At 41.4% G+C, this 240,303-nt stretch overlaps 4 protein-coding genes and 3 long non-coding RNA genes across 14 annotated transcripts in view; 4 read left to right on the plus strand and 3 right to left on the minus strand.

The window, feature by feature from the left end:
• slc5a6a (solute carrier family 5 member 6a) overlaps positions 1-11,091 on the minus strand; it is a 21,014-nt gene extending 9,923 nt beyond the window's left edge. Inside the window, exons 1-5 of one of the 4 annotated variants that reach the window (XM_056405342.1) lie at positions 10,943-11,091; positions 2,376-2,504; positions 861-1,099; positions 562-783; positions 1-20 (exon numbers count right to left, since the gene is read on the minus strand). The exon at positions 1-20 is cut by the window's left edge and continues 46 nt beyond it. In XM_056405342.1, the coding sequence (XP_056261317.1) occupies positions 1-20; positions 562-783; positions 861-986 (368 nt within the window). In that variant the 5' untranslated portion in view covers positions 987-1,099; positions 2,376-2,504; positions 10,943-11,091. Of the gene's footprint in view, positions 21-561; positions 784-860; positions 1,100-2,366; positions 2,505-9,124; positions 9,200-10,942 lie in introns of those variants that run through there. The other 3 variants (XM_056405344.1, XM_056405341.1, XM_056405343.1) reach the window with 3 other exon arrangements.
• A 596-nt stretch (positions 11,092-11,687) lies between these two features.
• Positions 11,688-15,785, minus strand: rpl7l1 (ribosomal protein L7-like 1). The gene is made up of 6 exons (XM_056405358.1): positions 15,638-15,785; positions 14,974-15,082; positions 14,371-14,534; positions 13,746-13,883; positions 13,542-13,651; positions 11,688-12,462 (listed from the first exon to the last, which is right to left on the minus strand). The coding sequence occupies exons 1-6, from the start codon at positions 15,649-15,651 to the stop codon at positions 12,254-12,256; spliced, it is 744 nt and encodes a 247-aa protein (XP_056261333.1). The 5' UTR covers positions 15,652-15,785; the 3' UTR covers positions 11,688-12,253.
• A 14,417-nt stretch (positions 15,786-30,202) lies between these two features.
• On the plus strand, positions 30,203-37,019 carry si:dkey-1j5.4 (leucine-rich repeat-containing protein 15). Its single transcript, XM_056405808.1, has 7 exons — positions 30,203-30,498; positions 33,730-33,921; positions 34,067-34,251; positions 34,342-34,598; positions 35,611-35,731; positions 35,891-36,026; positions 36,183-37,019. Exons 1-7 carry the CDS (start codon positions 30,483-30,485, stop codon positions 36,371-36,373), a joined length of 1,098 nt encoding a protein of 365 aa, XP_056261783.1. The 5' UTR covers positions 30,203-30,482; the 3' UTR covers positions 36,374-37,019.
• Positions 37,020-89,478: 52,459 nt separating this feature from the next.
• cnih3 (cornichon family AMPA receptor auxiliary protein 3) lies at positions 89,479-151,611 on the minus strand. 4 transcript variants are annotated; one of them, XR_008830399.1, is made up of 8 exons: positions 150,832-151,611; positions 136,469-136,537; positions 124,561-124,608; positions 103,178-103,290; positions 98,734-98,880; positions 97,955-98,010; positions 96,255-96,298; positions 89,479-91,204 (listed from the first exon to the last, which is right to left on the minus strand). XR_008830399.1 is itself a non-coding variant. In XM_056404512.1 (7 exons), exons 1-6 carry the CDS (start codon positions 150,907-150,909, stop codon positions 97,983-97,985), a joined length of 483 nt encoding a protein of 160 aa, XP_056260487.1. In that variant the 5' UTR covers positions 150,910-151,610; the 3' UTR covers positions 89,479-91,204; positions 97,955-97,982. The 4 variants fall into 4 exon arrangements, 3 of the variants coding, with proteins under 3 accessions (XP_056260487.1, XP_056260488.1, XP_056260486.1); XM_056404512.1 differs by lacking the exon at positions 96,255-96,298 and having other exon boundaries at positions 150,832-151,610; XM_056404513.1 differs by lacking the exons at positions 96,255-96,298; positions 97,955-98,010 and having other exon boundaries at positions 98,734-98,877; positions 150,832-151,610.
• Positions 129,681-144,048, plus strand: LOC130187156 (uncharacterized). The gene is made up of 3 exons (XR_008830400.1): positions 129,681-129,810; positions 138,733-138,840; positions 142,267-144,048. It is a non-coding gene; the product is annotated as an uncharacterized LOC130187156 (long non-coding RNA).
• Positions 151,612-160,297: 8,686 nt separating the features above from the next.
• LOC130187176 (uncharacterized) lies at positions 160,298-239,189 on the plus strand. 2 transcript variants are annotated; one of them, XR_008830405.1, is made up of 4 exons: positions 160,298-160,771; positions 223,097-223,276; positions 235,755-235,850; positions 238,082-239,189. It is a non-coding gene; the product is annotated as an uncharacterized LOC130187176 (long non-coding RNA). The 2 variants fall into 2 exon arrangements; XR_008830404.1 differs by lacking the exon at positions 235,755-235,850.
• On the plus strand, positions 183,555-184,879 carry LOC130187175 (uncharacterized). Its single transcript, XR_008830403.1, has 3 exons — positions 183,555-183,875; positions 184,511-184,580; positions 184,676-184,879. It is a non-coding gene; the product is annotated as an uncharacterized LOC130187175 (long non-coding RNA).
• Positions 239,190-240,303: the final 1,114 nt, after the last annotated feature.

The raw sequence follows: 240,303 nt of genomic DNA on the forward strand, positions 1-240,303 counted from the left end.
TTGAAGCGCAGCTCCAGATACTGTTGAGAGGAGAGAATGTAAAAACAAAAACAAAAAAAGAAAAACAAACAACAAAAACAAAAGAACAAACAAAATCAAAAGGCCGATTATATATCATCTCAGAGTCTGTATGGTTAGTGCTGAGGACATGTACTCTCAGGATCAGAACTGTCAGTTCAGGATCTTTGCAAATGACTGATAAGTGTCCTTGAGGTTCACGAGAGAAACAGTCAGTCTGGCAGGAGATAAAAACCCTTTAAAGACAATGAGTCTCGAGACAAGAACATGCGTTTGTGTTGGACATCAACATATCAAGGATAACGCAGATAAGAGGACAGATAAGGAAACTGAGCTCTGAGATCATACGTAAGAAGGACGACGACAGGAGAAGCAAGAAAGTGCTGAGAGTGTAAAACAGAAAAACAGGCAGACAGAGGAAAGAGGACATCACAATTAAGAAATGCTTTAAAAACACATTAACAGGTCATAAATCCACCACAGTGGCACAGTCATGTCAAGCTATGTGTGCTTGTCGTCTGTTAGTTCTCCACTTGTGTGTACCTCATAGGCGCTGGACAGCCGCAGCCTGTAGAAGACTGGTATGAAAACATGAGCTGGGATGAGCAGGCCCAGGAAGTAGGAGCATCCCAGGAACCAGTACTGAGTTCCAAAGGTGTACACCTCTGACGGAGCACCCAGGATGGCCACCGCGGACTGGAAAGTGGCCAGCAGGGACAGAGACACAGGCAGGCAGCTCATGGAGCGGTCCGCCATCAGGAACTCCTGTGGTGAACAACATGTTGGTGTCAGCCATGATAGGGTAAAACTTAGGTGAGTATTGTGAGGAAAAAGCATCTAACCTGTGTTGTGCGCTGGCGCCCGCCAGAGAAGGCATAAAAGAGGCCGATGCCAGCTGAGGCCACCAGCAGCAGGGCAAAGATGACGTAGTCCACGGTGGTGAAGTGCATCTGGACTACCTCCCCCATGATGACGCTAGATGTGGGGCGTCAGTGCAGTGAAAGCCATTGAAAGCACAGCCTCTGGAGGCTGATCACAATGTTAAAGAGAGCACCTCACCAGCAGGGAGACCCGCTGAGAGCTGGAGGAAGAAAAAACAAGGAGAGAAAGTACATGAGGATGAGGTCAGGTTGACTTTTCTCTTATACTTGCTTGGGGACGTTCACACGGACAGCTGCTGTTCTTATTGAACTGTCTGTTTGGACTGACAACAGTGCTCTTGTAAAGTGGTGGCCATGCGTCACCACAACTTGGAGGGTGCATACGCCACTCGCACACTAGTGGACCCTTACATACGCGAGCATGTGGAAAGACTAACACTAGCTAAAGACTCGGGGAACGGGCTGCACTGTGCAGTGACAGAAGCAGCATGCCAGGTCTTGATTGTTAAAAAGTTGACTAAAGTATCCTCGTTAACAGTCACTGGAGAAACAGCAGAACAAGAGTAATATATTTTTAATGCTAACAGATTTTATTGTCATTGCAACTAGTAATTAAACATATTCCTTTGTATCGGTGCCAATAGTACCTGCAACAGCAGAATCACACCAGCGTGGAGCAACAGTGTGATACACTTGCTAATTACTGCTGATGGTATCAAAAGCATCCACTTGTCTGTAAATGTATTTTCCATATGATCAAATTCTAATATTTATTGTAATCAGAGAGCTTAAATCAAAAATTTCAATTTTTGGCAAAAACAGGCATCAGTCAAATTGTAAGATTATCACAGTCAAAGCTGGTGCTTCCTATAGTCACAACAGACTGACGGGTGTTTCTGCTCAGGACCTTGCACATATTTAGATAACTGGGATACAACCTTGCTTTATTTTGAGTCTGAAAAAAGCCCCTGAGACAGAAAAAGTATTGGATTTAAAAGAGAGATTCTGTTTTCATAAAGGAGACCTGATGAGAAACTGTGTCACAGAAAGATTTAATGAAAGGCTGAAAGAATATGAGGAAACATGAGTGACAAAAAGTTCCCATTATCTAAAACAAGTCTGATGTTGATGTTGCTTCAAGCTAAGTTTTGATAAAAATGCTTAAAACATGCTGTTTATTGTCACATGTACTGCACAAAGCTGACGCAAGTTCAAAGATAAAATGTGTGGAGGCAGAAAAATGATAAGAAAAGAACTTACTTTATTTGTTTTAAAAGCAACATTTTTTGATTAAAATCGAACCACAACATTTCCAATCCCAACCTTCTTCCGACTGTCACAGTATGTCAACTGTAATTTTTTGAGGTATAAAAGACAAATTGCAAATTGCAAAACACAACATGTCAGAGAAAACAAAATTCCAACAAAGTCTTTTACAAAAAGATACAAAGAAGAATATCGACTTACTGCACCTACTGAGATCAGGCTGCTGCTGCTGCTGCTGCTGCTGCTGCTGGCGGACACACACTCAGACTGGAGGAGGAGATCTCAGTCAAAACCCGCAATCATGATCACTGGAGAGACAGGAGAGAGCTCTACCTCAACCTGAAAAAAAAAAAAAAAAATACATGAGGAAAGAGACCTAACACAATATTGTTTCAAATGATTCAATACCTGAAGAAACTCTACAAAAACAGAACTTTGATATCTTTTGAGGCGTAACATTTTAAACAAATAAAACCCAATCCCTTGTTATGTTTTTAAAAGAGACACACAATGCTAGTCCTTTTCAGATTTCACTTTAGGGGATTGTTTTTGTTGTCGACATAGAGGACCGTTTTTTCCCCTCCACTGCTCATCTGAGAATAAACACATAAAACCAGCTTCACAGTTTCATGGGAGTTGGATTTTCCCAAACCAGCCAATACAGTCTTCATCAAACATGCAAAAGACAAATTGCAGTGCAGTAAACTGAAGCAATAAATGTACAAGCTGCTTCTGATTCATGTTTTATAGATTTCTAGTGAAGACATTTTTGTTTTGCACAAGGTCACTTACTAAGAGTGTCAGGGCGACCCATGAAAATCAGGAATGATTACAGCTCTGCTCACACGCACGTGGACAACTGTTGAGCTGCTCTCCAGAAAGGCACTTCACTAACCATGTTCACATGCTGGCAGCTGTAAATGGCAGCGAAGGGCAACTGTTTCAAATGACAGGAGGCCAAAGATCTCGGGGCGCTGCCACGGAGTCCAACTCTTGCTCGTTGTAACGTTTGGCTGTTGCCATTTTGGGCAACTTTGTAACTGTAGGAACCAAAATGAAACTATGCGTGGATTTGCATGTGTGTGATTGTGAGTGTGTGAGATTATGTTTTTATGTGTGATCGTCAAATAGAAGCGGTGTTCTGCACTGACTGCCTGTCTGTGTGATACTCTGGGCTGGTTTGATCAAGCACTGGCCAACACATAGGACCCCATTAAATCCCATTATCATTATAGATAATCTCTGATCCACATGAATATGACTGGTTGGGAACAGAAGCAACTGGTTCAGGTCAAATGCAGCCACTTACAGGATGTTTTTTTTCATTATAAAAATCCATTACTACTCCATTAGTCCTTTAAATTTCTTCTTTTAAATTAACTAAACATTTGCTGCATTACTTGTTAATTCAGCCTTTCAGGAGCGTGCGCAGGGGTCTGCTGTTCCTCAGAAACCTTTGCTTCTGTTGTTAGTTACAGGATTTGTTACACTGTTGGGCAAAAAAAACCCTGCTGTTAAGATGCCTTTCTAAACTGGGCAGCATCAGTGTGAAAAAATGCATTCAAACCTGACAAGTTACAAAGGGCCCTTGGATTAAAATCCTTCCCATGCTTAGAACAAGGAGCCCAGCAGCTTCACAGAGTGGGGGCCTGTGGATATTGTACTCTAGTAAAGCTACTTAAAATGCCAAACTGACATGTGCTTACACAATTAAGGTATGGGACACCTTATGACATTATAGTACAATTTGAGTGTGGAATCTCTAAATTTAACATGTAGAATACAGGTAATGTCAAATCATTACAAGGTATGAGTGAACAGTAAGATAGACATTTAGATATAACTATAAATCCAAGAATAAAATAACAGTAGTTATTCAGAAAATCCTTCACAGTTAAATCAGAGATAACTTCCTTCTCTGGCTGGTCTTCAATGACTCAGGTCTTTTCATTTGATAGAGATCATGTGACTGGCTGATCGTACCTGCCTGGGCCAGTTTGGTCTGTCTTGTCATGTTTTATTTCCTTCAAGGTCTCAATTGTTTTCCCAACTAAAACACTACCAGAAGTCGCAGCATGCAAAGGTCACATTGGAGTCTGGATGTTTAAAAGGAGTGCGCCATGCACTGCCCTTTGTCACAGCCAGACCTCAGAGCAATCAGCTCGAGTGAACTTAACAGCACAGACAGTCTAATGTTTAAGATTTACCACAAATCAAAACTCCCAAAATACAGGCCAGCATACTGAATGAAAGAAAAGTGAAAAAAAGCATCCAGCTTCACTCTAGCTGGTATAACACGGTGTGGGCCACTGAGCACTCGATTTACATTTACTCCAATAGAGTACTTAACAACAGCCCCATAGGCTTCTCCTCTCTGGATAGTGTACAGTTAATGGCATGCTGCACAAGACAATACTTGGGAATGTTCAGCACAAAAGGAACATGGCTCACAGCTAGCAATGTGCTTCTGCACCAGTGGGCCGAGGCCTATTTCACTAGATCTGTGCGATCTGTTGCCACCACACAAGTGCAAAACGGGCAACAATCAACCAGCTACTTCTGCAGTATCAGTATTGGAACAACTCTTGTGTGCAGCAGTCAAGTGGTTAAGACACCATAGATCAAGAAAAAGCACTATCCCTGGTTTAAATCATGTCATGTCACTTTCTCTTCCTGGATGAAATAGAAAAGAAACCAGTCATCACATTTAAGAAGCTAGACATGGCAAATGCCCAAAACTTAAGCTACTAATCAACTGTCAGAATCAGCTGTCAATTTTCTGTCAGTCGACTGATTGATTAAGCCACTGATTATTTCACCACTAAACCCCACACAGAGGGCAACACAAGAAATCTACAATCAATACCCACATTTATCACTTTCATCTAGCGACATCAAAACACCCAGTCTCCCACATTTAATCAATGCTTAAGCATCTTCAATTAAAGCAGGTAGATGCAGATTCTTTTCACTCATGCTGCTGCCTGCTCTTCATCACTGTTTCCCACAAAAGAAAGACAAAAATATTTAAGTCAAGGTGTGATACTGCCTGTGTTTAATATTTGGCCCGGCTCTCTGTATGAATAATAGGTGATGGTTGTGTCACAAGCATCACAAAACATCACACAAGGAGGTCACTGAGGCCATGGTTGCCTGGCAACACAGGAACAGTGACTGTACATCACATGAAGCAGTCGGTGCGTTTATCCCCACACCCCCGTCTTGTGTGTAAATGGTGGTAATTACAAAAAACCTGCTGTTTGATGGTGTGAGAGCTGGCAGAGCATGGGAAGGTTTGCAGCTGACATATGATTTCTGAATGAGGCTAGTGCTATATAAAGCATGTCAATGTAGTTCAAAGTAAACCATATCTGTTCATTCTCAGATAACCAACCACCCTCAAACAGGATTAACGGGTATTAAATGGGCGAACCAGAGAAGTACTAAAAAGCAGCAGGTTAATCTCATTTCAGAGTTGCACACAATCACAGTTTGATAAAACAGCTACTGAGGCTGCATTAGGTATAGCTGGGTTTAGAGCTAAATGCTAATGCTAACAATGACAATGCTGTAATAATGTTTCCAGTGTTCTCCATCTTAGTTTAGCATGTTAGCACGCTATCTGGTCATAAACCAAAGTGCTGAACAAAATGATGGCACAAAAGGAAAAACACAGTTGATCCTCAAAGTTATAACGATTTATCCTAATCCACTATCGGAAGGTCGGTGGTTCGATTCCTGGCTCATCCAGTCCATATTTCAAAGTGTCCTTAGGCAAGATACTGAACCCCAAATTGCCCTTGATGTATCATCAGTGTCTGAATGTGCGTGTATGGTAGAAAAGCACATATGTGTAGGGGAAAATGTGTGTGGAAATGTGGCTTAGGGCGATAAGACTAGAAAAGCACTGTAAAAGTGCAGTCCATTTACCATTTACATGGATATTTATGCTACATTACTAAGACATTTCACTTGAAACCACATTTTGAGACATTGTCTGGGAAACATTAATGTCTGGGAAAAATTTTGTGACAATCCATCTGGTAGATGTTGAGATATTTGAATCTGAACCAAAGTGGCTGACTGACTAACAGTGCCATCAATAGAAGCAGCTTGGCTGAAAAGATGTTCTTCGTATAAACATAGCAGGCTGCTGGTTCTGTTCTGGACTACTTCCCACACTGTGGATGAGACAGTCCTGGACGGTTTTATAGAAAAACTCAGGGAAGTGGTTGTGATCAGAAAACATAAATCTAACTTGTCGAAGTTTGTTTTCAAATGTGGAATGAGCTCATTGTTGGCTGAAAAAAAACCCCACTACACCTGTGGTTTCTTACCAACAGTCACATAACACTGACCCTCCAACCTCACTGGACTGTAATGAGCCCATTACAGCTGAGCACAAGACAACGAGGTGAAGACGATGTCGCACAAGAAAAAACTTGGACAAGTGACACAAAGGTGAAATGTATACTTCATCAGAGGTGTTTTAAAACAGTATTTTTCAGCTTTACAAGAGAAAATAATTCATGGTTCAAGACTTAAGTCATGGTCACGTGCCGTACGATCTTTCTCACTCACTTACATTGAAGCCTAAATGACTAATTCAAATGTGTGTTTCTGTTTTTCTGTGATCTCCAGCTGCACCAGCAGGTAAGCAGGTCAGAGTTCACCTTTGGTCAGCCAATATAAACACGGCTGTGCTGGGTTTGGAAGTGGAGAATTTATTATTCTAGCATTTTTTTAACACTATTTTGAATGAGGATGGCATTAATGGACAGCACAGAGTAGTTATCACACTCCATTAACATGATCAGAAGAAGCTAGATTCTTAAATATAAAGTTATATCTTTTATTACACAAAGCAGTTCAAGTTGATTTGTTACAACACTGAGTGAAATGAAAACCAAACAAACAACTAAAAAGGTTCAATGAGTGATGCAAAAGAGTTCAGATTTGATAAGTGGATTTGGATTTCATAAAATATTATTGAACACCATCCCTAATCACTTTCTTTTGCTAGTAGGCTATAAACATCAATTTGAATGCCACTTACATTTACAGGATAGTACAATAAGACATTTGAGAATACAAAGAAATGTGTCCAGACTTATATTTTAATCAATACAAAAATTAGTTTCAATCAATCATCACACACAAAAGGCAGTGCGGGGAATGCCATACTATCCACTAACTAAAATACACGTGTGTGCAACCTGCATGCTTAAACACAGGCACAAATGGTTTACTGTTGTCAATTACTGGAGTTTCTGCACCCACAGCAGATTGCTCTGCTTGTATCTAAGTGACCCAAAAGGCCAATAATTTGAGTAATCATTAAACTTTCAGCTGAACCATGGCCTCTTCTGTGAAACAACGACCTACATCACAGACTGTGATCTGTGAGGTAGAAAAACTGGAAGCATCACAATTTGTTTTCACAAGCACAAAAGATAAAAAGCTGCTGTTTAGTGGAATATGAAATCATAATTTCTGATTAATGGGCTGTTATCTGCTCTTAAAGACAGTGTAATGCACGGGTGTTTTCACAGTGCGTCAGTGTTTTGTGACAATTGTTTACAAGACATCAGATAATACCAAAGGAGAATGGTGTCTGCTTGAGGCTTGTGTAATCATTAGCCTGCAGGAGATGTGATAGTTTCTCACAGCAGATAAGGTTAGCGTGGCCTTCTCCAGATGAGCTGAGAAAATTCACACAAGTCTTCAGGGTTACCTCTGGGTGAGGTGGACTGTTGTGTGGATATGACTCTCAGTGAATTTGCTCAGTGGATCTTTACCAGAAATGCTCACATCTATAGGTTGCAATCGGTGCCCTGAAGTAGATTCTTCATATTAGACAACTAAATTTGGTTCATAGCTGCGGAAAAGCAGTCAATAATGTCTGAGAGGTGTTGATCATTGATGTACAATATTTCATGCAATATAAGCTAAATTATTATAACTGTATTAACAGTACAGTAAAACCTCTGACGGGTGATACATTTCTATGGTCTCATGACATCTCACCCAATCATAGAGTGATATTTTGGACATAACTACATGTGCTTATGGTCATGCAGCAGACTGATATAATGGGTTAGTTTTGGTGCTGATACTGACCATATTAAGATTTTTAAACCATCTATTTGTACCATTCTAAATGCAATGTTTTATATACAGTTGTGTAGTAAATGTTTCACACAGTGATAATTAATGTTTCACAGACAAACTGAAATAATTATATTAAACCATTCAGTTATTAGCCCATATACTGTACTTGTGGGACAGGCTTATTAAAAAGGCCTAAGGTTCACTGCAGCACCTCTGATGGTATTAGGATTTAACAGGTTCGTTAAAACCAAGAGGTAAATATTGGCTTTATACAGGAAAGGGTTAAGGATGTTGCCTGATAGTGAATTCAAACAGAATGTCTCTTTAGCGTAAACACAAATTAAACTGTCAAAATCTACGTGAATGATAAAAAAAAAAAAAAAAAGGTTTAAGGTTAAGAAACTTATTCATTTTCTAACAGGCAATGTGAACATCGACAGACCTGCTGCACAGTTGGCTAATTAGTCCCCACACGCTACGACCAGTCATTCATTTCAACCGCCGTTTGAGCTAGCCCAACCGGCTTACGTTTACACATTTGACCGTTAACGTAACACGACGTGACATTACCTAACTACTTTGTTATTAACACAGCAAGGTTACATACTCTCACAATATGGATAAACGGTAACTATAGAGAACACAAGCATAAAAACCTACTTGATATTTAACCGTTCATCCACATGTCACTGTTGCCCAACCACCCGAACTTTCTCAGCTACCGCGTGGAGCAACGTTAAACTGATAACAGGTAAACCTACGCGCTCGTGGTGACAAGGAAACACAAACATTTTAGTCCCTATCGTGAGAATATCGTTTGAATTCAGTAAGTAGCTAACGTGTCTTACCTTGGATCACCCTTCGCTGTCCAAATACTACTGCTATGGTCCATCATTTGTATTTTCTCGTGGTCAGGCGTAAACGGACCGCCCATTCTCCTTGACGCTAGATTGGATGCTGCCTTCAGGCACCCCGCGTAAACTAGATGTTCGCATTCACTTCTGTATAAACGAAATTCGTGCGTTCAGTTGTAAAAAGCATCGCCCCACCTATGAGTTGAATTGTTTTGATTAAAAGCACTTACTTAGGCCATGTAATAATGGTTGATTTTCTTATTTACGATGGTTTTTGCTTTAACCCTGTCATTATGTGAGACAGAAAACAGAGGATTCCCACTGAACAGTCAAGTCACTGTACGTTTTCCTGTCATTGTAATTACATAGTCCACACCAGTATTTGGACAGTTACATATTTGTTGTTCTTTAGGCTATTCAGTATGAGTTACAATAATGGATACTACATTAAAATGATAGTTTTAGCATTCATTTAAGTACGTTTACATCAATATTGAAAGAACTGTGTGTGGGATCCAACTGTTTCAACACACAGTGACCAAATTGTAAATGTTCTGGACACTTGGCCACTCTTGTGCAACTGTTTTTCCAATGTTAGTTCATGCACAAGAGTGAGAGTTGCCATTAGATTGAGGTGGAACTGTCTGTCAGTATGAGGAGTAAAGAAGTGACCATGCACGTGTAGTCGATAATAATGAGGCTCAAAAAAAGCAAAATTATGTTAGAGAAATATCAAGCTTTGCCAAAATCAACAGCTGGGTAAAAAAGAAGGTGCGCAGGGGAAAACTAGAAAAGACCTGGTAGACTGACTCAATTGCATGATGAAGAAAAACCTCTTTATGACTGGTTCTGTCACGGCTTGGGTATGTATGGCTGCCAATGGAACTGACTCACTGGCATTTATTGATGATTTCACTGCTGATGGAAACAACAGGATCAATGCCGAGATTTACAGGAGCATTATGTGAGCTCAGATTCAGCCATTCAATGCATTAAAACTCATTAGACAACATTTCATCATTAACCTAAGATGTCAATGAGATTTCATGGAGGTTAAATATTGACTGGCTGAGTGATCAGACATTGAACTGAATATGTTGAAGACCAGATTAAAGGCAGGGAGGCCCCACAACATGCATGAAGTGAAGGTTGCTGCAGTGAAGGCCTGGGAGGGCAGCACCAGAGAAGAAACAAAGCATCCGGTGATGTTTATGGGTCAAAGACCTCACTCAGTCATTGACAGCAAAGGAATTTTCACAAAATATTAAATATGATGATTTTGTTTGATTTCACATGTATCTACTGACATAAATCTATGAAAGCTGAGACTTTGCACTTTAATGTAGCATCTATTATTTTCATTTAAAATGTAATATACTGAAGAATTAAAACGAGTCACTGTCCTAATACTGTAGGTAGGACTGTAGGTTTTGACATTAGTTGACCTCTTGCATCATAATTACGACCTTTCCTACGTCACTGAAGGCAGCACAACACGTGCTTTGGCACTCCCAATCATATTTAATTGGAACAAGGATTTGTGAGCGCAAGTTATCCTAAAGTTATTGAAGGTGATATTAAAACGCTGCAGCTGAGTCACTCGAGATTATGTCAGCGGTGCCATTGTAATGTGTGTGCAGTGAAAACAGGGACCGGGTTCATCCGGTGACGCCTGTCCACGGCTGCGCTGGAACTGAGGAAATCGTCATCGTGTACTAAATTAGCACAACAGCTGCTGATTGATTTAATAGATACAGTGACAGTGTAGCTCCTTCGCCCCCGCGTCACACAGAAACACCGTCTGTTTCTTACCTCTTCTCCTCTACGTCCAGAGCAAGTGAGAGCACATTTTCTGACGGGGATATTCTCCAGCGCGCACATCTGTCCAGCGGCAAACATTCTCATCCTGTTCAGAAAATACATCGGTGACTTTCATGGAGCATCCCCGACGCCATCCTCCATTTCTCCCAGTGCGCATTCGTGTGAGCGCAGCCGCATAGGTCGCCACATCTCTTCCCCCTCCTCCAGCTGATGACTCGTGTCTCATTGAATGAATAGTGACAACAGTGTACCACAATATCTACTCATCAATGTAACCCCATCAGCTCCAACTGAATATGCAGAGCAGTGCAAAAGTTTGAGGCACATATTTAGGGAGATATTTACAAGATCTACGATTCTTGTTTCCTGCTGTATAATAGACACCTGGTTCCGCGGCCCGAATCTGGCCCATATACAGCATGATAGCTCCACATCTGGATCAATTCTGTTGCACATAAAGAAAATGTTCTGGCTGTCAGACAATACAGGAGGATTACAGCCAGAATCTGCCCAAATGTGAAAGTATATGGGCCAGACTCCACTTGGTGCTGTTTTAACAGGCTGGTCGCCAAATATTGATTTGATTCAGGTTTTTACTTTTCACTGCACTTCGTATGAAATAAGTAACAAAAACTCATCATGGCATTTTTATTTTTTAAGTATCCTCACTCACTTTTAAAAGGAGAATGGTCTTCCTCTCATTGTGTATCAAATATTGTAGGTATCACTGCAAAAGTACTGAATATTATTGTTTATTGTAAAAACAAAGTGTACAACAGTCAATCAATCAATCAGTGAATCAGTGTTAAACAGATTTTTTGCCCCTTTTCACATTGAAACCTATTGACTGCAGCAAATGAATTTGCTGTAGATGGGCTGGTGGCTCCTGCACGTAGGACAACTCATCCTAATTAATCAATTTCCTGTCCTTGGATATGTAGAAAGTATTGATCCGTTCCTCTGACAACCTGAGGAATATTACATGTACTAATTAAACATACAGCATTTTCACCATAGAGCTGCTTCCATCTGTCCACTGTCAGGGGCACCACGTTATATATATTTTTTTATAAAACATGAGCACAAAACAAAAACAACATGGTTGAAGAAAAGATTCCACTTTTCTGATATCTCCCAGTGTCCAGAGAATGTAACCAGAGAATGTGTGTACAGGGTGAAGCCCACGAGCTTCTCTGCCAATGAAACAAATTTTAAATATTTTGTTGTCAGTGGCGTTTGCTCCTCAGGAAGTACAGCATCCTGTAAGATGCTGCTGGGTGTCCATCTTGCAAGCGTTTCTCCTCAGTTCAGCTGTCTGATGATAGTGTTAATGTCCGTACCACGAAATCCAGGGTTTCCCAGGTCCTTCAGGAGCCCAGCTTTATCCCTGGCGGCGTGACGAGCCACTGACAGCTTGAAAGGCAGCAGGAAGTTGTTGGTTGCCCTGAAGCCCTTACCGACTGAGTAGATCTCGTGGATCAGGTCCTCCAGACAGATGATGCCGTGTTTACCTGAGGAACAAGAGGGAGGGAGGTAAGTGATGGGATGGATGGCGGCGTGGAAAGATTTTTTGGATCGTTGTGTGACAAAAAAATCCAACACTGTTGAACTGAGCCTTCAATGTGCTCACTCTGAAATGTCCAGGTGTCCAAGTGCCAACACAACAGGCGGAAATATACTACTACTATATATATATATATATATATATATATATATATATATATACTGTAGTCTCTTCAATTTCCGCAGTAAATGACTATCACTTTGGCATGCTGGTTTCACAGTTTACTCAGCGTTATATAAATCCACCACATTAATAGTAATGCGTGGGGCATCCAAGTGGCCCTAAAGATGCTTCAGACAATGAGAGCTTTCTGCTGCTTCCTCCGTTGTTTTCAGTGTAAAAACGACTGCTGCGAGCCCTTTGCTGCCGCTGCTGCCGAGTTCATGATGGTTCAACCTTTTCTACTTTCCACCATGGCTCGTTGTGTGACCGTGGCAACCACAGAAACCACAGCGAGTGAAATGATACAGAAGCCGATTTTACTGGTGGTCTCCCCTGAAATCCTCTCTTTGTTTAGGTGCTTTAATGAGAGATTAACAGTATTACATTACATTGTTTCCAACTTTTCAATCTCGGCATTATAATATGCTGTGGTATTTTATACCTTTACGCCCATACCTTCAACTATGTGAGCACACATTTTGGCTACATCCACACTAATACATTTTAGTTCTAAAACACACATGGTGCCCCTTTTAGTTTGAAAACAGGGTTGTGTTGTAGTCTGGACGGCAGAAACAGACACTTTAGACTTGTAGACACACGCTTGCTTCCTGATTGGCTCTTATCAGCCTCGAGAACCAGTGGTGAATACAACACGGATAATGATTTACAAGCATTACTTTCCTTGTAGTCTTGGCTAGCAGCTGTTGTGCAGTTAAATTTTGCATTTTAACGCTACAACTGCCTTTGCTGTTCCTCAAACTTTCTGCAATTAACCAACTGCAGAAATTTTACATGCACACGTTGGTGGTGTTCCCTGCTATCATTGTGCCGCTGCTCCATCACACTGCTGTAGACACTTACCCATGTGCTGCTCAATGAAGGCGTTGTCTGTGAGTGGGACTCTCCTCCTGCCTATCCTGGTCTGTCCTCTCTTCAGAATGAGCTCACGAACAGACTTCAAGTTGGGAAACCTGTTGGCAAGATTACAAAACCTTTTTAATATGCAACAACACAAATTTAATCTAAAGTTTGATTTACTCAAGCACAACAGTCAGTATCACTCACCCCCAGGCCACATAGGGCTCCACCACCTTCATCATCGCTACGGAGGTCTTGTTGATTTTGACGAAGGCCCCGCTGAAGATCTTCCTCAGCCTCAACATCTGGATCACCTTCATCACTTTGGGGCTGACACCTTTAATCCTTACAGGAAAGGATAAGCAATGTTTATCCAACTGTGACTGTGTGTTTTTAAGCATGTCATTGGTGTAATAAAGCAAAAACATTTCATCTCAGACTTATGAATTGGACCCTGACAAGTTTTAGACCGTGAAGCAGAAAGATGGTTCTTCTTCATTCAGTTTGAAATAAAGAAGCTATGCGCAAGTTTCCTTAAGCACATACATACAAAAAAACAGCAAGGTGTCGCCCAAAGGTTGCTTCCTATTTACTCATTCCACCTGTACTGACTTTACATACATTATGGATAAGTTAAAGGGAGATGTAGATGATCTACGCTGCCTAAAAAGATACCAAGTTTACCATTAATGTTCTTAAGAGTTACTGAACTCCTCTGCACAGATGGAAGTAATCATTTACAACCACTTCCAGCAATTGCTAGCATACCTTTTTACATGACCATTAATATGGAGGGGGAATTTTTATTTCAAAGCTTGTGTCAAATACTCACTCTCTGATGCGGACAACAAAGGCTAGCTTATTCTTAGCAGGAGGCAGAGGGGCAGGCGGCCTGTGCTGTGTTCTGCGGATGCGAGTTTCATCACGATGCTTCTTGTGGCTGGCTTTCAAGAAGTCTTCCAAACGTTTGAATTTCAATGGTTTGCCTTTCGATACCTGGAATGATATTAAAATACAAAAAACACACAGTTTGTTCAGATGGGTAGACTCAAATCCAGTCTTGTCCGTTCAGAGGATATGCGTGATTTAGCAATTCTTTTATTTTTGGTTGAAATGAAAATGGATCACTTCCCCGCATACATTTACCTGCATATTACTATAATAACATTAGTATTGACACACACAACAGATGTGGCAGCTACAAAATGCTCTACAACACTAGATTTTCACATGTGAGTGGTTGAACCATTACAGAAGCTCCTTGCTGTGCAAAACAATCAAACTCAGGTTGTAGCTTTGCTTGAAACGCCTCACCAAGATGCTGGATTGTCTATGTTTGGCATCAAGTCTACATCCAGACCAAATGCATTCTTCTATACTTGACTTTTTTTTTTTTTTTTTTTTAATAAACCAAAGGGAAAACATCGTCACTCACCTTTCTCTTCTCAAGAAGTGCAAGCTTGGCTTGTGTGGCTTTAATGGCCTGGTAAGCTTTCCTCTTCTTCAGTAGATACTCAGGAACTAACTTGATCACCTTTTTTGACCTGGTAACACGAGCATACAAGAACACGGTCAGCTTTTGACAAACACATGAAATAATCAGCAAGTGGCTGCTGTTCATCAAGTTCAACTTACTATCCTAAAATAAACGTTACGACTTCTTGCTCCCATGAAACACGTTAAAGAAAGCTGCCATCTCTGTCCAGAACCAATTAGCTGCATTCAGCTTCAGCTATCCAGTTTACTAACTTTGACGCTGACAGATTTGAGTTCGTACTGCGTGAAAATGTCATTTAATCATAACACATAAAAACATACAGCACATAAGCCGTCTGCTACAGGACTGCCATTTTAATTTCCACATTAATAGTTTCAAATATTTTTCAAAATATCACGCTAGCGGTGTGTCGGTGAAGGTACACTCTGTCCCATGTGAAATTAGGCTCTGTACAATCTCATGTTTCTACCTCTAATCATCTCAATAGCGGTCGAGACCGAATAAATTAAACTTATATTTATTGTTCAGAGTCGAAACAATACAGATGTACGTGAAGAAAGCACGGATGGACTTAGATAAAGGTTTATAAACAAATACATACTCAGCCTCCGCCATGGTGCAATCTGAAGACGTGTCGTCGCTGAGATATGACGTCACGGGTCCTCGTGTTGTGGGCGGTTTCAGGTTGCCACCGGCGCTCAACGTGGGCGACTAAATGGCACCATCTGGTGGCGGTAGCCGAAGGCGGAAGTCTAGAAATCATATTACAGCGGCACATTCGGAATATAAAGAAATATATACTTAATAAAATAAGGATGAGCATTGCAAATTGACGTGTTAGCAAAATGAAATAATAGTATACGACAAACTCATAAAAAAGTATAAAAATAATATTGTCCCCTATAAACAATATCAAGCTCTTAACACGTAAGAGCTTTTGTTAGAACTTCGATGATCTAGAATTCACCATGAGAACGTTCAGTTGTGACATCATCACTGTTGACCTCTGACATCATAACGTCACTGGAACCTGTACTTTCAGAAACTCTTCATTTCCCAACCATTTGCTATTATATGTTAACATATCTCCTGTATATCTTTGTCTCCTCATTATAACGTGAACAATTGTATCCGACGTGTCTTCGGCTCTACAGCAACGTCTATTGTTCAACCTCAGCTGTGAAATACAAACTGCTCTTTGTCACTGTTAAGGCTCTTCTTAGAGTTAAGATGAACCGACAAAGACACCAGGTAAGATTTTCTCTTTTCACCTGGAGAAACACTTATATCTAGGACTGTGCCTCTCTTGTCCAGCCCATGCATCACAATTTGAACAATTTCTCATATCCAGTAAACCACATTAAGAAGTACAGTATTTTGAATATTTTTTGATTGGAAAAACAAATAGAAATGATGATTTGATGATTACAGTCAGTTTCTTGGGCAGAAATGTGCAACTTTTTCTCTTCTTAAATGCCAAAACACATTAGACAGACAGATACACCTGTGTCTCCAATCAATGGATTAAAGATGGAGAAAAGATAAATAACTAACCAAGCACACATGGAAAATTAGGTTCAGTTGTTTATATTGCATTTTAATTTTCAAATTTGAATTTGAAACATTTGAATATTGTCCACTGTACAGCAGGGTATGAGTGTGGAAATTAAACATCAAAACAGCTTTTCCATTTTCATTTTAATACCGTCATAGAGCCTCATTGAATTATTGCATTTTCATTTGAAATTTTCCCTCGAATAAAATGCACACATGTGGAAAATGATAATATTAATGTGGAATTACATTTTCATTTATCATTTGAATATAGTCCCCTGTAGGCTTCCATAGTCTCCTGTGAAAGACCTGATTTAAAACCTTGACCCAAACATTTTCAACAAAATAATCTCCAGTAAAACAAACTTAACTACAAGCAAAATATGAGGAAGCATTTCTAATAATATAAGGTTTTATGAAAATATAAGTCCAACACTTCTATTACACTGTGGTGTCAAAAGGTATTTGGTTTTCATAGGATTTGTATGAATTTGAGTTGTTATCTGTGGTCACATGTTGCTCTCTGTGGAGTCCTGTTCTTAGATTAAAGTAGATTTCAACTGTTTCAATAATTGTACAGATTGTGTTAGACAGTGTTAGTATGTTTGTATGTCTCAGTCCTTCGAGCCACAGCAGTTTGAGCAGCACCATGCAGTGGTACAGGGCCTCAGAGACGCCCTGCTCTCTGCGATCAACCAGATCAAGTCTCTCAAGGAGGAGAACAAGTCTCTGAAGGACAAAAGGGACCTGCAGGAAAACCAACGGAGGCAGGTGGAGAGCCAGCTCCAAGAGGAGCTCCGTCTGAAAGACAAACTCCTCAAAAGGAACATCAAGGAAAGGCAGGAATGCACCGAAGCCCACATTGACATCCTGGCCCCGCTCGCTCAGAAAGAGGCTGAGCTGGAGAGCAGAGAGGCCAGGTGTGGAGCACTGGAGGTGAACCTGCAGGAGCTGGTTCAGAGAGAGGAGGACTGGAGCAGGAGAGTGGAGGAGGCGGAGCTGGAGGAGACACTGGCTCAGAAGAAAAGGGAGGAGAAAACAAGAAAAGAACAAGAACAAAGACGATGAGAAGGTGGAGGAGGAGAGGAAGAAAGAGAAAGAACATCCCTACCCCTCCCCTCCCCACCCCCACTCTCCTTGTGCATTTACTACTTCTTGTAAAGATGTTAATACAGTCCTGTGTGAGTTCGTTACATCTGCCTGTGTTTGTCTTCCTGAATATAGATACAGGATTAGTTATCAAGTGTCAGAGTGTCACAGAGTTTGTTCTACAGGAACAGATCAGATATGATGATGTTGTCTAATGATAATTACAACAGACACCTGAGAAAAATGGTTTCAAAATAAAGCAGGAAACAATATATAGAGTCCAGAAAGTCACTGAGAGGCACGGCGCCATCATCAGAGATCAGAGTCTGTTCATCCCTCTGCATCCTTCGTCTTAGTTTTAACTGGTGTTATTTTAATACAGGTGCTGAATCAAATGTCAATTCAAATCAATGACACAGCAGCTGTGACTGAATCCACATGTGCCGAGTACATCTCATCACTTAGACACGAGGTCCTGCTGCTGCCAGAAGGTGGAGCCGTTCTCCACCAAATAACTCAGACCCTCTGAGCAGCAGAGAGAAATCCACCTGTTTGCTCTCACATGTCACTGGAGAGTTAGGTCATCATAAAAACAAACCTGCTACAACACATACAATCCCAGCTCACGTTGGGCGAGGGCGGGCTACACTCCGGACAGCTCGCCAGTCTATCACAGGGCTGACATATAGAGACGAACAACAGTCTTTGGACGACGGAGGACGGAACATGCAAACTCCATATGGGCCGGCAGGTTCAAACCCAGAAGCTTCTTGCTGTGAGGCGACAATGCTCACCACTGATCCACCATGCATGCTTCAACCTTTTGCACAGATTTTTTCCAACATCAATTCACACTCAGTATCCCATAATGACAGAGAAAAGACACAAAAACAAAAACAGAATCTTAGAAGTTTTAGCAAATTCATTTGAAAAGGAAAAACTCTTAATCTCACTTACTTGAAATTTCCTCCTAATTCTCTTGATCGTCTTTGAGATGTTTCTACTCCTGTGGTGAATTCAACATGACTGGACGTGATTTGGAAAGACACACCCTCGTCTATAGCCTGTAAGATCTCACAGCTGAAAACGCACATCAGAGCAAAAACCAAGCCAATGAGGTGGAAGGAGCTGCCTGTAGAGCGCCGAGAGCAGACAGGCTAATGTTCATCACTTTAAAGTGAAACTGCTTCACTCTGACATTCTCATCCACAGATGTTATAAGAAAACACCATTGCATACTGAATCAAACAGGGTAAATCAGGATGTAGCAGCTCTCACAGTATATGTGATGGTGACCGGAGGTGGTAGAGTTCTCTCACCTGGCAGAAGGGGTCTGAGTTATTTATCAGAAAACAGCTCCATCTTCTGGCTGCAGGACCTCGTGTCTAAACGATGGGGATGGATCCGGCTCTTGTTTCACTTTGCTCGCATCAGATGAGATGTTTTAAATGGGATTCAGTCACAGCTGCTGATTTTGTGTCAAGGATTTGAGCGACAGCAGATGTTGTAGACTCAGGACCTAAAGAAGCCAAGACAGTCTGACAAACTGTCTTGGCTTTGTCGTTGTGATGGTGAGCTGTACTGTACAATGTGTGACCATGTTGAGACTCTCATATCCTTTCATGTCTTTGGCTGCAACAACACACACGTGTAACTACAATGACTCCTTCAGCGTTGCTCTAACTTTTCTCTTTCTTGAAGTTTAAGATCAATAAATTCAGTCACAAGATTCCCTTGTGTATGTTCAATAATTCATATCACTACCATGGTAATGTATTATTATAATTATATAAAAAAAATATAATGTAACAATGTAATGCAACATGCTTACTTTTAAAATGAAAAAATAATCAAGGGCCTGTGAAGAAATTAGAAAGCTCTACCGGACACGAGGAGCTGCACTCCCTCAGTCTTTTGGGATCGAATGCAATAACATGATCAAACGAACCGGAGGATGAACAAACGGAGAGCTGAGATGTAACACTTGGACTAATGAAGTATCAATACCATCCTGAAAATCAGGCTGAAGTGTGTCGAATTTTATGCACTTTTGTCATACTGTTTTCATTTTCATATTTATTGTTGTAGTAATAGTAGAGACGGACCGCTGCTGCTTTCCATTGTGACTTAATATGCATTCAGTGCTTTTGCATTCGTGTTGTGGCTTCTGCCTTGAGTTGATCCGTCTGGGCCACCGTAGATAACACTTGCATGGGTCATTTCCTATGGCACTTACAAACATTTCATTTTAGTTTGGAGTTTGGATGACAGTTGAAAACAAGGTAATGGGAGTGAAATCAATGAGCTAAAAGAGGCTAAAAGGCTCTGCAGCGTGTCTCAGCTGCAGAGTTGGTGATGATTGTCGGTGGGTTCGTCACTATGAGTGACACCTTTCACATTACACACGTCATTTCATCCTTTGTTATTAAGATATTTACTAGTGCAGCTTTAAAAACATACAAGAACTCACAATGACTGAGTGGCGGGAAGAATTCAGAGGACAAACCCTGTCAAGTGTTTTTTTTTTGTTTACATAAAGTACAGTATAAATCGACCTCTGTCATCACACACGCTCCAGATAGACCAAGTGAACGGGACGTGTTGAGGCGGCTCTGCCAAAAAAATTGAATCATATCCCATTACCCTCTGAGGACAAGGGAGCTGCCCTCAGTGAACTGTCCATTTGTTCCCATGGCAATACACATCTGTGCACATCACATCACATAGAACACACACACACACACACACACACAGAGGGGAAACGACTGATAAACTAGTCTTTGCTGCACAAACTCTGAGATAACTTTGTTGTTGAATTAATAAAGCCAATTTATTCCACAAAGGTCAGCGCAAGTCTCATTATGCAGCACAATAATCACTTCAGTCAGACATCAAAGAGACGCTACGCTACCACTGCTGCTGCCGCTGCTGCTGAGGTTTTCCTCTGACTGTGTTTGTGCTTTATCAAAAACATTCAGGTTTTAGGTCTGTGAATATACAGAGAGAGAGAGAGAGAGAGAGGGAGGGAGACTGGAAAAATAGTTTTACATGGGAAAATAACCCTAATAAACTCTTTAATGATACAGCAGGTCATATACATATTAATCTGAACATGTGAACATTGTAATCCAGTTTGGCAAAACATTCATAATGAACCACAGATCTGTAAATCTTGGTTTATGCCAAATATAAATCAAGGAAATTGTTTGTATCATTATTATATTAAATCCCTCTTTTTTTGTCTTTGTTTCACATTCATAGATTCACTCCTACTCAAGCAGACATTCATCTGACCTTCATCCTCCCACACATCTTGCAAGAGGTCAGTTTTTGATCAAATAAAGAACAAATAATTACATCTTCCTTTATGTCCTAAAGAGCACAATGAACAAAAAAATGCATATTAATTATCATTATTATTTGTGTATAATTTGATTAATTTTAGCCTCTGGAAATAAATAAAATTAAAAACTCAAACACAAACCCTGTTGTTTCCTTTGCAAAAGATATCTAGGACTAATTGAATGTGTATTCAATGTCCTGCTGATATGTACCTTGTAATTGCAGCATCCTGGGCTCAGATATGACTAGGAACCTCCATGCATGTTGTGCGCTTGTCTCACTTCTTTCTCTCCACTATACTAACTAATGAAAAAAAACATTTTGAGAAGTAAAGACAAGAGAAGAGTGAGGTAAACAGCGGCAGCAAAAGTATACCTGCAGTTTTCTCTAATTAGCAGTTGATTTCACATTCAACATATTTTTCTCTTCACTTTCTCTTATTGAAAGCACATGTTGCACATTTGTCTGTTGTCAGTCAAAAAGGAAACAATCTCATCAGAGTCTCTGCACAAAATGAAAAACAGATGATCTTTTCCATTTGTTCGGCAGTGAGATGAGTCAGGAGGCAGAATGAGGCCAGCTCAGCGTTCATCTCAATGATGTGTGTATACTGCAACGCAGTGACAGCAGGTACAGTGTACTGTGTACAACTGCACACACACCAGTATACACACAGGCTCACCTCACTCACATGCACTTGCCCACACAGCAGACTCAGTCAGGCACAATCAGCCTGCTCGTCACTTGTGCCTTTTGATGGCTGGATATATAAGGTGTCAGTGTGGCGGATCGCACTGAATAATTTCACAGGAATGATTCGTAAAATAATGAGGTGTTTGATCGACACGTTCTTTACACAAGATGCAGAAGCACCTTCGATGTGACCTGATGTTCCTGTTTTTTATGCAGGGATCTGAACTAACAGCTGTGTAAGCAAGAAACTAACACATGGAAACTCTCTATGATGGAGATCAGGGAGTAATAATAATATTTTGATCTGTACTGATCTCTGCTGGAAAACTTAATTTTCACAGAGAAAATAAAACACAAACAACACTTAGAGCTTGTGATGCGATCACTTTGTGAAGGTGTCTTAAAGTGCATGAATTGCAAAAGTAATAGGCGGAAAATGTTTATGTATAATATATAAAGTGAGATTTCTGTGACTTTTTCGATTATAAAGCAAATCTAGGTTCTACATTGATACTTTGAAAGAAACTGAGCCTTAAAACGAACCATCAGGACTTCTGTAACTTTGTGATGTCACAACAAAGCAGTCACCACTCTCAGCCATGCCCCAAGCCCCGCCCACCTGGACCCACCATTCAAACTTACAGGATTTGGTTTCTGAAATCTGTTATATTTTTATTTGATCACTCAGAAAACAGTCAGCCAATCAGAAGAGAGGCTCAGAGCCTCCTCTCTTCTAGGAATAAGCGTTAAGTAAAGATAAACCAGATTAAGTTAAGCTTGTTTTAAAAGGAGCCATTTATAAGTTTTGCGATTGCTATATAGCCAACGTTAGCGTAAAGTCATTTTCTTGCCAAGAGCTTCAGACAACATTGTGTTTATAATACAAGAAGTGATAATACGTCCTCTGAGCAGTGCTACTTCTTCAGGGCAGACTGGAGGCTACAGTGACTCGGTATCGGAAAGTGACGAGATGGGCCGACCGGGCCGGGGCAAGCTGGTTAGCATGCTAACTTCAATAGAAGAAAAACAGTGGTAGAAAAGAAAGCAAAACAAGAGGGTTTCTTTCCACTTCTGGGGACAGCTATTGGTAAGTAAAGGAATGAAGTTTGATGCTGAACTCACGACTTTTCTTCTGGACTGGTAAATAAACAGCTGTTAATGCTAATGTTAGCAATAGAAAAACTTACAAATAGCTTCTTCAAGGTTGGGGAAAGATTGTAGTCTGGTTTAATACAGAAAAAGTTAACTGTCAGTCACAATGTGTTTATTTACATTTAACAAAAACCACCTTCTTTCTCTGGCGTTTCCTTCGAAATGTATTTGCTGTTGCCCTTAAGTTGTTTACAAACATAATTTCTAAGAGACATGGTTGGTAATCAAAATACCCTCTCTGATACCATCTGTCAGTAGTTGTGCTAAAATGGCCATGCAGAAAAACTATTACCATGGTGCCCCTGCAGTCTCAGTATTACCACGGTTAACCTGGGAGGAGACAGAGCATCGGGGGGCCTGACGTGGGGATGAGCCATTAGCCTGCAGGGAACAATCGAAGCCTTCCTTTAAATAGACAATGGTTGATTTGACTCGGCCGGTAAAGCCGGCGCAGGGAGGAATAGGTGCTGGGAATGGCCACACTTGCATGAGCATCATTACAGTCTACATCTGTCCAATAGAAACCTCATCACAGAAACACTTTTAACAGCAGGCTGAGAAACCTTGAAGGCTTTCAGTTGCAGCTGCAGTTGAAAGACGTAATGCTGTTGTCTGTTTAAAGAGAGAAGCCAAATGTCAATGTTCTTTCTTTACAAATAAGAATTGATTTTAAAAAGAGAGAAGTGCTGGGAGTTCCTATAGACCCTATAATATGGGCCCATTGAATCCACTTTAGCTCAAGTCTTGTCATCAATAAGCACTTGGTGCATCCATCCCTCTTACAGCGGCCGTTTATTGACAGTCAAGCTTTTGGGAGACACCGCTAATGACGGCCCCTCCATAAAAATGCCATCTGATCACTATTAGCTTTGATCTAATGGCATCGGGCCATTGTTAACAAACGCTTCGACTGGAAGCTTGCCATACAAAATAAATGGCCATCTGCTGTGGGTAGAGTGGCTGTAAACAGCTTCAGATGGCTGTGCGGAGAGAAGTGAAGGCATTCATCATCAGCGCTGTCTGCTTGTCTTCCTCTCTCTGTCGCTCCTCCCTCTGTTCTTTCCCCTTAGTCTTTTCTCTTCTATAGCTTTGCAGCTATCTTTCTTTTCTTTTGGCTCCATCCAGAGATTTAGTGATGGATTAAACCAAAAGTACATGTTTTAGCTTCGTTTTAACATCTATCTTGGTTAACAAACAAAAATAAGGATAGAATTTTAAGCCATACGTCACTGAGCTGAGCCAAAATTCTGTTATTTACCACAAATTAAATAATAAAGCTGATGTTATTCTATATTTCTCTCATCTTTCTTACTTATCTGACACTTAGCTCCAAGCTCATTAGTCCTTAACAAAGATTTAACTACATAAGTTATTTAATAACGGTCATGTAATGTGGATTGTGTGTACTGATGTACATTTACTGTTGTTTCTTGCCGGGAGCAGATGATTGTCGCTTGACAAGAGCGTTGGCCATCGTTGCATTTACAAGACAAGAGGTTATAATACGCCCTCTGAGCGGCGCTACATCTACAGGGCAGATTGGAGTCTACAGTGAGTCACTATCGTGGGCTAGCTGGTTAGCATGCTAACTTCAACAGAAGAAAAGACGTGATAAAGTCAAGAGTTAACATTGGCGTTGCTTTTCATCACTGGAGACAGCTACCTGTGAGTGAAGGATTGAAGTTTGATGCTGAACTTGTAAACAGCTTTTAATGCTAACATTAGCTATGTAGCAATAGCAAAACTTACAGTTAGCACCTTTATTATATATAGTATAAATAAAGGTACTTTATTGGTGGTGTTTCTATTTGGCCAGCTGTATACCCTTCACAATATAATTTACAGATTAACATTTTATAAGCAAAAGAAATGATGAGCAAATAAAACACGATGCACTGCTACAGATTACAATGCACACGACTATATAAGATATTTAAATTAGCTCTGCTCCAACCTGACCAACTATAATGATAAAATGCTGCTGATTAATCATGTATCAGTAATTATAATTCAATAATATAATATATAGCAGTGTTACAGTCACAGGAGGCACTTGTCTGAATTATGAGTAGCCTGTTTCTATGTTTGATAAATTTACATGGTGCTAACATTTTCAGTGCACAGCTTTTGCTTGTAACGGTGTATATCTATATGTTGTTGTATGTTGCTGCAACTTCCTGGATCTAAAGGCGTCTTCCAGCTCTGATCAGTGTTTACATTGCTATTCAATGTTACGTCCGTCTCATTGTTTCGTTCTGGAGATGCTTGTCCTTCCAGCTCCTTAAGACAAACTCTCGGTTTTTCCCGTCCACATGTCCACATATAGGTGTGATGTAACATATTGTCATCTGCCCAAGTTCAAGAGGGTCTGCAAGGACTCTGTGTCTACACACTGTTCTCTTGTTCAGGCAGATGTACAGATAAACAAAGCAGTGCTTCTTGTTGTCAGGAGGTCCACTTCATATTTTCTAGTGTGCATGTGTGGAACGTGTCCTCGTACCCTCAACCCCTGATTAGTAGTAGTATGAAATTCAAGTGAGTCATCTTTTCCCGGAGTTTGTCCTTCAGGCAGCGCTTGTCCTCGGGCTTGGTGCAGATTTAACAGGGGACTTATGTTGCCTTTGGGGAGGCTGAAGTCAGGGAACAAAAGTCTCCTGTTTGCAGGAAATGCACAGATTACTTTACTTCCAACAGCAGAACGCTGAATGTGGGATTGACTCAAAATAAACCGCAGTGTGTGTATGTGTGTTTGTACTTAAATTGCTTTTGGCCATGCGGCATGTTGGGTGTATGGTGGTCCACAAAAATACTGGATGTATTGCCATTAAATTTAGACATTCATTGTCACCAGAGGATGAAACCTAATGACTTTGGTAATCCTCTGACTTCTCCTCTAACCCCACATGATTTTCAGGTAGCACCATTATATGATATTTCTGAGCAGAACACCAGATCTCCCTCTTCAAAAGAAACATCTCTGCCCCTGAAATGCTTCAATGCCATTACTTAACTACTTGTCATTTAAAACTAAATTCTGCAAGTTGTATGTATGTTAAACTCATGCAATAATATCTCCATATCCATTAGAAACAAACATATGATGTTTTGTCTTGTTGTTGGGCATCATTCATGTGCACACACACACACACACACACACACACACACACACACACACACACACACACACACAGAAGCTGCTCTCCCGTCCCTAATACTTTCTGCAGGGGCACCAACTGCATGCGGCCTCCAAGTGGACTCCAAAAAGACTTGAGAGTAGTGTGATAAGAGCAACTACATGTCCGTGGTGTCCGCAGTTGTCTGTCTGTGTGTGTGTTCACTGGGGAGTATAATTGAGGCTTCACCTCTCTGTCTCACTTCTTATCTACTCCCCGTCTCCCTCCCTATCTCTGCGAAGGCTGGCTGATGACACTCTTCCAGATGGCTTGCCCACTGTGTGTGTATATGTGTGTGTGTGTGTGTGTGTGTGTGTGTGTGCTGGCAAGGTTTGAAAAAGGATCTTTCATCTCCCTCTTGCTCTGACAAAAGAATCAGTCCAGTCAGCACAGCTGTCTATCTGCCGCCTCTTTTCCCCGGCACGTCTCCATTAATCCCGATGTCGTGCTGCACCGTTTTGGCCCGTGCTCTCCTCCACTGCTCCATTTATTCTTGCTTTCTTAATCTATCAGTCTTTCGCACTGTTTATTCCTCTCCGTCCTCTTAAAGTCTCATTCTCCCACTGTTTCGTCTTTCACTCTGATCCCTTTCTTTCTCCTCCCACTCCCTCTCTCGCCTGCTCTCTTGCCTCCTAATCTCCACCCTTCTGCTCCATCATTGTTCTCCCAATTTCTTCTCCCTTTTTCTTTCTCTTTCCATCTTTCTTTCTCCTTCTCCTTGTCGGAGTCTCTCTGTTTTTGCCTCATCTCCTCCTCTCTCTCTCTCTCTCTCCTCTCCATTCTCCTTTCTTCATTGCTGTGTAACAGACAGTGACATGTTTGGCAGCTCTCTGCTCTCTCCTCTCATAAGGAATTACTGTACTGACCCACTTCCACATGCAGCTGCTGCCACACAGCAGTGGAATAATGTGGATCACTAAGTGCCACAGAGAAAGACGGGCAAACTACCTGCACATACAGTACTATCTGAAAATATCACATCTTTTTAAAAAAACATTTTTTTTTAAATTGAATCCATAAATCTTACTAACGAATGGTCCTGATGGTTTTCCTAGAGCAGTGCTTAACAGAATCTCCGTGCAGACACATACTGAACAGGCATTCAATTATTAAATTATATCTATTTTATTATAGATATTATTGATGTTATCACAGCTGTAATGCTTGGTCGTTAGTACTACAGATCCCACTGTGAATCAACAGTTCACTCTGCAGATCTCTGCACCTTTACGTTGCTTTAAGTTTGTAACTTTGTTATGTTTTAGTCCGGATTGAGCCGCATGTTGACAATTTGACATTAGTCTGGATTTTTTTTGGTTCTTTGAATCTGGTTTAAAATAAATATGAAGATGTTGAAAGAGCAACAAGTCCCAAGCCTGCAAACAGTTTTAGGAACTGTGAGCAAAATAAAATCATGTTTTGAGATTTTTGGTAAACCTTCATTTTCATTGCAGGTTCATGAATATCACTGAAAAGATCTGGAACGCCCATCGGAGACAATCTCAGTCATACACCAAACATCTCTGGCAGTTTAAACACATTAACTGATAATATAAAATGTTTAACAGTGATGAAATTGTGGAAAAATTGTGGAGAATAATGTAGAATAAAATGAAACTTTGTTGTTCAGTGATGTTAAACCATACTGAAGGAAGCAGCCAACTTTCATTCTTTTCCTCTGGGGTCTCTGTGATGTGTAATGATAGAAAGTCATGAGGCCTTTATTAAAGCAAAAAGGCCCAAGAGATGTTGTTAGGCACGACACGACAGAGTTGTTAAAACCCACTTAGTTGCTCCAAAAACCTAAACCCTGGCCTCATGTGGCTAATTACAAAACATACCTGAGAATGTTTCATAAAATAAACACAAGGCATCAAAAAATGCAATAATTTATTAATAACAAGTAATAATTCTTCCGTCAACAATGTACATTTAGCAGGACCGTTGCCAAGCAACACACAGACTTAGTGGTACAGCGGTGTTTTACTCTTACTTCCCTCGTCATAGGCCGGGCGATGATTCACATGTATGACATGACACGAGTTCTCTGGCCTCTACAGTGGCGCCAGATTGTCTCGGTGCCAGCGGCTTTACAAATATGTGGCAACGTGGAGCCAAGAGGTTCACCTGCATGGGCTCAACAGAATCTGACATTTTGAAACTGTATGTTTGGGGCAGTGATACGGACACAGGTGTGTGTTTTTTAAAGTATGCGACAACGGCTTTCGAAAGCAGCTCAGCCAGCCGTAATAACGCACAGGAACTATCCGTTTTAGAAATCATTACACGCCACTCTGCACCACGTCATGATGTCACCCTCATCCAATCAGCTGGATGTTTATTTTAATAGATTTCAACAGAACATTTAGCCCATAAGATACACAGATATCTAACATATTGCTAATTTCTACTTTCCCACATTGTCTTTTAGCAGCAGAGGACCATAACACTTCAGAGTTTACTGTGTTTACTTTCTCACTTTTACTGAAACATATTTCTTCACAACAAAAAGGCATTTCCCGCTCCCAATGTTTTCTCTCAACACTATGTTTTCACTACTTCACATCGCCGTCCTTTTTCATCCGCTGTCACATATTAAGTCGATTTGAAAACTCTCCCCGACCAAGTCGCTTTGGTGTTACAGTGCGTTCATGCATACGGATACAAAGGGGTTGGAATCTGTGGTTCTGCGGGCGTGTCGTGGTGAGTGAGTAGTTTACATACTCTGCTCCTACTTGACAGTTTAAGTTGGTTTTTCGGGGCGTTTTGTAGAGACAGAGGAAACAGAGAGAGAGAGAGAGAGAGAGAGAGAGAGAGAGAGAGAGTGCAGGGGAAGGACATGCAGTTAATGATCTGTCCGGCCCGGAGACGAACCTGGGACACGCTGCTCGGGGTTTGTCAGTGAGGCACAGGGCGGCCAAACCAGGTCTCATTCACGCTGTCCCAGCTTTTTGAATCTGAATGTGTGAATGTGTTAGAGGCGAACTGAGGCTCTGGCACCTCTCTCAGGTGTGACAGGTATGTGCCGGAGCAGTCCCCCCTCGTGTGTCTACTTCATACGACAACACGCTATGGGTGCTAGACCCACCACCTCTCGTGCGTGTGGGCATGTCCCACAGCTGCCGTCCTGAGCGGAAGTTGTGAGTGTGTGTTGTGGTGCATCATGAGCACATATCAGAGAAAAGCTAGATTCTCGATAGTTTCCAGGGGACACTAAAGAATGACGAACCCGGCTGACACACGCACTTGTTGTTCAGCGCTTTGTGACTTATGAAGATAAAAGCAGTAAACAACAAATGTGCGTGGAAGGTTAATAATACACCCATGCCAGTGCGTTGTGTTGTGAGTTTCTGCAGCACGTGTGTTGTCAGAATTGAAGTTGAATGAAGATATTTTCTGAATTTGCTTGTGTTTTGTCTGTTTGCATGTGTTTTCTTAAGGGCCGCTATATGAAAGGAAAACCAGCTTCTTTATTAACAGTTAAGCCCAATGCATTTTGTAGTAAAGATGCAAATACAACATTATCCCACAGAAAGTATGAAGTTGGTACAAAGGAAACTAATCCCAACCTTGGTCTGTTTAACAGAAATGAACAGTACAAAGGGAGATAACCGTGCACACTAAGGAACCAAAGCATTCTCCTCCAAAGCTCAGTAAATGCTACGCTAACTGGCTGCTGGTTGTTGCTCCATATTGAGAATACAGATATGAGAGTGGTATCAATCTTCTCCTCTAAAGTGATTAAGAGTATTTTCCAAAATGTTGATTCATTCCTTTAAACCCATCGTCTTTTTATAGACTCAGTTTGCAAGAATGTCCTCACTCTGAATCTCCAAATGGCTCTCAAGAGGACAGAATCAAAGCAACACACACACACACACACACACACACACACACACACACGCACACACACACACGCACACACACACACACACTAGACCTGGCAGTGTAACATGGATCGGTGCCATAATCTGTGGATGCCACATTTCTCTGGGCTCTGTGACATTGCAGAACTTGCAGCTCTGGGAGTTTCACACCCTGCCTTCACTGTCTGCTGAGGCTGTGCCCCCACACCACCACCACCACCACCACCGCCACCACCACCAGCACCACCCTGGCCAGTGTTGTATAGCTGCTTTCATGTCAGGTTTGACAGCCTGCTTCGTATCTTGCATAGTTTTCCGAGCTCAGTGGGAGCTGACAACTCTGCAGTGCTTCCTCTGATGTGAAAATGAATTAAAAGTAAAAGTTGTGTATCTCCAAAATCAGTTTTTAAAGCTCAGTGACAGTGAGGCTGCAGACACCAGGGAAAGCTGCCTCTGACTGGCGGCTGGTACTCACAGGAAAGAGTAACTGACGCTTTAAAGGGGAAAAACTGAACCCGATCTGAGTGAGAGGTGAAAACAAAGTGGGCAGACATCTGGATTGTGTTTTGAAGGGGTGATGACAGCGCGTTCAGGTAAGTGGCACTCAGCAGGAGGATAAACAGCCCGACTGCTTTCAAATGAGCTTCATCTGTCTCACGTTTTGATTTTTCTTCTTCTATTTGGATCAGCTTTCATGTCGAGCGGGAGAAATCAAACGCACTTCAACCAGTTCAGTTGTTTGAAAAGATAACAAGGTATTTCACCAGGTTTGTGCCGGTGAAAAGCTGCTCTTTGTTTCACGACTTGGTTTGTTTTGAAATGGGATTAACTGCAGACACATTTTCAGATTTTCCACATTCCTTTGTGCAAACGATTTAAGAAGCAATACTTTATTTTCTTTTTGGTTGCATATTTTTACACGTTTCTGACTTTAATCATATTTAAGTAACTTCCAGTTATTCATGGACTGAATCCTGCACTGAGGTCAGCTTTCTCATCTCTTTTATATCTTTCCTTGCCTGACATTATGAGCCTGCTTTTGGCTTCCTCAGCTCTTAACAGGCTGTTAAATGTTCGTAGACATAATAACTTTTTATAGATATATCTGTTGAAGGTTGAAGGTTGTCCTATAATTTTCAAAGTATATGTTTCTGGGAATTTATTACGCTTTTCTCAACAAAACTGGGATTTTTCACCATAACTGAAAAGTCACATTTCTTCCTGAAAGTAACGACACTCTGACAAACACACAGAATCATTTGATCCTGCGATTTTCAACATATTCTCTTTCCACTTTGAACAAATCTGTTTGGTTTCTGCAGCTGACTCACTGTCACTGTTTGCATTGGCAACCGAGTAAAGTCTATTGCATGCAGGCATTTCATCTGCTGTCAAAATAACAGTTTCAATAGTTTCAAGATAATTCAACAAAATCTCGCAAGAATAAAAAAAATGTAATCATAATGAAATCAAAATGTTTTGAAACCAAAAACAATGTTGACCTTAAAAAAGGCAAAAGTCCCAATAAAAACATAAGAGTACTACTGTTAATTAGAATATTCTCCACTTTTCTTTCACTGATCTGTATTTTTCATTCACTGCCTTTCTCAGTTTCTGTTCTGACACAACGCTCTTATGTTGGCGGGTGTTATAGACTGTTGCATCCAGGAAGTGGTGTCACTCTATTTATCTTCTGTCTGCCATCCGTTTCGTTGTAAAATGTAAATACTAGAATATGTGTAGTCAAGAAACATCCCTTCTTATTAGATTAAAACTATTTTATGTGACTCTACATATACAGACAGGCAGTGAGTGTCTGTAGTAAGTAGCTGTACCCATGTTAGCCAGTTAGCAGTGATGTAGCTGCTATACTGTCCATAAAGAGGTTCTTTTTATGGCTTTTATGAAAACTGTAAACTATAGTAGCTAGAGCTGAGTTATGGGGGTTTTTGTTGAAGATGTTGGAGGGGGCAGAGCTGCAGGTAATGGCGGAGGCAAACACAGGAATCCACAGAGCAGAGCAGGCAAACAAAAATCCAAACAGGTTAAAAAACAAAACTGGGCTGAGCGAGGCAAGGCAGGAAGATTACAGGGATTTGGACCTGAAGCACAGGAAAACACAGGGAGGTCTGAGGTCGGCCGTAGATATGAGATATAGAGATGTGACTGGACTGATCTGGCACAGGACGAAGAGGTGATCCCGGAGTTGATTGGCAAGTGAAGAGCAGGTGTGCTTGAGAACTGGCGGGAGCTGGAAATCAGGAAGCCACGCCCAGCTAGACAGACACACATACACACAGACAGACACAGAGTGCCAACTGGGGACAAACAAAACACACGAGGGAGGGGAAAACAACCTGAGAAAAGAGCTAGAGAGGCGACACTACACCACAGCATGCACGAAGCTAACCCCTGTGTACTCTGTTAACTCCCCAGAGAATTGTAAAGGCAACACAAACTTAGTAGTTTATTTTTTTTCCAATATATATATATATATATTTTTTTATCAGTACTGTCCTCTTCAGCTTGAGCAGCAGAAAAAGCAGTAACTCAAACTGTTTTGAAGTACGTTCATAATCGTTTTAAATAAATAAACAAATATCACAAATAATAGTTATCAATTTATTCTTCATACTCATTCTAACCTGTTTGATATGTTGAAGATGCTAAATGAATTTAATACAGCCTATCAAATAATAATCATTATTTCATAATATTCTCAGGCTTAATTTAAATATTTGCTTATTTTTTTCTATTCTAGTAGATTAGTTAATCACTGTGTGCTGTATATTTCAACCTGGCTGGATATTACCTCTGGACACTGTAGTGACAGTTTCATCTTACTACATATTGAATTCTCTGGCCCTGATCTGATGATGATGATGGTGATGATGATGATGTACAGCGTGTCACTGGCTTGTAATTAAGAACTCTGCCTCTTTAATGTGAACGCAAACTTGACTGAAGTGAATACATTTGATGATCGGGTCAGTTTTCATTGTATTACAACAAGAAATGTAATCAAGAAATGAAAATAACAAAATATTGTATTGTAGTTTTTGTTTTTACTCCTGTTCCTCGGACCTGAACAACCCTATAGGTCTTCTTTTCTTTTTCTTTTTTTAAACTTCATGCACAAACGACGTATGGGCTCGTTTTTTTAAAGGACAGTCTCTGATCAACAGTTGGTGGCAGTAACACACCAGCAAATGTCCAGCACAGTGCAGAGCAGAAGAAAACCGCTGAGCAAATATGGATGTAAAAAGAATGCAGTGGGCTTTGGGAAGGAAATGCACTCAACATATTTGTTAGACCCCAGTGATTCACAGATTGTATTTGTTGAGGAACACTGAATGTTAGACAAATAAATGTAAGTAAATGTCACCTTTAACAAGCATTTCGAATTGAGGGATATTACTCGTTATGTAATACTTTAACATTGTTGTATTCTAAGAAAAAATAAAGCTAGACTGTCAGCTGCTATTTAATATGGAAAGTAATTGGAGGACAACGCTCTATATGAATTATTGATCCAGTCATATTACCATAATAATGGCATTTCAAGGTTGGAGCTAAGCATTTAGATATAAATAATGAACGAGGTTATGTATTTCAGTACATATGAGTCTTTGGAACACAAATACAGAGACACACAAGCACATACATGCTAAAAAAAAAAACATTCCCAGGAAGAAGCGGGTAAATTTGTTGGAATGTTTTCTGAAATACAAGGATCATAAATCAACTATAATATCTATAAAATATATTAAAATGGTAGAATAATTCAAAGCTCCCTCTCTCTCTTCACGCTCACCCTCCTGCAGGGAGGGAGATGCAGTACCTACAGTGGTTGTTGCTGGTGATCCTATGGAGGGCACAGACTGTGGAGAGCTGTCCTGACGTCTGCAAATGCTCCAAGATGCCCGACGTCGAAAAGTCAGAGGTCAACTGTCACAAGAAGGGGCTTCAAGATTTCCCCTCCGATCTGCCCCCCGATGCTTGGATCCTCAAACTTGGTGAGTACTTTTCAGTTAATAAAATAAACCCTAAGATTGTTGCAACGTTCAATACGTGATCATTTATCTGACATTTAAGCAAACATAAGGTTCGTGTGGGACATGATTGCATCGGTAACCAACTTCCCCTCTGGTGTGTGTGAAGGTGAGAATGGTATCACAGACCTGAAGGCCAACGCTCTGACATCGATCCCGAAGATTGAGAGTATCAACCTGGAACGAAACGCCATCAAGTCCATCCACCCAAAAGCTTTCTCTGGTGCAAAGCAGCTGATGCTTCTCAATCTGTACAGCAACCGTATCACCAACCTTCCACCAAAGGCATTCCAGGTAAAAGGTCGTAAGAGGAATAGATTACATGTACAGTGTTCCCACTGCAATAATCTGATCCGAAAAATGTTTCTTCTTCCACGTCTGAAGGACCTCCTGAACCTTCGCTTCCTCATGCTGGGACAGAACCAGATCGGCACCCTCAAAGCTGAGATGTTTGCCGGCTTGAGGAACCTGTCAGATCTCGACCTGCCTCTCAACGCGCTGACCTCGCTCCCGTCTAACGCCTTCAAGCCTCTGATCGCCCTCAAGGTTCTGGACCTTTCCCTCAATCGCATCGAGAGGATCTCTCCAAAGGCCTTCACTGGGCTCAGGCAGCTCATGTTTCTCAACTTGGACAATAACAGGTCACAGCAACATACGCCCTTTTATGTGAATGTACTACATCTACATCTAGCAATTACAAAACTGACTTCATAGTGTAGGTACTTCAAGTTGGAATCTCACTTCTAAACCATGCATTGTCGGGGCAGAGCCACTGATGGTCACAAGGCTCCTCTCAATTTTAAAACCGGGGACTAAAAAGCAAAACTGAGATAAAGATAGATATAAGATAAAAACTTTGACGCCTTTACCAGGAAGACTGAAACTCTATTAGCTGCTAAAGAGAACATGCTATTATATTGATCTGTGCAAAAAAGGACTTCACACTATACATGGATCATTGGTTGAGTCAATTAGCCAGTTCATTGTTCGCTAAACCCCTCCTCCAAACAGTGACTGTCCAATCAATCCAAAGATAACAAGGGCAGCTAGGCATTGCAAGTCTGAAGAGCTTTGAAATTTGAAGTTAGTAAGTAAGAGCGGACGTCTTTATACTGGTGACATGAAAAAGCTCACTTCATTATGTGTGTGGCTTGGAAAGAGGGACAGACGTCCGAACCCAACACCCTTCAGATCCACTTCGCTTCTTTGTCCTATTTTTTATTTATTTATTTATTCCTTCTGTTGACAATGTCTGTTTTTCACACAGAAAACCCATCCACCCACACATACTCATACTCAACACACACACACACATATGCTTGTCTTATGTTAGTTGTGAGGACACAATGCATTCCTTAGCCCAGTGGTCGACAACTGGTGGCCTGCGGGCCAAAACTGGCCTTCCAGCAATAATATTTGGCCCGCCAGAACACTAACCTTAACATAACCTTAACCCTGAAACCAAGTTTTACCGTCAAAAGTTGTGAGGACCAAAATGTCCTCACTCTCCCAACATGTCCTCACAAGGATGGTGCCAAATCAAACTTTGTCCTGTGACCATTGAAAGACATGCAAACACCTACAACACACACATGTGTACTATAATATCATTTAGGTTGATTAAGAGATTTTGGACTCTCTCTCCAAATACAGTGTGAAGACTGTTCCTGCTGGAGCTTTCAGGCTGCTGCGATCTCTGGAGATGCTGGTTTTAGACAACAACCTTCTGTCCACATTGAACCCGCCAGCTCTGGATGGCCTGGACAACCTGCAGGTAACACAGTGTGTTGTTAGTCAGTCAGTCTCACTTCAGCCTTAATTTAGTAAAAGATAAGATGTATTTATAGTTAACTTTGGTAAAGTATTGTTATTATTTTGCCCAGAAGGAAGATTGTGAATACCACAAAAATAAATGTGCTGAGTATTGAACTAGGAACTGTACCTGAGGAACAACAAGCTGGAGAACCTGCCACCTGATGTGTTCAGGAACATGCCCAAGCTTTCTCAGCTGGCTCTCAGCGGAAACCGCCTGAGGACGGTGGATGGAAACATGTTCACCCATATGCCTAGTAAGTCTAACGCCAGCAGGTGGCCTTTTCACTTTCCCGTTTTCACATGAACAAAAGGAGTGACTCATAATGATAGAGGCAGAGATGACTGCATTGTTCACTGGTGCCTGCACGATTTATCTTTAGAAATAACCTTTGTTCTTCGACCCCTCTCAGTCCTGAAGAAGTTGTACCTCCATGACAACCCGTGGCAGTGCGACTGTAACATCAGCTCCTTGGTGCAGTGGATGGGACGGATCAAGGCCACCCTGTCGGCTCGGGATGCTCTGAGATGCATAAGTCCTCCAGAGCTCCACAACAAGAAACTCAGCAGCCTCCAAGTTGACAAACTGCTCTGCCATGCCTAACATCAGAAAGCCTTGATGAAGACCACGGCCTGGGCTCAGACCCATGGAGATTCAGATGATGAACTCTTATTCAATTTTTTTTAATTTTTTTTACTCTGTAGTCGAGTGTTTGTAGAGGGAACTCGTTTCTTGTGTGATTTCTCAGTGCTGCAATGTAATCAATAGATTTCCCTGTAGGATAAGTGTAACATATTGATGTTTTCAGCTAAAAATCTTGCATAAAATATCACCTTTTAGAAACTTAGGTTTGACCGTGATGTATTAGTTATTAGTTTAAAGCCAAGAGTTATAGATGTGATTTCAACTGAGACTGGAGCTCTGCAGTAAAAATATGAAAAGCACGAAACAGCTGTGATATTTTTACTGCTTATCATCACTCTGTTTTCTACCAGCAAAGTACTGGTAATGTACCAGTGCTGCCCTTTATGTCCAAATTCAAAACTGAGCTGATGCTTACATGTAGCACAGCAGTGATATATACCATGTGGCCAAAAGTATGTGGACAGTTCTGACCTGTTGTACAAAAGCCTTTTCTCTTACTAAGTAAAGGTGGACTCGTGAGTAGATCGGTTATCATGTTCGGCTTGATGATGTTTAACGTCCCAGACAACCTCCTTAGTCTAATTTAGCCACTTAGCAACCAACCTTCTTTAAGACACGTAAAAGCTTTAAGAAATCATGACTGGGATATTTACTGAAGTATTTTATGTTGTAGAATAAAACGTGAAAAACCTGCAGTCTTCCGGACGAAGGAACTAGAAGTGCTAAAGTGCAAACTAATTTCCAGATTTTAGGAGTAATTACTGTGGCAATCTGTTCGCTCCTATTTTCACAGAATATGTTATAGGCTACTGCATATAGGTTCATACTGCATCACAGGGCAATAAGAAAGGGTCTTCCCAGAACTGTAATATAGTTGGAAGCACTCACCTGCTTCCTTAGTCCTCAGTGAACTTCCGCTCTTGTTCCCTACACTTATACAACCTGTGCTGTACGTCTTCTCAATACTACTACTGCTACCTCCCCCTGTACCTGCCTCTGTCAGCCACACACTTTTCCAGTTCAGTAACTCATCTCTGAACATCCACAGGCGGGAAAGAGACAGAGCAGGCAGACACTGTGATAGTTAGCTCACTTTAATGTAGGAAACAGGGACGTGGAGATGGAGAGAATAGGAGGGTGGGTACGATGTGAAGGGATGATGGGAGGGCGGGGGGGGGGGTAGCAGAGCATGATATCATGTACAAAACCTTCTGCAGATGACAAGGTGACTCCCATCGACCTCCTCGCACAATGACTTTAACATGAAAACGCCAGAATCTCCCATTCCGACAGGGGAGATAATCGCCATAATTTTCACCTGCATTAAACCTGCTATTATAGGAGAGCGGCTAAGAACAATATAATAGCTAGGCATTGTTCCGCGCTGCGGCTCCTCTCGCCTCCACTCGTGGCTCCAGCATATTATATCTCCAGCAATGTCAAATAGATATCTTTCTTTTCCCTCTCCTCCCCGACGATTCTGTTTTTGGTGTGTTTATTTTAATTGTCTGCTGTTAAACCTATAATCTTTAAAGAGGGCTCACTTTGATCATTGAGGCCACACATTCACATCTCGACGGAAACATTTCACGCTTATCAGCATTTATGACGATCTGATTTTTTAGATCGGAGTGTGAAATTGCAGCAGGAAATAACTGCTACTGAGTGTGTAATGTGGGCAAATACATCGAAAAAAAATGTTAATAGTTTTGGTTGTGTGTTGTTTTACACAAGAATAAGTTGTTTGACATGTTTCTTAGACTCCTTGTAACATGCATCATGTATAAAATTATGATAGTGTGTCAAACTCTGTTTTTTTTAAATTATTAAGGCTGTTTTGTAAGGACTTCGTGGAACCTACAGCTGCTGAAATATGCCTACTAGATTAAGGCTGTGTACCGAATAGTGAATTTTACCCTCCTTTTTGTTTCATGTTTAAGTTAGATAGATATGTTTGCTTGGCAATTCTTTCACTGTGGCTTGTTGTCCCTGGAGAACAAGAAATGTGCAGCTGCACTGCCAGACATGTTTACGATATGGAAACACACATTACATCATTAGAGGCATCTCATGCAGTCTCATTTCAAAAGGGTCTTTTCAGAGTGTAGACTGATGCTGCTGCTGTTGCTGAGCACTTAGCCTTTAAAATTATGGGTCTCCTCTTAAAGGGAAACTTCAAGTGATGTGAGACTAACACTGAATTCTAATGCATATTCCCTTTGTGGTCATGTTGAACAACTGGCTGGAATATATTATGTGTTATGAAGCAAAACCGTCGTCTCTTGACAACTGTACTTAGCTCACAAGCTTGTTGACCGTCTGGTGGAGCCTCCTTTCAGTTAAAGCTGCACTACTCAATATTTTTTGGCCAACCCGTGAATGTTTGTGACTGACTGACTGAGTGAGTGAGTGAGTGTTCATAGTTGAGTCATCATATTTTCACCATTGGTCATCATTGGACATTACGCGTTAACACTTCCTGTTAGCGTTTAAGATTAAAAGCCCTCTGGTGTTTCAGTGGACAGGAATTCTTTATTTCTTAACAGGGTTTTTATTGCTGCGCTGCAGTAAGCGTATTGTCTTATTTCCTGTTGCTGGAGTTTCTGTTGTTTACATGCTATTCAGCTCTGCTAGCTTTCGCTTAGCAGTTAGTGTTGGCATCTCTCTGACCACCCTCCTGCTCTCTCTGCTTGGTGTGTCTTACGTTTAGTTATTCATCTGCCTCCTTTAGTGATAAGGGTAGTAAATGCAGGTTACGTCCTGTAACACATACGATCCAGCCTTATATTAGGTTTACGTTTTAAAGGGGTTAATCTCTCTCTCCACATGCAAACAGACCGAAAACCATTTTTGCAGATAACCTTGTTCTCCTGCTCCTGAGGCCAAAAAAATCAATCAATGCTGGTTTAAATTTTTGATCATGGTCCACTGAGAGTTGCTGTGGGGTAAACATTTTCCTTACAAAGTGTTTTTGCAGAAAATGGTAAATTCTCCTCAGCTTCTGACCCTGCGCATTGACCCTGAATATGGTAAGAGGGCAAACAAAAAACAAAACAGGGCTCTCCACCAATGCATCTATTGTCTCATGTGAGCACTTATGTCTGAACTCAGATGTATAAGTGTGTGTCTCTAATGCTGAAAAATATTTCTACCATTAAAAATTCCCCAAACAGTGCAGCAAAGTTGCTCTTTTTGCTGCACAAATGATTTGTTCTAATTAAACAAGACACAAGGTGGACAAGTAAACGGTTTCCCCTCCCTTTCTACCTAAAACACGTAATTTACTATGGGGATTCATTTATTTTGTTCTAACAGGGGAAATGCCTTCCTCCTCCATCCCTCACATCAAGCTGTTCACTGGGTGAGGCGGTGGAGCGTTCACTGGAGGGCCTGGGACCACTTTGACTCGGTTAGACTTTTAAATAGCAAACCAACAGGGATACAATTACAGATTTCCCTCCTTTACATGTTTTTGTCTACAAAATAGGCTTCATAAGGTTAGAAGAGACACAAAATTATAATGTATATTTTGTTTTAAAGCTCCTGTAAATGAGATTTTCTCTGGTCTTTGTTTTGGTAGCTGGTGTGGTAGCGTGTGCATGTGGGGGCATGTCAGTCCGTTCTGCTAAACCATTGGTTCTCCCAATCGAAACGGCAAAGTGCAGCAAGCAGCGTTCAGGTGAAAGCGACCCTCCAGAACTTCCTCCACTGAAGAAACTATGTTTGTGTCTAAAAAGGCCTCTGGCAAAGAAAGAGATAAGACCAGAGCACAGGCAGACTCGCCGTGGGGAGTCGACCGCCGGTCGGCCGGAGAACTGTCAAAACATCCATAAAGTTTTTAAAGATTTTACAGGCTCTGTCAGTGTCATTTCTGGCTCTGTCAGTGTCATTTATGTGGCCGGTCCAATGGATAAGTCCAAGCCTGAAGCAGCTAACGGGCTCCAGCTTGACTCAGAACGGGTTTTTCTTCTCCTCCATGTGTAAGTAACTTGATGGCTACATAATGTTACATGTCTGCTTTCATTAGCGATGGCTACAGCGGACATGATAATGTTAGCGGACTCATTGTTACCCTTATTATGAATTTGTTCAGCAAATGTTGCTATTGCTAGCTGGCTAACTGTCAGCATTACTTTGGGGGCGTATGTTTTGGTCTGAGACGCTAGTGCGACATCAAGTGGCGCTGATGATCATTTCGAGGAACCCTTAATGTTTCATAATGATAAGAGGATTTAGAGAATACAATACATTACAGATGAAACACACTTCACACATGAATTTATTTATGGATTCATCTGATTCCCTAACATCCTACACTTGCCAAAAAAATATGGTGTTTTATGTGTTTGTATCTGTCCACAAAAATATCTCCTCTCCTCTCCTCAGCGGAGCAGAGAAGTAGGACGCTCAGCGGGACCTTTGTGGGACGAAGTATCTTTTGTCTTGACCTAGAAAAAAAGCAGCTTACAAGGTTCGTTTCATGTATTTGGTATCAAATTGGACATTTTGACATTTTCTCAAACTGGTTTTTAAAACTTTTATTCATGTTGCCATGGCTGACTGAGCATGTTCACTGGTTCCCAGGGCTTGGTTTAAAATTCGTTGAGCACATGTTATTGAATATAATTGCTCTGTATGATCACAAACTTCCTCCGTTGGCCTCATTATGCAATCAATTTATTTATCCTGAGCAGCTTCACTGGGACTTCCATGCCTTGCTAAAGGGCAACTTGAGCTGTGGTGAGTGAGGAGTCTTTTAGAAAAAGGGGTCATGTATTGATGGTGCAGAGGATGAACCGTCTTGTGACTGTCCGCTGCACCTAAACAGGTCAGAACCAGCACCTCAGGAACATCCAGGACCTGAATATTCCAGCCTTATTTCACTTTTTTAAACTTTTTTAACCACTGCGACTTTTCCCTGGCCTCCTCCCAAAGTCAGCTTGGTCAGGCTCTAGTCCTTCATGAAGCTGATAAATGGGTACAGAGGATGAACGGATATATGGACGGATATACTGGAAATGTTCCAGCCTCCCTTTAAAAAATAAGGACAGTCACAATTAAACATTTATTTCTTCATTCACTGATCGTATACATAGTGAATTTGAGCCCTGAGTGATGCGGCTGCGGCTGTCAGATGTCAGATCAGGCCCAGCTTTAAAGTCATTTTTTATATCTTCATATACACCCAACCACAGTGTGACAGCACAATATCACAGACATGTTGAAACACATGCTGTGTGTTGGTTTTAAGGTCATGGCAACAGTATGGCATCACTATAAATTGCACAGAAACTGACCAAGCACTGAGTGACATGTCAGACGAGCCCACAGCGGTGAATGTCTGGTCAGAGTTTCCAGGGCTGTGTGGTTTAGCACAGTCCTGCTGCTGTGGCACGGCCACAGTCAATCACTGTAGTCTGTGTTTGCACTCAGCTCACAGGCTACGTGCCTTTGGCCGAAGCCATAAGGGAAACACATGGTATACTCACAGACTGTTACGTGATCACACTCTGCATGTCTGCCTGGAAATGGGAGCAAAATAAATTCCTCAAATTCAGCTGATTTGTTCGACTTTGACCAGATGAAATCTACTAAGTCAAGAACGATGACTTTCCTGTGACAGTGAACGTTCATAAGTTTTTGAATTTCATAAAATATGAGCAGGATATTTGATGTAGTTTGAAACCAAAAACCTTATTATAGAATGGAAAATTAAGTGGCCATTTTTAAGTGTACTTTATATGTAATATTTAACCAGCAGCAGCTTGAACAGATTGATGCCAACTGAGATCCTGGTACTTCCTGGAAATCAGTATAAATCACTGGCACTCTGATGAATATAAAAGAACAGCCTCAGGTTATTGTCTGCTGTTGTTGTTGTTTAAAATAAATATCATTTACAGTGAGTACTCCTTAATTTTTCCCGGGAAAAGAATAACATACTGTAATCATTTTTAAAACCATGGGAAAAACTTTCAGTCCAAACACAGAATAAATGAAACAAGACTGAGAGTTTGCACAGTCGTGGTTTTAGCTAATCGCTAACTTTGAGCTAACATGCCTGTAATGTCAGTGTTGCTGAATGATGCTGATGTTTATCATGATAAATAATCAGTGGAAAGTAACAAATTACATTTAATCTTGTTTCTGTAACAAAGTGTTTATTGTGTACTCGTACTTTTCAGTATTTAAAAAATAATTTCACTGCAGTTCAAGTTGCATGTATGACAGAGTGAATAAACTGTGAATACAACAAAAGTGAGGAGTCAGAGAAGCAGCAGAGAAGCATGTTTATGCAGCCATTCTTCATTTCACACATTTAGTCCATTGTAAACCTTAACCTATGGATTTACTATACACACACACACACACACACACACACACACACACACATATATATATGGGATATACAATACATACAAAAAAAGAAAAGAGAGAACAGAGGGGAACATGAGGCACATGATGTAATTTAGGTTTCATCAGCCACAGTGCTCTGAAAGAAACCCGAGTGAGTGCGACCGTTTCAGCCGGTTGTCCTGCAGGAGTCTTGGCTTCAAGGAGCTGGTAAGATATCTGATGTTGTTCCCGCCCATCTGCAGCGCCTCCTTGTCCATCCACAAAGTCCCTCCACATTATTCTCTGACACACTTACTGTTCATACTCCCACACCACTGAACTCCGACATTCAGCGTATATATGGGCAAACACAGTCTCTCTTACAGAGTGTAATCAACAACAAAGTGATGGATGACTCTGAGCCTGCTCATCTCTAACTGCTGCTCTGCTATCTCAACACCACCACGCCTTTCCCACTGTTGCCATAGTAACTCTTGCTTATGCTTACATTTACTGCCGGTGTATAGTCTTTATGTGTTCCCTATCGAGCTGCTAACGCACATGAACAAGAAAATCCCGGAGGACAAAGCACATACAGAACACACAGAGGGAGAACGCTCATTTAACAGGGTGTGTTAAAACAACACAGTGTTATTGGTGCAGCTTCCAGAGGAAGATTTAAAGGCAGCTGCCCAGAGAAACTCTGGCCATGTACTGACTCCAAATCTACCCACGGCAATATTGGATGCTGTGAGCTTTGATATTCCCGCAGGAGAGCTGAGGCATGATGCAGATTTTCTGCATTTTTTTCCCCACTGTAAATTCCAAGTTAAAGGTTTTCTTTTAATGATATCTCCAATATTCTTCAACAAAAAAACAGTTTGAGTCTGTTGCATAATTTTACTTCACAATGGGTTTCTGTGATGGAACTTCGTCAGCTGGCTCTTACAGTAGCATATTAGCTGTAACATTAGCTAACAGTTAGCACCAACAGTTAGCTCACATTCGTGGGCTAACTTATGCTGGTCGGCCATCAAACTAGGGAAACTATGCAAACAACAATAAACCATTGTCATTGCCATGGTAACACGGGTGGCGTCACATACAGTATTATAACACCCAGAGCCTTATTGTCCAAAAAGTGATCACAACCGTTCGTATAGTAAAATGATCAATAAGACGTTGTTTTGTTGAAGAATATTGGCGATATCACTGGAAGAATTCACAGTGGGGATCTACAGTTGCTTCTGGACAGCGTGTCTTCTCACTGAAGACCTTGTTTGGGCTGAAAATGTGCATCGTGCCTCGGCTCTTCTGCGGGAAGATCAAAGCTCAAAGCGTCCAGTATTGCTGTGGGTAGATTTGCCGGAGCAGGTGCTCTGGCCACGAGAGACAGATGGCAAAGGTTATCTTACACATATCAATGAGGTGCGATTTTTGTACCACTGTTTATGGGTATTTCCTGTTGTTATCTAACGTAGGCAGCAGAAATAATCCACAGCACAAAGCGCTGTTATCCCCCACCACTCAGCCCACACCGTACACACCTCTGACTGTCACCTATGCTCACACAGCCGTTCACACCATTGACAGCGGCAACATTACACCTGCTGGAGGCTGACAGGGGCTCTTGAGGCCGAGGGGTCATAAGAGGCAATAAACAAAATAAGTCAGGGGGAAGCTGCAGATGTACGAGATTCAATCTGTGGACGACGTTTGACGGTACAGGGTGTGGGCGCTCACTGGGGCTTGTGTGAAACATACATAGTTGCAGCGGGTTTATAAATAATACTGAGGTCAGCGAGCTGGAAAATAATGCCATGTCTCAAAGCACCATTTAAGAGTTCCAGTACATTGTGTTTCTGTTGAGTTCAGGTACTTCGCTGTTCTGCTTCTTGTGTTTAATCAGACCAGTGACCACAGCAGGAGAGAAAACAAGGTCACAGGCTTTGGGCAGTGAAACCTATAGATGGCTTCCTCTGTCCAACAGACCTCACATCTTCATCAGGGGGTTGAAAGAGTACTGAAGTAAAAGTGCTGTAACTTTAAAGAGATTTTACTCAAGTGGAAGTAAAATGACATGTAGTTAAACAAAACACACGACCGGGTCTGCAGACAAGTATGAAGGCAGGAAAGAGGCATTCAACACCGAGGCTTGCCCAGTAGATGATGTGGTGAGGAGCATGTGGAAATGGAGCAGGAGACGAGGAGACTGATTGGGGGATTGGAAACAGGTGTGCACACGGTGTGTGGGAGTCAGGTGACTGGAGTCGGTGGCACCGACCAACAGGTCAGTTAGTCGGTGGAATTACATCCATCCAGTTTTGAGAAATTTGTCAAAAAAATAAAGTGAACTAATGTATGTTTTTCCATCCATTGTTGTTATGTGGTGCTGGTTCATCAAGACAAAAACAGCTGGCGGCACAAATTCTCCAACATGATGCAGCAAAAAGAACGTCAGTCAAATTTCTTGTGTTTCCACTCAAGGCTTTTTTTAAATAGCAAATTGAACATGTGCATAAAAACACAGATATAATTTTCCATTTTTTTCTTTTATTGAGTCTCCATGGTATGTGACCTTCCCACTGTCTTTGCTCATGAATAGTTTTCTTTCGTGTTCGCTTAACATCTGCATTAATGCTCTGAAAACCATTTCCCTTGGGGCTCGGTTTTAATGACCGGAACAGCAAAAACATGAATTAATGATCTTTAATGAGTAAGGGTGCTTCCTGTTGTGAGGCACCCAAACGGCTCAAACTGCAGTGCCCTGCAACACGCTGTTATTTTCCTCCCTGAGGTATCTGAAACCATACGCTACTTTGGAACGGCAAAAGTAAACGGATAACATTTTCGAGAAAGCAGCTTATTACGACCCATGGTTACGTTTTATTGTTAGGCGACCTCTAGCGGTAATTATGACGGGAGCGAAGGAGGAACGTATTATAGTCCATTATATTCGGGTTAGCGTTAGCCTTTGAAACAGGACAGCCTAGTCGTGCCGCTGTGACTCCCCCTGTTAAAATGTCCATCTGGCTACGTCCATCTTTATATACAGTTTATGTTTTGAGCCTTAACTACAGCGCTAACATCTGGAAGATTGGGCTCATGTTTCTTTGAATGCATTTGAACATCATTTCAAGTTACTGGGCCAAGTTTCCTCCACCTGCGACACCAGCTAACATCAAAGAGCAGCAGCTGATTCTCTAGTTGTGACATGGCAACACTGCGGACTAAAGAGAGACGTACAGAGATAAAATAATTCTTGTCATTGTCATTCTGATAAGGTGGTAAAATCCTACATTGTATCTCACCAGGTTAATTACAGATTAAACTCAGCTTTATAATTCAAGAAAACATGTTAATTCATAGTGAAGGAGAAAGCAGTGAGGCTGAGGATGAAGCAACTCGGTTGTCTAAATTTAGAAACACATGTTAAACACATGGGACCACATGATGTGTGATGAAAAGAGATGGCTTCCCCTTTGTTAACACAAATTATTACACGTTTATTGTCAAGAGGATTCCTGAAGTGTTCAAAGCTGCTGTGTAATCTCAGAACAGAAGCTGCTTTTTTACCATTTATGTGACTTGGTGCGACGACGTAATTAATAAACAGTGAAGATCTCGCCCTGAAATATGTAAATAGATAAAGTAAAAAATGATTTAGCGAAACAGCTGCAAAGAGAATCCATGCATTATGGACACCAGGACTGGACTTTTGCCTTTGTGTTTGGCCTCTAGATAAATAATGAAACATTTCTGCTCCCACACAAGAGCATTAAATATTAAATGAACAAAAAGAAGCTGTTAAATGGGACTCTGTGCTGCACATTTGGCATGTGTGGCTACAGCAACCAGAGCGCACTGTTACTGCAGAGAGAGAGAGAGCGAGAGAGAGAGAGATAGAGCAGAATGAAAACTAAACTTGACAGCCAACAGCTGAACTCACTGCGCTTCATTCAGACATGTAAGCCAAAGTGCTGCGAGACAGCTGCCAGTTGGCTGCGTAACCCTCTCAAAAGTGGCAGCGAGGGGTTTTAGTTTCCAAAACACGAAGACAACTTTGGAAAAGCCGTTCCCTCATTTAAAAGCGCCCAGATATTGAAAAAAATGACTAATTCATTCGCCGTTGCCAAGCTTTTCTCATCGCGGCGCTTCCCTCTGTGCGTGTGTGGAAGTTTGTTAAAGTTGCAGTACAAGTATTTGGTTGATGCTTTTATCCAGAGTAACTTACAGTATAAGTGCGTTCAAACGGCAAAGAAACAAGAGCTACATGTCTCAACAAATCCCAAGTACAAGCTCCAAACATCTGAGAGCGTGCAGCGGCGTAAGTGTGTGCAGGTTTTCTTTCTTGCCTGCAGCGGGAGATGAGCAGCAGTCCTGACCTCTGCACCGTGGAGAGTTCAGAGAAGTATGAGTGGAGCAGATCCCAGAGAGCGTTTTTCCACAAACTGCTTCCTGATGTGTTTGGGAGGTGTAAAGTTTATTGATCCATAAACACCTCTTGAATGTCTGTCTAGGAAGCATCTCAAACCTCCGACTTTGAGTGATCAGATTTTCGATATGACTTGAACGCAACTTGGATGCATGTTTTTGATATTTGATAGTTATTATCCTCTGATCCTGAGTCCAAACAACCTCAGCTGGCAATTGATTGACACCGGAGGCTCGTTAGCTGATGCAGTTCACCTGAGACTTTACATGCTGGCCCATGTCTCTCCCTCCAACTCTTCACATCCACTCATTTTGCTCTCATCTTCACAGCACATATGCCACTCATCCATGCGCTGCTTTCATGGCTAAACTGGCTGATTTCCACTCTCCATTCCTTATTTGTCTTACTTTGTATTCATAATAAATTGTTTGTCTTTAACACGACCTTCGTGTGAACTCCTTCCTGTCACTGAGCCGGTCTGTGTCAGCGGGGGAAACGATGTCTGTCAGGCAAGTAGTGATGACATTCTTACTTAAAGAAGTTGTATACTTATATATATTATTATTATTATTTTACTCAAAACTTTTGTTGCTTGGTAACCTCATATAACAATAAGGCTAACTCACAGTTAGCTAACTAACTAGTAATCGATAGAAAACCTGACCAAACCTCACATAATTGTTTGCTGTAGCTGATGCTCTGGAGTCTTTGGTAAATCCATGTGCATGAATCCATGTAAGGCCTCTATAAAGTCAGTAATGAGGAGAAAGAAGAGGAAGTGGTTCTAGCGACAGTGACTTCTGTCCACACACTCACACAGAGATCCTGTCGGCCTGCAACACTGCTGGACCTCAGAGCCAAACAATGTGGGCCAGGGGATCTGGGCCGGGGGATTAGCTGCTGAACCAACTCCATAATCAATACTCTGAGCACCAATAACGAACCTCTGCAGACGCCAGGGAGATCTGCTAATGAGAGAGAGAGAGAGAGAGAGAGAGAGAGAGAGAGGTGGATACTGAGCTTAAGAATGAGAGTCTGCTTTTTTAAAAAGGCTGACAGCAGAAGTTTTGGACTTCAAACTAAAACATGTGGGTCATCTAAACTCCTGACACTAGGAAACTTAACTTGGCTGGGGCGGATGTTTAACACACACACACACACACACACACACACGAGTGAACGCAACCACTGGACTAAGTGACGGTCGACGAGGGACATTAGCATGAATCCAAAAGCTACACTTCACAAATTTGCAATTTGCTGATGATGCTGCCTGTCTAGGGCATGATCTCCTGTATGGATTGTAGGATGTTGTAACCATAGCAACATGTGCAATAGGGAATTTACATGGCACATTTGAAATGAAACAGGGGTTAAATGATGGCGTGATGGCAAAGGAGGCGTTCCTCTCGTAACCATTAGATGCAGTTAGTTCACACATACTGTAATAGTTCCCATCCCACAGTCAGTGAGGGGACTGATAGCAGAGGTGTTCATTACGTGTAAAAATGAATGTTTATCAATCAATCTTTTAAACTGAACTGACTGTACTGAGTCACCGTCGTCGCTGACTGAATCAGCAGCTTTCAGCTGTGATTCTCCGCTCGCCGCTGCCTCGTTAAAGAACAGTCACGATGTGATGAACTGCCGAGCTGCTGAGCTTTAACCCTCGTACACAGACTGAAGGTACCACTGAGCTGAGGACAGAGTCAGCGCTGAATGTCACCGCCATATGAATAAATGGTGACGTGTTCGCTCGCTGTTGTCTGCGCTGAAGTGGCGAATGACAGACAAATGAAACAGTCAGTAAATATGAATCTTTGCACTGAACTCAGAGTGATTCATGCTTCCCGCCTCTAGCGCAGACCTAATAAGTATTATGCTGCTGTGAACATTTAACCCTTTCAGTCAGAGACCACAAATTCCAGTTTCGGTCAGCTCTCGGGCGAGACTCGGGCCTGCACCGTGAGAGGGGTGTGTGTGTGTGTGTGTGTGTGTGTGTGTGTGTGTGTGTGTGTGTGGGGTCTTCAGTGATGAGAATACCAGATGAGTCATGTGTTGTTGTCTGTTGTCCAAACCTGATTATTTCACCGCGTCGTCACAGATGCATCACCACATCCTGAAGAGGATTCGACACAGATTGAATTAGCTTTGAGTGATTAGACTCGGCCGGACGTCAGATGAATCTGGTTAATGAGAATTCAGTCACAAGGAAAGATGAGGACTGTCGGTGACAGGTGTTACCAGTAAAGCACAGACTTTAAATTGCGTCTGTATCACCTCGAACGTCCCAGAGTTACCAACTCAGCAGTTGAACTCGGTATTACTTCTGCCCCAGCTGCTCCCCGGTCACACACATCTCATCTCCTCGCCCGCCTCATCTGCCATCGACTAATATTTAATTTAGGAAATGCTCTCATAAAACTGGGGCTTTTGAGGGAAAACTGGAGAGGAATGATAATGAGGCAGGGAGGAGTTTGGTCTCAGAGCTAACTATTAACCATATCGGGCTGCGTCAGCAGTTTCCAGCCCCTTATCTTTCACTAGTTTTTTCGCAAGCAACACTGAAGTAATTAACACTATCTGGAGGTTATTCACAGAGGAGGAGTCACGAGGAAAATAAGGAACTAAACAACTTTGTAAGGTCACTGTTGTTGGGCCCTGGTAATGAAGCTTTTACCTTCTTTTTTAACTGCAAAAAATGAACAAAACGTCAAGTCGGCCCACATGCACGCTTCTACGTCTGAGCTGGGGTCGTCAACAGGGAACATGGTTTATATACAGAACATGGCGACCAAGCTTTATGTCACAGTCTCCTTTCATGGCTGTCTTGCACAAACATCATAACATCATCATAAGTATTTTATATGCTCCATACGGTTACTTGGATCCGTTCTGCTGCTCCTTCCTTCAGGGTCATTTGCAGGTCAGCTGGCAGAGGCCTTGAATTCACAGGCGCTCCACCAAGACCAAACAAGGCTAAACAGGGCTGACTTCATCCCATGCCAAATAAGATTAAAGGGTAACATTAATGTTTTCATTTCCAACAGACTGTGCACTTATTCACCAATAAAAGGTTCTAACTCTTTAAGACAATCTTCAACCTTGTCTCCTAAAAAATGATGTCGATGTGCCGTGTGTGGTTTTGCCAGGAAATAAACTCCTGCTTGGATTGTGTTTCACCAGAAACGTAAATGTTAATGTAATTTCTGGGCGATGAAGTCCTTTCCATCTTTTAAGAACTTAAACAGGTGCTTTTGTGTCACCTCCCTTTTTTTTAAAAATATCATTTCAGTTAAAGGACGCGACTCTGCAGCTGATCCAGGTAGAAAAACCCTGCTGATAAAATAAAACCTGGCAGCGGAGAAGAGAGGGAGTCTCCCGGTGAGACCCAGCGAGTCCTGGACTGAGACATTTTGCTCGATGGATAAACGCTCTTTATCTGCTTTATCTGCACTTAGGCTACACGGAATTTCACTACAAGGTTTTGTGTCATGTATTCCCTTGAATTTTACCAGGGAGCTGCCTCTCTGCTGGACGTGTTATCAAAAATATGTCATCAAGCGACCAGCCAGGGATTTTTCTTTGCCCTTTTAGTTACTCAGAGCGGTTGGTCGGCCGCTGGGAGTTTTCACAGGGGAAAGCCATTGCAGAAACACACTGTATCTGTCAGCGTTTTTTTTTTTTTGGGGAGTGGTAGCCTATAGCGTTGGGGGTGGAAGAAGGGGAAGGATGGAAGGAGCAGGTATTGATGTGGAGAGATGGTGAAGCAGAATGAGGGGGCAGTGGAAGGGAGAGCGCACATATAGATTGATAGATAGAAAGGTGGGTAGTTAGATAGATCGGCAGACCAATCAGAGAGAGAGAGAGAGAGAGAGAGAGAGAGAGAGAGAGAGAGAGTGGAGCAGCAGAGGAATGAGAGCAAATAACCAGATAGAAAAGGAGCAGGTAGCTTTTTCTCTGCTGCCTCCTATAATGACACCAGTGGGAGGTGATTATTGGGTAGAAAATAAAGCCCAGGTCTCCCCTGCTGATCGCCACAGAGCCTCGTCCCTGTCGAGCGCTTCCACCGAAAACCTTACACAAAGAGAGAGTGCCTTTACTTCCTGTGTGCGACCTGAGCAAGGTCACCTACTCGTATATAGTAAATATACTTATATATCTGTTTTTATTGCAATGTGTCTATCAGACGTGTTGAAGTACAGACTGGTGATAAACCCCAAACGTGGAGCGTGAATGGCGTAATTGGATGTGACCAACTTTCCTCCTGTGGGGGGGAGGAGGGGGGTTCTAGCGAGCCAACATACAAATCCCAGCGTTTGTGAGATAAGAGGATTAGCAGCATTTCTCTTGCATAACTTTTAGCCATGAACATCAATTACAAGATGAGGAACGTGACAGACACTCAGAACGATCGGTCGCACGTTACACTCAACAAGGAGATGACTCCAACCAGGGGAGGTGCGGATCCACTCACAGTATGGAGGCGACTCCGATAACGATATCCGAACGACGTGACAGGAAGGCTTGGAGTCAAGGAACTGCTGTGTCTGACAGGGAATGGCAGCGGTTGACTGAGTGTGTGGGATGGTTTGCTATTTGTTTTTCAGTTTCAGTTTTTAGCCCACCCACGGGGGAAACAGCATTTGACAATAACATTTGATTCCTCCCTTTGAGGAAAGCGAGAAGATTAGAGAGAAACGAAAAAAAAAAACCCAAAAAAACAACTGAAACTAATTTTTCTATTTGGGACTTCGTGAGCACGAGTCCCAGATGTTCACAGGCTGTTATATCAGGTGACAGCAACTCTTCTCAGGGTCCACTCACAGATAACAGACGACTAATAGGCTGCACATTTCTATAACACTCACAGCCCGAGTTGTGAGCTGAATTATTCTTTCTATTCTAATGTGAAGATGGTTCAACAGACTGTGTATGGTTTGAGTATTTATTGTTGAGGCACAGCAGGGAGAAAAAAGCCCAGAGTAAACGAAGAGTGTGAGAGCAGCCAACATGGAGGCCTGTGCTCATCTGAGACTCGTTTATTATGTTGTTTTAATAAAATGTCCAAAGTTATTGAAAAAAGAAAGTTTTTATGCAGCGAAATATAAAATAATACGGTTATGTCATGAATGCTGGACATAATTACTGACCTGAAATAACCTGAATCACCCAACGACTGATGGTTTTACTGAATTAAAAGGGGTTTCAAGTTTCTTTTCCACATCTGCAGAAACAGAGTTGTCAGAAAGGCAATCTGCAAACATCCCGAAATCCCTGTTTGTTATCAAGAAGTTTTTTCTAGGAAGATGCAAGAAGATGTTTCTAGGAAGTGGTGCTAAGAAGATTGTAAGGAAGAAAAAAGAAACACCACACAAGACATCTAAAGAGCTTCAGGCCGACCATTCAGATGTACCAATACTCTCAGCCTTAAATCTGTATCTTTATCTATAATCGATATCTCTCATTCATTCAGTCTAAAGATCCGTCTGCTCTTCATTCAGATCTCCTCATGTTTCCACAGAAACGTGAAGACTCTGGAGAACAACGCGGCTCAGGTTTCCTCCCCTCCCCATCGGTTGCTTTCATGGCGCAGATATGAAGAGGTTATTCCCTTTGTACTCATGCCTTCATCTTCCTCTCCTCTCCTCTTCTCATCCTCCATCTTTCCTCCCTTGCTTCACTCTGCTTCCACTCCATCTGTACTCCGCTCTTTCTCCTCCTTTGTTGTTGCTGCATCTCTGGCTCACCCCCGTGGCTGTGGCTTTTGAGGGCATCGTATCAGACACATCAAAAGGATTTATAGCCGTGGCTGCCTGTTCCAGCTTCTCTGTATAGGCACATGTGTGTGCGTGTGTGTGTGTGTGTGTGTGTGTGTGCATCTGCCATTCTATCCATGTACCTTCATATTTGCCCTCCCTTATGTGCAGAGCTTGTTATTCAGAGTGAACATTTTCCTCTGATCTGTTCTTTAGAGGCTGTATTCCCCAGAGGAGGCGATCCTATAGCGTTTCCATGCCTCTCTACACAATACAGGGGTCAGAGCGTACAAGTCGCAGTGAGCACAGGATCCGGTTTATTCTAATGGTCCCAGCATATGCTCAGGACGCTGTGGCGGTGTCATCTCTCGTTATGCCTGTTGGTTGTTTTCAGATTTTCCCCTTCGCCTCCCTCTCTCACATCGGGGTCTGTATCTCTCTCTGTCGTTTGCTCTCATGCTGTCGTTCTCAATCTCTGTCTTTGTTTGTTCCTGCTAGCTTTGTTTCCCCCGGTGCGAACACATGCATCCGAGGGACGGAGGCACTCAGAAAGGCAGTGGGGTAATTCAGCATCGCTGTAGGTGGTTGTTTGCATCCGGCTCACTTTCTCTGGGTCTCTTTGCCTCTCTCTGTCTAACTATCGTCAACCTGTTTTTCAATTAAATTCAAACGGGGTTACTGACACAGTACATTTCTCCTTTTCCTTCAGTGGCAATCTCTCTCAGCACTTTTCCTATTTCCATTAATTTGGCTACAGCTACTCCCGCACTTCCTGGCCCAAATAATAAAGGTACTTCACACCAGGAGAAAAAGCTGTTAGAGGCTGATGCCCCTTAACTATCACCTAGACTCAGTCACTCACTCATTCAATCACTCATTTACACTTAAGTGGGACTGCATGATGAGAGGCCACCAGGTGCTCCCAGAATGACCACCTGTGAGTGGATCTATTGTCTATTCAACCCTGTATGCTTATATGCCCGACAGCCTCAAGATGTTCTTTTAATGAGCTATTTGTCAGTTTTACCATTGCTACATAGCCAATGTTAGCATTAACAGCTTTGTACTTACCAGTCCAGAGGAAACGTTGTGAGTTTAGCATCAAACTTATTCAAGAGCTGTCCCCAGAGGTGGAAAGCAACGCCAATGCTAACTCTCCATCACGTCTTTTCTTCTACTAGCTAGCATGCTAACCAGCTAGCCCTGGGCCCCGTCTACTGAAGCCAGCATGCTAACCAGCTAGCGCCAGCCTCCAGTCTGCCCTGAAGACGTGGCGCTGCTCAGAGGGCGTGTTATAACCTTTTGCATGATAAACACAACAATGGTCGAAGCTCTTGTCAAGCGACAATCACCACCACATTCGGTGGCAGAGAAAACTTCAAATAGACCCTTTAATTTAATAGTTTTATCATCATTTGCTTGTACTTTTATTTGAGTACATTTTCAAACAAGCAATTTTACTTCTAATTGAGTAAAATTTTCTTTAACTTTAACATGAGTACAATTTTCCAGTTCCATCCCTGCTAATGTGGCACAACCTCCATCTTCACCATACACTTAGAAAAAAAAAATATGTTATTGAAATATTTAAAAATCTTGAATTACATGTTGAAAGTCTGAGAATCTAGTGTAGCAGAAATGTCCGGTATCAGCGCTCCATCAGGCAGGACGGCTGCATTTTATGACCCATTTCTGCTCAAATTTCCTGTGAGGGAGTCGCTGCTTCTCAAAGGAAATTAGTAGCTCTGTGTTTAATCAAGCTGTAACATTACATACATACTGACTCCTTCTTCCTCCTTCAGTATTAATGTTTATTGTCTGTTATGATTTGAGTTCATGACCTCAGTATTTCTCTAAAATCCTGGCTACATGCCTGACCATCAGAATGAGTCTGATTCTGAGTCTTAAGACAGCATGTAATATAATTTTCTGTGTTTCTGCGTGTCTGTAAGGTCTCATGTTATACCCTTATTCTTTTATGGACTGGTGTACCCACAATTCATTGATCTTATCTTCTAAAAACCCACACTGACCTTTCTTTTATCCATTGAATGTCACACACACTTTGACACACAGTGTGGAGGCTGCCTATTGATCGCTCCGGGAAAAAAAAAAAGAAGTGTTTGAGTAAACTGAGTCAGTTTTCTGTGTAATCTTTCATCTCTCTTCAGTCCCACTTTCAGTTTTTTAGATAATCTGACAAATGTATTTTGAGATTTTTCTTCTTGCTAAGTAAATTAGAAGAGAAATCAGTTGTGTGTGTCGCACTGTGAGGATTAAGATGAAAGTGGAAGCTTCTCTTTCAGGCAGATTGTTCCATTAACTTCACTGAATCCAGGAGCGAAGAAGCGTCATTAGATTTGTTCATTAGGCTCACACTGTGCTCCTGTCACCACCACAAATAAAAATTAGAGCACAGCTCAGTTGCATCCAAAGTGATTTGAACATAGTTGGAAATTCTCTGAGTGTGTCTGGAGGAGAAACTTGGTTAGTCGTGGCTCATAATTGGTGTTTTCTTGTAGTGACGACGATTTTAGGTAAGCTAGCTTAATTTGTAATATAGTATAATATACTCTCACTGAGCACTTTATTAGGAACAGCCGTACACCTGTTTATTCATGCAGTTATCGCCCAATCACGTGGCAGCAGTGCAGTACATAAAATCAAGGAGATAGAGGTCAGGAGCTTCAGTTAACGTTCACGTCAAACAACGGAAAATGATGTGATGCAATCAGGTCAACAAGGAGCAGAACCTCATCAAGATTGTTGAATCCACGCCATGAAAAGGGAGGTTCTACCCAGTGTTATTATGGTGCTCCTAGTGAACTGCTCAGTGAGTGTATTTACCATTTAGTTAATCACTGTCAGTCACATCCGTCCACGGACACATGATGCAGGGAAGGGAAAATGTCAGCCTTCTAACGACACTCTGATGAGAACCATGTTTAAGATTTGCAGGATGAGTTGCATCAAGATGTGGGTGATTTTTCTGTATTTTCTTCAGCACTTTTTCTTTTTTTTTTTAAATAAATAAACCTATAAATCACTCAGTAATTACTGCAGTCTGATTAAAAATGAAGCCAATCTATCGATCAGTGACAGTCTCACACTCTTAAAGCCTCAACTAAGCTTTGAACACTGACCTTTATCAGCCGCATTTAACCTTTTAAACGGTGTCGTAACTCTTTGTGATTGATCGTCTACTTCTCCGACCCCTGGTACTGCAGCAGATAAATACGTTTGACTGATTTTCCTGTCAATCATTGTAAAAAAAAAAAAAAAACTGATTGTATTAAACCCTGACATTGTGAAGAAGACAAAGCTCCGGGATGTTCAGGTAAGGATTCGTTTGGCAAACTGTTACAGCACCAGGCCAGAGGAGCGCTCATATCAGCGACGTGTGCTGCCATCTTTAATGATGCTGTCCTAACTATCACGCCCGCACAACACAGAACACCTCCTCACATTCCTCGATGCACTGAAGGAAAGTCGATGCCTGGGGCGACTGTGTATGTTCCTCCCAGCATATTCTCCTTTTTCTGAACCCAACTGATGAATTCTTCTCTGCTAGGAGCTGTAAGGTATATGATCACCGGCTAAATGACCAGGTGTTTCTACTGGAGGCAATGAACGCTGGTTGCCTGGCAATAGGTGCACAACATTGCCAGGGATGGATACACCATGTAAGGAAACCTATTTAGTTTAGAAGTATTTCAACTCTTCATTTTGTTTTGTGGATATTTCCACTGATGAGTTTCCTTCTATCTTTGCTGTTTTTATTTTCATTTACGGTTTTCATAATTTTTTGAGCTTGAAAAGTATGAAAAAAAAGAATATGAAAGAAAAAATCTGATGCTTAGTGCAATAAAACATTTGTATTTGAATATTTCTGATTGTGGGTGAAATTTTTTATTGGCTCTTTGATGAAGAAAACATCCAAGATAGCAAAAATAAATCTGGCCCATACTCGGGCCACATGCTTGTTTTCTTCTGGCCCAAATCTGGCCCATATACAGCATGAATGTCAGTTGCTATCTCCACATCTGGACCAATTCTGGCGCGCGCACAGCAAATCTTCCAGCTGTCATTCAGTTCCAGGGGAATAACTCTACGCATACGGGCCAGACTCGGGCCGAGAAAACAGCCAGTGTGTAAATCGTTTTGAAAACTGTGACCTCGGAGTGGACAAACGTGTTGAAGAGAAAGTGGAGAAGAGGAGAGAGGTCCACCACACCGACACTGAGGAGCAGAGAGAACAGAAATCGCCTGAAAGGTGGAGACGTGGGTTTGTGACTGAGATGGGTGGATGCAGCTCTCAGACTGAGTGTGACAGTGAATGATTAATGTGCTCCTTCCCTCTGTAATTACAGCCAAGGTGCCCATGAGGAAGGCGTTTAACCTACTTATGTGGTGAAGGTGTGCAGTGGCCGCCGGTAGATGAGTACTCTGGTAGTGAAGCATGCTGGGAAGTGGTAACTGGTAAAAGAAGAAGATGGATCCTTCGATTAGATCGAGTAGAAATGTCAATGAATGAATTAATGGGAACTTATTTGACAATAATAGATACATACAACATAAAAATACCTAATTCGTTTTTCACCTTAAATTTCAAAACATACAATAATAATTGCTTTAATATTTTTGCTTTATTAAGCCTGGAGAGTTAGCTCAGCCGTTTAATGAATGCACTGGACCATTTGGTTTTTGGAACGATTTCATTTCTGCCTTTACTTAACTATACTAACATTAATAAATAAATAAATCTTACAGACCCCTGGAGGCGAAGCAGAACAACTTTTCAGCAAGTGAAAAAAGTCAGTGTGAGTTTAGACGTCTGTGTTGTCTCCTCTGGTCTTTCTAGTTTCTCAGCATTGTGTCAAACAAACACAAAATCATCCTTTAGTTTTTAAGAGAAACCAAGTGAGTCTTTTACAGCATCTGTGTTTTTGGGGTTTTTTTTTGTTGGTTACCTAGCAACAGTGCTCTCTCAGCCCCTTCGACGCAGAGCGTATCCTGCACTGGGCTTCCTGTGTCGAAAACTGTCACACACCCTTTTTGAAGGCGGCTTTTATTTCAAGTGTTACTGCATGAAGAGGAAAAACAAGTGACCCAACCACACATCCAGAAAGTCACACACACACACACACACGCACAAGCACGCACACACACACAGGTGGAGGAAAGTGCCTGCACACGTTTGCAAACACACTGTACACGCACACTTACACGCACCCACCACGGAGTCGGATGCTGATGCAGCCTCTGACCTCGCTCTTGTTGTTTTTTCCAGATGGCTGCTGACTCGCGCACGTCAAAAAACCCGCTCCCCTCCCTCGGCCCACAAAGCTCTTTTTCAGAGCGAAACGGCCTCCCGCTGACTTCTTCTGTAAAAACTCTGTTATCTCCAGAATGCAGAGCGGCGTTGGTGTGATTTTCTTTTCCCATCAGTGTAAAGCAGAGCTGCTTGTTGATCTCAGTCAGACTAAAAGAAAACCCCTTCATCCAAACTTATGAAGTTTGAAATGCTCGTCTGGCTCTAGCGGCTGCCTGAACCTCTCCCCTGGACCTCCTCTTGGCTCAGCTAAGCCTGTTTGGGGGAAATTAGGAATGTGTAAAAAAAAAAAAAAAAAAGAAACTCATCAAGCCACAGTCAGCTGCCAGGAGAAGTGACGGGATAATTTCTTATGGAAATGAGAATGTTGTCGTCCAAGGAAGACAATTTGAGAACAGCACCAAAGGGCTGGCGGTAATTGAATGTCACTCACAGCGGCTGGCTGAAGCTTGACGTGCTGTATAATTGCGTCATTGGATATTCAAGACTTTCTCTGGAGAAATTACTAAAGCAGAAGCCTGTAACTTTGTGCTGAGTCACGCCCAGTGGGAACGAGACGCCTGATGTCTCCTCGCTTTGTCACCAGTTGCTGCGTCAAAACCATCTGGAGTGTCAGCCAGTATTTTCCTTAAGTCTGCCTCACTGTCATCGCCAACAGTCCGTGCCAAATTCGTCAGTGGCATTTTGAAATCACATCAACATTGTCGCGGGGGTCAAAACGAGCCAGAAATAGTTAACATACTGTGGGTTATTCAGGGGAGAGAGGGTTCTGTTTCTTTCTGCGGGAAGACACCACGAGGCAGAATGTAAATTAAAAGGATAGAGGGTCAAATCGTTAGCATTAGCACAGTTCTGAGCCGCCAGCATTACTATTGGGATTTTCAGCCCCAGTGTGGTTTAAGGGGGTAACGGGATTTACATAAATCTGGATGAAGAATATGATTTTTCCATTGGCTCATGTGGCTTAAAGCTGCACTAATCAATATTTTTACATCAACAACAGATTAAATGACTGTGTGTAATTATCACCGGTGTTTAAAGTGACAAACCCAAAAGAGAGTTATTACCGGACTCTTTAGTTTCGCTCAGTTCTCTGGAGCATTTTTCAGCTCGTTGCTTTGGTTTGACATCTGTGTCGGCTCAGTGTCAACACTCTCTTTCTACAAAATGCAAACCAGTACGTCACCTCCTTTAACAATGACCTCAACACTAAACTGGGGAAGATGTTGAAGCGTCTGGAGCCGACGCCCCCTTCCTCTAATAGAACCAATCTGGTTTAAATGTAACGCTGCAGGAAGAGAGTTATTGGAAATGGGACTCACTTTTTATTCCCGCACCAGGGCCATCCACTGAATTGTTTAGTTGAATGTTTACCATAGGAGACATTAGACTATATTTCCACTATGTTACCAATTATGAGCACAGACCTTTTGAGTAATCCTTCCTAATTAGAAAAGGACGAGGGCTCACTACATCAGGTCGACACAGAAGGATACTCTATAGACCACTAGGAAATTACAGGATATTGTAAGGGAGGCCGCAGAGCTATTCGCTTGGCGGTTCTATCTACTACACCTGCTTGTCGGAGCCGGAGCAACCCGGGACACAGGTAACGATCAGGGAAACAGTGTCTGAACTGCACAGGCAAAAATATATTACAGCCAAACAAATGGCCTACTTACAGTATATGGTCGTGACTCATCTCGCCCTAGATTGTTTGATTTACAGCCTCAAAATACATAAAAGCCCTGAATCATGGCCTGTTCCCTTTAGGCTCCTTCAGGTAGATCAATATGAGCGATTGTGGCTCAGAATCATATTGTATTGCAGAGTACGTAGACTAGTAGTTTGAATCCACATTATAGACACTTACAAAGTTTTCAGTAAGTCGAAGGATCGAACGGTGCAGAAAGATTACATCCCGACAAGGGGGGGGGGGGGGGGGGGGGAAATAATCTGCACAAATAAAAAAATGTCTGGCCATGAAGGTCTTTTTAGAGAGAAGGGTAGACATGCTTTGCTCCATAAGAGCGGCTGTCAGCACAAGGACACTGCTGTTAATAAATGTAACACTCCAACTCAATTTATCTAAACAAAAAAACAAAAAAAAAACCATTGCCCCTGAACATAATCTATATATCATAATTTGGTGTAGTAAACTGAGTATTATATGGACAGGATATAAGTGGCAGGGTCGTAGTTTCACAGTACAAGGAACAGAATAAATGTCTCTAACAAAGAAATATAGCCATACAACTCAAACGTATAAATTTGTAGGATGCATGCAGTCATGTTTAAAGCTGATGGAAGCTTTACTTGATTCGATACAATGAATCTTGGAAACGTATATAATCTATTCAGGGCAGTGGGGGATTGCCTTTATAACAAAGTCTTTATGTTACGAGGCTCAAGTGTACCAGGGTGTGATGTGATCAGTTGAAATTATGATCATCCTTATGGAACATGCAGTATATATATATATATATATATATATATATATATATATATGTATATAAAATTTGCCATTAGTTCAGCTCATACAGGATTTGTAAACAGGGTTTTTCTTCCAGTCTGAGGCTCTTTTTAGTTGAACACTGGCACATCTGCACATTTACCACAACATGAGGTAAACCTCTTGATTTCAGGACAGTTCAGATGACCCGTGGCTATATCCTGCAGGTCGACTCATGGAACACAGCAGCACTGAAAGGCAGGGGATAGGAATGATTTTTAATCCAATCATAGCGCAATGCCATGATGCAGAGTTAAACTGTTCTGCTAAATGTGCTCTTTGCAAAGCCCCAGTAAGGGCCAGTATGTACCCTGGGGTGGGAATGGCTCCTTTTTGTCAGAATAATGAGGTTTATTTCACGTGAGAATGGACGCATGATTGTTGTGCGCGCGGAGGAAAGATTACATCAGCAGCATTTCATTACCTTTGCTTCTGAGGTAATTAGTAGGATTATATCTAACGCAATCACTGCTGTTGGAATTGCAATAGATTCAGATGATTTTGGTTTTTATATGGGAAAAGGTGAATAGCGTGCACGGCCAGTCCAAGCAGAGTACAGGTGCACAAAAAGGCGACGCCGTTTCCCACATTTCGACCTGCAAGGCAAACAGGGGATATATACAGTCCAACCTCCGATTAGGAGACAACATGACACAAGACAACACCCTGATCAATCTGCTATGAACACAGAAAAGCATATGATGTCATCAGAGAACGACATACACATAAATAAACAGTAAAAAGAAGTGTGTACATCGTGCAGGACATACACGGTAAAGAAGGGAAACAATTCTCATCCCTTATTAAGAGCTTGCTTGTCAGCCACTTTTACATATTTACAGTGATAATGAGTCATGGACCAGGCAGAAGATTTTACCAACAGATTGGAGGATGTAAGAAGGAATGGATCGAGGAAACACTATTTCTTATCCTGTTCCCACAGACGGGTAAAACTTAATTAATATTCTGTGCCACAGTGACATGTTCCTCCTGGGTTCTCTGAGTCCACACAGCTGAGAACAGAAGTCGTTAGGCCGAGCAGCCAAAGAGACAGGCGGCGTAAACCACAGGAACAAGGTCCGTGAAAATGCACGTCCTGATGCACTAGTGCAGGTGAATACATTTGTAGTTGTTTTGTAGAAATATAAGTGGTTAGAAAATGTGGTTTAAGAGTTCATATTGTGTTCTTGTATTTAAACACGTCCCCAGCATATTAAATGTGTTCTAAAATGCCCTGCAGGAAAGATTAATGAGACTCCTGGTGAGCTTGATAATAAAAGAGTAATTAATGTCTCACTCTGTATATTCTGTAGCAGGAAGCTCAGGTGTAGAGTCCTTAATGAGATTTTGGGCTGTAAAAGAGAGAGACAGAGAAAGGAATAGAAAATAGTGAATATATGCTCTTTTTAACTTTTTGTTTTTATCATAAATAAATACATCGCTCAGACCTTGTTTCATTTTTCTCTTAGAACTGATTTCTCTACTCAAGTCACTCAGTTCATTAAACAACAAAGAGAGAAATAAGCTTTGGGAATATTATGCCCCCCCCCCCCAATATGTGTGAAATGTTCCAGCCATTATTCCAAGTGCTTGTTTTACTAGTAAATGATTGTGTTTGTTTCCTGGACCTCGATTCAGTTCGCTCTCCGTCTGATTTGTTTGCCTGTATTCAACCCTTTTTGTTGTCAAGTGAAGAGACTCGAGCGCTGAACTCTTCTGAGTCGTGCTTTCGAGTCCTCATCCCTGTGGTTTCACGAGTGTTACAATCCTGCTCTGACTTGAGGCAGAAGTGACACAATTTTAAATAAAACAAAGAGCAGGAAGGAAGTAGCCGTTTCCACCTTCGGCTTGTATTTCCAACGCAACCCTGTTTCTCATCACTACGTTGGTTTGTTCGATTCTGCCATTTCACACGATTTACATGAGTTTCAGTTGAACCATTTTTGATAGAAACTGATGATTTTAGGATTCAAAAGGAAAGGAAGTGAAGATGACTGTGGTCCATGCTGTTCTGCCATGTGGAGACGGTGCTCTGGTGCTTCTGGCGTGATGTCTGCCACATCAAACGCTCGCCATGATGCTGGCTTGGTAGCATGAGGAGAATGGATTTGTTTTTTGTTTTTTTGCCTGGAAAATGAGAAACAACACACATTGTTTAGAGAGTGTAGGCTTTTTTATTTTAACATTGTGAGTCGTTGGCAGGAAATCTAAAATTTCATCATAGCTGTAGCCGACATGAAAGTACTTTTGAGTCAGGTCCTCTTCTGTGGGGCTGTCTGATCTTGACCCTGACAAATATAAAAGGAGGAAATAGATAAAGAGACTTTATTTTCTGGCTGCAGCACGTCATCCGGTCTCTGCAGAAGACCGCCAGCTGCCGTCGTCTGCGATCTCCTCAGGAACTGTGCACCTAGAGGACCGAGAGGTGTGCAGGAAAGATTATAACAAAACCCCTCCCACCCAGGACACATCTACCCCCCTGGAAGTCTGACCCACAAACACTCTCCCTGCCCCCCAATGAGTCAAAATCTGATTGATTTTATTCTTTAATTCTATAAACCAAAACCTAATATAAAACTATTTTATAAGCTGTTTAAAAGTCTGGAATAATTCAGTCTACAATTTTTTAATTATGACCTCTAGATATTTTACTTAAACGTCTAGAAAAGTAGGTCTCCATACTGATAACTGTTGTGTCTAGCTACTAATTAGTACTCCAAACAGTGTGGCGTGTTGAACCCTTATATTCAAGTGTAATTAAAACTGTACATTTTCGCCACAGAACACTTGAATAGTCGCCAGATCTTAATCACAGAAAGGACAAAACATGGCGGCCTGGAGAGATTGACACCGAATCCGTTTAGTCAACTCAATCAACACTGACGTAAACGCTGAGAGAGAAGGGTTACATCACAGGAATAGGATACGGATGCCTATCACGTTTCGTTTAACTTTGTCAGCTGAAAAAGCAGAAGACGGCTGATTAAATCATTTTTGTCTATCTTCAGTGGGACTACTCTCATTGCTTGTGTCACAGTGTTGGTCTGTAAGTTGCTATGCGTTACATCACCTTATAATTTACATACCAGTTCAACAACAGCTTTTAAAGCCCCAACGCTGCTCGTACACGAAGTGGGGGCTGAAACATGAAAGTCGAACGGTAATGTATTTTCAGTCAGATGCTGATGTCAATAACCTGGGGAAGGAGTGATTGATCCTCAGTCGGGGCCAACGGTGTGCTCTTAGGTGTAAAGGCCGATACTGCCGCCTGTTTACCACAGTAATTGACTGTTTTCTCAGCACTCACAGGCGCTGAATGTAGCGTTAAAGCCTTTACAGGCGGGGCTGTATGTCAGGATGGTGCAGTGTTGAGTCTGCGAGGGCAGGACAGTGAATTCAGTTAATGTTCTGTCATGGATGAATCGTTTACAGTTATACTTCCCCAGACTGCTGAGGCACATATTTTTTCCGTTTTTTATTAAATAATGCTTCCCTGCACAAGACTAACTTGACCTCTTCTGGTACAATTAATCCCATCTGGACAGGCCTTTATATAACCCTTGGTATTTTACAGAGTCTTTCTTTGCTCAGGGGTGCAGTGTAAATGTCAAACTAACCGTAAGTGAAGCAGTTCGGTGCACATTCTGCCCGAGACATGAAATAGAGGCTGTGAAATAGCTGCTGATTGCTGACACTGATGTTTCTGTGCGAGGGCAGTGTTGACAGTATCAGCACACCAGCTCGTACAGTAAATCTGACTGAGCAGGCGGAGCAGAGCAGCACAGTGCGATTGTGTGACTTAGACAGATATCGTGTTAAAGTTAAAGGCGCAGAGTTTTCCTGTACGTCAGAAATCACCTATTTCATTGAGGCTTAAAGGTGGGCGGGCGTATGCTTGCCACAAACCATTTTAGGATTTAGGTGGAATCAGGCACCGCCAATATGGCGACGGTGAGCAGCCCAATCGCTCGTCAGAAACCTGTGGGTCTACTCCCTTTCAAAGGTCATATGGAATCAGGATCTGCAAACTGTGCGACGCCAGGACCAGCTATATACCTGGAACATACAGTGCACACAGGCAAAACCGACTGGATGAGCTCCAGAGAAGAAGCGGTCCATGTTATTGGTCCTGAACGAGACAGCAGGTCTCCAGGAGTAAGACATCACATGATAGATTTGTTACTTTCAATGACCTTTACATAGGTCAGTATGGAAAAAGAGCTGACCTTGGTGAAGACAGACTTCCTCCTGCAACGCTGACCACAAAGGACAGGGATCAATTTTCACCTAAGCTTCCCTTCATGGACACACACACACACACACACACACACCACACACACACACACACACACACACACACACACACACATACACACACTTGTCATACTGACCTAAGAGAAACAAAAATGTCCTTGCAGAGGGACAACACTCTGAGCCCCAGGGAACATGCTTCTTTATCTCCCTCGACTCTCGTACTAGTTTTTCTATTACCAGAAGTTTTATACACCTAAAGGCATCATGTTGAAATATTTTTTTTCACACTGAATTAGGAACAATTTAGCCAGGTGATTTGGGGCTGTTTAGATGGGACAGTATGATTTGCACTGTGGCAGCTGTATGTTTTTATTGAGACAACGCCGTCACTTTAGATCAGCTTAAGGTTAGAGCGCGCCAGAGCACGAAGCTGCCGTGAAGTTAAACTTTCCGCATCAATGTGAACGTGAGGGTCCGCGTGAAGAAAATGTCGCCATCATGGGGTGTACACGATGCACCTGTGCAGACGTCCCTGTTCCCACAAGGTTACCAACTGCCCATCAGCCTGGAAACAAACATGGACGCTGAGTTCGAGGAGAAGCTGTGTGAGGAGCTTCCAGTTCCTCTACACTTCATCTTTAATTCATTTAACCCTAAGATTAAGATCTGGGGAGTATTCAACCCTAACCCAAAAAGAATATGACAACCAAGTGTGTTGTACTTCTTCTTGGATGTCACCATAGATCTCTGCCTTTATTTTGATAGTGCACTAAAGCAGACAGGAAAAAGAAAAAACATCTGTGCATATTGCAGTAATGTTACTAGACCCATAAACCAGCATGACACCCACTTTGATAGATGCATTTACAGAACTACATTTCATGTTCTACCCTTTGAGTCTTTGCCTGCTGTGTTTTATAGGACTGAAGTTTCGAATGCAGCATTATTTATGTTCAGGTTCATATTCATTAAAGCCGTGATGATGGTTTGATGTTTCAGTAAATTAATGCATCCATTAGCTGTTGAGCTATCGCTGACACTTTTACGGAAATGTTTTCAAAATGTCAGCGTTGATAAATGAGTCCTGTCATCTATAGATAAACAAACAATACACCAATAAATCCAATATCGCCCTCGGTTTTGAACACTACCCATCATCCTCGCCTCTGCTCTTCTTCTCCTAGATATTCATCCACTCCAGGATTTCCAGTGGGCGTCTGCTGTCATAAATCAAGCAGACAAATGGCAGAGACATGAATATAATAGAGATACGTCAACGAGCTATCAGTTATCCTGCACTGCATAACTCTGCCTGCTCTCTGCAGCACAATGACCAACCTGAGGTATAAGGGGCTTTGTATTGAATGTCTATGCTGTAACTGAAACCAATATGACAGAGCAGTTCTTCAGACACACACACATACATATGTGTATATATATATATATATATGTATGCATGTATGTTTGCATATATACACTAAGACTTTTTAGTTTTAAAATGAAAATGATCAACATCCAGACGAGCATTTTAACTATTAGCAAAATAAAAGTTTTTATTATTGTACATATACAATATAATTATTATCTAAACTGCCATGATTTCAAATAACAATGACATGGAAATACAAACTACTTTGATCTTACAGCTTCATTTGAACTCTCCTCCTCTGCGTTCCTTATGGTTCCATCCATATATATATATATATGTATATATATATATACACATATATATATATATACATATATATATATATATATACATATATATATATATATATATATATATATATATACTGCTCTATCTGAATAAAGACTTACACGGGGGTGAGAGTAGCACATCTCATGGGAGGACATCCCAAGGACACAGACCAGCTCATGAATCTGAAACATGAGAACAAGCAGGGAGTGAGGATTGAACAGAGAGACACAGATACTGTAGATGTGGGACACTGGAAGTCCGATCCACAGCATGTGCTCGTCATTTACCTCTTAGACACTAATGCAATGATTGACAGTAACATTTAGATTCAATCCTCAACTTCTCAGAGTTTCTGTCACCTGCTGTTTAACCGTGGTGAGAATTATTGCAACAGGAGGTGAAATTCTTCAAAGTCACTGATGAATGTTGCTGATGTGAAGGGTAATGCTGGTGAAGGATGAGTGAGGGACCACTTTACAGAAATGTCCTCTCAGAGATGGAGGCAGGATCCGCCCAGATCATTAAAGCTCCTTTGGCAAACAATTCACTCAAAATCATCAGACCTCCATGCTGGGAACAAATGACACATTCACAGCATCAAAAGGAAGCTTATTCATTTTATGCTCATTAAACATTTTTAATGTTTTGCATTTTATTTTAACCTGAACCTGAAGTGTTTATGTTCCTTAATCTCACCTCAGACAGGACTGTGAGCCATGTGCAGACATGAATGTAAAAGCCCCCATAATGTCAAACAAATATAGAAGTGAAGTCAGTGCAAAGACACTGCAAACAGACTTTATAGACTTTATACTCCACACGAACACAACAACACATTCAGTATTACCCCGCCGCTAGCTAGCAACACGCAAAACACCATGTGAGCCATTAGCCAGAGAGTCAGTAGCATTGCTGTGTGTCTGATGTCTGTCAGTCAAAATGGGTTTAATTCTGTGTTTTGGCTCATTCAGGCTTTTGATTGGGGAATACTTTATTAGGCTGGAATAGTTTCTCCTACCAGGAAGTGAGTGTGTCCCAGAGCTGCCTCTGTTAATTCACTGATGTCCCCAAAGCTGCACCTAAACACCTCCCGGTCTGCGTGTCATCCAGTGTACCCTGTAGCGTGACTCGTGATTGGTCAGAGCGGCACGGCACCTCCCTCGTCAGCGTTTCGAGTGCTGCAGGTTACAAGCTCTGGCGTGACCTTTCTCAAGTCGGTCCTGTTAAAGTGATAGTTCAGGTTGTTTGACGTGGGTTTGTGTGAGGCGCTGTTCGGTGTATTACCAGCAGTAGAGTCAGATCAGCGCGCTCCCAGTTTGGAGAAGCAGGCAGGAGCACCGGCTCAGGAGCTGAGCGATGTGGACGTGTTTTAGTCACTTAAGCTGATATTGTTTTCTTTTTCTGTGGGTATTTTTTTTTTAAAGTTTTGCTGACCCCGTCCACAGCAGCACATCACTCACTAAACTGAGAACACGCTGATCTGAATCTACTGATGTCAAATAACCTGAACTATCACTTTAAAGTCACCATTAATCACCAGATCTGCGTCTGTGTGTCCTGGCTGTACAGAGTTAATGTCCCTGTGTAACGATGATGAAGCACAGTCTGTGATCGCCTGCAGGGGAATGTGAACAGTCACAAAGGCAACAGAGCTAAATTCCCTGGGTAAATAAAACGGGCGACGCTCCCTGTGCTGCAGCATTTATCATTAACTCTGACACACAAAACCCTGCCAGGGGTCTTCCCTTAATACTCTGCTCTGTGCATGCAGCGAACGCAGAATCCAGGCTGCTGCAGAGCACGGTCCTGGACGGCGGGTTAGAGCCATGACTCTTGTGTGGTAGATAGTGTTTACGTCTCTGATGTCTCTCTGGAACCTGATCCTGGCTCTGAAATCAAACCACTTTGTTGTCGATGGACAGAACATTTGCAGTTAATATGTTGGGCATCATGAGGAGTGAGGCTTGGCTGTCATCCTGTTCCTCGCTATGGCTCGATCTCTTCCCCTGGCGTCGCTCTCGGCGTGGAGGCAGAACCAGGTCTTTGCTCTTTTCTCCAGCCATTTCAGCCACTGTGGAAATTCAGGCCAAGGCTTGAATCCCTCGAAGCAATGGTTGTTTTACACTAATATTATTCAAATTAAGAAAATTAAACCATCCCGATTGTATAATAGAATACTATAAGATAACTGAACTGATTATTTATTTATAAATATAAATGTACTCATCTTGTTCTTCTTCTTGTTCGTGTTCTTCTTATTACACATATTGGATTGACGTTAATTCACATGAACGCTGATGCTCTAAACTCAGTGACATTTTTCTTTACAAAAAGAAATATGAAGGATAATATTTCAAAGATAAAAAAATAAAAATATGTAAGTATTAAAATCTTAACCAACATGTTTTCAGTATTGTAAAAATGTGAAATGTGCATTTATCGCTGTTTAAAATATAAATATATATAATAAAACTATCAGTAAAGTTCCTCTCCAGACTCTAAAAATACTCTGCTATGATTAATATTTTAGTTTGACATAGTTTTCCCATATAAAAAGTTAAAAAGAAAATGGAAAACTGGGGCTGGAAGCACATTTACACTTACTTCCTCATTGAAAAATCTGGATTAGGATTTATACCCCAACCACCACTGCTGCTTGCTCCAGGTGGACAGGTGAAAGAGTATCCAGATGTTTAGAGGAAGTGAAAGAGCAGAGAGTATCCAGATGTTTAGAGGAGGAATCATTAGAGAGTCTCAGCCACATGTTTGAGCCTCAGTCAGACTCAGACGTATCAGAGCAGTTAGCATAGTTAGCATCTTCTATTTGTTTATGTGTTGTGTAGGTGTTAGTGGTTGTGCTAATGTAAACTCTCGCTCTCTGTACTGACAGGGCTTCGGTGACCGGTGAAAGAGCAGCGCGACCCAGACTCAGATGAGGAGTCTGTTCACTAGCAGACGTATCGGAGCGGTTAGCGTAGCTGTTTTTATTTGATGACGCTGTTTGTTAGCTTGCAACTGGCAGTGGCTGATACATTATGAGACAGTCATTGGTTCACTGCACGTCCAAGTTGGAAATACTCAGTCATGGCGTTGACTGCTTTATTTAGTTCATGATATGTTTCGTGTTGTATAGAAAACATCATATGGACATGTTACCAAGGTTACACACTTGATTTTCATTGGAAGGGGTGTTTGAATTGTTTTGAATTGTGCTCTCTATAGTAATTGTCGTACAACCCAGAAAAGGGATTCCAATAAATCACAACGAACAGATACAGTATAAGAGCAAACATCATTTAATACGACCAGAACAGGAGTCAACAGCCTGTCGGAGCCGAGGCGCTCTATCAGTGCTCAACATACAGCATCGGCTCACATGCCGGAAAATGAGCTGCCACATCGTTTCAGGTGCAAATGAAGCAAATCAAGTGGTAATTGGGATAAATGAATCCTTCCTCTTCTCCTTTTTATAATCACATCTTCCTTTCATCCTCTGTCTTCGGCTCTTCCTTCCCTGCTGCTTGTCTATCACACTTCATAATTGTCGCAAAAAATTTGTCTCCTGCTGGATTCAAGTCCTGCACGTCCCAGACAAGTAGGATGACTTCATGTGTATCTCAACGGGTTATATAGAAATTTGTCTTGGTATTCAGTTGTTGTAACAGAAAACCATCCCCCATCGTTACAGGAGTATTACTTACATCTCCTTGGCGCTGACTCCCCCTCATTTATTTCTTAGGCCTGTCATCCATTTATTCCGTATCATTAAAGCTTGTGATCGGCTCTGAAATTGCACATCGGAACATGATGTTCCTTTTCAGTGAGTCACTCGTTCATGTGTGAGCGTCTGACCTTGAAGTGGGTGTGAGGAGATACAATGTGCTGTAAATGCAGGCACACACACACACACACACACACACACACTGGGAGAGATTTCCAGATCAGTGCGGTGGATGATCACCCGTGGGAGGTCAGTATTGGAGACCTTCTGTTTGACTAAGCTCTGGTATTATTACAGCTAAATACTGTGACATACAGTGAGGTCCCATATTTCAGACCGGAGCAGATGAACCTCAGTCAATCTGAAAACCATTTCTTTCTTAGAAGAAAGTCATAAATATGTATCGAGAGAAGGAAATAAAAGGAGGGGGAGTGAGTCAGAAAGATGGAAAGGAAGAGAGACTACAGCTTCTTCATCCTCCTGAGAGACTGATAATTATTACAAACTCTTCAGATTCAAATGGGGGTGGCATGGAGATTTTGCCCCAAGTGAAGGAGTTTAAGCATCTTAGGGTCTTGGGGTCACGAATGAGGGTAGGATGGAGTCGGTAGATCGGTGCAACGCCGGCAGTAAAGTGGGCATTGAAGCGAACAGTTTGTGGTGAAGATGGAGCTGAGTCGGAAGGCAAAGCTCTCGACTTACCAGTCAATCTTCGTTCTGACGCTCATCGATGCTCATCAGCTCTGGGTAGTGACCCAAAGAATGAGATCGCGGATACAAGCAGCTGAAATGAGTTTCCTCTGTCGAGTGGCTGAGCTCAGCCGTAGAGATAGGGAGCTCTGACATCCGGAGGGTTGTCGCTGCTCCTCCACGTCGACTGGCAGGAGGCATCCAAGTCGACCCTGACCACGCTGGAGAGATGATATATCTCTGTCTGGCCCGGGAACGCCTCGGGATCGCCCAGGAGGAGCTGGAAAATGTTGCTGGGGAGAAAGACGTCTGGACCTCTGCCACGGCGACCTGACCTCGGATAAGTGGAACAAAATGGACGAATGGATGGATCCTCGCATTCAGATAATTGGTTTGGTTTTGTGTCTCTCTCATCGCTCTCAGCAGACGGGTTTCCCAGGCAGTAGACAGCTGTTTTCAGTGAAAAAGCTTTGATAAACCCACTGTGTGCCCAGCACCAAATGGCAGAGAGACAATATTAGCTGGTGGACATTTAGTAGCTAAAGATAATCTCCAAATGAATGTTGCTTCATGTGGAAATGGGCAACTGTTTGTCAAGATTTTATCCACAACAACTGTTTTTCATCAACTTCTTCCGCTGCCTCTAAAGGGCAATGACGAGTGAAGTTATGAAAGCATATCCTTTTTTAGTTTTGTAGAAGCCGCCATCCTAATGGATGACAGTAACCTCAGTGATGAAAATGTAAAATTCCTAGAGCTGTAAGAACAACAGTCCCAACACATAAAGATAATATTACAAATCTGGAGGTGTTTGTTCTCCAGGTGAGACATTAAGTACGATAATCGAGGGCAACACTCTCTTCGTGGTGCAGATATTTTGAGCTAGAAAAACTTTGAAGTGTTTTCTGATTATACTGGACTTTGTAGTCACTAATGATGCTGCTCATTTGCATAATAATGTTATCCAAACATGAGTAACAGCTCAGCATTAAACATAAATTGACGTCCTACTAACATTGATTACCAAGGATAGGCAGACTGTTGAGTGGAGCATGTAAGCTCTATACATATACATATACATATACATATACATATACATATACATACATACATACAAGTTAGTATTCTTACAGGCTAAACTAAGATGGCAAAACCTATGAAATAGCATGTTAGCGTTATTGTCAGTCCGTGAACTTCACAGTCTTGAGACTTAAAGTTATTCGGTGGCTGTTGGAGCACGTTTCATCTTGTTGTAACTGCAGAGACCATCTCTCTGAAGGACACATTTGCAGCAGTTTAGAAGGTTTTGCATTACATTTATCGCTTTTTTCCACTCATTCAACTAATTTTTTTTTCTTAACTGGATCTTAATTAAGGCTGTAACACATTAAAAAATACTGCATAATGCATATTTTTGGAAAACATCAGAAAGGAAAAGAAACGAGTCAAGTGATGGTTTCTGTCTGTATTTATGCACATCAGCAGTTTCTTTCTCTTACTTTTATTACCACACATGACTTTTCTCTTTGCTTCTTTCCTTCCTGCACCATCACTCAGTTTCGTTGTACATTGTGCAGTGACAATAATTAATTAATTAATTGATTTGTTCATTCATTCATTCATTTCCACCCCATATCTGCTGTCTCCTCCCCCCCCCCCCCCCCCCCCACCCCTGTGTGTGCATGTTGTCTTTGAAATGAGGACAGACACTGTAGTGGTGTGGGGATGCGTCAGTGAGCTCCATAGAAAATTTATTAGCAGCTCTGATGTCGGCCAGCCAAAACTGTGATTGCTTAAGCACTTTTTTCATGGTGTGATGTCAAATGGATGTGTCATGCTTGATGAAAATAATTTGTTCTGAGTTTCCTGTCCCTCCTGTTACCAGCTGTGTGTGTGTGTGTGTGTGTGTGTGTGTGTGTGTGTGTGTGTGTGTTACCAAACCATCTGCATTGGTATTTATGCACTGGAGCCTTTGTGAAAAATATTCTTATATACTCGTTCATATCTGTGGATGTGTTGTGTTTGTTTGCCTCACGTTCATGGATGAAATCTCTGAACCAGCTCCAGATGTACGGAGGGGAAGCTCTCCTCCACTGAAACACTGAGAAATGATGAAACGATCTCTAATACAGACGCACGCAAACACACGCAATCAGATGCATAAATTTAGCTGTGTATCCTCAAATTCACAAATCAGTGCGGCACATACAGTTAGTGATAAACACGAGTTACATAAACTCTCATTAGCTGTGGCAGAAACACACTGAAGTCAGATTTAATGACTGTGTTCATGCTCCTCCAGCCACTCTGCTTTGGCTGCCACCAGCTGTCTCGTCTTAACGCGACAGCCTGGCATCGTTAAGTGTTTTTAATTCAGGAAAGTGATTTAATTGATGTTCAAATCGCAGATTGCGTCTTTACCTTCTGCTCAAAACATCCATTCACACACCTATGTGAATCCTGTGGGAGGGTGAGTCAGTTCGAGGCTTTGTCCTCGTGTTTCCTTCCACTGCTCTGCGCTGAAAGGTCTAGCATTTCACCTGCACCGCTAATGAGGCTCCGCTAACTTGGTGACTTGCACTTCCTCTGCCTTCACAATAAAAGCATCCCGTCGGTTTGCCAGTGGAACACCTTGAGTGTGAACAGCAGCCATTGCTGCGTAACTGAAGCTCTGATAAGGCTGATCATCGAAACTACCAAAACCACAAAGATCCAGGCAGCAGCTGGACACAGACAGACTTTGCAAACAGAGATTTCTTCTTCAGGCAAGTGGATTCACCCTGTAATAGTCAGACTGCAGGTCGATGTTCAAATTCATCCATTGATCAGTTATCTTAAGCAGAACTAATTTGACATCTAAAAGCAAACATGGCTGACCGAGCACCCACATCATGCTGCTCTGCTCTGTTCACTCCAGCAGAAAGTGTTTGCCTCCTGGTTAGAGCGACATCTTACCTCCGATGATCCAGTGGAGGCTCAAAAACTATAGTAGTGGCTAGAATCAGAGCAGATCTGTAGCAGAGCTGAGACGCTGCTGCGCCTTCATGTCCTGGTTTTCCCTTCTCATGTCTCGCTCCTTATCATCGTTAACAAACCACAAATTATGATGAGCCATGTTTTCTTCTGTTTTGTCGCTCGGTGCTACGGGTCAGCAGGTGTCACTGACTGTTAACATGAAAGCACCTTTGGGTCTGAGTGATCCTGGCAGTTAGGGCAGCGGTGGGGTTGTTGCTGTGAGACCTTATATAAACAGGTGTGTGCCTTTCCCACATCATGTCCAATCAATGAATCTGCCACATGTGGACTCCAGTCAAGGTGCAGAGAAAGAAGAAATGGGAGCAACCTGAGCTAAAAACATCTACAACTCTGTTTTCATATTGTCATTATTATTGATTTTAGCATAAGGCTGCAACATAACAAAATGTCTGAATGCACCGTAGGTTGTCTGCATTAAGATACATGCTATTTATTTAACCCGACCTTTAAAGCTTGATGTCACTGACACCATGTGCTGTTATGATATATGTGCAATATTATATTCAAAAGGAACGATTGTTGCAGGTATCACAGCCTGATTTTAAAGTTGATATTTTTCAGATTAAATGATGAACATTAGATTTTTTGCGGAGTAGCCATAGATCTAAATTCCTGCTGATCATAAAAGCAGCTCCTGCTAGTAACAGCAAGAACATTTAAATCAGTGTACGACACCATCAAACCTCCATTAGTCTCTGTCTGAGGAGTAGCTGTGGATACAGAGTGGGCTCCAAAGTAAAGCACCAAATCCTTGAATAGAGGAAGAGATTCATGAGAGGAGAGAAATGCCTTTGATGTCCCGGTAAATTAATTAACGTTCTCCCATTTCTACCAGGAAGTAATTGGACTGTTGGTTTGCTGAGGTTTAACTTTCAAGTGAGGGTTTTATGGTAATTCATTCTTTTTTTTTAAATAGTAAAAGGATTTTTCCATGGGTCTCGCTAATAAAAGGTTTAATCCTTCATCCAAGTGTAAACAAAACATATTTTAAAATGTCGTTCAAACACGGGAGGAAAATGTATTTTAAGACATGATGGTTTGAGACAGATGAGAAAACATTTCACTGTCTGAAGGAATCAAGCAAAAGTGGATTGTATCAAAAAAAACATAGTGGATCAGAGATTAATTATAATGTTTTGCAGTTACTTAACAAAGGTAAAATACATCCTCTGAAAAACAACAAAAAGTGATGATATTTGAGATCAATGCTGTGACTCAGGAAGCGGAGATTGTGACCATGTTTCCTGCAACTTGACTGTTTGGCGGAGGCATACATACACAAGAGGCTAATTCTAGTTTTTTAAAGTGACAATAGTCAGATTTGTTTGTTTTTTAACTTGATGTAAATGATTGCACAATGTAATGACCATCAAATAATGACACCATCAGCGTTTAGATTGGTTCTCTATAAGCCGGGCTTTCACTTTACACTCCTGTCTGCCACTGGGCGTGAAATTTCGCAAAACCGAAAGACTTGTTTCCCCGGCTGCTATTGGTAGCTTCCCCCAGGTAGTTGAAATGTCGAACGGTGGAACAACTGGAGGTCTATCCTGTAGAAGAAAAAGAGAAGGTGAAGAGTGACAAGAGTGAACCTTGGATGGGCGTTCGGTCAACGGAAAGAGCCATCGTCACACTGGGACGGAAATTTAGCCTTTGACTTATCTGTCAGGACCAGATCATTAAGCAGTAAACCTGCCTTTCTCAAAGCACTGAGATTCTTGTTTTGGACAGTATTCAGGCTGATAGTTGTAGCCATGTTGCTAACACTAGCAACCAGAAACAAACCTATGATTGATCGTCCCATTGATAATCTAAACAGAGAGCACGCAGTGGACAAAGAACATGTTGCTGGCAGCAAAACAAAAGCTTGAAACAGCAAATAAGAGTCAAGAAATTGACCATTAAACTAGAATTGAAACAGATGGTGTTTCTGCAGGAGCACGACAGCAGAACAGAGGACAAGTGACCTTTCTGATGACTACACTGCACCATTGACCACACACACACACACACACACACACACACACGATCCCTTTAGGAACAATTGTAGAACAAAAATCCATGCCATGCACATTGAAATATAACCTGCCACTAATCTTGCTATCACCCTCGATTCTAAATTACCATCCGAGCAGCTGTGATGAATGTCTGCGGCGGAAATTTCTCCCCGTGTTCTGATAACTCCGCTGAAATATTCACATCCCTCTGCTTTGGCGTTATCTTATTTGGTTCGAGGCCGTGTGACACACGGACCGCCTGAACAAGAGCACAGCCGATACAAAAAGCCTTGAGAGCATCATTTAAAATGCAGCAGATGGTGCACAGTGATGCAACCGCAGCAGAGCTGAAGGTGTGCGCGTAACTCGCTGTAACTAGATGTAAGACGATAAATCCTCACTGCTCTGAAAAGTACACAGCAACTGATTTCTGCTCCATTTTGCCCTAAATTTGGAACGTGTAATTCGTTGTGCACTGCAGGGTTTGTCACTGAAACCTCCTACACGTGCTACTTCAGTAACACATCATCCATTTGGCTAGTACTGCTCCTCGCTTCACTTGCTCTCCTCCTTCTTCTAGAGAGAGAGATGCAAGGAAGAGAGATGAGGATGGATGAATTGTGGGACATCCTCATTCACTCCAGCTTCATTGGGAGGAAATAGACATTATTGATTCATAATGTTCCTGTACATCCTCATGGAGCCTGCTTCAAAACTGTTGTCTGCCAAACCTCTGGTGTCACTCACTCGTGGAGCTGCTGCTGTTGGGACGGCCGGTTCTGAGGTCAGTGATGTTTGTTGGAAGTCCTGTGACCGGGAGTTGAACCAACCACTTCCTCAACATTAGATGATCTTTGTTGTCATGGTTACAGTGATAACAACGTGGTTAACTTTGTGTCATGGATAATAGAAACAACATAAACTGCTGGTTTCACGCGGGGATCGAACACCGCTCTCTTATATATTACTCTTATATCATATTCCTGTTTTGTTGACCCATCCATCCACCACAAAACTTCACCTTTACATGTCAACGCAATTTCCCCTTTGCTGCTGTCACAACTACTATGACCACTAGATGTCGCCTAGCAACAAAATGTAACTATGGGTCATAATAACCTGCTGCACAGACGATCTGCGCACTTGTCTTTTACAGCAGTCTCACTTAAAACCAATCAAGTTACAGTCATCGTTAATTATGATTTGATCTTTACAGCTGTGGTGAGAACATGGTGCCTGTGTGTGTGTGTGTGTGTGTGTGTGTGTGTGTGTGAGGTTGTTAATATTAACATGTTGGAACCATGTGGAGCTGGTTTAAAGTTAATCTAAAGGTCTTCCTCAAACACCGGAGGTACACTGGGGGCAAAATGGAGATCCTGCTGAGACACACACACACACACACACACACACACACACGTGTACACACACACTTCATAATCCGAGTGGGAGTGAGCTGAGAGCAGCTAAATGGGAGTCATGTGGAGTTATTGGAACAGTAACCTTTCCCTCTGTTATTTATTCACCTCAAAACATCTTACTTCAGCTTTTATAATGTGCTTTTTAAAATATACTGTAAACATCTTTGGCAGCAGCGTGTGAACCAGATGTACGCCTCTAATAAGATGTTTACACTTTATATTTGTAGATTTTTTTTTCACTCATGTAAGCTGCTGTGTTTGTCAAATACAATTTGAGGTAAAACTAGAAATTGCAGGTTGTTCGGCCATATTTTTGACAGGTTTTAGTTGTTACTACTGAAGTGGTGAGGTGGTGTTTTACCTACTTTTTTTATTTTAACGTAAATCCCTTTCTATCAAATACTTTTTTATGGAGCTATTTGTAAGCTTTGCTATTGCTACATAGCCAGCATTAGCATGAACAGCTGTTTTTCCCAGTCTTGCCACAAGCTTCAGCTGTCGTTGAGTTTACAACTAATACCCTCCACATCTTCAGGGCAGCCTGGACGTTACAGTGACTCGGTATCGGAAAGTGCCAGACCGGAGCTAGCTGGTTAGCATGCTAACTTCAGTTGAACTTGTCTTCTGTTGGCAAACAAATAAAATAATTGGAGAAGGCGCCCAGATGATCTGTTTTCCTATCTTGTAAATTGACACCTGACACTGTCACTTTCTGCCACCAGTTTGGCCCCGCCCATAAAAACACATCATAGCTGTTTACAAATACAAAAAAAAAAAAAGATCTATACCTTGATTTGATCCCAGAAGCTTTCCTGTGAACCAGTTTGCATATCCAGCCTTCCTAACTTCTCTTGGGGTTCTGATGGATATCTTACCCAATGAAGCTCTACTGACATATGTCCATACGGCTGGGTCACCTGTACTGGTCAGCACCCTCGCAGTGCAGTGCGATGCTCAAATGTGGCGAAATACAAAAGAAAATCATAAGCAAACATACTGTAGTAGTTGTGAGCGATAGATTCTGCTAATTAACAAAAAGAGGCAGCGTATTCACTGTGTTGGCAAAAATATTTGTGTTTAGCAAACTGTAGACTGAGCATAAATACAGAAAGTAGATTATGCTGTAGGGATGTTTTGAAAGTTTGGATGTTTTGAGACCAGGTCCCAATGGGATCCAAGCTGACAACAGATGACATCCCCCGCAAAGCAACAATATGTGAAGTTTTCAGAGTCTCTCAAGGCTACAGATGGTGTATTTGATATTCAAAACAGTTTTTTTTTTTTTTTGGTGGCCTACTCCTTTACCAAAAAAAAACCCCCCAAAAAACAGAAAAAAAGATCCTTACTAAAGCTGCCAACTGACTCGATGAGAAAACAGAGAGTTTACCTGAAGCTACCTGTTGCGTGATTATTGAGGAAGAATGGAGAATGGCCGGAAACTGCAGAGTCTTTCAAGATTATGAGCATGAGTTAAAAACTATGCAAAGGTTTGTTGAACAAGTTTTACCGCTCTTTTTCTTATATTTGACATTAACAGTGGATTAATGTCAAACGTGTGACGTGATTACATGAGATGCACATGTATGCATTACTGTACAATTTGTGGCTCACAGCGGTTTCTTGCCAGCATTTGAACATAGTCATACATGTGTACGGTGGCATACATAATAAAAGCTCTATTAAGAAAGGTTTCTGACCACTGAAATGTTTTTCATTGACAGGGTAATGCAGTAACTTTAACAGGTTCCTATTAAAGTCACGATCAATTTATACTAATCAAACAAAGTACATTAGTAAAGTACAGTAGTATGGAAGTGAGAAGATGGGACCAAAATAATCTTTCTAACTTGTGACCTATAGCAGTTTAGCTACTAGTCCTGCGAGTGAGTCGCTACATCACAATCAAGAAATAGCTTCCATGCTAACTGTTCCTAATACTGAACATATTGACATTTTTTATCACTTGTTAAACAAGATATATAACATTTACATAAAACTGCCGTGAAGTTGCTGAGAGTGTATTTTTCAGATCAGTGGAGTGGAGCTGTTTCCCTGCTTCCAGTCTTTGTGTCAACCCTGGCTAAATACCCCGGGCCGGTCTCTGTGCTGCAGGAGCAGCTATGAAACTGGTAAGGATTTTTTTTTTTCATGACTGTGAGACAGTAAGATGCGAAGCTTAATTCAGACTGTCCCAACAATAGCAACAGGAAAAATCTTACAAATGTTTTTTTCTCTTTTTAATTACTGTTTGTTTTCTCAGCACTTTCCAGACTCCCTCTTTATCATTGTTAATTATCAGACACGTTTAACAGTTTTACCACTGCTCTATAAGACGATAATACATTTCATGCACAGCAGGGAGCTCACATGAACAACCTCACCCTTATGCTTTTGTCTCCTAAGCAGCTTAACTGCAGGTTAAGAGTCTGCTGCTTTTGAGGAAGAGCTGGGCATTACTCATTCATGCTGCCCGCCCAGATTATTAATAGGGCTCACGAGATATTTTACCTGCTCAGAGCTCAAGAAACTAAATCATTATTAAAGAGTAATTCCACCGACGCAACAATGCTTTGTTTAATTGAACGTGTCAGAGGACGGAGGAGAGAGTGAAATATTCCAGACAGCCGGGTGCTGTGATAGCTTCCAGTAAATCGCTAGGTCGGGCGGCGGAAGCAAGGTCACTGACTGTGACCCCCCCCCCCCCCCCCCCCCCCCTTACACAAAGACACCATTGAATACCAGGGGGGCAGGATAATTGATCGCAACTCTCTCCGAGGAGCCATTGTTACTCACTTCCTTGTATTAAATGACAGAGAAAATAAGAGGAGATGAGATGGGGAAGGGGAAGAAAGGGGGGGGGGGCAGATAAGACGACAGGGGAAGAAAAATTGCAAGGGGAGGAACAGAGGGAAAAATGAAACGTGTTTGAGGTTAGAGAAATGACAAAACACTGAGATATGAGGATGGAAAGACACTGCTTGTGTCATGTTCAAATTAAATTTATGTTCAAACCTTCATCCTCCACTGTTGACTGACAGTCGGGACATTTTCTGTATGCGCGCCAGAATAGGTCCAGATGCGGATGTAGCATCTGACACTCACGCTGTACATGGGCCAGATTCGGGCCGTGGAACCGGTCCCTTACTGGTTTTGCCCCACCACCTTTAAATGAACTCATTAAACAGAGCCACAAACCTGCAATCTGCCCCGTAGATTTTGAAACGTACTGCCTCAGAGCAAAGTGTTGGAGGGACAGACAGACTCCACTGCTCTGAACAATTAGAGCCACTTCCAAACATGGGCTTACTTTATATGATGTACACTAATCCCTGCTCCTTTCCTCTGCAGTGAGCTCTAAGAGCGAGGATGGGGAATGTGAGCAGACAAAATGAATTGATTTTATCTTCCTCTGAAGATTGTTACTACTGGAGGAAACACCACACTGTCTCTATGAAACGTTCTGAAACCATCTGCATATGTTCTGTCTCTGCACTCACGTATTCGGCTTTTTCTTTTCTCGTCCATCGGTGGCGTTTTATATATATACGTATATATAACTGGCTTCCTTTATCTCCGATCCTATGATGAAATAAAGAAGTTAGCCGAGGTAGAGAAATCAAGGTGATGCTGCGCTGTGAGTCATCTAATGTGTCAGCTGAGCTTGCACACTGCCATCACCATTTGGGGTGGCCCATTTAAGCTGTCAAACTCATTTGCTCATTGTGTGCCGCTGCTTGTGCATCTCTCAGCTCATCGGCACCACTCTGGCATCCACCTGTTCCCTGTGGCAGAACGCACTCTTCTTTTCTTTCGTCAGCTTTAAACGATGCCGCCAACGTCTGAGAGACATATTAATCCCTAATTCACTGTGCGATGGTGTGCCTGATTGAAGGAAGTATTCAGCATTTCTGCACGGACATAAACAGAGATACTCACACTCACGGTAGAATGACATTATGTGGTGTAAGAGTTGTCCAAACTTCATCGTCACCCAGTTATTTCTGTATGTGTGTGTGTGTGGATAGTACAAGTGTTCTTGTTATTTTAGACTTCCCAGAGGCAGAACTTCATTTCACACTCAGCCCGCCCAACAGTGTAGCATGTACACACACACACATACACACACACACACACGTTGGTACTGTACATATGAGTCCAGAGATACACACTCATTCTCAGTAAACAGTGATCGTCATTGTCTCCATTGGAGCCGAGCCAAACGATGGCTCAGTTACCACAGTGAGGTGGTGATAGATAAAGATATTTCTGCTCGCAGTTGAAACTGTGCAGAAAACAGAAAACGACCTCCTGACTGCAGTAAATCAGCAGCTACACACAATATGAACCTCACAGCTATACAAGATGGAGCTGACTAATCCTGGAACACACACACACACACACACACACACACACACACACACACACAAACACACACACACACACACACCAGACAAGCACACTTCTCTTAGTATCATCCTTTTGTTGTGGATGTTTTTTCTGAATGTTTTACTGCTTTTGTATATTATGATTTATACATTTATAGAGAATTACATTCGTGTGACTTTATGAACGGTGGTTTTTCTCAGGCTCTTCATCTTCTCTTTCCTGGGAGAGATGCAGTGGCAGCTATAGCCTGTCTGCTGGCTATAAATAAACTTTAACACAGATATACCAGTGACAACTGAATGCGACTGGCGGGACCTTATGGTGTCGTCTGTTGTGCCTTATTGCACAATATAACTCGGGGGTTGTCTGCCGCCACCACTCAGACTAGTTTCAGGTTACATCCCTGTTTATCCAGAGTCATATGAGATATGAACCATTTGTGTGAAATTTTGTAATTGTAAATAACTGCTGTGTGAAGTCTTGAGTAATGGCTCACACTGACCTTGACCTTTGACCTCTGACCACCAAAGTTTAATCAGTCTGTCCAAGTCCAAGCGAATTAATTTGCATCAAATTTGAGAAGAAGAAATTCCCTCAAAGTGTTACTGTTGCGTTCACAAGGCCAAAACCACACCTTTAGTGAGGTCACCGTGACTTTGACCTTTGACCTTTGAGCTTTGGCCACCAAAATCTGATCAGTTCATTCTGAATGTTTGTGCTAAATTTGACAAACTGTGTCTGTCGCCGGCACGGAGGCGTTATAAAGACAAAATGATAAGAGATAAACCTTTTCTCCTCGAATCAGTCTAGTCTTCTTTCAGTAGCAACGCCCCAACAAAGCTGGGAGACGGCTGGACGGAAAACATGGATGCAAACGATGCAGGAGGAAGGAAATGCATTCAACACATTTGTCAGGTTTCAGATACATACAATACATACGGCTCTTCGTTCGTTCTCCACTGTGTCGCTCCTCCTGTGCGTGAGTCGTTGGTGCGACTCCTCTCACCTGGCTCCGCTCCACACCTGCAGCTAATCATCTCATCAAGCTCACAGTTCAAGAAACCCCTGCTGTCCCCTCAGCAGATCTACGGTGAGGTAGATCTGCACGCTCTTGGCCGCACAATCAAGGCATTGCCGCGTGATTGTTGTGATATTCTTTTGTGCCAAATTCTCCAGCTGCAATCCAGCCAGACTCACCCATTCCCTGCTTCACCCTGCAGCAAGTCTCCTGCCTTCACCTGCCGCCCACTCCCTCCACCCCGCACCGTTCTTTTCATTAAACTCACATAAAACCTATTCTCTGTGTCTGTGTCTGTGTCTGCTTTTGGATTCAAAATAACAATCCATCACATTTACTCCAGTAAACTCCACTGAAAACTCTATTTATATCGTTTTAAAAAGTAAAGTGTTGTAGAACGTATTTGGTGCTACTCATGTCAATTGATGGCATGTTTCTGAACGGCGTCAATACTCCTGAAAGCAACAGTAGCTAAGACATTTGGGAACGTGGGGTGTAATGATGGTTGCAGCCTCTATAGGGGCAGCTAGCTGAGCTTCAGCCTTTTAGTCTTGCTGTGATCAGATTACTGTAATCCCACATCACAGGCTACATGTTAACCCACTGCTTGTCAACCTTGTGTTTCAGTCGATTGCTGAGGTCTGGATCACACTATAAACATTCAATGAAAGGCAGCCATTGAGTGATTGCAAACACACACACACACACACACACACACACACACACACACACACATCCAAATCCCCATCAAAAATAGGTTACCTAAGCGAAGCTCAAAGGAAATAAAATTCTGCCACTGAGGATTTCCTCCAGAGGCTGTGTTTGCATGTGACTGGGACTGTGTGTCTGTGTATCATGTGGATGTATGTGTGTGTGTGTGTGTGTGTGTGTGTGTTTCACGGATTCCATTTTTATTAGTTATGGTGTCCTTATCCTGCATAAACAGATGAAAGGTTGACATGCTCGACATGGAGCCAGTGGGGGATCAGAGAGAGAGAGAGGTAAATAAACTGGTGTAAAATGATAATAATTTTTTTTTTTTTTTTTGAAGACATTTTATAGATGACCTCATTTTTATTTTTATGTTTTTTTTTTATTGAGAGAATTGGCATATTTTAATTACAGACTGTCTATATATATATTTTGTATTCTATTCCCCAGTTTAGATCAGGAACTACATGTAATGGTGCACTTTGCCTGTAATGTTATAATGTTAGGGATGTTATACTTTTCCACTGGATGAGTAAATTTACCTTTCACTCGTCCCGGCACAAAAACTGCTGCCTGGTGGTCGGGAGTCCTCTCACGTCAGAACAGCATTTTTCCTCTTCGGCTGGGGAGTGTGCCGCACATCTGTCATTATTCATATGTAGTGTGAATGTTATATAACTCACTAAATATTAACGTTCTCTCAGTTTAAGTCCTCCCTGCCGGTACAATCAAGTTTAAGTTGAGACACAGTGTTAAACTTCCTGATTTAAACGTCACTGTTAAGACGGTTCAACAGATGGTGAATCTCAGATTCACCACACGCCTCAACAGCTGTTTAACGGTGCATCAATTATTCACATCATTCAGTGATAGATAACAGCACGGAGAGAGTCACTGTTTCCTGATGCATTAAAGCAAGAGAGAGCTCCTGCAGTGTAAATGGCAATAAAGGGCTGACTCTTCCAAAAACCTCTTTATAGATCCTTATCCTTGACTTATGTTTTAAAGGGGGGTATTTGCCTTTATTATGATAGGTACAGTGAGTGAGAGACAGTCAGGTTAGAGTAGAGAGAGAGAGATTATGACTTGCAGCGAAGGATTTAGGGTTTCGAACACGGGCCGCTGCCTTAATGGTTCGCGCTCTGTCAGGTGAACTACCAGAGGAACCCAACCCCTGTTTTATGTTTTGGCTCATTTCATCTCACTGTGTTGTGTTTTGTAATGTCATTTATTTCTTTACTGTTTTTACTTTGGTTTGAGTTTCCTTGGTTCTCCTTGTGTTTTGGTTTTCAGACTTTGGTTCTTCTGTTTTGAAGAATCTATTTATCTTTTTCTTTGTTTTAATAAATCACCTTTTTCACATACTCCCTTGGTTTTTCTGCATTTGGGTCCTTTAAGCTTTCATGGCCTCATTTCAGTGTACAGTGTTCACTGTATTATTCTCTGAAAAGTCGTACAACAGTAACCAGTTTTGATTTAGTAGAAATAAAAAATACCTGGAGTGAAAATGAGCATTGTTTTAATGCTACATAGCCAGCGTTAGAGTCACAGCTGTTTAAGATTGAATTACGGGTTTTATAACATTCAGATGTACTAAAGCTATTTAGACATATGTTTATGATTTCTTTGTGTTTATGGATTTAGGGAATAAAACGTGTTGGGGAATATGTTTATATCTGGGATGTTGAGTGGCTGTGATGTGTGGTTTGATATTAATAAAGGGAGAAGAGAATAACACTCACTTTAATGCCACTAAACTGTGTGCGCACTGATAATTGCACAATTTTTGCAATTAGAATTAGTCTGGATTATTCATCTGCAGTAATTATGACGTCGAGACAGTGAATAGATACACATGAGTAAGTCTGATAGACTAACATTTTATCAGCTACGATGTTAACCTCTCCATTAAGCTTTAAGCATCACAATTTATGCTGCATCAATTATGAATCAGTTTTAATGAAGAGAAGCCACTGCTGCTGGAGCCTGGGGCGTCTGCACACGTCACTGTCAGTCACTCACTTCCACATTCATACCTAATGAGAAATCAAGGAGCCTCCAGGCTGCTTCACAGCTGACAGGTGAGACAGCCATGAATCAATGTGCATCATTGATCCCTAAGCACCTGCGCTCCTGTATATGTGTCTTCAGTAAATGATCATTTTACAGTGGGAAAATTAGCTCAAATATATTCTGAGTAAAAGCTCATCTTGCCAACGCGGGGGAAATAGTTTGGCAGCAGTTTCAAAGAGTGGGATGTAAAACACCAGTGGATGTTTATTTAGTGTTCGGGTGGAGTCCAGAGATTCTCGATCATAACAGAAAACACCTGCTTGCACCTGCCACGAAGCCCATTTTTCTTCCTCTTGTTTCTTCTTCATTTAGCGTGTTTGACAGGTAGATCAATGGTGTTGTGAAGGGATTCATAATGAGCTGTCTCCTCATGTTTTAAAAGCTAATAAAGCCGCTCTCATGATTACTCATCAGGAAGATAAAACTTTATTAGAAAGTAGTTCTCAAAGAGCGAGTTAAGGATATTAGTCTACTGTTTTATTTTGATACATGAAAACCATGGTTTTATTATTTGTGGTTTGTGGATTGTGCTTATGCTTATCTTACAATTTGCATTTAAGTAGCACAACACACATCTGACACACTTTGACTGAAACTGTGAGGGTTCAAAAAGTTCCAGCTAACGGGAGGTCTGGCCTTGCAGAAATGCATTTTGGGACTATATTACTTGTAATCACCAATGTGCTTACACGTGCACAATCAATCAGGTTAGCCAGGGACGCTCATTATAGAAACCTGGTGTCTCAATCAACGTTCATCAGAGCGATGGCTGATAGCTTTCGCCTTAGCCAATGTCAAGACGATACTTGGCTGGTTTTCCCATTAATGTATTTACTTATTATCATCATTATTTGTAGCGTTAGGTTAATATTAAATTCAGTTTGCCCTGCCATAGTTTGAAAAATATTAAATCAGGACAAAAGATGTAAATATAGAAATACAGAGTGAGAAAAAGGGATTAGGGAGAAAATGGAAGAAGAGAGTGAGTGGGCTGTGCAAAACTGGAGATAGAGAGAGAGAGAGAGTGTGTGTGTGTGTGTATGGTGACTTAACTTTCCAGAGATGCATTCACAAACACCAAGGGAATTAAATATACAAACAGCACTTCTACTATCATAAAATCTGCAGCACTCTGTTTAAAATTGGTCAAATCGGTCGTTGGACCTCTGAACCGTGGGTGCAGGAGGTGCTGTTTGATGTGCACAGGTGTCCAGTGCACACACAGGTGAAAGCAAAGGGTGCTTTGAGTAATGCAGTTTGACAGGATGGCCATCTGAAGCACACAGGACACTGACAGGCTGCCCATCCAGCTCTGCAGGGCGGCTCAATTGCACGTCAAGTCCCATAATGCTTAGCTGCATCTCTCTCCCTGTCTGTGTCTGAGGATAAAAGGATGACAGGGGAGGACAGTGAAAGAGGCTGAAGAATGTGCAGTGAAAGCAAAATATATCAAAAATAAATAAAAAAAAACTAATAAAAATCCAGTGGAAGACAGAAGTTTTAGCGATAAGGTGAAAAACAAGACTGCAGCTCCCCGGGGAGCGTTCAGATGGCTTTAGACTTGAGAGGTGTTTTGGGGACAAAGTGGCTGAGTCAGTGAACAAGACTCAAAAAATAAACAAGAAAAAGTTGACTCAGTGGTTCCTAAAGACAAAGTCATAAAGATAAACACTGGTCCTAATGTTGGAGAAATTTCTGACTGAGCAGAGCGTAATACCATCACCAACCCTGTGTCTTAAAATGAGTTTAACGATGTTGCGACCTTATGTCAAAGTTCAACAGGTGGAGCTGAAGGGATACTGATATCTGCTTCTGCTAATGCAATGACTATAGGTAAGTACCTCACACAACCCCACATCAAGGAAACCCGAACTATCACTTTAATATCGATCTGAAGATGGCTAACATTAGCTAACGTGCAGCTAAACCATCATTGCTCAAGAATTCAAAGTTTCAATTCAGTGAAGTTTGGTTTCAAAAGTTACATAGTCTCGCTTTAGAGTTTAATGGTGACCTACGGCTCTTTACTCTTTTCCTGCTAAATCCTAGTCTTAAATTCAAATTACCATGGTGGATTTCAACTGTTTTCTGTTGACGACTGTGAGTTTTCATCCCAGCAACAGTTCACTCATTGATTAGTTCACCTGAAGCCGGAGAGAAAGGTTTGAGAAAGTTTGGCTTGAACGAAAACCTGCAGAATCTCAGTCCCTGGCGTCATATGGAAGAAAACCACTGACCTAGACAAGCTGTAGCTCTCCTGTGTCCCATGTCAGTCCATTCGACAAAAGTCGACTCACTGTCCTATATTCACAGTTCGGAAAACTGTGTGTTTGAACCTGGCATGAGTCACAGAACCTATTTCTGCTGGGCCTCCACATAGAGGAAGCGGCAATATGCATCATTGAGCTTCAGTCCCATACAGAGCGAGATTAAAATTGGCTCCCTCGCTGTGAAAAATTGAAGAAACTGAATTTTACAGACAAACCTCAGGTTCTAGACGGATGAGCACAGTGTGCCAGAGCCGCGGGACAAGAGCTCAGTGTCATTTCACAGCTTTAAGAGGAGCGCTAGATGCTGGCGAGGATTTGGGGAAGAGAACGGAAACAGAGGGAGGTGAGCGGAGGAGGAGTGGGAGTTTGGGGGGGAGGGGGCCTTATCCTTATCCTAACACATCACTGCCAGCCTGCACACACACACACACACACACACACACACACACACACACACACACACACACACACACACACAAACAAACACACATGCACGCTCACAATGAAGAGCCAAAAGGTCATCAGTGTGTGCATGGTTTAATTATGATGAAATATATGGCAGTGATGTGGAGAGCACCCAGGTGCATACTGGGAAGAAGGGCTGTCAACAATCTGTCACCGCCTGTCTGCCACAGCTCAGACACACTCACTGACCTCCACACACACACACACACACACACACACACACACACACACACACACACACACACACACACACACAGACACACTATCTCTCTATGTCACAGTCACATTGAAACTATTCTTTCACAGTCGGTGGTCAATAAATGTGTGAGGCCTCACTGTAAAAACATTGGTTTGTTATTTTAAGAATTATTTCGTCGGCCTCTCATGGTTTAAATAATAACAATCTTCCTGTTTTTGATGTTTCTGTTCAGCTTCAAACATTTTCTGTCGCCCACTATTAACTAAAATAGTTCCCACTTTACCACAACAAACAAGTCTCTCCACACAGACACCATTCCCTCTCAATGGGCCTTGTTGTGGTAGTTGTTCACCTGAGTGCGATTCCCATGTTCACACCTCCCAAATGAATCGCACCACAGGGGGAAAACAAATAAAAGCAGATTAAAAGCATCTGTGAAAACACCCTGACAGTCAAGGAGTACACACATAAACAGCACCAGGATTTGTGCTTGTGCACCCACCTGCATAGACCAGATCAAGATCAAGGTGCCGGGTATAGAAACAGATCCTGGTCAATAACCTCACAACTGTGTGTGTGGATGATAAGTTAATGTTCATGTAGCATTAAAGCATTAAAAGTCAGATTTATCCCCCACCTCCTCTCCTCTTTTTCCCTCCTGGTGATTCTTCACCACTTGCGCCTTCAATTTTATTTGAACATAAAATATGAAAAACTATGAGGAGTGTAAACACAAACATCCAGTCTTTGATTTTAAAATACTTTTTATTTCATAAACAATATCTAAATTTAACTCGGTTGGTCACATACACAGTAAGGATAGAAAATGCTTGACTTATAATAAGAGAAAACAACAAGAACTGGGCATTCCCTATCTGCTCCTTGAGTTTCAGCTTATACAAAGTGAGCTCATCCCGTGAGGACGATGGTGTCGATCTAAAGAGTGGCCTGGTGGTTAGAAAACTGTGCTACACACGGAAGATGCAGGTTTTCGAGCACCTGCACTGCTGAAGTGTCTGTGAGCAAGATGCCGAATTCCTCGCAGCTGCAGGGTCGCATGTCACTGACCTCACGTCTTAATATTCTCAGACAGCTCAGACAGTTTCTCAAATATTATTTGCATCATCTGCTACAGTTGCTTTTGTTCAACTCATGGAGAAAGACAGATTAAACGCTAGGCACCTCTCCCATCTTCTGCTTATGTCTTACCATGGCGGGAAAATAATACTTTTCTTTACAATAGAGCAATGGAAGCAAGCCATCAGTATCTCACAAATAGACATAAATAAATCAATTTAAATACTGAAAAGACAACATTTTGGTCCATGGTGTAAATAGAGCTAGAAAAGATTCACATTGTCTCCCCATCCTCAAACAGGGCTGGATAGTTCTTTATGTTGGAAGACCTCCACCTGTGTGGCTAGACTATCATAAATAATTTCTAATATATAGCCAAATATTGCGAATATTGTGCAAGATCAAAGACACTATTTGTGCAAAGAATGTGTGCTCCTCTACTATAAAAGCTTCGACAGGTTTCAGTGTGTTTTTATTTTTCTGACTTCAGTTTGAGTTTTAGAAAAGTTTCCCACAATAGAACAACACTAGGACAACACTAAGGAGGCATTTGCTGTATAGAATAGAATACCTTTTGCTGTAGATCAATTAGAAATGCCTTTTGTTAAAGAATACACCAAAAATGCACACGTCACAAAAGCCATTCACGTTATGTTAGAAAGAAAAATCCACAGGCCATGGACTGTATGTGCCGTCTGTGGGAAAATAAAGAGAATCCTCCTCCCTGGTGCTTCCTCTTCCTCCGGAGCTCCTTTCTCTTTTCTGTACAGTGTGATCCGTCCGTCCACTCGTCCGTCCACCCCTCGTCTCCGACTCACCGCTGAAGCTACGGTTGGTGAGACCGGACTGACCGAGGGCCGGTGAGTGGTGCTGGGCTGGACGGTGCTTCACCATGCTGTGCCTGAGACAAACTGTGTAAACGCTACTGTGCTCTTCGCTCCTCTGGGTACCACCCCCCACCCCCGGTGCTGCTACTGTACAGTGAGCACAGTATCACTCCAGAGGATGTGTGTCTGTGTGTGTGTGTGTGTGTGTGTGTGTGTGTGTGTGTGTGGTACAAACGTTGGCCAGGCAGTGATTTAATTTGGGTCTCGCTGTGACCAATCAAACTGTAAACAGCAGATTTAGTCTTCAGTTTTTTATATACAGTTGAGCATAAAACATGTCCTTTTTTCCTCTTTGGGGGGCAAAGCAGAGAAGAAGCTTCAGCCCCGACATGTTCATCGTTTGGCTTCACAGCAAAAACAAGTTTGTTTTTTTTTCTTATCTTCTTTACTTTAAATTTCCTGTGGGTTCAATTCTAGACTGACACAACGGCAGTCTGTGTATCCAGAGGCTTTTCTATTTCTCTGCAGTTGCTGATAAATCAGTTGTTATGAGGTAACCAAGGAGTAGATCATACTGAAACACAAGAAGAAGAAGAAGGAGAAGAAACAGGAAATAGGAAATGAGTCGAGGCAGGAGGTGACAAGGTAAAATTACATATCAATTCAAGTCATCTGAGATAAAACATTCAAGCACTGCATGTGTGTTTGTGTGTGTGTGTGTTCAACATTTCATTACTTTTCTTGGTGATTCATCTCAATACTGCTGTCTCAGCTGCTTGCACATTTAATGGGGAGTCTGTTTGTTTTTGTACTTGAAAGACGGGAACTCAGAAGTGGACTTATTCATCTTGGTTTCTGACAGGAGTCTTTTATATGTGATGTCCCTTTGAAACTTCTCTGTCATAATCTGCATAATTCAGACCGATGCAGTGTTCACACGCACTATTTGCTTTCTAAAGACTGAATTGTGTTCTGCCATTCAGATGCTGAGGTGCTGTACCTACAATATGTTGCTGTGTCAGGGGTTCCGCTAGGCACCTTAATGGGCCCACATAGAATTGGTAGTATTATAGCGACAATAATAATAATAGAAAATGTAACTTTTCAAAGAAGAAATAACATCAGCCAACCCTGGCAAATGTATGGTGCACCCAAGAGGAGAAGGGGCCTGCAATGGCCCCTCATATTGGCACATTTTGAAACTTAAACTACACATTGCACTGCTGCTGCCCCAAACTCACCTAAGTGGTGACCCTGATGAGGTGTGCTGTGGCTAGGTCTACCGATTGCCTGGATAAAAGGCGTTTAGGAGACATCTGCATATTGTAATGTCTACCGATAGTCTGCATGTGAGGCATTTAGGGGACATCTGTAAATTGTAGCGTCGGCCAATAGTCTGCATGTGGGGGCTGCTTTGCCTTGGGCCTCCCAGAGTCACTGTGTGCAATAAAACGCACCCTTTCTGAATTCAATATGCTCAGAGGTTACGCTGTTACAGCCTTACTTGCTCTGGTACGGCCACATTCGTTGGCTAATGTTAGCTAAAGTTAGCAAACTTTGGATAGATATTGCTGTGAAACTGACATTACTGTGTTGTAAATTTCATCATCAGGCCACGTTCAAGTTCACACAAAACATCTGTGTGCAGCTGTTTGCACTGACTGCTCAATCATATATGCAGATAGCCAGAGTAGAGCAAACAGCACCATGCACCCATCTGCTGCCCATGTTGGTTTTGGGCGATGGCAGCTTTCAGACTGATGTAAGCATTGTGTGAAAAACAACGAGACCACTGTTTCTGCACGTGCAATAAAACATCATGCACTATTTTAAACTTTTAAACCTCTAGCTCTACTACTCAACTCTCTCTTTCTGGGGCCTTTTTCACCAAATTTGCACCATACAAACTATGGTGCAAATTTGAACCTGAAATGTATCTGCAATTAGCAATCTGAGGGTGACCAATGTTTTCAGTTGCTTTTATGTATGAAACTGGCCCTAGGATTGTATTTTGGCGCATAAAGCAAAACACTCCCTTGTGTTTTTTTATCCAGAGCTATTTTGGCTCTAAGGGCATAGTTACTCTGCTTGGTATTTACCATTACCCCGTAATTGTAACTTGTGGCCAAAGTGGCAACACTTTAGTAAAAGTTACATGGTCTTGGATTAAGTCTAACATTACAAAATCCTACAGCAAAGGATTTGGGGACCATGACCTAAAAATGTAAAAACAACAATCCTTCCTGGCATGTTTGTGCTGTTCTTTTTTTATTTCCTAAAAGACTGTGGAAGCTGCCGCCGTGGAAAGCTGAATGCAAAATGAAAAAGCAAAGGCTGATGAGCATCATGTAATGCAATGAGCATGTATAAAAGAAGCTGTAAAACACATATTGCTGCAAAGCGGAAAGGTGATTTCACCAGAAAAATGTTTCTTCGACATGTAAGCCTTTGACACTGATGAGCCTCAGTCCCGGTGTGGTCAAAATACTGAATGATTATTTGACCAAAGACAAAGTTATCTGTGACATTTACCTGAAAATAGAAGAAACAAACAACAGCAAAAATCACAGTTTGGGAAATCAACCCTTGTTTCACTGAGCTGTGACTTGACAAGATCAGATTGACATCTCACTGTCAGTAACTAATAATCCCAAACTTTCGTATTCATCCCTGAGGCGTCCGTGAGCTGAGGCGACACAGATCAAGAGTGAATGGCTGGTTTCTCCTCAGGGACTCGACCTCCTCCCGTTTTAATCTCTGAGAACCAGACTGTTCAGTCAGTGTCCGTACTGGTGGAATCGCAGCCTACATTCAGATGAAGCTGATATCCACTGACTAGTATCTTCATGCCGCTGGAAAAAATACATTTTAAAGGGAAGCCACTGTAGCTTCACACCAAGGAAGCCATAAAGACCAACCACACAACTTTAGCAAAGTTTTTCGAGTGTTGCTTAATGATACAAATGTGTGGTTTCTTTGTCAGACTATTTAGCCAGCAGCTGTGGAGGGTGGATTTCTGGTTGAAAAACAATCGCACAAAACGACTGAGAATAGAAAACTGGTGGGAGGCTATTAGAAAAAGAGGAAGGAGTCAGAACCTGTGGACAGGAGAGAGCTGCACACCTAGTGATAATATAAGTGGAGTTTTGTGTGGTGGAGGACCTGGACCACTCCTCCCCGTGTCCAGTGGGAGGTGGTTATTAAACACCTTGGAGAACAGTGGGCTTCGCAGACGCAGTGGGGGAATCAAGCACACACCTCCTCTCTCTCTGCTCAGCTCAACTGTGTTTGTGGTTGTATTGCTTGTGCTTATACACATTTAATATCAGCAGGTTACAGCCTGCACAGACGCCTGGTGTTTGTCGTTGCTGTGGTTTCAAGTTTCAAGCTTTAACAGGTAACAGTTTACTTTTAAATGTTTCATTAATGCTACCAGTTGTTAATATATGTCGTATTTCCTAATGCTGCTCTGCATGCCAGATAGTGGATGTTATGATTACAGTACTGCATCAGTGTTTCATTGTTTTTTTAAGCCTCTTACTGTGTGGGCGGGGCTTGAGGCATGTCTGAGGGCGGTGACTGCTTTGTTGTGACATCACAAAGTTACAGAAGTCCTGAAGGCTGGTTTTAAGGCTCAGTGTCTGAATACAGGCTGTGTGCATTTCTCTGTGGACTGAGCGCTTTGATACTTTCACAGTATTAATATAGAACCTAGACCTGCTTTATGATCAAAAAGAGACATGGAAAACTCACTTTATAGAATATGGGATCTTTGATAATGTCACTTTTCAGCAGCTACTGTCACTGTAACGCATCTCAAATCAAATGTATTGGCAAATACATGCACTTCTCTATGCTAGACAGTAATCCCTGCGTGTTTCCTTGACCACAGATATTGGTTCACAACACAACAGCTGTCAGTGAATCAGTGAAAAACACAATATTCATCACCCCAGTACACAATGATGATGTTCCAATTAGAGACATTTTCGTTATATTTCTGTTTATATTCCATATAATAAGGATTTATATTATAATTTGTCATTGCCCTGCCTGTTGAAGATCAATCTCTCTCCTTAAGTGACAGATCATTTCATGTTCAGCTTCCAACATCTGTCTAGTTAATGAGCCGAGGTTCACCTTGTGTGTATGTGTGTGTCTGAGTGTGTGTGTTGTATATATGCGTGAAAGCAAATAGAACGGCCAGATTCTCATGCCGGGAAGGTGGGGAAAAAAAAACAAGTGCGATAAGAAAAAGGTTTGACCTGTAAATGCAATACAGCAAAGATACAGTAGCAGATAGCACACAGGCAGCAGCATCCAACAACATGCTGAGGACGAGAGGGTGAAACCAAGCTGGGGAACAGTAATCATCCTGTAGTATAGGAAGAAAGTATTAGATACTGGAGAGTATCACATTGCACACAGCATCCCTGTGACAGAAACCACAGATTCAGGAGGAGAGAGGGAAGAGAGAGGTTGGAGGGTAATGGTGAAAGGTCACATTCTGAGGCAGGGTGTCAGGCAGGACATCCAGTGTGAGAAGAGCTACCACTGAGGAGTGTGTCATATATATGTTGTGTTAACACTGTGCTTAACTATAATACATTTTTACTGGTTTCTAATTCTTGATTTATTTATTGAAGCATTAAACTGATGTTCCTCTATAAACAAAATATGAAATATATACAATATATCAATTCCCGTTGACTTTCTCTCCTCCTGCTGTGCCCAGATGGACAAAATCAAGAGTTATAGAGTCGTTTCAGTGGATCATCTGCACTGGATAAGCTCCGACGAGCAACCAAAAAGGATTTTAAATCGCCCGTCACTCAGGTGTGGAGCTAAGTGCTCAGGTGCAGAGTGTGTGTTTTCATCTGTGTGTCTGTGAGGGCATGCACAATTTCATTATGTGATTTTGTGCCTGTGTGTGTGTGTGTGTGTGTGTATGCATGGGAGATTTACTGTGAGGGCGTGAAGGAGCTTTAGGTCACAGATGCAGGCGAGTGGAGCTGGAGTGTGTTTGGTTTTCGGGGAGCGGTGGTAGATAAGGGTCGGTGGCACGAGGCAAGAAAAACAGAAACAAGCCGCATGGAGCAGGTTTCACGGCACTTCACTTCCAATTCAACCAGTCCTTTATATATTCATGAAAACACCTTCTTATATTTACCAATCACTATATTTTTTTGTGCAATGAGAGTTCACTTCTTAAATTAATTATTGGTTTTACATGTACTCTTCCCTGCAACAGCGTTTTGGGTGAATGACGAAAATGACTTCAAATTCCAGTTTTGACAAGATAATATGTCAGTTTTCTACAAGCAGGACCTGGACACTCATTGATCCATATACAATGATCTTATAGAGTAACCTGTAACTGTCTGACCAGTGAAGGACAAACTCCCAGTGATCATGAAATCTCACAGAAACAGGGAGGGACATTCATAAGCTGAAAAACAGATGATGGTCAACTAATGCTGACCTGTACTTTTATCATCTGTAGTCACACCATTGTTCTAATGCTGTTATAGTTTAGAATACGTCCACATTGTGAAACTAAACCTCTCTTGAACGTGATGGAACTGAAAGTGAACGGGCCGTCACCCTGCTCTGTAGAGAGGTACCTCACTTCTGCTGCCGCTGCCGCTGCTGCTGCTGTCAGTGGTCTCTAAAACATCAGATCAATCCAACATGAGCTAGAGCAGGACAGGATGGAGTGAGATGGAGAAGCAAGATGTTTTCAATTCAAGATGGAGCTATGTGCACCAAAGTGTCCACGACAGAACCAAAACACAGTAACCAAGACACACTCTACTCGCTCAAGAAATAAAATGTACCAACACACTATTATAGATACCAATCATTTTTCATGTTTTAGCCCATTAGCTACCGATCACATATACTTTACATTACTGTCAACATTTACATTTTGTTAAGTACATGTATGTAATGTGTTGGATTAATTATTTGCTGATAATGAAAAGTTTACACATGTTGTAGTTTATGGGCTAAAACATGTAAAACCACCAGTATGGTCCTTTTTTAAAGTCGCCTCTAAAGTTTCTTGTTTGTTGAAACCTACAACAGGTGACGCTGCTTTATCTGCTGACTGATGCACTGGCATGAAAATGCATGAGAAGTGAAGCCTAAATCAATAGACATAAATCAATTACACTTTTTTTCTTTTTCCTCTAATCATGCCAGGAGGGAGCATACTACTGTCTTAATGTTTATATATATATATATATATATATATAATATATATATATATATATATACACACTGTAGGTCACATGCAATAGCCATTTAAAAGATAGTTTAAAGGATATTATTGCTGTCAGAGGAAGAGCTTTTTTGCTTCAGACAGGAATTGATTTACAATTGATTTAACAATTTAACTGCAAAAGATGCTGAACATAAACCACAATATAAATACAATTAATTATTACTATTACCTACTGCTGTGCGTGTATGCAGGGGTCATGCATGGAAAATGTAAATACATCTTTATCTTTATCATAATCCATGATAATATCAGTATCATAATGTCTGTAGAAGAACAAGGAAGGAAATGAGATATCTTGAAAAATGTCTTGAACAATACAAGTATGAACAAACAGCAGCACCTCATCCCCCTGGTATAAATTGATTTTTGTATATATTGTCATTAACTCTATAGAGGTTAACAAATACAAATGCACCAGGAAATGTATTGTGTTATAGAAAAGAGACCAACGCTCACTATCAGTGCCCATGATGTTGCTTTTCTACCTGTGTGGTAGTACTGTGATAAACATATTAACAGCATACTGTTATCAGCGTATACCTGCTGCCTGAAAAGACATATTATCAACAGCACATCATTCGCCTGCAAGGATGGGACCTATCAGCATGTGTTAAATGTTTAATCACAGCATTATCACACACATACAAGAACAACTCCATGTTAAAGTTGCAATCCTTTTTTTTGGGGGGGGGGCTCTGGAATAATTTATCTTCAAAAAATCATCTTTTCTCTGCACTAATTCTGCCACGTCCGGCTGCTAAAAAAGGAGCCAAATCATCAAAGCACAATCTGTAACTGATACGGCTCCGCGAAAAAAACCGAGATCAAACTGAGATTAAAGCTTAAAAGCCATATAGACACAACAGTCATGCATGGCGCATTAGTAATTGAGGGCAAGCTCGGCCCCATCCAGTGAATTTGTGAACCACTGTGGTGGCCATATGGAAGCTCGTCAGGGTCAAATTCTCTTCAGAGCAACGCTAGTCTGTCTCAACTCACTGTCCTAGAATAAAAGGTCAAAAAATGTAAGGATTGTACCTTTAAGTGTTTCCATTGATAAGACCTATTAGAGGGATATTTCCAGGTTCCACACACTGCAGCACCCACATGACACATGGAACAAGAATCCGGAGTGGTTAATAAAATACAGCATCGTTAGACATGGACAGGAACATTGAGTGCATTTTTCATCATCATCATTCAACAGCAGAATATTTAGCAAAAACACATTAAAATCAATGAGCAATTTCATTTAAGATCATTTAAAATACTAAAATAATCTCCTATAGATGAATAAAAACACTGAATAATGAACATTTCGAACAATGTGTAGCAGTTTTCTATCTCAACGTTGTGATAGTGCTTGTCAGTGAAGTAAAGAATCAAATTCTCTTTAACATCACATGCATTAGCAGTCGTGGCCCTACAAGTAATAATCATTAGCCTAATGAACCGAAGGTGCGTGAAAGAACTTGCATGTGATTGCTAGAGAAATGGTTACTTTATTCAGTGATTTGCACTCTTATCGCTTTATCAGAACTGGGCAATAAAACCCAGTTAGATGACCATGTGATAGAAATAGAGTTTGAATCAAACGTGAAACTTTTAAACTGATGTCAGAGCTGATTTTCATAATTGATAGATAGATAGATTTTCACCGTTTTCCATCAAAAGCAAGTGTAAAGCTTTTTTTTTTTTTCAAGTAGCTTTAGTTCAGTTTCATATTTTTTTTAATTCTAGCTGTTGTAATCAGATTAATGTAATCTCTTTACATGTAATCCAATTATCTCCCACCGCACCAGCTGCCATGCGCTCACCAGTAGAGATAGTAGAAGAAGGAGAGGACGAAGAAGGACAGCTTGCACCAGGCCTCCTTCAGGCAGAACTTGAGCGTGTCGCCGTTCATCACGGACGCCGGGTCGTAGAGCAGCTCCTTAGTGTCCGTTGGGGAATGGAAGTACCTACCACAGAGGGCAAAGACCACACCACGGGTAGTTGACCCGTTCCAGACCCCCGGGGGGGGGGGGGGGTAGATGATGGGAGGAAATGGGGGGAAGAAGATAGTATGGACAAAGATGGCATGATGAGTCAGGGGGAACACCATCATGCAGCAGATGTGGGTGAAATAGTGTTTGAATATGTATGTGGTAAATGACTGTTTGCTAAATCTCCATATCAGCCTGTCTAGCTTTGATGAAGTGGTGTTTATGGAGATATAATAAGAGTTGTTTGTAGAATGGATGTTTCGTTTTTTGGGGCTCAAAACCAAAAACACGTTAGCAAAGGAGTGGGAATTGTTTTTATCTGCTTGAATGTTAGCTTAAAAAGGTTAGCATGCAAATTAGCTTGATACTAACAGCAGTAACTTCGCCACGCTAAAATAGAAAGCTTGACAGGTGCGACGACAGGAAAGGGCAGCAGCAAACAAATCCATTGGAGAAATATCGTAGCAATAGGTGCGACTTATCTTGTGGTGCTAATTTTCCAACAAGATAAACAAAGAATGATTAAATATTTCAGTAGATATTCAAACATATTTTCACCCAGGTCTGTTATGTGGTTCTGAAGGTATCAGAGGTGGGGTTTATTCTAAGTTTTCTAAATCCAGTCAGCTCAGCAAGTGAATTACTACTCCAACCTCGGGGTGTAAAAAAAATGATTCAAACAATCATTTTTAATAAGACTTTATAATGAATTTTCAATGAAGCATTTTCTAACCGTTTCAAATTACAGCCATTTATCAGCCGCTGACTGATTTAAGAGCTGAAGAGAAAATCCACCCTATAAGAGAGTCTGCATGTAATATTACTGTAAACACAAACAGCTCTCTCCCTTAATGCCGTGTCAAATGAAGATGTGCGATGTCACCGAGACACAGAATCTGCTGGTGATTAATAACCAGAGCCGGGTCGGGGGAATCTTTTCCAGGAGCTTTTTTCTGTTACAGTGAGACCGATTTGAGTCGGGCTGTTATGAAAGAGAGCCGCTCTGAGGAGACGAGAAGCCGTCTGCTGCTTTGAGAGGAAGCTGTTTATATACTTATACAGAATGTCCTCATTGCTTGTTCTATAGGGTGATATTTGCCTTTAATGGACCCCAGAGTTGATACGAATGAAGAGGATTCTGCAACGATGGATTAATGTATATTAACGTAACAGACCAGTTGCATTGAGATGGTCAGACAATAACATCCAACCAGGAAGCTGCCATCATAATGCATGTGGCCTGTTCTGTCATAACCCAGGCAAACAGATGGTTTAAATGCATGTCCGTACTGGATGTTAACTCATGTACACTGGTTGATCATGACTGTGAAGCGATTGTACACTTGGTTGTCATAAATTCATTCCAATGAACAATCACTTCTTCACGTTTCTGTTGGTCAATACATGACTCATGCATGTGTGAAGTCAATAATGCACTGGAAAATGCATCTTGATGTATTCTGAGTGTGATCGAGGGGGTGTAGTAATGAGTCGCTGAGTATCATTCCCATGTATTTCTACATTTACATGCACAAATGACTGATGATGAGGTAAACAAGGTTAGCTAATAACCTGCTACATACAGTTAGCTAATAAAATGTCATTAGTAATAAAAAAAAATAAACAAAGTTAGCTAATCATTAACAACCTGCTACATAAAGTTAGCTGATGAAGTGTCATTAACAATTATAAAAAACAAACATTTTGAGCCTGAGCACAGGTAACAGGTGAGACAAGAGGAAAACTGTCATTTGACACACACTTGTTGCTTGTGTCGGAGCATGAACAAATCTTCCAGAGAATGTTAAAGAAAACACACTTACACACACACACACACTTTGAAAAGGATTCAGCTGGCAACCAAAGCCATCTAAGAAACTGCAGTACTACACAGCCAGCCTCTCTGGAAATATCCCATCACACCCCCACAGTCACATATTGTGAGAGATTTTAGTCTGGCAAAACTTATTGTAGGTCCTCGGCCCACTCGCAACGGCAGCTGAGACCGTATGCTCGCTCGCTCGCTCGCTCGCTCGCTCCGTAGACAAAGGAGAGCCGGTGAACTCAGTTTCCCCGGGATCCTTCATGTTTTCACACCTGCACATGGACGTAGTTCTCATCTACCATCGGGCGAGTGTGGCCCGCGACCTATGACATCACCCCATCAATGAAACCGGCGCACACAGACGAATCAGACTCTCTGTGTTGCTTCATTATTGTTCACATTAGTAATTAAACTAACTAAACTCATTTATTTATAAACTCAGGATTAACCACAAATAAGACTACACCAGTTAATCTGCTGTCAGTTTCCCCTGTTAAAGGGTGGTGCCCCAAGGAACGTTAATATTAATTACAGGTATTTTATATCAATTTTGATAATTACTGATAGCACACAATTTGATCTAACTAACCTGTTGGACCTACATTTTTTTTTCAGTTACATCACTGCCAAATTTATGCAATTAAGCCTCTAATTAAACCTCTTTTAATAAAAGTATTGACCATTTCTCTTCATGTCTGACAGTCAAAGGAGACATCAGTGTTGGCCTGTACGCCGCAGTGACAGCTCATGCTCGTGTTTATACCAGGTGTTTATGTCTCTGCGTGTTTCCCTATACGTCTGCCACAGACATTAGTTACCTGTTGTCTGTACCTGCCTGTTTGTCCGTCTGAGTCTGACCAGTCTCCTTGTCTGTGAAGCTCCCTCAAAAGCATGATGCGTTTGCCAGACACAGTGTTCGGAGTTCTGTTTAAAGACCAGATGATCCTTTTCCTCCTGCTCTCAGAGCTCAGGTCCGAATACTTCCTGAAGCAGCTGTAGCTCGGTCCTTTCGAGTAGTTTAAGACAAAATGGTTTTCCTGGCTACAAGTTTGTATTGACAAACGGCTCAAAATCAATAGCACGAGCGCGAAGTTGTTAATCTTGCCTCTTAAAACAGTCACCCAGCAACATCTGTAAACTCAGAGCGACAGATCATTACACATGAGCGAGAAGCTCTGCAAGCATTCACACACATACACACCGAGTCATATGTTTCTGTGACTGTACTATATATCCATGAACCCTGTGTTCATTTAGCTCGCCCATCAGTGACTCCCTGCCTCCCTCTCTCACTATCCTCCAAATCACCTTTTCTCCATATCAGATCTCTCTCACTTGCTTTCTCTCCCGCCACACCTTCCCACTTCCTGCTTCTCCTTCCTCCATCGTCCAACGCTCCTCCATCTCCATCTCACCCCTCTCTTCCTTTCTTCCTCCTTTCCCTTGTCATCTCTCAGCTACGCAGGAAGCAGCATCTGTAGCTGGTGGGCATCTGGCAAAGTCTCCAATTAATGAGAGAGCAAGATGGAGGTTTTCTCTCTCTCTCTCTCTCTCTCTCTCTTTGGCTGTCCTCTCCTCTACACTCAGTCTGTAACTTCAACCAGCTGAGCACACGAGCTTAAACCAAATCAGGCTGCCAGCAGTCTAAATCCAACAGTAACAAAGACAGAGACAGAGCAGCAAAAGAAATCTGACACTGTCTTTCAGGGGCTCGGGATGTTTAGATCACCGTATACTTTCTTTTAACCACATTTCCTTCAGATTATTTGGGATGTTTGTTCCGAGAAATGCTGCTGAGCCACAGTATGGGTTTCTTTTTATGTAAATAAAACCCATAAAATCAAATTAATTCTAATCTTAACCCGAACCTTAAAATGGTAGTTTGGGTTATTTCTTGTGGGGTTCCCATCGAATCAGCCCTTTCCTTTGGCACTTCATTTTCTCAACCGCTGAACCACTTTCTTCTGTACGCTCTGGTATCCAAAGGCATTTCTTAGCCTCTGTCATAATCACTCATTTTTATTTTCTTTTATTTGCCATCTCATCCACAAACAGATGATCTGCAGCGTAATACAGTGCAAAGGCATAAGTACGTAGATCAGCTGAGAAGCTGAGTAGTTTCACAGGAAAGTGCTGTTTCGACGGGAAGGTAAAGCCCTGGAACGACGTGTACATTTCAACAGATATTGGATTGTTTCACTGGGCATTTGTGTCTTAAACACTCATCACACACTCAACACACATCACATCCACTGCAGGTAACACACCGACTATGCATGACTACCTCACACGGCCCCACGTCAAATAACCTGAACTATCACTTTAAGACCCAACGCAACAGGATCCTACTTTTTAAGAAGCAGAGACATAAATCTAAAAGTGTACAATCACACACACACACACACACACACACACAAGCGCTACACACAGTACGATGGACTGGATAGTTACCTCCATGTGTTGTAGAAGAGCAGGGGGATGTTGAGGCCCACGGTCAGCCACTCCTGGGCGCACAGGAACATGATACAGAAGAGCCCATGGATGGAGTACTCTGGTAGCACCAACTGACACAAGCAGGAGGAAGAGGAGGATTATTCAGATTTACTAATAGAAAGATGAAGAACTTACAGGTGAACACTCAGGTTTATCTCTTTCTCCACCCCCCCACCACTACCCACCCTGCATTGCTGACGATCAGTGTGACTCAATGCGGATGGATACTCCTTGAATGTCATTTGACTCTAATCTGAGAACTACATAACTGAACCAGAACTATATTTAACTAAAGGGCAGTTGGTTAGCAGATGCCACATTATCATTTTAATGCCCACAGGTGTAAGAAAACACATCAAGCATCATTAGCATTCAAATCCTTAGCCTAGCCTATATTTAGCCACTGAAATCTGCCTGCATGCATTCCAAATGGATAAATGCCCCCCCCAATCTAGATTATGGAGAGCTTAGCTTCGCAGTGGGCAGCACTCACTGATGGCGGGGTTCCACTATTATCATAATAACTGGAGGGCTCGGCCCCTCCGAACACAGGAAGCTAGACGACCTCCTGGCAAACAGCGAGGGTGAGAACATGTGTGAGGATCCTTGCCGCCAATCCCCCCCCCCACCACCACCACCCACCCACCCACCCCTCCCCTTAAGCAACAAGGCTCCCCTTTGTTCCCCAAAGTAAAGAGTTGAGGGAAGTTAAAAGAGGCTTATATTTGTACACTTTTATGATCCATCACAAAATCCACTGGCGCTCAGTTTGGCGAAGCTGCACGAGATGTTGCAGAAGTAGGTTTAGATTTTACAGTAAAGTGAACATCGTCAGGAGCATTTTCTTCTTTCATATAAGTTCTTGTGTTCACTGCCATATTTTGTTTTTTTACAAAGTGTAAAAGACATTGCACTTTCGGGGATTATCCAAAATGATATAGTGATGCGCGGCTGCAGCAGCTCTTGCCATTTGACAGTTGCATGAATTGAGTGATATGTCTGTCTTTGCCTGATATTGAACGGCTGGTATCTTCACGTTGAGTCATGTCCTGATCTATCCAATCATGCTTGTTAATCGGCGATCTGCCATTTTGTGACTTTCACTGTCTCAGCTCTTTACGCAGTGTGTTCAATAACACAGCAGTGAGCAGAAAGTCAATACGGCTGCCATCAATTTCATTCATCAGAACAGGATAACAATTGTTCTCACTGTAAATAAAAGACGAATAAAGACACAAATCACAAATGTATTGATTTAAATTTTAAACACCTCTGTTACAATATTAATCAACGAATCAGATGAGTGGTTTTACAGTCATTGGCAGCTTGAGTGACCCATGTGGTTAACATACAACAGCATGCTGTGGCGTTAACCTGCCATTCCCTGCAATTTGCATGCAAATAGTGTTGCATTGCAATATTGTGATCACGTCGACCTATCACACAGAACCTGCTCAGCACCAAACGACAGACAGTTAGTGACTAGCTGGGGAACATGGTGAAGCCTTGAGAACCATACTCTAATCTTTCCCTGATTTTCTCCAGGAGTGCGTAGAAACTAAAGAACAGCTGAAAGGAGAATTAATATCAGACATAAAATTACTCCAAATGAATGTCTGCATGTGTAATAAAAACGTAATATACTGTATGTTTAGAGCGTCTTCCACTGTCCATAAGAGAAACACTTACTGCAGCGTTAAATACTGAACTAACTTGTTTAACAGGACAATTTAAATGGCCAATCGTTCATTTTGTATTCAGTAAAAAACAAACAAAAAAGAAAGTATGCGGTAATCTAAAAAAAACTTTCTACTTCAAAATGATGAGGTAAGGATGCAGCAACATCTGTTGCCTAGCAACAGATGTAGCTGCATCCTAAGGACTGACAGTGTTGAAAATGATCACTTCAAATTAGAGTAAACACGTGTAGAATCTTTGACTACCACAGGAGTTGGCACGCAACCAGTAAAGCCTGGTTCGCCACCCTGGACGAGTCTTTGGCCAGTTTAATTACACGTCATGCTGATCCCTGTGAACATCTGAAAAACACAAATTATAGACTTATCTATGTCTATTGAAATCTGCAGCAGCTTTTCACCACTATAGTTAATGTTATTCACAAAGAAAGCCACTTCGCTGCTCATGTATATTTAACAGTATACGGGGCGAAGCATTATGGTACCATTCTGGTCCTTGAACATTATTGTATATGCGGCCGTAACAAGGCGGTGTTCAGGATGCATTATTCAGACGGCTACATGCCTCCTAATGACAGAAAAACATCTTTTCACTGAACAGCTCTTCAACTGTGTGAGAGCAGAAAACTGCTGCTAAGACAAAACCTAAATATATCCATTTGCTTTCACACATATAGCAGGGAAGCTGCGTGCACACACACACACACACACACACACACACACACACACACACACACACACACACACACACACCAGTGCAGCTCAGATACAGTGCATGGATGAGAAGACACACAAACTCCCCCCTCCCCACACACAGACAAAAAGCTTGTAAAAAAACAAATAGTCAGACTGAGCTTTACATTCTGCCTTTTCAGTCCTCGTCTCGTTCAAGTCCCTAATGCTTGTTGGCTGACAGCGCTCGGATGAAGGTACAAACATGATCTGTCACTGCAGTATCTACGCAACACTGAGAAGGACATAAAACTTTAAAGACAACAGCATAAAAATCTGATGTGAACAAGATGAAAACGGCTTTGTGTCCCCAAGTTGCCTTGTTAAAGAATGTAAAATAACTACAAAGTTTAGGCATTTAATATGAAAACATGAGAGCTATCGATGCTAGTCTTCTGCAAAGTGCACGGTTTGTGATTGTATGTATCATGTCATGTTTTAAAGGTTCATATTTTCCTCTTCTCTTTTGTTTTGTTTGAAGTGTTGATCCATAAGAAGATATATTTGTGGTTTTAAGATCCAAAAACCATCTCAGTGTAGTTTTACATCTCCTCTCTCTGGCGTCTCTCTGGAGCTCTAGTAACAACAGGTCAGTGAGCCAATCAGAAGAGAGGAGGCTCTGAGCCTCTCTTCTGATTGGCTCACTCGCAAATACGTATAGTAGATTTCCGTTAAAACACTCAGAGAAACCAAATCCTGCGAGGTTGGATGGTGGGTCCAGGTGGGCGGGGCTGAAGGCTGTGACTGCTTTGTTGTGACATCACAAAGTTACAGAAGTCCTGACGGCTGGTTTTAAGGCTCAGTTTCTGAATACAGGCTGTGTGCATTTCTCTGTGGACTGAGGCTTTGATTCTTTCACAGTATGAATGTAGAACCTAGACCTGCTTTATAATCAAACAACACATGGAAATCTGCCTTTATACAATATGGGATGTTTCCATCGTCCAGTAAAAAACTGGTTACTTTAACTCAAACCAGAGTAGCCAATGAAACTTTATATTTTCTTTAAAATTCAAGCGGAAGTTTAAGACATTAGGTGTAAAATAGAAGCTTTTTGAAAACCTCTGTATTTATTTGGCTCAAAGCTGTTTGTTGGTGGGAAGCCAGTGAGGGATCATGCCACTCTTTGCTGGTTCACATGCCCCCGGTCTCCTCTGCAGATTCATGGACACTATCCAAAACCACTGATATCTGCATAATGAGGCGCTCTCATCCCTCCAGGAGTTACCACTGCAACACTCCCAACACTGTAGTTTGTGCTGTGGACAAATCTGTAGCAGACCAGAAGCCCATGGATGTTAAAATAATTACCATAAATCTAGTTTAAGCTCATATTTCTTATATTTGTACAGTCTAGTATTTAAGCAGCATTCATCTTCATCTTTGTGTTGATTTCCTTTATTGGACCTACAAACTGTGTCTCTGAGAAGAAGGCAGGTCTTTAAGTCTCTGTCTCTGTCTCGTCTCTGTTACTGTTCCAATATCCACTGCGTTTCAGAGGAGCATCTTTAAGAAGTCTGTCTGTCTTCAGATAAAATACACACATTTTCTAAATATTCTATATATTAGCAGAAGGAAAACCTGCAGCAGTCCTTCTCCTGTGTCACACCAAGAAAAAGCTACTTTTGCAACATGTATGTGGAGTCACTAACAATTCATAGGATGATTAAATATTAATTCAAAAAAAATTGTCAAATTTAAAATGTAAACACAAGCTGCTCTGGCAAAAATAGAGCAGTGGTACAGAGAAAAAAGCTTTTCTCACATAGCCGCTGGACACAGACGCACTATCCGTGTATTCATCCTCCATGACGGAGATGGAACACAACATGGCTACCTGGATACTGGAGGTAAAGCAGCACCTGGAAGAAAGGATATGCTCCTGTGTTTCCATCAGCTAATTAAAAATGTTGGTCCTGCAGACCGATCATCATTTAAAGACACATGCTGCGTCCATGGACAAGCCACAGTTCTGTAATTGCAGAAGTTTGCACAGACTGGAACTTGCACAAAGACAGTGTAAACCCTTCGGGGGTCGGCTGTGGAGTTACACCAAACTCCATCCTGCTCTTTACAGTTTCAGCAGGAAGCAGAGAGTCCTGTTTGCTCTCTAAATCCAACGGTCTGACCACAAACAAACTGTCATGCTCCGCTGCGCAGTCCGACCCATCTGTATGAACAGCTGTGTTGCACTTCGTTACATAAATCATTGTCTAATTACGCTGAACTGCACAAAAACAGCGTCTGTGTTTATTGTTTACTGTCACAAACACACTGAATGTATTTATCAGTCAAAACCCACCAGGTCCGGGTCCAGACCTGACACTGCAGCCCTCCTGAGCTTTTATTTTTCATTTTACGCCTCATTTTGTTGTGACATACACACACACACACACACAAACACACACACACACACACACTCATACACACTGCATTGTACACATCTGATGACCCTGCTGTGACTCCTTTATATTCAGTGAACATCTTCACTATAAACTAGATATGTTTGTGTGTGTGTGTGTGTGTGTGTGTGTGTGTGTGTGTGTTTGTATGTGTGTGTATCTGTGTGTTTGGGTGTGTCTGTGTGTGTGTGTTGGAGCACATACATTCAATTTCCATGCTAATGGGTAACAAACTATTTTCTTCCTTCAATCACAGACTATCTAGCAGATCCTGTGAAGCCGTGTGTGTGTGTGTGTATGTGTGTGTGTGTGTGTGTGTGTGTGTGCGCTGACAGGAGGACCCATATGGGACTGTGTCTGGCTGGAACTGGAGATCTGTTTCTGAGGCTGCGGTGCCTGGGGGCCGCCCTTACACCCATCTGATCCACTCAGCAGCAACACCGACAAGGATTCATTCATGTGAGGATCTTCAGACACACAGCGACTCTGCACTCTGCAACGCTTTAAATGGCTGCAACCATGTTGTACACCTCACTGATGGAGATCACAACACTCTGTATGATAAACAACCAAGTTTATTTGTTGACTCAGAATGAAGTCTCTCCTTTTTGAAAGTACAAATATACGCTTTGGTTCCAATTTGCCAAAAATGTGAACAAATATAGGCAAATTTTTTTTGAAAAAACAGGTTCCAGTTGAAGCCCACAGTTTTTTTCTGTCATTTCAAAAGTGTTTCACACAGAAACATAACTCACACAGACATGATACACGTATTTTTAGATTCAGTATGACTTACACTTCCTGAGGATATCATTATCTCCAATGTCCATTAGGAATAAACACTCATAAATCCGCTTAGAACGCTGCAAAATCCTGATTTTTTTTTTGCATGAATTATGTATGAATTTGTACACTGTGAGGAAGAGGAGCAGGAGAGTGGCAAAGAAAGAGGGAAGGAGGTGTGGAAAAAGGAGATTTTGACTCTGGTTTCTTTCTGTCAACAGAGAAAAGGTTAAGTCTGACTACATGAAGGAAGAAACAGCCTCTGAAAACGATCTGAACTTTAGGTCGATATTTTCAATATGCTGCTACAGCGTAATGATTAATTTCACCCTGCATCATTTATGAGACATATCTCCAGGCACAAAACAGGAAGATTTCTGACGTTGGAGCAATTGTAGAAAACAGCAGGAAGAAATAAACACTGTCGTACGTCCATTTTACCATTTTACCATTGCTGCCTATGGGACGTCTTCATTCTCATTAGCTGGAAGGTATCAGTGATTGTTTTCTTTTTAAAGGTCCCATATTGTATAAAGGCAGATTTCCATGTGTTGTTTGATTATAAAGCAGGTCTAGGTTCTATATTAATACTGTGAAAGTATCAAAGCGCTCAGTCCACAGAGAAATGCACTCAGCCTGTATTCAGAAGAAATGAGCCGTCAGGACTTCTGTAACTTTGTGATGTCACAACAAAGCAGTCACCGCCCTCAGCCATGCCCCAAGCCCCGCCCACCTGGACCCAACATTCAACCTTGCAAGATCTGGTTTCTCTGAATGTTTTACCTGAAATCTGCTGTATTTTTTCTTAGATCACTCAGAAAACAGTCAACCAATCAGAAGAGAGGCTCAGAGCCTCCTCTCTTCTGATTGGCTCACCGACCCGTTGTTACTAGAGCTCCAGAAAGAAGCCTGAGAGAGGAGATGTAAAACTACACTGAGATGTTTTGTGGTTCTTTAAACGACAGATACATCTTCTTATGGATCAACACTTCAAATAAAACGCAGGGAAAGTGTCAAATATGAACCTTGTGACATACATACAGAAAACAGCATGCACGGTTTAATGATGTGCTTCCTTTGGCTTCTTATCACCTGCAGTGATAGTTCAGCTCATTACAGCAGAAGTCATTGTGACGACCCCCTCCCCTCCTGTTCATAGGCCCAATCCCAATGTCCGCACTCACGGACTCACAGACACGTTCCCACTAAATGCAAAACGCTGTAAAATCATGTGTGCACAAGAGCTCTCATGCAGACATTTTGAGCCCTTTATGCAGAATTTCCATAAGACTTTGCCTAAGGGAATTTCCCACAATTCATAGTGTTGTGATGTTAAATACGGGGGTTACCATGGTTACCAGGGGATGCCCAGAAGTGTTAAAAAAAAAAAGATAGAAGAAGAGCGGTTAACAAAGAAGCATGAAAGAAAGTTTATATGACAAGATTGTGTGAAGTTATTTGTCCTATGATGGCATGATGATGAATTTCAAATGTGCATTCCAGGAAGCCAAGGGAGGATATAAAATTACATAATATGCCACAAAGTGATGTCCCATTTCTCTGTGCGGCATTTTGAGCCCCTGCAGCCTCTCACACTCACCAGGTCACATTCATTAAGTCGGTGAGGGGCTTGTCTGTTAGTTACTGGTGAGGAAATTCAGTCACATTATCACCCGTGTTAAACCGTGTGAACACTGAAATAGCAAGACTGTCCCCAAAAAACAACTCCATAGGTTGTCTGGGCAAGATTATTATAAGGGTTACCATGACGACAGAGGTCCGGTACGCCTGACTCTGCCATGCACCTTTATGTCCAGTGCATATGCAGCTGGTACATACCTATGGATTGTGTCTGAGCATATGGACAAATGTCCTACACAGCCATTTAAGTGGGGGGGTTTGTTTCTTAAGTAGTTGTCGTTGCCCCACCATTTTTTTTTTTCCCACCTAAAAATGCAGCTGGTAACTCGTCGCCTCAGAACAGTCAAAAGGAGAAACACATTAATAAAAAATCATGACAATAAAAGAGTAATGTTTCCCTATTGACTGACCAGCAACAATAAAATGACTAAAATGTGACGAAAGCTCAAACATTTTCATCAGAAAACCAAGATAAAATGATAAAAATGTGTGTGTGCAAAATAAATGACAGTACAGATCTTGTAAGAATTCATTTTTTTTCTCTCGTCTCCTCCATCCAACCTGTAACCACCGTCACCCTCTCCAAAAAGAAGAGTCTCTTCTTGTTCACTCTCACATGCTCTTTTTTTCCTCTCATTACCCCGGTGCTGAGGCAAACAGCTCTCACACCTCTTACTGCAAATCAACCATCCAGCATGGCAAACGAGAGCGTCTGCCCACGCTGCTTTCAGAGCCCAAGTGGAACCTGGCAGGGCCGCCGCCGCGTCTCGCCCTCAACCTCTCCAGGTCCAATTAGTAAGGCCACCCGCCATGGAGCGTGCTCGCTCACAGCTGAAAAGAGGTTGGAGAGCTTTTCAAATGTGACATTCCAGGCAGTGCCTGCTTTGAGGCATGCAGGGTAAAAGCACCGGGTCACAGAGCAACACACACAATTAATGAAGGAAATAAATAAATAGAGAATAAAAGAGATGAGACGGAAAAAAAAGACTTGGTTTGTTCAGTGTGTGGCTGAACGAGCACACCAGTTTCACAGCTTCATTTCTCCACACTTTCTGACTGGTTTGTTTCCCACCTGTTTGTGCAGCTTTGCAGAGCAGCAGCATGTATGGAAGCACAGATCCCGACTGCACAGGGTGGCTGCGACACAGATTTACTTGCTATCTGAACTCTCAAGCTTTGATTGGGCTGATTGGCACTTGAGAAAGGAAGGCCATACCAACAAAACCAGTCAGAGTGCTGAAATAAACAAGAGTCTCAAGAGAGACTGAGAATTGAAATAATGATACAAAGAGTTGATATAAACCTTAGTTTTCTTTTACACTAAAGCTGTATTCTTTATTTAAATCTACTGAGATTAATGGAAATATTATGCCAGTTGCTAAATTACTAAAATATGGACATTTTCAACAGATAATGATCTGACACAGCAGCGGTGATGTATTCCATACTCAAGGACTACTTTCATTGATTGCCGAGTTTTTCATTGAGCTGAAATATCAAAGGCTCCTCTTCCCCAGCTCAAATAAACTGAACCCGCTTCAGTATTCAGTAGCATTCCCACTGATGCCCTTTCACCCCGAGGGCAGGAATGATAGGCATGAAATTGGAAGAGTCTTGTTTTTGCAATTGAGTTGATGAAATTTTCTTTCCGCATGAGTTGGAGAGGACAGCCGCCCCGGGCCTCAGTATCTTGTAAAAGCCTTCATACACTCGGGTGGAGTTTTGAGACTGGCGACATATGCAATATTGCCTTCAGTTGGGAGAAGCTGATGGTCACTGGGACGAACCGCATATGGAGTAATGAATCCAGTCACTCGATATCATTCTTGAGATTTCACCTAAAACATCTGGTATTTTTGTTGTCGAGACAACTGAGATATCAATCAAAGTTTGACGTTTTAGATGTCAGTATCACTTAATCAAAAGTAGGACGTCTCGTTTTGTAATGAAAGACTTCAGCTGAGCGTCAAAGCGAGGATCGCCGAGCAGAATATCCGTCTGACTTAGACAGACACACATACAAAGACACAGAACTTCATGTCTTGTTGAAAGCATGTGACAGGATCCTAATCTCACTTGAGATGAGTCGGTTGTAGAAGGAGTTCCTGATATAAGTGTTTTTGACGAAAACACAAAACCAGAACTGGAGCAGCCGTCAGAGCAGCGTGGATCCTCCATTCAATCACTATCATCTGTAGTGAAAGAGTGTGTGAGGTTTTCTTGTGTAGTTACAACAGCAGTAAAGATAATGGATTCTCTCTTTTACCTCTTTGCTTTCTAATCATTGAAGGTCTTAGTGTTTCCTTAGAATGAAACTGACACTAATTATAGCTGTGGGGCAACTGCCAAGAAAGTCTACGTTGAGCCGTGTTTGGTGTTTTTCCTTCCACGATGTCATTCTTAACCTTATTGTCATGTGCCAATGTTTGACAAATGTTTCGCTTTTTTTCTATATCTAAAGGTTGTGGTGATGGTAACGTATGGTGTGGTTATTGTCAGCAAACTGAAATACTAGCTTAAGGTTTTGGGAAAGATTGTGGTTATCGTGGATCGTACATAAGTCAGATGTGCTACACGCCCATCCACTACCTTGACCTCCACATTACGGGCACCTTAATTCAGAATTGGCCTCTGTGATCGTACTTCCAAGGGCATGAGTATTTTGTTCCAATTTCAGTGTTGTTTCTAGCACTTTCATTTTCTCTGCCTCCCCCTTTGGTTTCTGCCTGGCCTGGTAAAGCAGAGATTCACAGACTCTCTGACAAGCTAATGAGTCCCACTCTCCCACTCTTTCCTCTGCATCCCCTCATCTTTGGCAGGCTTCGCCATTCAATGTGATTATACCCTGTTCTGTTTTCTGAAAATGTGTTCACTGGTGGCCATTAAAGATGCATCAGGAATACCCCTGTTGTCTTTAGATGGCTTTCTTTTTTGAGTAGTGGCCACATCAGCACCAATTTCATCCCACTGTTATGGTGATATTATTCGCTAGTAGTGAAAACTAACTCTTAAGAGTTAAGTGTTCACTGATTCCAACTGTCGGCCCAACACAATGACACAACACAACAAGACATGAAGACATAAGCTTTGGGTCAGATTACAATTGAAACAAAAATGGATACTCATGGTCCCCGGAAGATGGATAAACTTGTTTTTGGTGCCAACTTGATGTTGTTTTTCCTTCCTGAACCAAAACTTTCAACTAGTCCTCCAACCTCCACCGACCGTATGGGTCATTTTTCCTCAACCCTCTGATACGACCCATAGGAGTGTCTCCTGACATAGCGTCTATATATTGTCACAGTTACAATAATCAACTTCAATCAATCTTGTGTCATATTCTTGTGTTTTGTTGACTCATCCATCCACCACAACCTCCTTGTGACTCGGACTTTGTCTCTCTTTATACGTCACCACACTTTTCCCTTTGCTGCTGTCTTGATTACTACAGCCATTAGATGTCGCCTATCAACAAAACGTAACAATCATAATCATACAGTCGTAATAACCAGCTGCAGAGGCGACCTATGGGCTCGTTTTTTTACAGGACGACAGTCTACAATCACCAAATAGTGTGTGTTACCCTGATATAAGGGAGAAAATCCAGCCTTCCGTGGAATAAAATCATTTGATCTTAATGACAATGCATCATGGTAATGACTTCCCCCCTAGCACCAACAGCAGGACAAAACCTGATATTTTAAGCCCCAGAATTATTGAAGAATAAGAATAGCTCAATCAATCAATGATATAAGAATAGCAAAATCAAATGTTTTCTATTTGTGAATAAACAAAACCAAATTATACGTAAGTTCTTAGTGACTCCCTGTTGAGGGGTCTCTTGAATAACATGCTGCCAGTCCTCCTTGAGCCCAGTGCTGTCGCTAACCGGGTAGAAAGTGACGATGATTACAGGGTCTACTGTCTATAACGATTCCACTGGGATGTACAAATAACAGTAATTAAGCGCGGCCCAGAGCAACACTGTTTCAAAAGGCCTACACATCCTCACAGTGCCGCTGCTTGTGACTGTGAATGACTAAGAGGAGAATGCTGTTTAAATTTTCCAAGCAATTGCTTTGGGGCCGGAGCAATGGTGCAGCAGGAAAGCAGCTTTGCCTCCATCACTGAACATCTTTTGCCCTGAACTAAAACACTGCCTCTACCATTAATATGTTTCAACTGTCCTATTGCATTTATTTATTATCATTATGAGAACAAATTGACTATAAATAACAGTACAGCCACATAATGATAATAGGGCACTCTGGGATCCTTGTAAGGAAATTGCCCATCACTACAGAGCTGCAGAGGGAAATGATCCGGTTCATTCAAAGGATTCTTCATTCACATATAGAACAATCCGAATTCAAACAAATGTCCACACACACACCCACATGCATGAATACACACATTATCACACACTTATTGTCCCATAAAGCAGGAGTCGACTTTGGATGTAAAACTTGAAAGAATAATATACACATTGGCTGACAATATGAAAAACTATAAGAATGTCATCACTATTGTTATACATAGCATTGTAACATGTACTGTTTATACAGAACAGCTTCGATCTGAAGGTGGTTTCAGACAGCGAGTGCTTACTAAACATAAAGAGAGCCTCGTCCCTGAAGGCAACAGAAGCAGCAGTGGTAAAGAGAAAGTGCACAGCTGTTATTCTTGTATGTGCACAAATGTTTGATGCCTGAGTGCGATGCACGAACCCATGACTTCCCATTCGATGAAAAGCACACAGAAACTATGCAACGGAAAAAGCTGCAAGTAACTTTTTAGTAGTATCTGAGTAACCTGGATTATACATCTCTTCAGCAGCAGTGACAGTTAACTCTGTGAAGGTTCCTGATAGGATGGATAGAGTAGCTATAAGTAACCCTGGGAATTGAATTCACCTTGAATAGATAAAAAGAGATCCGGCCTGAATGCTTCCCTCTCCCTCACTGTTTTAAAAATATCTACACGTTCGTCAAGAAGATCGCATGACTGACATCCACATTTTGCAGTAGTTTTAATCCAACCTGAAAGACACACGTGAAGATACAAAATGATGCATTTTGGCCATACATTTTTCTGTCTGTCATGGACACACACACACACACACACACACACATTCAAAGCTATAATCCCACAAACAGAACCACAATCTGTGCAGTGCAGCCAGTTTTCCTTTGTGTCCTGTGTGTTGGCAAACTTCACAGAGTTTTATCATCAAGTATGCAGGACAGGCCCTCGGTGGCCCACATCAGACAACACGCTTCACACCGACTGCATCACCTGCACGCCCTGCTGCGGTGGTCTGTCTGTATACTGTATATGGACAGCAAATGTGGGTATGTTGGCGCATGCAAATGGGAGTGTCTCAGAAAGAGATAGGAGGGAGGGGTGTGGGGGGGGGGTAAGGGAGAGAGGGAGAAGAGACCTTTGTACAAAAACTTCAAAAGCATCATGGCAACCACAGGGGACCCTCCTCCTCCTCTTCTCATCTGACTCCCTCGCATCCTCAACTCTGATTGGCTGTAACTGGAACATGGAGCAAGCTTCACCTTGACACCAGTAACATGTAGGAGGGGAGGAAGGAAGGAGCCTGAAACAACTGGATGTTTTTTAGCTTCCAAACAATTAAATAACTACGCATTAATACTATAACCATCCATATTAACACAGCAGATTTACAGCAGGTTACACTGACATGTACAGACCTCAGCTTATCCTGTGTAATTCTGTGTTAAATTAGAACCAGTCACACACCAAGGTGTAAGGAAAAAGTGGCAATGCTCTGCATGCTCCGGAGACAGGGACTGAAAGTGACCTGCGGCGGCTCGGGGGACGGACAGAGTGACGAGGGCAGAGACAGGAGCAGAGCCTGAGATGCAGGTCAGTAAATGTGTCCAGCTCATCTGCTCTTATATATTTCAGGTTCATAGTTTCCTAGCCACATTTTTAAGTTCTCCCCCAGACACATTTTAACATGGTGTTCACACATAAAATAGGAGAAAAAAAAAGACTTTGGAAAGGGGCACAAATTTGGGATTAGGCCTTGTGCCCTTCCCAGCACCACTTGCACTATGTTGACCAGTGAAAGCAGTGCGAGTGCGTATCAAGATGGTTATTTTTAGAGGAAACATCAGAGAGACTCAGCCGCATGTTTGAGCCTCAGTCAGACGCAGACTGACTAGCAGATGTATCAGAACAGTTAGCGTTGTTAGCATCTTTTATTTGTTGACGTTGTTTGTTAGCTTGTTAGCTTGGCCATTTTGAGGGCAACAAAAACAAGGTTTTTGGCCACTTGGTGAATGTATTCTCTTTTAGCTCTGGTTTTGGTCTCCACCAACTCCTGAGGGAAATATTTGGCTCTTAAGCTGCTAAATGCTCCACTATGTTCACCAGCTGGTCTCCAACTGTGTCCGTCGGCTGTTTGCCGCTGAGCAGGAAGTGGACAGCGGGTTTTTAGAACCTTTACACTGAAAACAGATGCCTGCTGTGGCTGGAGACGACACTATGAGGAGCGATGAGAGCGAACCAAAACAATGAAACTGAGAGTGTTTGGATCCTCTCCATTCATGACAGTTTACAGTTGTATACAGTCTGTTCTCAAAGTGGGGTCCGACTGAATATGGTCAGCACATATGGTTAACGTTAAGAAAAGCAGCAGGGGCAGTTCTGTTACTTCGAAATGAATGGTTATTGTTGGTGTAAAAGTGATAATATGTTAAACTCCTGTTCAACTTTTTATATTATGATAAAAATCATCCTCATTTATTATATCAGATTCAAGCAAACAGGAAGCCCATATTGTGCAGAATTGCTGATTTATCTTATTGTGTCACGCAGTAGATGTGAACTGTCAAGGTTGTCCCGCCACATGCCAGCTAAGCGGCTAACCAAGAAATCCTCAAGAATATTGATGAAGTGTTCAGAATGCATTGAGTGCTGTTTTGCCCTGGGCTTGAATCTACAGTGAGCTCCAGCAGGCAGGCTGACCGGCTGACTTTATATTCCTGGAGAGAATTCACACCACGATGCTGCAGTGCTTCAATTTGTAAATGCTGCACTCAACACTGCTAATCTAGTTTGTGAAAAGTTGTATGCCAAGAAAAATGACCTTATACGTACATATGGCGGGAGGGATGCTGAAGTCCTAAAAGTAGCATCTGGATGGACAGATGGTTGGAGGGAGGTGACACCTCATGGAGTGTTTGTACAATGTTTGGGAAATTCTTTTTCTTGTCATATGCAATAGCAAACAAAACCACTGCTGTGTGTTATCTGCACTGTATATATATATCTTCTATTACAGTTTATGTTGTCTGCTTCCTGACAATGTTATAGAATCAGCCAGCTGTTGGCAGGTGCAGGGTACTCTGTGTAAAACCTTTTCTTTCATGTGTGAGCACAGTTTTCCTCTAATGCCCCACATCTGTTTCACAGTCGAGCTATTTTAAAATAGTTAACCCACCTAATGCGTTCAGGTAATTGATTTAAAGGGGCCATTTGTAAGTCTTCCCTACCGTCAATCGTGGTTCCTTGGCGGGAGCGGATGGTGGTGATTGTCGCTTGACCAGACTTTAGCCCATCGTTGCGTTTACAAGACAAGAGATTGGTAAGTAAACAGCTGTTAATGCTAACATTAGCTATGTAGCGATAGCAAAGCTTACAAATAGTTCCTTTAAGTCCTCAATCACTGTTATTGACTTGAAAGTATTTGAATTTAAGATTGTTGAAATTCATGGTTTAGGTTCTTCAGAGACACGAGGTAGAGTGTGTTTTTTTTTGTCATGATGTGTAAATAGAGAGTAACTATTATAAGCACAAAAAACACTATTAATTGAACATTTCCTTTGTAAAACGGAACTAAATCTCAGACAATATGTTCTTTTACTATGACTATAACCATGGAAATCTGGGCTGTTTCCAGTGAAAGTCGCGCAGCACACTATTAATATCCATTTCCTGCTAACAGTGGCTGCAAGACAAGTTTCCCCCTTCTCTGTTGTCCCCTCCTCTCTCTCCTTCACCACCCTCCCCCCCCCCCCCCCCCTTCTTATCTATTACTCCCCCCCCATTTGTTTTTCTCACCTTTCTCACCACCTCTCAGGTCTTCTTTCCTGGCAACGGTGCGTGGGATCAAGGAACCACTGTGGTTTGCATATAAGCTCATTACTCTGACTGACAGAGAACTTACACAGCTGCTGCATGACGGATCACAGAGAAGAAATCACACATGTGCAGCCTTTTATCAGCAACAGACTGGGTGCCATTGTTATTGCTTTGGTTGACTTACTGTCTGGCAGTTGCATAATTTTCCTTTTATAATCTGAAGCACGTGCACAAGTGTGGCGGGTGTGTTTCGTGTGCGTGTATTTAGTTAGTTTTTGAAGCAAGAGCAGAACTTCCTATGAACATGCTAACATGCTAGTTAACAGCAGATGGGTTGTGGGTGGGTGAAATATATAATGTATGAGGAAAATATTAATTACATAGAATGTGAAGATATTTTAAGCTCAATATTTCGTCAAGGCACGATTTAGACTCTGTGTTTGGACTGCTGAACTCCTTGTGATTTATTATTTATTTTGGGCAGCAGCCAAACGTTATGAGCTTTTAAATAGTTTGTCTTTGGGAAAGAGCAGTGACATACACGATTTTAATGTCAGTCTGTGTTCATGGTTTTTTGTAGAAATAGGCTACCTGTTTACCGTTTTCATTTTACCAATATTATATTTTCATACACAAGTTATTTTCATTGAGACATTCCTGATTGTTCTTGCTGTAATATTATCACCATCCTCCAGCAAAGTTCTCCAACTACCTTCATTATAGTGTCTGTTTTATAAATCTGGATGTAATATAATCATATCTAAATTAAAACACTAAGAATGTAACTAGATGTTACATTTATTTGGTCGTTTTAGTTCTTAATTAAAATTTCTTTAACTTTATGGTTAATCATCATGAGATTTATGATTTGAAACCCCTGATCGCTTCATGAGGTCACTGACTGAAGATGCGTAGTTTCTACTTTACTTTTAAATTCCTCATTTCATCAAATCTTTAAACAATCAAAGCTCACATCATAAAAAGATATACATTAAATAAATAAAACAGATGTTTTTCAAATAAAGTCTTTTGTGTTGCTACTTTCATCAAATCTAGAGTATTTTAATGATATGATTCGTGTCAAAAGAAGATCAAATTTGAGTGCAATCAATTCAATGATACTTTCATCTGGTCCCTTCTCTTTTAGTTATTTTAATTAGTTATTTTAAGTTCCAGACTTTGCTTGCAGCAGCCTGAGGAGCTTTGTACAGACAGATAGGATCCCAGTGGACGTAAGCTTCCAGCTCAGTGCAGTGAAAAATGCAATGAAGCCTTAAACCGACCGTGAACAACGTTTATCACTGAAGGATCTATTGTATGTGGCGGGCGATAAAGACTAGAAAGGCAAATTCACTGTCGCATTAATTTGTGAGGAAACCCGAGCGCAAGAGCTGGGAAGGTGGCAGGAGGCAGACATGAGAAACTTCTTCATTCAACTCAGCTCAACTCATAGTAATGTAACTTGTGTAATGTATTGTAACTGCTGGTTATTATTTTTCACTTTATTTGTCCCTGTCGAGTTTTCCAGCCCATCTTTCCAGGGATTTTGTGAAGGTTTCGTGAAGGTTAGAGAAGGAAGGGGAGAGTGTGGCGTGAAGAGGAAGCAGAGCCATGAGGGTGAAAACGTAAGAGGGAGGAAAAGGACGCAGTTAGCACAAGGTGGAGCTGAGAGTGCGGAGGAGGAGCTGAGGATGTGTAATAGTTGAGTTAAGAATCCCCAGAGCTCTGAAAATGGAAACTAAATCCTTTTTGATAGAGTTGGAAGCAAAGTTTATACTTCAGACCGAGGGCAGTCTCACTCCCAAGTCGTCACATTCGGACGCTTGGTCACGACCTCTTGGCCGCTTTTTGAATAAAAACAGCACCGTGCTGCGATGACAGATGCAGGAAGTGGGATGATAGGAATAAAGCATCTAAATAATGAAAAGAAAACATATTTTCCAACATATGATTCAGTTAAAGCAAGCCCACGCAGTAGTACGGAGGACTGTAAGACTGGCAAGGACATACTGGAGAAAGTATTGTGACTCAACTGGAAACACAACTCAGGTAGGAGGGGTGTGGGGAATGATTAAGAAGATGGGAGGGGACAGGAGGGGGTGGGGTTGCAGCTACAAAAGGAGAAAGGTTGAGTTCATAATAAATTGGTACAAAGTTTGAATAATTTGTCTGAAAAATGTTTCAGAAATAAGATTTGAAACCTTCCCAACACAGAATGCAGTTGTTTTAACTGATGAGACTGCGTTTTATAATCTTAGCATCTTATGTGTTTAAAATTTCCCTTATGTATTATTGTCATTACGATTTTGTTATTTCATAAATTGTTATTTAAACTGTTTGTAAAAAAAGTTTTTCTCTCTCTTGAAAATGAGATCTCGATCTCAATGGGATTTACCTGAATAAATAAAGGTTAAATAAATAAAAGAACGAAGAAGACATTTACATATTACACAATCTGCACAGAGCAAGGTGTGGGTGTTAGGGAGCAGGAGCATTTCACACAGAAACCTTTGCATCACACTTTGCAGATCAGACGCAGAGATCGTCCAACACGTCATCATCTCATGCAGGAAATGTGCAGAGGAAAGGCTGGAAGTGATCGCACAGCTCCAGTAACTTTGATTATCAGAGATCAATATGAAAAGTATTGTAGTGTGTGGAGGTCGTGGGGAGGACACATGACAACTGTTTGTTTTGTTTTTTTTAAGTCGACTGGACTAATTAAACGAATTAAGAAAAAAACAGACAAGGACACCTTTCTTAGTTTTTGGTTTTTCAAAGAACACCTGGAGTTTAATTTTTTTTTCTGCAACTGGGAGGCCGAGCTGTGTGACTACAACATAATGTGAACACATGAAAGGCGTCCGCTCTGCTGGATGCGTTCGGCCTCAGAGCTGCTGTGGAGTCAGAAGCAGTTTGACCCATGATCAAGTATCTGTCATGATCTGCCCTGAGGGGACTATCTCTGTCGACTCTCTGTTTGACTCTTTATGTTTGGACATTTGTTTGTTTCCTGTTTTATTTTTTTTAATTACTTCCCATGTGTGTCTCAAGGTTACGTTACTTCCTGTTTCCCTCCTCAGTGATTGTCTGCCCCGCCCTAATGTGTCTCACCTGTACGTAAGTCTCTGTCTTCCCCTCTGTCTCTGACCTGCGTGAAGCGTCCTCTGCATGGACTTTGCATGTTATTGTAATTTTCTGGTTTTTCTTCCTGTGTCCAAGTTTCTACCAGTTTTGCCTCCAAAGTTTGGATCTTCTGCATTTTTGTTTGACGAGCTTGACAGTGTCAGACAGTTTCACTATTAAAGTATTTTCACTCCAACTTCCAGCCTTCGTGTTTGTCTGTGTTTGTGTCTAGTTAACTTAAACCCAGACAGTACAGACAGTACATAGTGGATTCATAAAGACCTGAAAGCTCTGCCATGAATCGTGCTTTTACCGAGGGATACATTATAATGTAAAGGGCTTCTAACATGTTGCCCTGCTGATGTACAGCAAATAAGGTGAACAATGTATTAGAATTGGATCAATATAATGCAGTTTCACAAAACACCAACCACCCACTACAACTTCAATATTAAACATAATGTAGGATTATCACTTTTCTGACAGTATTTGCTAAATCTGAACATTTAAATATCTTTGTGAAAGTAGATTTCATGGCAGAGTGCTTGTCGCTGTTGGATTTTTAGCGCTTAGTGTTTCATAAATGTTAAAAGTTCCAGTTCCCCTTCAGCTCTTTATAGTCTTAAGGAGAGAGCTGGTTGACACAGTTCTCATCAAGCACACAGTCGTCTCAACCTGTAACCTGTTCCCTCTTCTCTCTGTGACAACTTGCGACGACTGCTCTCCACAGGGATGCAAACATTATTTTTTAAAAATTCCCTGATTTGATAATCACCCGATGACACAAGTGAAAAGCTGCCAAAGTTGAGTTTTGAAAACAGCACGACGGCGATTCAGAAACAAAATGCCCTTGGGACCTTTGAAATAAACATCTATTGCGTGCTGTGCTCATCCTCCATCACCTACTCATTACTACACTTAGGAAGGTGGAGCGAGAGGGAGGGGGGCAGAGAAGAAGAGGAGAGGTGGAGGAGGAGGAGGAGGGTGAAGAAAAGGGTTGAGACGGGCCCAAAAATAAAGGAAGGAAGAGCGCTAATGAGTACACTCAGGTTCGCTCAGTTGCTGTGACAACGCGCCGGCTCAAGCCACAAGACTGCACATCTAATGACTAACACACACACACACACACACACACACACACACACACACACACACAGTTGGGAGTAGAGGACACAGTATACCCCTTCAAGCTTTTGTCATCTTCACGGGTTTGCAGCCGCACAAACCCCATCAGAACACCACACACTCCACCGACGCCACAAATGGCACATGTCCATACCCCTGCATGTGCGTGTGTGTGTGTGTGTGTGTGTGTGTGTGTGTGTGTGTGTGTGTGTGTGTCTGCGGTGAAGACTATCAAATAGGTGTGCCAACATAAAGAAATGCAGCCAGCGCTTTGAACCAAATCAATCAGGACCACCACGGCGTGATTGTGCCAGTTGGAGCGAGCTGTATAGTTTTAGAGGAGTGAGGAAAAAAAAAAAAAAAACCTGCACAATGCAGCAGATCCTCCTGCATCAAGACCTCAGGGATCCAAACTGACAGGCACTGAACACGACACAGGAAGAATATAGTTCCTAAAATGTGCAAATATCGTTTCTAAAATGTGTGAATTCGACCAGATGTATGAAAAAAGGAAGTTGAGGCACTTGGCAAAGATGTTCTGTCTTGCCATTTTTCTTCGTTTCAGTTCTGGAGCCGCAGTATAATGCTGTTTGTCAATTACCTCCCACAGTGGAGTCGGGTTGGGCAGCACAATGACATATATACACTGTAAGATGATAGGATTTAACCACTTCTAACTTGCTGTGTGATATTAGAAAAGATGAAAAAAATTGAGTGTGTATATGTATGAACACATGATGATGAACACATTTCATCACAGGTTTAGAAGCTGTCTACTTCCTGGCTTTGTAAATGTTTTTTTCATAGAAACAAAGTTTAATTGGACTGGCAGACATCAGTATTTAAAATAGTTGGTATTCTCCTTTAAGCTGCACAGTGATAGCACATCTACGGCTACCTCCAGTGCTCCCTGCACAGTAGGTCACAGCTGCAAGGACAGTGCATCTGGATGTGTGTGTGTGTGTGTATGTGTACTGTATGTTGCTTTGTGAGTTCATGCATGTGTATTTGTCTCGGCATAAGTACTGTAGGGAGAATGTCCTCTCCAGGGGCCAGTGCATGGCCCGGGGGCTCGAGTTGGCAACACTGATAACCAAGATCAGCTGTTCAACTAATGAACCTCCAGCATAAACAGACACAAACACACACACTTACACACACACAGACACACACAGAAACACACACATGAAACATGCAGACACAGCTTGAGTTTTGAGAGGTGGAGGGACAAACAGATGTCACATTGAAGCTGGGAGGAGGCCTCTTCTCATCCTCACACTGATTCCTCAAGGCAAACTGTCTGCACACACAAACACACACACAACAGATAACATTCTTCTGCAGAGCACAGCACAGAACCTCTCAATCTCTGTCTCCCTTTTTATGTCAGTCCAACATGAGGCAAGAGGACAAAGGGAGCATCACTGTGCAAATCAAAAATTCATCACCCTACACTCATATTTTAGCTTTATTCATTTGCCAAAAACAGAGACAAAACACACAATAAGCAAAGTTAAAAATGAGTTTGATTAATTGTTTATTCATCAATTGTTTTCATATTTTGCCCACAATAATTGTGTCGTAAAAATGTGATATTGTGTGAGTCCTAGAGGAAAGTACAGTGTCATCTGCAAACTGTTTGAATTTTTATGTATTTTCTCACTGGCATAGTAACCAGTAAAGGATTATATCTAAAACCTGCACGGCACGAGCTCACCTTCCTCAGCAGGTTGCAGATCCTCTCGATGTTTCGCAGTCTCTCCCTCTGTAAGCAGGCAAACAGAGGAGAAGAGGTAAGTCATAGGATTCACAGACTTATTTTAGATTTATTTCATTTATGACAGCTGAGTACTGACATCAAAGTAAAGATGAAACAGAATAGAAATAGTGCAAGTTTGTCCTTGTACTGTACTTGGAGGGAAAGCAGGTGATGCAGAGATACAACGAGAAGCTACAGAGACTATCACTGTCAAATATACATGAAAGCATCTTGCATCTTATTTTAATGGTAGATGTCAAAAATCATGAATCTGATAACTTCAGACTTGACTTGACAAAATCAAAAATGTGCAGTGGATGCATGTTTCAGGTGTTAACGTGAAGTTGGACCTAATTTCGCAAGGTAAAAGTTTAACTGGTGTGGCTAAAAGCAGCTAGCAGGCTAATAAAATCATTCCACTAAGTTGTAAATAATACTCCCTCTCATCAAACACTTTCATTAATCTCTTTCACTGCAGCCGAATCAGAATCCCTCTTTGTCTACTGCCTGTATTGTTCTTCTGTGCAGCTATAAAACCGCATGATTGAGAGCTCCATCCCACGCTCTCTCTCAAGCCGACTGGAGATCCTCGTGACGCTGCGTCTCAAATTTCAATCATACTGATCTCTGGAAGAGCCGGGGTCGATTCACAATGACGAGTGAATGTGTCTCGCTCTGTTCTTCAGAAAGATGAATGAAGGCTGAAACTCTGCGTCGCAGCAAGAAAAATCTGGTCTGACTGGTTTTTTTTTATAGTGTTCAGAGCCTGAACTTCAAAACTGCAAACCAAATTTCACATCTCACAAATTTTTTTTTTATATGTAAAATCAGATATTTGACAAAAATATATTTTCAAACGTAATTATTTATTCATTTATTTCTACAGACTGGTGTTCTGTTGCCTGATCTGTTTTTATTCCCCATAGTTCATTAACTTACAGAAAGAAAAGAAACAAACATGAAAAGTGAGCAGCAGCAGTTGTCATTCCGTTTAAACTGTATAAGTTAGTGCATTTCTATGTTTGTATGTTCTTTGTGTGTATTAAGCTGTAAAAAGCTTAAATCAGCAATCAACACAATGCTGAGCCACCGTTTCACCGAAGCTTTTAACGTCGTGATCAAATATTAACTAGCTCCTACAGAGACGCAGTATGGACTGTGAGTGGCAGTGCAGTGTGTTCCACAGGGGGGCGATGCACGGCTCCGGCTGCTTATGAATCATATATTGATCGGAGCTCCGGAGCTGTTTGTGCTCGCGGTTTGACTTTATCTCTGCTGCTGAATGAAAATGTGCTGAAATAATTGGAGTGAAAACAGGGCTTATTGTGATTTCCTTTTTTTCATACACTGACAGCCACAGGCCGGTATCTGTGTCTGTATGCTTCATACTGTGGCCTACATCCAGGCCCCTCTGTGGGTTTTTGCCTCACCTGTGCATTTTTTATATCATACGTTTAACGCTGAGTGCAGGGAAGAAGTCTGTGTGAAAATGTGCCAGCGAGAATCTACCTCTGCTCAATCTACAGTATGAGCAGTCACGCTTCAGTGATTGTGTGTGTGTGTGTGTGTGTGTGTGTGAAATATGATTTTTCATTATCCACAGACTTCACTCCTTAATTTACTGTAATTTATGATCAACTTTTAACAGTTTATGTCTCTTTCTTTTTTTTAACAGCTGTTTATTATAAGACAGTTTAAACAGGTTGATGGTCGTCATGTGGACAGACCGGCAGCAGTGCTGTATTTAGAAGCACAAATCAAAGGCTAAACAGGAAACCTGCAGCGCCACACAGCCTTGATTAACTGTGTGTGGTTCAGTATGGATTACGCAAGATTACTTCTCGTGATTTTTTCTGGCAGCCTCCAGCACCTCCAGTGTGTGTGCACGTGTCTATGACTGGATCTAATACCGAAACTCTGTCAAATGAGGCACTAATTCTACATTCATGTCATATTACACTTTTATCAAATTACAACTTTCCGACTTGCAAAACTCCTGCTTCACTCATGCACCACCTACACTTCTGAACTGACTGATTACAGACGCTGTAGTTAGTTTAAGTTTTCCTCTTAGATTTCTTCTTTTTAGATAAATTATTTGTTAATTGTCTTAGTTAGAGTTAGTGTGTGTGCATCTCCCTCTTTTGTCATGAACGTGTGTTTTTCTGAGTTTGTGTGTTGAGACTTGACAATAAAAGTATCCCGACTTCCGCTCCTTCAGTCTCCCATCTCCCCCCAAAACACCTCAGGGGACTTTACCTCATTTCACAGGAGCATCAGAAGGCAGTGTGGGGGAAAAAGAAATATGTATATTGCACTGCCTTTTACCTTTTCATTATTTCAAATGTTTTAAAGTACAAGGAGAAGCCGGTTCAGTCGAAGAAACTTTGACTTTGAAGTGCAATATACGGCAGAGGCATGATGGGCAATAAAGGGAATCTATGATTGGGAGGAGGAACGGCGGGAAAGTGAAAGAATTTGTATTCATAGTGGTGAATCACATTTTCCTGCAGAGCTCTTTCATGTTCTTCAAAATGCAGAATTTTAACCCTCCTTCTGCCCTCAATATGCCCTCAGCAGACGTATTTCAACACACAGAAGGGTCCAAAGTGGTCTCTGACTTTTGAAACCAGACCGTTTCTGACAAAAACACAGCACAACAGCCATGAAAGGCCTCGGCTAATGGCCAATTATCTTTACCGCTAATGTCTATTTTTGGTTGAGACCACGCATCTCATCACGGACACCTCCTCCCCTCGCCTTCATCTACTGCCGGGTTTGAACGAGGACACGCAAATATATTCATCCCAGAGCAGCACTGTGTGTGTGTGTGTGTGCTCACGTACACCGACAGACAGGCACACACACACACACACACACACACCCGCAACTGTCTACTCATTAGCAGGCAATTAGTGTGATGGGTCTTTGAAATGTTACTCAGCGAGAATTTGCTTGACAAGCAAGAGTGGCGCGGAAGTACAGTATATAAACAAGAGATGGAAGGAGGGAGGGTGGGGTGGGTGGAGGGGCTTTAAGTTGACCTTTATTCAACCAAGCCAATTAAAAGCAAACTCTCATTTACAGGGAATGGCTCGTGTGGACAGTGAACCCCTGAAGATGACGTGGAGGAGGGTGTTCATCATGTTCCACTGGAGTAAACTGTGTTCATGTGAAAGACATGAGCAGTGAGGGAGATGGACTGATGAGGAGGGGGTGGGGTGGGGGGGTGCATTTAAACAGTGTGATAAGGCTACAGAAGCTGTCATCACTTCTGCTTGTGTCCTTGGTGGAACACTAATGAACATCAATCGGTTCCACTAATGAATTCACATCCATAAAACATTGGAACAGAAAAAAAAACCCACCAGTCTCTCTTTTCCTCATCTGCTTCCTCAGTTATCATCCAGAATCCGATGATATTATCATCGCTCCTGGTTATAGCTTTATCCCCTTCATAAATGTGTGTGTGCATATGAATATGTAAGAGTGTGCATCCTCACTGTGTTTGTGTGTGTGTGTGTGTGTGTGTGTGTGTGTGTGTGTGTGTGTGTGTGTGTGACACAAAACAACAGATGCAAGGAGCTTTGGAAACATGGAAACAGCACGGTGGGAAGTAATGCAATTAAAAGCAACCTCACACCACACGACATTTCAAGCGATTCAACTGTCACAGACTAAGTCCCAGTGTTGGAATAAATCTGCTTGGTGTAAGGTGATCAACCAAGCTGTCTTAAGTCGTTTTCTTTTTCTTGACGTTCCAATAAAATCAAACATGTTTAATATCATACGTTTTTTGTCTCGGCTCATGCAAATAGTGACGTTCAGTGACACTTTCTCCGGCACGAAAAAAGAAGCAGTAATCTGAGACGATAGTGAGCATGGAGGCAACTCCGGGGAAGCACAGCAATGTGTAAGGCCGGCATTAAATACGTAAGGGAGGCAAGGGCAACTGGACACAAGGACAATTATTTCAAAATAAGACAGAAAATCATAAATATAAATTCAAAACAGTCATTTTAGGGGCAGAACATGACAATTATAGTGTTGAGTTACTAACTTTATAAGACAGCAAAGACTGTATATAAAGATGGACATAGCCTCCATGACATCACCCACAGGTGTCTAAAGAGCGGTTTTGAAGTTCAGAGTGGGCTGCTCCACTGTCACCATCTTGGCAGTGCCTGACTCCGCCCTTAACTCCCAGCTAATCCAAAAATGGGCAAAGAGGAGAGGCATGTGTGGAGCTGAGACTTCGGTGCATGTGGCTTGTGGCAAGATCACCCACCTGTCACTCAAAGAGGCCACGCCCTAAATTATGCATAACTTTAAGACATAATTCTCCCCCTTATGAAGGAGGAAATGCATTTATGAGACCTCATTTGAAAGGTAACATAATGTAGTTTCTGAAAATGTGTTTGTTTTGCATGTGACTTCATGTGACAATGCATGGGTTTTTTTTGTATTTTTAAAAAAAGTCATATAACATAACTACCAATAGGATATACTTCATACAAGAACAATGAAAAAGCTCCACAATACTTCAACATCTTGTCAAAAACTGCTCTGTGAAGCTTCAAGGCCCCTAGGCCTACTAGTTTAGTTAAGTAGGCCTTTATAGTTCCTTTTTTCACTGGTGCCCATAAACCTCTCTAAAAGGAAAACTGGGAGAAATGTGCTTTAACTCTTAAATATGAAATGATAGAAAACATACTGAAGCGTTTTGATCCCTAAGACACGTTTTGGAAGCATTAAAAACAGAGCTGATCCTTGTCTGTGTGACACAGCTCATGCAGCAGGCTCTCAACTGTTTCCACGCCCCTCAAAGCCTATTGGTCTTCGCTCTGACGTGCCCACCTCGTAGTTTGCTCTGATTGGTCAGGGGAGACGTCTATCTACAAGCTAGAGTCATTCAAAAAAAAAAAAAGCAGTGGAAAAAAAAAAAAAAGCAGGCTTTTTTCCGACGGTGAGAGACGTCATTACGTCACGTCACGCTCGCAGTCTTCCACAGACCACCGGAAGAGAAATCTCCAATCTTTATAAGGAGGCCTCCATTTTGTAGCCAGGAAGCTAATAAACAATAGAAGAAACCTGGAATACTTTTATAAGAAACCCTTTTGATTTTTTTGACCTGTGGACCGTTTCGGACTAAAGGAATATAAACAACGGAGGAATGGACAGAGAATCGGAGTTCTACACGTCTAAACGGTAGGCAGTCACCACGCTCCGCTGCTACACGATGCTGGTAGATATTAGTAAATCATATTTATGTGCTTATGGTTAGCGCAAAATGAACTGAATATTTGAATTCTAGAGACTCTAACCGATCTATGGCGGTACAGTCTGTCTATATTAACAAAAGTGTTGGTGTTCACTCGGTCCATACAGGGCCAGCGGGTCAAAGAAGTTTGTGTATACATGCTAGTGAGCCTGTGTTTTGAAAAATATTCCTGTTTGCTTCTTTCTGACAATAAACGTCCAGTCACACCAGAGAGTAACAAAGTAACTCTGTTAGTTTCAAAGTTATAAAACATTATACATGTCCAGTGGCAAAATCTCAGATCTGAAAGGGGAACTAGAGAAGGCAAAGTTGGGTCATATTTAATTGTCTATCATGAAACAATCTGTTTGTGTTGTTCGAAGTTGAGGAGCTTGACAGGAGCTTGACTTCTGACATTGCAGCAAACGTACTGTATCACTTCCGGGTACCGACCAGCTGTTTTGTGGTGTTTCTGGTAGCGCTAACCCTAAGGCTTTCACTGTTGCCATGGTAATCAATCTCCAAATCATTAATCAACTGCTGCTTTTTACTGTCTTTTTAATTATTATTAGTATTATTATAGATGCATTACCACAAAAATCCCAAATAGTCCATGAAGTAATAAATAATAATCCAACATTATTGATTATGCATCAACATTATTATTATTAGTTTTTCTCAGATACAACAATTGAGCAACTGAAATTTATCTTCATGATATTTTTGTGCGTCACAACACAGCACTGACTCTGGGACAGTGACACATGACCACATGACAGATTAACAACTTGCAACAACGCTACCCAGATGTAAAAAGTAAAGTGTCTGGAATAACTTCCATATTTGTGACGATGACCCGCAAAAAGGCGAGTTCCAGATAAGCCAAAAGAAACAGGCTGCCGGTGGCAAAAACATAAATAAGAATGGAGGCCTTTCTTCCAACGCTCATAGCTAAACTCCTGCTTAAGGAACCAGTGTGTTGACTCCAGGCTAATAGTTTCCCTGAAGGACCTGTGTGTGTGCAGAAGTGAGAGCATCAATTTGACCTATAAAAATTCAGAGATTGATGATGTTGGTGCGCCGTCTTCTGATTTTTGCTCATTTTGAACCGTTAGTATTTGCTGTATTTAAACAGTGTTGAACCCAAGTCCGACCAGTAGTGGCAGCTTTCAGTGAATATTCCAGTCATGGTGGTAAAATATGAAGGATGATTCGATAGGTCGCTGTTGATAGCATGAGGGCAGCTGGTGGCCTTGAGAAAGTCAACATTGCCGAGGAGCTTCAGATGTCTGCTTGAAGCACTAGACAAAGGTATGTGACTTGACGACAGGAGAAAAGAAAAAGAAAGCAAATCAAAAGATGACAAAAGGAAGAGCTTGGCAGATGAACTTCAAGAACTGAAGCAAAAAAAAAATACAACTCAAGTCAGACAGTCAACATCTTGAGCAGTCTGCTGATGAATCTGCAGAGAAGGCAGACTTATGTCAAACAGCCGGCAGCACACAGCATTAAAAAAAAAAAAAAAAGAAAAAAGAGAGAGGAAGCCTGTCAGATAGAGAAAAGGACACTGAAGAGAAACAAAAAAATGCAGGAGTAGACCTGGATGTTAGAAAACATGATAGTTGAATGTTACTTGTTCATGTTGCTTGACAGTAGCATCACACTGTTTTATTTTCCTTGGGCAAAAAGGTTGCTGTTTAATTTTAATGGGAAATACAAATGGAAAATAAAATGAATAAATGAATAAATAAAATGGAAAGTTAAATGAGAAGGTAAATAAATAGATGAATCAATACAAAGGTGAATCAATACAAAGGTAAATAAATGCAGAAGCAAATTAAAACCGCTGCTGCAGCGCCACCGTCTTCCCAACCCAGACACCGCCGCGCTGAATCAGCTGTTTCACAGACACACAAGTAGTTTACTGTCTTTTCTGTGAACTGTGTGAATTCTGAAATTACAATTGGTTTCTCTATCTGAAACATTATTCTAAATTTACCACCGCTTTTACCAGCTGCTTCCTGTGAAGGTCACATTAATTTGTTTTATTCACCTGTTGCTTACTTTCCCTGCTATGCTCCTGTATTGCACCTATTCGCACCTATTCATTCACTGTAGGTGTATGTTGTGCTGTTGTGCAGAATAGAATTCAAAAATCCTCCTCCTCACCTACAAAGTTCTCAATGACCAAGCTCTGTTGTATTTTAAAGACCTCATGGTAACCTGCTATAGGCCTACTTGCGTTTCCTAGAGTTTCTAAGAGTTGGAATGGGAGGCAGAGCTTCCAGTCGGGGGTTCAGGAGGCAGACACCCTCTCTACATGAAAACTGTCCTCTTTGATAAAGCTTATAGTTAGAGCTGGCTCAGGTGAGCCCTGAACCTACGTCCTGACCTGTCAGCCAATGAAATATACGTATATGCCACATATCTTCCTGTAAACCCTTTCTTACTGGCCCAAGCCAGGCGACGCCCACAGAGACAGGTAAAGGGGGTAACAGAGAGAAAGACACTGAGTTAATCAGGTTTTACACAACGTTTACTGCAAGTTTCGGGACCTTTTCTGCTCTAAACCTTTAAAGTAAACCTGTTGGGACCAGTAGTCCTCATGGGGACCACAGCCTGGTCCTAACGAGGGGCGAAGGAATGCAATATGTCAATGAGTGTACCACACAGGGCTACTGAAACAAGATTGTGTGTGTGTGAGTGTGTGTGTGAAGGAAGTAGGATGACAGAAACTGCTAATTAGACTGCCTGGAAGAAAGAAGAAAGACGGAGTCAGAAAGATAGGAGAGAAGGAAAGCGGGGTGGGAGATATTATGCAAGAGTTAGTGAGAGATGGATCATATGGATCATTTCAGTAAGTGTGTGTGTGTGTGTGTGATGTGTGCTGTGAACTATGGCTGCTCACTCAGAATGAAACCATAAATCTGATGGATTAAAAAGAATGATGGACAAATGTAGGAAATATTTAAGATGTTTAAACTTTATTCCAAAACATGATGCATGAAAGGAAAAAGAGGGAATTAAAAATAGAGGCCTTCCTCAAATAAATAAAGGTCTGATATCTTCTGCAGTTGAGGTTAATAGAGTCCCTGCTGTTAACACCCCCCTGATGATGTCACAGAAACTGTTAACACCAAATCATTTTGAAAGAGTAATGGCCGATGGGAAAAGTCCAACACTCAACCAGCCAACCAACGGAGTAACGGTTACTTCACAGGGATTTGACATAAGTCCGATTTTCAAAGTAAAAGCCTCCAGTGATTGAATACAAATAACACACACACACAACACACACACACACACACACGTACTTGTGCTTCTATCTTTGTGATGACTCTCGAAAACATCACAAACAAGTCTCAACCATAAAAATGTTTAAAGTTGTAAGGACCAGCCAAAATGTCCTCACAAAGATAGAAGCACAGGTACGCACACACACACACACACACACACACACACACACACACCCACACAGCCTTTGAGTTAATCTCACAAAAGTAAAAGTCCCAATCAGGCAAAACTCAAATTAATTAGTGAAAATAAAAGCTCCCAGACCTTAGCAGAAGCTCAGAGTGCAGCCACAGTAGTTTGTTGAAGTGAATTAAGATGAACTAAATTATGTGTATATGAAATGAGCATAATGGATGGGATGTGGAGTATAAATTTTCTCATACAATATTTGACTAATGCTTTTATATCTATAGGCTATATTTCTTATATGTGTGTGTCCGTTGCTTTGAACTACGATACTATACGTTTTTACGTGTCAATCGCGAGAGCCAAAGGCAGCAGATCACATGCACTTGCTTCAGGAAACTCAGATACTCTAGTTGATTATCATCGTACTTCAAACTTTCTAGGGTTCCCAGGTGCCTCTGGGAACTCGGTAGAAAACTTTTAAGAGTAACTGCAACTTTAACAATAGGTTTAATGGATGTTTCTGAAAGAGAAAATTGTGCATTTCAGGGCCACATATTCATGTGGAAATGGGTAGTAGTCTTTCATTTCATATAAGAAGCAGGAGGGGGAAGGATGGGTTTAGAAAATACAAGAGGGTTAGAGTAGAAAGAAGAAGGAAGAGAAAATTAGATGGAACTTTTGTACCCGTTTCCCCGCTGGATTCTTTGATACATTCTGCGCTGCATAATGATATGCAAATATGACAAAATATGAAAGTGGCAATGAGTGGGGAAATCTGGTCTAATGCACTGTTTTTCAGAGTCTTGAAAAATGCCTTTCAAGCTGAGGAATTCTTTTCAGTTTGCCTCTTAAGAAATCCTCATTCATCCATCTCCCTCTTTCCATCTGTCTCCATCTCCAACTCTTCTCTTTCACCCACTTTGCAATTTTTTCATCATTCTCTCTCCTCCAACTTTTTCCCTCCGTCTCTCTCTCTTCCAGTCATCCCTGAGGAGCTATAGAAGTCAATACTCCAGAGAAGCTATACAGTCCAGAGCTCTTAAGTCAAAGTCACCTCCAGACTAACTGTTTGTGCTGCGCCGTAGCACTATGTATTATTAAGAGCCAACTGTGTTAGTAAAAGCCCAAATGACTCAGGGGAAAGGGATTTAGAGAGCTGGAATTCATCCTAAAACAACTTCACTTGTGGCAGATTTCCTACATTGGCCAACGCTAACGTACATCTTTTCCCCACAACTTCCCCTGATTGCTGGTGTGGCAATGAAGCAGAACATATTTGCTTTTCTTGTTTAGGTTTTTTTTGTTTTGGATTTCCTCACTGTGAGAAAAGGTAACAGAAAGAGATAAGACTGAGGTAAAAAGCATTCCACGGCTCAAACAACCCTTGTTCTCTCACATATATAAATGTATTTTATACATTAAATACATCAATGCAGATCTGCTGGAATACAGTTTAATCCTCAGCATTTATTTAATATTCACTTCACATCCGATTTGTTTATCAGACATCCTGGGAGAATTGCGGGTGTATGTATAATCCTGTGTATTAACCTGTGACTTGACTATTGTTAAAACATAACATAACATCTGAATGAATAACATTCAGATGAAATGAATGATCGTTTCTATGTAAATTGAAGATGGGATACACTCAATCACTGAAAGCTTAAATCCCTGAATTAGACTGAATAAAGGTTTTAAAACATGTTCGGGATAAATTGAAATGAAAATGATTATCGTGGGTGTGGCCGGCAGTAAGTCTGCTGGTATCTGTCAAGGTGACACTAAAGCTGTTTAAGCAATTAACGATTTTGGTTGGTCGCTGATGAAAAATGCCTATCATGAGCCAAATATGATGCAATCTTTGGTAATGAAACCAGAGCAGTGGTCCTAGATTTGTAAGACACTGAACACCAACAAAGGATTTAATTGAAACGTACACGTTCTACATCATGTCGTGTGACACCATTTGACCTTAAACACACACCAGATGGATCAGACCAAAAAAATAAGCGTACGGTAGCCGGGATTTGCCAATGCAGGGAATATATCAAATTGATAAAAGTACTGCTTAACATGTATGACATGTCATATCAATCAAGTGGCAAGCTCCGGGGCTGAAAAATGAAGCCAAATGAAAAGTGCCAAAAACTGCAGTTCCTCTAATGACCACTAGAGTCTGGCTCTAACAGTGAGTCAAAAACCCATAGACTAGAAGTGAATAGTGGGGGTGAATTTTTATAGAGGGCTAACTCATGTGCTAAATTTAATTAAGGCGTACAGATCTCAATAATTGAGGGCGTGGCCTCTTTAAGTGACCGGTGAGTGAGCCTACTCTCGCCACCAGCTGGTATGCACCGAAGTCTCAGCTCCAAACACGCCCTACCTCTTTTCCTATTTTTGGATTAGCCAGGAGTTAGGTGGGGTCAGGCACTGCCAAGATGGCGACAGTGGAGCAGCCCACTCTGAGCTTAAATAAAAGATCCTCAGAAACCTATGGGGAACATCACAGAGGCTACGTCCATCTTTATTTACAATTTATTGTCTAGATGCAGCCGATGTGTGTACATGCCAAGATAAGCAATAGGTTAAGGTGACACATTCATGTCTGGTGTGTGTCAGGAATGTACCCACATCTACAAATGAGCTGTCATCAGAATAAGGCGGACTCTACTGAAAGCCTATAGCTGAAGGTCTGAGATGGTTTAGGGTAGTAAGAGGTTAGAAATAGCCTGCACTGGGGTAAGAGTCACCATCTGCAGGATCAGACCAACTGCAAAATCCGTGTTTACCTCTATTTGTAGTTTGTCACTTATTTTATTCATATCTGAATTCGAGGGTTATTTGTAAACGATGATTCATTCACACTGGATGCTTCGCCCTGAAGTCTTACGATAGCCTGCTTGTCGGCCAGGAAGTAAGTAGAGAAGGGTTTACAAAAAAGTATGTTGCCAGCTGCCTGATTTAAAATTAATGGAGAGGAAGAGAAAAAGTGAAGGAACAGGAATGTAGACTGGGAAAGACAGAGACAGAGTGAAAGACGAGTGTGTTAATGCCTGTGGCCCTTAGCGAAATGATTTCAGTCATTTCCCATATGTTGCTGCAGTTTCCGTCCACACAATAAACATTAGTGGAAAGACACTTGTAATGAAATGTATCAGGGAGCAGGGAAAGGAAACCTACCGCATGGAGCGGATTGCCCTGATCGATTGGCACCTTGAAGTCAGCCTGGAGCTCATCAAAAGCCGTTATCTGAGAGAGAGGGAGGGAGAGAGAGAGAAACAAGTGATGACTTCAATGAGTAAAACAGAGGGACAATGTAGAATTAAATTTTTTCTCACTCTGAAAACACATCGTTATTGTCTAAAGTCTCCTGTGTGTCTCACCACCAGCATGCAGAATGTGAAGATCTACAGTATGTATCAACTTGGGCGACAGACGATTATATTTTTAGAGCATCTCTACCTGATGTTAAATCACAGCACAGTTGAAAGATACAGTCGGTGATGTGCTTTATCTTGATTACTGTTCACAAATTCAATAAAAAAGACCACTCACTGACTAACTAGTATTGTATGTGTAGCCAAAACTTGAAATGCTAGATTGTTTCTCTGAACCATGGAGCTCCAATGTTGTCCAAAAACTAAGGAGCAACATTGTTGATATTTAGTGAAATAACCACACAGCCACTGTAGTTCCTTTTGAGTCGGATTGAACGATATGCAAAGAAAAAAATGATATTCCAATTATTTTGCCGATGATGATTTCAGTTGGAATGGTTGTTTTTGCATTTCATTTTGACAGAAAAAGAAATGATGCTGATGTGATGTTTGTTGGGGCTTGTACCAAACAAGCGTGTTCCTTTATGTCTGGAGAATACGATTTGTACGGCAGGGTTTCTGTAGCACCACAATGCTTCATTTACGGTCTGTTGTGACACATTTTAAGTAACCCCCTACATACACTGTCCTGCTCCTATGAATAATCAGTGGCCCAATAAATGTGTGTTGGATGAAAACAGTACCCGACGACCGCACCATTTACTCTTGATTAAATTATGTTCATTGAAAACTACAGTGCCCAGCTGTTTAGAAAATTACTGAACCTTCTTTAACAAGATGAAGAGTTTGCAGCTACAACAGCTGCTGTGAAGCTTTACTTAAGGTTTGAGCTAAAAACCAACGTCTGCACACTAAATTTATCTCAATAGACCTTTTTAACAGCAGACATCATGGCAGCAGTGAAAGCACAAGTGTAATTAATAAAAATAAGAGTCCATTTAGATGAGGTAGTTTCAGGGTCCTGGTATTGTGCATCCTGGTTTACTGTGACACTTTATGGACTAAATACATTAACTAAATGTGTTTCGCTCGTTCTTTTCCTGCTGTGAAAAGTCAAAATATCTGCTGTAAAAAAAGTCTGTGACCGTGTTAACATACTGATGTTTGCCATGTATTTTATCCACTGATTTTATCATCTTTGTTTAGCATATTACCATGCTAATATTTGATAATTAGCGTTTGTGCTCACAGTACACCTGAGTGGAATAACATTAGTTTTGTAGATATTTGGTCATAAATCAAAGTACTAGACGAATTTAAATGAGGCTTCAAGTTCAACGTCTCAATTTTACTGCAGTCAGGAAAAAAAACAGCCCTTAACGTGAACATTAGTGCTCTTTCGAAGTTTCTCTTACCAAGAGACGTCCTCTATTTCATCATTAACATAATCTGCGCCAGTTAAAATGCATATCTGCCCAGAGGCACAGCATTTACATGCAAGACAGAATTTACATGATGCTGCCGCCCACCCACTGCTCCACTGTGGAATGCAGCGAATGAACATTTCAGATTTAGTAATCAACTTCACTTGATGCTGCCGTTGTGTTAAAGGGCTGTTGAGTGTATGACCGTCTGTTTCGCCCTCGTCATGAGGTCAGAAACTGCTGTTCTTGTGTTTACCTGATGGTCTATAAGGCAATGCACTTTAAAAGAACATTTCAGAGAACATCCAGGCATGGATTTTCTCCATATGAAGCGTTGTTACCACCGCAGCTGATGCCCACCCCGTGTAGTATTTTGTTTACTGCGCTGAATAGGATGTGTAGTCCCCTGCACAAGATTGTTTCCAGCTGCTGAGGCACCACCCTTCCCCACTTCCTGCTTCCTGTCTGATGAGCCGAGGATCCTGATTGGAGCGGCACCCTGGTCCGGCTCACAAATTCAGAGGAGGCTATTTGGGGACTGAGATGTTAAACAGGCTGGGCAAGCTTGACAGTCGGGGTGGCAGGGAATTTAAGCCCACCAACATGCCTCTCATTGTTTGTGACTGGTACATATTAAATGTTTTGACTCAACAAGTGTTCATGTACTCATATTCCTTGAAAATGAGGTGATTGCACGCACACACAGTTCCTTTGTTTTATTTCTCTTTTTGGTGTCTTTTAGGAAAAGATGTTTGTAGCTGCTTGGTTACTTGGTCCACTCTGACAAACAGAGGAAAGGATCCCACCTGATGTCAGGAAGCAGACAGCAGACACTCCATCTGTTTGATAAGTGAGTACGGTAATAACAACATCAAGTAATGATGACCAGTGGAGAAACTATGCACCAGATCCATTGGTGTTGTATGTGTGACAGTGGAGGCCACTGCACTACAAAGACAGATGTTATTGCTTTACTAGTTGGGCATCAGGAGGAAGATGTGTGTATGAATGTGTCAGTCAGTGTATCTGCATATGAGCTACTGTGTGTGTGTGTGTGTGTGTGCGTGTGTGTGTGTGTGTGTGTGTGTGTGTTGTGTGTGTGTGTGTGTGTGTGTGTGGAGTAAGAAAAACTGGATCACTGTCTGTGTTGTGTGTCAATGTTATCCATGCATTGTGTGTTGACGTGAGCAAGAAACGGAGGAAGAAGTGACGTGTGTGTTTGTACATGGGAGTGTGTCAGCCCAGTATGGGGAATTAACATCAGAGAGATGGCAGAGGTTCGCGCCAATCCCGGGTTATTTCCCTGGGCTCACCCCCGCACTAACAGGCAGCTCTTTACATGTTATTTCCCAATGGACCTCAACAGTGATCCCGGCTCATTGCCTCGCTGTGTTACAGTGTGTTAGCTTCCCCCGGGCTGTTCCTCATGGGCAATGGGAATTCACACTCACATTCACACAAGTCGTCATGGTGCATAAATCCATGTATACAGGGAGGCACTGTACACACTCAAGCGTAGGAACAGACTCTTCCACAGAGACACAGACATAAAAGTGCAGCAGAAATACTTCGCCTATACATCCCTATGCGCACCATATGAAATGAACGCTGGATGCTCTGAGTGAATGTCACGCATAAAGGATCATTTAATTTTAGTACAATGGGTTTTATTATAGTGATTTTTGGCTGTTATTTCTACAGCATAGTACTCAAAATAATTGAGTAATTAATGAGTTGTGGGAACATTGCCAAAGTAAAGAACAATGAGTGTTTAGATGATAGGAAGGTTAAAACGGTTTATCCAGATTATATACACCACGTCATACATCCATACATCCATTTTCCCGCCTTATATTCAGGTGGAGGTTGAAGTGGCAGCAGACTAAGCAAAGTAGCCAAAATGTCAATCTCTTTAGCCGCAACAGCCAGCTTTTCCTGCGGGACCCTGAGGCATTGCTCGGGTTTCATTGCTGGCTCCTCTCAGTTGGATGTGCCCAGTGTACCTTCACAAGACGCTGTCCGAGTGGTATCCCAATCAGATGACCAAACCTCTTCAACTGGCTCCTTTCAGCTGGAAGGAACAGCAGCTCTACTCCGAGATAACTATAAGCTGCTCAACCAATATCTTACGGTGAGGCCAGCCAACCTGCAAAGCACACTCATTAAACTTACTGGTGTCAATGATCTCGTTCTTTCAATCATTACCCAGAGCCACTGGCCGTCATTCATGCTCTGGAAAGTGCCTTGAGTAAACTTCAGCTGTGATTGGGCGCTAGATTAATAAAACTGACTTGAACCCTTTCGGAGTTTGGAAGAAAGATACCGTGATTGGATTAGGGAAACCGGAAGCCTCACCTGAAGCCAGGCCTGGGAGAGCAGCTCAGGAATACCCATGGGGCTCCGGCTGCTCAACCTGGCCTAGCCACTTTATTTGGAGGTAGAGCTGAGAGTGGGAACACCAAAAGTGTTGGTAAAAATCCTTCACTACACAAGGAAAACTGTGTGTGCACAACTAAGATAAGTTGAGCCAACTGCGGTTGAAAATTTAAAGTAGACCCGACGTCTATCCCTGCAGGTGAGCTGTGCCCGACCCGGTCACCAGACACTCACTGGGATACACAAACCCCTCAACCACGTTAAGGTGACGAGTCATGGATAGTTTGCTTTATCAGCTGCTACCACCACGACCCAACCCCGGATAAGAGGAAGAAGATGGATGGATGGATGGATGGATGTTGATGAATATTTACAATGGACATTTTTGGGAACAATTTTATTGTTTGTGTTGATTTTTCATTTCAAATAATGTTGTCTTACCCGGAGGTTTGCTTACAACGTGTCTAGTCATCTGATTACTGGTGCTTTTTGCCCATCAAACCTATTTTTAGCAATGACACAGCATCCCCAGATATCAGCTAATAACTTGGCAAGTACAATGTTTTTTTTTTTTTAACACTGAAACGAACAGTGACCAAAGCTACAAAGATAAGACCCATGTTATGATAGAAAATGGTATTATCCTTTAAGGGAAAATCCACTGTAAAGCAGCATTTCATCCCCTTGATCTCAGACCACTCAGCCAGTGATCAGAAGCAACATTTGCCTCCGAGCTGCAGACCAGAGGACCAAAACTCAAATATGTGACGTGCTCAGAGGGTGATTCCTGCAGAAGCTCCATGGCAATGACAATGGGTTTTCTGTTTTTGCAAATCCAGTTCTATTTTGATGTTCACTTTAACAGGCTGCTTTGAAGTCAAGGTTTGCTGGCAGAAACAGCCAACATACTGGCACCCTCTGCTCCTTCCCTTGGCACGCCGAATTCTGTGCCTCAATGCAGGCTGTGGCTGCGACTGGACTGCAAGGGAAAAGAGAGAGGGAAACAGAGAGATGGATGTAGCCTAATTTGATGTGTTTTAGTCCGTGGATCTAAATTTGTGCTCATTTTCAGTCGGTTGAAACCGACCAAAAACAAAAACTTTTCTCTCCATGCAGCCTTCAAAGAATTCATATAGAAATAACAAGATTAAAAACAACAACGGCAATCAGTGGAACCTCCTCTCTAATGTGAAACACAACAAGGTCCACTTAAATTATTCAAAGACTTGCTTCAATTATTCATTGGGATTTTAGAATCCACTCAGTATAGGTTAATTTCCTGCACAACCACTCCTCACCAACCTCTGACGTGCAATTAACAACCCAATGAAGCCCGAGCCAAACACTAAGTCTATTATGCATGCAGCCGATTGAAAGCTGAGCAGCGCTGGACTTAATTCATGCAGTCTTTGTATTAACCACCACGAAATACATGACGCAAAGTTTACAACACAAGCTGCCCAATGTCCCCCGTGAGGAGCATTAAATTTTCATCTTATCTCAGGCAGAGAGTAAAATGCAGATCCTTGCTAACAAAGACTCAGAGGTCTGATGTAAGTATAGCCTGTGTCGGTCTTCATAAGGGCAGGTTTAATAATGAAATGATAACGGATCGGAGCCACAATCTAAATGGCTGGCAATGCCCAGCACGGCTTGGATGCCTTACAGACAAATCCATATGTAAGGATTCTCGCTAAAGGAAGGATCACCTGCTTCACATATTGATGCTGTTTTCTTTTTAAAGCAGAGCTGAGAAGGAAACCTCCACTCTTGCCAGATTTTTGTTTTAGACCTGTAAAACAACACTGAATGTATTTGACTTCCCGGTCTGTGCCTTTCCACATCTATTTTCCTCCTCTATGACTTTATACTGAACATCAAACTCTCCCCTCTCCTGCAGACTTCCCAGAGGTCAGTGGCTGGTCGTGTGCTGGGAGCTGGCTTGTTTTTTAATCACTACCACGCTCCTGTCAGCGTCGGCCTGTGTCTGTGCTGAACACTTTGCTAGCTGTGTCTGTGCTGAACACCTTGCCAGGGGGATACAGCTGAAGAAGGCAGGAACCCTGGTTTCCCTGAATAGACACTGTTGGCACAGTTAACCCTTTCCTCCGCTGTGACGAGATCAAAGAAAACAAAACTCTTCCTTCCCAGAAATTCCTGTATCAGCATTCTGTGTGTATGACTCAGCTGTCAGGACTTTCAGCGAGGCACCAGAGGTAAATGTTAAGCACGTATTCAGCTACAATGAAGGTTAATGGACAGATCAGCTGAGCATATTCAACACATACATTACAGCTGTTTACATTAAACAGGCTGGTGTGACCACACCTTCTGCATGGCCGGAGAAATTATGCTGCAGTGACAATATTACTGCAGGACAAAATTGGCTTTTGTCCTAAAATCAATGGCAGGAGTTGGATTACCATGGAAACGTTGCTTCCAGTAACATTCCCCTCCGTAACCATAGAGGCCGTTAGTGAGACAATATTGTGAAGGTTCACCTTTGTTGCATATATAAAAACTGGAGGTCCCTGAAGGTGTAAGCATGACCGCCTGGTGTGTTAGACAATATTATTGAAAGCCTAGTGAATATGTTCATGAAAGAACTGGAATATTAATATTTTTATATCAACAAGAGGTTAATGTTAAAGGTTCATCACAGTGATGAATCCTCAGAGATTTATCACCCACATCAGCAGTTCTCCTCCCCCTTCATCTTTCAGTGTTTATTCACTTAAAAAGAAATCATCAATTGTTCATGATTAACTAATGTGTAAAAAGCGATACTGATTCTATAGATTTACAACCGATGTGTTTCATAATACATCAACTAACTACTTTTTAATCATTTACTAACTGCTTACTACTATTGAATGTTATTAAACTTATGGTTATTGATCTCAAGTATTTAGATGCCGTTATCCATGGCCTGAAAACTGTCTGGGTTTATTTTGCACAGTGGCGTCACACGTGTAGCTAACTGCTAGCAGACAAAGCTGCTGCTGCTGAAACAATGACTCTAGCATTACAAATATACAAAATAAGTGTTTTAAGTATTAATAAGTCTATTATTATTATTATTATCATCATTATTATTAATTATTGACAGTACAAGCACAAATGCAACCAATATGAAGGAATGAATCCATTATTCGTAGCATATCAAAGCACAACTAGTAGCTAACTGCTAACATTTCAGTGTTCCCCCATAACAGACCAGAGAAGCCGCAGAGCACAAATGTTAGTGTGATGAAGTTTCATTTCCTTCATAAAGAATGCACAATAATATTTTCTATCTTTTGCTTCTCGCTCTCATTTAGCACAGCTGCTAATTGCCGTCTTTCTGTCTGACTGAGCAATACTAAGCTATACTGTTGAACTGCCTCTGATACAGTACACTCCAGCAGTGATCTGTGAAATGTGGCAAATCACAATGCGCTCAAATTTGCAAGTGAAAAGCTTATGATGGTTAAAGGTCTCTCAGCTGTACGAACATAACGAGGCAGTTCTGTTTGAACCTCTGCTCATCATCAGCGCTATTCCTTTCCCCCAGTACTGCCCCAGGTACTGGCTGTTATCCACTATAGTACATGTTAAAAGGCATAAGTCTCTTTACGTGGAAGAAAAATCAATGCAAATCTTGTTGATTCTAAATTCATGAATAAAAAGCTTCACCTTGTCACACTGGCCCAGAGACTTTTTCACAAATAAAACCTACCCATAACGAAATGCTTGCTATTAACATCAGACAAATTGCTATTCAATGTGTCTATAATGACATGTTGTTCCTGTAAAATTGCCATCAGTCTCTTGTAACATCGTCACTGAAAAAGCTAATGAATAAGAATCAAAAAATTAAAGCAAAGCTGTTAAAACTGCACTTTTCATCATAAGCATTTCCAATTATCATTATCATTATTATTATTATTATTTAATTGCTATTATTTAAATGTGAGGAGCTCATGCTGCAGCGGGTGACACACACACCTGGAACGGAAAAGGAGAGGGGACAAGAATCACCCAGATAATCCCCCTGTGTGTGCACTGTGCAGCCGAACAATAGAAAGACTGGAGTACGGATGATGGATGGGGAGCCAGCAGGGGTTAATGAACACATGGATCGATGCTGAACCAACCTCGCTATAAACTGAACGCCACCTCCATTAGCTTCCAGGGCCTGGTGCCAGAAAACCCCCGTCGACTGTCTGCTCATTGGAATTACAATCAGCATCACCTTTGCATTTCTTTCCCTTGATGTCTTACTAGGGCACCTTGAGCACGAGCTACTTCCTTGTTTGTACATACAAAATCACGGTGGGTCTGCATGTTAAATGCTAGGTGAATTACAATCAGTTTCTGGAATTATATCTCCAACTTTATGCACATTCCTCCCATTCTCCTTTTGTATATATCTTTTAATAGATATGGTGTCGTCAAGCCATAATAAAGATTACATAGGTGATGTATTGTTTTAATCTTAAAGCTCATTTGTGTTTCATAAACCCTGTGTTATTTAAATTATAGGTCAGTAATAATAACATTGGATTGCGTTGCCCAGATCTGAAAATACAGGTTTTAAACAAAAGCCACTAAATTGGCTACAATTACACAATCGGGAAAGGTGGAATAGACAAATATATCTGGTAAAACTTACTTTACCTACTGTACTTGTGCACAGTTTTCTTCTGCTGTGAGAGATTATTATCAACATTAAAAATGTGCTCAGTTTCATTTTACCTCCAAAAAAGTGGTTGAGAGAATCTGGCTAGCTTGTCTGGACTTCATTGTTAGCTTGATAATTGGACTGAATTACCATGTTCGTTTATTTAATTCACTCAGCCTGACATCTTTTTTTTTTTTTTTTTTGCCAATTTCTCGTTTCTACAAGTACAGAAGTGTAAGACATTCTTTCATTGCATTTACAACAACCTGTCACTTTTTTTTCTTTTACACTGATTTAGCTAGAAAGTAGCGAGCAAGCTACACAGGAAGATAATGTCTCTGTCCTTCCTGGAAAGCTGTGATTGGCTCAATTAAATCACTGAGACAAAATCAAACTTGTGGGTGATGTAAGTCATCCAAAGCCATTTAGTCTTTAACTTATAGCTCGTTAACTAATGTCTTAATGTTATTCCCTGAGTAACTTACAGTCGAGGGTCACTGAGAGCTACTTATTGCTCAGTCAGGATTAAAGAAATGGTTATATTTCTGAAACAATTATTTTTCATTTTGCCATCTGACGCCTCATATTATCCTCTATACTGAATTCCATATAGTGTTAAGTAAATATTGAATGAGCAGATTAGACAGTCGTAACAAGAACATTAAATACATAAAGCTGATTGTGCCACATCTTTATTTCATCGCTGTTATTAAGACATGAATAATCCAGATGAAGACAGTGTGAACTTTAAATGCCCCATAAAGCTTTACCTGCTGTTGTCTACTCTTCTGTTTGACATTCATTTACCTCTTAATTTCTTTTATCTATTTCTGCGTTTGTAGCTTTTATTTATTTCTTTACTTGCATTGTTGCCTTTTCCTTCTTTTTCATGTCTGATTATCACTTTGTATTCTGCTCCAGTCGTCTCTCCAGTCCAGTCTGCCCTGGTCTGAAGTCCCAGTAAGTGAAATCCGTAGTCTCTCTGGCCTTTCCCCCCTTTTTCTTCTCCATCAACCCATCACTCCTGCAGCTCCTGTCATTCCTCTCTCCTTGGGCAGACACTGGCTCATCCTCCTTCCATCTATCTTCCTGTGACTTTCTCTGTCCCCTCCCTCTGCCTATCCCCAGAAGACCCTTGCAGTAGATGTCTGAGGCGTTGCAGATCATGGGAACAGGCTTAGGCCTCTGGCAGGCTAAGGAAAGTAGCACAAACCATGTGTGGCTAAATATCGCTCTCATTTCAGTCTCTCTTCCACACTAAGTCAACCGTCTGGCGTTTGAAAGTCAAACCCTCCAAATTTCATCCAAGGAAAATACTCTTTCCTCCTTCTTTCCACAGTCTTTCTTGATCTCATTCCTGCACATAGCAACCCCACCCAAAAATAAAAAAAGAACTTGTTTTGCTCTATCATCAGAATGCCACAGAGACAGCAACAGATGAGGGAGTGTTATGGTTGTTCAGTGTGAACAATTATTCACACGACACCTCTGTTAAGCCTGCGAATGCCCTGTACTTGTCAAAATCTCAGTGTGATGCAAAGTCACGCTCTGAACGGAAGCAACGCCGAGCGAAATGCTATAGCTGAGCTGCTCCCCTCGACATCCACCCTAAAACTGTGCGTGAGATCCTGAAGTTTAAAACCAAAGCTCCAGTCTTGAAAAGAAGAATATGACTCACGGCGCTGCAGGTCTAGAGAGGCCCAAATATTAAGGATGATCAATAAATCGTGATGCCAAGCAAGAGCAGTGTGTGGGATTTTCTTCTTTTCAAGACTGAGGTGAAACTTTCCAACACGCCTGCATGTAAGACATTTGGATGTGTGAATTTCCAAGGTCCACCTGGACCCACCGTCCAACCTCGCAGGATTTCATTTCTCCAAGTGTTTACCTGAAGTCTGATATATTTTTTATTCAATCACCAACCTGTTGTTACTAGAGCTCCAGAGAGAAGCCTGAGAGAGGAGATGTAAAACTACATTGAGATGGTTTTTGGTTCTTAAAACCGCAAATAAAGCACAGATGAAGTGTAAAATATTGGACCTTTTAATAAAGTGAAGAAGACTCAGCGGCTCTGTTATCCTGGTGGTCCGGGGCACTGGGGATTTAGTCCATCTTGCCAAGTCGTAATTCAGCCATACTTGTTGCTGCATCCATACAAAATATGCGTTCATACTTCACCGCACCTTCCATCCACTAAATACCAAATCTGCCACAACATAATGGAAAGTTCCAACTGGGAGAGTAAATGATGTCAGTTTGACATTATACCCTCTGCCTCGCTGCCAGGGCAGCCTCTACATCATATCTGCACCACCGGGTTTTCCCAGCTTTCACCGACGGAGCGTCTGGCTCGCTCCCAGCTCCTGAGCACATTAGAGGTTGTGGTTACACGGGGAGGAGAATCACTCAAGCAGTGGGACCGTTGAAGGCGCTCGGGGGAGGTCGCAGTTCACCTTGTATGTTAATTAAAATGGCTTTGGTGAGTACTCCCTTGGGTGACTTTGATGTTGTATTTTATGCGACGAACACATTGATTGTGCCGATCGCTGCATCTGGTTGGAAGTGAAACACTCAAAGTGTCATTATGTGAGAATACTGTGACCTGCTTGTAGTTATTGTATTCATTATATTAGTCCTGCTGGAAAAATACGTCTTGGCGAGCTGCCAAAATCTTCAGTTGGAAAATTGACTTAAGTCTCTCCAAACGAGAACTGATGGAATATCTGAAGTGAAAATAATTAAACTTGCCACGTAATGAAAAGGAGCAATGATGAGTCTGAAATAACCACACTGTGAAAATCCTGACTGCTCAGATAACATGGTTTCATATTTAAAGGTCCTATATTTGACACTTGTTTTATATGAAGTATTGATGGATAAGAAGATATATTTGTGGTTTTAAGCATGGCCGAGAGCGGTGACTGCTTCTGCCCTGTCCAGACCTGGTATTGATATCTGGTCATGTGATCCGATCATAAGTGGACAGCTCTAAATTCAGGTGTGAACACAGCCAAGACGCATTGAGGACGCATTTGAGATCCGGTCACTCACATTCTTTTAGCAGTATGGACGTGAACACGTCCTGGGACACATTGAAGGACCGCCTACTCTACTGACGTCCTCTGCCCAGTCTGATTCGCCCCATCACAGTTTCATATGAACCAAAAATATTTTACTGTATCAAACGGCTGAAACCTTATTCCCATATTGGTCCCATATATTATAAAGGTAGATTTCCATGTGTAGTGTGACTATAGATCAGGTCTAGGTTCTATATTAATACTGTGAAAGTATCAAAGCCTCAGTCCACAGAGAAATGCACACAGCCTGTGTTCAGAAACTGAGTCTTAAAACCAGCCTTTAGGTCTTCTGTAACTTTGTGATGTCACAACAACAGTTACTGCCCTCAGCCATGCCAAAAGCTCCGCCCACTTGGACCCACCAGCCAACCTTGCAGGATTTGGTTTCTCTGAATGTTTTTACCTGAAATTTGCTACATTTTTATTGGATCACTCAGAAAACAGTCAGCCAATCAGAAGAGAGACTCAGAGCCTCCTCTCTTCTGATTGGCTCACTGACCTGTTGTTACTAGAGCTCCAGAGAGAAGCCTGAGAGAGGAGATGTAAAACTACACTGAGATGGTTTTTGGATCTTAAAACCACAAATATATCTTTTTATGGATCAACACTTCACTTCAAAAAAACAAACAAAAAAAAAACACTGGAAAAGTCTAAAACATGGATTTTTAAGTCTATGATTTCCCCATAGTTGTCAAAGAAGTTGTTTACCAGTGTATCATATAATGGCTTTAAAGAAGTTTTACACGTCCACAGTCTAGTTGTGTTCCTTCCTTGTTACTTGACCTTGTCTTACTTTGCACATTAGCCCACACTGAGTCCAGGGTCTGGCCAGAGAGGGATGATTAATGATAATAGATGTTCTAAAGATAGTAAATATGTCCTCATCTATATTCCCCTCACATTTCTTTACAGAACAGCTCAATGAGTAGATGGGGGGGGGGGGAGTTAAAACAAGTGAACGAAAGATTTATCAGAACCTGAAAACACTGTAAGTAGCCGAGCAGAGAAAGACACCTTCGTACTGTACGAGGTGATTTACTAGGCAGCATATGGTTTGATTGATTACAGCCAATTAATGACAGAGGTTCATCTGTGCTCAGCCATTTGTCATTCTGGGATTCAGCACACATAAAACCTGCAGACAAGACCGGTTCCAGTCAGAGCAGTTCATTACTCATTTTATTCCCATTGTTTTTTTGTTTTTTTTCTTCTATGCAGCCTCTGTCTTTTCATGTTCATTAACACCGGCTCGTTTTATTTATAGTTTGATTTCGCTCCGGGTTGTTTGACTCAACACACTTGCTCTTTTTAGCAATGCACTGCTGCTCAGGGCGTAAAAGTGTAAACCTGAATCCTGCCGTCACTGTGGCCACTGTTTTGTTTTTTATCAGAAGTTCTTTGAAACCAGATGAAATTAAAGAAGAAGAAGAAAAAAGACTACGATGGCCACCTGCCAGAACGACTGATAGAAGTGAAACAGTTACGGCCAAAATTTTTCCCCCAGCATTTTGGCAGGTGCCTGGTGTTAATGTGCAGTCTTGGCTTCCACCGCACGCTTCCACAGCTCCACATATTCCCACCTCTCAGCCTCCTTCCTAATTATGTTTCCTCGCAATATGGAGCCACCAGCTTATTATTATTATTGCTGCATGTCTTGCATGTCACCGTGGATGGGAATCAGTGGAGGAGGCATTCTCCACTGTTTCTGCCGTGTTAAGCAGAATGCAAAATAAAGCCTTGGTGCGATGTGGATTATTGCTGAAGCTACAGAATAATAGTCTTCCATTGTGATCCCTCCACCGGTGCCGAATCTACATCGCAGAGAAAGAAGGAGGAAGTGTTGTGGTTTCTGGGGCCTGTGTTATGAATCAGGACAGATGGAGATGTTTTTCTTTGTCAGCATCATAAAGCTGCTGTGTGTTTATTCTATTTCGCAGCTTCTTTTTTCCTTTTTTTGCATAATCGCTCATTTTTAACTGGTGTGTGCACTCTCACATTGGAAAGTGTGTGACAGACATCCAGACCAACTATTAGCTGTAATTGCCATTAGGATCAGTGGTCAGGTCTGTTGCTGTTTCCACACATAAAATGCAGCCTAGGGGCAAAAGGCTGGGAGACCTGACCCAAATCTGTCTTTACATAATGCCCTGCATTGATGGAGATGTTGCTCAGGGAGCAAATAATTAGATTATTCAAATATCATAATGCAGTCAGTCATATTGGCAATGGTGTGTAGCTGAGCTGAGGCTTGATTAAAGGCAGAGAGAGCAGAGGAAAGATGGGGGGGGGGTAAGATTTCCTAATTGATCTGGAAGGAAGGGTGGTTAATTGATCTAGGATGCTGCACAGGGGTGCAAGCTTTACTGGATATGAAAATTGGGTCAGCACGATGTGTAAAGTAGGAAATTGTGACTAAGTGATTCAAATGCTGGATGGATGGATGGATGGATGGATGGATGGGTGGATGGATGGATGGATGGATGATGGAGCCTGCTGCCACGAAGACACAGGTGCGCACCTGTCGTGGAGGACAATAGCTGCAAAAAAATGATCCTGCAATGTTAAAACTGTGTAAAATGCACATTTGAAATGAATGTATATGTGCACAAAAATCGCACCTGCGCGTCCAGTGTGCACGGTGCATGGTGAGATCTGCTGGTTATCAAATGTAAAGGAAGAAGACCTGACAAATGTCAGAATACACCAAATCTGAGGTACTTACGTGCCATATTGCAAAGAAGATCAGGGACACGCAGAGGACCAGAGACAGCATGTAGCAGAAGGCAGCAAAAGTGAACATAATTGAAAAGGGAAACGATGGATAATTCCCCAAAGAAGCACGATCCCGCTGACAAACATCTAAAATAAAAGAGGGGGGAGAAGAGAGAAAGTTCTCACGGTGCCATGAGAATCCGAGGCGGCACCGGCACCATGACTTCGCCCTTCGCAATGTTTGCAACAAATTGTTGCAGGAAACCTCTCCAGATGATCAGCCGCGCGTCCACCCAGCAGCGGCGGCGGCGGGGATGTGACTGGAGTCAAAGGAGCTGATCTCAAATCAGTGCACTTCGCATGATCAGCGATCAGTGTCCACAGTGTTGGTGAGATGGTGATCATGTAATCATGGGAAGGCAGCAGTTTCCTCAGGAATCTGATGTGACGAGGGAATGCGCCAAACCATCCGGGAGAGGTGAGCGTGTAGGTAATCCATCCATCAGCGGCGGCGGAGGGAGTCCTGCTGTATCTGCGGTGCGGCGCGGTGCGGTGCGGTGCGGTGCGGTGCGGTGGTGGAGCTCCTCGCCACTTCATGCACTAGGCGTCAATAAAAGCTGGTTTCTCCGTCGGCAGGAGGGAAGCGCAGGGAGAAGGCGCGTGAACAGGTGGATTTAAAATCGCAGCACCCGGTGTGCGTGCATGTGTGCGCGTGTGTTTGTGTGTTTGTGTGTGAGTGTGACTTGTGTGTGTGTCGCAACCTCCAGTTGTTAAGACATGACATGAAGGCAGCCTGTGCTCTGTTGATCCTGGACTTGCTCCTGGTTCTGGTTCTGGTTCTGGTTCTGGTGAAGTGATGCTATTTCAAACGTAAACCATTGCTTTTCCTTTTACGACTATAACCAGTTCATTAACACTCAATTTGCTACATTCACCTGAACAGAATAATTGGATTAACCACTTAATGCTAAATCCATACTTCAGGAAATAAAATCAGACTAAAGAGTGAATGAAATAAGAAAAACAGAATAAATAAAAGTAACTTATACACAGCATTATACAAAATACTCCCAAAATACAATTTACAATCATCTTACAGAAAGTGATTGATTGTAAACTCAGTAAAACATATTGGTAAAGTGATGTCTCAATAGTAACTCAACTATGTGCCTGTAACGAGACATACAGTTTATAAACCGTGGAAATGGCGCCACCGTGTGACTCTTTTATAAACTGCCTGTAATTACACCAGCAATAGAGCAATAATCAAAACTTCACAGCGGGTAAATGCTTCGTCTAGACACCTGGGCAACATGTCAGCCTTCTCCATGGAAGAAATAATAACATGTGTTTTTTTTTATCATCCTTGCTGTATGTTGTTGAGTCCAGATCCATTTTACCCTTTTATATATGACCAAACAGGACTCGCGCATTCGTTTGATGAAGTATGCAGGACAACAGATAACGTTCAACACGTCTAATTTATTAAGTATAGTCAAGCATATAAGTTTGAGATTGCTTACAGAGCTCTGGACTCACCCTGCTCTCGTCTCGTCTAAGCAGAGTGCAGTACTTCCTTGTTTCAGACATTCATTCTTATACACACATTCTGTGTGTAACAGGGTCACTCCGCCTCTTCTCTCTTCACACCACTCTGACCTGAACCTGTTATCTAAACATGTCATGCTTGTACTTTCCTGTCTGTCCCTGTACATCATTCTGCAATCTCAAACGGCATCAGTGTCAAAATGTTCATAAACAATCATAATCATCAGTTCAAGGCTGATTTGCCTTTTTAATCATACAATGCATACAGTCGCAAACAGAACACAAGCCCATGTGTAGGTATATTTGCACTATTACTGTGTGTGTGTGTGTGTGTGTGTGTGATTAGCACCATGTTTACAGTGTAAACAACAGTGTACACTTTAATTATCCAGCATACAATTTCGCAAATTTCTTATTATTAATTATCACAGTAGTTATTACAGTTTATTAAAAACATTTCATTATTTATTTTGTATCAAGTTGCTCAATCTTGGAATGATAAGGCTGCATATGCAAGACAATAACACTGAACTAAATGGAATTAAGTTTAATGTTGTTCACTTGTAGTGTTAATAATAATAAATAGAGGAAGAAGAAGAAGACAAAAAAACAAGAAGAAGAAGAAGTTAAATAAAATAAACATGCATGCAGTGTTTTCCAGAGCGTGACATTCACACTGGCAGCAAAGCAGCCATTAATCCTTCATCATGTGTTGAACAGATTGTGTGGATTGAGTTTACACAGGCTAAACTAAACGGCCTTGACTGCTAAAAGCCGAGCTTGACTGACTGACTGACTGACTGACTGACTGACTGACTGACTGACATTTCATGAGAACAGCTTAAATTTTTGTAACTAGGCGTTTATTTGTGGCCAATGATCTGGATTCTTTTAAAGAAAAAGGAAGAGCTGAGGAAAAATGTGTTAAATCTTAGTGCAAGTTTTATTTTGAAAGCTGTGCTACATCCTGCTCTCAGATATGTCTCGCAACTTGATGCTTGGATTGTTGCCTAGCAACAGCTTGTGACAGTTAATTGGGGTTCTGGCAGACGTTGTTATGTGACATGACATCATTACTCCCAAACACTGGGAACTAACCTCGACGTCTGGGTTACTCAGCTGCCACTTCAGACCGAACTGAACCACTGACTCATTGTTTTCACCACGAACACAGAATATTGACGTAATTAATCAATTAATCAAACATACGTCATCAAACTGAAGACTTGGACACCAGACGACACTTAAGCTTCAGGTTACATGTATGACGGTGTGTTGGCTTACAGGTCATTAAGTCTGCCCGACAGAAACTCTACACTCGCTGTTATTCACTGTTTGCTCGAACAGATCAGGTCTAATGGCTTAAATTAAAGATATAATTAAATAAAGGGCTATATTTGGATCAACTGGGATAAACTGTGAAAAATATTCCAAGAAGCAAAAGGCAATTTTACAGTTCATTGCATCATTTATGCGTTCCCATTTTCTCCGCAGTGTGACAAGCGTTCAGTAAAAACCAAAAAGAAGGAAGCTGAACACTAAATTGCCATTTTATTCCTTTCAGAGCGTCTCCACGTGAGAGCTTTGTAGTCTGACACTTAAGCCTGTCACTCAACCCCCCTGTGATGTTACAGAAAATTGCTGCAGTGCAGCTTTTTCATTGTCAAGCAGTTGAGATCCTCTTCAACCTCATCACACACACACACATACACACACACACACACACACACTTCTGCTAAGTCACTCCAGGACTCGTCTTTGTCACTGTGACACTCAACCACTCCGCTGTCACGGTGTAATACTTCGCCCATACGTGCGGCTCTATGACAGCACCGACGGCCACTTTGCGAGGCGTCAAGAAGTTGTTGTGCCGAAGTGTCAGTGAGGGACAGACAGGATGCCTGTGAGGAGGACAGACAGACAGGTGAAGACAGACTGAGACAGATGGAGGGGTCTGAATGACAACTAGTGATGCAGTGGATCATGGTCCATTGACGTTCAGAATACAGCTGCTGGTGCTCTTACATTACACAGTGATAACTTGCTGTTTTAATCATAATAAAAGGATTTAAAGGGGCATCCCAAACACTTCACAGCTTCTGAAAACACCAGTACAATATTTTCTGTGACTCTACTTTGTTGAGCTTGAGAAAATAACCCTGATGATGTCATAAGGTGTTTCTCACCCTGAGTTGGGAGATATCGTTGAAGGTGCACGTCTCTTTCTGGCAACAATTTTGCAACTAGCCTTCACACCAGCAACCTACCAACAACCTGACACCCAGCACTTCAGATCATGTGATGTTTCTTTACGCCGCTGTCACGTGTCATGTGACTGACCTCGAAGTTTGTCTGCTCATGTTACACTAGTTCTTCCCAGATTCCTGCAGAATATCTACTGAGGGTTTTCTCAGCTGAGTCGAGCCAATGATGTTCACTTTAAAATAACTCCTCGAGGTTGTGCCCACACCCTCAAAGTGTTTGTGAGCGTGGACCATCGGTATCAGTTGCCGTGGGGATTCATTTTTATCACAGACAGGCAATAAGTGTTGTGTTGGCCTTTTTAAAGCTCTTTAGTGGAAGCAGCAATGCCAGAAATTGGCATAGCCTCTAATTTGTTGTTTGGAAAGGGGCCAAGGCCATGATGCGCTTAGTTCCCAGTAGGCATTTCAAACGGCGTTGCATAGCAACTGATAATCCGTTTTCTCTAATCAAGAAGCTTTTTTTCCTTGTTTTCGAATCGTTACTTATCCGAGGGAGAGTTTTGCTGAGCTTTCCTCAGGAGCAGCTGTTTGATATGCACTTCCAGCAGTTACCTGAGAGTCCGTCAGTAAAAGTGTTGCTCACTGGTCATCAGCATGGTGGCAATTAGTTACACAAGTCGAGAGATTCCCAGTCTGTGAAGGGATTTGAACATATCCAAGATCAATTCAGTGGGGACAGGGAGACCTAAGCTTTGACTGTATATATTAAACCTGCAATAATTGATTTTGGCCACTTGGGGGCAGTGCAGATAAGCTGTGAACAGTGCACTGCAAGTTCATTTGGCAAACTTTGTTGACTGACTACAACATGTTCTAGTTTGCTTAGGTTCTCTTTAATAAATGTGTTTCCTTACGTTGTTACTGTGGATCTCCCTCCAGTGCTGCGAGTTTTCATAATCCACAAGTCCTTACGTATTCTCATTATTGTATAATAGGTGATTATTCAAAAATATATTATCAGTTGAAAAAACAATCTGATTATTAAATATCACATAGTCGGGCAGAAGATTGTTACTTCATCAGCTTCCAGACCAACAAAGCAAAACCATGCTAATAATCTTGATAATATCTAATATATTTGTTTCGTCTCTTGCTTCACCAATTAAAAATAACTTAACATGCATAACTGTACAGATACTTTAAACATCAGGGCTCTTAAGAAGAGTTTTCATGAGGGAAACTGAAGCTACAGCTGTGACACTAACAAAGCTTGTTGAAGGTCTTTCTGTAGGTAAATTTGTGCCAGAGATTGTCTCACTAATGTTGTGACGAGCTGTGAAGTCGATACGTCATGAAAGTCACTGAATGGAACATTTGAAAAAAGACGAAGTGAAAAAGTCTAATCAATATAATTTGAGTTGATTAAACTCTTTCACAAAAGAGAGAGGTTGATTTCGCTCTGCGGCAGTCGTTCAAAACTGCCTGAAATATTGACTCAAACGAGAAAAAGAAGAACAAACAACAAGAGGAAAAAAACAGTACCATAGTGTTGATTTTCTCTGTTATGTTCAGACATTGCCATTTCGTTTTCAAAGTAAATGCAGCAATATGACAGGTTCATTTTATCATATGTGTTATATAATCACGTGGCTGTAGAATAGCACACTGAATCAAACTTTATTTATACGACCTTATGACCTCATGCTCGTATCAAAGGTGCCTCGCTGCCCTGCGTGGCCTCACTGGCACAAGAAGGATTAAAACCCCGGACAGTGACAGTCTAAGATTGTGTTCCTGTCTTTACTGTAAGAAGGTGAACTGGAGATGTTTGTCCGGCAGGTGGTGCAATTTATCCTTTTTTATAACTTAAAGGGAGAAATGCTGAAACTGCTGTTTAGTCTGCAGAGGTAAAAACTCCCTCAGAGGACTGTGGGATTTAAAGCTAAAAAAAAATAAAAATTTGATTAATTTAATAGAGCTGAAGCAAAACTGAGAGTGAGGAAATATAAAAAGACTTCAACATGTTTTCTTTTCCGTTATTGACAATGTGCATTACGAAGATGGAAAGAGGCTCCTGAACAAACAAGAGGAGATCCAGGAGGTGAAACAGCTGGATGAGTGAAAACATCTGTACACCAGTGCTGGAGGGTGCAGAGCACAGATGAAGTCATACACACTCTGTGGTGTTTACTGTGCAGTTATCATCTTTAATATGAACATTGTAAGAAATACACACTGTTGACGCTTCCAACAAATCATTACTCAGTATTTGCTGTTTAAACAGTTTGTTGATCTTTGCTCATCATTTCTGCTTCAGAGTCACTTGTTTGTCTTTTTATTTCTCTGTGTATCGGTCGGCTGAGGTGGCTGGTTTTTTTCTTTGTTCTTCATCCTCGTTGCTGTCATTGAAGTATTTGGATATCAATAATTGTACAACCGACAACAACCACACTTTGTGACAAACTCTTCTTTTTGTGTACATTGCATCAAATCACACAATGAATGTTTTAGGAAAGACAAATGAGTGGCAGTGTATTTGTTGCATCCTTTGCATTCAATCGGCTAAATCTTATCGTGCTGCTAATGTGTCCGCACCTTGTTCCCATGTATAATGATACTCATTAACTTTAAACTATTATTTTAATACTCATTTAAATCAGTTCAGTACAATTCAAGTTCCCCTTCAGTTGTAAGTGGTCTCATTTCTGTGATCCAGACAGAGCGGTGTTGTCATAATGATTTAATCAATACGCCCCGAGGCCCTGCAGCCACCGAAATACAACAGAATTACTGCTTCAGTATCAGATACTGAGCTGCTGCCTTACTGTCCGGACACAAATGACACTTTCTCCCTTATAACAGCTTCATGCGGATGAAAAGAATCATTGTTTTCTTCTTTTATTTATTTATTTATTTTTTTTACAGTAATTGTAGAGCTAAAGGTCAAAGAATCTCTCAGTTTTTACCAGTTTGTAAGTTGCCCTTCCCCCAGAAATGTTTGACCATTATTATTTTATTTCATAAAAACATTTTATTAACTGTTATCTCTTCAGTTATATTGTCTTTTAATATATACTGAACACACTGAGGGCTTATTTCTCCTAAATCTCGTTCACATGTGTGTTAAGTGAGCGCTTCTCCTTTGCCAAGATAAGCGGTCCACCTGACAGGTGTGTCGTATCAAGATGCTGATTACACAGTGTGATCGCTGCACAGGTGCCTGGACCCGGTCACATTAAAGGGCCGCTCGAAAATATGCAGTTTCGTCACACAACCCAATAACACAGATGCTGCACTTGTTGAAAGAGCGTGCGCTTGGATTGTTTAGTGTCCAACAGAGAGTCTCCGATGTCGTTTCTGAGAATTTGTTTACAACAATCGTGTGCTCAGAAAAAGTCTTTTATGAAAATCTTTTATTTCAGCTCATGAAAAATGGAGAGCAAAAACAGAAGTGTTGCATTTATATTTTTGTTCAATGTATTTTTCCCAGAATGAAAGTCTAAATGATGATTCAAAGCCCTCTCCATACTTCCAAGAATAAAACTCTGACAATACTCAATCATATACCTTTGTTTTGTTTGTTTGTCTGGTTGTTTTATTTCTGCCTAAAAGTTGCAGTTGTTGTCTATAGCCACTCTCGCGGGGGGCTTCCACTAATTTGGCATGAGTCTCACGCCAGATGCCCGTCTTGATGAAAAACATGTTTTATATGCTTTATATTTCATAGGCTGATTCCTGCAGGAATCAATAATAATAACGCTTTAAGCCATTTGTATCTTTGAGCTTGTTGCTCTGCTTTGCATTAATGTGATTGGGTCACCGGCGACTTCACATCCACAAATAGTAATGCAAACAATAGACTCTCTACTGCTGATACCTTGAAGGTAATCCTTTATGATTCTTGACTGAGCATCCCATTGTTCTTAATGCATGTCAGGAGCAATGAATTTGCCATCCATGAGGTCGCCCCTTCAAATGTCAACAGGCAGAGAGAGAATGTACGAGAGACGGAGAAAGGGAGAGTTTTTGTTGAACATGCAGAAGAAGACACCCGCATGAACGCACATGCATTTGAGGTCAGTTCTCTAATCAGCAGAGAGGGCAGTCCAGTCCTCACAATTTTAAATGTCACAGATTTAATTTATTCAAGATGTGCATATGATGTGAGTCACCAACTTGACACCAGAAAACAAAAAAATGGTTCTTTAACAATTAAAAATAAAGATCTTGTTCTCTCTCCTCCACCTCCAGGCCTGTCAGTTAGAGCTTCTAAACGATGAAGATTTACTGCTATAAAACAGAAATGAGGCACATATGCACATCAGTAACAACAGAAGCACAGAAACGCACACAAATATGTGCAAACACACACACACACACACACACACACACACACACACATTCCTCCAAACCCCTCCTGAAGATTTGCATGTAATTAGAGGTGGTGTAAAGACGCAGTTGCAATCATGCACAGAGCCTGGGCCTGCCAGATAAGCTAATATGCAACCACCTTCCTACCTTCCCACTCACACCACACACCACAGTTTGCGTCGGCAAACTCCTGCTGGGGACTGAGATGGAAAGTGTGTCTGCATGTACGTTAAGTTGTTATTTGGTGTGGCACATGCAGGTTTTTACCTCGTGTTAGATTTCCAAAGCCTCAAACTTTGCTGCCACAGATCATGTTTTTGAGGGTTTTTTTATATGTGATCATTTTAAGAGTTCTGCGGAGGAAGCTTTTCTGTTTTGTGGATCAATGACAACCGATGACACGAAATTTAATATATGACATATATGTCCCTATATCAAGAGTGATATATGTCACCTATAAGGGGATATATTATTATCACATGTAAACATCCTCTTAATATATGAAAATATAAGTTTATGAGCACTGACATGCACTGCTGTTTACCGCAGTCTCTTTTTTTGATATTGTTTCTGGGGTCATGAATGTCTGAAATCGTACGTTAACACTCCGTGCCTTCAAATAAAAATAAAAAGATCAAATACAGTATAAACATGCATATCACTTATACACACACCTGTAAATGTGTGTTTATAACGTTCTTTTTCTGTGTGTGTGTGTGTGTGTGTGTGTGTGAGTGTGTGGGGGGGTGCGCAGCTGCCTGAACAGCAGGTGTTTGAGTTTTTTGTCATCATCTATCAAACACAGCGGGACATAATTTATCTAAACCTGAAAAGCAGGTGAATCACAATCAACAAAGCATTTACATGCAGACAGAGTGAATGACTCTGGCAGGAGGTGGAGGTACACACTTACAAACAGGGAATGTGAAAACAGTTTCCCCAGCCGACCCATTGCTACTGCTCCAAAGCAACTACTGTTACTATAAATAACACCACGTCTGCCTCCACGTGCAAGCAACGGTTGAAAATCAGTTAAAATGTAGATTATATAACACGGTGGTATTATACCAAGGTTACGTGGGGATCCAGTAACAATAAAACTGTGGATGTGGTCACCTGAAACTGGTGAACATTTTGTCTCAGGAGCTGGTGGAGACTAAAACTGAGCTCAAAAGAGAGAAATATTTGGCTTTTTTCCAGGTGGCCAGAAATATTATTAATAAGCCTATTGGCCTTGCCTCTGAAGTGCCAACCCCTCCTAGTTTGCTCTGATTGGTCAGGGGAGACGTCCATCTACAAGCTAGAGTCATTATGAAAAAAAAAAAAAAAAAGCGTTTTCAGAGGAGAGAATACGTCAGTAGGTCTTACGCAAGGTTACGCTCGATCCCCGTGTAGTGAAATCTGATTGGATCTTTACAGGGAAGCGTCCAATTTGTAGAAAGAAAGCTAACAAACAATAGCAGACCTGCTAACAATAACTTCTCAATGAAGTCATGTGATCACATACGCAGGTACAGTAGGTGGCAGCATGCACCAATAACGTTGGTTTGTAGCCCGCCAGAAAACCGAGGAAGAAGAAGAAGAAAACCGAAGAAGAAGAAGAAAAAAACGAAGAAGAAGAAGAAAAAAGAAAAGAAAAAACAAACAAACAAATGAAGAAAGAAATGCTCAGTGTTTGCTTTGACTTCTCATGACAACAATATTCATAACCTGGAATACTTTTATAAGGAACCCTTTTGATTTTTGTGACCTGTGGACTCTTACGGACTAAAGGAATATAAACAACGGAGGAATGGACGGAGAATCGGAGTTCAACACTTCTAAAAGGTAGGCAGTCACCACACGTTGCTGCTTAAGGATGCTGGTAGATATTTATAAATCGAATTTATGTGCTTGTATTTAGCGCGAAATTAACTGAATATGTGAATTCTAGAGACTCTAACCGATCTATGGCGGTACAGTCTGTCTATATTGACAAACGTTTAACCGTTTACTGTGTCCGAACAGAACCTAGCACTGGGCCCGTACACGGGGCAGCGGGTCATGACGTCAGGGAGTTAATAGTTACTAGTTAGGCTGAACTATGAATCCCAGATGGAGGCTGTGCTCTGTGTGAGAGACTAAATAAGAAATATAATCCGTCTCAGGGCACCCCGGTGGAGGTGCATGCTGTTTGGGCGAGGTGGGTTGAGTCCAGTCAGTCAGTCAGAGGCATCAGCAGTTATAGGGCTGGTCTGGCTCTTGCAGTCCAGCCAAAAAGAAAGATATTCTGTCTCTCCTAACTTTCTCCCTGACTTAAATATTGCCAAAATCACAGCTTAGTGTTTGTTTTTAATTTATATGTTTGGTGATTTTGTCTGATGAAGTCACAGTTATAAAATCAGGATTTGACCAAACGCGGTCCAGTTTTGAACAAGTCTTGTTGTAGTATTTCTGCTTTATGAATTTCCTTTACTCTATTTTTTTATGTACAAAAACGGATCAGTCATGCTTTTTTTTTTTTTTTTTTTTTTTTTTGCATAAGATTGTTGGATGGATATGCACCAACTGAGAGAAAGTTATCATCATACTTGTCTAATGTGTAATTTCAGCCATAATTTCATAATTTCCTGCAAATGAATGTTTTGTCTCAAGGACTTTAGGAAGAATAGTTTAATAGCAGACCACAATAACCTAAATGTATCTTAATATGATCAGCAACCTGTTTCATATCATTGATTTATTTATTTATTTTTTGATTTTGCTGGATTTTAAGTACATGGGAGGATCCATATACCTGCATTGATCTCAGTGAATAATTTTAGTGATATATAATCGAATGTTGATTATTGATTCCTGGGACGCTTGATTTCTTATCTATGAAAGACTTTGAATATTGACGCCCACCAGTCATGGCTGCACCATTAAATCATTATAGATTCACTTCAGTTTGATCAATACAGTCTGTGTACTAATCACTGTGATGGTGAATGAGAGCTTGATAGTGATTGCTGGTTATGCAAATCTCCCTCTGGAGCTCACTCTTTAGTTGATTACTGACTCAGACAGACACAGGTACAAATTCTGTGATTTCATTGGACCACAGCTCCTTCATGACAACCACTGTTTAGATTAATTAGATTCAAGACAAATTTGATCATATAAAATAAGCCAATATCTTGTTTTCCAATGTACTAGTTCATATCAGCCTGTTTCCCAGACGTAATTCTCAGCCTCACCACTAGGTGACAGTCTTTAATTTCATTCTTCTCATGCTTCATGCATTTATCATAACAGTTTGTCCTTTTATAATGCTGCCTGTCAGCTGTCTGCAGCGAGACATTCAGCTGTCCAGCACGGTGAACGTAGAGAGACACACTGCCACGTTACTACAGATGCAGATACAGAGTAGTGTAGTCTGCCACGGGCACATGTTATAGAGAAGCCCACACAGGATTCCTCGCTCCTGTATGTTCAGGATGAATCACCGATCAATACGCTGCCATCTGAAGCAGCAGTTCTCATCCTCTTCGGCTGTAACTCCCTGTATAAAACTGATGCCAAATGGTTTCCCACACTGCTGCAGGCAGAAACGTGTGGAGCACTGACCTCTGACACCAAAGCAGCATTTTTTGTTTCTCCCTATCAGTTTATTTTTACTCTGCTTTTTTTGGAGGGGAAGAAAAAAAGCCCAGAAGCTGAAAAGAAATCATTATTTCACAAGAGAAAAGGCTTTATTTATATAAAGAAATATATGCAGTATGATGTTAATACAAGACAGTAATCTTCACAGGACGCTAAGTTTTCTAATTCTTTTCTAGAAAGGAACAGATATATAATTATAATTTCATAGGAATTCAGTTTAATTCAGTACTAATTATATAAAAACCGAAGACCATGTTAAATAAGCGCACTGTCCATTGAGTGGCAGTGTGACTTTCCCATAACAAAGTAACCAGTCAGATCTAATAAATGTCTTTCTGTGTTGCACAGTAAATCACGGCAAACAAAAACATGAGTCTCTGTCATATTTTCCAATCAGTTTTATATGGTCTGAGTTATCAGATCTCCAATGCGTCCTAAACGCATCTTGGATGCATTCCTCCCTCTACTTAGATCTTAGAGCTTGTGATCAGATCACCCAAGATGCATGTGAAGCCCAGGTCTGAACAGGGCCAGTAGACTCTGTGCTTGTTATCCTGTTAGCATGTTAACTTGTTAGCTTGTGGGTACTACTCCTGATTCCTGCAGTCTGCCGCCTGCAGACTTTGGAGAGACTCACTGCTGCAGTTCGGTTTAGTAACATGACCTTTTTAGGTTTTAGTAATTGTGGTCAATCCATTTGAACGGACTGACTTTGCCACGAAATTTACTTGCCACTTACCACAGCAGGTATTTAGATGGGAGGCAAAATCTCATGACAGTTGCAGCGATGCTAGGTGAGCAAATAGTAGTAGGTAATGTTATTCTGTTGGATGCAGTGGAGGATATTACCCCTGGACAGTGACATACAGACCTTGTAGTAAACCCGTAAGCCACAATATTGTAAATAGAATATCAACCTTTCTTTGCATTTAAACTCAAAATCCAAATTCTAACCCTAACCCAAATCATGGTCTTTTCCTAAACCTAACCGAAAGGTTTTTGTACCTGAACCTAACTAAGGCATGACTGTTATTATTGTAACATGGAAATCAACCTTTATGCAAAGTGGGACCTTTTTAAGAAAATGCTGTAATATCCTGCATCTATAATCCTGCGGTTGTACTAGTGCACCTGAGTAGCTTTTCTGTATCACCTGCTGTTTGTACATAATGTGACAGACAGTAGAGAACTTCATTAGGGCCCTGGCAGAGGGAAGCATCGCCTGAGTGAGCAAGCTTTGCTGCAAAGTCACAGCCTCCCCTCTTTCTCCAGCAAAAAGAGAATCACAGAGACATGCGGCAGAATCTGTTGCACCCATTTTGAATATCTATCAGTCTGGCTACGTCTAGCTTAGCGCTTGGCCGTATTTCTCATCGAGTGTTGCTGTTGGCTGCGGGTTTGTGAGTTTTCAGGTTGTAAACAGCAAAGAAAGAGGTGGAGCACGGTGCCTTTGTGGATGTGCCAGGGCCTATCTGTGTAGGGCACAGGCTGCTGGATCAGCTTTTTGCTCAAAGAGACAGAGAGAAGAAGTCTCTTCTAAGGTTATGAGGTTCAGAGAGGTCACATGAGGCGAAGGATACACACTGGAGTTATATATTTTCTTTCCTCTTTTCTGCTTTAATTATGTTAGGTTTTCTCTATTTCTTTCTCTTTTTTTTTGCAATTTCTGTGCTTATCGTCCTTCTGTTCTCCTGCCCCTCCATTTAAATCCCCCGCTTTCATCTTCATTGCTCATCATTTCAATGGCAGAGTTTCTCCTGCCATGAAATCAGAAGCCTCTTGCCTTTTTTTTTTTTTTTTTAATTCAACTTAAGACGGCAGCAAAGTCAGCATCCTTTACATCAGCATGTCAGATACAGCCCCCAGAGCCGGCAGCGTTGCCAGAAAAGAGGAGGGAAAAAAAAAAGAAAAAAGCAGACATTGTAAAGCCCCACTTCAACATAGCTTGTAATCCTTCCAAGAGTTCACCTTGATGTAAATGTGCAGCCAATCAATACACAACATTAAAGCAGCAACAATAGGCTTGGCAAATTGCCCCCTTTAAGGGCACACTTGGGAATTGGGTTCATTTATTTAAGAGCTGCTTTGCTGCCAGTGGTTCTGCTTTACTGTTCATGTAAGGGGGAAAAAAAAGTTTTCTGTCCTTCTCCCTTTTCTCTCTTTCTTTCACAGTTTTTCTGTTTTGCCCCCCCCCCCTCCCCAGAGTCCATCCACCGCCCCCTGTCCCCTCAGCGGTCTCATTTAGACTAATTTGTTCCGGCCTGTATCTTTTCCGCAGGCGAAGGCTGCTGGTGCATGTTTGACTTTGACTCACCTTTCTGATTTGACTCAGTTCCTTTGTTAAGTAGCAGGGGTGTTTATTCAGCCTGCTAAAGGGCAAAAGGACACCGGTCACTCAGACCCATTCTGCTAATGAAGACAAATTAGTCCCACAGCAGCGTCCACACTCTTAAACACACGGATACACTCGTATTCACTGTTTGACACAAATTACAACGTGTGATTTTTGTTTACTATTCTCATTCACTGAGGGGAAAAAAATACAAGTGGTCACTTTTAGAGTGTGAATGTTTGTGTTGTCCTGTTGGCTTTGTTAACTGTAAGATGTCTCATGGACTTTTCCCTCTGATCCTGAAGAAGATTGAGTTGACTGCCTGCTTGTTTTTGTTTGCTCATTTGCTTTAATTGTTGCCTGGTTCTCCTGCCTGTTGCCGACCGCTGCCTGCTCCTTCACTTCACCTCCTTTTAATCCTTCCTTGCTTTTCTCTGCCAAGCCTAAATGAGTCTGTGAGTCCGTCCAGTTGTGAGCTGTGATCGCTGTAGCTGGAGATGTTGTATGAAACCCTGGCTGTCTGAATCTGGTTTTTATTTTTGGTTCACAAGGTAAAAACACTCAGTCATGGCTTTGACTGATTTTTTTCACTCATGATATATCTTGTATTATATAAATATCGATGTTAACAAGGTTAAAAACTTGATTTTCATCAGAGGGGGTCTTTAAAAAAAGGGAGCGAGATTCACTAGTATTTCATTAGAATTTAATAGAGATTTTAATTAAAAAGAGGGGAACTGTTTGCTGTCAAAGTCCACAGAGGGGCAGGAAATATGGGCAGAGAAAATCCCTCCGAGCCTCCAACTGAGGGATTGTCATAATAGCTCCTTCCTCAGGAGTGAAGCTATTTCCTCTCAAAACTATTAAATTCTAATGTCATGTGATATGATGATGTACTGTGATGAAATGATGTGATGCAATTTTTTTATAGGTTTGTGAAAAAATGTGGAATAAATTGAGCTATGATGCTTTTTGTAAATTATATAGACATTACTCAGTCTCGGATTGCTTAATCTCAAGCAACTTTTTTTTGACAAGTTAAAAGACTTCTAACATGTAGTCTACATGACTGTGCTCTGATATAATTTTAATTCCCAGTGATCATTTTGTTTCGCAGGTTATTTTTGGGTGGGAAATAAAAGCAGCCAACATTTCACTTTTGAGGTAGCGTTGTATCATTGTGATAGCCAGATCTATTTTCCCTCTTCTTTATTCATTTGACCTCATTATCAAGGATTTCAGTCTTAAGGGAACATCGCCTCAAGCAAAATAAAAACATGCTTTAATGTATAAAGCCACGCTCGTACAAAAGAAATAGCTTCTTTCTTTTGTCTAACTAGGTAATAGATAATTGCCCAAGGATACGAGATGGCAGCAACACAGAACAAAAAAAAAATTAGGACAGGAGGTCGAAAGAGAAACTACCTCAATTTTTAATTTTTGCGATTGCTACCTAGCCAACGTTAGCATTAAGAGCTGTTTAATTAGCAGTCTAGAGGAAATGTTGCAAGCTAGTATCAAACTTAATTTCTTTACTTGACAAGAGTTGTGTCCAGTGGTGGAAAGAAACAACAATGTTAACTTTTGTGTTTTGCCTTTATTTCTATCGGGTCTTTTCTTGGCTGCCAAATTGTTCTTTCCCTCTGGGCAACACTGCTTCTTCATCCTCTGATGTTGGACTGAGGATAGACTAGATGCTACAGAGACTCACTATTCCCTCTTGAGGTACAAAGTGGTATTACCAGAAGGTACAGGCTAGCTGGTTAGCATGCGAAGTGCAGTAGATACTGTATCTCTGCAACACAATACATAGACGGCTGGTTAATGGCTTAATGGAGGGATACATGCATGGCCCTCAACCTTTTATTTTAAATGGGTTTATCATCATAAACGCATCCATACATTTTATGTTCGACATTATCCAAGTTATCCAAGCTGCACAAGCCTAGTAGTGACCTCGCTCTGTAGTATAAAAACAAATCCAAGAAATGGAGAGTGACCTGTAAAGACAGTGGTCAAATTTCATTATAGGTAAGGAGAGATTACCATAGGAACGGAGCTAGACTTCCTGTCAAGCTAAACATAGCTTGTGTGAAATTACGTGCCGTGGGACCACCTCTGCTTCTGTGTCGCGTGACACATAGATATGCATCACTGAACCCTCTTTGACAACATATGCATAATAACATAGTCACAGATGTGGCCAGATGTGATGTGTGTAACAGTTGCGTTTGCCACATGCAGGAGTGCATACCTCAGTTCTTTTAGTTTAAGCTCAGCGTTACTCGTCTGTAGGAGTTGTAAATCTAGGTTAAAGTGTAGGATACACTCCCTGCCTCAAAATGTGTGTCAATGTCACAACAGTTTAGTTTCGCTAAATATACGCTTTCCTTAACATGCTGTGCCGACGACATGGTCATATTCCTTTAATTATCTTTAATGGCTTTCAGAGGAATGGCTAATGTGATTATATGTTCTTCATGCAGTGATCTTTGACAATAAGCCTTAAAATGAACTGTTTGACACTAATAAAGTATATGAGGTACAAGAGAACTTCAGCCATTGTTGCATGCTCGATATAAGAGGTTATAATGTGTCTTCTGAGCAGCGCTACTTTTCAGGGCCGACTGGAAGCTACAGTGACTTTGTAACAGAAAGTGACGAGATGGGTCAACCGGGCCGGGGCTAGCTGGTTAGCATGCTAACTTCAGTAGAAGAAATAAATGCAATGTTTAGCTCCTTTAAGGTTCAGGACAAAGAATTGAGAGCATGCAGTAATAAAGTGTAGAAATTTAAGAATACTTGTCACTGCATTTAAAACATTTTAATGGCCCAATCATACAGTTCTAGTGTCACCCTGTTTTCATCTGTCTTGCACATTCATGAAGAGCTCTCAGACTGTCAGATATAAGTATGAGGCTGAAGAGGAGGCGAAACAGTCAGGAAACTCGGTGAGATGAGTATGTATGAGGAGGAACTGAGAAGGGATGAGAGTTTTAAAAAATGGATGAATAGAAAATGGAAAAAGTCAAAGGATATTTTTTTAAATCACAAATAACTCTTCAGTTCTAATAACAAAGCTGCAGAGGAAATTTGTGCCAGAACATTTATGCATGTTTAAACAGGAACCTCAAATATATATTTGATACAGGCAAGATTTTCACCCTGAAGTCTGAACGGATGGAAAAACATGCAATATCTTTTCTTTTTCTTTTTTTTTTTTTTTGTAGCTGAGTTTCCAACAACACTTACAGTGTGAAAAATCAGGCTTGAACTGTATCACCCCACTTGAATATTTATGTGAATGAATAAACAGAGAAGCAAAGTATAACAACCAGCTGGAGTTTCAAGTCATCTCAGTCTGAGCTGCTGTACACACACACACACACACACACACACACACACACACTGAGTTGTGTGTTGTTAACTAGCTACAGCAAATGCCTTTATTGTCATGTCCTCTGCCTTTAATGCAAAAACACAGTTGTATGTGTAAATAAAGCAACATGAAAATTAGCTTGACACTCAGTTGGAACACACCTTTAGTCAGTGTGTGTAAGCCTGAGTCATTACTATGACAGTAATGTTAAATAATAGCACATTATACAGTAGGGTTTAAAAACACAGGTCAAATCTGGTCACTTGTAAATGAACAAACATCTCTGCAGTGATCAGAGACAAACCTCAGACATTCTCCCCTCTCCAGTCATTAGCGGTTTCACACATGCTAACCGTGCTGTTTAATGGATGATGTACAGAAATGGATGGCAGTGCACCTTTTTTTAGTCACTGTGTCATCCTCTCTCCTCTCCTCATAAAACATGAATCTCTCGAAAATATACAGTCAGACCTACAGTATGTGCCAGAGACAGTCAGCACAGCGGGGGAGCCACAACACAAGAACAGACAAGCAGGCAGTGTGTGTGATGGAATGAGTCGAGACTCAGACACAAAATATCTTGGAGGGATCCGTCAGTCTGGTCTTGACTTTGCATGAATTTAAGGATTTTAATACAGTAGCTGAGAAATGTTTGTTTAAAGAAGCACTGGGATGAATCATGAATCAAGGCTCAGAGCAAATTTGCTTTTGCAAAGTTCATTACTGATCCTCCTCACCACAAAATAAAAGATATATCTAACTCCTGTATTTAAACCACTAAATAAAAGATTCAATTGCAGCCAGTTAGCTCTGAAATTATAACTAAAACTAACTAAAAGATGACTAATGCAAACATTTAATGGGTGTATACACAAACAAAATCTTTCTGATATCCAGCCAACTATTAGTTATACTGCTCATCTTTGAAGGTTGCAGGGGGGCTGGAGCAAATCCCAGCTGGTGCTGCGCGAGAGGCGGGGTACACCTCGGGCAGGTCGCCAGTCTATCACAGGGCTGACACACAGAGACAAACTACCCATACTAACATTCAACAATCAACCTAACCTACACGTCTTAGGACTGCGGGCACAAACATGCAAACTCCACACAGAAAGGCCCGACAGTAACCGTAACCATTGATATATGCACGATTATTTCATGGTTGTCCATCCTGTATTTATTCACTGCGGCCCTACCTACCAACCCACCTGCTAACAAACCAACATTGCTGCAACCAAATCGTTACCATGGCTTAAAAAAAACCATTTGATCCGTGTGTCTTGTTACTTGTTATAGCCTAAACCCAGAGCAACTGCCCGAACGATAAAGGACGAATCAGTCTCGGGTCCGTGTGCATGTATTGGGGACGACCTTCAGAAGTGGTGATGCAGCAGATTGTGATTTTGTTTTGATGAACTGCCAAAGGAGCCCACCGTCTATCTCATCTCTGCAGCCTGTTGAAAATGAAACATCTCTCTTTCTTCTGCTCTTTTCTCAGCTCTCGCCGCTTCTCTTTGATCTCCTCTGAATAACAGTGTGGGTGGAAGCTTGGCGATGTACTGCATATTCCTATACAGCCATTGGTGGAGTTAATACATTCCTTTAATCCTCCTAAATTCTCCTAAATTGGCTCTCCTTTTTTTTTTTAATGAAGTGCACCATCTGGAAAGCGGTGTTGAGTGAGACCTCTGGGGAAGGTGTTTGTTGCCGCAAGAAACCTCAGACTGACCCTCAACTTGACCTGCAGGAGAGGTCAGAGACGAAAGAGAGGGAGGAGATATGGTCAAGGCCAGAACTGATCACCGTGAAATTGCCTCACACTCGGACATGCCCCAGGAAAAGATCATTTAACTCTTGCATCATCCGTCTCCGGCTCACGTTTCTGCATTTGCTGCTTTTTTCTTATCAGAGTGCTGCAAAAACGATACGTCATGACCGGCCGTTAATTCTTCTCTGGGGTGATTGATATTTTGTGTCTTTGTATATAAATGATATTTGGTCTCAGAGCCCAAGACTGCTCATTACGATTCCTAATTTCTCTCCGCCGTCACCTTGACACACACCATTTATTCATATTCTGTTACAAAGCAGGTTTCCATTACCTTGTTAACACGATCAGTCTCCTGTTGCTCTCCTGCTAAATTAATTCCTTTTTTGAGGTATTGTTCAAGGCAGCTGGAAAAGGGAAGTGTTTCATTTAGAGGTGTTGCCTTAATATCAAACTTTAATTCCACAGCTGCATGTTAAATGTCGGTTGAAATGAGGTTGTACAGTAGGTGTTCACTAAGAGAGCAAATAGAGCAGGTTTTAGTTTGAAACTAAACTTTACTGTGAAACTAACAATACTGTCTCAAGGGAAAGTCCTGGCTTTACATTAAGATTAGTAATGGGTCTTAGACAGTGCTGCTCAGTCTGTGCAAGTAGTGTATTCTTCTGTGGCTCCGGAGAAGCTTTCTCAAGTCTCTGTGGGTTTGGCGGGAACTGTTAGCGGTGGCTAACTGTTAGCTCAGGTACAGTTGCCTCCAGAGCTTCTCTGTACTGTTTTGTTGTTGTTGCATGTTAATTATTCAACAAAAGTTTGATTAGATTAGTTTGCTTTACTTCTCCTGAGCTACAGAAGGTGGACAAGCCACGCTGACATTACCCTCAGCAGACCTTGATAAAATTGAGAGTTTGATGTTCATGTTCGTGTTGATGCTCCCTCCACCCTACTGGGATGATGCTTTCGTTCTTTTTTTTCCAGCATACATAATGCTGCATGTTCTTCCAAAGGGTTCATTTACTTCAGCAACGAACCATAAAGGGATCAACCCAGATATATAACGTGTGCTTCCACCTTAGTCAGAGAAATCATTCTAAGCCCTGGGGAAATATTTAAGAGGAAATGCTGTAGTTAGAGTCTGTGTTTAAGCATGCTTGCATGTCTTTGTATGTGTATTTGGTGTGGGGGTGGTTCCTCTGATGGATGACTAATGACTGTGCGTGTGTGTGTGAAGGTGGTGGTGGGGGTTTGGTTTGCATGTGTGCCTTAGAGAAGCAGAGATGGAGAGAGGTGTCCCTTGTTTGCTCAGACTTATTCACCAGGGGATGGATGTGCTGCTCATGTATGTTAATGCACACTTGAGCAAGTTGAAATTACCTGTTAAATAAGTCGGATCACGTATACAGGCAGGTGAGGAGAAACGGCAGTGGCACGAATCAAGTGTTTTGTCTGAGTATGTTAAGCTGATATTCTAAACTCAAACGTGTGTATCTGGACTAATACCACAGTGTATGACTACCATCCATCCCTCCATATGGCAAACAATACATTCAGATTTGTCACTGTCAAATATTTAATTTCAGCTGCGGTCAAAAGTAAATTGCCCAGCCTCCCACAGTACTTTTATTAGTGATTTACAAATCACAGTGGAGCAGGAAACGGGTACACACATGCCCCAGTGTGCGTTCAGGCCGTGGCATGTGCCATTTCTCATGCCGGCTCTTTCGCACACATCGATTCCTGTGAAAAATGTGACGTGTCAATGCTGTAATTGTATGTGTGTGTGTAGTATGTGCGAATGTGTAGTGTTAAATTAACACATGCATTTGTTCGTGTGTGACTGTTTTGCGAACGGGTCTTTGTTAATACATTTGCCTCTGGTGTGTGCACATAAAACCATTTTACTGTGCTGTGATTTAGTGCAACAGTTATCAGGGACTATGCATAGCTGAGTGGCTGGAGTGTACGCCATGGAAATGTCAAATATGTACATCTGTAGCTGGTTTGTTAATGTAGAGCAGAGAGAAGTGCTTGTCCTTGAGTTGCACTTCAACTTGTCCTTCAAACTCGCCCAGGATCCTGATCATCTTAGCTGCACGCATGGTTACCAGCTGTCTTGGCAACATTTGTAAGCTGTTGGTTGTGATATTTGGCAGGCAGCTGGTCACGCACACAAGATTTACAGACTGAAAAAGAAGAATTTGAAGAAGCATGTGTAGTCTTAACAGTATGACAGTACGTAAATATCCTTAAAGACATGTAAGTTTTCAAATGGTCATTTATCATCACCTTTGTCGGGTGAATAGTTGTATCAAATAAATCTTTTAATATACTCACACTGGGTTGTTCATGAAACCAGTTTGAGAAGACTTTTGCTTTTTGACATGGAGCCATCATCCTGCTGGAAGTAGCCATTGGAAGATGGAGAATTGTGGCCATGAAGGGATGAACGTGGTCAGCAACAAAACTCAGGCTGTGGCATTCAAACCATGATTGATTGGTATTAAGGGCCCAAAGTGTGAAACTACACCGCTACATCATGAAACCAGCCTGGACTGGTGACACAAGGCAGGTAGGGTCCATGGATTCTGTCACACTTCATTCTTGAATTCATTCACTGTGGCACTGACTCAGATCCTGAACGCAAGGAGGTCATAGCTCAGGCCGATGCCAATCATTGCCATGAGCAGCAACTCTTCTCACCAGGCGGAGGTCTATGAAGAGGTTTCCATCTGCCACACACGCATCCCAAATGACCAGTCTCTTCCTGCAGCGCCGAGTCCCCATTCCTGCTAACCCTGCTAACCCTGCTAACCCTGCTAACCCTGCTAACCCAGCTAACACTGCTAACCCTAACCCGGAGAGCCTGCAGACCATTCCTGACTCAGTGTTTCCCGGTCTTCCTCATTTCCCACCATATGAGCCGGAGACATAGGCTATGTATCATCTCCCTGCTTCCTGGCCGATGGGAGATCTCCCATCTGTTCATTGGTCAAGCTGTTCACATCTGTGCTGATAAAGACGTTTTGACCGTGCTGCCCTCAGGAGGGAGGCGGCGAGGGGTCTGCTGAATCTGTGCCAGGGAGGCAGACGTGTAGCGGACTACTCCATGGAGTTCTGGATAGTAGCATCTGAAAGTCAGTGCCAACATACCTTGGATGACGCCTCTTATCATTGGTTAGCTGATCATGTTAAAGATTAACTGGCTGCGTGGGAATTGCTTGCAGAACGTGATGAGTTAATTTAAATTGACTGCACTGAGCGGAGAGAGAGAACCCATGTAGCTGAGGAGAGGGGACGTAGGTAACCTCTGTGTACTGTGGCCACTCTGGCTACTTCCTCTGGACCTGTCCAATAAAACACAGGGGCTCACCGATAGCTGACCTGCTAAAACTCTTACACCCTCCCATCCCCTGCAACATGCCCAGGTCATATGTCCTGACCAGGGGCATGTGGTGGTGGTGGTGCTCCTTGACCCCCTGGTCGGACGCTGACCTCATGGACGATAGACTGGTGGTCCAAACCTGTCGAAGAGAGGTTTAAAGTCGGCTACGTCACCTTCTCTGTCCAACTCCAAGTCCTCTGAATTCCCCAACCAGTCCAATGTTCCCCCAGAATATCTTAACTTTAAGGAGGTGTTTAACAAAGCCCAAACCACCTCTCTGCTGCCTCACTGCCCCTAGCATTGCACCATTGACCTCCCTCTCGGCACCAAAGGGACAAAGGGTCCTTGTACTCCCTGTCCAGCCCTGAAGCCAAGGCCATGGAGAAGTAAACTGGTGAATCCCTGATCCTTCCTCCTTCCCGGCTGGGACCAGATTCTTCAAAAACAGGGAGCTAAAATATGCTAAAATACTCCATAGACCTGAGGGTAACAGCATTTGGATGATTATTCTCTCACTACGAGCGACCTTTTTTCACATTACATGTACTCATTTCATCCATGGTTAATATAATAATACTGAGTACCTCAGTTTTAACAATACAATAAAAGGCAAAATGTTTTTTATCTCAATGTATTCCCAGCTGTGTTTTGACTGGAATAAGAAAAAATATCCAAATTCTTTTATTTATTTATTTATTTATTAAATCATGTTTCATTTTGGTGGTAGCTTTAGATGGCTATAAAAAACACAGCCATTATTTTAAGTGACTCACACCATTAATACAGTGTATTGTTAAGTGATGGAGTGCCTTTTACTTTGAATTCCCGGGCCTGTGCTCTGTGAGTAATGATGGACTGTTGTCTGCCGTTTCCCCTCTCGGGGGAAGTATCTTGGATCAACCTCTCACTGAACTCCATTAGCCGCAAAAGCCTCTCTGCTTAGTGTCAGCTCGGTTATATATGGTGCAGATTTGTTTTATGTTTATACTTAATCGATGAGTGTAGTTTTTATGTGACATCTCCTTTTTATCAGACACAAGCTCGGCCTCTCCGGGAAACTCCGGGATTGTTTGGCTGATTGCTGTCAATGGAGTTTTGACATTTACGCAGAAATGCCATTTCCATTTTATGTGTTTAGATCTTGTCGGTATAGTATACACTTTAACAGAGACGCCCTGTAGTACCCCTCTAAACCACCTGTAGGTATAACATAGTATATTATCAGATTATTGTAATAGTAATAATACAGCAACCACCTTTATTCTGATTATTATCACATCACATTATTGCTAATAAACCAAATAACAACCTATTGTTAAGATTATAACATCATCTTTGCTGTATGTGTGTGAGAAAGGGAGAATTTTCATGAGACTGACAGATATCTGTGAAAACATTGTGGTTTTGTATTTGCAAAACTGTCCCAGAGCCTAGAAAAGCTTTTGAGAAGTGTGTAACGGGATCCCAGTGCAACCTTCATCTGTAGGAAAGTATGTTCTTCTTCTGGTCTGATTTCTGCTCCTATGGTGTCAATGATAATCATAGTGTAACATAAATAATGGCAATGAAAACCTTAAAATAATTTTGCATGTAGTTGCATTGCTGCTAGGTATACAGTAATATCATATAGAACAACACACATCCTCCTAATATGTTTATCTGGATTCTTTTTAGTATAATAAATTTCAATCAGTTTTTTTCCACTGCTTTCCTTCCAACATGGAGCTTAATGAAGTTTCCAGTGTGGGCTACTTATGTTATTTGATATGTCTGTATAAACATTATTTAATCAGGTAATCTCAATGAGATCAAGATCTCTTTTACCAGAGAGACAGAAAAAAACAAAGATACCCAGACAAAACAAAAGTTCGTACAGCATCAGGGACAAACGCAGACATCACTAAGTGGGATGAGACAATTAAGTTTAAAATTCTTCTGTGTTTCAATCCATTTGTGGTGCAAAGTGATGGAAGGCAGTTCAGTATTTCCCCCCAGCGGGTAACTAGAGTCAAAAGGCCCTGAGATCTGGTCTGCTGAGCAGTGGTTTTAAGTTGGAGAAGTGAAGTGGTGTACTGAGGCAGCATGTCAAGTGCAGACATGATGGCTGACTGTACTGTTATTTTCCTGTCTTAGAGACACAAGCGTGTTTTATTCTGACATAAGGAACCAGTTTTTTATCTTTTATCTTTGGTTCCCAGTCGCTCCACATGCTGTTTGTAAGTGAGGCTGCTGTCAAGCGAAACTCCTGGCTGTTTGTAAGACTGGACAGTTTCAATGTCAGTACCATGAAGTGTTTGGATGAGGGATCTCGATAAGTCTAATTTGAAGACGAGTCAAATGCAACACATGGTGAATATCAGTGTTTCATCAGTGTATTTGTGTGGCGTGGGGACGATACAGTGGATGTGTCCCCTTTTTTATAAAAAGAAAAGTAAGCCACTGGCCCTGAAAACATCTCTGCAATTTAAAATTGTATCTAACAATGATGGATTACTCTCCACATTGCCCCCTGTAATGCACAAAAATACTTACAAAAAAAGTATTACACAAGTGTCTCAGTAAAATCGGCAGAATATTCCTCAGCGCCAGAGTGTTCAGATCCACAAACGTCTGTTCTACCCACCGCCAGCGAAGAAGAAGAAGAAACTGTTCTAGCTGCACCGTTAATACTGCCACACTCTCCAAACAAATCCACCTGTGCTTCCCTGCATCCAAAAGCCAATTTCAGGAGACATCTTTCTTAATTTATGTCACTGAAGCAGCACCAGGGTCCCTCTGCAAACTGTGTCGCATTTACATATTCCCCCCCCCCCCCCCCCCCGGAGGATTCCAGTGGATGTGACACCGAGAAGCCACAATTATTGTCCGCTTACGATGTTACTGAAAAAACATTCTGGTTCTGGGAAAGTCGTATATCTAATGTTGTAACCGGGCGGTTGGGAATTGGGAGGAAAAATGCAGAAAAGGGATGGAACAGGCGGCCGGAGCGAGGCTTCATTTTAAATAATATGTGGATTCTTTTTATCGTTCTGTTCCAGTAGCCTCATTCCTTCCTTCCTTCCCCTTTCCTCTCCTCCTCCTCCTCCTCTTCTTCCACATCCATGCTTTATGTACACGATCAATTATTCAACATGCAGTTTTCACAAACCACTCTGCCACTTGGATGCTTTGTTGTAGCTTCAAATAAACACAGCTACTGCAGGCTGCGGACAGCACCAGCACTATAGCTTTTCTGAGACCCTATAGTACATACAGTCTCTGTTTAGAACTACTCTCGTCCTCTGATGCTGTTAGAAAAATGTGGCAACATCTCCTGTAAACATCTGGGAAGCCTGTGAAATAGATTTTTTTTAAAATGTGATTATTGTGAAAGACATGAAACGTGTAAATGTGTTGAGCTTGTGTTAACTACAAACCTTATTTCAGCCATCTAACAAAAAAAGACTGCGGCTCTCTATTAATTTGTATGTTAGGATGTGTCATAAGGATGTGCCAGCTGCCCTGCTGTCACTGTAATACTGTCTTATTTACGTTAGAAAATTCGCTTCTTTAAATGACTTTGGCTTTATCTACCTCACAGAAAGGTCAGAGGTCAGCCACCATGCAACACATGTGGAGATACAGGGCTGCAGGACACTTCAGCACGCCTCGCTGTCCGGACAGCCTCTGCGAGCTCCGCTGGAACGTGTATTTATCAGACTGCTCGGCCGGAGCTATCGGTCGTACAAAGAGCAGAGGTAAACAGCGCTCATGCCAACGATTCAGATGGAATAAGCGAGCAACACCAAACAGCATAATCACATCTTACCTGTTTACATCAGGCTGCTATTCTGCACTGTGCGCCGTTTCGAATGGGAAGAGGTAAAAATAGCTGCAGGGAGATGAAAGAGGGTGAGAGTGTGGGTAAAAATGGAACAGAGGAGACGTGCCTCAAATTCCTGAAATAGAGTGAGTGAAAATAATAATGATCACAGCCTCCTGCCGTGACAGCTATGAATTTCAAGAGCAAGAACAGCACTTTGTCACTCACTTCAAACACTTGTACTCCTGTGTGTGTGTGTGTGTGTGTGTGTGTGTGTGTGTGTGTGTGTGTGTGTGTGTGCTCATGCAGACTATTTCTGCTCTGTGGGACTTTGTGAGTTCACTACTTGCTCTCTATTGTCTCATGAGACTGATTGCAACATAATGAATACTAATGATATACAGACTAAAATTGTATGACAACCCGTGCATCTGAAATGAGTTCCTGTTATGTTACAGTGCACCAGCAATAACACGTTCCTCCTGAACCACAGATACTGCAGAGTAAACAACAAGCTAATTCCAGGGACTCTGGCCGCAGGCAGCAGTTTTCTCCCATTACCACATTGTTTCCATAGCTGTCAGTATAAACCGTGCTTTCCTTGTAGCTGATCAGCCAGAGCGGACGGCTCTTGGCCTCACTCGGCTCATCAGTACAGAAATATCCTCGCATCCTGTCTGTGGTGGTTCTAAAAGTCTTCAGAACCAGCTGCTGCTAGTCGTCCTCATCAATGCTTTTTTAAACATCTGTCATAATTGTCACTGACATCAGCAACTGATGACAACACTTGACTGTAGCCCAAGGGATAGATACAGGTTAAATAGAAAAGCTCTGCATGTAGTTATTGTGTTGTTTTACAAAATGATTCACTTCCAAAACTCCATGCTCTTTCCTCCTTGTTTAGCCTTTTCAGCGCTGACTGCTCTGTATTGAAATAGTGCAAGCTGCTGTTTTTTTTTAGTGTTTTACAGATATTAGTTGAGACTCGGGGGACACCCGGCTTGGAACCAGGACAACCAGACAAACCGAGACCTGTGTTTAGTTTGAATCAAGTAAAAGTAAAAATATATTATCACCTAAATGTATTCAAAGTAACAACGATGCCAAATATGTCCACAGCGTGTTGTACTATAATATGTTTAATTATAAAATTGTTGTTACTAATGTGTTAATGTCAAAGTATCGTAGTTTCTACAGCAATCATATATTTTATTTGTAAAATCTTCACCTTCATGGCGACTTTATCTCCAGAGCAAAGTGTATGTTTAAAGTTGGATGACTGGAAATAGTCAAATAAAATACGACTGCCTAAAAGTTGCAGCACAGTATTAGAATAAAAGTACTCTTACTTAACATCCTTGGTGCCCTGAATGTCGCTGTTAGTTTGACAACAGCACAGAATTAAAAAAAGAATCCATCATCTGCTGACTAGTTAAGCCAACAGCCACTTGTGGTACTAATTTGTCTGTAGACAAAAACATCCTCTTTTGGGATGTTGATATAAATGCAGCTTAAACCTCCCCTCATCAAAGTGACACCCCCTGGTCACATACTGTCTAATCTATTTATACATTTCTTCAATGTGAAATATATGGCAGATTTAATAAGACTTCACGTCAGCTTGGAGTGGCCCCCGAGACTGTATTCTATTCCACCTCCTACCCAGGCTTTTCATTTCCCTGCAACAGTATCTGCAGTATCCATACACTCTCTCTCTCTCTCTCTCTCTCTCTCTCTCTCTCTCTCTCTCTCTCTCTCTCTCTTTCTCTCTCTCTCCCTCTCTCTGCAGAGGGTTTCCCAGCATTGGCATTCCCTCGCTCTCTTATCTCTCCTCTGCTGCTGATACAGCGTGACCAGAATTATGCTTTTAACCCAGTCCAAGATGGCTGCCTCCAGCTGCCAGCTCACCCTCTCTCTCTCTCTCTCTCTCTCTTTCTTTTTTCTGTCTCTCTCACTCACTCTGCTATGTCTGTACAGGCGTGAAAGGGAGAAAAGCAAGCGAGACTTTTAAAAAATACATGACCCTGGAGAAAGAACGACACTCCAGTCAGCGTTTCTACAACCATCAAACCCTGCGCAAGGAGATTTACTGTCATCCACCGGGTGACAGCTGAAACTGCCAATTAATGCCTCCACTCCATCTGTCACTTTGGATAAGTAAAGTGCTGATGGTTTTCAAGGCAAACTCCATTGGTTTCAGATAGGAACCGACTCAAGAATGCAGCGCTTTTTAATATTATGCCCAAAGGAAACGGCACTGGATTTCCTGCCACAGTGTACTCCTCAGCAGTGTGTCCCTGTTTGTGCAAACAAAAAATTAGATTATAGAATTGGCAGCTACTAAGTACAGATGGGACATTGTTTTATCATTCGGAGGTCAAAGGAAGTCCTGCTAAACCTTGCTAAAAATCAATAATTTACTCCATTTCCAGTACATATAAATGTCCTTTTTCATAATTTAGCATTAACCTGACTGGAGTAACCCAGATTCTTGGAATCTTTATTCCAACACTGAAGCATTTTCAACAGAATAGCTCAGTAGGAGGTGATATTTTTGGCTGAAAGGGAAACAGCCGTGTTCATTTTCTGTGCGTTTTCTATGGTATGAAAGATGAGCAGTTGTGTATTACAGTGTCTGGTTCATAAATAGAAAGTCAAAGGTACACACCTGTGGACATGGAAACCTGAGAAATTAAGTATAAGCCTGAAGTCTTGATATTGTGTTGCCTGCACAGCTAACAGAAGTTAAAGATAACATGGTGCATGAACCTGACAAAACATCAAGTAGTTTAAATCGGTTCACTTTCATATTCATGGCTGATTTTTGATTAATTTGGTATTTAATTTGTTTCACAAAAATGATGGCTAAAGCATATTGAGTGGTTCTTATGTCTTCACAATCGCACCCACACCCACAAATCACACAACCTGTATCTACAGATTTTTAGCCACCCTAACCTAATAATTTTATCATTATTATTACATATTATTGTTGTTTTATGTATTCATAAGAAAACTTCCTGCCATGTTTCATGTTTCTGTAAAAGAAAATTGTAGAAAATTGAATAGAGGAGGGAACAGTTACAGCAATTTTGTCCTGGAGACCTGTGAAGTACAGTAATACTGCTTGTCCTGTGATGCTGTTCACATACTGTAGAGGTTTCAGATATTTCAGTACACAGGCTCAGTTTTGTTTTGAAAAGAGTCAGTATCAGTGAAAGCTGAGACCGTCGTCAGTTGTCAGATACTCAGCTGTCTTTGTCTGCACTCACTACCAGACAGATGCTCAGAATCTTTCCAGCAGCTATTTGGACTTTGGCTTCTCTTCTTTCCTGTTCTCACTCTCGCCTCTGCTCACGTTACCCTTTGACGTAACTGCACATGCACACACGGCGTGCACTCATACAGCAACTAAGAATGGACGCTGCACGAAAACATGCACGCACGCACGCACGGACGCAGATGGCATGTGTGAGTGTGTGTTTGCACACTGTCTGAATATTTGAACGATTATTCGTGGGTTGCCATGGTGACGCATCGTCCTCAGTGCTCTCCAACAGAGTCTGGATGTTGGGAGTCTTAGTGTGACACTTTAATGAAGGAAATTCTCTTCACAAAATGAAAACGGAGCAAAAGTGAATGATACACATCGTGTTAACAATTAAAATGATAATGCTTTTGATATGCCATCACCTGTGGTTAAAAGTTCAATGTTAGTGTTTTATTGATGAGACCTTATTGACTTTGCGCTGCATTAAAGTCCAAAAAACGCCACCTAAAATAGACCTTATTAATCCTGATTTTCAGGCGATAATCTGTCATCGTGGAGGAATCAGAGTGTGAAGCAATTTTCTCGAACCTGCTGTTTGTCAGAGTGGAGATCAAAGGAGCTGCTGGAGATTGAATTTAAGCAGGTTGTTTAAGGCATTAAAGAGAAGCAGCTTTCTGTAAATCAGAGCTTAATGTTCCCAGTCTGCACGCTGACACCTCGCGTCACCGTGGATCTCGGTGAAATGCTGTGCGTTTGTAAACAGCGAGTTGAGCTAAGGCTGGGGTAAGAACACCTGTACAAAGTATCTACAAGTTTAACAGCATCAGAAAAAAAAAACTGTACAGGAGAGGAAGTCTGCAGCAGTGAAGGGGGACGGTCAGATATTCACTCAGTTGGCAGTTTATTTGATACACTTGGCTAAAACTAAGGCGTTCTAATACAACATTGTTATGACCACTGTTTGGTCATTTTTGGAGGATGTAGCACTTACATAAAACTGGTGCTCAATACCAGTGCATCTTCTCATAGCCTGTTATCTCTCATATAGCATGATGATAACATAACTTTTTGATATTGTTATGGAGCAGTTTGAAATCACAAAAGGTTCATAGTGTGGCTGAGATATTGCTTGAAGAGAACAGCAGTATCTTTAATAATATTTATTTCCAAGTCAAATCATCCTAATGGCTTTTGTTCATTTATTTATCTGTGCTTTTTATAACGGCAGGGTGACTTCTCTGATGTATTGCCCAGCGCTGAGTGGGCAGATCGGATCCATTACCCATCTACTAATGCAGGACTTTCTCTTTTTATGTAGCCATTTATCTCAGCCATCCTCTCCTACTGTATAACTCAACGGGATCGTTACTGTAAAAGAGCAGCCAGTTTAGACGAGGAAGAATACACGCAGCAGATCATTTGAAACAAAGAAACAGCGGGATGGACGGACTATGAGGAAATACTGAGGTCAGAGTAACCCGCCCAAACCTGCCCCACCCTGAAAAAAGTCTCTAAAGAACGTTTGTCATTTGGATTTTCTTGACAGTTAGATGTACAGATGTATGTTTTCTACTAGTTTTATTTAACTTAAACAGTTTTGCTTATTTGCTTTTGCCCAGAGTTAGATGAGAAGATTGCTCCCACTAAGGCTACAGCTAGCTAGTTAGCTTAGCTTAGCAAAAAGACTGGAAACGAGGAGAAACAGCTAGCCTGATTCTGTCGGAGGGTGAAACAATAACGTGTTGTTTTCACTTTCGTTTTTGTACGGATTGAGTAAACAAGATATAAGCTTTAGAATTGCTGGTGGTCTTATTTTATCACCTTTTACAAAGCCATGCTAGCTCATGTTTCCAGTTTTTATGGTGACCTAAGGTAACCTGGCTGTAGCTTTATTTTTACTCCTGACAAGCTCACGCAGAAATAATTGATTAATAGTAGGCTATAGACTGCAAGTGGACCTTGTGTCATCATTACGCTCCTCCATCGTTATATGATGCTGTGTCTGGTCAGCTACTAAATTTCACTTGTTTGGACACATCCGTGTTTTTAAACCGCTTTTCCCGTTCTCCGTTCACGCTCATGTCTCTCTAGTATGAGAGAGAGAAGAGAGAGAGACTAGTCATGATGCCAAACTCACCTAAATTGACAGAAAAAATACTACGGATGTGACCTCAGTGTACTCATAGGTCTAGGGAAGAATGAAGGGAGATGGGTCTATACAAAGAGGCTTTGGACAGCTGATGGCTGCTGTGGTGCAAGAGACAGAAGTTAGATCACGCTGCCTGATGTGTCAGGCTCTGGGTGACTTTGATTGGCAGCTGCCTGTGTGCACAGCACCCTCTAAACTGCAAAAGTTGGCGTGTATAAATTCTCCCGTCATTACACGCACTGATCGGGAATGCTCTCAATCAGAAATACATCACACACAAATCAGTACAGTCTGTTTTTCTTTTCTTATTTCGCATCTGGAAGAGAGCGGTCACAGCTGGTTGCATCTGTTCCCCAGAAGCAGATACGTGCCGAGGTGAAAAGGGCGACATGCTGCACTGATTACCTATTAGAAATTCCTCCGTGCATTCAACGTATCTACACCATCTTTCTTCCCTTTCAGTCATGTAGGGAACATTCATTCCACATTCACAAAGGAGCAGTGAGTCACTGCCAAATATTTCATTAACAAATTAACCAGCACAGTTTGATGCTCTTTTTAATCCATGTTGGATATTACCAATAATATTTCTCTCTGTGTTCCAGTTATTATTGTGACTATGAATATATACCCAGTGAGACAGGGACTCTTGAATATACTTTTTATTATCATCACAGTTGAAACAAGAGACCTCATGCAATGGGATTTCTTACAAAAGCTTTTTATCCATCACGTCTGCTTTTAAACTGTGTTTAAAAGAATCTTTTTATGAACGTGCAGATAATGAGAATTTAAGCTTTTTTTTTTTTTTTTTACAGTGTAATTTTGTTTTTTTAAAGGGGACATATTATGCTCCTTTTCAACAAGTTTGAATAAGTCTCAGAGGTCCCCAAATCATGTATTTGAAGCTTTTTGCTAAAAAATCCACTCCGATCCTATATTTCAGCATGCCTGTAAACCCCTCTTTTTGAGCCCTGTTCAGAACAGGCTGTTTCTGTGTCTGTAGCTTTAAATGCAATGAGCTGTGCCTGACCACGCCCCTCTCCGGAAGGGGCTGCCGTTCGGGCTTCTGGCACCGTGCTCTAATGTTTACGGTGACCGTGACCGGCAACCTGGCGTCGGTAGAGATTTGGTTCAACCACACAACTTTTATCCAGAATCTGAGCCAGAGGGAGAGGCTGCTGAAGAAGTTCAAACTCTACAACTGCAGCAGGACGTTTCTGAATGGTTGGTAACCAATTTTGTGTATTTTGACATTACATTTTGAGTTTGTTGATGAGAGCTGGCACACAGTTACTAACATGTAGCTAGGTAGCTAATGCTAACTGTTACTGTCTCGTCATTACTGGGAGCTCTTTTGGTAAATAAGCACTATTGTGAATAGTGTAATGTAGTTATCTGTCATGCCTCCTTAGATATACTTTTACAGTCTGAAAATGTTTGTTGTATGTAGACTGCTACAGGTGTTCAATGTCAGTACTAGTCAGATATTTTAATAGATGCTGACAAAGTAAATAATTTTTCTCCATGTTTTGAGCAGAGATGCTCATCATGACATCTTCCTTTATGAAGTAAATTTATTTTGTGTATTACAATGAAAGCTGTAAATCAGCATAAACATGTCTGACAGCAACAGTAATCTTTAGTCAAAGACTGAACTGTGCAGTTTTCTACACTACACTGTTGTCAAGCTCCACATTATATGCAATAAGTGACATGTTATAAATTACCTCTGTTATATGCACTTGATATGTAGCCAAGCTTACTTCTTACCCACCTTAGCTCCACTGTCTGTCAGTGTTTGAATTTCACAAGCTTTATATTTTGGTGAATGTTTCCATTTTTCTCTATATTTTGGACAGGTGCTCCTGTGGAAACTGTGCAACCATGCCCACAGAAGCTGAGAACATCTGCTGCTAGGAGATACCGCAGGTAGCATTCTCACTGGACAAACTAATCACTAATTTGTTTTGATTACATTACATTTATAATCAACCATAGAATTTACCATTTGCAATTCACTGTAGGTTACCAGATGGCTATGGGAGATCGTGGAAGATTTACCATGTATGGTAGACCGTCCTGGGTTGGAGCCGCTCTGCCTCAATGTGTTCTGCCTGCAACATGTACCGCACTGACTATGGTCCTTTACGGTTGAGAGGAATACACCAGTACGTTTTGCTTCTTTGTTAAAACATAGTTTCAATCTAAATAAAAGATGTTAGACAGTCTTGTTTTACTTCAGTGCACATAATTTTACAATGGTAATAACACACCACAAATAGAGTAACACACCCTCAAATAAATTAGTTTAGCTGCTCTTTGATTTGTAAAGTTCTTCTATCAGCAGATAGTGTGCATATAATATATGAATTCAGAGGAGTCATTTCTTTAGTAACAATCAAGCATTTATTTACATCAAATGAGGCAGTTATAATCAGTGATGATGAAAAAACTGTAGGATTCACTGGATCCATATAAAAAATTGTGAGACACAACATAGATATATGTTTGCAAGACTAAATGCCCTGTCCAGTTGTTTTAGTCAGTACAGGTATCTAGCCTATAGGAGCTTTGTGAGCTGGTGCTTCCTTGGTTGCAGAATCTGGGTCGTCATTCCAGCCTGCGTGGTCCTACGCACCCATGCCGTGTTTCCTGACGCCACAGGCCGGTATGTGGGTTTTAGACTGGCCCATGATAGAACCGGGACACAGAGCTGGATATGACCTCCTCCTTCTCAGGCCGCTCGAACTGTGCAGTGAGGTCCTCTGGGATGGGGATGGCCAAAGCAGCTTCTGTGTATGGTCCCAGGTCACAAAGACTTTTTCAAATATGAGGTCCACCACATTCCCTGTTTGATAAAACACAAAAGATTTTTTTTTACATTTTTCACATTTTTTTTTTTTTTTTTTTACAAAACAATGACTGAGTCTGTTTCTAAATACCTCCTGACATTTTCTTTACTGTATTTTGTTATTGAAATGATGTTAACCCTCTGGCATAAATCAATTAGTAAATTTGTAATGTTTTCTTTAAGTTGTCACGGATCTTGGTGACTTAAGGTGAGGTCTGTGTTGAGTTTCGGGGTTACAGGTGTAGAGCTCTAACAATGACTACTTTACTTCTTCAGGAAATGGAGGTCGCTGTGAACATTACTACAAAATGCCTCTTATAAGGCCCTGAGATCCCTTGATATTTTAGAGGACAAGTTAATATCAACCGAGGAGTTTGTATAAATCCGTCTGTTACTTCAGCACCACGGACAGCGTCATGGTTTCAGGTTGTGGGCTGAAGAAGGAGGATGGCAGGTTAACAACAGTTTTTTGGGAGGGAACTTGAAAAATCAGTCACATTAGTGGGTACAAATATACTCACAATCCATAAAACTACTAACGGTATAATTGAATATAAACCTGCTAACTCTTTAACGTATTGGAGGGTACGGCAAACTAGTCTTTCTCCTGCAGCAGACAGTTTGAGCTGCAGTGGTAGGAAGTTTCGGCGTAAATTCGACATCCTCGCATCATGCCGTATCAGTCCCTTCAACTGTTGCTGCCTCAAGTCCCTACCGACTATGGCGACTCCTCCTCCTTCTGCATTCTCGTGCACCCTCGGACAAATCCATTACTCATGTTAGCTTTTCTGAAGATATCTCAGAACATTTTGCTGATCTTCCCTCTTCAGCCAAGTTAGCTCCTGCTCCCACTGAAGCCGGTAATCGCTCTTGACCTCCTTGCTGCCACTTGCTTGTCCTGTAGCATTGGCTGTCGCTGGCTGATCAACAGCATCAATCCCTCTTCTTTTTTATAACCTTGTTTATCAGCCACATTACAATTATTCCTAAGGAAACTTGGGTGCTGTGACATTTTTGCCATAGTCAGGCTACAATGATGGCTTAAGTCAGTAAGACAATGCACGAAACTATGGGACAATAGCTAATTAATATGCATTATCGCCACCAACTGAAGGGGGGGGGTCTACTTCAGGTGGTCCACATGTGGTTATTGACAGTGGTGCATGTGAATTAGAAACAGACAATGAGCTGAAATTCACTATAAAGCTGAGAACTGCAGATTCAGGTGATAATCCTCTGAAGTGTATCACTAAAATCTACCCATTTTACAGTGTCACACTGGTTTCACATGTCATGTAAAATACTGACTACAGCAGCCTTAAGGCAAATATTCATATATTCCACTTACAATTACTACAATAGGAATAACTGAAACTGGTGAATAACAGTGACATCATTAGAATAAATTAAAACACCTTTTGTGAATTCAAAAAGGAAAAATTGGCAGCTTTCTTTTTGGCAGTTCGTATTTCTGTCTCAGTCATTTGTAGGTAACTTCAAAAAAGCGGCTCAGTGTTTCTCTCAGTGACAGACTTCTCTCATCCTCTGCTCTACCTCTGAGGGTATATTTCTATGAATGAATCCTTCATGGTTTGCTGCCTGTGTTGAAAATAATACTGATCAAATTGGCAGGATAGTGAATATTTGGCCACAGGTGTCCTTGTGCTGTGTGGTAAGATAAAACTCGCAAGCCTTTGTTTTCCTCGCCACAGTGAAGAGATACTTCAGTATGGGCAACAGAAAACGGAGCAATGACAGGAAACGTGCTTATACCAACATCTCCTCAAATGTGTAGTTATGGCAACAGCTGCAAACAGTGCAAGAATGATAACAGATGCTCTCAATTATGTGTAAACTGGGTTGTCAATAGCTTGTAAATGCTGCAAATAGCTCATTATATGTGCAAGATGCAAAAAATGTGTATTATAGACTATCCCCTTGGACATATCCCCTTAACTCTGCGCTTATCTAGATATTCCCTACAGGCACTGTATCTGTGAACATGATATAAACGTTAAAACGGCCGTTATAAGGCATGACTCTCAATAATAACTTTCACAGCACTAATAAACAAGCCCGGACACCTACGCTAATCAGTACAAAGCCTATTTTTAGTCCAAATTTTACCGGCTTGACTTTACAGACAGCTAAAACGCCTTTAAAATATAATACATTTAACAGGGTGGCTCTTATCAATGTCACACGGCGATACCAAGCAGAAGAATTACATACAATCTGTACCCGGCTGCGTGTCGACGACGCTAAACGTTAGCCACGTTAGCTGCCATGCTAACAACACACGCAACAGGCTCTCGTGAACAAACAGTAAAGCAACATAAAATGGTAAAACTTACAGCTCCGAAGTTCAAAGTTGGGTCACAGACAGTCGGTACTGATCCAAGCTTTATCTTGAGACTTGTAGGAAATCCTGCGTTGTCCTGGCCCTCGTTGAGAAAGCAGTCCGAGGTGAAATGGTTAGCACACGTACAACACTTTCGGAGTTGGAGCGGGAACATTTCCATCAAAAATAAAATTAATCCACTGGGTCTTCAGATCCTCGGGCGTAGGGATTAAAAAATCTGTGTTGGTTTGTGCAGCCAACAACAAAGCAACTACTGTGTTTCGCTCGTACCTTCGACATTGTTCTACCGGAAGCCAGTGTTCGCGAGGGAAGTAACGATACCGTCTGTAACACGGACTCAGTGGGCGGAACACACACCTAGCTCGGGGAGCGTCACCCATCCGGGGGGAGGGGCATCGCCCTTCTTGACGTCACCAGGGGCGAATCTCCATTTCGCTCGTTTGAGCACACATTTCTTGAAAGGTGGAGAAAGCAAAAGACGGAGAAGATGGACTTTTCTCATGTTTGGGGGGTCCGTAGACACGCCAGGGACACATACTACTGATAGAAAACCATGGAAAAGTGCATTTTGCATAATAGGTCCCCTTTAAAGTTACCTTTTGTGTTTGTGACGTTGCTGATGATGCTTTGATGTGTACATTTCAACCTATTGGTGGACCTTTGATAATGAACTGAGCTTTGTGTAGCTCTATAATGATGAGTTTTAATATTCACAGCCACACAGCTGTTTCACTGGAGTCATAATTGGATTGTTTGGCCACTTTAGAATGAGGTGTTGACGTTCTACTGTTTGTTCTGAGAGAGTGAGCTCTGTACTAGTGAGAAAACATAATATTGAAGCTGTAACCTCAGAGTTTATGGTGCTCATCACCTATGAGTGATACTTTAATTAGGGCATTTGGACATGTACGGTTTTTGAGGAATTTGGCTGCTGAATATTTTTGTTTCATTTGGTTCGAGTATGAAAAGGAGAGATTGGTGAGTATCACATAACTAAAGCTTGTCGTGTTATTGCTATTTTGTATTAAAATTACAATTATGTTGGCTTGCTGTTTCAAATTTTGGAGACGCCATGGGACCTTGAAGCATTACTGCTGTGTTACTGCTGTTGTTTACTTACTGGTAAGCAGGTGCAGATTAGTTCATTTTAAGACACTATGGGCTAACGTTAAGGTATAGCTAAACTTTTTTTGAAAATAGCTTTAAGCTGTCGGGGTCGAGCAGATCCTCTTGTGCTTGTCTTGTTATGAGACTATGGGAAGAGAAATCAATTTGTAACCCACTCCAAAAGATGTTTTTGTTCAAGAGATAAATATATTTCAGAAGGACCTTCATATGGCAAGAGAGGGAATAAACTTAAAGAGACTGGTTCATCCTGATACTAAAAACCACTCTTGGCTGCCTAATCAACCAACAGGTTGTTTCCACTGTGCACTGTGCACAATGTTCTAACTCGTCAGACAGAAAATAATAATAGAAATACAGCATTAAATCCTTCCTGAACTGCAGCATGCATGTTGTGTACATGTTGAAATGTCCCTGTGGTCTGGTTTACGTCACTTCATAAACAAAAGACCTTTAAAGGTTTGCATATGTGACATTGTGCACAGACTGACCACGGCTCTGCAGAGTCATTAAAGCTCTGGGGAATAGAAAAAAAATCTCACCCTCTCCCAGAGGTGGTGACATCATCAGCTCGCTGCTCCACGGAGAGACTTATTGTCTCCACACTCTGTAAACGGCCGAGCCCTTTGGCATGAACTGAATTTGTTGTGTTTCCTCTAATTTGTCACACTGTCGGGTTTTTTAAAAATATTTCTACTCTTTGTACTTTGGTCCCTGTAACTTTTAGAGAGGTTTGTGTTCTTGTTTTGTTTTTGAAATGATGTTAACCCTCTGGCATAAATCAATTAGTAAATTTGTAATGTTTTCTTTAAGTTGTCACGGATCTTGGTGACTTAAGGTGAGGTCTGTGTTGAGTTTCGGGGTTACAGGTGTAGAGCTCTAACAATGACTACTTTACTTCTTCAGGAAATGGAGGTCGCTGTGAACATTACTACAAAATGCCTCTTATAAGGCCCTGAGATCCCTTGATATTTTAGAGGACAAGTTAATATCAACCGAGGAGTTTGTATAAATCCGTCTGTTACTTCAGCACCACGGACAGCGTCATGGTTTCAGGTTGTGGGCTGAAGAAGGAGGATGGCAGGTTAACAACAGTTTTTTGGGAGGGAACTTGAAAAATCAGTCACATTAGTGGGTACAAATATACTCACAATCCATAAAACTACTAACGGTATAATTGAATATAAACCTGCTAACTCTTTAACGTATTGGAGGGTACGGCAAACTAGTCTTTCTCCTGCAGCAGACAGTTTGAGCTGCAGTGGTAGGAAGTTTCGGCGTAAATTCGACATCCTCGCATCATGCCGTATCAGTCCCTTCAACTGTTGCTGCCTCAAGTCCCTACCGACTATGGCGACTCCTCCTCCTTCTGCATTCTCGTGCACCCTCGGACAAATCCATTACTCATGTTAGCTTTTCTGAAGATATCTCAGAACATTTTGCTGATCTTCCCTCTTCAGCCAAGTTAGCTCCTGCTCCCACTGAAGCCGGTAATCGCTCTTGACCTCCTTGCTGCCACTTGCTTGTCCTGTAGCATTGGCTGTCGCTGGCTGATCAACAGCATCAATCCCTCTTCTTTTTTATAACCTTGTTTATCAGCCACATTACAATTATTCCTAAGGAAACTTGGGTGCTGTGACATTTTTGCCATAGTCAGGCTACAATGATGGCTTAAGTCAGTAAGACAATGCACGAAACTATGGGACAATAGCTAATTAATATGCATTATCGCCACCAACTGAAGGGGGGGGGTCTACTTCAGGTGGTCCACATGTGGTTATTGACAGTGGTGCATGTGAATTAGAAACAGACAATGAGCTGAAATTCACTATAAAGCTGAGAACTGCAGATTCAGGTGATAATCCTCTGAAGTGTATCACTAAAATCTACCCATTTTACAGTGTCACACTGGTTTCACATGTCATGTAAAATACTGACTACAGCAGCCTTAAGGCAAATATTCATATATTCCACTTACAATTACTACAATAGGAATAACTGAAACTGGTGAATAACAGTGACATCATTAGAATAAATTAAAACACCTTTTGTGAATTCAAAAAGGAAAAATTGGCAGCTTTCTTTTTGGCAGTTCGTATTTCTGTCTCAGTCATTTGTAGGTAACTTCAAAAAAGCGGCTCAGTGTTTCTCTCAGTGACAGACTTCTCTCATCCTCTGCTCTACCTCTGAGGGTATATTTCTATGAATGAATCCTTCATGGTTTGCTGCCTGTGTTGAAAATAATACTGATCAAATTGGCAGGATAGTGAATATTTGGCCACAGGTGTCCTTGTGCTGTGTGGTAAGATAAAACTCGCAAGCCTTTGTTTTCCTCGCCACAGTGAAGAGATACTTCAGTATGGGCAACAGAAAACGGAGCAATGACAGGAAACGTGCTTATACCGTCCTTAAAGAGAAGTTAACTGACTCTGATAGTCTTATTGTTGGGTGTAATGCGTGAAGCCAGTGATCCAACCACTAATACAGAAATTACAGGTATTAACACAACGTTGTATTCATTAAAGTTGTGTCCATTTCCCTCTGGGGGAGTAACGACCGCATCATAAAAGATGAGCACTTGCAGCAGCCCTTCTCAAGGATGACGTTTAATCCAGCACATGTAATAGCTTTTATTATGTGGGGGGGGTGGGGGCAGCTGGCAGGTAACACATAGCGGTTATAATATGGAGTGATGAGTCCACAAGTAATTACCATAAGTCCTCATGGTCATTAGTAAAAAGGTAAAGGGGTCTACCTTGGAGAGGTCACTCCCTACAATTAGAGTGAATACTGAAGGCACTTCCTGGTTGAATTTATTATTGCGTTTGACACATCTCAAGTGACTGATGGAGAATATGAAAAAGGGAAATTTGAATTTTGGCGCTTGTCCAGTTTAGGATCCCTGGGAGTTCTGTCTATACTGAATTACTGCGCACCCTGCGATTTACTAGTATGTCCACACATGACCTGCGTTGCGCGTTTTTGACGGGTGCCTCACTGAACTGCGGCTCATTCGTGTGTATGTGTCCACATTGTGTGTCTGCTGCAGCACTGCTACTTGAGTTTGCCTTTGGATAATGGCCATTAATAATTGAACGCTTGATTTCATTCCATTATAAACCTTATTAACCTTATTTACCATCCTTCAGAGCAGCACACACACACACACGCACAAGGCACCACAAAAACACTGCCCTACACCTGTTAAATTATTGCTTACATACATACATGATAGCTGACATCCGATTTGCTTCAATATTTATAAATTATTTTCATGTCTGACATATTCAGATACAGATTAGACATTGAAACTATAGTGAAAGGTGTCAGTTTTATGTAACGCTGCTGGTGTGATGCCAGTGTGACCATTAACAGTCTATTGTTGTCTAGTTTTGCTGCGAACTGCGTGTCACGCATGAATAATAGGCAAGACGCCATCAGTTGTTGTAACTTAGTGAAACTGCAAAGAGGTTCTTTCAACTCTGGAAATTGAAAAAGTTAAAATTAAAAAGATATCTTTAAGTGCTGTTTGTTCTGTTATTTACCAGGCACACTGAATGCACCCTTTCTGTGAAGGTCCATGACAGCCACTGGGGGATGGTATCTGAGCTCAAAACGAGAATATGAGCAGTTGTGTGTAGTCCGGGCTTCAAAGCACACGTAGGCGTGGAGCATTGTGGTCTTTCATGGGAAGGTCTTGTTTTCAGTTTGCTGAAGGACCTCAGTGGCTCTGCTTACAGCATGGTGAGGGAAGTGTAACACATAGTAAGGTACACATTCAGAAGAAATAACACTACATCGTTTCTTGAATGTGCTTCTTACCTGAAGTTATGTATGAAGTACGATACACAAATGAAAGGTGATGAAAATGGTGGTCGTTAGATAAGCCTAAAATATCACAAAGCCTAACCACTAACCCAGCAAAAGCCTAAAAGAAGAAAAGGGAAAGAAAAGGTAAAATATAGTATTGTTATTGGTATCAATCATATTAGCCTACATCACTGACTTTCCTTTGTTTTAAACATTAGTCAAGTTGATAGTTGTTGTGCTGTAATGAGCACTGACTCACCAAGATGCCCTCCACACCACGCATGACCTTCTGCTTGCATAAACGTTACCAGGGGAGTTATAAATATAGGGAGATATGTTTGTCCTCCACCTCCTGGTCTTGCTTGTTTGTTGTTTTTTTTGTTATTAATCATAACTGGATCTGTCATAACTTTCTGTGGAACTGAACAGATGTTGGTGAGTTTGAAAAAGATGCCATTTTGCCGATTGTCTTGTTTTGGCACATCAACCTCTTTTCCAAATCAAATGCTGCTATTACCCTTCCCAGTGTGCTGTGGTATGATAAATTTGCCTCATATATTTGAAAAGGATTTTTTTGGAAGGAAGCCTTCTAACAGTCACCTGAACCGAAAGCTTCACGCATCAGCGGCTGTTTTTTTTGGGGGGGGGGGGGGGGGGGTGGGCAGTTTAAGCAGCTCTGCTTCCTTGCATCCCCAAATATCTTGGCAGCAACCGTTTCTGACAGCACCACCTCCTCCAAACTGATGAGTGCTGTGTCTGAGCGGGGGCAGAAGAGCAATGATTGTACATTCATGCACTCAGAAGGAACAGTTCCACTCCTGACTGCAAATCGTGGAACCCCATCATTGTTTCAGAACATGTGTAGGATGGCATGGCTTGTTATTGATATTGGTCAAATTTTTAGATTAAGTGACAAAATAGAATTTGCTCTTTTAACATCACTGGATGTAATCAAGATTAATGCTTGTTGTTGGCTGAGTTTGGATGATGTAGATTTGTTAATTTACTACTTGGTAGTTAAAATCCACCTTAAGAAACACAAGTGGAAGTTTTCGGAGTGACCCCCCCCCAGTTGAACATCACTGAAAATCTGTGGGTGGATCTTAAACATGCTCTCCGTCCAAGAAAACCTAAAAATACGTCTTGAAGTGATCTGCAGGGAGGAGTGGGTGAAAATTCCTAAATCGAGAATGGAAGGACGGTGAGCTGGCTACAGAAAGTGTCTGAAAGCACTGATATCTGCCAAAGAGGCGGCGGAGGTGGCGGGTTACTATATACTGACTTAGTAGGGTATATACAACTAAATAATCCAGTGCTTCTGTAGGCTGCAGAGCTGAAGTGAACATGACAGCTTGGACTAACAACAGACTGGATATACTACTACACTGAGGATGGTCTAAATCAGCGTTTAACGTTAGGCTGTGGGAACAGTGATGGATTCACTTACTGTTGAAAGGACTCAAGTGGCTTTGAACGGTGACGCGTTCACTTATCTTAAAAAACGGAAAGTGAAAGAACTACATTTACATGACAATTACATTTACTCATTAGACAGACGCTTTTATCCAGAGTGACTTTCAAGTGAGGGACATCACTGAAGCTTCAGTGCAGGAGGAGAACTTGGAGTAAGTAGTAAGTACTACATCTATTCAGTAAGTGCAAGGAGATCAGGTAAAGAAGTGCACTGAAGGTGCATAGGAAGTGTTGGTCAGACATGTGAGAGATGAGTCTTCTAGAGATTCAAGAGGGACGCCTCTGCTCTGATAGTGTTTAGTAGCTTGTTCCACCATCAGGGAACCACAGACCAGAACAGTCTGGACTGAGACTGTCTTGTGTGCTGATTACTACTTATAACAAAAGCACTTGTGTTCATAGCTTTCTGCACACAATCGCTACAAAGGCAACGATGCAACGCAGTTTCTGCTTTCTTAGTCCAGGATAAACCAACTGCGTCCACGTCCACAGATACACTTATGCTCATCTACACAGTCATTTTGTTTGCATACCATGTGTGCAGGAGAAAGGCATGATCAATAGTCATCTGGATCCTAAACAAATGTAAAAGGGTGTTATCGGATTTACAAGCTGCGCTGTGACAGCAAAAGTGCAATATCATGACATTTTCACGAAGAAAATAAGCAGACAACTAATGGGGGAATCCAGCAGAGATGGATGAGTGCTGGAACTGCTGAGCTCCAGCGTTCATGAGGAGACATCCTCCGCTCTGGTCCAACAATGAAATCAAAGTCAAGAAGATAAATGAGGGAGAAAGTGCCATGGGAGACTCGGCCATTGATCGGACAGAGAAACAAATCTGTCTTCCTTTCTGTCTGCAGGGATCAGAATAATGCAGTACAGATCACCTGAAGCAGATTGTCCACCACTTTGTCGAGTGTCTCTAAACCTGCTCCCTTTTCATTTGTTCACATCATGTCCTTTATCTGTGCCAGGCCATGGGTATGTACTGGATTTGATGGGGAGCCTTTTATTGAGTCTTTCATTATTTTAATCATCGTAGTTCTTTCATTTAATTAGTTTATTTTATCTCAATGGCTTTAGGCTAACTTTTGTGTTGTTCTAAAGTTATAATACCTCTTATTTTCATTATATCAATATCCGTTATGAAACTAATTGTGGCTGACAATCTTTCATTTACACGCAAACACTGTACTCAAAATCCCTGCTAGTATAAAAGAAACAGCCAGACTGCAGGAAGTCTCTCCTGTTCAGAGTAAAAGATGTTTCACAGGAAACTATGACATGAAATACAAAAGCCAGTGAAAGAACAGATTTCGTGTGATGCATTAGTGTCAGGATGTTGGATGGTTATGTTACCTGGGTATACCTCTAAATATGTAGACATTTCAGGTATTTCAGGTGAGGAATGGGAAACCACAAGAATGTGGGAGAACAGTGATCTCAGAGTGCGAGGCTGTAGCTATTTCCTATAAGCATTACATGGCGCAGACACAGTACATACTGAAAATATTTTTTGCCAGCACAATAACGCTGAAAACAACATTGATAAGGTTGATATTTGGTTGAATCTAGGTTGTGACATTGGGCGACCAATGTATGAATTGAATGTCAGGATGTCTAACACCAACATCGAGTTAAGCTACAATACTGACGACAGCTGGTGTTGATTGTGTTGGTTTTAAGTTGTGTTGTTAAGAAACAAAAATCCAACGTCTTCCTTACTTTCATCAAATTGACTTTCCTAAAGCTGAGAGTTTGTCTCATGTAAGGACAGAGCACACACAGTCTATTGTGTGGATAATGCAGGGGGTTAAACCATGCATTTAAATAGCTCTCGTTAAGTCTGCATGTAGATTAGATCATTTGCTGTGTGTGTATCTTGGGACATATAATGATTGAATTTTGATGTGCTTTACTTCAAGCAAGAGCTCACGGGTCCACGTTCTCTAAAATCAACTTTTCTAGTCTTTATCCTTGAAATATCTAGTCTTTTCTGTGGTCACCAACAATGACTAGCAAAATATCTCTATGCTAGGGCTGGGACGATTATCCGACGTAATCCACGTTGTCGATCATAAAAATTATTCGACGTGGAATTTTAGTGTCGACGCGTCGTGTAAAACCACACAGGGTAAATGTTCATAGAACAAAACTGGAACTTTCTCATGGGACCGTTTATATCCATCGTCTTTGGTTTACCCGGATACAAGCGCAGCGCACGGACTGGGACAACGCGGTGACGTAATTGAAGTCATTGCCTACGTGAATGATTTGCGTCTGTGTAATCTATTTGAACAACATGGCGGCCTCTACCAGCAGTACGACGGAGCGTGTGGAGCAACACGCGGCAAAAAAGGTTCGCACACGGTCCTCCAGAGTTTGGGAATACTTTAATCTTGACACCAACAGTGCGGTAGTCTGCAGACTCTGCAAAGTGCATCTGGCATATTACTCTAGCACAACAGTCATGCACGAGCACGTAAAGACTCTGGTGCAACGAAATTACTGTTAGGTTAATTAAAAAAATAATCATTAGATTAGCCGAATAATCGAAAAAATAATCGCTAGATTAATCGTTTAAAGAATAATCGTTTGGGACAGCGCTACTCTATGCACAACAAATGTGAAGCTGACATCAAACCTAGAATAGACGCTTCAAAAACATTGTTGAGCTGAGGATGTTCATCACTGTATAATGTTAAACTAAAAGATATTAGTGGCCCGGTCTTTATGTCAGGATCGTTTGAAGTTGATTCATAATGTTTTTTTGGATTATTCTTAGGGGCAACAAAAACCTCTTGTACATGATGCATATCAAAACACCCATTTCAGTATCTTATAGCACCAAACTCGTCAAGATACACAACTGAATTTCCTACTGCAATTAAATCACTGAAGCATCACAGGTCAGTGCTTTCATTCATTTCATTCTTTCATTTTGGATTTCTTCTTCGGCTGTTACTTGTTACTTGAAACATGTCAAGTAAAGAGGAGGAGAAAGGAAGTGTGCAAATTGCGAAAGTGCCTTTCTTGCCATCCCCTTCTCTCTAATCAACAAAAACCAATCCAGCTGCTCTTCCTCACTCACTGTTTTTTGTTAGTCTCTCTCTTGCTTTTCCCTGCCTCTTAGCACACAGGAGAATGTGTGTTAATATCATCGGCTAGCCGACAGGAATTCATTTATCTGGCTTCCCTCTACTGTGCAGACACACATCCACCGGTGCAGTCTATAAAGCGATTGGTTCTGCTGCACCCTGAGGACAACAGACAGAGGTATATCTGCTGCTAACAGACTGCTGGACTGGCCGATGTGCCTGACTAAGATACAGCCACTGAGACAAACAGAATAACTAATTTATGGCCTTTCAAGGTGCTGGTCGGTGGGTTTTGTTCCTTTTGAACAGAACCAGGCTAGCCCCCTGTTTCCAGTCTTTATGCTAAGCTAAACAGCTGCTGGCTCCATCTATATGGTTGTGTGTTTAAAACTAATTAGCAAATGTTAGCGTGCTTAGCGTGCTAAGCTAGTTAACATGGGAAACATTATACGTGCTAAACATGAGCATGTTAGCATAGTCATTGTCATTTATCATGCTGACTGTAGCATTTAGTACAGCCTCACACCAGCCAGCACAATAAATCTGGCCCATACTTGGGCCACATGCTTGTTTTCTTCTGGCCAAGTATACGCCTGGTTCCACGGCCCGAAACTGGCCCAGCTACAGCATGATTGTCAGATGCTACTTCCACATCTGGACCGATTCTGACACACACACACAGAAAATTTTGCAGCTGTCAGCCAATACCGGAGAATAACATCCAGAATTTGCCCATTAGTGGAAGTATGTGTCCCAAACTCGGACCGAGGACCATGGGCATATGTTGGGCCAGAAGTTTCGATATAAGTATATATATATATATATATATAGTTTTGATATAATCAGCTGCACATGTATCATCGTTTTGTGTAGAATAAAAATCAGATTTTAAGTCGTCACTACCCTCATCATCATCGTCATCATATGCAGGAAATTTTTTAAATCTAAAATCTGTTTTTACCTTTGGTCACAGTCATGACAAATTGTTCTCATTTGCAGAGCATTGTAGCACCGTTGTTGTACTTTAAACCTGAACCCAATGTAGAACCAGGAAGTCGGTGGTGCTATCCCAGTAAACATCAAAAATACCCCCACCACTGCAATACACACACACAGACACACACACTCACACCCATAGCCTTTAAAGAATTCAAGACTGTAAATATTACTAAATTATCCTCCCTCATCCACCCACCCCCCACAAGGACAGTCAAATGCCCTTGGTTCTGCCTACCTGGTCCTACCTGACTACAGTGTATTTCATACAAGCTTTCAAAAGGAGATTTCTGTGTCTCCACACACTGAAATTTTTATGTAACTTCTCATCTAATCAGAATGAGCAAATAGGGCTTGGCATGTGCTCACCCTGTGTACAAGACCCCAGAGAAATCACAAAGGCTGCCATACTGTTTTCTCCCCCGACCACTGGATGCTGTCCTGATGGACAGTACTTTTAACTTTAAATTCCCCTGATAGGCGCAGTGTAGAGTGATGTACAGTAAGAGCAGGTTGGACAGCTGTTCTGTGTGCGTGCAGGTATTTCCACACCAGTTCTGACAGGAAAATGTTCAACAGCAGTATCACACAAAGCATCTGTAATAACTGAGATTACATATTATTTATGGGCTATGAATCTATCAAAACTGCATTTCTATATCCACAAAGCTGTCTGAAGTCCCACTTATCATCAAAACCACCTCCCTGAAAACCTTTAACTCCCAAGTGCATAAATTGCTCATTGATATTCCTCAAGCATTATGTCAGTGTGTGTCATGAAATGTTTTCAGATGGAGCATCCATTTGATGTTTTTATTCCATACGTTCACCATAATTACATTATTTATATCCAGACGGGGGGGCTACAGTGAATGATGAGAGTATGATATGCACAATGGACTTTTTTATGAGTGTGTGGAGAGTCACATTAAAACAAGTCAGATGGTTGGACTCTGTAGGGGATGATGAGGAAAGCATAGAAAGAACTAGAATTACTGCCTCGTGGGTTTATGCCTCCACCGACCAGCCAAGATGCAGGAAGTATGGTCCCAATCTGCCCTTAGGGAGTTACAGCTTGAGTGTTTTTGCAGTAACTGTACTGCTCTTTTATTGTTGGTAAAGAAGTTCACCACATGCACATTTAACAAACCAACCAGTTCGTCTTCATCCTTAAGTCTTCTCCTTGTAAAAACAGTTTTCAATCAAGCGTAAGACCTTTGTGATCTTAGATATCGTATAAGAAGTCGGTACTGGACTCAGAGAACGGCGCCCACTCAGTTGAATATTTCTGTCACATAAGCCAAAAACAATTGTCCAGCTTCTGGGTTTGGATCCGCACATTAGTGCTTCACCAGGTAAAAACACACTTATCTGGGCACTTGGAAAGTGTTTTGGGGCTTAGTGGATTTCTTTTTATCTAGGTCTCTCAATACAACCACGGTCCAAGTAAGTTTTCCAGTGCAGTCTGTTCTTTGCCACGCTGTGGTGAGTTCAGCCATATTGGGCTCATTACAGCTGGTTACAGTTGGTGGGAACTGTAGTTGTGGCAAGTGTTAAATCTTCCATCTGCCACAGTAAGCTCATTCCAAAAAAACCAAAAAACCAAAACACTTGGACAAGAATCACAGTGGCGATTCCAAACACCATGTTTCAGCTTTACAGGAGGAGAGGAGAAGAAGTTATGGAGACTAAGTGGTTGGTTTGGCAAATGCATGGCGTAAGGAAAGACGCAGACTGGGCCACTCTCCATATATCACCACTAAGCTAATTCAAGGTTAAACCTTAAAGGTCCTGCATTTCACACGTTTCTACAGAGAGCCTGTGTAACTTTTGCTAAACAGCAATAACCATGGACAGTATGTAAGTACTAATAAAATGTAGTGTAAGGATAGTATTAGCATTGACTAACATTAGCTGCTAAAAGCTATTGGTCACACCAGACCAAGCAAAAGCTGTGGCAGCAAAACTGTTGAGTGAACTGTTTGTTCTGTTCTGATTTGAATCTCTGATTTAGTATCAATCTTACACGTTTTATTCTGTTACACGAGGATATTTAGCAGGACTGGGGAAGCAAGAGATGCATCAAATTAACATGGAAACAGGCCGGGGCAGGAGAAACAGACCACTTCTCTCCTCCCACATACATTCAAACTATTAATATGAACAGAGGAAAGACACAAAATCACCAAGGTCTTGAACATATTACTCCTCAGTGAAGAACAAGATCAGTTATTCAGGCAGGTTGAGATGTGCTGTGTGTGTCTTCTACTACATGTGTGTTCGTGCCCTTGTCTGTCTGTATGTTCAGGGTTTTCCTGAGCAGAACTGGTCTACTGATCAATTCTAGGAGCTGAAACGATTCTTTATTTGACCAAAACCAGAGCTCACTGCTCTTCAATTTTCTGCAGAGACAGATGGAGAGAAATGAACAGAAAGATTGTCTGTGACAGAGACAAAAAGGGTATGAAGAGTTAGTGAGGCAGAGTAAAAGAAAGAAACAAAGAAAAAAGCAGGAAAGTGAGCGAGAGGGAGACAGTGATAGACGTAGCAAGGAAAGACCCCATTAATTAGAGTTTCTAACTGGAAGAGAAAAGCTGTGAAGTGGATGACTAACTCTGCGCAGGGCTGTCAAACGCCTGGAGATGTTTTTATTTGTAGGTGTTCAGTGACAGGACCTTTGGCCCAGAAAACAAAAAGGAGTAAATGGTGGTGGAAATTCAGAACTTGTGCTTTGAATATTCTCATAAGAAAGTTTTTTTTTTTTTTTTTTTTTTCCCCTATTTTCTTTTCAAAGAACCTCATAACTTCACTTTTCAAGGTGCAATGGACCTCATCACACCAGACACCTCTGCTCGCTGTGTGTTACACCTGCCTGCAGTGGATGAAATGATCCTTGAATCACCACATTATCATAAACATCCAGACTTTAAAGAGACTTTGCTGTCACTGCAATAAGGTTTTTCTTTTCCAAATCAAATCAGCACTGAACTCCCAATCCTCACATAATCCACATGACAGAGTTTTATTTGAGTTTCACAGACTGTTGGACAGTGACAGTTTGGGTACTGTAAGCAGATGCGTCATTCATTGAATAAGAATGTTTTTGTCATGGTTCAGTTACATTCAGAAGAGGAGTTAGAAACACCAGCAGAGTAGGAACCTTTTTAGGTCGTTTTTTGAGCAGGGCTTTTGTTTTTAGTATTTTCTATTACCATGGACTTATCTCAGTCTTGTGGGTGTTATCACACTAAGTAGTTTTGCCTGTTAAAGTCCGGATCTGCCTATTAGTGACCTCTGTCCTGACCCTTAATCTAAACCATCACAACTAATTCTGTTAACCTAACCTAATTCTAACCTGAACCCTAAACCAAGTCTTAACCCTCAAACAGCCTTTTGAAGTTGTGACAACCAGTCAAAATGTCCAATGATGGTTTCAAATACACACACACACACACACACACACACACACACACACGCTGCTCTCTGAGCCTCTCAGACTGAAGTAGCTCTTAAACAGACGCAGGCTCTGATTTCCCCTCATTAGAGGGGGAGCTGAGTGCGAGGGGACACCTTCAAGTGAAGACACTACACTTCCATACTTAATTTGCCTCCTTTGGAATTCATTATGTGATATTCTCAAGACATTTGTGGCTTGCGGTGACTGGATGAAGTTGAAAACACTCTCAGGCAACATACAACCAACATGTGATTAGTAGAACTTGTTGAAGCTTTAGAGAATCTGACAGGAAGCGTTGCAGATACTTCCCAAAAATATGGTAACGTTTGCAACATTTCGGGGAAGAATGATTTCTAATTTGTATAAGCTTTTTGTCATCTGATATGCTCCCATACTCTAGGATGAAGTTGTTTATCAGGGTCTTACAAATCTATTGTATATGAGCTTCAAGAAAATGATCCATTAAGGTTTGTTAAGGCATAAAAACTTCATCCTTGACCTTGTAAACACTTGTCTCAACTCAAACGTCAACAGCTGAGAGCTTATGGGAAGATTGCAAAAACGCACGGTGGAAAATGTTCCTTAAGGAGGAGAGAGAGTGCAGACTTAGCTGTTAGCTGCAGCAATGTTGTTGGACCTGTGGATTTTTATGAAGGCAGCATGAGTTGCACTAAAACTGAGATCAGACGGCAAACACACTGTTACTGTGCAAACTGTTGCGAGCATTTGTCAGGGCTCTATGATCAAACCTTTGGTGGTCAGTTTGATGTGTGTGTAGAGTTTCAGTGTGTGGTTTGTTGACAGCTGATCGAGCTGCAGACCGATGGCTTTGGCTGGGAAATGCGTCCCGTTGTTATGATTATAGTGCTTTGTGCTTTGTTGTTGTTTCTGGGCAGTAAGATTTCGTTTCTCACTACCCGTGGAGCTAACTTTGCGTAGTCTGTGTTAGTTGTCATTGCTGCAACCTGCTGTTTCCCACTGGAATATGTGTCATGTTCGCTGCCAGAGCAGACAGATTTCCATCAAAGGTGGCATAGGGTAGAAAAGTAGAAGTTTTGGAGTGTTGCATTCATATTTACCTCTAAACAGTTATTTTACTGGCTTCCAGAAAGGTGCTTTATACCCTCCTGCTATGCATATCTTTGACTATTTGTAAATGGGAAGCCGAGCCATTTAAAACCTCATACACTGTTTTATTTTGTTTGTGCTAAGTAGCATGACATTATTTTAGCATTTTGACAAGTGCTTTTGAAATCCTGTTCACATTGTTTGTCGTTTTAGCCCCATGAGTATTTGGCTTTGTCTGTAAAATTCCACTACAAATGACTGACTTTACATTTTGCCTATCACATTCGTCATTTTATGATGCAAGTACTGTATCAATTGCACTTTCAATAATTTAGAGTTGTATTTTACTGCAGTGGAAAATGCCAGTTAGAGTATTGACAGTATTTCTGGTACAAACTCAGGAGCTTTATGTCACAACTCTGTGAGTCTTTCTGTTGTAATAGTGTCTGGAGATTATCTCTGGCATTTGGTTACAAAACCTGATTTAAAAAAAAATGAGATGTGGTGACTGACTTGGAAAACCACATGGATTTTCCTTGTAATACCACTCCGATGTTTACAGATCATTAGACAGTAGTTGCTGAGAAGGGGAACGGTGTTCCCACAAAATCCACATGATGTAAATCAGAATTTACTGTAAACTGAAAGCTGTCATTTCAGTAAGGCTGTCACCAAGTCTGAGCTATGATGTATTAAATGCTTTTGAAAGATGTTTTGAGAACCCATATGCAATAGTTAATTCTTTTTCAAAAGCAGCACGTGTAAATTATGACTCCTGAATAAAGAATCCCTTTATTTTCCTGTTTAATTATATAGTACAACAATCCAATGTTTATAATATTCCAGAGAGAACTTAATCAGTCAGAATATATTATTTCAGCCCTGAGATTTATGATGTGAGCAGCTTGCACAGATGGGCTTAATAAGGGGTTAATTGCTTTGTCACCTCCCTCTGCTGTGTTTTCCATTTTTTAACAGCCTTTAAAGGAGCTATTTGTAAGTTTTCTCTGCTGCTGAACGTGGTTCCATGCTGGGGAGCAGGTGGCGGTGATGGTCGCTTGCCAAGAACTTCATCCATTGTTGCGTTTGCAATACACAAAGTTACAATACACCCTCTGAGCAGCGCCACTCAGGGCAGACTGGAGGCTACAGTGACTTGGTATCTGAAAGCGACGAGTACGGTTCAGCCAGGTCGGGGCTAGCTGGTTAGCATGCTAACTTCAGTGGAAGAAAAGAAGTGATGGGAATAGAAGCAAAACACGAGTTAACACTGGCGTTGTCTTCCACTGCTGGAGGCAGCTAGCGTTGGCTGTGTAGCGATAGCAACATCTTTCACGTAGCTCCTTTTTAAGCTTGGAAATTAGCATGTCAGTTGAAAACAAATAATCACTTTTGCACAACAGCAGATTATTAGATAACTATTCTGTTTTTCACTATTTGGACAATGTAAACATCATTTACAGACAATTATTTTTCCAAACTGATTGGTAAGACTGAAGATCACACTGAACCCCAGAGAAGTAGTAATGCCATGCTTTGAATGGTTTGAATCCTTGGACCAGATGCACATGTGCATGTGTGTGAATCTTCAGACACACTCTCACACACACATTTCTATCTGTGTGTCTATCTGTGTCTGTGAATCTGAAGGCAGGCTGAGCTTTAAAGTCTAGCTGCAGGGACTACATGGTACAATTGATGTTAGGGATTTGATAAAAAAGCAAAAAAAAGAAAAGTAGAGCAGGAACAGAGGACAAGCGGGAACAGTAAATCAGCTCAGGACCCACACAGGAAGCTCTAAAACATCACAGTTTGGAGAATGCCTTCATTACTGAGACATTTATCTTCTTCACCACACCAATTCAAAGCAGACTGTTCCCAGTGACTGCTGCCAAAGAACCAGAAAGAATGCAGGTCAGCGAGGAGCAACTGCTTTGCTGAGTTCCTGTATAATGAAATCACAGTTTAGGGGTATAACCGAGAAGCCTTTGTCCGCTACCAGACAACTCACAATGCTGCAAGAAGCTGTAGTAGTATGGGGGCATTGTTACAGATAGCAATGAGAAAATAAAATACAATCCAGGAAGGCCATTATATGAGTCCGAAGGTCTATCGGATGAGGCTGGGCAGACGTTACAATTTTATCTTTTCTGACATTGCATTAACTTGCACCAGTCACTTTGTTTGTGTGGACTAAATAGACAAGTTTTACACTCATGCTCTTCTGATTGATCCACTGGCCGCGTCACAGGTGCGCACACTGAAATTAAACACGTAACAGCCGTTCAATTTTGCCCACTAACGATTCCAATACAGTTTGATTCAAACAACATCGTGTCCTCAAAACTGCTCATGAAGACGAGGAAGATTCTACTTTGAAAGCAAAAGATTATGGATCCTTGCAGGTGGCTGGAGAGATATGGATAATAACCGTCTGTTTTATTTCTTTAATCGCAACATCTAAATTACTTCTCCAATGATATTAAAACAAGTTCACTAGAGATTATAATGGGCAGTAGCTGTGTGGAAAATTGGATCACTGAAGTGCAGGCAGGCTATTTGTAATTGTGGAGTGAATAACACCAGAATCCCTGATGTCATAGCAAGATATAAAGGATTGGATGGAAACCAATCGTTTAGGAGATGAGTATCGTGTTTTGTTTGAACGTAAGAATGTAAACATAATGAAATATAAAGAAATATATTTGCCAAAGTATTGTTATAGACATGTTATATATAAACTAGGTGCCAACATGTGTTGTACTTAAGCCATGCCGTGTGCCACTGTGTTGTTATTAATCTATGTCTTGTAGGTATGCATGAGATTGTACTTCTTCAAATACACACAGCATCTAACCCAGAGTCCAAAATCCAGCTAGTTATTTTTATCCCATGTACCTGTGGCTTTGGATATTACCAAGCTGAATTCACACTTTTCACATCCAGTAATGGTCTTCCTGGACTCAGCTACAAAAACCCTTAAAATACACACACCGCAACACATCCATGCCCGATTTGTTTTTGTTTTTTTCATACAAAAACTTTTGCCTTTGTTGTAATTGAGTCTGAAAATGTCATGAGCTGACATCCTAAAAAGACAGAATAAACATCCTCCATGTCAGATACTACCTGATTACAGTGCTCTTCATTTTTCATTGAGGCTAAAAGAAAGTTGCCACAGTAGCTATGATATGCAGTTGTTTTTATTTATATTATTCGGTTAGTTATGGGAATATTTAATATACAGGGTTGAGTTTTTAGCGGTTTTACCATGATGGAAGCGTTATCTGTGTAAATGTAAGAAGATTTATTCTTTAAATATCCTCTTGATTTTGTCTCTTTGATGTTGGATATGAGAGGAGCATCACCCTGCCTTGTGAAAACGCACAGTGGGAGATGATGGTTGCACCTGCTGAGTGTTTGAAATGCCGCAAACACAAGATGTCAAGGTTTCGGTTTTTGTTTTGAAACTATTTTTTGAAACATTACAGGACATCTTGGGGGGGGGGGGGGGGGTGTTCAGCCAATGCTTATAAAACTTAGTTACCTCGGCCTCTATTCCCCTCAGGGCTTTCATTCTATGCTGATGGTGCTCCGTGTTGGTGCTTGACCCACTTGCTGAAAGCTTGACTCAGCTCGGCAGTGTTGCCGCTCAGTGATTGGTTCAGGTCCTCGCTGTGGTACCTTGCTTGTGGGATGGCACAGTCCTGCTCCCAGTGTAGTGTCACCAACACACCACCAGTGTCACTGCAAATCAGGGATAAGAATGTCCTGTGAGTAGATGACCCTGCAGTAATTATGGATAATAGAAAGGTAAGAAAGATAAGGGAATAAGAGTTTAGGAGATTTTTTTTTTTTTCAATTACCCAGTAATATTTCAGAGCTAAAGGAGAGGAAGATATAGAGACATGGGGGGTCATGAGGTAGCCAAAATGCTAAGAATATGGGAAGATACAATCTCCTGGAGCAATTCAATTTTGTCCTTGACTTAGCAGCAGCACATGAAGGCTGCAGAGTGGCTGCATTAACATATGCTCTACTTTAATGAGAGAAGGACAGATGGCGGGCCGTTGTTTGGAGTTTTATTTCAACTGTAGCTGCGACTGGCTCCTGTGACTTTGCAGCAGAGAGGGAACGGCAGCCAGAGGGAGGGAACAGATAATGCTGAGATGGAATATTTAGTTCCTGATTAAATATCCCGAATACACACTTCTGATTAGTTTATCCGTCTCTCACCATCTACATCTACATATTTATCGTTTACAAGTATTTATTGAAAAACAAAACTGTAAAACGGGAAGAACTGACATAGTAATCTATATTCACACAGACTATAAACAGAGTCAGTATTTCTGTTTCTCTTGAGTTAAGATTTTAGAGAGAATAAGTTTATATGAATAAATTACATCTTACGTGTGACATTACAAAGTTTACAATATACATCGGTCTGTTTTGTGTCCGACTTTAAAGCTGCATGTTGTGAACTGTTTGGTTCACATTAACTACGTGCTTCATGTGTCTTTGTTTGAATTAGTCTGTAGAAGAAATGATAAATATACTTTATTTTTTACTTTAAATATGTTAAAAAAAACTGCATAAACGTGTAATTGCGTTACTATGTATAGTGTTGATGAATTTCAGTTCATTGCTGCTAAATGTTCCATTATGTGCATGTCTGCTGTTTGGTGCTGGGCAGGTAACTCACAGGAGGTTTATCGGAGCTTTTTCGCTTGTCGTTCAGGTGTAATTAAGTTGTTGAGAGTGGAGAGAAAATTTTTGGGGCTGTAAAACCAAAAGAATGAGCTGAAAGACACTGAGACGCTGAAGAACTGCAGAGTTGTTTGATAATTCTCTGTGGGTTTGTCACTGTTAGTAAATCAGTTCATATTAGAAAAAGTCACTTGACTAGTTAATGAACCCACTGAGTCAAACCGACCTCTCAGTCTTTGTTGAACTGGATACTTGTCTTGCATCCAAATAGCTTTTTAAATGCTGTTTTGTCAGAATGCTTCAGCGATCGCTCAATGTTTCTAGAAGATAAAGGAAAAATAAACAATATTAAAATGAGACACTATGAGAAAATCCTGACTTGTTTATCAATGTCTTGATTTGTATCAACTTGGATATATCCCAGCTAATACTTGATGTTTAAGATCTTTTGGACTGCTCAGAATTCAAGGTGGTTAATAAAAATTCACATTGGATCAACTCTGAAATCATCTCTTTTCAAACAGAGGAATGAAGCATGAGAAAAAATTCTGTCAGACTCAGGAACATGATACAGTAATATAATAACATTCGGTCTCAGTTTCAGTTGCTGAACTGTTCCTCAACCGTCTCTTGAAATCCACTAATGATGTTTTCTCTACCTCTGACGGTGGTGATCTCACAGGAGCCATATTTATTGATCTCACTCGAGCTTTTGATGGATCAACTCTTAGCTGACTTTTTAAAACACACACTGAGCACATTACAAAAAGAAAGTTCATTTTCAGTATTGGTGATCTGTATCGTTCCAGACACTGCTTCACCTTTTTAATGTCAGACAGAGACTTGTGTCACATTTTACCTTCCAGAATGCTTCTAATATTAATCTTTTTCCGCTCAATGCCTTTTAACAGACTCTGTGGTTTGGGATGTTCCTTTTTTTAATGAACCATTGTACAATGCTTGATGATCTAAGTTGACTCCCTCTTGATACCAGATGACAGCTTCATTGACATCAGTTTATTTTTAAATGCATTTGTTTGAACTATCTTTATTACTTAATACAATTGTTAGCCCCGCCCATCTACAATAACAAGTTCAATGAACTTGCAATGTTTCCTCTAGACTGGTAAGTAAACAGCTATTGATGCTAACGTTAGCTATGTAGCAATATCAAAACTTACAAACAGCTCCTTTAAAGCACGGACAATGTTATTAGGTAGAAGTAGCTTTATTTCTGTAATTTTCACGTCATGGAAATTTCTCTTCATTGATCTAAGTGTTTACTGTGTATCATCTCTATATCCACATCCTATTAAGCACTAGTATAAATTAAACTCCTTCAGAAATGTGCAACCAAACAATTTAAGTTAAAAGCAAAGGAAAAGTCTGCATCCTCATTTATCATGCAGTCAGTTACAAAGTCAAAGCTGTCCCTTTCTTCTTGAAATATGAACTCAAACCAGAGCTGTTAGCATATATAGGAGTGCCAGCTCATATTACAAATGTACTCTCAAAGTGCCCTTTTCAGGACAACTCTATGTTGGTCTTTAGACCAGAGTGGTTGCTTATATGAATCACGGCAGCTGGGCCTCATTTGAAGGTCAGCCATATAGCTGCTGGATCAAACATGAGGTCCAGGCAACGCATGAGCCTCATCATTATTCACTGCCGAGTCAGTGGGAGAGCAGCGATGCTAAAACCTCAACATTTATTATGGCTGCCCTTGACGCTCCTCACGGCCGCAATAAAGTCATTGAGCATAATAAAAATGACACCCAGGAACAAAAAGACATCTGCAACTTTATGAGCTTGATGCACGGGAGCATATATGCATTTACATTTATGGCGTTTGGGTGACACTCTCATGCAGAGACACTCTTAAACCCCTCAACCCCTCCAGTTGCAGGACAGTCGGCCGCAGAACTGCGCCGCCGCAAGCACGCAAACAGATGAAGACACACAGGAACACAATCTCACATTCAGCAAATTGCCTCTCTCTAATGTCCCCTCCATTCACTTATAACAACACTGTGTGTAATGAGCAATGAGCCCAAATGCTCTGGGTGGAAAAAAAAAAATGTTTAAGAAAGGCTCAGCTAACAGCTCTGATTTGTTTTGTGGAAGTGGAGCTACAGCAGCAGTGTTTTCACTTTCACTAAAGAAAATACTGATGAGATTACTTTCTGAATGTGAGCCTACAGTGATCTGGCGTCTCTGATTCTATCAGTAGTGGTATTTAAATAATCTCGCTGCAATATCCTCCACTCTGCTCTGTAGACATATTGTGTGTTTATGTAAACAAGGATACAAAACTCAGACTCTCTGACGGAGAGTGGACTGGGTCTGGTGTTCAGTTTGGTTATAGTCATTGATCCAGTGTGGTATCACAGAAAACGAATATTTTAAATTGCACTATAATCTTGAATACCTTTATCTCAGTCTGTTCACCATAGATTGCAACAGGGATGACGCAGTTTTGGAAGCCAACCCTGAAGTTAGCAACACCGTTTCCCTCGACAAAAAGCCAATGGGATTTTTATATTCAATCACCAGAAGTAAAAAACTAATGTTAGGCTAAAACCGAACTACACCACAGTCACATGACTTCAACATCTCCACCACTAAACCTCCAACTTGAAATTTGATTTAGCTCTTACCTCTTACACCCTTTTTTACACCAAACTTAGCACAAAAGGCTGATTTTTCAAAACACACAACACTCTCCTGGTGAGTAAAGTCGATCGACTCCATTTACACTGCCGGATGAGTTTGCATCCGTCTTGTCTAATTGTCAAGCATCCATATGAGATGAACTTCAAACTTATTTCAGGGTTGCAGCTCACTCTTTCATCCCTTTCTATCTTGAGCTTGTGCTAACCACAGACTTTATTTCAGCCATCTAACCAAAATCCCATTTAAAAAAAAAAAAAAAACAATAATCAAAAGTGCTGAAATGCTCACTACTTTCCTGGTTGTAGGCCTACATCAAATCCTTAAGGGAAATGTGTGGCTCTTTAGCTGCTAAATCCTCCAGTATAATCACCAGCCAGATGCTAAATTTGTCTGCTGTCTGTTTGGAGTTGCATTGTGGGAAGTGGAGGCAGTGTTTGCAGGGCAACACTGGGGACTAGAAGTCAGGGTTTCTCTGTCTCCACTTCATTGATTTTGACCACTTTAAGGTTACTGGAACATGATGAGAGATTATGTGTCAAATATTCAGTATTGCAACTCACATCCCCAGAGAGCATCCAATACTCATTAAACTCCATCATCACCAAAGTAGGGCACATATGACAACTGTTAGAAGCACATCTATAGCCATTGAGAGGGAAGTGTTATTCCTAAGGGCTCCATAAAGTGAACAACAGCTTCTCTCCTGGCGTTACACAGGCAGCATTTATAACATAACACATTTGCAGCTTTGAAGAGTAATATACAGGGAGATTCAGTCACTGAGTAGGACCGTTTTTTACTTGATGAATGCACTTGTCGCTGCTTGCAAAGCCATTGATTTTTGCTTCTGCAGCCTCGCTCCCACAGGCCCCCTGCTCTAAAATCAAGGCAGCGGAACAAAACCCATGGAAACTGAAACGCCACAGTCCCACAGGAAAACCATACACAATAATAAAAAGGTTGCAAACAGCCCAAAAACAACAACAGTTCCGCATCACACAAGGACATTGTAGGTATGCAGTGCAGCAGCTCACACTGATTTCATTTGGGCGGCTGGAAAATAGCTTTTGTAATCCGTATTTTTCATTCCCCCGCTGTGATAATATACGGGCTCTGCTAATGATATGGAGCAGAAAAGGAGACCCCAAGGTGAGCGCGGGAAAGCCCATGTATCATCGTTGAACCGCTATCTTCGCACCCATTCACGAGCCATCAGGCCCCAGTAAAAATAAACTGCTGCACTTCACAGTTCACTGGAGGGAAACAGTCCTTTTTGTGATGCAGAAACTCAGCGGGTGGCCCAAAGTGCTGTCGCATATACTGGAAGGAAAGCCCACACAGTGTTGTGTTATAAATAAAATAAAAAGCAGAGACTCACACACACATACAGTCCTGTCCCTGTGTGTTAACAGTCAAGATGTGTGTGTCATATACCACTAAATTGTACTGAACAAGGCAGGAATTCCTGACCTTTAACCCAGAAGAACATTATCTTATCTGGCTTCACATTTTTCCATCGTTCAGTTGCTTCAGAAAACCAGTGTGGACACATTCAGTCATCCAGCGATGGCTCATATAAAAGCAGTCAGAGGTTCAGTACCTTCTGCTAGAAGCCTCTCCACCAAATTTAAAACAATGCAGCAGAGGAGTTTGGGAGCAACAACAGTATAAGGTGTGGTATAGAAAGCTATAGATCTGGTAATCAGAGCAAACTTATTCATGGCTAGTTGGCTTTTCTCAGGCCTGCTAATGCCAACACTGCCAGGCTCGTGGGGTCCTCCTGGTCAGCACCTACCAACAGTCCTCTGAAGAGAGACAAACATGAACCGATCTATCAGGACATAAAGGGCCGTCCCTGATGATGCACCATTTTTTTTTTCAAATCTTATAGAGTGTGCATGTTTGAGATTAGAGAGAAGAACATCTGTAAAGTCTCTCCTTACGTATGTGATGCTGCCCAATTTCAAAACGGGTTATGATTTTAAAACTGTAGTCTGAGCCAGGCTTTAAACATTTGAGGGATTGGAGGATATCTCCCAACTTCAGCTTCCCGTTCACTGAACTTTTGTCCTTTGAGTCACAAACCACAACTCTGACTTCTGTGTTGTATGTTTAAACTAGTTCCTAACAATGAAGTGCACTGGTCTCGTGTATATTCTCATTTTTATTATTGCTCTGCGTGCTTAAAAAATTCCAATTTTAATATCTTTTAATTGAAATCTTATCCTCATTTGTAGGTTGACTGTCCAGGACTAAAGATGAAAAATAGCCTTTTGGCTCCAGTGTAGTATCTCTCTTAATTAAACCAGTAATAAATATTTGGGTGTGACAGGTGATTGGACCGAGTCAGACTTGGAACAAGCTTGATGTATGTTCTCTCTGTTCCAACCTGGGTCATTTGGTGTTGGCATAGTTTGGAGTTAGACTCAAACAGTGTGAAATGTTAATTCAGTCACTGCCTGAAAATATATTTGATATTTAGAACTAGACTGTTGAAATCACACATGCTATGAAAATTATAACAAATATTAATAAAAACAAAACTGGTTGAAAATAGCGAGCAAATGGGAAAGCCACTGCGATGGACGGTGAGTGAAAGACAGGTGAATATTTTTTTATAATGTATATCATGTAGTTTTACTGCCGCTCACCAGAAGTTCACCTCAGTCTGACTCCTCCAGCCCAGTTTGTATTCACCTCATCTTGCACCCGACATTGCATTCATCATCCCTTCCTCCAATTATTTGCCTCCACTTTCCCTGCAGTATAAATTAGCACAGCGACTCTTTTGATGAATGTCTATTTCTGTTTTGGCACAGGAACACACAAGGATTCATGTTCTTGTGGGACTCTAATCAACTCACTAAACTAAACTCAAGTCTTTGAGGGTTTTAATTATCTTCAAGTGTGTTCAATACAGAAGTTCCATACTTCGCTCACATGATGACAATTGAGTATCATCTATAGTACATAGATAAAAAAACATACCTCTCTATTGTGCTATCAAAATAAAGTGTGTCAAAGCTGATTTGAAAATGCATTTCTTGTGCTATGTTATACATTTAATTTAATTCAGCTGTGAATTTCAGTCTATCAGACATGGGTTAATAATGTAGTAAGAATTCAGTCCACTGATATTGAGTCCAAGTAGTGTTGAGCTGCAGTGAATCCCTGTTTTTCCGGTACAACAATACAAAAGAAAACCACTTATTAAAATATATACTCTGTTATTAGAGGAGTAGTCAGTAGATTTTGTGTCTTGGAGAATAAAAAATACAGACACAGAAGATGAGTTTTCGAAGTGAAAAATATAATCCTAATTTTAGCTTCCAGTAAGACATGTACGTATTCGACAAAATGTAAACTATAAATCAAGAGACTGTCATTTCTGTAAGTCCTCAGTATGGATTTATCAAGCCGGGCATTCAATCATCACATGAACAAGCCAATACAGAGATTAGATTTGTATCTTATGTGGTTTCAAAGCATCGCCCTGCAGTGTTTTACAAGTCTTGAAGGCATTGCAGAGGATCACTCAAAATCTAAAGTTGAATTCAGTTCAACTCTAACTCAGAAATTACTGGATTTATTATGTATGGTAGCACAGCAACAGTTGCTAGGGCAGCCGACGTCCTCTTGGATGCTGTGTAATGGTAGCTGTTGTTCAATTCAGGGGCCGAATCATTAGAAGGATGCATCTGAAGACCGGCTGCGTCACAGGGCTGTCCCATTTCAATGGCTCCTTCAAATTCAGTCAAGAAATGTGTCCTTTTTGTCCTGTGCAATGAAGGATCCAACGGGTGGACCCATTGCAGCCCAACCTATCCCAAGATGCATTGCATGCTGGTGATGAATCACTATGGAATCACTCCACAAATATAACAGCAGCTGAGGATAAATAGGAAATCCCCCATAGCGGCCAGCTAAAGAGGAAAGGCCAGGTTCATGGCGACTGGAGAACCATTTTTGGTGACCTACGACCCAGAAGGGGTGGTTGAGTGCTTTGTTCTGACATCACAAAGTTACAGAAGTCCTGACGGCTCGTTTTAAGGCTCAGTTTCTGAATACAGGCTGTGTGTGTTTCTCTGTGGACTGAGGGTTTGATACTTTCACACTATAAATATAAAACCTAGACCAGATCTATGATCAAACAACACATGGAAATCTCACTTTATACAATATGGGACCTTTAACTGTTTTAACGCTGATAGTTGACTGCTGTGTATTATGGATGTGCTACCACAAGAAAACTATGAAAAAATATCTCCTGATCACTGAGTGAAACTGCCATTTTATCACTCAGGCATTTCCTCAGTGACAAAGCTTTTATCTTATGAATGTTTCTCTGCAGCCATCAGTAAAATGAGCACTGGAATGACATGGAGGGAAATACCTCCTCCTCCTCCAATTGAAAGTTCTGTGGGAGTCCTGGGTCCTGTTCCCTTTCCCATTCTCTCTGTGGGTTCCTCTGTGTGACAGCCTAATGCCCAGACTGTTGCTGGACCATTACCCAAATCCATCTCCTCAACGTGGCACGTCAGGCCTCATAGACAGCAGGTGCTTGCATCTGAAAGCAGCATGTTTTTAAAGCGTTCACCACAGGGCAGAATTGCTTATGCGCACCACCAAAGAGCAGGGTAGCAGGGTTTACATGGCCGAGGAAGAAGATACTGTGGACTGCTGAGGGAAAAAACACATATAATGTCCAATGCAAACACTGTCTTAGTTCATTTAATTTCATTATCTTTCTTTGATAAACCCTATATATAGATATGTGTTTTTTAGTTACTTCACTGACAGAGAGAACATCTACTCGCTCTACTATCACTGCATCATATAATTTCTGAGACATCTGCACCTTCATGGTGTCCTCAAAGCATCGCAGTCTATATTTAGAGAGCCCGAAGATGCCAAGAGAACAAACAGATGCTGCTGAAGTGACAGCAATGTCAGCACCAAGAACAAGCACTAGTTTTGTTTGCTCATACAAATGATCCTCATTAAGTCGCACGGAGAGTAAAACAAATGGAGACAGACAAAGACAGGACGAGAAGAGAAGGCATGTCAAGACGATCTCATAGAAGCGATTCCTGCAACTTAAATTGCCATTTGTTTCATGAATAGGAATAGCGACAAGTTGACAGTGCAATCAAAGCACAATGCCATTGATGGAGAATGCGGCCATTACTGTGTGCACTGAACCAAGTCAAATTGGTTATTTCAACGGCACAGTTTCACAGGCAGGGAAAAGAAGTAGGATATTAAGTGTAAAGCTCTGGGAATAAAAAGTTTGAGCCTTCTCACACACCTTATCTCTCCTCAGCTTCCATGAGCGATGATATCAAGGTTGTTTTTTTAGTGAGCCAAAGATGAGTGTAGTGTTAAACAATGCTCATGCTTGTACCACTATTCACCTTCATATGATTTGTGCTTTACACTCTTATGTACCTGCAGTGAAAAACGGGGCTAAATAAGAGGAAGTCTGACGTTTGCTCGTGCTCCCTCACAGAAACTCATGTTTCCTCATGTAACGTAAGAGCAGATTAAACTCTCCTGACTCTCCAGTATAATCAGAACTTGTATATTAACGATGGATTATGTGGCTTCTAATATGAAAGAAGATTCGACGAGATGGGGGAGATAACTTACCGGCGGACAGCTGAGGAAGAATGGCAAGGCCACATGAAGGACTAATGTCATTCACACACCTGCACCGTAATATGCTCTTCCTCTGCGCAGCTGTCCCTCATTACACATCTATTGATTTAGCCATTTAGAAGAAGCTTTTTCTAGGTCCATCCTCAGCACGTACATCAGATGCATGTTTGGGAGATTTCTTTGTGCAACACTTGCTTTGCAAGACAGGCTGACAGGTTGCACAGTTTGGCTTTGTTGGGTCAGTTCTTTGTGTTGCTGTGTTACTATGCTGTTTGAATATTTCCCGGGGCTGGCTGGAGGGACAGGCAGGGAGTGGGAGTTGCAGAGCCCGGAGATGGTTATTCCCCCGCTTTCCGACAGCAGCGTAGATAGCCGGGGAGTGGACCTTCTTGGATGGACTCTTACTCAAGACTCCAAACTAATACATTTAGATTTTAAAACGATGTTTTAAAACAGAAACGATCTCCGTCCAGACACAACACACCTGAAAACGCAGACATACATGACCACACAAGGTCACGTACACTGGCCATGCGCAAGCCAGTGTAAACAGGAAACAGATTGTCTACTCCGCAGTTGATTAGTTGCACAAAATAGAAACAGCAAAGACAGTTGTAACGTTAAAATACAGAATTTAACTGCTAGACAGATTCTAGCAAAGACAACAAGGCAAGTAATGCTTCTATTTTGTTATTTGCTTTCCCCACTGGTAGTTGAGGCAGATAAGATCCAATCAGGGAGTGACCAGGAGTTTCTATGTTATCGTTTCAAAAAGTTCTGTTGGTCCAGACTATAACAAAGCCCTTGAATTTAAAACAGGGTCAGCAGCATTTCCATAAGGTCTGTTCAAAAACTGCGGATTATTGTGAACGGGAGCCGTTAAATGTAGCAAAAGAGATGTTTTAAAACTAATTAAAATTAAAACTAAAGCAAAATATATCACAAAAGTTGTTCCACTTGTCTTGGTGGAAAAGTTGTTTGATTGATAAAAGCAAAGTACATAATCAAACACCATATTTCCATCATGTTTTCTAGATACTTTTTCACCATTTGACGTCTGACTGGCACACTTTTAATTACAGGGTTCAAAGCTTGTACAGCGTACTACAGCATCTCGCAGCGAAGCTTTAATGGCACCTGACTTGAAAATTAGTGCTACCAGCTGTTTGTCTCGATGAACCAGCCCCTAATATGCACAACACAGTGGTGGATGGCAATCAATTAACAAAATTAATTGGTGTTAATTCACATCTTATTTTGCAGATTTCCCTTGAAATCCGGTTAAAAGTTGGCGCCACGTTTGGATGGAAACGCAGTGACCATCCTGAAATGCAAAAATACCGTGTTGTTGATCCTGGCCTTGGTTGTTATGGCTGTTGATATCAAAGTCAAATCAGAGGGAATCAAACAACAGCAGAGAGCAGCTGGAAGCTCCCTCTCTGTCTGGATGTGTGTTTTTAGGAAGACTCACTGTGGTTTTCAATACACAACAAATTATAAATTGATGAATAAAACACAACAGAATCCACTGACAGAGCATGGACATCACATACTGAGAAAGTTGGTCATATCAGAGAGCTGTCATTTTGCACCTGTAATATATACATGTATATAACAGTATATAACGGGTCATTCTGTCATTCCCTCTTGTTATTGTCATTCTCATTATAATATTACATGTTTGTTGGGGGGTCCGTCCGTCCCATCCTCGTGAACGCGATATCTCAGTAACCCTCTGAGGGAACTTCTTCAAATTTGGCATAAACATTCACTAGGACTCCAGGGTGAGCTAATTAGATTTTGGTGGTCAAAGGTTAAAGGTCAAGGTCACGGTGACCTCACACATTATATTTTTGGCCATAACTCATGTGTTCATACACTAATTATGACACAATTAAAGTCAAATTTCTATAAGGATAAAATTAAGTGATTACATTTGATATCCTAATGATTAAAGGTCAACATCATAATGTTCTGCAAAAATACTTCGGACCATTATTTAATGCTGTAACTCAGGAAGGCGAGATTGGCTGGTGTTAAGGTGGTAATTTTGCTGAAACACTGGCTGTGTGTTCTTTCTTGTGTTTTTTGTGTGTGTTTTCATGCCTACTATTTGCCCCTTTAAATTTCCCCCTGGGGACAAATAACGTTTCTTGAATTGAATAGATTGTAATTGAAAACATTAAAAATATTTTACTATGCAAGAACCAATTGTGGAATCACATAGCAACAAAAAACAGTTTGTAAATTGACCATTTTCAAATCAGATCAGGAGTAGCAGCTTAATAATGATGTTAATGAACATGATACCGGCGCCTGGGGTCTCAGCACACGGAGAACCTGTTACGTTGCTGTCAAACAGTCGTTATCTGGGGATGTCTTAGGTGTGCTGGCACCTCAGATATGACACCTTACAGCACATTTCTGGAAGCAGTAATTGGATGGAAACCTGAGGCAGATATTGGTGATAATGAGATGACGTGTCGGTCTCTGTCCTGGGTTAAAGGATGTGATGTGATGATGTGAATCACCTGCAGGATTTTAAAGGAAGGGACTTTGTTGGTGGGCTTTGTTTTCATGTGACAGGACTCATAACGCTCAGCTCCTTCTCTCAGTGAAGCAATTAACAGGTAGCTTCCGAGCTAACGTAGTCACGGCTAATTTGAGCTTCATTTGAGATGCTGCTTCGGTTCAAATGATCTGATCGCTGGGGCTGCATTACTCAAATGTGCCCTCTCCACACAGATGTCAGGATGCAGGTGCACACAAACACACACACACACCGACACACACACACACACAGATAATGTAATCAAATTTTTTAGCTGCTTAAGGAAGGCAAGCTTTTCAGTCAAGACCAATTAGCAAGTTACACGCATCCATGGTTTGTTATAAACTTGAGTGTTCATTATTAGGACGACACTGTCTACTGCTTCAAAATCATCTTTTTCAAAATAATGGATGAAGCAGTTTGATTTGTGCAGTAAAGCAGAACTCTACAGTCTTACTTGTTTTAATTAGACATTCATGTAAGGCTGCTTATTACAGTTGTTAAGGAAAAACATTAGGTATTTTTCTTGGTATTAGACACTAAAATTTCGAGAAGTAATGTTGGTAATATGATCTAATTAATGATGAGCCATGTTAGCTGTGTGGGTCCAGCGGTGGCAGTATCCGCTGTTTGGTCCACAACCTTGTTCCGAGCTGAAATATCTGATCGTATCTTTTGTGTGTCTGTATATATTTGGCTTTGTCCTTGCCTTTCTTTTCCCCGTGTTGTTCTGTCTCAGTCTCAGCTGGTCTCTGCTCCGCACTCAGAATCTCTGCATCTATGTTTCTGTTATCAGATGGTCTCCGGTCTCTGTCCCTCCCTTCCCCTTCCCCTTCCCAGCCAGGCTGTAGTTTACTCCATCACCTCCACAGCACCGGTTCATCTTCATGTCTCCGTTTTAAGATGTTGAAACATGACAGAGAAGAAAACCCTAACTGAAGAGAAATCAAAGTAGCACATTTTCTGTCAGTCTCACGGCTCCCCGCAGCAGATATTACACTGTCAACACTTTCCAATATAGCTGCGGGCCAAAAAATAAAACTGCTACGTATCTGAGTTCATGCCGCTGAACATTTATTATTGCACTGCGAGGCCAGAAGTAATGTTATTTTTCAGCGCTGTGGGCACCGCAAACAAAATGCACTTCACCTCTGTCGGATGGAGGCAGGAATCTCAGGGACAGATCATGAAAGAGAGGTTGAATCGAAGGCAACTGGAACATTTCCACTTGCACTCCATTCAACTTCTCTTGGATGATCCCGACCTGGATGACTGACAACCTTCACAGACAATTCAGGGATGGATATTTCAAAACCTGGAAAAATGAAAACCCCTAAAAAAAACCCTTAAAAGTCAAGTTGAGTTTCTCACATCTAGAATTTACACTAAGTTTTTACAATGCGTTGTGGTTTGAGTTATGAGGGCTTTTGCAGAGTTAAACATACATATTGTTGTACTAAAGATGAAGATGATATCAGATAATTAAAACAGTTACTTTGTCACTTTAAATCAACAGCAACTTAAGTTGTTTTTATTGGCATGTAAAAGCTTTACATTTCCGGAGCATCATTTTCTACTTTTAGAAAGAAAACTTTTCTCTGTTCATCTTGTTTCACTTCAGCTGCTGCTGCTGACCTGAATAAGTTGAAAAAAGTTTTATAAAAAAACCCTTCAGTGAACACAAAGGAGCAGTGAAACACAAAAGTACAAATCAAAGCAAAGGAAAAAGGAATGAAACAGTCAAATTAAGGGCATCATAAAACATCTTGTGCAGCTAAACTGTAGTGAGGATCAGCACTGGTAGAAGTATGTTCCTTGAAAGCCGACGGGCTCAAGTCCCAGGAAGTGATGTCAGAGGCATCTCTTGTCAAATTAACAAAAATACCATCGGCTGGAATAACAAAACACTTATTTACATGCGAGCCTGCTGCCCAAGCATTAAGCAAACACGAATTAAATCAATCACCACCAATCTTGTTGATTGAATCGATAGCTGAGCTGCGATGGAAAATAATTAGATCAGTTCCACGGGGTGGCATTAACGGTCCTTCGAGACCCGGTCAAAACCAAAAGGCTGATCGTGCGCCCATGTATGACCATTGTAGTCCATATGTCAGGGACCCGCATGGTACAGAAACACAACACCCAATAAAGAACTAATTTCTTAAATCTATTGAGTAGCCCTGATACAATATTAGTGTAATGTTTCGTGCAGTAATTTAAAATTCGTAAAACCGTAAACATGACTGACGGTTTACACCTTTTCTAAACTGAATTACTAGAAAGGAAGTTATTTGTACGTCTGAGTTTAATGGTTTTATGGCACAAAATAACTACATTACATACATGGGTAATACTTACCCAGGAAGTACAGATTTAAAAACACAGAAAGTCATTCAACCCTAAATAAGATCGATGTTCTGTTTGAACCCTTCTCTATTCTGAAGGGTTATTGTGTCAGACATACCTAAACCTTTATTCTACCTTTATTATATTTTTTCATTGTCTTTAAAACTTATCAAATTCGACAATTCAGCATCTACTTTCGAACTGTCTAATATAAACTCACTAAAAACCCAGAATTTCCAGTAAAATGGTGAATGGTCAAGCTGCATTCATCAATTGGACACGAGGATCCAGGGGTCAAATCGCTAACCCTGTGATTAAAGGATATGACCTCAGTGTCTTCAATTAAAGCTACAGTCATTAAAAAAAACTCTTCATTATGCTTATATAATTCTTTTTTTTTTTTTGTCAAAGCAGTCATTACCATCCGTGTGAACAGGAAGTTAAAGAGGACACTTTAAGCTATCACGATGAAGCGCTGGGGAAGTCGTACCCCCTGCCGCCCTTCATACACGCGATCGTATTACACACAGGACGTTGAAATGAGTTGAAGACGAACTCCCTCGTGCACCCGAGCAGCTCGTACGTCCTCGAGTCCTTGTGGTAATCCTTTATTTCTTTTTCTTTTTTTTTTTTTTGTTATAATTGTGTTGGTGCTCGGAGACATGGCCAAAGGAGATCATGTCAGGCTGGATTAGCATGATTCATTTGAAATTTTGATTCAGCTAATTACATGTTACAACATCCTTTATTTTTCTCATGAGCTGCCTTTTAGATAATGGAGAGGGAAGGGACGGAGTCTAGCAACAGTTCACATGGGAACGAGTGAAGATGAGGAGTCGGAGGAGGAAGAGAGGAGAAGGAACGCCGAGGATGGAGAAGAAAATACACTCTGCATAATGAGTCTGTTTGAGTGACCAGAGAGAAAACACAGGAAAACCTTGAACTGACGCACAAAAACACACGTCAGCACTGAGCTCTTTGTTCGGAGCTGGCATCAGTGACGTGTGGTGAACCTGCATCTAACAGCTGCAAGACCCGAAAAGAAATGATGTAAAATCTACCCAACTTTCTCAATACATTACATATTACTTAAATAAAAGCGAGTAATATTAAATTATTCTGGATTGGTAGTAGCATCTGTTCATCTGAATTATTATTGATAATGAAGCAATGTGAGTAATTAATCATTACTTATTCAGGGAAGCTGTACTTAAATTATTGTCAGACATGGGAGAAAACATCGATCATGTCAGTTACTTTTTAACCAATCAAACCTTCAAAAAAATAAAGGAGGTACAAACCTCTTTGCTCATATTCTGCATATTCAGAACATCAAATGTGTTTTCTTTGTTGTTGTTGTTGTTGTTGTTGTTGCTTATTGCTATTGATGCATACATTTACACAAACGCTAGCTCGCAGTCTCTTTCTCTTTCCGTGCCTCTAATGGTGCATCGCCTTTTTAGTGCGTTGATGCACATTGTGCCTTATCATCACCAACTGACTGTGAGTGGAGTAGATGGGATGTGTTATTGTGTCGTGCACAAATAAAAAGGAGACCCACACATCAAAACATTGCTCCAGAGCTACCAGTGGTCAAAAACAAGGCTGACAGCACTGACCAATCATCTAGTGTTTAACAACGTCGTTAACCTTAATTAGTCAGTTGCAGTAAAAATAAAACTCAGACCTCTAAAGGCATTATCGTGTCCACAGAGTTGCTTTGAAAGTGCAGCATTGCAGCCTCTTCCCAGAGGGTGATTTACTCACGCTCAGATAAACACAAGAATTTGGCTTTCTGACCATAAGACAGATTAATATTTCATAAGTTTGAGGAGTCACCTCTGCCGGCCTATTTTCCAGGAGACACAGAGATGTTTAAATCACTTTAGAGGTTGTGGCTGGGAATCACGCCTCCCCTGCTGAGGATTCAGAAAGAAGGACAGTGTCTATTAATGGCCAACCCAGATGTCTGGAAACAGAGGCAAAACAACCTAAATCTGTACCGCCAGACATCCGGTGGGGGTGAACGTCTAGACTGTGTCTCAAGTGCTTGCACTGAAACACACATCTCAAGCACCGCGCTGCCTCCAGTCACCTTCCACCTTCAGCTCAGACGTATATGTTTGTGTGATTGACAGCTGTCCCCCGTGTCTCGCGTATTCTTTGTTGCCCCCGGGATCAGTGAAACAAAAGTGTAAATTAAAACGCTGATTTGAAGTGATAGTTCATGATACTTTCTCCTTTTGTTCTTTCCCGTCCAGAAGAGGTCAGAGCACGACGTGGACTCAGGCCTTGTAGGGAGATCTCAGCGGCGTGGCTCCTCCTGAACACAGGTCACTGCTCCTGTACTGCCAACCTGCTGCAGACCAGCTACTCACATCCAAAGAGACTGTCTGTCTTGGAGATTGCTGATCCTTTATTACGTGGCGCCTGCATTCCAGGTATTATGTACTCACGTCGGCGGCGAAGCACTAAAATGGAGCACTTTAAAATGATAGCGCCAAAATGCTACTATTTTAAATGACACTTGAGTGATTCGCACAAGCACACAGCAGTAATTTCACCTTCGCCTTCAGACTGAATGTGCTGCTCAAGCAATTCGAGCTCCTGTGTCGTATGACTGTAACCTGCAAGCAGCCTGTGTAACATGTCCTCTGTCCTTCTTCTCATACATTAATTAACTCAATGGTAACGCTTATCTCTGTGATAGAGGTTCATTCATTTCAAATTCAAGGACCTTGTCGCCGCTTCAGCTTATTTATCTCAGTATCTGTGAGCCACCGCCCCTCGGACAAAATGCTGCATATTACTGCCAAACAGACGATGATCATTTCGCCAAAAGAAGTGGATTGTAGTTTCATATTTTCATTACCACATCATATGATTGTCATAGTTTGATTGATCTCTATGTTAACCCCCGAAGAGTTATGTTTTACTGGCTTTGCTGACAACCTTTGATGCAATGCTACGTATTTTTCTGATACCATACCAAACCATCTCATCCCCTCCTGTTGCCAGGAGATCAGACAAGAGTTTGAGGGATCATAATCATCTGGATTATAAACTAATAAAAAGACCCGACGTCCAAACCTGCATTAAAATTCTCAGAACTTTTGCACTTGCCCAGATTTGATTTTAATATTTTATCATGCCACTAGTTTTGGGAGGTATTATTTATTTATGTGACCTGTGTTACTTCAAACATGCAAGGCAAAAGAAATTGGCAGGTTTATATGAGGGAGGAAGCTCTATTTAACGGCCCACTACACACACGTTACAGGAGTTATCTGTAAGTTTTGCTATTGCCACATAGCAAACGTTAGCATTAACAGCTGTTTACTTAGAAGTCTTGGCGAGAACTGCAGCCATCGTTGTGTTTACTCGTTCCCTCATGTGGGGTTAAATCCACTGAGGTGAGGCTCTGAAGTGTTGCCATCTTTGATGTGGGATACTTTTCTGTTAGATCTGAGTTCACAAGAAAACAGTGATTAAAAAATGTGGCACAAGTGATTAAAGAAAAAATGTTAGGCTAATGTTAGGTGAGATTAGGTAAAATTAAGCAAGCTGTGAAAATGTAACAAACAACATTAAAACTTTTTACAAATAGTAAAGAATTGAAAAGAGGTAAAAAATCCATTTCCTGTTGAGACAAAGAATCCTTTGGAAAACAGAAAATTTAAGACAACAGAGCATCAGGGATGTCTGAAAACAGCAATTCTATAATTCTTCAGCACTGAAAATAGATTCATCCTTGTTTATGGTTGTTTAAAGAAATAAATACAGGCTGATTTCCTCATTGTCTGTGTTGCTCCCGGCCTTTCTCTTCAAGTATGTTAACGGCTGACGCATTGAATCGACTGAGACAACTAGTGATTCTTATCAGTTCTGCGATCCGTGGCAGTTAGTTGTCGATAGTGAAGCAGTTTCCTGTCTCTGGTCGGTCTCTTCACGGCCATCTGAAGGGATCAGGTATCTGTTCCATCTGCAGTCTCGTACAGGAGTGATGTAGGTGTTACACACACCTGGTTAAATGTTGTGAAAGGTGCAACAGTAACCTCTGTGCTTATACATCAAACTTGTCGCTCTGATTAATTATTCGACAGTTTCTACTGTAAATCGCCGTGGAGACAGGTGCATTGGAAACTCATGAAAAATTATAAATCAATTAACACTTATGTCTTCGCTAATAACTCCCCAAGGACCATCTGTTCCAGCCGGTCGTCCCCTCGTCTGGTCAAAGTGTTTTTAATAACAACACATGTAGATATGAACAACATACTGTGAATCTGGTGTTCCCCAGAAACAAACAGATGTTTTGTTTTACGCTCAGTTTTACACTTACGTTTTTGTAGAAACTGTTCATTAGGTGTTGAGATATATTACACATATTACACATAGTGAAATATCGTAAACACATTTCCCCAAAATTCACTCTGGCAGTTTGGAAACTGTGGATCTCTAGAATTTCAAATAATCTTCCCTGGGCCTGAATAAAGTTTGGCAGCAGAATAATTGTATTCAAAGATGGATCCATCGGTAGGTCCATTAATTAAAGATGTTAAATTGAAGAATTAACTGTCACGTCCACACCCATGTCTAAGCGCCGTAGGTTGTTCCACTCACGGTGCCAGAAACAGTATTTCACTGAAGTGGAATAAAATGCAAAGCTTGACAAATGCTTTTATCATCAGTGTGAGCGCCAAACTGTAGACGGGCATCAACCTGAGGTCACTACCACTCATTTGACCTTTGAACTCAATTCTGACCCGCGCTATTCTCCAGAGAACCGACTGGGCCGGTCGAAGCATGTGTACGCTTCTCCTGTCAATGAATTACTAGACAATTCCCTGCTCCTGTATTCACGACTCACTGCACCAGTGGATTTTAACTGAACACTACATCACTCACACTGTCCCGCTCCCAGGAGACTGCCAGCTGTGTCGGGAGGGATGATTTAGAGGCTTTCGAGATTAGGCGGTTTGTGACATCAATACGGGTCCTCAACACGACTACAGAATACTTTTTTATTTTTATTTTTTACTGTGTTCTTTTTGATAAATGTGGATTCCATCATTTATCATGAATTGTTTTTAATTTACCATCTGGTGTGTTTGTGTCTGCTTTTGAAACTCCGCTGCAACACAACAACATTGAAGGAAAATTATTCAAAATTTAAATTAGTAAGACTCAAGGTTTGGGCCATTTGTATCATACATAATATTTTTTATATTTACCTAATTTTCAACATTTGAAAAACTATTTAGCAACTACAGAAAGATCCATCAAGATGAAATGTGACAAAAAAGTGCATGAAACAAGTGATGAAAGTAAATTAATAATAATAATAATTATTTATTTATGGGTCTGAAATCCTGGGTTACAAGGTGCTGTACAGTGGAAACATTTAAGAAAATACATATTTGATAAAAACAATATAAAAACAAAAGAAAATAATAAAAATAACATGATTGAAATAATTGATGGGAGCATTGTGTCACTTGAAAGAAGTTTAATATAGAATAATAGAAGTATAATTAGCATAATGGCTTCAGAAAGTATTTTAACCCCTTCACGTTTTGATTTTAAAGAGAAAAAAACTTCCATCAGTCAATAATCAATAACCCATAATGACAAAGTGGGAAGTTTGAGTTTTTTGTTTTTGTTTTTAAACAAAGCCAGCTGACCAAACATAAAAAGAAAACAGTTAGATCTGGTTTTCTGCCGTGACAGCGTCTGAATACTAATGTAGATGAAAGATTTCAGTCCTTGATTTATTATAAATTTGCAATAAATTTTAAAACATGTTCACTTTTTCATCATGGGTTATTGAGTAGAGACAGAGAGGAGAGCAAAAACAGCAATTTTATCCATTTAAGATTAAAAGTGTGCAAAACGCGAAGGGGTCTGAATACTTTCTGACGCCGCTGTGTGATCTCTGGGGTCGTGATCCAGCGGTTTTTGACCAAATGCTAACATTTGTTTGTTTTGTTTTTTTTAACATTTATTTATTCAACGTAGTTTCCCTGATATATAAAATCAGTTAATATCAGCCAATATCTATTAACGTAAAAATATAAATTCGAAGGCGAAAGTCAAATCAACAAGATATTTAGCTAACTAGCATCTAACCTTTATGCTTATCTATATTTTCAAAGCTCAGAAACAGCACTAATATTTGTCAGTGTCATTTCAGATTCCCCTTTTTGTTTTAAAAGGAACATAAAAAAAATTAAAAAACATAAATATTTTGGTGCTGATCTAATGTTCGGTGGCGCCACTGTAAAAGCCTTGCAACATTTATATGTGTCAGCAAAACCAGCCTTTAGGTGACCTCTCGCTGAGCGACCCTGCTCACTGGCTGCTAATCAACTTCGACTGACTTTGCTTCCCCCGTAACCCCTCAGATGGCGTCACGCTCCATTCGCCAGCTGACCAAGCATGAAATGATTATTGGGTTCCAAACTGTTAGACCTGGTATTCTGCTGAGCCTCTGAGCTGGCAGGCCGGTTCGGTTACGGGCATAAATCAGGTGAGGAGAGGCGAGTGGAGCGGAAGGGGACTATTATCCAGATGCCATCTATTTTTAGACGGGAAGGGGAGATGGATGGAGAAGAGATGAGACAGAGGGAGAAAAACTGAGATTAAAAGAAAGAAAAAAAGATGGAAAGAACAAGGCATTAGAAAGAGAAGAAGAGGGTGACGTGTGTGTGGTGGGGGGGCGGGGTGGGGGGGGCTTAATGACTATTTGCACAGCTCATTGGTCAGGAGGAACAACCTTGGCAACCTTGGCACAGCCCAGGAAAAGCTATCCATATATCTGGCACTTCACAAGCCGCATTAGCTACTTTATCCAGCTGTGTTACACGCCTGCCATTGAAATGCACGATCAGTCCTGGCCGCACGCATCATCAGCCCGAGACAGGCGCCTGGATCGATGCCGCCGTAGCGCTTAGCAGCTAGCTGTCAACCACAGAAATGGCTGCCGTCATTCACGAGCAAGGACAGTCTCATAATACAGTCATACTGTACAACATAAAAGCATGAGTCGTTTTTTTCCCCTTTTTTCTATGATTATTATATATTAGCATATCTGAATAATGCTATGCTTGAGGCTAACCTAGAGATTTGGGAAACCAGAGCTGTTTATTTTGAGGCAAGCCGTGCAAACCTCCCAAACCTTTCCAAAATAACTTCCATTTCAAATTTTAAATAACTTGAGGTAACCACAGAAAGTAGCTTCTTTGGTTAGCTATTGTAGCTAACTGCTTATTTATTTACTTCTGGGGCAAATTACCAGCTAATAGAACGAGCTGCCTGTTATCCGAGTCTCTCTCTGACACTTTCCTAAACCTTGAAACCAAATTCTCTTTATATTTTAAGCCTGGTTGAAATGTCTCTTCACATCATTGTGACTCACTGGCCTCTTATAAAGGTCATTATATTTGCACATGGCAGTTAACACATTCTTCCATTGAGCATCATTAAGCCGACTGAGTAAGTGAATGAAGGACCACAGTCAGATATTTTCAAATCACAGACACAAGCTGATTAGGTCATTTCATTTGACCTGGACAGGGTTAAACTGGGCAACAACTGACTATCGCACATATTGACACTGTTTGGTGATAACGATTTATTTTCCCACGTAGGGAGAGAGAGAAACGAGCATCAAACACGACTATCTTCAGTCCTTACACGAGATATCTGTGTTTACAGAGGCTCAGAAGAGACTGAATGACTCAACACACATGCTGAACCCAGAATTTGAGATACCGCCCTCAGGATGTCAAATTGTAGATCGTAGGACCAGCTCCGAATTTCACGATGCTATGGTGCTACAGGTTCCTGTGCACTGGATCCCTGGACAAATATGCCATATGTATGTGCGTGGAAAAAAAAAACATATTACTGGCTGAAATTCAGTGGTAATGGTACGAAACATCTATTGCATTGGAGACAGATCAGTCGGTGGCCTCAATTCTTTATCCAGGTTTAAGGCCTCGATTGACATACAACCGCACGCATGCACAGGAAAAATCAATGCTTGCCTGAGCTGACGTTACTTTGCTAAACATTTGATCATGTTCACCTCTGTTCACTGCGCTCGCTCTTGTACATACCTGGAGGGCAATGCCTCCTCCGACAAGAGGCCGGGAGATGCTTTGTTGTTGTTGGCAGGTTCCTGGTAAATAATCTGTTCAAAAAATACACGCAACCCTTTTAAATATACATCATCAGTCTTGTGTAAACGCTTAATGTAGTGTAGTGTTAAATGCCTTATTGTCAGATTAGCTTCCTGGAGAAATCATCAACTCCCCTGAAAATGATGTTAAACCTGTTTATGAGATTGTTCCATTCATTGTTCGACTGCAGTTTGAAAACTACTAAGATGAGATTGTGGTTATTGTCCACATGAACAAGAGAAAAGTCTCGCTGTGTCCAACGAGAAAGAATCAAAGCTGCGTCTCGTTGCGCTTCGCTGTTCCCTCGGTCTTCCCTTCACTCACCTGAAGCCGACGCGGGGCGTCAGGCTCCTGGTCTGACTCTGTTCTGTAGGACCCTGACATAAACTCCTAAATCCTGCCATGCGACATAAAGCTGTGTTGGTGTATTGGACTCGAGTCGCGATGCAGCGCAAAGAGGATCTTTCCTTCTTCGATTTTGCCAGGGGCCATTTGTTTCGGCCGCCTCACGCACCACCTGCTCCGGCATTAATAAAACATGCCTCCACATCGGCCTCTGCTTCCTAGAACTCGGACGCTTCAATGCAGAGTGCCGGTGTGATTTAGGATTCTGTGAAAAATAAGCTGAAACCTGCCGTCAACTCACTACAAACTTTGGACATGAGCTTGACAAATTCAAACGATTCCATCTTTAATCTGTTTCTCTCAGCCAGGATTAAAAGAAAAGACAGAAACAACAGTTTTCTGTCTCAGAGATGAAGCCGAATATTTCATCTGCTGCAGTGTGTAGCCAGAGGAAATAGGTTGCGTCAAGGTGCAGCTCACTGCTCATGTATGTTCTTTCCCAGAGGGAAAAAAAAAAAGCAGCTGTTTTCTTCTTTTCTGTGCAGCCCTTATGTTTTATTCACCGGCTCCGAGCTGGCGAACTGTGTATGGCGCCACATGGCACCTGATGTGTCTAGTAACTGGGGGAACCCCTTTGTTGCAGGTCGTTTCTGATATCATACCATTGCCTGACACTATTTGGCCTTAAATTGTGGCACTCGGAGACTCGGTGTCGGAGTTGTGAGTCCTCATTAAGTTTAATAATGTCCAGCTCTAGTCGGAGGCCATATTGATTGAATGTGGAAAAGAAAAAAAGGGGTCATATTGAGGCCCGAGTGCAAGCGGAGAATAAAAGTGAAGTAATGTGCAGCGTGTGTTACTTCTGACAGGAAACATGAGTCACAGTCATGTTTCATCCTGTGCTTTAGATTTGGTTTTGATGCTCAGATCCTCATTAATTTGCTGATGGGCGATGCTGCAGGGGTGGAGATTCAAAGAGCAGTCACACACACACACACACACACACACACACACACACACACACACACACACACACACCTGTGCCTTTATTAGAAAGCTAAGCTGTACTTGTCTGTTGTTTCTCTCTGTGTGGTTTTCGGTTTTCCGACTATGTGTTGTTAGGCTGCACTTTTTATGAATATTTCTACACATTAGATACTTCAAGTCCAGTCAAGCCGAGTCAAATTGTATTTGCTCGACTTGGCTTTATATAGGAATAATAAGGATCTAAGCCTTATCAATCACGGCAGCTGATCAGTGGCATCACAAATAATAACGGATGTTATGTAGGCGAGCAACGTTCAAACCCACTCAGCTTTATTTTCAGTTTTAGTGGACATCCCAAAGTTTCTAAAGAGGCTGAATATATCAGACCAAGAGCAGGGGACATGTGTAGTTTAAATAATTCACCAGACTTCTAGAGTAATTCTATTTGATGTAACAATATTTTAATATTTGAGCACAGAATATGCATCATCGAGCTCGAACAGGCAGATAAAGAGTATATAGTCAAACAGTGTGGAAACATGTTTTTCCAAGGGTTAATTAACGTGACGGAATTGTTGATTAAATGTCGGATTAGCTCATGTTTTCATCTAAGTGTCGAATGAATTTTGTACAAACGCTTGAAATGCTGTTAAAATATGAATTAGGAACATTTCATCTGAGTTGAAGTCAACAGATTTTTAAGTGTCAGAGCAGCTCACATCCAGCAGAGATATGGAAGAAGCTTTCTGGATACTGATGGGTGTTTGGCAGGATGATGTTTTCTAGTTTGCTTAAGTTGGAGACACTTCATACTTTATCTAACGCTTTCCAGTCACTGATCCTCTTATGTAATTTAATGTTGAACATACCAGATGTTAGGAAATCTTCCTAAAGAGTTTAGAAGTGAAAACAAGTAACTGCAAAGTAAAAAAGAAAAATACAATAAATTCTAGCACAAAAACGACCCCTCTATTAAAGTCAAGCTGAAATATCAGAGATCACCAAAGTCAGGATCCATCCAGCAGAATATTTCCTTCCTTCGTTCATTCATTCATTCATTCATTCATTCATTCATTCATTCATTGGCCATAGCGCTGCTACTTTCAGGGGGCTGGAGGCCGACACTGGGCGAGGGCAGGGATCACCCACCACCAGACAGTTTTATGAGGAAGTCAGTGACTGAACTGTCGCTGGAGAAGTTCCTGGGTCAAAGATCAAGAGCAACTTTTATCCAGAAATAAAACAAATAAATCTGCTATTCCACTGCACCAACTATTGGCCATACCACCCTTAATTACCTTTTGTTACTATCGTGTACAAGAAAACAACAGAGGCCGTTGTTTTGACTAGAAAATGCTCTGCTACATAATCAGAGCCGCCTTTTCATTGCTAATTATTGACTGCATTGACTTTATAGCTACTTGTTGATAGGACATCATAACGAGAAACACTTGAAAACTCCAGCTGAGTTGTTTTGGACTTGTTTCAGTTGCAGGTGGGATACTAACAGACACTCCTCTGGGCGGGACATTTAGGAAATGCCAACAGGGACAATTTTGTCACACACACACACACACACACACACACACAGACACACACACACACACAGAGCCTTTATGAATGGCAGTAACCACAGCAGTGCCTCTGAGTCGCAATCCAATTGATTACCCTGTCCTCTCTACTTTCTCTCGCAGGGCTCAGGGCCCGGACAGCGGTGGGAAACCCTGTAGGAGTCAATAAGCTCAGATATCTGACACACGTCGCTGACGATGGCAATAACAAGGGCGGATAGCATGACTGTGTGTGTGTGTGTGTGTGTGGAAGAGATGGAGAGAGTGAAAAGCATAGCAGAGGACTCTTGTAAGTGTGGGCCAGACTAACACGGGACTGTGCACAAGCTAATCTGAATCTGCAGTAGGGCCAATATTAGCTCAGTCAAATGACTCCATCTCCATCAAATGTCCTCCCATTTTCTCCTATTCACTGTCTCATTAAGCGGCTGCACCCCCACAAACATAAATGCCCCTCTGCAGACATAAAGAGCGGCTTCGTCAGCTGGAGTGATGTGCATATATTGCACTACAAGGCTTAATGGATGCTCGGGGTATGACATGCATTATGCATGATGTACAGCGGGGGTTCATGTTAGGACCGTGAGACCTGGTGAGGATTGTTGCAGTGACAAAGGTTGGACAAAGGTTTGAGGCATGTTTCTGCACTGAATCAGAAAATCATGTTGTTCTTTATGATACGGAAATATAGCAGCAGTCCACATACTGTTCCTCGTTCTTGTATGTAATTGTAATTATATAATATAAAGGGGAGCACACACAGCCACACATCATCATTAATTAGATGTCAGAGTCTAAAATAAAAGCAAACAAATTAAGGATAATAAAGGCCGGGTACAAAAACATTGAGTTGGGTGAAATTATCGCAACAGCTCATGTGATGAATTGGTTAGTTTTAGGAAAAGATCGTAGTTTTGTTCAAATAAGTTTTTCCTCGGTTGTTTTGTAAATCATTCTGCTGCCTAAAAAGTGTGAGTTGACAAAACTGAGTGGTTCATTCAAAGTCATTTTATGAGTTTTGAAAAGGTAAAACTAACTGTGCTAACTTAAGTGAGAAAACAAGTTGTTCTCAGCTATGTAAGCCGGTGTCCAAAAAGTCGGCCAATGGGGGAACTCCAATACTCGGCCAGGCGACCAATGATATAACTTCATCACTCAGTCAATCAGGCAGTCACAGACGTTGCTTGCGGGGACGTACACCACGGACGTGTAGTTGTTTTCATTTGTACTTTCATATGCACATACATGCGCAGTACATCGTCATCTACGTATTGCACACACGTGCGCCACATATCAAATCAAAAATGGTGGCATCCCATGCAAGAAGAAGAAGAAGAGCTGCTTTATCTGCTGTATTTGGTGCAAAAGCATAAATTTAAAAAAAGCAGAGAATGAAATGAAAAAGAAGGAAAAAAAAACTAAAGATAAATATGTCTAAATTGGAGCTGGCCTTAATGAGCTACAATAGCTGGCAATCACTGAGCAAAACGCCTCTCTCTCTGGATGAGTAGGTGATTATGGCTTTTCTATTGCAATTTGATCTCTCTGTGATCGAGGGGAGTGCGCCGTAAAAATTGGGGATTTCTACCCCAACAGCCAGTATCCTTGAAAACATCTGTCTGCCCTGTGAGGGAAGAATCAGCTCCCATAGGAAACACATGGCAGAATGACGAGGTCCACAGTGAATTCTGGGGGAGTTTCAAAAGCTGGAAAGAAAAAGAGAAGTTGTGACTTGCAGTTGTAATCCCTGCTGAAATCAGTAAAGCAAAGTGAATGAAGGCTCCTCCTTCCTGTTGTGTACAGTCAAAGGCAATTAACCCCCAGCTGCTCCAGTGGACTGACTCAGTGGCAGCGATGCAGATAGTGCCACCTGGAACAAAGGCTTTCAAAGGGACAACTCGGTTTGGGGGAAATTGTAATACTTTCCCCGATGTGCTGCGAATACAGAGAAAAACATTCCCACCGATGTTAAAGCGAAGAAAGGATGTTGCTCTTTAATGAGGGAGGAAACTGTTTAGAACTGCGTACAGGAGCAAAATTGAAAACCAGACAAAAACATTACATTTCAAAACAACATCAGAATTGTTGTGCATGAATGTGCAACATGAGCATGTCTTTGGTATCGTGAACTGAACTTATCCGTTTGCAACTAGTGAACGTGAGCAACAGAAGGTCGCAGTAATGCACCAACAGAGCTGTTTGCCAATCAGCAAAAAACGGCATTGCAAACTGAAATCATGGTGGCGATGACGTGGTGGAGCCTGTAAATACAGTTCTACTGCATCTACAGTATACCTTTACTGCAACACTACTTTTCACTTTCTGCATCATAAAATAATGTATGAAGAGCTGAATTTCATCTGTAAACTTTTCCTTCTTCATGACAGATAATTTTACATTGGTTTTTAAGCCCTCATAAATCTACAGTCACGCATGCGGCTCCGTGGCGCTGTGTTTTGATCGAATTGCTAGTGTCGGCATGCTAGCTTGCGCTCAGTGTCAGTGCTAACATGCTGGTGTTTGGCAGGTAAATGTTGTACAGGGTCCAGTTGAGCTATTTGTTCATAAACCAGAGAAATGGACAAACTGGACGATTGACGCGAGATGAAAATTCAAGGAAGGTTATTAAAGTTCATTCTGTTCAGATTAGTCATCCGGATATTTAACCAGGAACCATGAATTTCTGTGGCAGATTTTGGGCCAATTTATTATTTAGAGGTTGAGATTTTTCACTGAGTAACTGTGAATACATAAATTAACTGACTTTCAGGATGGAGAGCGGCTCTTCTTCTCTTACCTGAGCCACCTCTGTGTCACTGAGCCTCTGTGTTGGCATCATATGTTGTCGACTGTGCAGCTGTTTGAAAATAGCCAAACAGCCACCCACCGCGAAAGTGGCAATTTTTGGATATTTTCTCCAGCTATGGTGTCACAGTCAATTACCACAGACGTGAGTGCTTGTCACACACGGTCAGATTGCTGCTGACAGCATGTCTACCAGCACCAGCAACTATTTTATCACGTCTTCGCCCCTCCCACTTACACCTACTTTAACAACAGGTCCCTCCTTGTAAACACAAGGTGATTAGAAAGAACAAAGCATCATTTAAACTCAGTGTAATCACAATGATCTCTGCTTGTCTACATTTTCATTTTATGCCTCAACATTTCTACACTGGTGCAATTTAACACATGAAAAGTAACTTTTGTCATTCTTTAATGAAGTAATAAATCATCTTTTTCTCTCTTAGCTGCACATATCACAAATTTTAGACAGTAAACACATTCACCAAATTAATCATATCTATCATTCTGCTCATCAGGTAAATAATGAATAAATGAAGCTCTTGCAGATTTAGAGATCACAATATTCAGAGGAGTGGAACGGCTCAGTCTTTCAGTCTTATTTAAAAATACGAAGCATAAACTCTGTTTATGTATAAAGAAACAATAAGTGTCTACAGGCCCAGTAACTTCAGCATGCTAATATGCTGCTATACAATTTGAATGCTAACATACTGATGTTAACCAGGTGTATTAACCTGATGTTTCCTCCGGCCTTTGTGATAAACTGTGCTATCTGGCTACTTTAAATGTTTGCACAGTCCTGTCTGTAAATGGTCAATTTTTTGTTTTTGTATCTGATAACTTAGTTTCCTCAGCAGTGTGTACAATCTGCGTTTACATGTGAGCAGAGGCCAGAATATCATCCAGCCGGTATGGTGACTATAGAAGCTGTGACTTCAGCTGCAGGTCCTCAATAGACTGCACCGTGTGTGTGTGTGTGTCTGTCTGTGTGTGTGTCTGTGTGTCATCTTATCACTGGTGTCCAGCAGCAGCAGCAGCAGTGCAGGTGTGGGACCTCTGAACGACCTCTGACCTGGTAGATGCCCTCAACCATCTGGATCTCACTCAGGATGCAGAGGCTGGTCATTACTCACACATTCCCTGTGTGTGTGTGTGTGTGTGTGTGTGTGTGTGTGTGTGTGTGTGTGTGTGTGTGTGTGTGTGTACAGAGGTACATGTGTATGCCGTGTTGAAGAACAGCACACTGCTTTTGTTTTTTCCAGGTTGTGATCAGCAGAGTGCGGCTGAGATAATCCTCCTGGTTATTGCTGATTTTCCTCTCTGCTGCAGATCTCTTTCCACTCTGCTGTTGTCTCTCTCTTTCTGTTATTTCATCTCTCTCCCTCTCTACTCACTCCGCTTTGCCAGTTATAATAATATGAACCAATAGCTCACTCTGACTCCCCTCCCACTCAGTTTCTCTCTCCAGGCCGAGGGAAAGCACTTATCACCGGTGCTCAATGACAACCTTGTATCTGGCTTCCCAAGCTGTATTTTCCTACTGAGGGACACATTTAGTGTTAAACAATGACACTGCGTGTTACAGAGAAGAAATGGAGGTTACAGTTTAACAACGAGGACAGAAAAATACAGTCATGCTAACACACTGAACACACAGATAGAGGTAGGAGGAGCTAATGAAGAGCTATGTATCAGAGATTTGATTGTTAGCATCTACAGGCGATAAGTGATTGTGCTGCATTTTATGACAAATGAGTGATAATAATAATGTTAATAATAGCTTTATTTATTTGTATAGCACTTACAAAAATAAATAAAGCGAATTAAATAGGCTAAATGCTTAGCAAGGCTCAAATAAGAGAGAGTAGGACTGAAGCAACAGCAGTGTAAAACCAATACAAAGATTGATAAAATGGAGAAAATGTTTTAATGATAATAATGATAAACAGAAAAACAGAAAAGCAGTGTCGGCTGCCTCTGTCCACACAGAGAGCCTCATGTCTGAGCAGCACCTTATTGATTCTCATCAAGCTCTTACCTCACTCTCAGACACCAGGAGGAAACAGGAGGAGGTTGAATTGAAGACTATAGTCTTTCTTTGGCCATATTATCAGATAAAACAGGAAGTTAAATCTAACATACAAGAAGATATTATCTATTGGTTGCTGGTATTTCTTTTCTTTCTTAAAATATAAGCATTTAAAAGATAACTGATATTAAGGATCTGCAATGTTTATTTCACAACTTGTTAAACCATAGTTAAGAGGATGTGAAGAATAGATTTAAATAGCAAAAAGTAATAATTAAAATAAAAGATTCAGTGGCCTCATTTTTCAATTACTATGGAAAGACATTTTTGCTTTACCTAGAATTTCCACCGCTGTATTTTCCTACATTCATTCCAAGGCACCATACTGTATGCCCTACTTAGCATAGCTGGTGAAGAGCCTCATTAGTGAAATTAGACATGATTAGTTCCCCATCCAGGCCTTTCATCAAAGCAGCCTTCCCTCAATTTGGTCAAATTTCATCTCCACTCCACACAAAATTTCCTGACAATTTCACCATCTGTGCTCTGTGCAGCTTCGCGATTCGAGGCGCCGGCCGAGCAGGAAAGAAGTGGAAAACAGAAACAAAAACGCACACGGAAAAAAAACTGTGACGGAGCAGGAAGGCAGACAGACTTTAGTCCCAAATCTACAGCATCTGAAAAGCTCTAATAAAATGATTGCTGACATACAAGGAGAGCGAATCTGGGAAGGTTATTGAGTTCACAGCTGGTGTCAGACGCACAGAGATGCAATGTGTTAGTTATGAAAAGATGCTCCACAAACCCCTTCTTGATAATCATAATGAATTTTAATTCATATAGCCACTTTTCAAAAGTTATCAAAAAAGTTTCTGAACATGCTCTCGTTTGAGAAAAAGAAATTGGTACGGGAAAAACAAGATATTAATATTATATACAATTCTTTTTGGCTTCATGATAACGTCCCCAAACTGTGCATTATCAAGTCGGTGCGACTCCAGCCGCACCAGACATCAGTGTAACGTCAGAATGGCGTTGGACTTTCAGCGACTCTAAACTCGGACAAACGTTACATTTTTTGCTTGGAAATGAAAATCAGGTTGACATCAGAAACTGACACTGTGACTTTTAGCAGAAGTTGGATTTTGCTGATGACGACACGTTCTCGTGAGACATTCAGAAGACGTTGGATTTTTCATGAGCTGTCCTGAAGGGACTCATTCTTTGGACTTTATGTTTGGGTTTTTGTTGATTTCCTGTTTTTACTTTGAAAAGACTTACCTTGTATGTCTCATGTTTGTTTTACTTCCTGTCTTTGTCCAGTTTCCCTCCATTGTGATTGTCCGCCCCGCCCTGATGTGTGTCACCTGTGTCCAGTCGTCCCTGCCTCCGCTGTGAATCTCAGTCCTCGTCAGTTGATCTGTTTTGCTCCTGTGAACGAGGGTTGAAAGCAGAGCGAACAGAGCCGCAGATACCAAGAAGTAAAGTAGAAACAAAATTGTTTATCTGGCACAAAATCAAGGCGCAGTGGCAAAAATGATGGGGCGAAGATCTAACAGGAAGACATGTATCAGATCCAGCGGGAGGTTGAAGTGGAAGAGACTTTGGGGGAAAACAGGCGAGAGCAGAGCTTGATAAATAGAACAAGATTAGGTCATACCAAACTGAATTCTTCATTACATCTCATTGGAAAACATCCATCTGGAAACTGTGACAGCTGCAATCAAAAAGAGTTTTTTTTGCCTGCCCAAAATATAGAAATGAGAGGAACCTATTAAAGACTAAGCTGGAACAAGAAGGGATTAAACGTGTGAATCTTCAAGCAGTTTTTACATATAGTTCTAGGAATTGTACTTTTGAAACATTTTTATTTACCTAAAAGACACAGGATTAACAACGAGTACTTTAGGACTCAGCAGTAGGTGGCGATAATGCGCCTCATGGTTGCAATTTGCCATAAAAACGAAGAAGAAAAAGAAGATGTTTTTCCCCGGGTTGTTTCCCTGATGTCTCCTGTGTTTTGGACTTTGGATTTATTGCTGCCCCTGTCGGGACTTTGCCTCACACGTTCAAAGCAATTGTGTTTTTCCTTGGTTCACTGTCATGCTCCTTGAACTGATCCAGCACACTGTCTATGAGTCTGTGTTTTGGTCCAGTTAACCTGACAAGCGCAATGTGATGACGTGATTAAAAAAAGCATCAATCAAACCTCGAACAAACAAAACAATGTACTGCACTAATGATTTCTTCACTAAGACTGTTTCCATTGTGTTTTATTGGATTTTACTCTAATTGATGCTCCCACTTTTCCGCCTCAGTCGAGCATAACAACTCCTTTGCAATATTTTCTCAATATCTCTCCACATAGTTTTGTGCACTGTCTGAAAAATGTGCATAAAGATTCATGGAAACACAATGACTGAGAGCCAGACAGCAGCACGAGATACAATGGACTTTGAACAGCAACCTACGTTAGCTCTTTAGCTAATCTCTCGTGTATGAAGATGCTTGTCTTGTGTTGCACCTTAGCTTATTGACCAAGCTGCCAAACAAAGAGTTGCCTGTGGACAGGTCTCTCATTTACAATCAAGGATGTGCATCAGTGAGGCGTGGACCACATTTCCACAGTATCATTATAGCTTAGGCTTTATATGGACATTTTCATTTTCAAGTTAAAGATTCATAATATATAAACAAGAAAAACACTGCATATGCTATATGTTGGAGATTCATGCAGTACAGTCGCACAGAGCTTCGCTCCTGTCAAACTGTGTCGATGCAGGATCCGATCATTATTATTGATCAGCCACACAGGCTCATGAAAAGAGACTCTTATCCTCTTTAAAAGCATAATAGTGACACATTTTCCGTCCAAAGCCATTATTCTGTTCCATCGGCTCAGTCTCTGAGTCCCACACTGAAACTCTAAACACACGTCAGACACGGAGCCGTTGCAGTTTTCATAAATAGCCTCAAACACACAGTAACAATCCTGTCATGCCTTCAAACTGGTGTTTATCCATCCAGCTTTAGTGTAAAACAAACCACGTAAAATAAAAATAAAATATAATTACTTTATAAAGTATAAAGTATAATATATATTTTTATAAAATACAATTCATAAAATCCACAGCTCTGACCAGGTCGTTTGAGCTAACAGCTAATTCTGCTCGCTGAGCTAACAGCAGGTTCCCTTCTTGGGATAATGATGATTTCTAAATCATTACACTTGCAATTTGTGCAATTTTAGGCAAAAAAGTATTAAAAAGAATATTAAATATTAATCTCCTCACCAAGGTGCACATACCAAGATTAGCCCTCAAGCTATGCTAGCAGCTCTGTGAGGCTGTACTTAAGCACAGCTGTGGTTTTAGCAAAATAAATCCAGGCCATACTTGGGACACATTCTTGTTTTCCTCTGGCCCAAATCTGGCCCATATAGAGCATGATTTTCAGATGCCTCTTCAACATCTGGACCCATTCTGGCACACACACAGAAAACCTTCCAGCTGTCAGGATGACAGCCACAATCTGCCCAGATGTGG

This window comes from Seriola aureovittata, chromosome 19 (assembly GCF_021018895.1).
Source record: "Seriola aureovittata isolate HTS-2021-v1 ecotype China chromosome 19, ASM2101889v1, whole genome shotgun sequence".
NCBI classification, from domain to species: Eukaryota; Metazoa; Chordata; class Actinopteri; order Carangiformes; family Carangidae; genus Seriola; species Seriola aureovittata.

What these genes read in the sequence shown, in the direction of transcription:
- rpl7l1 (XM_056405358.1), bottom strand. An exon ending in CACTTCTTGAGAAGAGAAAG is followed by an intron (nt 14,535 to 14,973) that starts GTGAGTGACGAT and finishes ATATCATTCCAG; the next exon opens with GTATCGAAAGGCAAACCATT. An exon ending in CTTCATTGAGCAGCACATGG is followed by an intron (nt 12,463 to 13,541) that starts GTAAGTGTCTAC and finishes CTTGTTCCTCAG; the next exon opens with GTAAACACGGCATCATCTGT.
- si:dkey-1j5.4 (XM_056405808.1), top strand. An exon ending in TGCTTGGATCCTCAAACTTG is followed by an intron (nt 33,922 to 34,066) that starts GTGAGTACTTTT and finishes GTGTGTGTGAAG; the next exon opens with GTGAGAATGGTATCACAGAC. An exon ending in CATGTTCACCCATATGCCTA is followed by an intron (nt 36,027 to 36,182) that starts GTAAGTCTAACG and finishes GACCCCTCTCAG; the next exon opens with TCCTGAAGAAGTTGTACCTC.
- cnih3 (XM_056404512.1), bottom strand. Translation starts at nt 150,909, where the DNA reads ATGTTCACTTTTGCTGCCTTCTGCTACATGCTGTCTCTGGTCCTCTGC. An exon ending in TCTTCTTTGCAATATGGCAC is followed by an intron (nt 136,538 to 150,831) that starts GTAAGTACCTCA and finishes CCTCTCTCTCAG; the next exon opens with ATAACGGCTTTTGATGAGCT. An exon ending in TCTGCAACCTGCTGAGGAAG is followed by an intron (nt 103,291 to 124,560) that starts GTGAGCTCGTGC and finishes TGCTTGTGTCAG; the next exon opens with TTGGTGCTACCAGAGTACTC.